We start from the raw sequence: 257,054 nt of genomic DNA, 5'->3' as shown, positions 1-257,054 counted from the left end.
CCCCCCTCTGCACGTGCCCACACTCTATTACAGTCTGACACAACACCTTTGCAGTCACTGGCGACGTTAAAAGCGGTGCACTATGGTCTGCGTGCAGGTAGTCCTGCATTATGCAGCCATCTGTCAATGGTGCTGGCAGTAACAGGATGACTTATTAAAGGCATCACTGCTTGCTGAACGTCTGCAAATGTGGATGCTGGGTCACTGGAGAGTCCATCCTAATTGGAATTATTTGCATGTCTCACAAAATCAAACCTTCAAATTAAGTTTCATTAAGTTGTTTTCTTCTGGGTGCCACCATGTTGTTGTTGTATTTTGACTGTGGAAATGCAATTTTATAATGCAGTCAGAGCGTATGTGTATACGCAGATGTGTATTTAAATATTCTTAGTTTGCTTTCTTCAATGAAACAGACTGTGTCGTTCCGGGTGAGTGAGTTTGAATTCGACATGGAGCCACCTTGCAGGTCGTTCTCCGCCTCTGATCATGCTTGCACTGCGCCAACATACTCCCACACAACCAGTGCGGGCAAATCCATGCAGATAATGAGTTCTCACACTCTTGCTGGTAACCGGGTGCTGGTGTTTACTGGGAACATGGAGGGCAGTGAGGGATAAATAACATCCCCCTGAAACTCTCCACTCCCCTGAAGTGTGGTAATTATAGAGCATTAAGCGACAAACAAACGGAAAGCTTTACACATCAGTGGGCACTCAACGTTTACTACTGAATGGTATAATGTTATCTCTGCATCACCCTTTCCAGAGGCCTTCACCAGACGCAGCTATGACGCACTTTCATCAGGAATTAAAAAAACGGCAGAGCATTTGGTGGCAGTTTGAGAACAGAAGGACCCTTGACATTTAAGGTCTCAACCAGTAGTGTAAGCTATGTTTTAGTTTTATAGATTAGCTGGTCTAAAAGTATGATCAGCCTGACCAAGATAAACAAGCAGTATGACCAAAGACAATCCAGCTGTTTGACCAGCATGACCAGTATCACAAAGCGGGATGACCAGCCTGACCAGCAAAATCATACTTTAGATACATTAAAATCATTGGGTCTCACCAAGGATTTGATGCTCATTCTTATTGAATACTCTAAAATAGATTAGGTATGATATATGTTTATGGAGACTAGAATGTATTGTTGTATATCTTTTTGTTTTTGTTAAAACAAACACTTAAAAATCACTTTCATAAATTATATGTATCATGGTAAAGTGGTAAAACAACAAAAACATGGTAAAAATATGGTAAAACAAGGTAAAAATCTAAAAACATGGTAAAACATGGAAAAACAACAAAGAACATAGTAAAAATATGGTAAAACATTGTGAAACAACACAAAATGTGGTGAAACATGGTAATAAAACAAAGACATGGTAAAATATGGTAAAACATGGAAAAATCTAAAAACAGTAAAATATAGTAAAAAACAAAAACATGGTAAAATAGGGCAAAAAGTGTTAAAATCCTAAAAACATGGTAAAAATTTAGTAGCACATGGTGAAAACATAAAAACATGGTAAAAATATGGTAAAACCTTTAAATATAAAAAATGGTAAACATGGCAAAACTCTAAAAACATGGTAAAATTATGCAAACATGGTAAAACAACAAAACTATGGAAATTTTATGGTAAAACATGGTAAAACAACAAAAAACATGGTAAAAATATGGTAAATCATGGTAAGATTTATGCAAACATGGTAAAAATTATGCGGGTTCAGGTCTGGTGACTGTGGAGGCCAGGTCATTTATTATTAAGTACATAGCTCTACATGTGTTTTGATGCATTCAGTGAGAATCTTCAATGTACATAGTCATGAAAATAAAGAACACACATTGAATGAGAACTTGGTGTATCCAAACTTTTGGCCTGTACTGTACCTATAAATAGCAAAATCAGGGAGACTGATTCAGTAACTGAAGTGGTCTCTTTTTTTCCAGAGCTGTATAATAATACTCATGTTATGTCAATTTGTCATGAACAGCATTAATGTTTCTTGATCATATTGACCTGGTGCAAGTTTAATTATCCAAAAATGTCTGAAACAAAAGAAATCATAACAATCAGTGTAAATATTTTATTACTAACTCCATTACTAATTATTCTATCAATATTTAGTGCAATGTTGTTTCTTACCTCTAACAGGTAATGGTTTAATTAGGATAATTTACTAGTTTTTCCAAAAAACACATGTTCAAATGTTTGAAAGACATACATATAAAACACAATAGTTTTACATAACATTGAAACACATTGCAATTTTGTTTTTTTGTTTTTACAGGGAGTGGTTGCAAATGTGTGAGATTATATATTTTCAGATTATATGTTGATTACACTTTCGTTTTTTTTTCCGGGCTGTAAATTGCACTTAAATTCCTTTAATTTTCTCAAAAATTGACAGTGCACCATATAATACAGTGCACCTTATGTATTAATTCTATTGGTCAGGTTGTAAGGAACAGTAAAGCTACTACAATAATTAACAGAGTAAAAGGAAATTAGTGCTAACGCAGCTAACCGGGGCCAGCTAACGCAGCTAACCGGAGCTGGCTAACGCAGCTAACCGGAGCTGGCTAACGCAGCTAACCGGGGCTGGCTAACGCAGCTAAACGGGGCTGGCTAATGCTGCTAACTGCAGTTGGCTATGCTGCTAACTGTGGCTAGCGCTCACCCTTGAACAAACAAATTTTAAATCTAAGCTTACTGTAAATAAAGAGAAGGACCTTACTCACCCAAATAAACAGTTTTTTGGAGAGGAATCTGTGTAGATTAACATCCAGCACTTATCTGACTGAAATTTTGCTCAGTTTTGTTTACCTAGGGGCTTCCTCAGCTTCCCCTATTAGAAGGTAAACATGGCGACACTCTTGCTCACTTCGATGTAGGCATCCTTACTAGTTTTGTTTAATGCACCCTATAATCCAGTGCGCCTTATGTATGAAAATAGACCTTCATTGATAGTGTGCCTTACAATCCAGTGCATCTTATAGTCCAAAAAATACGGTAATTAAGGCAAGCAGAAGAACTTTCATACTGAAAAAAATACTTTTAACAATTTTTCCTAGATCTTCAAACTTTAAAACAGGTCAGTTTGACCCAGAACATAACAGGAGGGTTAAGTACAGAACATCACTGTGTGTGTAGGCTGACCCAAACTGTGCACAAACTGTATGTTTTCACGCTCTTTCCACACACCACTTTGTTCATTCCATTAGCCACTATTCACACTCATTGTGAGTACATCCTCCCTCTGAAAAGAATAGCCACCTGCTTCATGCCTCACGTCTCTCTCATTCAAGCTTTAGAGACATTAGCCCACAATCACGGTGTGAATACAAGAACACTGGTCAAAAGACAATGTTCAATCACGCAGTGGGAAAACCTGCCTAAGTGCTGCCTGTGTCCTGCAGCGCATCCCTGCTAAACACTCTCCCTCCATCACGTTTCCGCAGTGAGGGAGATCATCAGGGAGTGATAATTGCTCTGCCTACGCCTTCAAGCACAAACCTATTAGCTGAGGTGTGCAACAAAGACATGTGCTTAGGTGATGCTAAAGGACTGAAATACAGAAAAAAAGAGAAAAAGAAAATGCAGAGAGAAAGGAAGATAAAGAGACAGAAGAGTGAGAAAGACAAATGGAACAGAGAAAAAGTGAGAGCACTCTAATGAAGAGGACTTACTTCACCAAATGACGTAAGAAACATTGAAGATAAGAGAAAGAACAAGAAGATGAACCAAGGACTGCTGAAAGAACAAAGAGAAAAGAGAGAGACAGAGTGAAAAAGAGAGAGGGGGATAATCAACAAAAATATAGATACCTGTTTTTAATTGGAAGGTGACATATAAACATAAGTTTACTGCACGAACAAAGAGGAAGAGAGGGAGAATATTGTTGCTGTGCAATGAAAAACATGTATCTCCAAAACAGCAACTTTACAGGAAAGAGATAAAACCATCCAACTTTAATTGGAAGTCAATGTAAAAAAAAATATTTCAGGTAATTTTGGAGAATTGTTATTGGTCCATTATTGGGCTAATGCTGTCTGACAGCCAGAACGATAACTTAATCAGCCACGCTAGGCTAAGCTAAGTTAATGCTGAGCTAAAGCAAGCCACGCTAACCTAACCACCCAACAAAACAGGCAGAAATGCTCAAAAAATGCGCAGCGTTCACCTGAAGACGACTCCACGGAGCAGGAGAGAAGAGTATTAGCGTTATTTCACGATCCTAACGTTACCATCTTCGCTTATTCCCAATTTTGCTTTCAAGCTAACTTTTGTGGTGTTAGTCTGTATAAACCATACACCCTTAAGTTAAGTTTCAGTTCTGTTACAGTTGTTGTAGAACTACTTTTTGGCGAAAGGCACAGGCCATATTAAAGCATATTCATTCTAAATTTCTTAAAGTTTTTTTATTTATTTTATTTATTTATTTTGTAAATAAAATGGTGTCTAAAAGCAATAGAACACTCAAGGTCGTGTGTTATCACGAATAACCAAAACTGTAATTCTTAAAAAAAATAAATTATTTTAAAGTCAAACGAGTCCTGGATGTTAATTTACACACATTTCTTTCCTGAAAACTGTTTATTTGGGTTTATTTGAGTGAAGCATTTCCATTTATTTACAGTAAGCTTAGATTTTCAGTCTTTTGATGGAAATGGGAGATAACAGATTGCAATGCAATTTGTCATAGGTTTACATCAGCAGTGTTATTCTAATTATACGTGCCATTTTAGTCATAGTTATGCTAAGGCTAAGTTAGCTCAGCTAACAGTATTTACTTCCGTAGCTCTGTACAGTCTCTTTCAGCTGAAACAAACATAGAGTTTGTCGACAGGTAGGAAACCAAACCAAACATGGTAATTGATACATCTGAACACTTTATTTTATCTAATTTGTGAAACGAGAGCATAAAAATGAACTTAATCCTGCTTAAAAATGCTAGTTCCCCCTGTAGCTAGTGCACTGTACTTTGTACAGTTTTTTGTAACAATTCCTTTTTATAACACACCCACACACATCTAAAACAACAGAAACCCAAAGAATTTTAAGTTAATCAGCTCCCCGGCAGTCCTGGGGTGACCTGCGAGCATACTGGTGGGGAGTGTGATAATTGTGTTGGACTGAAGTTTGGAAAAGACACAGTAAAGTGCCACTGTTTCTCCAATTCTCTCCATTACTGTAGTACTGAAAATTGGCCTGCCACTTGCAGCGAATGCTGATTGGAGCTTTACAGCCAAGCTGGGAGAAGTTCTTCAGTTCATTTTTCTCCATACCAGCCAATTTGGATCCCTTTCTCTGACTGGCAATTCACAACAGTAGGCCTGTTCCATGTCATTTATTCCATACAAATCTGTGAAGTGCTAATCCTAATCTTTCTTATTGTGACAGTTTGTATTATTCTGTACAACACAAAGCAATGCTTCATTTGGAGGTAGAACAAATATCCATATGTTTAAATATGTTGAAATCTGATATCTGTGTAAATAAGAATAAGAAGATACATCCATAAACAAACTAGACTTCAGGAAATATTCAGTTCAAGGAGGAATTAGAGGAAAGAAATCTACTGCTGTGATTTTTTTTTTTACACGGCATGTGTTTTTAGACCTTCTGGCATGTTATTTGTTAGTTAAAAAAGGTCTTAAAGGGCACTTATCCAACATCTGAACATCTGCCTTGTTGTTTTTATATCCCTGTGTGGGTTTATGTATACTAAAAAGTAGTATTTTCATTTTCATGTGACCATTTCCCAGCCTTTTCAACACAATTAACCATGTTTTTTTCTGATGTGCTTCAAAAGCTAACCTTTGTAAATAAGTTCTGCCCTGATTGGCGGTCCTGTGTTTGCACATTGTTAACAACTGTTCCATTGTTTCTGGATTTAAACACTTTTTTATAACTAGTACTATTTTAATCATAAATATACCTCAGTAGTACTATTCTTATCATAAATGTACCTTAGCAGTGCTATTCTAATCATAAATGTATCTCAGTAGTGCTATTCTAATCATAAATGTACATCAGTAGGGGAATTTTATTAATAAATGTGCCTCAGTAGAACTATTCTAATCATAAATGTGCCTCAGCAGTGATATTCTAAGCATAAATGTACCTCAGCAGTGCTATTTTAGTCCTAAATTTACCTCTGTAGTCATATTCTAATCATAAATGTACTTCAGTAGTCCTATTCTAATCATAAATATACCTTAGTAGTGCTATTTTAATCAAGAATATACATCAGCAGTGCTATTCTAATCATAAATATACCTCAGCAGTTCTATTCTAATAATAAATGGTCCTTAGCAGTGATATTATAATCATACCTTTACCTCAGTAGTACTATTCTAAATCATTAAGGTACCTCAGTAGTACTATTCTAATCATAAGTGTACCTTACCAGTGCAATTTTAATCATATATGTACCTCAGCAGTGCTATTCTAATCATAAATGTACTTTAGTAGTACTATTCTAATCATAAATGTACCTCTGCAGCTCCACTCAAGCTGCCTGTGAGTGAAATTCAACACCATATTAACCACTTGGGATACCATAGCACCCACTTAGCAACACCATACTTACCACCTGGGATACTATAGCAACCACTTAGCAGCCACTTATGGGTGCCAATTTTTTGCATACTATTGTTTTATTTTATTTGTGTGCTTAATGCCGAGATACATGCCCTTATATATTTTCTTAGATGCTTATTTCTTAGACAGGACATCTGCACATTACTGTATATAAAGCCATATAAAATGAATGTACATAATAACTAAAATATCTGAATTTAATCATATCAACACAAATTTCACACTGTAACAATAGACAACCCACTATATGTGTTTAATTTTCAGTATTGAACTCTGTACATGTTACTTATTTTTATTTATTTCCTCTTTACAGCAGTTCCCTGAGGGGAGTTAAAGGGCAGGCTTACAGCAGGTTTTATACCACAGGCCGAGTTTTAAATCTGACCATGCCGTCTCACCCTGATACTGAATCTTTATAACAGTAATCTCCCACTGCGCCTGTTTTATCAGCTGTGGACACACACACTGAGCTGTTCTGAAGTAAAGCTGCGTGCTGAGCAGTTTCATGTCTTCAGATCGATTGCACATTGGGGAAAGAGCGATAGAGACAGATGCACAACAGGAAAAACTGAGGTAGACATATAAAAAGTTAATATCCACAGATATATATATATATATATATATATATATATATATATATATATATATATATATATATATATATATATTATAGACACCTGCTGATTCATACCGTTATCTGTCCGGCTAATTGTGTGGCAGCAATGCAGTGAAAATGCCTAAAAACATGCAAATAAAGACCAGCAACTTCAAGTAATGTTCATAACAACAATACAAGTGTGAGTATATCTAGAACTGCTGATCTCCTGCGACTGTGGAACTTAATACAAATTAATTTGTCCAACATGATGCCTCTATTCAGAGAGCATGTGTTTGCCTGATACGTGTCCTCAGTGCAATGTATGCAAACGTTTTAGTTCCGCTTTTAAGCGTTCCAGATAAGCATAGAAGAAAAGTTAATCTTTGTGGTTTCAGGCTTCCCTGTCCTTTATGATCAATCCCTGCTGATTTACATGGACTTTGGTCAAAGTAATACAGTGTAGAGAAAGGTTGCCAAGATTATTAGGGCCTCTGGTGGGTTTTGAAAATATTAATATATAATTTAGTTAGAAAAGACAGTGTTCACTACAAGCTCAATCTAACATTTTTTTGGTTGCTTGTGTCAAACCATTTCCAATTAATTAAAACGATTAAATTGGATGGTGCAGGAAACGCTTTTGTAACGCCCACATGTGACCAGTTGGAGGGGGGCAGTGCATTCATGTGCATTGATATGATAAGCAATGTAAATGCAGCGTAATCTGTGGAGTCACGTTACAAAAAGAACCATTCACGTAACCCCACACATGGCACCTGGAGCGGATAGCTTCCACACCTGGACCAGACTGCACCAATGATCAATAGAAGCGAACCACAGATTTGAGAAGTCAAGAGATCTGTACTTTGGAATGCTGCTGGGGTTTAAAACCACTTTCACAAAATACATCTAAATAAATCAAACTTGTTGAGCAAATGCTTCCGGACCGAAAAAAAGGCCAGTATGAAAGTTGACATAGTGGTTGTTAGGGGTGTACTGTATTGTACTGTGCACAATAATATCACCACAAAGAAATTAAATATCGTTATTGCAGAAACACCTTGAATATAATATATTATTTTAGGGTTATATAGGCCATCAGGGTGCAATTTTGCTGTTTGTAGCAAAAATAAAATGCACACTGTTCTCATTTCCCAGTAAATATCTACTAGAGATGATATCTGTCCAGTATCATTCATTTTATGTTAATCCTGGATATATGAATTGCGTTATTAGTATGATGACATGTTGGATCATTGCCTTTGATTGTTACAATCTGTTGAAAATGACACTACTGTGCCATATCATCATATTATATGCAATAATATTCTCAAATAAACTTGAATATTCCTTTTGTTTTAGTAGTAAATTCTTGTAATTAGTTTGATTTATTCAATGCTATGTCATGTTGCCAAGAATATTGTTATCGCAAAAATACCCTGGACCATTGTGACATTATTTTAGGGCCATATCGTCCACCTCTTGTTGGTATATCATTTATTTATCGTCCCTTACAATGTGTACCAATCCTCCCCTCGCACTATTTTAGAGACTCTGGAGAGGCTGGCTATCCAGACAGGACAACATATGTATAATTGGAGCCTCTTAATATATAAGAGCACTTTTATACCCTCTCCTCCTCTGTGCTATTCTCTGAATTATGCATCAGCACCCTCTAGCTGATGAGGATAAATATTATCCTGTGTATAAGCTGACAAGAGGGGGCAGGTTGTTTGAGCCTTGATGTCTCAGAAGTGGAGGCTAGGGTAAAAAAGATATATATATAAAAATTAATCATATTAAAACCGGTTTTATTAAGTGTTATGAACTGGAAGTGTAGTATCTGTATTTCCAGTGAGACAGTGGGGTTATAAAAGAGACTTTAGTACTGCAAGACTTGTCCAATTCTGCCATCTGCTGGTTGTATTATATGCCTGGCCTGAAAAAATAATAAATTCAAGTATAAATTGACGTTATTTCTATTATTTTTTTTCTTTCTCTGTTTGTAGCCTAACATTTAATAATAGACCCATTTTGTATTCACAATAGAACATAGAAATTGAAAGTGATATGTGTCACCATTTCATTAAAAAACATTAACTCGTGTCTCACAAAATACTGGGCAAAAAAAAAGGCTGAAAAAGTGAGTGGTACTAATAAAAAACAAATGCAATAAGAGCAATATATATATAACTAACATGACTGGGTATAAAAACAGCACTTTAGAGAGGAAGAGGCTGTCAGAAGCAAAGACAAGCAGAGGTTTACCAAACTAACAAAATTTATGTCTAAAAATTCTAAAACTATTTTTTTTTTATTTCCTCAACATAAAATTGTGAAGAATTTAGATATCCCAACATTAAGAAGAGTACATAATACCAGTTTATATTTAAAGTGAACTAGTTCAAACATCCTATACGCACCGGATTATAACATGCATTATGTGACACTAGTAAAGAACAGGGGTGTCTCCATGTTTTCCTTCTAATTCAGCAGGGGCCTCATGTTCTAAGACTTGCGTGGACTTCCTACTAAAATGTTCCGTACGCTTAGCCCTGAAAAGTTCTGTACGCACAAAAAAATCTGGATTTATCAAACCGTGCTTGGACAGAATCCCACGTACTTTCTGTTAGTACATCGCAATCAACTTGAAATCAAGCGCAAGTGCACAAAAACAGCACACCTGCCACGACTCCTCACTCAATTACACAGAGTATAATGTTATAATAATAATAATAATAATAATAATAATAATAATAATAATAATAATAATAATAATAATAATAACAATAATAATATGCTAGAGTATAATATGCAAGTCAAGAAAGAAAAGTGTTGCAAGACGCGTAGCGTAATAATAACTAATAATTACCCATGTTTAAATGTATTATTCTAAGATGGATAATAAATGCTTTCACTTAAATGCTTTAAATGAGTTGCTTACCAAGAAGCCACACGTCACACACTCTGCTTGTTTTCTTATCCTCTTATGCTCTTGGAAATCTAAAATGGCTTATAAGCCAGTCATCATCATGAGCCAAAAAACATATTGGTCACGGAAAATGCGCGCTCAATGAATTCGGCCATTAGCAATATTTTCCAATAATGCCAACACTGCCATCTCCAACAACTCCAGCGTAACATTTCATGCATTTTTTTATATAATCTAGGCTAAGTGGAAACATGATTATTTCAGTAAGCCAATGAAATTGTCTGATTAATTTACTTTATTTTACCCAATAATACTTACTACAACGTGTGCGTAAAGAAAATCTTAATAGTTGTAATTTCAATGCATCGCCACTAAGTGTCGCCAAATGACAAAAACACAATACATATGTACAAAAAAACATGCGTACGCCCGAAACAAAAAATGCCTTTAGAACATGAGGCCCCAGGTCTTGCTGCTGGGTGGTGAGAGCTTTAAAGCTAAGTTAAGTAAATAAAACAAATTCCTAAAAAACATTTTCTTTCAAAGTCAAACAAACGCTGGTTGTTAACCTACACAGATTTCGTTCCTGAAAACCGCTTATTTGGGTGAGTAAAGCACTTCTGTTTATTTACAATAGGCTTAGATTCCCAGATTTCCACTAAGACTGACCCTTTAAAAATGTCACATAATACATTTTTTCTATGGTTCCCAGAAACAGGGGGTGGAACAACTTCCCTGCTGGCACAAATCACCACACTTTACCCTACCACTCTGATTTTTATTCTTAAACTATACTCATGTCCTCAACACAGAACAAGATCAAATGTTTTAATAATACAGACAACTTTTAAGCTTTTAAATTTCAGTCATGAATCTTTTAACTCTGCTCTATCTGTGTTAGCTCACATTAGCAGTAATGCTAGCAGCTTTACTGCCTAAAACCTGTTTACTGTAGAAAAAAAAAACTGGGGAAAAAAAGAACATTTCTTTATATATATTTTACTTATATAAAGTAAATATATAAAATACTTTATTTTTACTTTCTAAAATGAAAAATATTTTCAGGTCAGGTGGATAGTTAGTATTTTATTTAGTGTTTTTAGCTGTTTAGCTTCATTCACTCCCATTCATTTTAGACTTCTAAAATGAATCTCTCTCTAGCGGACACAGTAGAGGGTAGGCTCTGGATGTTTAAAATACTACATTTCTAAAATGTGTTAAAACATATATATATTTTCATTTATTTTATTTGTTCACAATAAGTGCATATATTTTTTTCTACAGTCATGTAAGTGTTTTTATAAAGGTCTACACATTTTCGTAAATAAATCATTCACTCGTTAAATAACGTGTACTCCTGTGCTCTGTGAGTATGTCCACATTGAAGTCACTCCAAAATTTTTAACTAAAAAAATTGTCTTTCCAGTCCAAAGGTTTTTCAAAAATTTTCTTTAACCAAAGCCTCAATAAATAGGTATGTTCGACCTCACATGGCGCTGCTGGCTCAGTTATGTTCTTGCCGGTTCATATTAAAATATGAAAATCACTAAAATTCAGTTTGTATTTTATTTGTAACTTTTTCTTAATTCTCTAAATTCTTTGCTTTTAATAATCTCTCTGCAAACAAGAAAACGTATTTTATTGCCATTATTATTATTATTATTATTATTATTATTATTATTATTATTATTATTATTATTATTATTATTGTTGTTGTTGTTGTACAAAAGGAGAAAATGCAGACCTAAATCAATATATGTTTATAATAATAAATACTACCAATTAAATATTAAGTAGAAAGTGTTTCCAGCTTGTACACAACCGACCCTCAATGTTGAAATGTGGTTGAAATATGACTAAATTAGTGTCTGTTGTTGTTTCAACGTTGAAACAACGTTTTAATCAACATTTAATGTTAAACGGTTGTGCAAATGTTGAAATGTTAACATTGACTCAACATAATGTCCTCAACCTTCTGCCTTTTGACTTAGCATTTTATATTAAATCACCATATAATTTCTACAAACGGGTGGAGGAATGAAAAAAACAATTCTTCACCATACCTGGGGGTAATGTTCATATTCTAATAGTTATACTGTTTTAGTGTTTTTGAGATCAGAGGTTGAATCAGATTGGCAGTGGTGGGTAACTTATACTCAGCTTTCTTTATACTCAGTATCTTTATACTCAGCTTTACTACAGTGATGTAAATGTATTAACACTCTGTTAACCATAGGATTTTCTACTTTTAGTGAGCTATGGTTTATTAAAATTGATGTTGAAATGCCAGCTGGGTAGGTTTGAAAAAAAAAATATTGATTTCCTCTTATACAAATAATACACAACAATACAATAATATCAAATAATACAAATAATACAATAATATCTCCTAATAGTAAAGTAGCTGATATCCATAGCTATAATTCTAGCTCATACTCAAGCAGTTTAATGCTGTAATATCAGAGAAATTTCTACTTTTATTCTTTTAATAATAGCTACAGGTCTGCTGCAGGTGGAGACTGTGCGACGTGACTTCCAGCAGGGCGAGGCGCAGTTGTATCTCTAACACGCCTATTCGTTCCACTAGTGACACCTGCTGGTCAAAGGGTTATTATGACACACTAAATAATCCTGAGCCAGAGTATCATCGAATGTCTATGTAATAAATTGCTATTTTTGCCACTCTGAATATAAAAGTGTGTTTGAGTGTTGTGATGGTGAACATTCAGAAAAAAAATACATTAATTATACATAAAAAGACTGACACTGAATGAAAAGACTGTTTGTGGAACAGGAAGTGAAGGACAGTAAACTGCACCAGAGCAGTATGGTGAAAGGGACAAATATAAAATAATAATTTTTTAACTGTGTTGGGATTGAAAAGATTTATTTTTCTTTGTTAAAATCTCCCCAGCCTTAAAGAATGTAGATGTTTTTTGTTTGCTCCAGTATATAAGTGCTATAATATATAACTCATAACCCAAGAAGTGGCGTGAGGCTCGGACCGGTGGTAGCAAAACTCAAAATAAAATAATCACATGAAATATTCCACATAATCTGAGGCCTCGTTTGTTTTTTGTTTTTTTTTATTATGGCATATTTAACAAGTACAGTGGCATGAAAATGTTTTGTTTGCCTCCTATATTAGTCTTATATTATATACATAGGCAACACAAGTAAAGACAAAATGCAGGTTTTTTTTTTTATGAAGGTTTTTATATTAAATGAAAAGAATTTCAAACCTTCATGACCCTGTATTTTGGCCACCCTTCGCAGCAACAACTGCAATCAAGGTTTAGATAACTTGCCATGAGTCTTTCACAGCTCTGTGAGGAAATTTTGGCCCACTCTTTTTTACAGAATTGTTGTCATTTTTAAGGTCATGCCACAGCATCTCAATAGGATTTAGATCAGGACTGAAGACTAAGCCACTCCAAACTAAAACTTCAGCCGTTCAGAGGTGGACCTGCTGATGTGTTTTGGATCATTGTTCTGCTGCAGAACCCAAGTTCAGTTTAGCTAGAAATCAAGCACAGTTGACCAGACACTCAGGGATTTATGGTTTCATGTATCACAGCAAGTCTTCCAGGTCCTGAAGCAGAAAAACAGCCCAGAGCATCACACTACCACTACCATGTTTTACTGTAGGTATAATGGTCTTTTTTACTTTTTTGCCAGATGTAATGGGACACACACCTTCCAAAAAGTTCAACTTTTGTCTTGTTAGTCCACAGAGTATTTCCCCACAAGTCTTTGGCATCATCAAGATGTTTTCAAAAAAGTCAAATTTAACGCTTTTTAAGACCTTTTTAGACCACAATAAATATAATTTAAGACCAAAAAATGTAGTCTTATTTTCTTTGGTAGAAAATTATTAGTTGGATTGTAATTTTAAACTTAACGTGGCTAACTTGCTGCTAATGTTACTATGTTATCTAGCTTGCCGCTAATGTTAGCTAGCTTGCCGCTAACCTTAGTTCTCTCCTCAGTAACATAGCTAACGTTACTATGTAAGTTAGCTCTCCGCTATCCTAAGTTCTCTCCCTGATAAAGTGGCTAACTCACCTCTAATGTTATTATGTTAGCATTTGTGGAAATATATAATCATTAAGCTTTAAACAGCAAACCATATGTTAACCTTTGCAGTATTAAGCACATATGCAATATAATCTTTGACATTTATTTATTAATCAAGCATTACAGAAGCTTTTATTCATTAATTAATAATTACAGTAGTATCTAGTTAAAATAGCTTTAAAAAATATATTTAATAAAATATAATCAGCATTAAAATGTACCTTGCTCTGTGTAAGGGTGTTAGACAAGATTATATTGCATATGTGCTTAATACTGCGAAGGTTAACATATGGTTTGCTGTTTAAAGCTTAATGATTATATATTTCCACACATGGTAGTTAGCTTGTCGCTAATGTTACTATGTTAGCTAGCTCTCCGCTAACCTTAGTTCTCTCCCCAGTAATGTAGCTAGATAACACGCTGCTAACGTTAGTATGTTAGTTAGCTCACTGCTAACATTAGCTAGCTCTCTGTTAACCTGTTACTTCAGAAGCGTCCTCTAGCGGGCCCACCGGCGGGCCTGGTCTGACTATGTAAAGTTCAAATATTCTAAACACACCGACCAACTAATTGACTTATATTTCTTAGTTATACTATGACTACCTGCATGCAAATTGTCAGCTATCTACATGGAGCCAGTCGCCAGAAATCTCCAACTGAAAACACAATATTTTTTCACAATATTTACATGGGGAATGCGCCTCCCCAACAACTTAGCCTTATAAAATATTTTTAGTATGTAAAATCCGCAGATAAAATATCAAAAAAGTCCTTTATTCGCTTGCTTACTTCTCCTCACAAACATGCGTTTATTTTCAGTGCAACCGGAACGTAATATTCTCAAGCTCCTAGCGACCACACAATGTAATGTTTTCACGTAAAGTTGTACGTGAATACAAAGCTAAGGATGTCCTCTTCTAGATTCTGTGTTTTTTATTGGTCCATAAACAACAATTTTTCTTGAGTGACAGTCTTTTTGCACCAATGGCGTGAGCGTTGGATTTCAGAGGTGTCCAATCAAATCAGGTCATAGCCTTGCTCCAGGATCACAAAAGTGATTGACGTCTATTTCAACCAATAGTCCACCCTCAGACTAAAACATTTATACGTAACCTAATGGTTGAGGGTGGGGCATACCAAACAGTCGCCACGTGGTGCGCTGTCACAAAAAAAAAAAAAACTAAATTCCAGGGAGCAAACAGCGCGCAAATGTGTAACTTTGTGTGTCCTTTCATCAAAAAATATTAATATTACTCTGAAATGGACTTTAACATTAATTTGTTCTGTCACAAACAAAAACTCTTGTTTTATAGTAACAGATATCTTCTTTTTATTTAGAGAGATTGGAGCAGTCTGGAGAGGTTTTGAACACTTTGGAGACACCCAGTGGACACCTAATATAATGCTGTGTAGCTTATTAATGCTTTTCTTTATCTTTTTCAAATTTTGTAATTTGTTTGTCAAGACCCTGCTGAATCGGGAAATGTAGAGAAAGACTGGTTTTTCACCCCCAACATCCATACACACATTGTAAACTCCAAATATAACAAGTGCTTTTTTTTGTTTTGTTTTGTTTATATTTTCTTCTGCATTTGGTGTTCTCAAATGGAACCTAAATAATGGAAATAAAAGTCTCAAAGTGAATTATTGTTTTTTTCCCAAGTGTCTACTTCCGTTTAAGCCCTGAATTGTCCTATTTGTCCTAATTGTGCTATATATAAAACTTAAGATATCCAGTGTTATATGGTAGTAGTGCAAATCATATGAAAATTAGCATAAAATTGGATCTGCGGTTGGTCTCTTTCCTGTAACATTAGCTAACCCACCGCTAAAGGTAGCATGTGTTTTCCCACTCGCATCTGAAAATGTAATACTTACAGCAAATTTACAGTAAATTTAAGACCATTTAAGACCCTAATTACCTCAATTTTAATTTAAGACATTTTAATACTTTTTAAGGACCAGCAGGAACCCTGTAGGTATTGCAGATAAAAGCAATAAACTGCAGACATGCAGTTTGAAAATATAATAGAATTAACTAAAGACAGTTCCACAATAATAACCACAGAAACAAAAGTATGCAGCTTTTCACAAAGCCTTTTTATTTTTTATTTTATAGTTTTAGAAATTCTCACATTTCTTTTGCAAAAATTCCCTTCTTTCTTGGAGTAATTCTTAGCCCACGTTGGAGTTAATACTTGCAATACAAATATGATAACAGAACACAAATAATTATTAAGAATAAATTACTTTACAAAAACAGTAGCAAAACGATTGCCACTTCAAACTATATGCCACATTTCTTTCTTGCACTTTCTAATGAGGTTGCAAATACAGCGCATTGACATTCTGTCCTCAAACTTTAAAAGTCGGGGGGAAATAAGCAAAAATATTCCCAACATAAAATGTGTCCCTGGAGCAGAATAGAAGAGAACAGTATACACTCACATCACGTACAGTAAACTTCACAAAGGAAACGACCGCTGTAATGATAAGCGCTTCCGGCTTGAACAGCAAAACGCGGTTAAATCAGCAAATTTTACATTCAAACACTTGAAAAAAAGGCTTTTTTTCATAGTCAACACAAGAGACAATTTTAAACAGTTTTACAAGCCAACATAAAGTGACGATGCTTATAAGACAAACTAAAATACATCAAGGTTCTTGATCGGTGAATTATTTTCCTTTTTGTAAGAAAGAAAACTGTAAGGTTCTTGTGCAATGACAAGGTATCTGTGTTACACTGCTTCTTTCGATGGGATACTTATTAAACGCTCAATGCAGTTTCATCTGGACACCTTTTTGAGAATATTAGATATGGAATGTAAAATATTAAATATGAACATAGAGGCAGGGATTAAATTCTAGTCTTGGACTATACAGCATTTTAATTTTTTTTTTATTATTATTGAAGTCAAAATATAGTCTATAACTAGGCCTAATCCCTGTCTGAGAAACTGACCTATGATGGGTCTATTTGTGAATAATGAAACTAGAAAGAGAGAGTTGGTCCTGCCTCAGGTCAAGGAAAGTGTATAAGTCAGTCAGTATTCCGTTTTTGAAAAGATAAGCTGTATTAATTCCATGCAAAATAGGTTGTCAAAACATGCCTTTATGGGACAGTTTAATCATGAATGAACGTATTCTAGTCAATGTGTCATTAGCAGTTTGTTCATCAACCAAATTTGGAGCACATTTGGAACATGAGAGCACAATTGGCCTATGCTATGGGATGTACACAGTGCCTTTTTAATAAACTTCTTGTGCAGTTTTAAAGTTCTAAATGTCTCATTTTAAATGTCAGGGCTTTCCATATTCTACCAATGAAGTGTGGAGCTACTTTGAGCCTGAATAACGGTGGAAAAAGCGATTTATCTGCAGGGGCAGATATGATGCATATTATGCCCCGTCTCACTCATTTTAAAGCCTGTTTGGGCAAAGTGCACAAAATACTGGATCTCAGAAAGCTGCGGGAGAGCGGAGGTGGGCTATTCAACAGAGGTAAGTACTTTTTATCATATTTTAATACACCCAATATCTATTTTACAACGGAGTTTTCCTTTAATACAGTTGATTAAAAAAAAAAAAAAAATTAACAGATGTCTCAATAGAAGTGTCAGATATTTATATAAAATACAATGAAATTCTAGCTAGTTTTGATGATTTAAGACTGAATTCTGAAGTTCCTTTAATTTGTCAGTGATGATAAAAAGCTATCTGTGCAACCAGAATCATTTTTCCCCCTCCATTTATTCCTCCCTTAGAAGCTATTAATACAAATGGTTGACTACAGCTAGCGTTTCTTGTATTGTTTTGTTTTTTGTTTTTTTTAGCAAAGTGAATACTGAGTTGGATGTTGTGTCGTTATTTCTGACATGCATTACGTGGATTTGAGCAGCGAATAATAGCTATTTAGCTTGTAGCTAAATGATTCCCCTGCTGGCTGAGGCTAACGCAAGGCAATACCATTGTCTTTCAGCCAAGACTAACTGCCTGGTACTTGTAATTTGGTTCCCAAGCATTCCCAAGTGTGGAACAACTTTCCAACAGCTCCATTAACGTAAACTCCATGACCATTGAGTTCAGAGTGAAATCAGCAAGATGGCTTTGAACAGAGCAGAGACATCTGCAGAAAGCTGCACTCCAGAGCAGCTGAGTGCTTTTGGAATGAATGGAGATGGTCACTCTGCCTCTGTATGTACTGTATGTATAACAAGTCCATGTGTTTATCTTTCTGATTTTTTCCAGTACAAGTCTCTACGCTTCTCCACACAAAAGGCAGAAGCTCCGACATTCCGCACGAACAAATCCTTGTGCTGTTGAAGGATTACTTTACAATAACGGGACGGACGTGAGGTACAAACGCGTACAAAAACAAGGCCTCGTTAGGAATGTCTTTTAGTTGTTCTCTGAGAGAGCCAGCAGTCGAACAGCGCTTGTTTCCTGGACTGTCCTCTTCCAAGGATTCAACAGCCAGTTTAAGAGATTAGACGACTGGCAAACGAACAAAACATCATACACGTTTTTTCAAGAGAAGAAAGGACCAACTGGACCTTTAGAACACTTTATAACCACTCACAACACTGACTGGACAGTGAGAGCAAGGCTTGTTAAGTAGAACTCACCTAAACAGTTCAAAAGAATTCGTCTCCTGAATTGGCTGGACTAAAGTGAAACTGGCCAGAACCCTGCTATATAGTATTTTAACCTGTGTGCAGTAGTATTACATCAGAGGGGCAGTGCATGTTTATGTGTATGTGTGTATGTATGTGTGTGTGTGTGTGTGTGTGTGTGTGTGTTTATGTGTGTGTGTGTGTGTGTATGTATGTATGTTTTACGTGTGTTTTAACAGTCCGAGCCATCATCGCGTTTTTGACGTGCCCCGGAGAGAGACAGAAACAGTCAGAGTAGGACACAATGAAGTCGAGCCGAGCCTGACGGTCGGTCTGCCCGCCATTTTGTTTTCTTCTTCTTCTTTTGCGCCCTCTCTGGAATCTGTTGCCTGTACGAAGTAACAAAGAGGGAGAGAAAAAAGGGGATAAACACTCGTTAAACACATTAAAAAACAAAGTGTTTCTTATATTTACTTTGACTTTTATTTCAGTGTAAAAAGTATAAGCGTAAAATCTTTCATGTTTCATGTCAAACTAAGTTTAATATCAAACAAATATAACCTGAGTATATATATACATAAAAGCACTTTTTAAAGTGAAAATCAATCCAAACCAATCTAGCCCTCTATGAAAAAGGAAAAAGTGTTTGCTCCCATAAATGAACTGTGATTATACCACAATTAGTTCAATCCCTGCAATGTGATTGGTTAAGACTCATTCTATGAGTGCCATTATCAGCCGGTAATGCACTTCAACCGAAGCTCTACATGTATTATAACCAAACAGATCATATTTTCTCGTCCTCATTAACCAAACGTCTTTTAATGAACAGCATGGTATATGTGGTATATAAATATCGCAAAAATACATTTGAGATTCGTGCTATAACTGCTGTGCCAATATTACACGTAATAGCACGAACCTCGAGTAAATTATTGCTTAAATAGTTGCTTAATTGAGTTCAATTTTACTACTAACCTCAACCAGGCCTGATTACTACCAGGCTTGTAGAATCAAGAAATCACCTAAATAGAACCTGGCTGACAACATAAAGCAGATCTTAAAAAGCAACACATTATGCTGCGATCTGAAGAAATTCAAAAACAGATAAGAAAACAAAGTCATTTACATCTATCAGTCTGGAAAAGGTTACAAAGTCATTTCTAAAGCTTTGGAACTCACGGCAGACCACAGTGAGAGCTATTATTTACAAACAGAGAAAACATGAAACACTGATGAACATTCCCAGGAGTGGCCAGCCGAACGAAATTGTTCTAAAAGGGCATGAACAACTCATCCAGGAGGTCACAAAAGAACCCAGAACAACATTTAAAGAACTGCAGGTCTTACTTGCCTTAGTTAAGGTCAGTGTTAATGATTCTATAATAAGAAAAAGACTGGACAAAAATGGTCTCTATGGGAGAGATCCAAAGCAACAAACACTGCTGAACAAAAAGAACAGATAAGGCCATCTCACATTTATCAACAAACATCTTGATGATCCCCAGGAATTGTCATAAATATTTGAACTGACGAGACAAAAGTCGAACTTTTGGAAGATGTGTCTCATTATAGAAAAGGAACATTATACTAAACGTAAAACATGGTTGTGGTAGTACGATGGTCTGGGGCTGCTTTGCTGCTTAGGATCTAGACAACTTGCTGTAATCCTAAAGGAGAATATCCAGCCATCAGTCCGTGACCTCATGCTCAGGTGAACTTGGGTTTAGCAAAAGAACAATGATCCAAAGCACACTAGTCAAAGTCTGATTAAGTCTGATGCTGTGACATGATCTTAAACAGGACGATTATGCTGGAAAATCCTTCAATGTGTCTGAAATAAAACAATTCTGTAAAGAAAAGAGGGACACAATTCACAGAAATGTAAAAGACTTATTGCTGGTTATTGGTAAAGCTTGATTGCAGTTGTTGCTGCCAAGAGTGGCACAACCAAGTTATTCATTTCTTTTAATTTTTAAAAAAGTGCTTTTGATATTTACTCAGGTTATCTGATTACATTACATTACATTTGGCAGATACATTTATCAGAAAAATATCAGTATGACAAAAAAGCAAACACTTTTTCACGCCACTGTACATACAGTACTATTCAGTTGTTTTTCATTATTTTAAAATGTGTTTTGCATTGTAGATTAATACTAAAATACATTCATGGATTTGCCTCCCACTGTGTGTCGATCTGGCAACCTGAGTGAGCTTTGCACCTGGGGAGGAACAAGTGGAGCAGAAAACTGTATCCAGTGTTTGGAAATTGGACTCCTGTAGCCATTTCAAACACTCGCTTGCATTTACTACTGATTGTTCCTTTAACCTAATTCAAACTTTACTCACCGAATCACTCTCACAAGCTCGTGGAATGCTTTGTCAACATTCATAGGTGGATCCTTTGCACTTGTTTCTATATATGTGATCTGCCAATATAAAGCAAAAACATGGTACAGTTATAAAAGTAAAAATCTAGATAATCTGCAAAGAAGGAAAAACAAATTACAAATGATCTACTTACACTGTGCTTCATCGCCATCTCTCTCCCCAGTTCACTCGTGATTTTCCTCAAATGCACCAGATCTACTTTATTAGCGACAAGGACCATGGGGAACGACTCCCTGTACCCACACACACACACACACACACACACACACACACATACAAACATACTGATTAAAACCTTCTTTAATTTATACATCATTAAAACGCACTCGAGCATATCTCACATTGTCTTAAATATTTTTTTTTCCAATTGCTTAAACAACGATATGTGTAGAACAATGGTTTAAACTGACACACAAAGGGTTCAACCTCTTCTCAACTCTAAAAACATTTTCTATTTACACATATTTTACAGTTCACAATTCAAAATGGCACTTTTTAAATGCACTAAACTCGGTTCTTTGCAGAACACTCAAAAACACACAATCTGAAAAAGTCACATGTTTCCACATATAAACACTTCCATTCAAAATGACGCACAACATGGGTTAATTGGCCAGTATACACACATGGACAAAATTGTTGGTACCTCTCGGTTAATGAAAGAAAAACCCACACTGGTGACAGAAATAATTTGAATCTGACAAAAGTAATAATAAATAAAAAATTGCTATGAAAATAAACAAATGAAAATCTGACATTATTTTTTAACCATGCTTCAACAGAATTATTATTACTATTTAATTTTTTTTTAAATAATTTTCTACAAAAAAAAAATCCCCAATTACCCAACCCATTCATTAGGACTCCCCCTATCACTAGTGATGCCCCAACACCAGGAGGGTGAAGACTAGCACATGCCTCCTTCACCGTGAGGTCAGTGTGATTTTTAGCAAAAAGTTTCCCTGTTTGTCACAATGTATGAATCATTTTTGTCCGTTGATGCATCCCTGAGTAATTAAGCTGTATAAACAATGCAAACAAAAACGATTTTTGATGCAATTTGCATCAATGGTGTTCTACAGAATAAGATAAAATTAAATTTTGTGTCAAAATCTGCATTTAACTCACATATTTAGCTTATAAACATGAACAACAACAAGAAAATCACAGCTGGTAATATATTATGTTAGTGATCACACATTTTATATAATATATCAATAATCTGATTGCTGCCTTTTTCCTCTGTAACTGTTCTTTTCTGTTTTTTAATTGCTTTACACTGTTGCACTGCATTACCAGCCAGTGCTGGACATTAAACTCATGTTACATTAATGTGGCGCTAAAATTACGCTAACATTGTACTAATGTTATGCTAGCATTATTTTAACATTTCATATGTAAACACATTGTACTGCGCGAGTCTCTGAAGCTTCGGAACTCTTCGCCATCGCCATGACAATATGGCCGTAGCTTCAGCCAGCGTTCCGTAGTGACATCATCAGCCCACAGTATCTAAGTACTCGTCACTCAGTATTCAAATCAGAGAGTGTGACTCTTCTTCTATAGACGCACATCAGATCTATTTCTCGATTCAGAAATGGATTTTACCCTTCCGAAAATTGCGCCCTGGGTCCACGGACTTCCTCTAATGAGGCGCAAGAATAAAGATCCACATTGGTCACTGGTAAATATAAAATATATACTTAATTGTACTTAAAACATATTGAGGAATGTCTAAGTATGCTGTAAAAAAAAAAAAAAAAGATTCATGTACAATGTAATTCAATATACTTCTAAAATACTTATTTCCAAATATACTTTTGTACATTTTTAGCAAAGTGTGTTAAAAACAAATGTTACAGTAGTTCACTTAAAGTAAAATGTAAAGTAACTTTTTTTTAGAAAGTAAATTAAATTGCATCATCGGTAAAATGTTTTAAATATATACATTTAGGTATTACATTAATATGTAAAACAGTTCAAATGTATTTCAATGCTCTTTCAATGCTCTATAATTAGGAAAATATAAATATAAGTAAAATATAGGATACAGTGTTAAATAACACATTTAAACTACAAATTAAAAAAAATTAAAATGTAAGTAAATTTGTAACAAGCTAAAAATTGTCGTACAGTATATTAAAATATATTGTATACACAGCTGAGTATACTAGAAGTGTGCTATTTACAAAAGACAGGAACAAGAAGTATATTTGTACTCTAATGCAAATAGATCGCAAATATTTAACATCAATTCTTAGTACATTTCTAATAAACTTGGTGTATAATAGTGATACAGTTGTAATACTCTATTAATAAAATGTATTATAATTTTACTGTAAGTATATTTAAAATAGTTCAATTTTAATACAGTTAAGTACACTTAGCACAACTTTTGTACTATTTTTAAACAACTAAATTAAAGTACAAAAATGTTGTTCCATTTTAGCACTCTTTAAATATACTCATTAAAAATGTGGCTATAAGTACACTTTAGTGCACTATAGTATAATAATGCTTAATATATTTTAATCTACTTTTTTTCACTAGGGGCATCTGCACATGCCCAGTCCACCACCAGCAAAACCTGCTGCCAAAAACACCGGCAGCAGGTTTCCTCCAATCAAAGGGCTGGAGCCAAAATGGAGCGGAGCCAAGGAGAACTCCTCCTTTAGAGAAGAGTTTACTTCAAAGCCCCTCCATTTCCAGCCAACTCCTCCACCTGAGCCTCTGCCTGTCACTGCTACCCAACCAGTGGTGGTGAATAAACCAACGGCCTACAATTCACCAGGTAAGTTCCAGTTTTGAGTGTTGAGCGTCTTTAATCACTTACTAATTAATCCCTTACTACTTAATCCCTTACTAGACCTTACATATACCATTTATTGTTGATATAATCACAGGTAGCAGGATACCAATACTGGACAGGCGGAGGAAGCTGAGGCCAGTCCAAGCTGTGGTGCAGCCCATTAATAACATGGCTGCCCACAGCGTGATAAAGGACGAACCAGCACAGGTGGAGAGAGCAGTCAGGAAGAAGCCCAGTAACATCAGGGCAGCTCCTCAGGCCGTTGGGAAAGGTCAGGTAGTGGTGCAGCCACTGTTGCTTCCATCCCTGACCAGCGAAGAACCCCTCAACAGGCCTGAGGAAGCTCTCGGCCAGGCGCTAGGTCTGCTGCAGGATGAGGAATGGTAAGATTTCTACTACAATTCTATCGGAGCAGTGATCTGTTTCAGAGTAGAGTGAAATATACTCAGACTAGAGATTTAATAGCTGAAGATTACTGAAAACATTATAACTGAAAACCATCTTTCAGACCTGTTCAACCTATAATTCTCTGAATGTCTTGGTTGTGAAACAGGGAAAGGAAGACAGAGGGACTACGGCTTGTGCGAGCTCTGGCAGAACATCACACTGAAGTGGTGCTGCCAGAGCTCCACTACATTAGCGCAGCCGTAATTGCGGAGGTAAGAGTTTAACACACTTCATACACACTCTACAGCAGCTTCTTCTGTAATATGATATGATTCAGAAACTGATCGAGTTCAATAGGCCGAGGCTTAGTGTGCTGCTTCTGTTGTCTCCACTGTTTCAGGTGCAAAACCTCCGCTCTATAGTCTCTCGGGACGCCATTACCACCATGGCTCACCTTTTCACTCACCTGCAGTGTGATATGGACAGTGAGGTAGAGGTCGCTGCTCGCACCCTCCTTCACAAGGCTGGAGAGACCAGCCTTTTTATAAGGCAGGGTGCGGAGCTAGCCCTCAGCACCATGGTGCTCTCCTGTTCACCTGGCCGAGTCCTGCAAGGACTGCTGGATGGTGGAATACGGTAAATATATATTCATGTTAATTATTCATTAATAGATTTAAAATGGAAACTAAATGAAGGAAGTACCACCAGGTCATGTGATCATGTGTTTCTGACTGTGTTCCTTCACTCTTTTCTGTCCAGCCACAGAAACCCGGTCTGTAGGGCCGCCACTGCACTGAGCCTGGTGAGGCTCCTGCAGGTGGTCGGGGTTTCACGTGTGCTGACTGGCAGGAAGACGTTCGCGAGCAAATTCATTCCTGCCGTCAGCACACTGGCCTTTGATGCAGCCCAGGATGTCAGGTAAGCCACTTTAACTTCTGCTTTAATCAACCTAATAAATCAGATGAAGGAACCAGCACTAAATCCACTGTTATCTGCTTTCTTGCTTTCTCTACAGAACCCACGCCCGAGCCGCATTGTGCCTTTTGGGCTGCCACAAGGAGGCTGAGAGGGCTGTAGAAAAATATGTACAGTTGAGAGACCAATCAGAGATTAAGAAATTGCTTTGTAAATAATCAATCAATCAATCATTTTTTAATCATTGTCTGTAGTTGGGATGATATTCAGTGTTCAGCTGTTCAGACTGGGTTTGGGGTCGAATGCTCCGTTCTAGAGAAGCTTACAGACTCAGAGCTGTTCACAGTGGTGGTGACAGGAACCACATCTGAAGAGGTGGATAAGGCAGCGGCTCCACCTTCCTCTTGCCAGAGGCTCTTTCTGAGAGTCCTGGTAAGTGAGGTAACCCAGTTTCTGGGCATCCTCTAGGGAGGTGGGGCGCTGCTTGGTGGGAAACGCACCGGCCCTGTGGCATCAGGGCTTCCCAGTCAACCAGCTGGGAATGTCCCGCCCCCAAACAAGCCCTGCAAAGCTTGTGAGGGGTTCGCCCAGGGCCGGCCGGCGTCCCCCAGCCACTCTCTTAGAGGCAGTCCACCCTTCAGATGTATGGGTCCCGTCTCCATCACTGTGATCAGTTCTGACTCTGTGGGCTTCTCTGGAACAAAGCATTTCACCCCAAACCCACTCTGAACACCTGAACACTGAATACATCTCAACCAGACCAGCAAAATAAAAATCCTTAAAAAAAATCACTGTCTCTGTCATCATTACAAATAAGGGGTATATAAATAATAACCACTAACATTAACAGTTATAAACAGACAGACAGACAGATAGAAAGTAAAGAAAGATATTTATGGATAGATAATTAATAACCACATACACAGTCAGGGTTATAAACAAACAGACAGACAGATAAAAAGTAAAGGTATGTAGGGGTATATAAATAATAACCACATGCATAGACAGTTATGAACAGACAGATAGACGAGACAGAAAGACAGATAAGGATTAAAGGTATTTGGTGATAGATAATTAATAACCACATGCATAGACAGTTATAAACCGACAGATAAAATATAAAGAAAGGTATGTAGCGAGGTATATATACAGATTGCTAAGACCTTGACAGTCATAGCAGGCTAAGAGTTTGAGTAATTTGGGACAATCTGGACACTACTGGGTTTATTCAAATGTTATTTGATTTCATACCTTATATAAATATTTTAGAAACACTAAAAGTAAACTTTATTGGCTGAACAAAAAGCGTTTTTATTTATTATCAATTCATTTTCTTTTTGTTTTGACTAATCAGCACCAGCAGTGAAAGTAAACAGGCAGATTATGGTGTTTTGAGATAATAAATGGTGTTATAATGAAATAATAGCATGAACATATGAAGGTAAGCCTATTCTTTAGGTGTATTTTACAAAAGATTTCTCAAAAACCCTTCAGCACTCCTCCAACACTTATGAAATGAGCCACCGCCTCTTTTTGAACTGCACTGAAAAAAAATAATGAGTAAAATTTACTTTAAAAAAAGTTTCACAACTTTCTGCATTTGCTTTTTTCAAGCAAAACTAATTTCAGATAAATTAAAGTAACTTCAACTCGTTTTCAAGACTAAAATGTTACATAGTGTAAATAAGTGAACTGAACTTCAGTCAATCCACATTAGTATTATGGTAAATCTTTCCAAATTTGAGAGAATTATTCCCAACAATGTGTAGTTGGTTAAAACTAAATCTGGTAATCTGAATGAAGTATTTGAAGCTATTTGGTGCACAAATCTGATTTTGCTATATGCAGTTTTGGTTGCAGCCCTTCATTTTGCAGCATATATGAGTGATTTGGCAGTTTAGGTGTGGTTTATACAATTGTGTTATAACAGTTGGAAAAAAATAAAATAGAGTATACACTGTCATTAAAGTGGCACTAAGCCCCCTAATTGTAGCTGACTTCAGTCTCAGCTCGAATTTAAAAAGGATAAAAAAAATGGGAGGAGTAGTTTGGGAGGGGCACAGGGTGATGTATGGGTTTAAATGTGGGGCAGGAGGGAGAGCTGATGGACTGATCTGCATATTGTGATGTGTCTGCGTACCAAAATACACAGACACATTATCCTCGCCAATAGCACAGCTAACCTGTGAGTGCGCTGCAGAGGCAGAAATTACTATAATAAGTAGAATGATTTATGGTTTATGGCTCCTTTTAATACAAAAACCCAAAAGTTGTTTGGGTGAAAACAGCACCTCCTTGTGGTTATAATCTTATCAAGACACTGCAGATGCACAGTCACATAAAGTGACCAGGTAAAACTAGTCTAAATTGATATCAACTCCAAAAGAACAGTGCTTTGAATTATTTTTGACAGGAAGGTAAACATCAGGTATATGTTGAGTAAAATGAACATTGTTGTTTTATTCTATAAACTACAGACAACATTTCTCCCAAATTCCAAATTAAAATATTGTAATTTAGAGCATTTATTTGCAGAAAATTAGAAATGGCTTAAATAACAAAAGAGTTTTAAGAGTTCAGAAATCAATATTTGGTGGAATAACCCTGGTTTTAATTACTGTTTTCATGTATCTTGGCATCATGTTCTCCTCCACCAGTCTTACACACTGCTTTTGGATAACTTTATTCCACTCCTGGTGCAAAAATTCAAGCAGTTCAGTTTGGTTTGATGGCTTGTGATCATCCATCAAGAGGCACTGAACTCCTCTTGATTGTAATCCAGAGGTTTTCAATTTGGTAAAATTAAAGAAACCGTGGTCTATTTTTAATGAGTGCATATAATTGTGCTTATGTAATATAGTACACTATTGTGGAAACAATGTGTGTAAGTGAGTAAGTGAGGGTGTGTGTGTGTGTGTTTGTGTGTGTTTTCAGACCTATCTTTAACTCTGAGGATGAGCTGATGAAAGCGGTCCACATGCTCAAAGCTGGCTTTGTCCGTCACTGAAAAGACAATGAGGAAGCCGTCTCCAGTCCGCATGTACTGTTCCCTCATGGCACTGAACTCCTCTTGACCTGCTGTATCCAGAACTACACACACACACACACACACAAACACACATACACACAGAAATGATTCCCAGAGCAAGCATAGACACACCCGTATCTTAATAAAAAATTGCCATCTTAATATAATAAATATAATACTTAAAGTAAGCACACACACACACATACACACATAAAGAAAGTCCCAAATTACACTCATAGACCAAGTGAACACATAAGGGGTGGGCAATTTGGCCCTAAAGTACCCAGCTGGCCACCATCGCCAACAGACGTTAATTTCAGTTTGACTTTTGGTCATGACGTCAGATGACAAAAAATGTACGTCTGGAGAGCATCTAATACTGTAACGTACCTACAGGGTAATATCAAGCTATTTCAGGATATTCTTGTGCTAACAATATTCTTGACAATATGACAAAACACTTGTTTTAATTTTTTTATTATATACTATTGCAACAAATAAATATTTCAACTATTTGCCCTTATATATTTCTTATTTTTTCTTTTTTATCATATTGTAGAATCAAGAAATCACTTAATCACTGTCTGACAACATGAATCAGCTAAAAGATCCCAAAAAGCAACACATTATGCTGGAGCTACCTGACCGATTCAGGAACTAGACAACTTGCTGTAATTAATAGAACCATAACTGTCCGTCCATCAGTTTGTGACTTTAAGCTCAGGTTTGCTTGGCTTTTGCAGAAGGACAATGATCCAAAGCTCACCAGACCAGAGTGGCCTAGTCAAAATACAATATTAAACAAGGCCAGTCATTCTTGAGAATTAAAACGATTATGTAAAGAAGAGTGGAGCCAAAATTCTTTAGACTCATTGCTTGTTATTGCAAACGCTTGATTGCAGTTGTTGCCGCCAAGGGTGGCACAACCAGGTTATTAGGTTTATGGTCAAACATTTATTTAAAAAGGATCAGCTAGGTTTGGATAGATGTTTCCCTAAGTAAATTAAATTATTATTTAAAAAACAGTTTTTTATATTTACTCAGGTGTTAAAATGTGGTTGTTAATCTGAAAAATGTCAGTTTAATAAAAAAGCAAAAAAAAAACATCTGTGGGGGCAAAACCTTTTATTACATGGTTATTTACATGGTTCATACATTCAGTAGAAAATCTGTATAACATTTTTTTTACAAAAATAACACAGAAACTACAAACAAACAACTATGCGTAAATACAGTAAATAGCAAAACAAATTGTAACTATATGGAATTTTTGTTACCATGTCAAAATGTATTGTACTGTGTACAATACAATACAGCATACCCCCAGTACCCACATCTTGTTGCTACAATGCACAAAATCGTGATTATCATTGATTATCATGCTGCTATAGTAAACACTCTGGATTTCATGTTGCTACCTTATTTTTATTTTTGGGGGTATTTTTCTTTATCTATTTTGCATATTCTATTTTTATTGTATTTTTTTATTTTGTTATCTTATTTTGTCTATATATATCTATTTTAACAGCAGCTCTTGGGTGTAAACTGGATTGTGAGATCACAGTTTCGTTTCACCTCATGTACCACATGTGATGCGAATGACAATAAAATCTCCTTGAATCCTTGCCAATTTTAAGGGAAGCAAGAACAAGAATTTCATTGGTCATTATTATTTAATTTGCTATGAGAACTAGGTATGTTATGACAAGGCAGAGGCTGAACAACAGGTGTGGAGCAGGACTTGAGCAGACAAGGTAAAACATGCATTAGAATAGGAGCTGTGCTCATACAAGACACTGATTCAGGGAATGTGGAAATAGTCTTTGACTAACCAAACAATCAAAAAAATAATTATAATTTGCTGACAACCTAAATTAGCCATTGAACAATAAAGCTGCTGTTAAATGAGGTGACATCCACTCACCATCCAGAATAGCCCACTGTCCATCTATCTCAGTGTGCTTGAGGTAGGAGTCCTCGATTGTGGGATCGTAGTCTGGGACGAAGATCTTCTGAAAGAACTGGATGGTGAGCGCACTCTTGCCCACGCCTCCATCCCCCACCACCACCAACTTATAGGTGGGCAGGTTGTCCCCGGGAACAGCGCTGGTCGCCATGGAGACTGCTACACCTGCAGCACAGAGGGGAGAACGGTTAAGACTGGTTGCTGTTGCTCAGGCACTCACCCACACACACACACACACATATATATATACACACACACATCCACACCGAGCAAGAGATGACAGACCCTAACACTTTAAAGATGGTAAGAAAACGGATACAGAGGTACTATAATGCTGCAGCCTGGGAGAACAAGTAACCACTCCGGAATATCTGCTGAGCAAGGCCTTTACAGCCGTCTAAAGAAAAGCATTATGGGCTCACACACATATAGGAAATATCGATTAGACCAACCACAGGGGTTACAATGCAGCCAGATGAAGGTTCTATACCACCATGTTTGTACAAACTTTAAATGTATTCCATTTTATAGACATTTTATAGAAATGTAATATACATGGCTGAGGGAGTAAGGCTATTTTTAAAGGTATGTATCCATGGACTTAAGAAGAATAAAAAAGAATATAAAATAAGATCTAGAATAAAAGATCAACATGAAAGCCACAATATGAGATATATAGATCCTGTGAGCTGATCATTAACATTTTTGAAACTCCTACATTTGTAGAATATGCAAGACTAATGTGTCTGGTGGAGGAAAGAGAATAAACACTTTTAAGACCACTAACAACATATCCCTATGAGAGTGGTGTATAGAATGGCTAGCACCACAGAAACACAGCGGAGCTAACAAACACTTTCAACCGCAACCAAATGTACAGCCGCAACAGTCGAAAAGCTAAAGGAGTCACATTAAAATGAATGTGTTTTTAAGCTCTGGATTTCCACTTTTCCACTCCACAGTGCAGTTCAGGAAGGTTATGAGAATTCACAGATTTTCACAGTTGGTGTTTAGAGGAACACAGTCTAATTAAAACATGGTTGATTCCAATAAGAAGGGCATATTTCATTTTCTGACACTTGGGGCCCTATTTTAGTGATCTATTTTAGCATGTCAATTACGCATCGCCAATCTTGATTTAGGTTGTGTCAGTGTTTCTTTGGTATTGAGAGGGCACAAAAAATACACCTTGCACAGCTCGAAACGCGCACAAGGCATGAACTAATTCTCTTAATTATTAATGGGTGTGTTTTGGGTATAACATGAAATAAACCAATGAGTGTGTCACTTGTCATTCCCTTTAAGAGGCAGGCGCTTTGGTATCTTAACAGTGCAGCGCTTCTGAGCATCTCAGCAGAGGATACTGACCTGCACATTCACGCTGTGAAGGTACGCAAGCAGCTCATTTAAAGGAACTGCACAAAAGGGCTCTTGGAGTTATGTGTCCCTGCATGACGACACTTTACCAAGTTTGCCTGGAAAGGTTAATGTGGCATCCAGCCCCTAAAAACACTGATCGGTTTATCTCTGTAAGAGTCTACTGTACTAATCCATGTAGCTTTTCTGCTTCACTTTAGCTATCACTTTTATTATAGCTGACAAACCTTCCCTTTAATATCCAAGAATTAACCAGGTTATATTCCTTTTTATCCAAATAAACTATGTTTTCAGAGATTGGTACAGAGGAGGAATATGAATAATAATATGAAGAACAAACTGTGTGCAACTGTGTATTGAAGTAATGTTACATGAGGTCTGCCATTAGACACTTAACACTATTATATAACAACACCAGCTGCTCAAACTGTACTCTTCTCCTGCCAAAATAACCAACACATCTAACACTACTTCGCACCAATTTGACAGAGGTTCTTCAGTGAGGCCTCCAGTCTTATAATGTCACTTTAGTAAAACTAGTACTTGAACTATATCCTGATAAGATTTAAACTACATGTATTTACACTTGGCTGTGTCCAGAAATGCTTCCTATTACAGAAGTTGTGCCCTATATAGTGTGTCAGCCATTTTGTAGTGCTGTTTGAAATCTCAACAGTACATTTTATTCGTTAAACAATGCAAAAATGATATCTTAGCAAGTGAAATGCTTCTCAATGTAGTCTATATATCTAATATTTCTCATTTTGAGATTCTAAAAGCAATATTATATGAATAAGCAGCTTATATCTAACTTTGTTTAAACTTCAAATTTTTTGTTTTAAGTAATTCAGGCCCAATCCCATTTCACCACCTAGCCCTACCATTCTTTTGTAAGTATTACGCCTAAGGGTAGGGTCTCCCGATTATTATTAGGCTGCAGGGGTAGAGGGAAGTGAGATTTGTCTCCTATGATTGGGAGAGTGCTGGTTCAAATCCCGATAAAATAGTTTATCATCAGATGCCAGAGCCCTGAGACAGCACAATTGGGTTTTGCTCTCTCTGGTTGAGTATATGCACTCCTAGGGTGATGCCGATCAGCACAAGTTGTCTAACTGTGAGCTGATGTATTGAAACCGAGTCACTGCACTTTCCTCAGAGTGCGCTGTGATGATACAGTTAAAAAAAAAGCGGTGGCTGACTTAACATGAAACAGAGGAGTGTGTTAGTCTTCACCCTCCTTGTGTTGTAGCATCACTAGAGGTGGACAATATACAGCTGAGTAGCAGCTGAATGAGTGGGACACTTAGCCTAGCTAAATTGGGAGAAAATGGGGACAAAAAAATTAATTACCACAATTAATGCTAACGAGCTGCTAATGCTACGTCCACAAATATTCAGCCATATGTAATATTCACCTGAGCATGCTTGCCCAGTACGAGCCAATAGCATCTTAAAAAGAGAGACATCAAAACATCACAAATAAGAAAGAAATGTAATGATTAAAAGGCCGATTACTGTTGTTTTGCTGTTTTCTCGGGTTTTGAGTGCTCTCGGCTGACTCTGCTCTTGATCGGTCAGCTCACATGGGTGGGGGTGGGGCTGGTGATGTCATGGGCCCTGCATTGTTTAATATCGTGATATATATTGTGGAAAAAAAGAACATTTGCAAATTTGTAATTTTTTTCCAATATCATGCAGCCCTAGTATTTGGGCCCAGTGCTGGCCCACAACAGTGGGAAATGCAGAGTTTCCTTTATTTCTGTGTATCCCTGGTGATCTGATCCCAGCTTTATTGCTAAATTAAAGCAACACTTATTTTCATATTTCCAGGCAGTTGAACAATCGCCTGAAGCCGGCTGGAATTCAACATCCCAACAAATTCCAGACTGACTGAGTAAGCGCTGCAGTATGGAACATTTTGGCTGCTGCTGCAGAAATCCTTTATCTCCACACACACAAAAAAAACACAGCGACAGTACATACAGTCTCAGAAACAATAGGGTGATGAACACAATGTGCCTGCCATGCTGCAGAGGCTCTGTAAACAGAAATCAGCTGAGATTTACCCTGTGAAAGGTAGAAGTCTGGCTAGCTGATAACGTAGTCGCTTAACTGATAGTGAAGGTTTGGCTCCGAACAAGTGCACAAAGCATTGCGAAGTGACCTCACCTAGTGTACTCACACTCTCACTACTCCAGTGATACTGTATCTCTGGGCGCTTGGCTATACCACCCAACATACATATTCCTGATATGAACAGCTCTGTTTAAACTTATCCCTGCCCAGCTTTATGAAGGTATATTCCAGCCATGTTTAATCCATCCCATTTTCTTTCACTTTTACATATTTTATATAAATCCTGCTTTCACACGTTTATTTTAACTGTGTGTGATTTCATAAGCAGCTCAGTTATCAGGTCAGTTTGTACAAGAAGGAGGGTAAGGAGAAGAAGAAGAAGAAGGAGGAGGATGAAAAGAAGGAGAAGGAGGAGAGGAAGAAGGAGGAAGAATGAGAGGGAGACAGAGTAGAGGGAGGTGAAGTAGAAGAAAGTGAAAACCAAGAGGGAGGAGAAAGAGAAGAAAGAGGAAAACAGAAGAGAAGAAGGCAAAGAAAGAGCAAAAGGAGGAGGAGAAGGAGTGGAGAGGAAGAGAAGTAGGAAAAGAAGAAAAAAAGAGCAGAAGGAGGAAACGAAGGTGTAGAAGGTGTAGAACAAGGAGAAAGAGAAGAAAAAAAGAGAAGAAATAGAAGAAGGAGAATGAGAAGGAGGACAATAAGGAAAAAGTTGGAGAAAGATGAGAAAGAGAAGCAGGAGGAGGAAAATGAGAAGATGAAGGAGCAGAGGAAAGATATAAAGGACAATTTAAAGAAGGAGTAGAAGGAGAATCATAAGGAAAAGAAAGACACGAAGGAGAAAGAGAATGAGAACGAAAGAAAGGAAGGAGAATAAGCAAAATATTTAGAAAAAAGGAGAGTAAGGAGAGGGAAGAGAAAGATGAGGAGGATAATGAGGAGGAGTAGGAGAGGAAGGATAAGATATGAATAGAAACAGGAGAGAGAAACATGAAGAGAAACAAGAGACTTAGGAAGAGAAAGGGAAGCAGGAGAATGAAAAAGAGGAGAATAAGTAGGAGAAGGAGAAAGAAAAGGAGGGGAAGTAAGTTAAGGAGAATAGTGAGGAGGAGAAGGAGGAGGAGAAAAATGAGAAAGATGTAGAGAATAGTGAGGATGAGAAGGAAAAGGAGGGTAAAAAAGTGAAAAAACAGAAAGATGGGGAGAATATTGAAGAGGAGAAGGAAAAAGAGGGCAAAGAGGAGAAAGGAAGAGAAGGAGAAATAAGAGAAAGATGAGTAGTGAGAAGAAAGAAAAGGAAAAGAAAGATGAAAAAGAGCAGGAGAATGAGAAGGAGGACAAGACGGAGGAGAAGGAGGAAGGGAATGAGAAAGAAGGAGAAAGAGGAGAAGTAGAAAGAAGAGATATATGAGGAGTACAGTGAGGATAAGGAAAGGAGGAAAGGAGGAAAAGAAAAGTAAGCGAAAGAAGAGGAGAATGAGGAGGAGATGAAGGAGGAGAACAAGGAAAGAGAAGCAGGAGAGTGAGAAAGAAGAGTAATGTAAGGAGTACAGTTAGGTGGAGAAGAAAGGAAAGGGAAGAGAAAAAGGAGGAGAATGAGAGGGAGAACAAGAGAGACAAGAAGGAGGAGGAAAATGGGAAAGTAAGGAAGAAATAGAAGGAGAAAGAAGAGAAGTGTGAATAGTGAGGAGAAAGAGGAGGAGAATGATAAGAAGGACAAGAAGGAGGAAGAGAAAGAAGAGAAGCCGGAGAAGAAGAACGAGAAGGAGGAGAAGAAGGAGAAATAAGAGATGTATGAGGAGTAAAGTGAGGAGAAGAAGGAAAGGAGGGGAAGGAGGAGAAGGAGGACATGAATGAGGAGAAGGAGAAAGACGAGAAAGATGAGAAGAATAGTGAGGAGGAAAAGGAGGAGGAGAATGAGAAGGGGACAAGAGGGAGGAGAAGGAGAAAGAGAAGCAGGAGAAGGAGAACGAGAAGGGGAGGAAAGAGAAAAGGAGGAGAAGGAGAAAGAGGGGAATTTGAGGAGTATATCGATTAGGAAAATCAGGGGAAGAAGGAAAAGAAAGAAATGGGAACAGAAAGAGGAAAAGGAGAAGGGGAAGGAGAAGAAAAGGGATGAGAAATGGGAGAAGAAGGCAGTGTACGTTTCTTTCCTCCTAGGACCTGGCGTCCACATGTGTGGACTTCACATTTTGGGTTGTCTAGACCACAACAATAAATCTTTCTCTACAAGGGTCTGGTGTCCTCTTATGAAGCAATTATACTGTCACCTAGTGGTGGCAGAAGAGTTTAACACCTTAGAGTTTCGATTCAAGATGGCTGACAACACACCCAGAAGTTCAGATGGGAACTCCCGATACAAACATCGACCAGGTAAAGAAATTGATCAGATTTTGTGGCTGATTCTTGATCAGATATGTATAAAAGCATTCACTGTTTGTTATGAAAGTCAAATTTTACAAAAGTTAGCAACTGTAACGATTTACCATGTCGCTAAACATGATGTCCACATATGTGGACTTGCGGACTTAGTTTTGTTAGTTTAGTTGAAAGGGCGTCATATATGCTAACAACATAATGTGAGAATTAAATTGTATTTTGTAATGTTTTAGGTAGAAAAAAGTTGTTTACTACAGTACAAGCAGATCTAGCATGTTTTATAAGTAAATCTACATCTCTCTTAGTTTTGTTAGTTTTTTACAAGCAGATGTAGCATGTTTTATAAGTAAATCTACATCTCTCTTAGTTTTGTTAGTTTTTTACAAGCAGATGTAGCATGTTTTATAAGTAAATCTACATCTCTCTTAGTTTTGTTAGTTTTTTACAAGCAGATCTAGCATGTTTTATAAGTAAATCTACATCTCTCTTAGTTTTGTTAGTTTTTTTACAAGCAGATGTAGCATGTTTTATAAGTAAATCTACATCTCTCGTAGTTTTGTTAGTTTTTTACAAGCAGATCTAGCATGTTTTATAAGTAAATCTACATCTCTCTTAGTTTTGTTAGTTTTTTACAAGCAGATCTAGCATGTTTTATAAGTAAATCTACATCTCTCTTAGTTTTGTTAGTTTTTTACAAGCAGATCTAGCATGTTTTATAAGTAAATCTACATCTCTCTTAGTTTTGTTATTTTTTTTTACAAGCAGATGTAGCATGTTTTATAAGTAAATCTACATCTCTCTTAGTTTTGTTAGTTTTTTACAAGCAGATCTAGCATGTTTTATAAGTAAATCTACATCTCTCTTAGTTTTGTTAGTTTTTTACAAGCAGATCTAGCATGTTTTATAAGTAAATCTACATCTCTCTTAGTTTTGTTAGTTTTTTACAAGCAGATCTAGCATGTTTTATAAGTAAATCTACATCTCTCTTAGTTTTGTTAGTTTTTTTACAAGCAGATGTAGCATGTTTTATAAGTAAATCTACATCTCTCGTAGTTTTGTTAGTTTTTTACAAGCAGATGTAGCATGTTTTATAAGTAAATCTACATCTCTCTTAGTTTTGTTAGTTTTTTACAAGCAGATCTAGCATGTTTTATAAGTAAATCTACATCTCTCGTAGTTTTGTTATTTTTTTTTACAAGCAGATGTAGCATGTTTTATAAGTAAATCTACATCTCTCTTAGTTTTGTTAGTTTTTTTACAAGCAGATGTAGCATGTTTTATAAGTAAATCTACATCTCTCTTAGTTTTGTTAGTTTTTTACAAGCAGATCTAGCATGTTTTATAAGTAAATCTACATCTCTCTTAGTTTTGTTAGTTTTTTTACAAGCAGATGTAGCATGTTTTATAAGTAAATCTACATCTCTCTTAGTTTTGTTAGTTTTTTACAAGCAGATCTAGCATGTTTTATAAGTAAATCTACATCTCTCTTAGTTTTGTTAGTTTTTTACAAGCAGATCTAGCATGTTTTATAAGTAAATCTACATCTCTCGTAGTTTTGTTATTTTTTTTACAAGCAGATGTAGCATGTTTTATAAGTAAATCTACATCTCTCTTAGTTTTGTTAGTTTTTTACAAGCAGATCTAGCATGTTTTATAAGTAAATCTTAAATGATCCATATTGCTCAGAGGGGCACAATTGTTGTTTCTACTTTTGTTTTGCACTCAGGCAAAAAATGCTGCTGTGTTCAGGCATAAAATAAATGTTTTGCACATCATTACTAATTGTGATTTCATTGTGTTTTATCGAAATATAAAACTAAAGTCCTCATATGTGGACATCATTTTTCTAAGAAACTACATCATGTAAAAAGATAATTCTTTGTTTTTACACTAATCAGGTGCCAATTAGCCCACATAGCAAAGAGAAATAAAAAATGCATGCCAAGCAAGAATTCAGGTCTTAGGAGGTTAAAAAGCTAAAGCAGTGTCTCTCTTTCCAGCAGTACAGGAGGAAATGGCTGGATGAACGCCCTTCTTTTCCGCGGCTTGCCGTCATTACTCGGCTCGCTCTGCTGCTTCAGTCTGAGCTCAGTATTAAACTGTACCCGTGAGTGAAGCCGAGGCCGTGTTCAGTACATGATGTTATTTTAAACGCCCACAGCGCCGACAGAAACACCGCGCTTTGTCTGAGTGTCACCCAGACATCAGTGAGATAACGCTCCCATTAACTGTCAGAACCACCACAGCCTAATAATGAGCTAAAGACACATTACCGTTCAGCGAGGAGACGATTCAGAAAGTCCCTCTGCGCGCAGGAAGCAGCCGACATTACAGTGGAAATGCAAAGCAACCGAGCTGTGTGTGTTTATTCCACCCTTCAGCAGCACTGTCGCTTCCACACAGCAGCTTCATCTGCTCAAACTAACTGTTTCAGTTCCTTACACCTCAACAGGAGTCACAATTTACACACATTTACATAGGATGGGCGGGGGAGCCAGCAACTTCCCCGAATAATTAACCCTCATTTCACCACATTCTACACACTCACACACTCACTATTTATATCTCCACCTTAAAACACACTTCCTTACCCAGCCTGTATATAATTTTTCATCTGTAATAAAGAGAACTGCGCACAGGGTGATACTCACACACCCCTCTGACAGAGCCGGAGTGGAGCGCTCCACTGTCAGAGCTGGCTGGTTTAAAAGGAAAACATATGAGCGAGTTCATCACACTTCAGAGAAGAAGTGCAATGCTGAGAAACTGTGAAAAGAAAAGCACCGCTTCTATAAATGTATCTTCCTTTTAACATTCTGTGTAATTTATTTTAAAAGACATTTTCCTCAAATTTAACTTGACCATAACCTTACATTTGGAGAAACTACAGTTTATCTTATTTTAAACCTAGTAAAAAATATTTTTACCTTTAAATAGACTAATGGGAGAAGAAGGGGCAAAGGAGAAGGAGAAGAAGATGGAGAAAAGGGAGACTGAGAAGCAAAAGGAAAATATGGAGAAAAGGAGGAGAAAGAAAAATGAGTAGCAGAAGGAGCAGAAGAAGAAGAATGCGAAGCAGAGGGAGGAGAAAAAGGAGAATAAGAAACAGAAGAAGGACAAGAAGAATTAGAGGCAAAAGAAGGAGAATGAGAAGCAAATGGACGAATGTGTGTGTTTGTCTCTGAATAACGCTCTGTACTGTAATATACACTGCATATCCTTAAACTTTACTTACATTAAAAATACAAGATTGTGTATATTGTTTGTATTCTATTATTACAGTCTGTAATTCAGTTTAAAATGTGAAACCCATATATTATATAGATGCATTAAACACATAGTGATCTATTTTAAGCGTTTATTTCTTTTATTGTTGATGATTATGGCTTACAGAGTCTCAGAAAATTATAATATTGTTAGTGTGCCAAGTTCTGCTGGAAAATGAAATCTGCATCTCCATAAAAGTTGTCAGCAGAGTGAAGCATGAAGTACTGTAAACATTTTCTGGGAAAACACTGCACTGACTTTGGACTTGATATAACACAGTTGGATATGTCTCTCCAAACCATCACTGACCATCAGTAAACTTTACATTTCATGTTGAAATCAAGGGTCAATCAATAGTCTGGAGGAAGAGTGGAGAGGCACAATCAGTGATGGTTTAGAGATCCATGTCATCTGCTGGTGTTGGTCTACTGTGGATCCGGGTCTTTCCATCATTTTTACACATGGCTCTGATTATCAGACAGACCTTTCTAGAAGCAGCGCTTTGGTGAATGATGTGCTCTCCATCTCTTTTACACCATATCCTTAGGTAGTAGTGGTTGCCTAGTAACTAACCAGGCTTCTCCCAGAATCCTCTCCTCTTTTCTGTAGCGCGTTAGAGACAGACCCCGCTATAAACCGCACAGATACCGCCTGTATTTCTACTGTTCTCAGCTCTGAGAACATCAACCACATCCACAAACCGGCACACATAATAAACACCCTAAAGACCAGCGCCTAAACTCGCCCAATTTATCCTATAATATCCTATAATCCCTCCTCTCAACAATGAAGCTGAGGCACAGCGTGTCCTGCACAGGTTCACCGGCAGGTGGCGCTGCTGCCACTATAATGCACTGTAGTGCAGTAAACTCACTGTAATGAATGGTGGGGTTATGGCTTGACTTTATAATGTATGTAGATCACAACTGTACCTCTGAGAATAGACCTGAAGTACACTCATATAAATGAATGTTCAGCACTGGAGGAACACGCTGTATTAAAGAGTTTAACTAACAGAGCCCCTAAGGTTACAATCACGTAAAAAAAAAAAGACTGGCATTACTTATTAAGGCACAGAGTTATATCCTTATATGTGGCTTCGACTTATTAAAGCGTGGAAATAAAATCCTAGTCGATGGCCACAACATATTAAAGTGTGGGAATAAGACATGTGGGGCCACGACTTATTAAAGTGTGGGAGCTAGATCCTAATGCATGGTTACAACGTATTAAAGCGTGAAAATGGAATTCTAATGTGTGGCCACGATTTAATAAAACGTGGGAATAAAATTCTACTCGGTGGCCACAACTTTTTTTTTGATTAAAGTGTGGAAATAAGACCTAATGTGGGGCCACAACTTATTCAAGCATGGAAATGGGAACCTAATGCATGGCCACGACTTAATAAACCGTAGAAATGGGATCCTAATGCATGGCCACGACTTATTAAAATGTAGAAATGGGATTCTAATTTGTGGCCACAACTTACTAAGGCATGGGAATAAGATTCTAATAATTTGTACCCACAGCTTATTAAAGAAGGGAAACTAGATCTTAATGCATGGTCACAACTTATTAAAGCTGGGCAACAAGATCCTAATATGTGTCCACAACTTTTTAAGGTATGGGAGCTAGATCCTAATGACCTAATGACCTAATCCTAATGAGTAAAGCGTGGCAATGAGACGACTGATTAAAGCACAGGAGCTAAATCCTAATGCGTGGTCACGATTTATTAAAGCATGGGAATGGGATCCTAATGAGTGGCCACAATTTATTAAGAAGCAGGAACTAGATCCTAATACGTGGCCACAACTTAATTGAGCTTGGCCCAAAGATCCTAATGCGTAGCCATGACTTTATTTAGGCATGTGTGCAAGATTCTCACGCATGGCCACGACTTATTTATGTTTTTATTCGTGGGGTTTGATGGTCAGTTGCAGTCGTTTTGTTAAAGTGATGTATTTTTCATGAAAAATGTCACTGGTGTTACTGTTACTGGTATTACTTTTCTTTGTTATCAACAATACTAAACGCATAAAAAGCAATATATTCATACAGAAAATAAGTCAGGTAATATAGTCAAACTTTCAATCATATGTTAAATGTGTTGCTTATTCTTGTGGCTACCTTTTTTATCCCGCCCCCAGCAACGCTTCTCACAGCGTTTCTCATTGGTGGATTGAACTGTTTCTCAACCAATGAGAAGCGCTGCTCTGTTTCTCGACCAATTAGAGGCGCTGCTCAATGTGGGTAGCGGAGCTTCGTGAATACAACACAGCGCAGCGGCTGAAGCGGCTGGAGTAGCAGCAGGTTTAACTCATGCTCACCGCTGGTACAGTGGCTGCCCGTCCCCTTGTTTCTGTAGAATTTTTTCGCACAATAAAGATTACTAAACTTCGATTCAGACATGCCTGAGCGACTCTCTGCCTCGGAATCCTGTCTGAATATGCAGAAATTTTTACATTTAGTGGAAGCTGATTTCTCTTATTTCCGACACTTGAAAAAAGGCTTCTCCAGTAAGTTATAATTATAATACAGCAGGACATATTTATGAGATTGTAAGTCATTATTATGAGATACTTATTCATAATTGAGATATGTCATAATTATGAGGTTAGAAGTCATAATTATGAGATAGTAAATCATTATTATGAGAATATTTCCTATTGGGTATTTTGTATTGCGTATACAACAAAACAAAAATGCTAAAAAGACTTTTTTATAAAGACTTTTAGAGGAATTATTAAAGAACTGTATTAAATTACACTGACCATATCTGTGTGTGACTTATATGCCAGCTATATGTGTATGTAATGCTTTCAGAGATTAACTAATGACTTCATGTTTATGTATTTATTTTTAGTTGAATTTATTTACTGTATCCAAATTAACACAATCATCAATCCCCTGTACATTTACTGTTTAAATTAAGAAAATAAAAATTTAGCTAAGACTGCTTTTTTTAAATCCCATCCGCAGCAACGCTGGTGATGCCTCTGGTTGGTGGAGAGAATTGTTTCACAACCAATAAGAAGCACTGGTCTGTTTCTTGACCAATACGAAAAGCTGGTCTATTTGGGTAGCGGATCTTTGTGAAGATGGTTAATCATCAAAACAAAAAAGTGGCAATATACCATATATCACACACTTTCTATTACAGAAGAAAGGACTGTGAAATTAAAGGGTATAGTTTTGTCTTTCTTGACATATTTTAGAAACTTGAAAAAAATGACAAAATCATGCAAATATAGCACAAAAATAAGGAAATTTGTGTTTGATTATTAGATTAGATTAGATTATTTCTCTGTTGTAACAATGCTTCTTGACAATAAATATTTTTATACTGTAAAAACTGTATAAGGGAAAACCTGTATAATGTGTCTTTTAAATGGTTCCAAATTTGTAAGGAACATGCATGTGTGGGAGGAGCAGCAGAGCTGATTATGTGGGTTGTGCTCATGAAATATTTGCCAAATCCTCTCTGCCTATGCCAGTCATCTTATTCTGCCATTTTTTGGTGTCGGATGATCCTCCTTGGGGTGTCATCTTCGTCTCTGACAATCCCTTTTAAGTCAAGGCAAGTTGAGTTTTTTTTATATATAGCACCATAACTTAGAAAATACAAAGAGAGTCAAATAAACATGTAAGAAAGTAACACTAAAAATGGAAATAAAAATAAAATAAGAATAAAGCATGACTAAAACATGATTTAAACAATACATTTAAAAGAAGAAAAAATAACAAAATAAATTAGAATAAAAGTGCTGTGCTTTATATAGAACTTCTTTAATCTGGACATATGGTACTGGGGCTTAGTCCAAATGATGGTAGAGGGCCCATGCTCCCAGGGGCTGCCATGCTCAAAGCACCAGCGGGTACCAGAAGCTCAAAACCCAAAATTGCCAAAAGTAACAGCAGTTAGTAAAAGCTGTTTGAGTTAAGTTTTATATATATTAAAAATAATACATTTTGTAATAATAAGTAAAAGCCTATATATCATTATATTTTAGCCAAAATAGCTTACTGTAAGAACATTTAACAAATAAATGTTTAAAAGATTTTGTAAGACGACCCTTGTAAAAAAATAAGAAGGAAAAGAGAAAGAGGTATCCCTTTCTTTACTTGCTCCGCCCCCACACACACGCTGCCCCGCCCCCTCTCTCCGGCCTATGAGAACGCGCGTGCGGTGCGATTGCGCCATGTTCCCGCCGCGCGCGCTGCTGTGCTTCTGCTGGTGGTGGTGGTTAAGCGCTGCTGCAGCTGCTGCGCTCGAGCGCGGAGAGTCCAGCACGAGCACGAGCCTGAGCCGCGTATGCGCGAGAAGTCGGAGCAGAAACCGGAGCAAACCTATATACACATACACACTCACGCGCGCGCACACAAACACAGAGAGCTCGAGCCCCCACAGACAGACCACGAGGACAGAAACAGAGCGAGAGAAAGAGAGAGGAGGAGGAGGGGGACGAGCCTTCATCATCTTCATCTCCTGCATTAGCTAGGCTACTCCTCTTCTTCCTCCCCGGGAGTGGGGAGGAACCGTCATCATCACCGGGAGGCCCTGGAATAAATACGACGGCCATGAATCGGATTAGAAGCGTGTGAACGCGTCCTAAGCGCTCCCTCCCCTTCTTCTTCCTCTTCTACTGCGACCACCAAGACCACCTTCATCATCACCATCATCACCACCCTCCTCCATCCTCTGGACTCTCTCGGACCTGTATATGACGGTAAGAAGCTCGACTCTTGATTCTCTATTCAGTCCCTTTTGCATGAATCCCGGTCTGCATTCATGCATGCATGCACGCACGCGCAAGCGTTTTCATCATCTGCAGCTGCAAGGTGCAATAGATGCATGCTAGATGCAGCTATATGGGAAGCCACCTTTCTTCTCGTGGTGGCGATGATGAGGATGATGGTGGTGCGCCCTTATCCTCAGTGTAGCTATCTGATAATACGGGCTACATACCTGACTGACCCCCTCCACCCCCACCCCCTTTCACACACACACATTTATACACACACACCCTCATCCCCCGTTCCCTTTCTTTCTTCTTCCAGCCTGCAGGGAAATGAATTGCCTGCTGTCTTCCTTCCACATGGATGGATGCTCCTTCCATGCATCCCCCTCTCTTCTGCATGCATGCCTATCTACCCACATAGATTGCATTGCTTGCTTTCTTGCAATGCATGAATTGCTTGCAATAGAAGCATTGCAATGCATGTATTGCAAATAATGCATGGTTGCAGTTGCACGTGAAAAGAAACCCCATAAAGCCTCGCAAGCCGTCACACTCACTCTCCCCTCTCTTGCCTGCTCCTGTCAAACGGCACATTGGCACATTTACCCAGCCAGCCAACAGAGTTACGTAACCACCGTGACCGTTCTTGCATGCCAACAGAGATGCCAACAGATTCTCCACAGACACAGGGGCAGCTCATGGCTTATGGCCGCTGCCGGCGTCCATGAGGTTTGGCTTTCATTGTGTTTCGGACAGCACGCATCTTTCAGCCCAAGCAAAGCGATGACATCACCCCCGTTCCCTGCTCCTCCATTTGTTCATGGCTAGGTGCGCACTCTTCCTGCAGCACCTGCCCCCTGGCCTTCCATTCCTCGCCCCGTGGCAGGAGGACTGGAACAGACCCCCTGCTTTGTTGCCTCTGCCTACTACAGTCTTGTGTTTAGGTTGGTTCAGGGTTCAGCAGCAGTTGTTCTGTCATTCTGTCGCCTTTTGGCCTGTGTTGCTATACGTCAGGCAGGAAGCAGCTGGTATTGCTGGGATCTGTGAGAAAAAAAAGCCCTGCTGTGATGGGTTGCGAGTGTAGGAATACAGAATATTGAATGTTGCTGACACCGGTGGCCCCTGATGGAATGGGCACTGGTTTGTGAGCATGTCCTCACAAGATCCAAGAGTTGGCGAAATTATGATACGAAGATTATCAAAGAAAACAGTTACGTCACCGCAAGCTTTTCTGAATGAAGCTGAAGTTGACTTCGCATTTGCGGTCGCATTCAGAATTCTTCTGCAAATGTTCCGAATGTTATTGTGGAGCGTTAACATTCCAAGAAAAGAGATGACAGAGAGTAGCTGCTGCACCTTTTTTAAGGTTCAGTGAACAATTTGAAAACAAAGGAAAGCAAAGACTTAGCAGATTGTCATGGCTGGAAGACCACATATCAGGGATGCTTGTGTGACATGCCTGGTTGAAGTTTTGCTTCATTGTGTGGAGATCATGAGTTTGAATACTGATGAGATTTTCCATTAGGGGTGTGGATTGGCAGGAACCTGGCAATATGGTGTGTATCAGAATACAGGGGTTACGATTCAGTGTATTGTGGTTGTGTTACTGTACTGTACTGTTACTGTAAGGTGATATGTTGTGATATTGTAGGCCAGGCGATGTTTCGATACTGTAAGCAAGGTGATATGATGTGATGCTGTGAGAAAAGTGATATGGTGTGATCCTGTAAGAATTATATAATACGATCAAGCTGATATGATGCAGTACTGTAAACAGGGTGATAATGCACATGCGATACTGTAAGCAAGATGATTTGTTGCAATACTGTAAGCAGGACGATATGATACAAATGCGATATTGTAAGCAAGGTGATTTGTTGCAATACTAAAATCAAGGTGATATGTGATACTGTAAACAGAATAATATGATGTGATACTGTAAGCAAGGTAATTTGCTGCAGTACTGTAAGCAGGACGATATGATGCAAATGCGATACTTTAAGCAAGGTAATTTGTTGCAATACTGAAATCGAGGTGATATGGGATACTGTAAACAGGGCAATATGATGCAGTGCTGTAAGATTACAGATTGCAATACTGTTTGCAATGTGATATGGTGCATATGTCCTGTAGCATAATTTTTGTATCTTTACAATTAAAAAGTATTCCATTTAAAAAGTATGAGCTGTACAGGGCTAGGATAGTAATGTTAGCACTAGCTAAACCAACATAGGCTTTAAATTTGTATGTTTAGCAAAAGACTGTGTGCTTTTTTTTTGTACCTTTCTTTTACATGTGACTTATGCAGCACTGCATTCACTGCATTCACAATTAGAATAGCACTAGTGAGGTAAATGTAATGTGTTGGTTGGTATGTCTGCTGAGATATTAAAAAGGTTAAGTTTAGGCCAAAGGTTTTATTTTGCTTGGGTTTGGTTTTCGATCTAAAACGAAAAAAATGTTTTTTGATCATCTCTTGTATGCACTTTTATAGAAAGTGTCACAGTTTAGCCCATGTCTGTCTCCCTCATTTGGTCTCTTGTGCTCCTGCCCCTCTGTTTACCTGTCATGTGTTCCCTGCCATGTGCTTGTGTTGTGTTTCTGTACCTGTTTCCGCCCTAGCCCCGCCCTAGTCCCGCCCTAACCATTAGTGTTCTCACCTGTGTCTTGTTTGTAACCCTGCCCCCTCGTTATCCAAGCCCAGGTGTTCCTCACTCTCCTCATGTATTTAAGCCCCTCTGTTTGAGCGGTCAGTGTTGAGTCTTTTGTATCCTTAGTATCTTTGTATCCTTAGTATCTTTGTATCCTTAGTATCTTTGTATCCTTAGTATCTTTGTATCCTTAGTATCTTTGTATCCTTAGTATCTTTGTATCCTTAGTATCTTTGTATCCGTTGTATCTTTGTATCCATGTCCTCTGTATGTAAGTGTTCCAAGTTTGTTCAGGTTGTTATCTTTGTGTTCTCAGGTTATTTTATGTTTAGAGTTATATTTAGAGTTTTGTGTTTCCTCAGTTTTTCTAGTCTTTGTCTTAGTTAGATTTATATCCTTATCTTGTTTTTTTGAGTTATTGCGCTACCCGTGTTTTGTTTTCTGTTTTTATAATCTAGTTTGTTTAAATAAACAATATTGTGCACTTACGTCCGTCCCTCCATCCTCATTCGTGACATAAGACTCAACCTAAATATGGACGTAGCACAGTGGCATGCTACTCGGAAGGCGGACCTTGAATTTCTCCGGCTCCTCGCCGAGCAAATCCGAGGAGATATTCCGCTCCCAGCGCCTTTCCTCAGGTTGGAACCCTCCGAGCCTGCCCAAGCTGCACCCGCCGCTGCCCCAGCTCTGCAGCCAGCTCCAGCAGCACCCGCTGCCCGAGCTCTACAGCCAGCTCCAGCTCAAGCACCAGCAGCTTCCGCTGCTCCAGCCTCAGCTCCAGCACCTGCTGCCTCAGCCTCAGCTCCAGCACCTGCTGCCTCAGCCTCAGCTCCAGCACCTGCTGCCTCAGCTCCAGCTCCAGCACCTGCTGCCTCAGCTCCAGCTCCAGCACCTGCTGCCTCAGCTCCAGCTCCAGCACCTGCTGCCTCAGCTCCAGCTCCAGCACCTGCTGCCTCAGCTCCAGCTCCAGCACCTGCTGCCTCAGCTCCAGCTCCAGCACCTGCTGCCTCAGCTCCAGCTCCAGCACCTGCTGCCTCAGCTCCAGCTCCAGCACCTGCTGCCTCAGCTCCAGCTCCAGCACCTGCTGCCTCAGCTCCAGCTCCAGCACCTGCTGCCCCAGCTCCAGCTCCAGCACCTGCTGCTCCAGCTCCAGCACCAGCAGCTCCCGCTGCTTCAGCTCCAGCGCCAGCAGCTCCCGCTGCTCCAGCCTCAGCTCCAGCGCCAGCAGCTCCCGCTGCTCAAGCCTCAGCTCCAGCACCAGCAGTGCCTTCCGCCCACGTGGTACCCACTGCTCCAGACCCTGTGCCCGCGGCTCCGGCCGCCTCTGACCCTGTGCCCGCGGCTCCGGCCGCCTCTGACCCTGTGCCCGCGGCTCCGGCCGCCTCTGACCCTGTGCCCGCGGCTCCGGCCGCCTCTGACCCTGTGCCCGCGGCTCCGGCCGCCTCTGACCCTGTGCCCGCGGCTCCGGCCGCCTCTGACCCTGTGCCCGCGGCTCCGGCCGCCTCTGACCCTGTGCCCGCGGCTCCGGCCGCCTCTGACCCTGTGCCCGCGGCTCCGGCCGCCTCTGACCCTGTGCCCACTCCCAGAACTTTGTATGCCCCCAGGCCTATCCCCAGGCCTGCTCCCAGGTCACGGGCTCCTAGGCCCGCCCCAAGGCCCCCGGACCTCTGCCCAAGAACTGTGCCCAGGCTGGCCCCTCTAACTACCCCACAGAATTTAGCCAGTCCTGGGCATCCCCAAGTTTTGTTTGTTCCCATGTCTCTCCCTGTCCTGGTCCCAGTGTCTGTGTTTGTTCCCATTCCTGTCCCCGGTGGTTTTTCTGTTCCCATCCCTGTCACCGTATTTGTGTCAGTCCCAGTTAGTGTATTTGTCCCGGTTCCATCGCCCTGTCTTGTCCAGTCCCAGTTTGTCCAGCCCAAGTCCTCTGTCCAGTCTAAGCCCCTAGCCCAGTCTATGTTCTCCTCCACAGTCCAGTCTCTGTCCCAGTCTAACGTCCAGCCCCCTGTCCAGTCTCCGCCCCCTGTCCAGTCTTTCGTCCAGTCTCCGTCCCCTGTCCAGTCTTTCGTCCAGTCTCCGTCCCCTGTCCAGTCTTTCGTCCAGTCTCCGTCCCCTGTCCAGTCTTTGTTCATGTCCCCTGCCCTTTCTGCATCCCTGCCCAATGTACAGCCCTCTGTCCAGTCTCAGTTCTCGTCCCCTGTCCAGTCTCTGTTTTTTCCACCTCCCCAGTCTCCATTCCAGTCCCAGTATGTTTCTCCTGTCTAGTCTCCTGTCTCAGTTCCTGCCCCTGTGTTCTTTCTCTGGTCTTGTCTAGCCTTGTCTTGTTTTTCTGTTCCCTCTCTCTCGGCGCCTCTGGTAGTGGCGCCGTTGAGGGGGGGTTATGTCACAGTTTAGCCCATGTCTGTCTCCCTCATTTGGTCTCTTGTGCTCCTGCCCCTCTGTTTACCTGTCATGTGTTCCCTGCCATGTGCTTGTGTTGTGTTTCTGTACCTGTTTCCGCCCTAGCCCCGCCCTAGTCCCGCCCTAACCATTAGTGTTCTCACCTGTGTCTTGTTTGTAACCCTGCCCCCTCGTTATCCAAGCCCAGGTGTTCCTCACTCTCCTCATGTATTTAAGCCCCTCTGTTTGAGCGTTCAGTGTTGAGTCTTTTGTATCCTTAGTATCTTTGTATCCTTAGTATCTTTGTATCCTTAGTATCTTTGTATCCTTAGTATCTTTGTATCCTTAGTATCTTTGTATCCTTAGTATCTTTGTATCCTTAGTATCTTTGTATCCTTAGTATCTTTGTATCCTTAGTATCTTTGTATCCTTAGTATCTTTGTATCCTTAGTATCTTTGTATCCTTAGTATCTTTGTATCCGTTGTATCTTTGTATCCATGTCCTCTGTATGTAAGTGTTCCAAGTTTGTTCAGGTTGTTATCTTTGTGTTCTCAGGTTATTTTATGTTTAGAGTTATATTTAGAGTTTTGTGTTTCCTCAGTTTTTCTAGTCTTTGTCTTAGTTAGATTTATATCCTTATCTTGTTTTTTTGAGTTATTGCGCTACCCGTGTTTTGTTTTCTGTTTTTATAATCTAGTTTGTTTAAATAAACAATATTGTGCACTTACGTCCGTCCCTCCATCCTCATTCGTGACAGAAAGTGCCCTCAGACCAGCTCCTGAAGTGGTTTGAGTGATCAGATTTGTGTCTGTTTTAAATATAAATTTTGGTTATGTTTACACTAAAATGTTTATGTAGATTGGCCAGATATTCATTCAGATTTAATCTTGATATAAAGTGCAACATCAAAAACATGTAACTGGTAACTGCATACAAACATTTTTACCAAAATTTAACCAGTGAACTGGACAGTTACGGGTTTAGCTATTTAGGAGAACAATGTCTGCCAGATTTCTCTAGTTTTTATTACATATTCCACTTTTGACAACACCAATGTAATGGATTATTTGGGTCAAAAGATCACACACTTTTATACTTTCCAGTCCATACAGCATGTATCTAGTTTCTCAGGTAATCTGAGGGGATTTCAATGAATGTGAAGTGTGACACACACACATATGTGAGATATAATCCAGCAATAGCGTGATTGCTAGCCTACCTGTCTCAGCATACAAAGGGTTAAATTAGGAGATTAGCTTTTTGCCCTGTGCGCTTCTGCCGCTCGCCTGAACATGAGCAAGATACGCTGGCTTTGGCATTACATTGAGCTTTAGCATCACATTAACGGATTAGAATCATCACCTGAGATTGTTGTACTACGTCATGTTACACATTAATCATGTTATTTTGATAGAGGCACTTTTTCTTAGTTTCTCTCTGGCATGTTTACTGGCCTTTGGTGCTGTTACTGTGTAATATTTGAGCAAACAAATAAAAAAATAGCTAGAAACTAGAGTTTCAGTCCTATTTCCAGTCTAATCCGTGCTCTAAATTTTAACCACAGATTTGCATTGATATGCTTTATTAACAGATAGATTCTATTTTTAGTATCTTTTCATGTCTTTGCAGTCAAATCGTTTGTGGAAGTGGGTGACAGGATAAGCATTTGGAAGTCATTTATATCCCACAAACACGTGGCTTCAGAGAAAATAGAGCCTTGTCCTTATTCCACTGATGCACGGTCTCATTTTTTTTTGTCTTCTTGACAGCACTTTGAAACAGCTTGAGAATGTATTTCCTTTAATAATAAATTGCTAGAAGATAGATGAAACAATATTCTTTGGTGAATTAACTAAGCATAATGTATTCATAGGAACGTATGCAAGATTCTTATGATGAATTACGTAATGCATCCTAGAACTCAAAAAACTACAATAATACTATAATTCTGTCTTTATTTTATTCCATTCATTGATCATTTATTTAATTTTCAGTTATATGTAGATCTATGTAGATCTATGTAGTTCTATGTAGTGCGCTTTAATTCTGGGATGCCAGAATTCACTACTGAGCATTCTGAGGGTGTTGTGGGCCTAATTCAGCAAAACACTGATGAAACATCAGTGTTCAATAAAAGGTGGCCTTGGTCTGGATAAATTGACTCCATGTCTGGTTTGTTTGTATTGTGAACACTTTTCTAGATGGTTTGGATTCTCAGGTCACTTACAGGATGTTGAGGCAGTCTATCCTCAGCCTTTTTTGTAAACAATAGAAGAAGAAAAAGAACCAGTGCTTTGCATACGGCTGCTGTATTTACTGTAACTGTAGATTAACCCTTATATATAAAGAGAAATAAAAGAACTCTGAGGGTAATCTGTTTCGCTCATTATGCTGACATGACAGAAAAGGAGTCAAATTCTGTCAGGGTGGTAGAATTTGGCACAACACCTGTTAAGACAAATCAGTGTGAAGTATAGGGAGGCACAGCCCACGTATATGATGATAACAGGACATGGCATAGTTCTTTAGACCATATGGATACATTGTAACAAACACACAGATCTTGGCTCAGACTGTTTGGTGTGAAAACACCCTTAAAGTAGAGTCTGCTCATCCCCTTCCAGTACACAGCCTCGGTTGTTGTCAAGAGAACGTCCAGGTATTTGTAGGATTCTAAAAATACAGGCAGTAAAACAAATAAAACAGTGGGCTCTGACTTTTGCACAGTACTTTGCTGCCGTTTATAATGTCATGTAAAGCCCATTATGCAGCTTTTGGGAAGGAGATGTCTTTACCATTAGTGTTTGCTGCTTGATTGGCAGTGACCCAGCTAAGAGGTCACTGTATGCCTCCTAAAAGGTCATATGGTGTGACCTCCTGTTGTTTGGACAGCTGTTCTTTTAAGCCATCCAAATGCTCGCCCTGTATAGAAGGTTTGCTCATACTGAGGATGAAGGTTTGCAAATGCAATGTGACAGCAGGGAATATATTACATATATTCAGAATTTTTCGCACTATAAGGTGCACTTAAAATCCTTTAATTTTCCCAAAAATCGTCAGTGCACCTTTTAATCTGTTGTGCTTTATGTATGAATTTTACCAGTCAGGTTGTAAGTAGCAGTAAAACCACTCTACTGAAGTGCAGTGTTATACAGGAGTTTCAGTTTAGTCCTCCAGCACCGAGACTCAAGCAGTATTAGCATTAGCCGCTAGCTACGCTAAGCACCACTAGCTCTTTTGCCGTTCAGAGATGAGTGTTATTGGCCTGTAGCCTGCTGCTAACCATGGCTAGCACTGCTGGAGCAGTATTAGCATTACTCACAAACTGTGCTAAGCGCTACTTCCTTTGCCGTTCAGAGGTATTATCAGACTCTAGTCTGTGCGTTTACAATGTTGTGAAAACTAGCTAAAATCGCTCTGGCTGAGGTTCCTCAGTGTAGCTCTGTCGGGCAGCATTACCTGCTAACCACAGCTAGCCTTAGTGAAAATCTGAGTGCAAATCTAAGCTTACTGTAAATAAGCAAAGCGCTTTACTCCCCTAAATAAACAGTTTTCAGAAGAGAAATCTGTGTAGCTTAACATCCAGCACTCGTTTGACCTTAAAAGAAAATGTTTTTTTTTTTAAGAATTACAGTTTTGTTTACTTAGCTCAGCTTACTTATTTAACTTAAATACCCACCTACCACCACCACCCAGCAGCGAGACTTAGAAGGAAAACATGGAGAAACCCCTGTTACTTACTAGTGTTACATAATGCACCTTATAATCTGGTGCAGCTTGTGTATGAAATTAGACCAGAAAATAGATGTTTATTGATAGTGTGCCTTATAATCCGGTGCACCTTATAGTGTGAAATCTTTTTTAATATTATATTGTTTTAATTATGTGACATTACTGATCAAAATGTGTGACCTTGCCGCTGGATGTTTTGTCTAGTGCTATGACCATGAAATTTATTTTTCTATTCAATATTTCATTTTTAGGCCAAGGTTAATTGTGATAAGTTATGTACCATATATGATTCATATTTCAGTACTTTTTTGTTATTACTATGTATTGACTATGTATTATGTCAGAGGGCACTCTTTCCAGTCAAGGCAGCCATTAAGTTCCTTATTTTCAGGGGATTTCTGAGTAGATTACATATAAGACAATCCCGTTGCATAAGAAAGCAGAAATAAAAAAATCAAATTTAAATGGAGGGTTACAAAACTGAAGGACTGAAAAAAATATTAAAAGATGCAGATAAATCAAGAATAACAGCACTTATTGTTTATTTGATTTCCATCCCACCATTTGTAAAAACAAAGAAATGACCATGCTAGCCTCCTGACATGTAAAAAAAACATGAAGAAGGAACAAAACACAAAGAATACACAGTACTCCCTATGTAGTATAAGACGCTTTTTACAAAAAAAGTTTACAAAATGATGACTTTTAAATCCAAACAGAGCTCTACTGAGCTAAATATATTATTATAAAAGCACTACCGAGGTACCTTTGTACCTGTAAGAGCACTGCTGAAGTAAATTCATGATTAAAATTGCACTGCTGAGGTAAATGTTATGTTTTCTTTGTTGGTTTGTCTGCTGTGATATAAAAAAGGTTAAATTGTAGTTTTAATTCAGTGGTGAAGAGTGGCAACATGAAAGAAAAGACATACTGATGTTCTTAGATTAATGAGTTAGATCATCATTAAATGTGATTAAGATGATTTGGATGGTGAGCAGCAGAAAATTGAATGCTTTTAATGTAAATTTCTGCAGAAAAATTGTAAAGGCTAAGCTTAAACATTTAGAAATATTTCATTTTGTTTAGTTCTGGATGATCAGTTGGTTTTCTTAGAACACCAGAAGCTTCAGCTCTCTGATTTGCAAATGTTCTTCTTTTTTTTTGTTTCTTCCTCTAAGTAAGTGCTTTTTGATCAGCTCCACATCCTGTCTGACCCGTTGTGTTGAGCTGTCTTTAGATGTAAAAAAAATTCTTCTCACTTATCTCAAATGTTTATTTTTGATGTTCCCCTTCAGTAAGCAAGTACAATATTTTTTTATGTCTGTTACCTCAGAAATGTCTTCTGAAAATTGAATTGAAGAAGCTATGCTTTCAGCACTATAAGACATAAGACCATATGGCTGTGTATTGGCGCGAATGATTTCATATATTGCAATATTATATGTTACTGTAAGCAAGGTGATGAATTGTAAAACTATATATGACATCATATTTGTAAAATCTGAGTGTAGAGTGTAGAGAGTACAGAATTATATCTATATTGTAATCTATGTTACATCTAGTGGTCTGTTTTAAACACAAAATAAACCACTGTGTGCCATTAATCTTCACAATCTTCACTTTAATGGGGAAGCGATGAAATCCTCGCCCTAAGAATTGTGACAACCCTTTAAGCACACCAGCTACGTCATCAGGAGAGCAGTTCAGTAAGCCAGCTGCTGGTTAACTAGTTAACTTGGCAGGTGGTGCAGAAATAAATTACTATTGTCGATTCCTAAATCCCTCTGTTAAGGGGAGCTGAAATTTGCTTTGATTAGCTTTTTTTTTTTTTCCTGTTCCGCCTTAAATCCTGCAGCCCCTGTCGTCTGTTGCACCATTTAAGGTGGAACGGGAAAGTTAGCTAGCTAGCTACTGAGGCAAACTACTAGCGATCTTCTTTTATGCTTTTCTGAAGAATTTTGGCCATAAAACATTGAAACTACACATTAAACTATGGTAATATAGTGCTAATAGTCACTTATGGGTTTCTTTGGTCGCTTGTTCCGCCATCTAACCAGTGTTCCGCCATCATATTCCTTGGTTTGTAGTGTGCATCTGAAAAAATCTCTGTTTGAAGGGCTAACAAGCCTTATGCCTTCCCCCTACCTCTCCAGACTAACAAGAATCGGGTAAGTGGTAGGGCCAAGGGGTGAAATGGGATATAGCCCAAAAGTGTTTTTTTTTGTTATTTTGGCTGAATATTATCATTTTTCAAATATTTGCGCCATTCCTAAGTAACATTTTAATATTTTGTAAAGCGATATAGTAGTATCCTAAAAAATATTGTAATACTCTTTCAATAGTTTCATACACCTCTGTTTGACTGGCAATTAAATAAGTGATGAGTGATTGTCTGGGAGATTTGGACTGTGATCACTTTGATAACTTTTTTGTGTATTGTGACAATCTTTACTATTGTTAGGATCTGAAAGTTAAGTATTAATGGAAACCTCTCCTATTTTAACCTGTTTTAAAAGGAGCACTAGCTTAGCTTTACTAAACATCACAGTAGAACAGTAGGACGATGATGCCGTGTGTGTGTGGGATGGTGGTGATGCAGTTATTCTTTCTCCTAGATGGAAAATAGGTAACAGAATGTTTGGAGTGTGTTAAAGGAAAACTTGCGTTGGGATGTTTCTGTTAGTAAAGCTTTAAAAAAGAGCATCTGGTAAGCTATTGGTAAACAGTTAGAAGGTGCACTCTGTTTAGACAAGGTTCAACAGCTGACCCTGCCTGAACTTTGCGTACTGTATGCGTGCTGAGAATCAAGCATCAAGCCTGCGTTCCAGGAAAGAAACTTTGTGTGAAGAACCGGCCATAAAACACAATTCCCCTGTATTGGTTTTGGTTCTCCTTGAAGCTAATCTAACAGAAGGAGCTGTTGCTTACGTCACATAGCCAGGAAAAGTAGCCAAAGAAAAAGGATTAGCGCGGCTGAAGTGGTGATTCAATGGTATAAAAAAAATCATAAAGGTTTAGCACTAAGATCAGCTGTACTGGTTCATCCGTTTGGGCGAACAAAAGGTGACAAATGTTTTTTTATTTTTTTACATTTTTTATCCAATTTTTTCCCCAATTTGAAAGGCTAATACCCAACAAATGGGTACAATATGAATTGCAGTTTTGAACCCAGGGGTGATTGTAGGGTGATTTTATTCCCGTCCGGAACAACCCTGTATGTGTTTTTTTTTCAGACGTCCCCTGAGAAAATTACAGGATGAATTACCTACTGTTTTTTTAGTCCCGGTATTTTTAGTCCCGCACATATCTCTTACAGCTGCATTCTCTATCATCTAATCTAATTTAAATAACTAAAAACTGAAAGCCACTTAAAACTCAGTATAGAGAACATGAATCAGCTGATACACATACAGACAGTACTAGTCTAGCACCTCGCCTTTAATATAAACACACAAACGGACCAACAGCACCACAGCTAGCCTCTCTCACTACAGTTTAACCAACCAATGTCTAATTATCAGCCGATAGCATTAGCTTACTAAAAAAAAAAAAATGCAATAAACAACTATTGTTAAACTGTAGTTATTTATAAAAAAGTGCTGTTTAATATGTGTATCTAGTACATATTAAACATGTACTATCTAGACAGTACTAGACAGTATCTAGTACTGTCTAGTACTAGACTAGTACTGTCTGTATGTGTATCAGCTGGTTCATGTTCTCTATACTGAGTTTTAAGTGGCTTTCAGTTTTTAGTTATTTATAAAAAAAGTGCTGTTTAATTTTGTGTGTCTGTATGCATGCATGTACTCAGTGCGCAGCAGCGTCGAGTTATTGTATATTTGCATTGAAAGGAAGCTGCATTTTTATGCTTAAATTTTTTTCTGAGATTTGCACATATTTTTTATCATATTAGAGACAGACTTCTTCCTTTTAGGGGTGCTGGGACTCTTTTTAGAGGTGCTGGGACTCTTTTTATGGAGGCTGGGGCTGCTTTTAGGGGTGCTGGGACTTCCATTAGGGGTGCTGGAACTCCTTTTAAAGGTCTGGGACTCCTTTTAGGAGTGCTGGGACTCCTTTTATGGGTGCTGGGACTCTTTTTAGGATTCTTGGGCCTCCTTAAAAGGGCTAATGACGCCTCTGGTTGAACCATTGTTACTTAGATGTGTTATCAGTAGTCGCCGCTTGGCTGAAAGTGATCACCCACTTAATAATATTAATCTGTTTAGCAGTGGTCTACCTGCTTACACTTGACTTACCAGCTTAATCATGTCAGTGCTGTTGAGCATCTGCTTAGAGCAGATGGTAATGCTGGCAGTGCGTCTGGAATATTACAAGATTAAATATATACAGTTAATAAGGTTAAAATGAGAAATGGTTACTAATGCAGCTCTGAATGTGATGCACCTTGTTTTAGCAGTAATCTAAGCACTGTAATCTGGGGCAAATTGAAATGACAAATTTAGATAAGCTTACAATGTCCCAAATGACCCACTGTGGTATAGAAATGAATGTGCATACCCACATGTTTTTCCACGCTCGACGCATTCTGAAATAGTGCCATTGTGAGGGGGCAGTAGAACGCACAAAAATAGAATAGAATGGCCAGTTTTAAAAAAAAAAAAAGAAGAAATTCACGAATGGTGATGACATAATGGCAAAATCTTATCAGCTCTGTTTAGCCGTCTTCAGCTGAGTAAACCCAGTGGATGAACTGAAGAAACACAGCCACATGCAAATATATAGGAAACTCTAGTTAAATATATGCTTTGTAGATAGTTCTAGTAAAAATGATTATATTATATTTGTAATAAGCAGATTGTCTGCAGAGAACATACTGTATTTTACGAAGGCTCATAATATTATAAGGCACACTATCAATGAACATCTATTTTTGGTCTATTTTCTTTTTTTGCCACCTGACAGCGTTCCGATAACCCAGGGTGCTATCAGCTAGCGGTTCGTCCCACATAGCTTGTTTTAACACGGTAAACATGCAGACTACAGTCCTACATAGTCACCTCTGAACAGAGAAAGAGCTAGCACTGTGGTTAGCGGCTAATGCTAATACTTCTCCAGGCTCTGTACTGGAGAAACTTGACTGAAACTCTTGAATAACGATGTACTTCAGCGGAGCTGCTTTTCTGCTCCCTAATACCTGACTGATAAAATTCATACATAAGGTGCACCGGATTATACGTTATGCCCAAATATTATACCACGATATATATATATACAGTACAGTATGTTCTCTGCAGACAATCTGCTTATTACAAATATAATATAATCATTTTTACTAGAACTAACTATCTTTTTGGAATTCATCAAATAAGGGAAATGCTCAAAAAAAGACAAAAAATGTGGCATATATGTGACTATATTATGACACAATCTATATGTTACATTTTAACCCTCTATGGAACAGTGTTGATTTCAGGCAACAGGAACATATTTTTGATTATTTTTGATCATTTTAATGTTTTTTTATTTTCATATTCTTACTTGGTAGTCGACTATTCTGAATATTATATTTCCGATTAGTTGATTAGTCAGCAATTATTTTTGCCATGTCCTCCATCTGTGCTTGTGGTTTCTAGCCTCTTCTGTTGGTTCAAAGCAATAGAAACAACACGGGATTCAAAAGCTGTTCAAATGTTCAGCAGACTTCTATATGCCTAATGATGCTGATAACATGGACAGTGAGTGCAAAAGCAAGGAGGTGGTTCTACACTGCCTGGCCAAAAAAAAAGTCCCCAGCTGGATTTAAGTAAGTAAATGATGTGGGGTTGATGCTGTAGTTGGTCTGCAGGTCTAGGTTCAGCAACAGTATGTGCTGAAAGAATGAGGTCAGCTGACTACCTGAATATACTGAATATAGACCAGGTTATTCCATCAATGGATTTTTTCTTCTCTGATGACACTGGCATATTCCAAGATAAGACAATGCCAGGATTGCAGGGCTGGAATTGTGAAAGAGTGATTCAGGCAGCATGAGATCATCATTTTCACACATGGATTGTTCACCAAAAAGTCCAGATCTTAACCTCATTGAGAATCTTTGGGATGTGCTGGTTGGAGAAGCGCTACTTTGAGCAGTGGTCAGACTCTACCTTCATCAATGCTGCTGCAAAATCTTAGTGAAAAATTACTGCACTGGATTGAAATAAGTTTTGTGTCATTGCAGAAGCCTATTAAAACAATGCCACACTGAATGCATGCAGCAATCAAAGCTAAAGGCGGTCCAAAATATTAGTGTGTGACATTTTTTTGGGTGGCAATTTTTTTGGGCCAGGCAGTGTAATATTCTGATTGGACTCTGTAATGTGTTTTTGTTTTTTATCATATAATGTAGTTATGCAATGCTGCATTGCATAAGTGGCATGTTTTGATCTGTACCTAAAGAGAGAGATCTACATTAACTGCATGTTCTGTTTGTGTGTGTGTGTGTGTGTGAGAGAGAGAGAGAGATAGAGAAAGATGGAGAGTGTATAGGGGAAAGAGACAGAGAGAGTATAAGAACATGCTTTTTCCGGAGGTAAACTAGCATGCGCTGCAGTTTCACTGTTGACTGAATCTCTTTAGGTGGAGTTGAGACTAATGTTTGCCCAGAGTGTTTGAACATAGCTTCAAGTGCACGTGTATATGCATGTGCATGTGCATGCGCAGCCTTGAACATGTGTATGTGTGAATATGTGTGATAGGCCTTTCAGTACAATATTGCAGAGCTTCCGCCAAGAATGAATTCTGCTGGTGAATTTCATGCTTTTATCAATAGGGTTGCACCAGTATGGGAATTGATGGCAGATACTGATATCTGATGTAGGATGTGCATTTACGTCGTTACAATCGTGCATGCTAAAACGATACAGCTCAGTTTCTGAATCAGTTTTTCTGATTTTGCTATTTATAGGTATATGTTTGAGTGAAATAAACATTGTTGTTTTATTTTTATTTATTTTTAATGTTATTTTAAAATTTGTTCCCAAATTTCAAATACACAAATTATCATTTAGAGCATTTATTTGCAGAAAAAGAGAAATGGCCGAAATAACCAAAAATATGCAGAGCTCTCTGACCTCAAATAAAGCAAAGGAAACAAGTTCATATTCATAAAGTTTTCAGAAATCATTATTTGGTGGAATAACCCTGTTTTTAAATCACAGTTGTCATGCATGTTGGCATGTTCTCCTCCACCAGTCTTACACACTGCTTTTGGATAACTTTATGCCACTCTTGGTGCAAAAATGTAAGCAGTTCGGCTTGGTTTGATGGCATTTGATTATCCACCTTCCTCTTGATTATATTCCAGAGGTTTCCAATTTAGTAAAATCATATTTTTTTTCAGAGCTGTATATTGTTCAGCCGTATTATTTGTGATACACACTCACTGAATAGTTTACTATAAAGAGGTTTGTTCATTACTCATTTATGAAATAATCTAATGATCTAATAGCCAAAATGATGGGTTCCACTTCTGTCAGCCAAGAACAGAAAGCTGAGGCTGCAGTGCAGTGGCTCACCACAAACACAACAAAACTGGACAGCTGAAGCCTGCTAAGTTACACAGATGGTAGGGTCAGATGTTGGTACAAACAGCTTGAATGCATGGATCTAACCTGCTTTGTGTCAACATTCACAAAGGGGCTTGATAGTTTGGGGAAGTAAGCCCAGTAAATCAGTGCTATCTAAACCGACTGCTCTGCAGAAGTGCAGCATACAGTATATCAGCTTTAAATCCTCTAAATATCAGGTATAAATCCTTAAATATCAGCTTATAATATTGAATATCTAAACAGCAATGCTATACATTGTTTTTAGCCAGCTCTACCAATATGATATGACAATGTGATATCATTGTGCATGCAGTGTAGCACATTTTGACTAGGGCTGTAATAAAAGTAAAAAGATCCGAATCCCTGATTGCCTTCTTTCTCATCTTTGGAATGAGGGCGGAATTAGATGCCATATTAACCCTCCCAAGCAGATTTGGTAATGCATCATCATGCAGGTTTTCTGTAATGAATAAAATGTACTTTTTGGAATCAACAACAAAAGTTGTGGAACTCTGGGCACCAGCTGTGAAAGTCTCTTCGTTTCTGTACAGAACTTCACTCTGGAGCTGTGGGGTTGAAACACAACCAAAAAGTGATGCTTATTTGGCTCTGCTGTGTTGCTATGCTAATAGCTACAGACATGAAAAGTGCATTTTTATTTTTTCTGTAGGCCTATTAAACATAGCATGTCAGCTGACAACTTTCATACAAATAATGCTGCATTAGGGATGGAAAGATCGATCAGTTATGTATTGTATCAGCTGATCACCAGACAAAATATGTGATATGAAAGATGCACTCTCAAGAGGGTTATCCAGTTAGTGGTGTTAAAAACCAGACTTGAGCCAGACAGAATTGAGCAGAGCTGAGCTTTGTCTTCACACACATAGAGAAGTACAGCTCTGTCTGTTATTGAGTGTCTGCAGCTGTATGACAGCTCTAAAGTTCCACCTAGATAGTTGAACAATTAAAGAAATATCAGTCAATCACTGATCACATATTTTGTCTGAAAATCAGCGGATAGATTCATAGCTGATAAATCTTTCCATCTCTAAGGCAGCATTATTTTTATGAAAGTTGTCAGCTGACATGCTATGTTTGTAATAGGCCTACAGAAAAAATAAAAATACACTTTTTTGAGTACAAGTGTCACAAATTTCTTCAGTATTTCCAGAGCACAGGTGAAATGTGTGCTCTAAATAGAATTTTAGGCCATTTATTGAGAACCTTAATGGAGCAGATTGGTCTTATATACTGTATATGTGTGTGTGTGTATGTATATATGTGGCAGACGGTGTGGGGACAGTAATGACAGCACGCTTCCGGTTGCCTGCTGGCAGAAGCTCCGATGTGGGAGAGTCCGAAGTGGCCCGAGACCGACAGAGTGCGCAGGGGGTGTGTATCGTTTTGCTGCTGGACAACACAGTGCAAGCCTTCAGAGTTAATGTAAGTACACACACCAAGTTAATACTTTTGAGTGATATAAGTATAATTTAAATTAAGATAAATTATGATATGATCTGTATGTTGCATATTTAGTTACTAAATGAGTGTTTATATATGATGTATCAATGCAGTATCAGCTAATTTGTGACATTTTCTCTTTATTCTGATGTCCGGAACTGACAAATGTTTAAAAAAAAATTAATGTGAAGGACCTTTAACCATCAATCTTGTCTTATCTAAGTCTGATATTTTCCAGTGTGAGTCCATCACACAAATGAAGATATTACTCGCCATGCCACTCAAACTAGATATAGATATACTGTACATGTGAAGCATTTTAATCTGAACTGCTTTTTAAATTAGAGACAATACAGGGGTGGCCAATCAGAACTCGCCGCTGGGTGGTTGGGGGAGGGGGGTAGCTAACTAAGATAAATGAAGCTAAGCTAAGTAAACAAAACTGTAATAAAAAAAAGACTTTCTTTTAAGTTTTCAAACGAGTGCTGGATGTAAATCTACACAGATTTCTTTTTTGAAAACTGTTAATTTTGGTGAGTAAAGTGCTTTCATTTATTTACAGTAAGCTGGAGCATTAGCATTAGCGGCTAACTACTAGCGCTTAGCAGCCAATGCCACCCAACAGCGCTACATTGAGGAACTCTGAATGTTCCGGTAAGCCAGGACAATAATAGTTAGTGGTTTGCCCCACGTAGCTTGTTCTAACACGGTAAACACGCAGGCTACAGTCTACAGATATACTCACCTCTGAACGCAAAAGAGCTAGTGCGGTTAGCGGGTAATGCTGCTCCAGCTGTGCTAGCCAGGGTTAGCAACAGGCTACAGGCCGATAATACTTATCTCTGGACGGCCAAAAAGCTAGTGTAGATTAACATTCAGATTGAAATGTTCTTCTTTAGAATTACAGTCTTGTTTACTTAACTTAGCTTAGCTTTACCGGTCTCGCCACCCAACGCAAGAGCTGTTGAATTCAGAATGAAGAAATGGCGACATCCTTGTTTCTACTATTAGTTACTAGTGTCGCATAAAATGCACCTTAAAATCCTGTGTGCCTTATACTGCGAAAAATATGGTATTTTATCAATATTTATTATTTAAACAGTAGTATTATTTCATGAGAGCTGCTCATATTTGTCATAGTTTGCTTACTATTGAGTCTTCTTAAATATATAATTTTTATCTGAATACCTAGTGATACTTATATTTCACTGTTTTATTAAGCATATTTGTCAACTATGTTCCCACAGTAATACCTTCTATTCTTATCTAAGATTTGACATTTAGGTTTTTCCTCATTTAGCCTAATCTGTCCAATGTACACTGAATATTCTCAAAAAAAAACTTTATACCAGATGGTTTGACATTTGCATCCAGGATTTGCTGGTATTTTGTGGAATCAGTTTTTACTCTTACTCAAGCGATATTGCCAATGCCACGAACACACAGCGTGATCAACCCCCACATTGCCAACATGTTCTTTTCATCATGAAATACATTCCTTTTTTTCTACAAACATTCCTCCTTTGCAGAACTGCGAGCAAAGTGTTCTATTTTTATTTCATCAGTCTTCTGCCCTGGTGTACAAAACTCATCAGACTGTTCTGGGTGTTCTGTATATCATATTTTAGTGAGTGGCTTTTGTAACAAGGTTGCAGGTATGGTATTTTTTTGCATCATCACAAATAATGTAATAACAGCATCTCTGTGCAAGACTGTTTAGTCACAGAACGTTGCAAGAAGAACACAGCTTGTGCATGAAAACTGGATACCCCTATTGAGAGTTTGTTACCCAGCCCAGTACAGTAAGCCTCAAACTCAGCAGTTCTGTATGTATGAACTGGATACCCCTTTTAAGAGTTTGTCATATAACCCAGTGCAGTGAGTTTCAGAACTCAGCAGGTTTAACAAACACAACCAACCACACAGAACAAAGCAGATTGCATTTAACCGTGACCAAAAGTACAGCAGCTCCACATTGCAGTTCTGTATGGTAATCCCTGGTCTCTCAGATGGAGTTTGAGGTTCGATATTAAAAATTAAAATACATCTTATATTGAGAGACAATGCAGGACATTATAGAAGCACTGCATGATGATACACTACCAATTGATGGCTGACAAAGATAGACAGAAATATAGATGTAGAATCAGTGTGTTTTTAGCATTATGCATCTATGTCACGTATTGCGAAAAAGATCAGATCTGGGCGAGGATGAAGTGTGAATGAAGTTTGTATACAGTGCATAATAGTGTATATTCATTTAATGCTTCAAATAGCAATAATAATACTTTAAAATCTATACTGAAACAGGCTCTATACATGTGTAGGGTTGCCAGAACTGTTGAAATATTTTCCTTATTGCATGTTTTTTCTACATTTAAAATGTGTACTTTTGATACGTGATCTGAGCGGCTCCTTTAAAAGTGCTCTGTTTGATTCGTGTCTGTTTCAATATGACTCACTCAGCTGCCAGTGACAGTCATTACAGCTGAAGTGTACACATCGTGCACAACCTTTTGCACCCTGATAATTATGTCAGAGTAGCAAATGGAGCAGGACTCATACCCCCCCCCACTCTGTTTCGGTCAGTGAGCCAACATCCACACATATGCATACATTTGAATAAATTAGTATACATTAGTATGCACTGTAGTGTTCAGTAGACCCCCCCAACTCACCCCTGGGGTACTGCATCATTACAGCATAAACTGTCAGTAACTGCAACTGACTGAAAAACCACCCTCTTTCTCTCTCTCTTCCTTATACTCTCGTATTTTCTTTTTATTCTGTCCTCCTCTCCCCCTTTTACTCTATTTAACTCTTTCCTTCACCCTCTCTCTTCCTTCTACTCTGTTATTTTACTCTCTCTCTCTCTCTCTCTCTCTCTCTCTCACACACATTTCTCTTTTTTCTTGCTAATTTTGCTGTTTCTCAATCTTTCTCCTATTCCTACTACTCAATTTTACTCTCTCTTTCACTCTACCTGTCTTTCTGTCTCTCTCTTCTTTCTACTATCTTATTTTACTCTAAATGTTTTTACCTTTCTTTCTTTCTACTCTTTTTACTTCCTCCTTCTCCCTGTCTTCCTTCTACTTCTTTATTTTACTCTTTGTTTCTTTTCTTTTTACTCTGTTATTGTGCCCTCTCCCTTTTTCTCTCTCTCTCTCTCTCACTCTCTTTTACTCCTATTTTACTGTTTCTCCCTCCTTCTTTCTCATATTTCTCATTTTTCTTGCATGTTTTACTCTATCTTTCTCTGTCTTCCTCCTACTCAATTTTACTCTCTCTTTCACTATACCTCTCTTCTTTCTATTCTCTTAGTTTACTCTTTCTTTCTCTTTGTGTCTCACTCGATTTTTCTTCCTCTCTTCCTTTCTCAATGTCTTATTTCTTATTTTACACTTTTTTTCTCTTTCTGTCTCTATGCCTCTCACACACTATCTCTTCTTTCTTACTTTATTCTCTTCTCTCCCTTTCTTTGTCCTTTTACATTATTATTTTATTCTCTCTCATGTTCTCTCTATATTCTTATTACTGTTATTGTACTCTTTCTTTGTCTCCCACCGTCTCTCTCTATCTCTCTCTCTCTCTTCCTTTTACTCTCTTTTTATGTTCTCTCTCACCTCTTTTTACATCTTTCCCTCCTACCTTCTTATTTTACTCTTCTGTTTTGTCTTTCTGTTTCTCCTATTGTGTTTGTTTGCTATTTCTATCTCTTCTGTATCTCTTTCTGTCTACACCTTATTTTACACTCTGATCCTAACTATTCTTTTTTTCTCTGTGGTCTCTTTTCATCACTTTACTGTCTTGTTTTACTCTATTTTGTCTCTCTCTTTCTTGAGTTCTCTATTTGCTTATTTTGCTGTCTCTCACGTTTCTCTTCCCCCTCTCTTTCTCTCTCTCTAGAAGCAGGAACAGGGTCAGGCCTTGCTGGACATAGTCTTTGAACATCTGCAGCTGACAGAACGAGACTATTTTGGACTTCAGCTCACTGACGAGACCTCAGAAAATCAGGTGAGACTGATCAGCTGCTCTGTCAGTATCATAACACACACAAGTATAAGGGGTCCTGGCAAACTAAAGGTTTTACAGTGGACCTGTGGTCCTCACACCTCCGCTGATCTAAATATAATTGAAAATCTGAGGCTAGACTTTGAAAGAGAGCAATGCAGCAAGACGACTCAATAATTTCATAAAACTGGAAGCCTTTTCCAAGAAAGGGTGGGTACCAAACAAGAACTGAAAGGCCCACATCACATTTTTTATATTGCACAACAAAAAAAAGCTGCTTCCACATTTCCCCAAATGTTTTCTTGCTGACTCAACTTCAAACTTATTGTTGGCTTTTGTTAAGGCTACCTTTTACTCATGTAACTATTTAGTGAATAAAGACATATGTAGACAGAAGTGCCCAATATTTTTATGCGACTGTAAAAAATAAAGTTTTCTGAAGAAGTAGGAAACTGAGTTAACCGATACCAAGCATTATAACTAATGCTGAACACTTTATTTAGTTTAATTTAGAGTGTAGAAATTGTCTCTCCCTGACAGAATTTTATATACCATTTTTTCACACTATATGGCGCACCGGATTATAAGGCACACTATCAATAAACGTCTATTTTCTGGTCTATTTTCATACATAAGGTGCACCGGATTATAAGGCGCGTTTTAAGAGACACTATAAGGGCAACTTCTAAGGACAATATTAGCTACCACTTTTTCCATGCAGCTTGTTTTAACATGGTAAATGGACAGGCTACAGTCTGATATACTCACCTCTTAATGGCAAAAGAGCTAGCGCGGTTAGCAGCTAATGCTTATGCTGCTCCAGCAGTGCTAGATGGGTTTAGCAGCAGGCTACAGTCCGATAATACTCACCTCTGAACATGGAAATATCGGTTAGTAACTAATGCTAAAGCTGTTCCAGCCTCGGTGCTGGAGAAACTTCACTGGAACTCCTGTATATCGCCGTACTTCAGCGGAGTGACTTTACTGCTTCTTACAACCTGACCGGTAAAATTTATACATAAGGCACACTGGATTAAAAAGCGCACTTGACGATTTTGGGAAAAATTACAGGATTTTAAGTGATCCTTATAGTGCAAAAAATACAGTAGTGGAGATGGAGACAGGGACAGAGGTAGGGAGAGACTGTGGGCCTGCCACTGCTGCTGAAAAATATTCTAAATAAAACACAGGAATGCAGTTTCACAGTTTATTATTGTTTTGGCAGTATTATCTTTCTTTTAAAAATATGAATAAGCATAAGAATATGCCCCAATATCCCCTTTAATAATAAAATATTCACACATGCACATATACACACACACATGCACACACTGCAGTAGTCGGGAGGTTAAACTGGACAGACCATAGAGTTGAGTCCCGGGACATGCCACACTCCAGTGGTTTGTAACTGAGCCTGAAGAGGGACGGTCTCTAAGTGTTACAGCACAGCGCAGAGGAAAGAGGGCCAAATACATTATTCATACATTCTGATGAATATGTTATTTAGAAGTGATAAATGTTTTACTGTATATTTCACAGACTAGTTCACTGAATAGAAATGCAATAGACACCAACACTTATTTGATGATGTTTAAGATTTGGGGGCAGTGTTGTGGGAATTGTGGATCCCTGTTAGCTAATGTTATTTATCTGTGCTGTTACCTTTATGCCTGTTAGCCTGTTAGCTAACACATCTCGTGACTTGTTAAGTGAAGTCCTCTGTTTAGCTATGCTAAACATGCTTTAATGGTCGGACTGATGGTTAAAAATTTACTATATGACTGAATTAAACATGTGTGCAGTGTTTACTTTGTGTTTTAACAAACTGAACTGTATTTTATATTTTCAAGTTAAAAAATAACACAGTAACACAATTTGAGGTATTGTAGCCCTCTAAACAAAGGGCTAGCAGAGTTTACACAAATTCCTGCTGCTAGTAATATTGCGGAAATGTTTTAAGAGGATTTGATAGTGTGATATACCGCCCAATCCTAATTTGCATATTTCATATTTTGCATATTGCTTATGCTCTATAAGAACAAAAAAACAACAAATTGGTATGAAAAATCATATGTTTGAAGATTATCAAGATTTATAACTTTTCATAGTTAAATTTTTTATAGGTAGATTTTTAAAAACAATTACTTTCTGATACCAATGACTGCAGTATGATTGAAGATTTCTAATTTGGCATTAATATTATGACAATTAAAAAAACTATTGGTCTTGTTTAAAAAAACACAGGAAATTTGACACTGACTTTCTTTCATATTTTATATATGTTAATATAGAGGTGGCTGGATCCCAACAAACCTATAAGGAAACAACTAAAAAGTATGGGGAATTATTTTTCTCTATGATAATATTTCACAATATTCATATTTTCATAATTCAATCATGCAATTGATTAAACTGTGTGAAATTCACTGTGTTTATAGGGGTGGCTCCAAATAATTTAAGCTTTAGGGTGAAGTTTTTTGTTAGTGAGCCAAGCAAACTGCAAGAGGAGTACACAAGGTGCGTAAATTATATTATATAATTTCTGTATTTTTCTTAGCAATGCTGTTTTATATGCTAAATACTGGATTTCATTTTTTCAACTTTCAACTTTCATTGTTCTTGTTTATAGGTACCTGTACTTTTTGCAGCTGAAACAGGACATCTTGAGTGGAAGGTAAATGTTGCAAAATATATTAAAACATATTTAAATAATATGTTTTTTTATAATTATGATTTATTTTATAATAGGTAGAACTAAATGGGAAAATAATACACATTTACTGTAAAGCTAAATCATATTTTAAAGCTAAACATGTAAAGGTGCATTAACATTTGCACAGTGTGGAGAACTTGTTGAAGTTGTCACTTTCCACTTCATTAGTGCTGTTTATTTAGGTCCAGTTTATACATTCTTATGCTAAAGATTAGACAATCTGCTCAAAGTCAACATGTATTGATTTTTAAATGAAAATGAATAGCTCTTTACACGAGTCAAGCTTAAAGTGGCAGTCCGTATTATTTAGTTTCTAATCTGAAAGTAGAAGAATTTCTGAGTAGAGAAAGGACAAAATATTGTGTTTAATGGTACAAGTGTGCTGGTATGACCATCCCTGCTAATCCTAATATATTCATTCTAAAACACTGGGGTGTCGGGTCGCTTTTCGCGGGAGTTCTTCTGGTCTTCTCTTCAGATCACGCGTCTATACATACATACGTTACATGTACAGCCTCTAAAAGAGGATCCGGCTCAGTTTTACTGAACACGAGCTGCTGGTGGAGCAATGGAGACTTCAGAAGAGGAAACTCAGAGCTCAGTAGCTTATTCACTCATAGTAAAACCAAAGAAACGAAGGAGTGAAGTTTCTGACTGAGTGCTCTATCTCTCTCTGACTGAACATAACCTGGAATAGGATTCATCCACTCAGAAAGGAGGCCGCATCACACCCGTCCCGTTCAAAATGATTCTTCCGCACACTCGGTGCAATTACCCATTCTCACCGGAGAGGGCCCCAAATTTCAAAACATACGGACATCAGCTTTAAATTCGGCACTTTTTTTGCACATTGTATAATATACAATTTCTATTTGTTAGCTTAAGTTGACATTGCATTTTATTTAGCATGTACAAAGTTATTAAATACATTTTAATGTCCCAAAATATGTTTTTTCTTATATAATTCTGTTCACTTATTTGACCTGTGGGGCAGGTGTGCTGTTACATGCTTTAACCCAGATATTTTCTGGGACCAGAATTTTCGTACTAATTCACTGGAGGAGTTACACGGACGTGATAATATGAAGGTAGTGTGTGTGTGCTGCTCATATAAGAGGCACAGCTGTGTTTTGTTTTGTTTATTTTACACACATCAGTGTCACTGACCGAAATATCCAGCTCTGACCATTGACTGCTGATCACACACGGTGTGCATCAGGACATGTGCCTTTTTCTCTAACTGGTACAGGGTGGAGCTAGATGGTAAAGGTTGATATTTCTAATAATGTGATGTGATGTTGTGAACATTGGTGAAATTGGTAAAACAGTTTTCAGATATAAAAAAAAAAAAGAATAAAAAAATTAGGCGAATTTGGTAAGAAATAAATCAGATTTTGTAGGCCCCTACTTTGAATGAACCAACCTTTTATCATGTTTAAGTTAACACTATGTTTTTAAGTACACTGTAAATCAGTGTACTAATGTTTTTTTTTTTTTCAATTACATCAGTTGTTTGGCAGAATAATTCTACTCCAAATTTACTGTAAGATGAATAAAACTGATTTGTATAAGATTTATTTTATTTTATTTCCTTTTACTACATACAGCCCTGGAGAAAAATAAGAGACCAATTAAAAAATGATGAGTTTCTTTGATTTTACCAAATTGAAAACCTCTGGAAAATAATCCTGAGGAAGATGAATGATCACAAGCCTCAAACCAAACTGAACTGCTTGATTTTTGCACCAGGAGTGGCATAAAGTTATCCAAAAGCAGTGTGTAAGACTGATGGAGGAGAACATGCCAAAATGCATTAAAACTGTGATTAAAAAGCAGGGTTATTCCACCAAACATTGATTTCCGACCTCTTAAAACTCTTAAAAAACTGAATATGAACTTGTTTTCTTTGCATTATTCGAGGTCTGAAAGCTCTGCATCGTTTTTTTATTTTTTCAACCTTTTCTCATATTCTGCAAATAAATTATCTAAATGACAATATTTTATTTGTTATTTGGGAGAAATGTTTTTCATAGTGTATAGAATAAAAGAACAATGTTCATTTTACAGAGCTGTAGAAAATGTCCAGAAATGTAGTTTTATTCTTGAGTTAAGTAGCATTAGTTTTATGCCAAATATTGACAGTTTTATTATGTGGCAACACATAAAACACTACGAAGTGAACACAGCAGCACACAGGCAGCAGAGTCAGCTCATAAAATTACCTAGCCTGGGGGGAATGACTACACACTGACATATATACAAATACTATAGATGGTTCCAGCAGTCAATGGAAAAGAATCTTTCAAAGGTAACAGAATAAACCTGATTATTATGAGTTAATTTGACTCGAAGATCCCATCTTTATGCATAACAGGAACACGAATGTTAACCTAACTCTAAGTACTCGAGTGTAGAAATGTTTGGGAATATCCAATTTTATGTAAAACATTTATTTGAATTCCAACCAATAGTGATTGTGGGTTTACCGTGTAATTTATTGTAAATATAATTAGCTTTTTCTCATCTCTTTTGTTTTATGTTAGGTTACCGTGTCCACAGAATGCAGCAGCTCTTTTGGCCTCTTATGCCATTCAGGGTAAGTTTTGACATCACACCATCTTTTCTCATTCCTTATTCCATCATTTTTTTATTCATTTTAAAATGTCTAGTTGTGGTCTCCACTATGAAGGAATGCCACGTGAGCTGTTTTTTGTGTGTTGTTTCTGTATAGCCCTGCTTTAGTTGACTGAATTAGAGGTTTCTGGTTTAAAAAAAAGGTTCTGGCTCTTGCTCATGAATATAGATACATGAAAACATATCGCCTCTGATTGGCTAACAGCACTGCAGCAGAGTACGCCTACGGGTTTTCCCCCCCAAACACAGTCAATTCTACAGCTCTAAAACTCAAAGGACAAAATGTTTTTTAGAGATACAGCCTTAGTTATAAAGATACAGCACTGAGTGCTAAGTAAAGTTAACCCTTAAACTTAAGGCTTAACATCAGACTTACTGTCAGACCATATATTTAAGGTCTCTGTAAAACGCGGAATCCACCGGAGATCTGATTTAAACCGATAGTTACTTACACAAGATAGCTAACGCTAACTACCTGGTGTAACCAGAGCTTTAAGCTCTTTAGCTGACAGTGTCGGCTCTGCTGCAGCCCGGCTTTAGCTCTGCCTGTGGGCGGGTGTGAGCCAAGGTGGACGATGCCATGAACTCATGGGTTGATGTAGACATGGTGCCTTTCCTGAAATATTTCTGAATATTTTCTTTTACTAGCTACTGCAGACAATGGAGGTTGAGGAACAGTTTTATGTGCAGCATCATTTACAACTCAGAGACCTATAGTATTTCACAAAGAACACGAAAAATTGGATTTTAGCAGAATTAGACCTTTAAAGGAGGAAGATCTTACAAAAATCTCAAATATTTTACCCATGGTTTGTGGTGACCACTTTATAGTCTCAGCCAGCACTTGGTGCAGATTAGCTTTTTACTACTGGAACAATAAAAGCTTTAAAATGAATATGATGACCCAACTTAATTATGCAATATGTGTCTTTCTATTCTCTCTGTAAGCTATTATAAGAATGACTGTGGAGCTGTTTTGATTAGTCTGATCTGGGCATTAGACATTTGAACAAATAAATTGGTTTGTTGCTAATGCGTGTAAATTTCTCATTTTTGGTTAATTCCATTTAAGCGGCATGTTTATTTTGCTTTACGCTCTGTAATCTCTCTCTTTCTCTCTCTCTCTCTCTCTCTCTCTCTCTCTCTCTCTCTCTCTCTCTCGCTCGCCCGCTCTCAAGCTTTTCACCAATCTGGCCTCAAGCCTTTTGTCTCTAGATTAACCCCAATACTGGCGCTGGGGTTTAGCTGATGTTTGTTATGAGGGTTTCAGGGTCATGCACACGAGGGAAGGGGCTTTAATTCGGCTTAAGAAAGATCAGATTGACTCCTCACAAACAAAATATCCATTGAAAGTAGGATTGCACAATACAAAATTTGTTAACAATAGCTCTTATAATGGTAAGTACTGATAATGCAGTATATTGGAGTATTGTAAATACTTCTCCCACACTTCTACCACACCTCCTCAGAGCAATGCTGTGTACAGAACTGTGTGCAGACAACTAACTATCAAACGCCTTGTTAAAGTTCATTTTTACACTACTTTAATGAAATAATGCTTTCGGGATCACTCATTTTATTCAGTTGCGGGCTTTTAATGAACTGTCTGTTATCCAGCTGAATATTACAAGCTGGGTACGACTAAGAAAGCAGCTCTGAGGTAAAGCTATAATAAAAATGGGACTAAATGTGTGACCTGAGTAGTTAGCTTATTTGCGTTAGCATTTCTGTGGTAAGTGTATGATTAGAATAACACTATTGAGGTAGCTTAGCTAGGTTAAAGGTTTTGTGCTTTATTGGTTTGTCTGCACGGATATTTAAAAAGTTGCTTAGTTGTTCAATACATATTTTTAGTTTACCAAATTGTAGTTTGGTAAAAAAAATATATATATTATTTAAGCTATATAATTTAGTCTGTAATAATGCATCTAACCGTCTTAGAAAATTACACAAATCTGTTTTGTTTTTATAAAACATTAAAGACTATTTTGCATTAAACTGGCATTAAAATGTACGGAAACACTCTCTGTGACAGTTTAAAACTTTTGTGTAAAGGCCTCAGCATCTGGCTCTGGCTTTTGGCATGATGTTGGGTTTTTAGCAGACCGTGAGCAAATTGGAAGAATCCCTGTGCGATGCTCTCAAAGGGTAAAGGACCTTTTTGTGCTCTCGCTGGTGTTCTCACACACTAACACACACTTGCTTACACTGCGTGCTTTGTGTTCCAGCTGAGTTGGGGGACTACAGCCAGTCGGAGCACTTGCCTGGCTACCTTTCAGAGTTCAGCTTCATTCCTAACCCTCCAGAGGACTTTGAGAAGGAGGTGGCCAAACTGCATCAGCAGCACAAGTAAGCAAAGATGGAACTGTAAACAGAGATGCCACAATATACCCAACAGCTTTTAACTTCTGGTATCTATATGGCAGAGCAATATATTATAGCTGATGTTTAAAATGAGGAGCTTTTAATTAAAAGTTGAAAAAAATGCTATGAAAAAATGGTTAAAAGAAGTATTATGTATATTGTTGTATTATGCAAGACAGAATTATGTATAGTCTTTAAACCAGTAGCATTATACTAATAAATAATACATTAAACTAAGATTTTTTTGCATTGTACTAACAATTGGTAACTGAATGAATATCTCAAATAAGATTTTTTTTTCAATATACATTGCATTATTTACTTTGAATAGGAATGTACATATTGTCTTAAACAAAACATATAGAATTATGGCCCTTCTACACAGAGTAAACATTTTCACACCAAGTCTGATGCATAATAAATAAATAGTTTTTGTTATATAATTGGTCTTTTTATTTCTTTGGACAAACATTTCCCGTTTTCAGCTGAATAATTTTGGTTGCCAAATATTCAGTTCACTTCTAAAATTAAGAGAAATTTTACTTACAGTACAATTGTTTGTAAAATTAGAATATCAAAATATCTACATATAGCTCTGGAAAAAAGTAACAGACCACTTAAACATTATGCATAAAACTGTGATTAAAACCAGGGTTATTCCACCAAATATTATATAATATTATATAATATAATATGATCTTGTTTTCTTTGCATTATATAAAGTCTGAAAGCTCTGCATCTTTTTTTGTTATTTCAGCCATTTCTCATTTTCTGCAAATAAATGCTCTAAATGTTAATTTTACTCAAATATATACCTATAAATAGCAAAATCAGAGAAACTGATTCAGTAATTCAGGTGGTCTCTTATTATATATATACATATATATATATATATATATATGTATATATATATAGCTGCTCGTTATTCTGTTATGTTAACAGTGTCTACATATAGATTCTTTTATCACTACTTTGGATTTGTAACAAAGTTTTCAAATTTGTTTTTCCCTCCAATGTGTGATCCAGTGTTTTCTGTTGGTATTCTGGGTATCAGGTTGGAAAGTGCAGATCTATAGTGGTGTACAAGGCAGCATGATCAGACTGAGGGGCAAAATAAGGAACGCAGCTGAATATAAACACATAAACACATACACACACACACACACACACACACACACACACACACACACACACACACACACACACACTCATGCAAGAACAAGGCTGCTCATTGTTCCCAGCTCCCAGAGATTGAGTCTCCTTACAGACTACTGCACAAATGATCTCTCTCTCTCTCTCTCTCTCTCTCTCTCTCTCTCTCTCAGTGGACTCTCTCCAGCTCAGGCGGAGTTTAACTACTTGAGTGCTGCCAGTTCGTTAGATTTGTATGGAGTGGAACTGCACTATGCTCGGGTGAGTATCTAACTCTCCCTTCTATCCCACCCCTCCCCCCATTCAACTCGTCCCATTTTTTTTTACGCATTTATTTAGGCCAACAGTTCAATATTTGGCCCTGGTCTACAGCATTGTTTTTTTGTTTTTGTTTTTGTTTTTTTTTAATACAACTTGCCCCATGCAAATATGCGGCCATCTTTGTTACCCTTGTAATTCCATCTTGATTCAGCAGTTCTTAATTTCAAAAATGTGAATTAAGCACTAAATATTTGAGGGACTTGACTGAAACACATGGAGTAATCATAATTTATAAGTGTTCCAAACATCACTATGTGTTCACATGCCAATGGAAAAAGTCATTGGAATATCTATCTTTAAGTAGTATTAAGTAAAGATGTCATGATGAAATTAACCCAGCTAGTCCATGCTAAAGAACTGTTATTGTTACAGGACCAGACCACTGCAGAGGTCTACATTGGAGTAATGTCTGCTGGAATTTCAATTTATAAGAACAGGGTACGGGTCAGCCACTTTCCATGGTAAGTGATCTCACAATTTAACAACAAAGTCAGGTTTCCTGAAGTGGCTAACAGTAAAAAACAGAATGCATTGTATAATTTTTGCACTTGTGTTTGACATTAGGAAATATAACAGTTGAGCACTCATTAAAGCACTATTTAAATATATGTCTAGCACTGCAAATCTTGGGGTTATTATAGGTTTCTATTATTGGAAGTGTCACGAATATTTAGTTTTATTTAAGTAGCAGTTAAATTTTTTTAAGAGTATTTCAGTTACCTGTTTTTTTTTTAAACCTGCTATCCAATAAGCATTGGCCCTATCACTGAAAAATTTGCATGTATCCTTGTCTTATGAGGATATTTTATTTTAGCATAACATACAGCTCTGGAAAAAATAGTGGTCTCATATTTTTTTCCAGAGCTGTATCAAGGATATCATCAGTGTCTAAAGAACGCTGAATTAACTGTACTTTTCATCCTAATTTGATGAGGTGCAACAAAAAAATCAATGTGCGAATTAATGAGTGTTTCAGTGTCATCATCTGCCACTACTGATGCGTTTAGGCTGGGTGTCTAATATCATGTGAAAATACACATATTTATTATATTCACCATATTGCCCAGGTCTACATTGATTATCAAATAAATCAAATCAGATTTATTTGTGTAGTGATTTTTACAACTGGTGTTGTCATAAAGCAGCTTTACAGAAACATGATCACAGGACAAAGAATCAGGCAAAACATTAAACAAAGAAAATACAGAAAACAGAACCCCCAGCAAGCGAGATTAACCATTGCTTTGAGATGTGTGATGTGACAATTTTTGTTCTTTTTCTTTTTTCTTCTTTTCTCATTTCTCAGGGTGAAAATTGTAAAAATCTCCTTTAAATCGAAACAGTTTTTTATTCAGCTCCGAAAAGAATCGGTAAGTATTCTGCTTTGTGTGGATTTAGTCACATGATTTCTGTGTTAGGGCGTTTTCACAACTTAAAAGTCTGGTCCAGAGTCCGTAATAAGATTTATGTGTTTGCTATATTGTGTACATTTGGTCTGGATAGTTTTAGTTTCACAGTGCAGTTTAATGAACTTTGCTGTGTCCTGCCATCACCTGGCTGTGTCTCCTGTTACTTGACTGGTTTGTGGAACATTGTTGATTTGGCTAGTGTAAGTAAGTATTTTGCCGATTCTGATTCCCTGATGGAATTTGATCTACAGTTACAATAGATACAGAAATGACTTTATGTAAAGGTTCCTTTTCTTTTTCTGTTGTTTATGAATGTGTTACAATAGCTTTCAACCTCCTGTAATTGGTCTAAAAGTCCAAACCATGTAGAAAGGTGCTTTTACACTTCAAATCAGAACATGGTTTAATTGATCTACACAAAGACCACCTCTTTACTTCAGCTCAAATTTAGGTCTTTTTGTTCTAGATTGTGATTTGCAACTTCTTTTACGCCATTTCTTTTCATTCGGACCAAACTGAAAGTCCAAACAATGTGAAACCTACCTTCGATTTTAAGATATGTTCTGTATGTCATGAAGTAGAAAAGTATCTGGCAAGTTTGGATTTGATTTTGCTACTAGGGTTCCCAACAGATTTGATCAGACCTCAAGGGTAGATATGCAGGAGAAGGCACGAGACTCTCTCAAGCCCACTTAATAATGCAAGCCCACTTAATAATAAGGGTCTTGAGTGTTTATGACGTGACGATTCATAATTGATGGAAGCCTTTGCATAAATAAATAGTAATTTTTTCAGCTGTTGGAAGTAGTGGAACGAATCTTGTACCTCAGGCTTGGTCTCCTTTAGTTTTTCTTTATATGTAGGTCTGTATTTGGCAGTGAAAGTGTACACTTGTATATATTCATTAAATATGTATGTAGGCTGAATTGCTGTATTGGTTGTATTGGGTGAAATGCTAGTCATGTTCATTGTGGTACAGTAGGATTTATGTCACTGTACCTTTCAGTGATAAGTTCTTACTATCAGTACTTACTATGTTATAATGTACTTTTGTTGGATATGTTATATTATTTATTAGCATGGAGTGGACCAGGAGTACCAAAATCCTTACAGCAACGTCTTTTTACTCAGTAGCCATCTTTGCAGCGCTGCTAGCTCATTATTTCCAGACTGTATGAATAGGAAGAGACCAAAATATTCAAAACTGAATGTCAAATCACAGTTTTAAAAACATATTGATAAATCACTGATAAAATCTGAAAATTAATGCAACAAAAAGAAGACATTTGGCTTATTCTGGCTGCTGTGCTTGCGCTGATCTCCAAAATCAGGAGGATTATACATATATTTAATTAATATGGAGAACAAACCCTGGTTGAAATATGAATCGAAGTCCTTGCAAATGGTCAACATCTGTTTACAGATAGAATTCTACCCATCAATAAAAATAAGAAATATGCATTAGTGCAGCAGCCAGAATAAGATAAAAAAAATCATGTTTTTGTGCATTATTGAGCCAAACACTATTATTATTAGATTCTGTCAGTGATGTTTAAAATGCAATTTGTTGAGACTTTAAGAAAGGTCAGTATACTCAAAAAAAATCAAGAACTTGTCCCTAAAATATCCTCAAGTGCAGTTGCAAAGACCTTTAAAAAATGTAATGATGAAACTGGCTGTCATAAGGATCGCCCCAGGAAAGGAAGAGCAAGAGTTCATTACCTGCTTTAGAAAATTGCAAATTAACAGCACCCCAGACAAGAGCCCATCTAATTTGTTTACTCTTTAAGTATTTTAGTTTGTTTAGCACTTAAAAGTTTACTAAAAAGTTGAGACTGGGCAAGAAAAAGGTTGCAAAATACATTGTACTAATACAGCTCTGAAAAAAATAAGAGACCACTTAATGATGAGGATTTTTTTTTTTTGCTTGATGTTACCAAATTGAAAACTTCTGGAATATAATCAAGAGGAAGATTGATGATCACAAGCCATCAAACCAAACTGAACTGCTTGAATTTTTTCACCAGGAGTGGCATAAAGTAATTAAAAAGCAGTGTGTATAACTGGTGTAGGAGAACATCCCATGATTAAAACATTATGAATATGAACTTGTTTTCTTTGCATTATTTGAGGTCTAAAAAAACTCTAAAACTTTTTTGAAATGACAGTATTTTTATTTGGAATTTGGGAGAAATGTTGTCCGTAGTTTATAGAATAAAACAACAATGTTCATTTTACTCGAACATAAACCTATAAACAGTAAAATCAGAGAAACTGATTCAGAAACTGAAGTTTTTTTTTCCAGAGCTGTACGTACACTGCATTTTGTTACTAAACTTATTTAAAAAGTAACTTTCTTGGAGGCCATATTAATCGTCTTCACATTCTCTGAATGATGTCTCATATTGCTCTGGCAATACATTGGATAAAAATAAGATTAATGCAACTCATAGTATAATGCAATTTATAATGCTTTATTCTGCTTAACACAACTACAGTTGTGTAATTTTTTCTGTATTGCCCACTCCCTCTTAACACCACTTGTGAGTGGTAATTTTCCAGTAATTTAGGTCAGTCATTTTACTGAAACTTGCTTATGCTGCTGTAATCATGATTAGGAAATCCATCTCCCTCTCTGCCTCCCTGCCTTAAGCATGTCCCCGTGTTTACTTCAGGGGCTCTCTGAGCATGTCGTGCCAAGGTGTGGTCCAAAGACGATTTATTGATGAAGATTTGCTAATGAAGCCCAGCTTATCCCCTGCTTAGCTAGCTTGTCATGACCACTAGCCTATACAGTGATAATGTGATAATCCTGCAGTGCTACTGAGATAATGGAGCTGCAATGATGTGTGCTGGAGCTTACTGCTGATCTCAGCAAGGGAATACTTACTGTGCTATATCTCCCCTGGAGCACCAAGCTAAGTGTCTATTAATCTACAACTACTTGAAAATGCAACACTAATTTAGTTGTTCTGGTTCACATACACAGATGAAGATAGCACATATTAATTGCACCATTACTGGCTGAGGTATAATGATCATATGATTTAATTAACCTACTTAAATAAATTGTTTAAAAAGTGCATTTTACATTTTTTTCTGCTATAGAACATCAGTACATCAGCTTCACCCATAAATTAAAAGCACGGTCAGGAGAAAAGTGCCGAACTCACCAATTTCGAGAGGCTTTGCTGAAATTACTCAGTATTTAATGAGTTTCTTGAGTTTAATCAAGTTAGACTGGGGCTATTTATTAAGAATAGTAATAAATAATAATTAAATAGAAAGCAAACTGAACTGGATTAAATTGTAAGTGTTATGCTGCTCCAATAATTGAGATGTTTTTACACCATAATTTGCACAAGATCCTACTCTCTGTTGAATGTCATCTGAGGCCATATTGTAAAAAATACCCTGAAATACTCTGATAGTCTTTTGATGTCATAAAGGCCATCCTGGATATATGGAATGCATTATTAGTATCGTGACATGTTGGACCATTGACTTAATAATATGATCATCGTGATCATCATCATATACAGTAATATCGTCAAATACAATGTAATATTCACATTGTTGCAGTAGTGCATTCTTAAATGTATTATAATTTTTTTAAATCAGTGTGTTATATCGTCTAGAATATGGTATCACAAAAATACTTTAAAATATTTTATATTATTTTAGGGCCGTATTGCCCAAATTTTAACAAAAGTATCGAATCTGGACTCGGCATCAAGCCAAAAAATGTGTTTGGTACATCTCTAGTTAAGACATGACATATAGACTTGTGGTGCAACCAGATTTAGCAAATTAATAGTTTTGAACTACTACACAGGTGAGTATTATCGGCCTGTAGCCTGCTGCTAACCCTGGCTAGCACTGCTGGAGCAGCATTAGCATTAGCCACTCTCCACATTAAGCGCTAGCTCTTTCGCCGTTTAGAGTTCAGTATATTAAACTGTATCCTGCATGTTTACTATGTTAAAACAAGCTACGTCTGATGAACCGCTAGCTGATATAGCCCTGGCTTACCGGAACACTTAGGGTTCATCAGAGTAGCTCTGTCGGGCGGTTAGACTCTAATGCTAATGCTACTGCACTCGGCCTTAGTGGAAATCTGGAAATCTAAGCATACTGGAAATAAACAGAAGCGCTTCACTCATCCAAATAAACCGTTTTCAGGAGAGAAATCTGTGTTGATTAACATCCAGCCCTTGTTTGACTTTAAATAAGTTTTTTTTTTTTTTTTTTTAGAATTACTGTTTTTTTACTTGCTTAGCTTTACTTAACTTAGTTACACCACCACCACCCAGCGGCGAGACTTGCTGAATTAGAAGGAAAACACGAAGGAAAATAGGGTACATATGAATTCATGGGATCTTTCGGTCATGCGCTAGATAAACTCAGAACAGAAATTTGAAACATCAGATACATCATAAATGTTAAAAAAATTAACATGTTGAACATCACTTATTACTGGTGATTTGGTTGTACTGTGAGGAATATTGGATGTTAAATGCGTGTTGGAGAGATGGGATGTGTTTACACTGCTATATCCTGTAGTGGTTTGTTTAAGCGATGAGATTTGTATCTGTTTTAAATGCATCTGTATCTGTTTTTACACTGAAATTACTAGGTTTAAATGTTTGAATTTCTGAGTTATCATATTTTTTGTAATATATAACTTTATCTATTTGTCTTTCAGAGTAAGAGCAGGGAGTCTCTGTTGGGCTTCAGCATGATGAATTACAGAGCGTGTAAGAACGTGTGGAAAGCCTGTGTGGAGCATCATACTTTCTTCAGACTGGAACGGCCCGCGCCACAGCAAAAAAGCTTCTTTGCACATTACTTCACCCTCGGCTCCAAGTTCCGCTATTGGTGAGTACCCTGTGCACTGTGGCTTTACCCCGGCAGTGGCAGTTCCTGCACATTTTGGGATTTTCCCTCCTCTTAGACATCTGATTCAACTTCCTGGGAGTTTTATGAGTTGAACCAGGTGTGTTGGCACCTTTAACGTGCCTCTGGACTGTGAAAGATTTAAATTCTTGGCTGCATCATCCTTGGGTGCTTGTTCATTTTAATTATCCAGGCCCGAGGAAAAAAAACTCTAACACTGCATATGTTTTTTTAGTGTTTCTGTCTGTTCCATAAATAATAGAATAGTATATTTAAAATATATATTACAGTAATAATGTATATTTTTATTTTATTTGTAAGACATGTCTATATATATATATATATATATATATAATAAGATGATTCATGTCTGAATGATATTCAGTCATGAATCATTCAAGCATAGTGTTTTATAGAGCATTGTAACTGCTGCTTACTTACTTTTTTCAGTGGAAGAACGGAGGCACAGTCTGTACAGTATGGAAAAGAAAGAGGGGTCAAGGACAGAGTGTTTGCCAGGTAACAGCAGTTTAATATAAAATATATTTATATTGTATACAGTGGTTTGCAAAAGTACCTTCATACCTCTTGAACTTTTCCATATTTTGTCACATTACAACCACATATACAGTTGTGAATTGGAAAGAAAACTATTCATGATTTAAAACATTTTTTACAAATAAAAAACTGAAAAGTGTGGTGTTCAAAAGTATTCAACAGGTATTCAAAGCGTGGACACGGGCAAATAAATGCTGAAACGGGTGGGTTTTACAAATACTGAAATTTTATGGGTGGGTATGCGGGCTGGTAAGTTAAATACGGGTGGGTAGCATGGGTAGCACGTAAATAAAATTATAAATAATAATAAAATTGCACGAAGTGTCCTCTCAATCCCTGCATCCAGTGAGAGAGATTTTTCCTCCGCTGGATTTGTGATACAAGAACGCAGAACGCAGCTCAAACCTGGGACTGTGGATGATATACTGTTCCTGCGCAGTAACCTAGGATAGATTGAATAGATATTAAGACACCCCTATGTGATTTTATTTAGTTACTGGCATTTGTTCAATGTTCTGGCTTTTTTCTAGCCTATTGCTACTTTTAGATATAGGCATAGGCTACAGTTCCTGCACAGCAACCTGAGATATATAGATATTAACCATGCAGAGGGCGATTTTACTTTGTCATACTGACGTTTTTTCCTCGAAAAAAACACCGGAATTTTGAAACAAAAACAATGTCTCATGTTACCAAAAGCTTGGCATTTATTTTCTGTAGAAGCCTCATTGGCACCACGTTGTTGTTTTTTTCACAGGCGCATCGAAAAATAAAGTGTGCCATGGGAATACTTTCGGGTGGGTAATGGGTAGAATATTAACGGGTCTGGGCGGGAAAATAGCCACGGATTCGCGGGTGGGTGGGCGCTGTACTCTGCGGATATGGGTGGGTGCGGGTCTCAAAAAACGGACCCGTGCAGAATCAAAATATTCAGAAGTTGTCTGATGACTGCTAATGACTAAAAAGAGTCCACCTGTGTGTAATCTAATCTTAGTACAAATACGGCTGCTCTGTGATGCCTCAGGGGTTGGTTAAGAGAATATTGGGGAGTAAGCAGCATCATGAAGTCCAAAGAACACACCAGACAGGCCAGGAATAAGGTTGTGGAGAAGTTTAAATCAGGCTTAGGCTATAAAAAGATTTCCCCGAGCTTTAAACATCTCTTAGAGCACTGTTCAATCCATTATCCGGAAATGGAAAGAGTATGGCACAACTGTAAACCTACCAAGACAAGGCCATCCACCTAAACTTACAGGCCAAACAAGGAGAACACTGATCAGAGATGCAGCCAAGAGGCCCATGGTGACTCTGGATGAAATGCAGAGATCCACAGCTTATGTGGCAAGAAGAAAGCCATTGTTAAAAGAAAACAATAAAATGTCACATTTGCAGCTTGCCACAAGCCATGTTGGGGACACAGCTAACATGTGGAATAAGGTGCTTTGGTCAGATGAGAACAAAATTAAACTTTTTGGCCAAAATGCAAAACGCTATGAACGAATTAACACTGCACATTTCTCTGAATACACCATCCTCACTGTGAAACATGGTGGTGGCAGCATCATGCTCTTGGGCTGCTTCTCTTCAGCAGGGAAGCTGGTCGGAGTTGATGGGAAGATGGATGGAGATAAATACAGAGCAATCCTGCAAGAAAACCTGTTGGAGTCTGTAAAAGACTTGAGACTGGGAAGGAGATTCACCTTCCAGCAGGACAACGACCCTAAACATAAAGCCAGGGCTACAATGGAATTCTTTAATACGAAACATATTTGTGTGTTAGAATGGCCCAGTCAAAGTCCAGAAAGATCTGAAAACTGCTATTCACAAAAGCTCTCCATCTAATCTGGCTGAGCTTGAGCTGTTTTGCTGTTTATTTCAGTCACTAGATGTTCAAAGCTGGTGGAGACATACCCTAAAAGACTTGCAGCTGTAATTGCAGCAAAAGGTGGTTCCAAAAAGTATTGATTCAGGGGGCTGAATACTTTTACACACCACACTTTTTTAGTTTTTATTTGTGAAAATGTTTTTGAATCATGCATAATTTTCTTTCCACTTCACAAATATACCACTTTTGTTGGTCTTTTACAATAAATTCCAGTGAACTACATTTATGTTTGTGATTGTAGTGTGACAAAATATGAAATTTTAAATACTTACGAATATGTATGAACATTTTTGCAATTCACTGTATTTACTCAGGTTATATTTGTCTCAAATGAAAGTTTGTTTGTTAATATGAAAAATGTAAGTATGATAATAAAAGCAAAAACAAAAATCTCTAAGGACATACTTTTTCATTTTTTACTGTATTACTTTTTGCCAAATCTGTGGTTTAAAGCGTGTGTGAGGATGGAATATGCGATGTGTTTGTATTTACAGTAAATGTTTATTAATACCAGTAATTGCTGTGAATTGAAAGGGGTGTAGACGAGATGGCTAAAATGTTGTTGCATGTGGGTGAGAGGTGTGTGTTCACTCCTCGAGCTGTTTTCCACGCGTGTGTGTGTGGTTGTATATTCTGAGAAAGATACGTCTAAACACAGGAAGTTTCAGCTGGGCTGTGTCTCGTGTGTGGGTTTGTGTGTGTGTGTGTGTGTGTGTGTGTGTGTGTGTGTGTGTGTGTGTGTGTGTTTGTTTGCGTGTGAAGAGGACACTCCCTCTTGTTTTTTTTTAAAGCAGAGTTTACTGTTTAGTTTAGCATGCTAGATGATGTTGAGACTGAAGCTGAAGCTAATGCTTTCACACTATGCTTCTAACAGGTATTTCAGTTTAATTCTAAGTCTGTAAGGACAGTATTGTACTTTATTTACATCAAATATGTTAAGATAATTGTTTTTTTATAGCAGATTAACCTTTATTTATTTATGAGAAAAAGAAAATTACTATTAATTACCTGTTATTGCCGTTAGCTAACTTTGTTATTCTGAGTATGTTTGTTTAAGTGAGATTTCATAATTTAATGAAGCATAAATCCATACCTAGCTCTCTGTTTTACACAATTTTGTATATAGTGAGAAAAGCCACTTTGTCCTATGTTAAAGTTTGTTTTATAATCTGGAAAATGCACTTTCCAAATTCCATAATCTGTTGTTTAAAGAGTTTATAGAGATGGGTTATGTGATGTGTTTGTATTTACAGTAAATTAAAATAGCTTATATTAGTAATTGCAGCTGTTTTCTAATTTTGCTTCCATAAATATACAGCTCTGGAAAAAAATAAGAGACCACTTCAGTTTATGAATCAGTTTCTCTGATTTTGCTATTTATAGGTATATGTTTGAGTAAAATGAACATTGTTTTACTCTATAAACTACAGACAAAATTTCTCCCAAATTCCAAATAAAAATATTGCCATTTAGAGCACTTATTTACAGGAAAGGAGAAATAAATAACAAAAAAAGATGCAGAGCTTTCAGACATCAGATAATGCAAAGAAAACAAGTTCATATTCATAAAGAGTTCAGAAATCAATATTTGGCAGAATAACCCTGTTTTTTTTATCACAGTTTTTATGCATCTTGGCATGTTCTTCTCCACCAGTCTTACACCCTGCTTTTAGATAACTTTATTCCACTCCTGGTGCAAAAATTTCATGTCTTTTCATCATCCATCTTCCTCTTGATTATATTCCAGAGGTTTTCAATTTGACAAAATCAAAGAAACTCATCATTTTTAAGTGGTCTCTTATTTTGTTCCAGAGCTGTATATGTGTGTGTGTATGTGTGTTTTAAACAGAGCTTGTATGTAATGAGAATAACCCCAACAAACTGAGCTGGTACATGTGGTGGTTGTGGTTTTGGTTGCTAATCGAGTGTCAGATGTATATGATAGGCTATCCTGCAGTCTGCAGTTTGCTAGATGTAGCTGATAAGTGTGTTCTGATCTAAGGTCTCCCAGTAAGCCCCTGGTCAGGAGACTGGTTAGTGGAATGGACTGGGAGACGGTCAGCAGGAACTCTCTCTCAGACGATCGACTGGAGACGCAGAGTCTACCCAACCGCTCTCCACCCGGCTCGCCCAACCAGTGAGTTAACCCAGACACTTACAGTACAGAGACTCAAGAACCACACACTTTTTTTATTTTTTTTTTTATTTTTTTGAGTAATATTAATATGTTATATTTGCTTTATATTTGTTTCATGCCAAAACCCTCTGTGTTTGTTTTTTATAGTTGTTGATCATTTTAATCTGACAGGTCATCTTTACATTGTCTTGAACTGTCATAATTAATGGGGCAATAGACATGCTCTGAAATGTTCTGATTATAATGTTTGTATGTGTGAAGTCTCTATATGTAATAACATTTCAAATTACAATTCACACACATTTACACATTGATTTTTAGGCACGCATACTATTGTCATTAAATCATAAACGTTTAGGAGAAAGATAAATGTAACCATGAACAATATATCAATAAAAAATTATTAAAAAGTGATATGGACAATAGGGGTGGGCAATATAGCCCTAAAATAATATTACAATACTTCTTGGTACTCTTGTCAATACTACAAAACATTTAATTAAAATAATTAATTTTAAGAATACAGTACAAAATGACTACAACAAAATTTATTTTATCACGGCACACCCCTAACTGAGATATGCACTCCAAATATCCCCATATATCCAGGATTAAAGTAAAATAAATGATACTGAACATATATAATCTGTCTCTGGTAGATATATAATAGGAAATGAGAACTGTGTAAATTTAGCTTTTGCTAAAAACAGCAAAAAAGTAGTACCCTGATGTGATAATTAGGGGTGGGTGATATATCACGATATTTCAGGGCATAATATCGATCTTGATATTAAAAAATGTTGGCGATATTATTGTGTACGATACGATATGCCCCAAATGGGCAATATTTATTGAGTTACACACACAGAAATGGTTGCATGTGTAATAATGTAACATGTCAGACATCTCAGCACAAAGTTGTAGAGGTTCCTAATGCCGTCCTGCCATAATCTATCCCATACAGCTTGAATATTCTCACACAGTTCATGCTGATTTCGCAGTAGGGTTGGAGGTTTGGTATCACGTCCAACAGCATCCCATACGTTACATTTTGTCTGACGTAACTTTGGAGATGCGGCTGGTCATGGCATAGTATCTGCGTCTTTAAGGCAAGCACTTAAGACAGCAACAGTATGGGGACGAGCATTGTCCTGCTAGAAGAGCGCACTGGAATGTGCATTCTGAAACGGAGCAGCCTTTTTAAGGTTTTATGATCTTAATTAATGATGGGAAGATTGACTTTTTGTTGACTTTAAATAGAAGATAAGGTAAAATAAGTCTTTATTCCAAATAATTTAAAAGCATTTCTAATTGTCGAGAGCGGCTATGATGGAGAAAACTTAAAACCCACAAAGAAAAAAATATTTTTCAGTTTGTCAGCAGTGAAATGCATGCATGGATATACACACATTAAACCAGTATTTCTTAATTCTCTTGTGCCTGCAGCTCCATATTCACTCCAGACGGCACTCGAGTGCGGCCCTCCTCTATTGGCCACCTGGTAGATCATGTGATTGACGACTCGCCATGCCAGGCGTTCAACAACCACAAGTCTGCATCTTCAACACAGGCTAATAGCATCAGTCTAGACTCCACTCCGTAAGTGTTACTCATGTATTTTTTTTTTACAGCTGGTTAACTGAGGAAATTATGTGAATTAAAAAATGGCCTTTAAAAATGTGTCCTTAAGTTGTTGTTATTGGATGCAGTAGATCAGTAGAAAACACTGTGTGTTGCAATGAAAATGCAAAAAAAATATATAACAGTCAAGTCAAGAGTTTTATATTGTCATTCTATCTGAGTACATGTACAGAGTGCAATAAAATTACATTCCTCCAGTACAATTTAACAGACAAGACAGTGCAGTACCAACACGGTATAGTCACGGTACAGAGTGCGGTGGGAATAAGGTGCAGAGGTATGTAATATATTGTAAGTTATAGATCATACCTGATTACAGAAGTTACTGAGGTAGAGATTTTATAGTTCTTACAAAATGAGGAACAAATATTGCTGATAGTTATAGAGACAGTTACAGTGTGTCTGCTGAGTTTGTGTGTGTGTGTGTGTGTGTGTGTGTGTGTGTGTAGAATGATGGTTGGGTTCAGTACAATCTTTGTGTTGTGTGTGAGGAGTGGGGGAGCGAGGGGAGTTCAGCCCCATCTCTGTGTGTTGAGGGGATTGACTGCCTGGTGGATGAAGCTGTTGCAGAGTCTGCTAGTGGAAGCCTGGTATCTTCTGCAGTTGCATTGTTTAAACCCCAGAGGTTGCAATCCTCTGGCCAAAGAACCAGTGGGTGTAAGCAAAGGGCGGAGGATATGGCATTCATTTTTTGACGCCGATCACCCTCTCCAAGCTTTGACTCTCTTTGGCTGGGATAGGTGATAGATCCTCCATTTATACAAGGGGCATTTTTCATTAGTTATACACTTAAGAAATAAAAAGAAGAAAGACTCTCTTTATTTTTTTGTCGTTCAAAATTTGTTCCAAATATTGTGAGGAAATTGAATTGTGAGCAGAGTGAATCATTAAACCCTTATTTTCCAGTAGCAAGTGGAGTAATTGCATTTTACATACAGACATTTTATCTTTTTAATCTAAAATATCCGACCAACTACTAATTTCTGAAGATGTTATCTTACCTTACCTTGGTTACCAGCGCCTCCCACAGACTAACCCGCGCTTGTACCGAGAAAAACAAGCACTGTTCCAGCACTTTCGTCACAAACATCCAGTGGGATAAAGCATATATTTTGCAATAAATAACTAAAAACAGTCGCTCTCTGGCTTAGAATCTGTGATTAATTGTGAAAAACAATAATAATCTCTCCTTCAAAATTTCTTCTGTGACTCATTTAGTGCATTATTTCTCAATGATCAGTCACAAACCCTGTTTTATTACAGGTAAACATTTTTTTATTACAGGTAAAAGGTTTTGAACCATTTTTTGTCATCTGTAGTTAGATTTTTAGTAGGGGGAAAAATAAATTATAAAGATTTTGAAGATTTCATGAAGATCAGCACTACTTTATTTAATTACAATAATACAATAAGTGTGAGTAAGCTTTTAAGATGCTTATTAGATGCTTTCATAGTAAAATAATATAATATACTAAATAACAAGTGAGGGCACATGCATGCATAAAGGTTGACAGAAGGATAATTGAGTGCATTTTTGAGTCATACGAGTTTCCACAATGTAAGAGATGTGCTTATTTTAGCTCTTCTAAGTGGTACACACTACATGGAAACATTTGCTGGTGCGAGCTGTGGTCGTTCTGCTGTTTCTCACCACATACCTGCAAGCTAGACTTGCCAGCTTTTGAACAGGGAAGGGAAATTACCTTCAGCTTTTTGTGGTTGACACTTTTTGGTGCTAACTCACAGGCTGGTGGATCAAACAGTGAACTTCGTACCTTTTAACTCTGTATTTTTGCAGCTATAAAATGGCATACACATGCAAGAATCTGACTGTAAATTATATATTGTATATTAATACTTAAAAGCAAGATTTGAGTGTGTATTTCAGTTTTTAGCACAGTAGCGCTAGCTTGATATGTGTGGATGAAAACCACAGCGAGTTGTGAACAAGCTTCGGAGTGAAACTGCTGATACATAACTGTGAATAAGAAAGAGAGGAGTACTGATTGAAGGTTTTTAAATGTACTTGTGTCAAAAGTAGCATTTACAGACTAACACCTAGATGTTATATGTTATTTTTCTGTCCATATCAGCACTGTGCTGATATAAAATTATTAGGTCAGTTATGGTAACTATGAAAATATGATAATAATGAACACTTTGCTTTAGCTGTTACGTATATAATTCTAGAAAACTGTAATAATAACTATAGTACTGTATTTTTCGCACTGGATTATAAGGCGAATTTTAAGAGACACAATAAGGAACTTCTAATTCAACAGGTCTCACAGCTGGGTGGTTGGGGGTTTGGTAGCTAGCTAAGTTAAGTAAAGCTAAGCTAAGTAAACAAAACTGCAATAAAAAAGACTTACTTTTAAAGTCAAACAAGTGCTGGATGTAAATCTACACAGATTTCTCTCCTGAAAACTGTTTAATTAGGTGAGTAAAGCACTTCTGTTTATTTACAGTAAGCTTAGAGTTCCAGATTTCTCCAGCACTAAGACTAGAGCATTAGCATTAGCGGTTAGCGGCAGTGCTACACTGAGGAACCCTGAATTTTAAGGTAAGTCAGGGCGTCCCAAGTAGCTTGTTTTAACACGATAAACACACAGACTACAGTCTGATATACTCATTCCTGAACGGTGAAAGAGCTAGCGCTTACAGTGCTTTGTGGGTAATGCTAATTCTGCTCCAGGGGTGCTAGCCAGTGTTAGCAGCAGGTTACAGGCCGATAATACTCACCTCTGAACAGGGAAATAGAGGTTAGCGGCTAATGCTAATGTGACTCTAGCCTCGGTGCTGGAGAACTAAACTGAAACTCCTGTATAACGCTGCACTAATAATTTTAAGTGCGCCTTACAGTGTGAAAAATAATGTAATAATAATGTGGGCTCAGAATAGCTTAGCAGACATAAGCCAGATTCATGCAAAAATTCAAGCGGTTCAGCTTGGTTTGATGGCTTATGATCCTCCATTGGACAATATACCTCTGGAAAAATATAAGAGACCACTTAAAAATGATGGGTTTCTTTGTATTTACCAAATTAAAAACCTCTAGAATATAATCAAGAGGAAGATGGATGATCACAAGCCATTAAACCAAGCTGAACTGCTTGAATTTTTGCACCAGGAGTGGCATAAAATTATCCAAAAGCAGTGTGTAAGACTGGTGGAGGAGAACATGCCAGGATGCATGAAAACTGTGATTAAAAACCAGGGTTATTCCACCAAATATTGATTTCTGAACTTGTTTTCTTTGCATTATTCTCTAAATGACAATGTTTTTATTTGGAATTTAGGAGGAATGTTGTCTGTAGTTTATAGAATAAAACAACAATGTTAATTTTACTCAAACATATAGCTATAAATAGCAAAATCAAAGAAACTGATTCAGAAACTGAAGTGGTCTCTTATTTTTTTCCAGAGCTGTATATGTATTAATTTAATTACCATTGCTTTTTGACATTGACATGCTTTTATGCAGGCACTTTTAAAGATCCCGTGTTTGTTAGCTTCCTTAGCCTAGCATGTCCTGTTCCAAATGTAAAAAGCAGTCTTACAATACTAACCATTTTTCTTCAGCTAAAGTATAAATATTAATAAAAGACCTCTGCTTTTTATTTACCAGGGAAAGCTGCTCAAGTACTCTATTACTGGGTGTGAGCACATTATTCACTGTTACACTGTTACAGATACAATGTGCAGTGCTGCTTGTTATCTGATGTATGATTCATTTTATCAGACACAATCAGTGAAGCTCATTTTCTGAAAGACAAACACGTCTAGTAGACTTCCTCACCTTCTTCTCGTGGCTTGCCTTTTGTGCATCTGGGCTTTTTTAATCTACTTTATTCATTCAAGTCTGTATCTCTTGGTTCCAGGTTGCCATATTGGATTTTTCTGTCTAGTTAGGTCTGTTTTCAAGTGCTAGAAAAATAATCTATATGAATTAGGGCCTGATCAGTATTAGGGGTGAAAGAAAATATTGATATATTCGAGTATTGCAGTATTTGTTTTGCAATATTGTATTACTTTTTAATAACAACGTTATGATTTTCATGATTTACATGTTCTCATGTAAAGATTGGTGACAGGCAGTGGTTTATTTAGTGTTCTGTTTAAACCACACCCATTAGATATCTGTGTTGTACTCTCTTGTTAGATCCCACTGTTCTGATTGGTTGAAAAGTGAACTTTTCTTTTAATCAGATTTTATAAATAATGATATGATGGGGTGCTTTTTAAAACTATGATGGGAATAAAATCACAGAGGACCCCCCATAAAAGAGAATATTACCCAAGAACCCCCTGAGAAACGAATCCCGTCCTGATAGGTCTTATGTTTTTCAGTTTTTTTCAATTTAAGTTTACTACAGAACCTCAGTATTTTGCAATATATTAAATCATGACCCCTGTATCGCCAACTTCAAGTATAGTACACAGTCAATACACAGCTCAAAAATTACAGCTGATTGAAATAGCTGATTTGATGTCAGCTCATTGTGGATTTATCTTCTATTATTAATACACTTTTATTAGTAATGTCAATATTAACATGTACTTACATGAACACATGCAATTAATCTGGAAACTTTAACAATATTTTTTTTAAACATGAATTAATAATTTTAGCATGTTTGTGATTGTTGTGATTGTTTATTTTTTGTAACTTTAATTTTATTTATTTATTAATTTATTTATTATTATTTTTTTGTGAATGGAGATTTAGTTTTTTTTTGTTTTGTTTGTTTTTTTTGTTGTTTTTTATCTGTGGCATTTGTGTTTTTCCTTAGTTTTTGCTACAAGTGTAGATGATACAAAGCCCCTTTTCTCACTTAATAATTTCAGATCAGTAACAGGAATCAACCCCAAATTCTGCAGGTTTGAAAATAGACATAAAAAAGAGACGATCGTAACAAAACGAAAGGTTTGGAAGACATGAACTGTTCAGGAAAATATTGATTTTTAAATTAAGTTTAGGGAAGTGCCAATGTTATGACTGTTATTCATTATATTTTTAAAGTTGCAGCTTTGCTTAATTTTTTTATAATTTCTATTACAATTACAATTAGAAATTGTAGTAATATTTATTATCAAACATGAAACGTTTTGTTTGTAACGCTTGAATAGAAATCCTCAAGATTTAGATGGGTTATCAGGCAGAAAATTGACAAAAATTGCTGGGCTGTTAAGGGGTTAAACTTATCCAGTTACTTTTTTTTTAACCTGCTATTTCCATTCAACTCTGTATCTCCTGGTTCCAGGCTGCCATATTGGATCATATTTTTGCTTTCTTGCTCGTCTCATTATGCCTCTTTATTTTTTGTAACTTCAGTTTTATTTATTTATTTTAATTTTTTGGTGGATGGAGATTTAGTTTTTTTTCTGTGGCATTTGTTTTTCTTATGTAAATGACCTGGAGGCTGGAGTGCTTAGCGCTGTCTATGGACTGCTGAGCAGGGCTGCTTTCATGCTTGTAATCTGAGCATTCATAATGAGGCTGTGTGTGTGTGTGTGTTTGTGCATTGGCAGAGCAAGGCCAGACTCTGTTCCATTCTTTTTGCTAAAGGCACAAGAGTTAATGCTCTCCGCCTGTTATGCTAATATTCTATAGTCAGATATGCAGTCAGCGGATACACAGTGGAGCGCCCGCCCCCATCTCTCCTCCAAGCCGTTGCTCGGGCTACGTGCGTCCCATGGTGGGATGTATCTCTTGGTTACTGTCTCTTGGATAGTGGATCACATAGGGTTGGGCAATACAGTAAAATGAATGCTGTGGTTATGGTCATAAATTACATCATTGTAGGCTTTTTTGAGCGTATCATAGAAATCAGCAGTACTTCTAGAATACTGAACTAAACACCTGCATTTATCATAAAAATCTCCTAATTATAAAGAGTCTATAAGTGCCATTCCACGGAATGAGTTCAATTTGATTGTTGTAACTCTTCCAAACTAAACTTATTTTATTTTTATCTTTTTTCAACTCTGAATCTAATAACACATATATTTGAAATCAACTATTGAAAACATGTACTGGTCAAACTCAGGCAGCTTTACTTAATTTTTATACAAGGTTTCTAAGCCGAAGATGGTAATTAAAGCCCAAAGTCCACTAATTCTTTTGATTTTCTCTCAAGAAAGTCATTATTTTAAAGAAATGGTTGACCGCATGCTCAAATAATCGATATTTATGACAAAAAAATCACTCCTGTTACTGTTATTGGAACTCACTCCTGTTACTTTTTTGTTTTCAGTAACAGGAAAGAGTTTTTAGCATAGAATTAGCAAAAACATGAAAAAATAGCAAAATGGCGACTATGCTAACAGCATGAAAACATGGAGCACATTCTAGTGATTTTTCCAAAATTTTTATAAAAAAAAACAAATAAGATCTAAGAATGAATTTAGGTAACAGGAATAAGTGTTAAGAATGAGCTCCTCAATAATAGTTACAACAAATGTGTATTTTAACTTAAATATTATGGATGTTTTGAAAAGCATAGATTATATTTGGAGTCACGCAACAATGCAAAAAAATGACATGTCTGAAGGATTTTAATAACTATATTTTATGGTAAAGTTTATATTTAGAGAGCGGGGAAAGGTTTTTATAATGTATTTATGTATTTTATGTATTATATATCTTACTTTTGCAATTAGGTCAATGTGCAAGACACTATGCTTAATAATAAAATGTATTTTGAAGTTATCTTGTGTGCACATTTATACATATAATTTCCTGGGGACTGAAATGGCACATATTCGGTGGAATGGCCCATATAAAAAATCATGGCATAACACACACCATAGGTTTTAGCATAGATTGCTCAGTATGGTTTATCAAGAGTACACATTTGACTCAATAACAAAATCTAGAGCCTGCCTTACACTGGAGCTGGAGTTCCAGGATCGGTTGTTTCATAAACAGCATTAGCGTGAACTTGTGATCTATTTTACTGCCAGTAAAGTTTACCCTGAAAACACCTTGGAGGGGTGTGTGTGTGTATGTATGTGTGAGTGCACACACTGTGACAGGAGGAATGAGAGGATAAATAAAGTGGACAAGAGTGTGTGTGTGTTTGTGTGTGAGGATGAACTGTAACTGTAGGAGGGATGGAGGGCTACTGGCAGCAGGTGCTATCTCTCCTCTTCAGGATGCAGCGCCCACGGTCACGTACAGCACACACTTTACTGTAATGATTTCAGACTGCGTTTTCTGTGCCAAAGTAGCTGTAATATCTCATTCGTTTCTAATTAAATACACTTTCCTATACATTTCTAGATCTTTCATTGATGATTCTATTTCTGTTCTTACAGTTTGATTACAATTTGTTCAGTATAGGGGTGTGACGAGACTAATATCACGAGACAAGACACGATACTGGGTTCACGAGAACGAGATGAGACGAGATTTAAAAATAAAATTTTTAAAGAAAATGTCAAAAATGGAAAATGACAATCATATAACGCAAAGACTGGTTTCTCTCACACATTGATTTTATAAGAAATAGAAATGAGAATAAAAAATAAATTATGTTGAATTTCTTTTTAAATGTTATGCTGTGTGACATCAGCTTGCTCTCTACAATGTGCTTTTCTCTTTTGTTGTTTTGTTGCTCTTAGTAACATTTAAGACAGCTCAAAAAGTGCAAATTGCTTAACATTTTTCAAATGTTCTGTAATGAAATGAACATTCATCTGTCTAGGCACACTACCAAAGTGTAGCCATTCAATGTAATTAAAAAATAATATGTAAAATATACAGGGGTTGGACAATGAAACTGAAACACTTGTCATTTTAGTGTGGGAGGTTTCATGGCTAAATTGGAGCAGCCTGGTGGCCAATCTTCATTAATTGCACATTGCACCAGTAAGAGCAGAGTGTGAAGATTCAAATAACAGGGTAAGAGCACAGTTTTTCTCAAAATATTGCAATGCACACAACATTATGGGTGACATACCAGAGTTCAAAAGAGGACAAATTGTTGGTGCACGTCTTGCTGGCGCATCTGTGACCATGACAGCAAGTGTTTGTGATGTATCAAGAGCCACGGTATCCAGGGTAATGTCAGCATACCACCAAGACCGTCGTACCACATCCAACAGGATTAACTGTGGACACTGTAAGAGGAAGCTGTCTGAAAGGGATGTTCGGGTGCTAACCCAGATTGCATACAAAAAACGTAAAACCACGGCTGCTCAAATCACGGCAGAATTCAATGTTCACCTCAACTCTCCTGTTTCCACCAGAACTGTCCGTCACCACAATAAATTATTGTGGTCTAAAACCAGGTGTTTCAGTTTCATTGTCCGACCCCTGTATATGAAGCTGGAGTCAAATTCCCCCTCACCTAACGAAGAAAATCAAAAGTGACATAATCCATTAAGCCAAAGCTCAGGCAGAGTCTCAGGAGTAGCTGGTAACTTTCCCAGTGACGTTCACCGTTCACCATAGCTTCATACACACACTGAGCACATGTTACACGCTCTCACTTTATCACATTTCTCTGCAGGTCTCCAGATGGTGCTGTGGACGGCCAGCCGCCCGCTCTTCCCCCCAAACAGTCCAGGAAGAACCTCGTCAGCCACATCTCCCAATCACGGTCTGAGCTGGAGCTCGATGACCCTGCATCCGAACTGTATGACATGCCAGTGGTGTCGGACAAGAGCATGGTCAGTACTAGAAGCTAAGCTAGCTCTCATTTGTTGTTGTTTGACATTTTAGCATTTAAGTGTACTGCACTGTAGATGTATGAATACATTTCAATAACATAATACTTTTTTAATAATATACTTTCTTGTGGATCAGCAGAATGGAGCCGTTCCACATGACAACCTTGTCCTGATCAAAATGAAACCAGATGAAAACGGGCGCTTTGGATTTAACGTTAAGGTAAGTTAATGCTCATTTTGTTGTGTTTAGTAAATACTGAAAGCATATGTGGTTAATTTCTCTGATCATTTCTGTCTCCGTATCTCTTTACAGGGTGGTGCTGATCAGAGAATGCCAATCATTGTGTCCCGTGTGGCTCCTGGAACTGCGGTGAGTTCAGGTTCTTCAGACAAGCATTCATTTTATTTTTTTGGGGGGGGCTTATTGTTTATTTAGTTTACGCAGTACAATATAATGGAGTACAAATACAATTTTACATATTCCTTTTGTCCAGTATTTTGCATTATTTACATCAGTTTTACAGCAGTTTAATAAAAAAATACAAAGAGAACAGAATTGGTAAAATAAGTACTATAAAAAAAATCCACTCCTGAATGATTTATAGTCACATACACACTGAGCATTTAAAAAGAAACATACAAATGAGAGATAGACTATAAAGGATATCAATAAGTACCGGTAATACACATAATAAAATTCCTTACAGTATAATTAGATGGACAGCAGGGCCCCACCGCTAAGTGAAAATCTGTTTTTTAAAGCTCCACTATGTAGGATTGAGATTTTGTGCTCGTGGGCTCCCCCTACAGTTGTAGAGTGTAATAAATGTTTCAGGCGGATTAGCTTCTCTTTCTCGTTTTCTGGCTTTCACAGACATATTCGGTCTCTTTCCAGCTTCTGCCAGAGTGTCTGTATGTTAGTTTGTAAAGAATGAACCAGTAGTTCTTGTAGAACTGTTAGAACTAAAGGTAGGAAAGCAGATCGCAGTTCTCGCGAGCCTGGTTTGAGCTCAGAGGAGCTCCGGCACAGACACGAGAGCACCGCTGTTCCTCCTATTACACCTCAATGCAGCGCTGCAGTGAGTTTTACGCTGTAATTTTACTTCTTTAAAAAAGATCAAAAATCAAGAATATTCTACCTAGTGCTGTTTTAAGCCTTGGTGTTTGTTATTTGTTCCACCAGCATTCATTTGAGGTTAATTTTAATGTTTTTAAGTATTGTTTTTAACACTGTTATGTACCATGTGACCTCTGTTGTGTATCAGGCTGACCTTTGTGTGCCACGTCTTAACGAGGGTGACCAAGTGGTGCTGATCAATGGAAGAGACATCTCTGACTACACACATGACGACGTGGTTATGCTAATCAAGGCCAGCTGTGAAAACCAATCAGCGGAGCTCATTCTGCTCGTCCGACCCAATGGTGAGTAGAATCAATCAATAACATGATCCCTAAATGATTATTACTAAATAGCCTCAAATTTAAATTCACGTTTACAGATTTGTTAAATTTACAGCTGTTCACTAAGGGTAAAAAGTGTATGAATAATAATAAACCTTTGCTAAAGTATTTCCGGCTTAAGCCCTATCTGGATGGGATTAGTTTCTCAGGGGGACGTCTGTGAAAAATATTTCACACTTCTACTCAGTAATAAAACTCTTGCATCCAGACTGCAACTGAAAAAACAGGAGGATCAGTGAGTTTTTTGGCTTTCTCGGTCACATTTGGCCATTCAGTAGCTCCTCCATTTCCTCTCGCTGTTGTGTTTATGTGGATCTCCGTGGAAACTTCAGCCCAAAGTGTAATTACAGTGTGTTGCTACACACTGTAATAAAACAAATAGCTGTTTTATTTAATGCGAGGTGACCAAATTCAGAGATGTGCATATGGACAGGAATAAAATTACCGGAGGACCATGGAGTTCAGCGAAAAACAGTAGATAATTTAGCCTTTAATTTTCTCAGAGGACGTCTGAGAAAAACACATACATGGTCGTTCCGGATAGGAATTAAATCACAGAAGACCCCCATAAAAGAGAAAATTACCCCAGAACCCACTGAGAAACGAATCCCATCCGGATAGGGCTTTTTTAGGCTGACTTTTTACTTTAATTTGACTGCCTTTATAATTCAAACATCTTACTTTTCACACCACTACATTATTGGAAATCTGTCATTCCTATTGGCTTGTGAGGACTGGGTGGAGGATCTATCATCTCTTCCGGCCTAAGAGACCCAAAGTGAAACCTGTAAAGCCAAAACGTGAGCTGAAAAAGATGTGTTTTTGTGATTGGCTTCAGTTAAAAATTATTGACATGTCCTCCGGCCTTTGCTTACGCCCACTGGTTCATTTGCCTGCACTAGTGGGATGTCGACCTCCGGTGTTCAGACAATGCAACTGCGTAACAGTTAATGAAAAGAACATGGAATCATATGTTTCCCTTGATGCACATCATCAATTTTTTTCATCACAATGCTTAGTTACACCCCTACTGTTCACACTGAAAATTTGACAAATTTATGTTTGGTATTTGAATTGTCCATTAGTTTGCAGTTGATTTTGATTGCTGAAAGAGAATGTTGACATTGTATTTTGTGTTTTGTGCAATTCTGAATCACTCCCTCGCCTCCCACAGCCATCTACGACGTAGACGAGGAGGACGAAAAGCTGGATTTGGAGTCGGAATTCCACTATATTCCAGAGAGCTGTGGGTTGGATCGTTCCCACTCAGAGCCGGACGGGTGGAAATCCTCCTTCCAGCTGCTGAGAGACGGCCTGAGCAGCGGCTCCGTGCTCGCCCAGTTCGACGTGAGTCAGCCAGCGCTTTCCTGTCTCATTCATTCATTAACACTCACTCTAAGGGTGGTATTTCCTTATGGCAGAGTGTGGCAGTTGCCCTGGCAATAAGTGGAAAAATATGACCCAGATGCTCATTAAAGCTGATCTAGGATCAGATTTCCCACGCTCAAGCAGTTTGCTCAATTCTAGAGGCTATTAGGCTATTCTAAAACACAAGCACGCATGGGGCACTGCAAGCGGTTGCTATGGAACTGTGTGGGCATGTTGGGCCTTGATGTATGGTGGGCTGTTGTCTGAAGAGACGCCAGGAAAATCTTAAAAATGAAGAGAAAAGAGGCATGTGCTTTGAAAGGACAAATGCTATGAAAGAAAGAAGAGTTTTCTTCTTCTATAGAAGAGAGCATTGTGTAAAAAGGAGTAGGGTAAGAATGTGTGTGTGTGTGGGATTGTTATTAATGTGGTACAGTCATATACCTGCTAACATGGTGCGCAGGGTAGATTTCTGAGCAATGTTAAAGGCTATTGTATATACAGGTTACCACTTTATATTCTACCCACGTTCAACCCCATTCAATATGACTTTTTAATGCATTTAATGCATATTTCCTTTGCATGTTTGAGCTGAATGTGGCTATTTAGATTGGGGTCACACACTAACTATAGATCAAATGTGACCTTACTTTTCCGTATCCTGGGGTTTTGTGGAATACCACTGACTCACTCACACCTTTTCACAGCCTGAATTTATCATGGTATGAAAGCCTATTAAAAACGCCCAGGTTTTACAGTGTGTCTTCAGGGCAAGCTGTTAAGACAGCTGCAGTATGCAGACAAGCATTGTCCTATTGAAATTGTGGATTTTTTTCTTTATTTTTACAGTTAAATTATATATAGAGTCTTCCCCATTTAAATAGTAATGTATTTTTCACATTATAAGGTGCACTATTAATAAACGTCTATTTTCTGGTCTATTTTCATACATAAGACGCACCGAATTATAGAGCAATGTTTACTTAACTTATCTTAGCTTTAAAGTTAGCTGTAAAGCTAAGGTAACTTAAGTAAAGAAAACTGTAATTCTTAAAAAAAAAAAAAAAAGCTGGATGTTAATCTACACAGATTTCTCCCCTTAAACCGTTTATTTGGGTGAGTAAAGTGCTTCTGTTTATTTACATTAAGCTTAGATTTTCAGATTTTCTCTAAGACTGGGTGCAGAAGCATTAGCAGCTAACCGCTAGTGCTAGCCACGGTCTACTACAACCATGGTCGCGCAGGCTACTGTTCGATAAACTCTCCTCTAAATGACGAAAGAGCTGATGCTTAGCGAGGTTAGCGGCTAATACTAATGCTGCTCCAGCAGCGCTAGTCGTGGTTAGCAGCAGGCTACAGAACGATAATACTCACCTCTGAACGGGAAAAGGGCTAGCGTTTAGCGCGGTTAGCGGCTAATGCTAAAACTCCTGTATAACGCTGTACTTCAGCGAAGTGGCTTTACTGCTTCTTACAACCTGACTGGAAAAATACATACAATAATAATAAGGTGATGATGATTTTTGGGAAAATTAAAGGATTTTATGTGCGCCTTATAGTGTGAAAAATATAGTAACCTAAATAATCGGATTTAATGAGCCCCACCGGGCTGGTTAATGTGTTTTGAGTCCTCACTGTGTTGTAGAGTCATAATGTGATGGTTAACTCTTGTAAAATTTATATGATTGCCATTAATTAAAAACAAATATTTTGATTTTACTGTTATCTTCGCACTATAAGGCGCACCTAAATTCCTTTAATTTTCCTAAAAATTGTTAGTGCTCCTTTTAATCCGGTGCGCCTTATTTTATAAATTTTACCAGTCAGGTTGTAAATAGCAGTTTAGTCACTCCGTTGAAGAACCGCTAACTATCCGCTAACCAGGGCTAGCGCTAGTGGTTAGCTGCTAATGCTAATGCTGCTTCAGCCAGCCTTAGTGGAAATCTAGAAATCTAAGCTTACTGTAAATAAACAGAAGTACTTTACTCACCCAAATAATACGTTTTTAGGAGAGAAATCTGTGTAGATTAACATCCAGCGCTCGTTTGACTTTTCTTACAGTTTTTGTTTGTTTGTTAGCTTAGCTTTACTTAACTTGGTTAGCTACCCACCACCACCCAGTGGCGTGACCTGCTGAATTAGAAGTTCCTTATAGTGTCTCTTAAAATGTGCCTTATAATCTGATGTATGAAAATAGACCAGAAAAATACGGTATATTTTAAAGAATGTTGCCTTTTTTATGGTTTTCCAAAATAATGACTTACTAAGACCAACTAATTTGCCTAACTTGTTGCTTGTGGTTATTATCTAAGCAAACCACTCTCTGAATCTGAATGATTTCGAATAACTGAGCTGTGAAAGATGTCAGATGTTTATGGTCAATAAAACCATGTTTTCCATATGTCTGATAGCTGCTGTGTGTGATAGCAGTGGCAGTTCACCGATTAGCAGTGCAGCGTGTGTTTACAGCAGATGTGAGAACGTTTTGGCGTGAGTTGAGAGTGTGTGTGGGCACGTAGCATTGATGTACGGTGGCTGTTTTCTGAAGTGACAGCAGTGAATTCTTACAGAGAAAAGAGTCTCTCCTGACAGTTAAACAAAAAGCTAGTGGACAACAGTTAATACAGTAAATGCTATGAAGGGGATTTGTTTTCTAGGAAAGCGTTAAGAGTAAGTGGAGCACTGCAGGTGTAAGGAGCTTCAATTCATAGACAAACATAGATAGAAATGCAGCATGTTCATCTGTATTTTGTAAAGGTCAACAGTGAGGTAACCTTCTGATCATTCACAGCAACTGTGACCTTATAGTTCTCTTTTTTCTTTGCAAGGGAAATCGTACTGTAAGCATCCAAAAACTTTTGGAGCGAAAACTCCAAGTTCATTAACACTCTTTGGGCCCTATCGTACATCCTGTGCAAGGCGCATTGCGAGGCGCATTCCTATCTTACACCCAATCAGCAGTCTATTTTCACACCTTGTGCCCACCTTGAGTGTGGGAGTTTAGGAGTAAATATACCCTGTTAAGTGTGGTGGTCTGGAAGTGTGGTGCATTCAGGCAAATTTCTGTCGTGTTTCTATTTTAGTGGCGGAAAACACATGAGCTCCACTGACTGAAATTTAACCTAGACTACACTCAATCATCAGAATCCATTCTTATAGGTGCTCCCAGCGTGCGTACACCCCTGCTCATTAATCACAAACAAATAGGCGTGGACGCACTGCAGAGCGCAAACCCGACTTTTAACTCAACAATAAACAGAATAAAGAATAGAATAACATTGCTGTTCCCTTAAATGAGCTGCTGGCGTACCTTTACAGCATGAGCACGCAGATCAGTATCCTCTGCTGAGACGCACAAAGTGCTGCGCTGTTAAGATATGAATGCGCCAAAGTCAGAGCTCACCTGCCTCTCAAAGGGGACACACTGATTGGATTATTTCTCATCATGCCCAAAACACACCCATGATTAATTAAGAGATTTAGTTCATGCCTTTTATGCGTTTAGAGCTGTGCAAGGCGTATTTTTTTAAACCCTCAGGATACCAAAGATGCAACGACACACCCAGATCCAGCTGCGCAATCTGCAATTGACGGGTGCTCTATAGATCACTAAAATAGCACCCTTTAACTCACTCATTAAGTCATTGTTTTTCAGTTTAACCCTGCACATTTTAGAGTTTTCTTTACTTTAACACAACCACTGCAGCTGAGAGAGGTTTTATTACTGAACAAATTAGTTGAATCAGGTGTTTTGAGAAAATGAAACCAGGTACCAGGACCAGGATTATGAAACATTTAGTCAAATCCTTCTGAATTGCTCATTCAGCAAATAAACCACTCAATTTCTCACTCCTGTATTTACTGATCTGTTGTCTCACTCAGTAGATCAGTAGTTTAGTAAATAACATACAATAACAAACTGTTATAACAGTTTATATTTTATGCCAATGATTTCTGTGTGATGCCACAGGCCTTGGTTATGTAGTGAACTGCATTTATTTCCACATAATATCATTTCCTGTCGTTCTGATGCAGGCTCTGATATTTCCTGTTTGCTGAGTTTGCTGTTTCTGTAGCACGTTTCGCACACACTGTGCCGGAGGTCTGCAGTGTTCTGCTGCTGCTGCTGCTGCTGCTGTAGCACGGCTGGTTACACTCATTAACAGCTTAGAAATGATCAGCTGTGTCAAACCAGGTGTGCAAGACCATAGAAAAAAAAAAGGAAAACACAGAACGGTGCACTGCAATTTGGGAAAGTTTTTTTTTTTTTAAATTTACTTACTTAAAAACAGCTTATTAGTGAAAGGCTGGCCAAAACTAAGATTATGTTTCAACACTTCAGACACTTAAAGTATTCTACATGACCTCATTCAGTTTCTGTCAGCACCTTCCCCAGGGAAATCCCACTGACTGTCTCTGGGTAATTCGTTTAGCTCAGGTATCACCTGTGTTGGCAGCGTTTTGAGGATAGGAAGACTCGCTCAGGTACAAATTACCTACAGCCAGTCGCATCGTGACTAATCCATAAAAATGGCACCTATATAAGTAAAGTTCAGACAGTGACAGGTGAAGAAAAAAAGTGTATATTTCTCAACCTATCAATATTTTAAGTTTGAATGTCCTTTAAAAGGGTGTAATTCATTATTATGCTATTACATTAGCAGGGTATAGAGGCCATTAAATGGTTAATTTAAAATGACACATCATTTGTCATAATTATTTCTGGAACAATGAAATACACATATTAAGATCATAATTGTACAGTTTTGGCTGTGTAATTTCACCTAACTTCCTATGGAAATTACATATATTTTATTAAAATAATTTCAATTTTAATCCCCTCAGATTTTAACACATTTAAATTCATTTAACCTCCTTTAACATGTGTGGACATCACATTTTGGGTTGTCTAGACCACAACACTTAATCTTGTTGTACAAGGGCCTGGTGTCCTCTTATGAGGCCTTCATACTGTCACCTAGTGGTGGCAGAAGAGTTAAACGTGATACAGTTTTGATTTTGTTCAGAAATTTAAATGAACAGTAAATGCAGTTAATGATTTTTTTCGCTTTGTTATGTCTTTGTGGGGCTCAAAGGGGCACAGTTGTTGTTTCTACTTTTGTTTTGCTCTCACTCAAAAAATGCTCCTGTGTTCAGGCACAAAATAAATGTTTTGCACATCATTACTAATTGCGACTTCATTGTGTTCTATCTAAATATAAAACTAAAGTCCTCATATGTGGACATCATTGTTCTCAAAAACTGCATCATGTAAAAAGATACTTCTTTGTTTTTTATGCTAGTAAGGTTCCAATTAGCCCAAACAATGCCATGCAAGAGTCTGGGTCTTGGAGGTTAAATATTGGAGGTTAAATGTTTTTTTTTTAAAATATCAAATAAAATCCATTTATTCAGCCTTTGTATTGCACTGCTGTTTGTAATCGGAGAATGTTTTTGCTTCTACAAGTTTGGCATGCTGCAAACTGCACTGTGTAAATATGGTGCGCTATAAACACCTAAAATATAATATTACTTAACCTCCTTAGTCCACATACATGACTCTGTATCTCTCAGCCTGTTTTTTTTTAGGGGGGGCTTGAGGTGCACATTTTACTTCCTAACTGTAGGGGAGCTCAGGAGCAAGAAATATTTTTTTTTTTGCTCCATAAAACAGAACTTTTGTTGCTAGGTAAATTTTGTAAATCATTTGTAAATATTTCTTATATTTTTTTATTTTACTTTTACAGCAACTATATCGGAAAAGGCCTGGAATGTCCATGTCGTGTGCCAGATTGCCTCAGAACGTCTCCAAAAATCGCTATCGAGACATCTCTCCATGTAAGCATGTGCACTCAATATATACAGCTCTGGAAAAAAGTAAGAGACCACCTAAAAATCACATTTCTTTGATTTTACCAAATTGAAAACCTCTGAAATATAATCAAGAGGAAGACGGATGATCACAAGACATCAAACCAAACTGAACTGCTTTTTGCACCAGGAGTGGAATAAAGTTATCCAAAAGCAGTGTGTAAGACTGGTGGAGGAGAACATGCCAAGATGCATGAAAACTGTTATTAGAAACCAGGGTTATTCCACCAAATATTGATTTCTGAACTCTTAGAACTTTATGAATATGAAGTTCTTTTCTTTGCATTATTTGAGGTCTGAAAGCTCTGCATCTTTTTTGTTATTTCAGCCATTTCTCATTTTCTGCAAATAAATGCTCTAAATGGCAATATTTTTTTTTTTGGAATTTGGGAGAAATTTTGTCCGTAAGTTATAGAATAAAACCACAATTATTTTTTTTCTCAAACATATACCCATAAATAGCAAAATCTGAGAAACTGATTTAGACCAGACAGGTCTCTTAATTTTTTTCCAGAGCTGTATATAAATTCCAGTTTTTTGTCTCTGTATCTGTATCAGAATCCTTTAAAATTGCTGGAATATTCTGAAGCACAAGCTCTTTGTTTTTTGCCTTTTTTGCAGATGATACAACACGAGTCGTCCTGAAGGGAACAGAGGATTACATCAATGCAAATTATATCAATGTGAGTACTGTCATCCAAGAACCTTACAAATGCAAACGAACGGCTGGTTTTCAAATGGAGATAAGACAGGCAGAAAAAAAAGAGATTTTTAGTTATTTACAGGATGGTACATCCTCCTTTCTGCACTGATGTCTGATGTGTTTTGTGTGTTGTCCTGGATAGATGGAGATCACAGGGGGTGGTGGGGTGAGGCGCTATATCGCCTGCCAGGGACCGCTGCCCGGCACCTGCGGGGACTTCTGGCAGATGGTGTGGGAGCAGAGCGCCACCCTAGTGGTCATGCTCACTACGCAGGTGGAGCGCGGCAGGGTACGTATCACAACCACTCAGCTAAAACATACAGATTTTAACACTTTAAACATTAAATATGAATGTGTGCAACTTATCCCAAATGGGTTCGGTCTATCAGCCAAGACATGCTTAATTATGTAAATGTATTAATACATTTTTTTCTCAGTTAGGTTAGGAACTGTAAGGCTAAGATGAATTTCTTGGCCAGGGTCTTAAATATTTAGATGGTTTTGCCACTAAAAATATAATATAATCCACCCACTGAGTAAATACTGTATGTCCTCATGAGAGACAGGAAAAATGTTTTAACTTTTTATATGATTTTGTTAATATAATTCAAGTATTTTGGTTACAAAATATGTTTTTTGGCCCTTGTAAATGTCTTGTGTTGCTTAATCTCAGAATTTAGGGGCTTTGCAATGGGAGTGTATTTACTTTTTTGTGGATTTCATGAACATCAAAAAGTTTCAACTTATCCCACATTGTTTCAATCAGTCAATCAAGACATGGTTAGTTATTAAAGGTATTAATTTATTTTTTCCTAAATTAGGTTTAGGAACTACAAGACTAAGCTGACTTTCTTGGCCAGGGTTTTAAATCTTTAGATGGTTTTGCCACTAAAATTGTACTAAAAGAAAAAAGGTTTTAACACTTATATTTTATAGAAACCTTTTATAGGATTTAAGTATTGTGGTTAAAATATATATGCTTTTTGGCCCCTGTTGAGGTATTGTGTTGCTTGGTCTCAGAATTCAGGGGCTTTGCAATGGTATTGTATAATTTTTTCTGTGGATTTCATGAACATAAAAAAATTGGAAGGTGAAGAAATACATCTAAGCACTAACATTCATGCAATATGGTACTTTATTTTTCAAAATGTTAATCGTTTGGCCTCATATGGAGACACTGCTTATATCATCTAGTGGTCACATGACAACATTACACTCAATTGATTGAAAACAAGAGGGCAGGAATCCCAGTCAAACGTTTCTACAGCCAGTACAGACAGAAACCTGAGCCAGATGAAAAAATCTCATCAAATTATATGTTTGAATATAAGCTAATTTATTTTCTTCACTGTAGAAAACTACAATTTCGTTTTTGGTCCTTCTAATCCAAATGACATGGATAATTTTTAAATGTCAAAAAAAAAACTATTATCCTCATAAAAGGACTTTGTCTTTGCATAGGAATTCGTTTTTACAAAAAACAGTTTACAGGTGCTGGTCAACGAATTAGAATAATTTGAAATAGTGCAATCATGAAATTCTTTGAATGCATTTTTTGTGCAGAAAGCAAATCAGGTGTTCACCGCACCTGTCCTACTCGTTAGACTAATCACAGAACTCGTTACCTGGAAAAAAAATTGCTCAGCTGAGCTTTCCAAAAGGCCCATTTAGGCCATTTAACTGTGACACTGTTGTTTTATTGAATTAGAATAATGGAGAAACCGTTTCATTGAATTAGAATAAATGCTCGAATTTTTGTTTTCTGTGAAGAGTGTTCACTGTGCAGTATAAAGTCAGGGTTGAGTAGAATTTCTAAGTTGTAAAATCAATCATGGGTAAGCAGCCCGACCTCTCAACCGGAATAGTGGCTCAAATTCAAGCCCTTCGCCAACAAGGCTTGACCCAAACTAAAATTGCTGAGCAGCTCGGCATCAGCCAGTCTTCCGTCTGCAAAGCTCTCTAGAAAAACTGCAGCAAGCGCACCAACTGTTCCGGCGTCTGAAAAACTTCTGCTCGCAACAACAAGCAGCTGAGAAAGATCGCAGTCAGCAACCGGTTCAAGTCCACTTCCGAGCTCACCGACTTGTGGAACAAGCAGACCGGCGCTGACGTCTCCAGATCAACCACTTACCGTCGTCTGCGCGAACTCGGCTTCAAATCTCACGTTCCAGCAGTAAAACCGATGCTGAACAAGAAACAAATGGAGAAACAGCTGAAGTGGGCCAAAGAACACGGCGAGTGGACTGCTGAAGACTGGCAGAAAGTGGTCGTCAGTGACGAATCACGCTTCTGCATCTCCTTCGGTGACCAAGGTCCTCGTGTCTGGCGTCGTGGTGGCGAAACCTACAACCACGAGTGCGTGAAAAGATCCGTCAAGTTTCCCCAGAGCGTTATGGTCTGGGGATGCATGTCCGCTCAAGGTGTAGGGAAACTCTGCTTCCTCAAGAAGACTGTCAATGCTGCCGTATATCAAGATGTTCTGGAAATGTTCCTGATTCCGACTGTTGAGGAACAGTTCGGCGAAGAAGACTTCATATTTCAACAGGATCTTGCACCGGCTCATGCGGCAAAGTCGACCAAAGATTGGTTCACTAAAAAACAGCTTGAAGTTTTGGCATGGCCGGCCAACTCGCCTGACCTCAATGTCATTGAAAACCTTTGGGCCATCGTCAAGCGGAAAATTCGCAACAGAAAGCCTACTACGCTGGACCAACTGAAGCAGAACATCGCCACTGCCTGGGAAGCTGTGAGTGCAGAAACTTGCGACAAGCTGGTCAAATCGATGCCACGGAGACTTCAGGCAGTCATACAAGCCAAGGGGGCAGCCACAAAATACTGAGAAAGTGATGATTGTAATTATAATAAAAATTATTCTAATTCAATGAAACGGTTTCTCCATTATTCTAATTCAATAAAACAACAGTGTCACAGTTAAATGGCCTAAATGGGCCTTTTGGAAAGCTCAGCTGAGCAAATTTTTTTCCAGGTAACGAGTTCTGTGATTAGTCTAACGAGTAGGACAGGTGCGGTGAACACCTGATTTGCTTTCTGCACAAAAAATGCATTCAAAGAATTTCATGATTGCACTATTTCAAATTATTCTAATTCGTTGACCAGCACCTGTATTTTTTATACTTCTTTGGTCATATTCAACACAAATAGATAGGAGAAAATGTTAAAATGCACACCAAGAAAAGGTCCAGGTCTCAGGAGATAAAGCCCTCTGCTTCCCAAATATGAAAACCGGGTAAAGATAGAAAATGTCCTACTGTCTCTTGTAGATGACACTGAATAAAAGCTGTGGTTTAAAAGGTTACATGTACATTTTTAAATTAAATCAAGAATGATCCTTTTTTGGTTACACAAATTGATTAAAGGCAAAAAACAGTAAACTAAGCAAACTTAGCTAACACTGTGAGTTTCTCCTATGTGCTTTATTTTTCTATATATCTCTCTACACAAAACTGACCTACCCGTCTCCTCTAGGTGAAGTGTCATCAGTACTGGCCCAACGTTTCTGCAACTGGTACCTATGGTGGCTTTCAAGTGACGTGCATATCTGAGGATGGGAACTCTGCGTACCTGCTCCGAGCTTTGACACTCACACACCTGGAGGTAAACTTTTTTTAAGTACTAAAAATAGCAAATTCTTGCATTATTTTTGTACATTTCGCAGCAAATAAACAGTAAAACTAGTGATGTCAATCGATTAAAAAAAGAATTAAATGAATCAAAATAGAATTCTGTGATTAATTACAGTTATTACAGTCTTCCTTTAGAGTAAGCTTTTGATAATGGGTATTTAAATGTGGATAAAAGAATCAGTGTTAGAAACATATACTTATAAACCCTTAAAAATAACTGAATTAATCACAACAATATTCTGTGACCAAATAAAGGATAAAATTATGATTGCATTTTAAATTTTTTGGGAAGGGCACAAAAATAATGGTGTAGTATGTTTTACACCTGGAATACTAGATGCTTTTTTTTACTGTATTATAATTTCTCAGGTTAGATTTACCGTATTATATTATCTCAGGGTAGGTTTGATGCTTTTTAAGCTAGAATATTGTGAGTTTAACTGAGAGTTTTAATGGAGGAAATAAACGCTAGTTTAGCACCATATTCCACACTCAAACTGTTTATGCATATCCAGGCTTTGTCAATTTTGTCATGTGATTAATTTGTGTAAAAAAAATGGTCAAAGTTTCCAGATTAACTGCATGCGTTAACGCGGTAATGTTTACAGCCCTAAATAAAACATGTAAATATTGGTGACAGAACTGTTGTATTAATAAAAGTCTGTTTTTATGATACTAGCCTTTATACCCAAACCTTAAAACGCTGTTTAAACGACTGTTGAGCCAAAATATGATTTGTTTATGTGTGTGTGTGTGTGTGTGTGTGTTTATGTGTGTGTGTGTGTTTGCGTGTGTGTGCAGAGTAAAGAGGAGAGGCAGCTTTGCCAGATGCAGTACATGGCTTGGCCTGATCACGGTGTCCCGGACGACTCCACCGACTTCCTGAACTTTGTTAGTCTGGTTCGCAGCAAACGAGGCGACTCGCAGGAAGCTGTGGTGGTGCATTGCAGGTCAGATCTTCATAAACATCACAAAAGCATTACCACAGAATTTCACACCTTTCACCACCTTACATGACCTACTTACACTACTGATCAACTCCACTGAAAGCCTTACAAGCATTAATCCCGTAATTAAGTTCTGTTACTTTGAATATCTGAGAAAAACATAAGGTACAACAGGTACATACAGGTATACTGTGACTCCTCAAACCTTGTTTCAACATTGAGCAGACATGAGCTCCTTTAAGAAACTTTAAACAATAAAAAATTGGTATAAAAAAAGAAGTAATCTAGCTTAACAAATGAAGAGTTTAATATGTGTTGAGTCGCTTTATCTTATTGAAGAAGGTGTAGAATAACCTGAAGGTGCGTCTCTACCAAGATGTTGCAAGGGTATGTAACGTAAAAAATAATAATTTCAAAAGGTTAGTGAAAAATGCATTGTTTGTGTAAATGTAAACCAGGGTGCCTGTCTCTGCTCATTGCTATCGTACATCTTGCCAACAGTCTATTTTTACGCCTTGTAACTGTGCTGTTAAAATAGCGACATTTTTTTTTTTTTTTTGAGGATGTTAAAGAAATGTTTAATCTTAAATGAATCTTTATGCTTTTTGTTTGTGAAATCAGGTTATCACTTACAAGCTTAGCTGTTAGTAGCTCCGGCTTGTTGACACCTAATCCTTCCCTTGTCTCGTTCTCGTTGTGCAGTGCTGGGATTGGTCGGACGGGAGTTCTCATCACTATGGAGACAGCGATGTGTTTGATCGAGCGGAGTCAGTCTGTGTATCCGTTAGACATCGTGAGGACCATGAGAGACCAGCGCGCCATGATGATTCAAACTCCAGTGAGTGAGAAACCTGGACCTGGCAGAGATCCAGAGAGCAGCGATTCTAAAGATCTGATTTAGGAACAGAGAGAGTAATGTAGCGATGATGTCATACGCCTCATTTCTGATTCTGCATGTTCAGCTTTATCTGATAAACTAAAGCAGTGAGGTTTTTAGCTGTTAGGATTCTGCAGATGCTCACATTGCGTAGCTGTAGCCTTGGAGACACTTATATTAGAGGGCTGTAAAACATTTCGGGAACAATGGGGCAGATTTACAGTGGCATTCCTAGCAGATTTCTTCACTTCAGAGTTCTTTTCCGGAATTAAGGTTTACCAGCTTGTTTTATATTAGAATAATATATGGTGCTACCTAGGCTTGTCATGATAATTACATTGTTAATTGCTCATACAATATATAGGCAAGACCTCAATAACATTTTGCTGTTCTGAATAATTATAACCCTTATGTTTAGGAGGGATGTACGATATGTATATAAAATGTGAGATAATGCTGTTGGATATTCCGATATCGATTAAAAAAAACAACAAATTGAGGTCTAAATTAGTCTAAACTCAAAGGTTTTTTGACACATGGCTGCACTAAATTTTCACAAGATAAGAATTAGTCTAGTGTGTGCGTTCACTGTGCACTTCTACCTCACTCTACCTTAATATACCTGAATTTACCTCACTCTGCCTCACTCTACTTTGCTCTACCTTCCTCTATTTCGCTCTACTTTGATCTGCCTCACTCCACCTCCCTATACTTCGCTCTACTTTATTCTCTCACTCTACCTACATTATCAGTTTCAGCAAATGCTCTTAAAATGTAATTTTAAGAAAAGTAAAAAGTAATTGTGACAGGCCTAGTTAGTTCATTCATTACCATATTTAAATGTTTATACTTTATATTTTCAGTCAAGAATATTTAAGCTTCATATGTTCACTTATAACTGAGAGAGATTTACAATGACCCGAAATGATATAAATGTTTCCAGAATGTTTGGGGAGTGGTTTTAAATAATACCAGTCCCTGTTCAATCATAATTGATATTTCATATTATATTTCAGTTGAATCTATTGTCTTTTATTCTTTATAATGCTTGTAAATTATGATGCATGTGACAGACAGCCTGTGTTTTTTGTTCTTCTATTCTTCTACGTCTTCCTCCCTCCTTTCTGTCTTCTTGTTTTAGATGCTTTGGTGCTAGTTCATATTTCTGAATGCATATTATTATTAGCATATGTGTTGTTTTTTGTGATACCTTAGAAATAAAGTATATTAAATAAATTAGAGTGAGGAAAGAGAATTCAACTGCTGTTCTGTCTGTCTGATTCATAAGAACTGGGGTCAAAACTTCTTTTTCATTTAATCTTGCCTGTGATTTTTGTAGCATTTCTATTCATTCAACCCATAACGATATTGTTCCATATTTACATTATGTAAAAAATACAGAATATACAATTATTAAGTATTCTAATTTGCGACAATCGTTCGTCTTCATCGGCTGGTTTTATCTGTGTTCTTCTGCAGAGCCAGTACCGCTTTGTGTGTGAGGCCATTCTGAAGGTGTATGATGAGGAGATGGTGAAGCCCCTGGAACTGCCAGAGCCGGCAGAGCCGCCGGAACCGCCAGAGCAGCCGACCTGCGAAGAAGAAGAAGAGGAGGAGGAGGAGGACGAGGAAGAAGAGGAGGAAGAAGAGGAGGAGGACTGAAGAGCTGTTCTCTGCCAGGCTCTCTGCTGTACCACTACTGCCTGTGACAACTGCAGCCAGCTCTCCCTCGCCCCCTGCTGGCCCCCGCCAGCAGAACTGAAGCCTGCAAACTGGAACACAGGCGACAAAGCACTATTTGCACTTTATGTTAACAAACGACGACTTATAAGGGGATTTACTAGAAAGACAAACGCATCAGGTTATCGCATAAGCATAGATTTATAACAACGAGAAACATTCAGGGTGGAGAAGAAAAAAAAAAGAAAAGAAAAAACTGAATGGAGCGTAAGATGACGTGCTTGACGTGCTGACTTGCTGTAGTGCCATACACTGAAACGAGCCACAGTCCGCTATTTATTTTATTTTATTTTTTGTATTGGGCTTTGAGGGCCCTTGCCCTCCCTCCCCTCTCTCTTTCTCTCTCTCTCTCTTTTTATTCCTCTCTTTATCGCCACAGTAAATCTGTCAGTACTTTGAGCTTTCAAGCCTCTGAAATCTCCCTTTAGCGGAGTCCTGCACAAGTACTCTGTGAGAAATACGTATTCAGAGAGTATTCAGCTTTTGACGGTACTCTTTTCTTAAAAGCTTAAGCTTCTCCGAGGCCTCGAAAAACAAAAAGGAAAAAAAAGACAGTACTACTGCTTTGACGTGCACTGTTTTTCCTCTAGAGCCCGCCGTGTGTCCATCCCAGGGCTCTTGAGCCATTGTAAAACTATTCGTATATAAATCCGTATAAAGGCCAGCAGCTAGGATTCCAGCTATACTGTATACAGTATGAAAAACAAATAATAATGTGAAGAAAAGAAAAAAAAAAACAAACCTGATGTGCTGCTGTAACAGTGTGTGATTTTGCCCACGAGACACCAGATCAGATCAGGCCGACTGGTTTGGCTTCCTGTCTCACAGTTTCTAGAGCACATGGTTCAACCCAGTCATTACAAAGCTTCTAAATCAATAGTTCCCCCACCCAGCTGTTGCAGTTGGATTTCAGCACCTACTTATCTCTTATTTGGTCGACTTGAACTTTTGAGGCCTCAACAGTGGAGGGAACTCTTCTTCTTTTGTGTAAAGAAACTATGGAGTCTTCTGCGTTGCGTTTCAGCGTGCAAATATCTGTTCAGCATTCAGACTGCTGGTGAAGATGATGAGCTAGTTGTATCAGATTATCATGTATCTTTTATTTTGTAAAACACAACCCTTCATAGCCCATTATTTTGGCTTTTAAACTAAGAAAAGTACTCACGGTTCATACACATTTTAACCAATGATGACTTTCAGTGACTTTTCCATGCCTTCAAGGGACATTTTCATGACCATACGATTTTTAAAACATCAGAGCAGACATAGACAATAAATTCAAAAATCAACTAAAATTAATTTGATAAAAATGTTGACACCCAATCTTTAATAATAAAACGTGTGTCAGATCCTTAGAGCTCTATTGTGTAGGGTTAAATTACTGAAATAACTCAAAATAGATTTTCTCCATCGATAAACAAAAACACAAAGACTTGTAGACCAAATTTCTATGACTTTTCCAAAATTTTCTGGGTATTTTTATTTTTCCAAAACTTATGCAGGCCTAGAAATTGCTTTTTTCAAATTCCATGACTTTTCCAGGAATTTCATGGCCGTACGAACCCTGAGTACTTAAGATTCAGATTTGTACAAAATGCTGCCAATTCTGAATTGTCTGTAAGGTAGGCCAACACTGTTACACTTTTACATTGCTTTTTTCTGCTAAGTCTTCTTCTTCCTCTTCTCTTTCTTCTTCTTCTTATTATTATTAGGCCCCTTTACCTGGCTGGCTAACTAAACTTAAGTCTCTGCTTTTCTACCCAACCAACTGAGGAAAGAAAAGCATCTGCTTTAGGTCTGCAACTAACAACGACTATTTACATGCATCAGTTTCAGTTTTTTGATCAGTTTATTATGAATCTGTACTTAGTCTTAGTTGGTTTGCACAATGCTCTTCTAATCATATAAACATCTAAACACCTACAACCTATAAACAACACTGTTCTAAATCTATATGTTTGCAAAACTGCAAAAGGATTTAATTTTTTTTCAGGAGCATTAGAAACAGATTGTTTATGCTTGCTTTAAACATCACTGCAGCGTTTAATACTGCTGCAGGTTACTGAAATAATCTTTCACTTTGTTGTAATACAAGCATCAAATTAAGTACAGATCCTCTGCTAGACCTACTTTTTCCGCAAAAAAAAACAATATGGCTCCCATTTTCCAAGATGGCTACCTTTCTGTGTGTTCATTTTCCCTGAGTTTGGGATCACTGGATGGCTGCTTTTAGATATTCTAAAACGTGGAATGTTAATGCTCTGAATTTTAAACAATTAGTTAGTTAGTAGCTTGCTCTGGAATAGAGCTCAGTTACCTGAACTAATGGTGTACATCAATTTTGGTGGCCGTCGGGACACAGAAACTCTATGGCTTGAGCGGATGTGAAAATGCATAGGACTGATTGGAAGGAACAAAGGATTAAAAATGACAAATAGTTGAGTGCAGGTCAGTATAGCTGTGGATCATAGTTTGGGGACCTGCTATTAAAAAGTACATGCAGTTTGGTGGCTGTCAGACAAAAGGAAGACAGGGATTTGGCATGCATGAAAATGAATGAGAGTCAGTGGGAGGAAAGAGGAATGGAAATAAAATAACAAATAAAGAAGTGCAGGTCAAAACAACAGTGAATTTCTGCTTTCGGGCCTGCCCTAGGTTAGTGTATCTGATACAATACAAACTTCTTCCTCCCATCCATTATTATTTATTTTTTTTTTTTTAGGAGGGTGGGAGGGTGAAGACTAACACATGCTTCCTCTGATACATGTGAAATCAGCCTCCGCTTCTTTTCGAGCTGCTGCTGATGCAGCATTGCCGAGCAGCCAGCGCGCTCGGAGGAAAACACAGCGGCTCGGTTCCGGTACATCAGCTCACAGACGCCCTGTGTGGCGGTCATCACCCTAGGAGTGATGTGGGCCAATTGTGCTCCCTCTGAACGCCGGCAGCTTGATGGCAAAGCTGCATGAGCAGGGGTTCGAACCTGCGACCTCTCGCTCATAGTGGCAGCGCTTTAGACCGCTGTACCACGCGGTGCCCCCTTCTCATCCATTCTTATGGGAAAAAATATTCAAACTAACAACATTTTTACAAAAATGTGCATCCAATCAAAAATCTGTATACAAGGTTGCATTATACCATCAGACCAAACAATATGGAGTTAAAATGGTGTTGATATCTCGAAAACTGCAGGACTATTTACGCAACAACGAAAGTGACCACAGATAACAGTATAGTTGTGCATATAGCCATCATATTTTTTTTTTTTGGGAACAGAATTGTACACTGTAACCTTTATTCCACTTTTTTTTTAATGGCCACCAATTTGGATGTTAAGGTGCTTGCCACATGCTTTTCTAATCATGTAGGTCATGTAAGTCATTACTCATGCCAGATTTGGTGCTTGTAACACAAAGTAAACGATTCTTTTAAATATGGACTTAATCTGCAGCACTAAGGTGGATACAACACTTTAACAGGACATACAAGGCATCCCAAGAACTGGTGACAATGTAGAACCTTTAAATAAAAAACAATTTTTTTTTTTTTTTTTAAATGTTTACGTTTCTTTTATTTGTATGCAGACAGTATGAATGACAGTATGCATTTCAGGCCTGCAACACATTTCAAAAAAGTTGACCAGAAAAGCATTTACCACTTTGTATTGTGTTTTGGGTGTTAATTTGTTCTCTAACATATCTTAAGATATACAACAGTACAGAGTTTACTGTTTTTAATTTCACATTTTTCAGTTTTTGTAGCTACGCCCTTATATGATGTGATATTTCTACAGCTTAAACGTTTAAACTTAATTTAACCATTAAGTTTAGACACATCATTTTAAAATTGTCCTTTATATTCTAAAAAGCAGATGGCTGACCTCAGTTTTAGTGAATTAACATTATAAGCATTGCTTATAATAAGCTAACTAATCATAACAAGATTTGTTGCCAATCTTTTTTTTATTAGCAGTGTTATTAATGTAATCAGTCGGTTGTTGAAACCCTAATCTGCTTCAGGTAGAGGTGCTACAAGCCCAGCCAGCCCAATCCTAATCTGGATGCAGGTGGCCAACTAAAGTAATGGTGCTATAGGCCTGAGCCTGTAACTGCTCCAGGTGAAGATGCTATAGGTCCCACTCCTGTACCTGGCAAACTAAGGGTGTTTATGCACCTAATTCTGGACCAAGGTTCACGTTTGCGTTATGTTGTTTTGTAAAATTTAATCAGTTAGATTTGGCTTTACATTGCAGTTTAATGTACTAAATAATTTTGCTACATCCTGTTGTTATCTCTGCCTACAGCTCTGGAAAAACTTAAGAGATCACTTCAGTTTCTGAATCAGTTTCTCTGATTTTGTTATTTATAGGTATTTGTTTGAGTAAAATGAACATTGTTGTTTTATTCTATAAACCACGGACAAAATGTCTTCCAAATTCCAAATAAAAATATTATCATTTAGAGCTTTAATTGCAGAAAATGAGAAATGGCTGAAATAACAAAAAAGGAAGCAGAGCTTTCAGATCTCAAAAAATGCAAACAAGTTAATATTCATATTCAAGTTCAGAAATCAATATTTGGTGGAATAACCCTGATTTTAATTACAGTTTTTATGCATCTTGGCATGTTCTCCTCCACCAGTCTTACACACTGCTTTTGGATAACTTTATGCCTTTACTCCTGTTGCAAAAATTCAAAACCAAGTTCAGCTTGGTTTGATGGCTTGTGATCATCCATCTTCCTCTTGATTATATTCCAGAGGTTTTCAATTTGGTAAAATCAAAGAAACTCATCTTTTTTAACTGGTCTCTTTTTTTTCCAGAGCTGTATACTTGACACTGATTGGCTTGTAGAAGAAGTTCTTAGTTTGGCGAGTTGCCTTTCCAGGTGTTGTGCCGAACTCCTGATCCAACTTCCTTAAAGCCCCTTACATGCGCGTCACATAGAAGAATAATTGCAACACATACCTTCTATTTCTATTTATAAATAAGGTTTATAAAGTTACAGTAGATACAAGAATCACTGTTGTGCCCCTACTATTACGTGACATTTGCGCAATCATAGGGGAATCTTGGGGAATTTTGGCACAACACCATTTCTTTTTCTTCTTCTATTGTTTACTTTAACTTTGCAATTGGTGCAAAAGTGCTTTCACACTGCATGCAGCATATGAACCAGTCTAAGGCTACGTTCACATTACAAGCCACATTGTTCAAAATGAATCTGTGTGTAATGTGAACAATTCATTCGCACAATAATACGTGTATAAACATTGCCTTTTTCACCATCAACAAAAAAACATAATATTTTAAAAGAGACTTGCGTGCTTAAAAGCAAAAAGAAGCATGAATTCCGATTTGACCGTTCACATTCATGTCACAAGTGCATGGATCAGATACGTATCTGATTTAGGACTACATATGCAAGTGACTTAAATCTTGATCATGTTCACACAACCATGAAAAAATCTGATCTGAGCCACATTGAGCAAAAAAATCAATTTAAGTCACTTCAGCCTGGTAATGTGAACATACCCAAAGTGACTCAAATCTGATTTAAAAAAAAATCTTATTTGGCACATTCACACAGCCATAAAAAAAATCAGATCTGAGCCCACTTGAGCAAAAAATCAGATTTGGGTCACTTCAGTCTGGTAATGTGAACGTAGCCTAAAGGTCTGAACCACACAAGGTAGGTGTGAAAGCACCATTAGGTTAAGGTGCTATAAGCCCTGCCCTCTTACCTGCTTCAGGTAAGGGTGATATAAGCTCCATCCCAGATGGTTTTAGGTAAGGAATCTATTTGCCACATCCCTGTGCTTGGAGCTAGACCTGAACTTTTAAATGGCTAATTGAGGTAAATAATATAGGCCACACCCCCAAACCCCCCAAACGATATCCAGATAGATATGAAATGAAAAGATTTGACAGATTTGTTCTCTGCAGGCAGAGGCAGATCCCCCCAGCAACTGTTAGATTAATTGATTTATGAATTGATTGATTTGTTTATAACAAAAAAAAAACACTCACACATTTCTACTACGTGTTCTGTGAATGTGTATGTTGGCTGTATTTCCCTGTTAGGCACAGATCGTATTCATTATTATGCAACTTAAACATTTTGCTCTATAAACTCTTTGTCCTTAACTACTTTACCTACTTTATCCTCTGAAGGAACTGGAGAAATTATGTGACCAGCTACTGTTTTACTTTCCTACATACACAAGCCTGTCATAATATCATGACCACCTTCTTGTTACTAAACTTACTGTCCCCTTTTGTAAGCATGTAGAAGCACTTTGTAGTTTGTAGTTCTATTATTACAGGCTGTAGTTCTGTATCGGTTTCTCTGCATAGGTTATAATTATCCTCCTTTCACCCCGTTCCTCAATGGTCAGGACACTGACGTGGTGGAGGTTGGTTAGGGTGTTTTCACACCTGTAGTTGTTTTTTATGATCCGGATCAGTTGATGAGTGTAATCTCTCTCTGTTTGGTTTGGTTTCACACAGGCACAAACCTAAACGCACCAAAATGCGCTCCAATAAACTATACGAGCACAATTGTGCTCTCTGATTGGCCAGAGATGTCTGGCATGTGAGCAAGAAAGTAAATATAGTGAAAAGATTCTGTGTTCCAGCACGTATATCTGTATCTGTGCAGTGTGAAGCTGCTTTAACACAGAATGTTTTCAAACAATGTTTTCAGTAGGAGCAGTGAAGGCAGCACAGACAACACGTGTAAACAGCATGGAGCAGCAGAGACAGCGTTTGTTCCCAGCTGTGGTAATTAGCGTTATCTGGCTAATATATCAGATTAAACTGCTCTTATCAGCAGTTTAGCTCAAATAAAAGGAGCATATTTGATAGTTGAGTCGGATCAAGACCGGCTCATGCTCTCACCACAAGTAAACCATTTCAAAGTTTGTTTGGGACCGGACGGAGATCACCTCCACTAGCTGGTTTCAGCCCATTTTTTTGATACGCACCCGATTGCGATTACTGTTTTTTTACACCTTCTCTATCGAACCGCACTAAAGATACAAGCGAATCAGAGTCTGTTTTAACCGGACCAAATAGTGCTGGTGTGAAAATTCGTAGTGCCCTTAGAGTGTGCATTGCTGCTGGAGTTTTTAAACACTGAGTCACAGTCTAATCTTACAGACACTCCTACCTACCAGAAATTCCCTTTCAGTTGTCACATGAATTCCTCCCACAGCTGTAAATAGCCTGTAAATTTCTGGTTCGTGGACTTTTCTCAGTCCAGCAATGAATGACACGGGCGTGTTCAAAAACTCCAGCAGCACTGCTGTGTCTTTGTTCACTCATACTACTAGCATCAGTCTGATTAGCTGAAAATGAATGACCCACCACCATATTAATAGCTAGCTGCTCTGTGGTGGTCTCTCCTGTGGGGCCCTGACAAATAAAGAACAGAGTATAAGCAGGATAATAATAAAATATGCATAGAAACAGATACAGATAAATACTTAGTGCTCCTATGTGCTCAGTGGGGCTGATCATATGGACGATGATTGTAGAAACACTGAGGTGATCATAATATTGTAATTTGCCTGTGTATAAGCCCCTAATAATCCCCTTCTTATACTTATTATGTTCTTCATCCTCCCTCCCTGCTCTGTATTAACAAAGGCATTCCACACTGTATAAGGGACTTGGCTTCCAGGACCAACGCGTTTTTCACCCTAATGAATGTCCATCAAGCCAATACGCGAGCTTCCGTGTGTGTTGTGATGACTCTTGAGCTATAGATTTGCTATTGATATTGTGTTGGGACGATGGTATTTTTGTATTTTAAAGGGGGGGGGGGTAAAAAAAAAAAACCTTGGACAGCACTTTGCAGCTGACTGTAGTAGCCTGTCATGCTACTTATTCTTACTGTAGTTAACTGGAGAGGGGAGTCATGTTGAAATTATATTTATGTTGAAAATTTGTTAAATAGAGACACCTGTAGGGGAAACTCTTAACTACATAGTGTCACCTGTTAAATATTTGTAAATATGTTGTTATATATTAAAAGTGTTCTGAAAAGATTATGTTGTGTCTTGGATGTTGTAGTGTGTTAGCTGTTACCTGCCAACAGGTAGGAAATGGCTTTTAACGGTAATTATGAATGACAGCACCTTAGACCATCTGTACACCTGGTTTCGTCATACATCTCGAGCGACATTTTCACCATTCAATACATTAAATTGCCTGTAAATAATATAAATACTATTTGTATTTCTTTTCAAAGAAAAGGCAATAAAAAAAACAGTTTAAAATCATTATCTGAATATTAACTGCCTGTGTGTTGGAATACAGTAAAGATTAGCCACTGCTGAAATAAATTCTGTGTTGCAGCATTAATGTAAAAAAGCTTGTTAAGATCTTAGAGCAATATGTGCTGACTTTAAGGCGGGGGTGTCCAAAATATGATTGAATTGTGAAATTCAAAATTTGAACACTGGGTGTCGCTATCTTAAACCCAATCTAAAACGCTCCTCATCACCTTTCCTTCCTACATTACCTTTTGGTAGAACATTGCAACTTCAAAGAAACGGAAATAAACAGTAAATGTATAAGATTTTAGGCACGTTGGGAAAATTCAGTTGCCGTAATGAAGGAGTATAATATTAAGAGATTTTTGAAAAATCTTAGTTTACACAACACTGTCAAAGATAGATAATGATAGTAACTTAAGTAAAATGATGTGTAAAAGTTTGGACCCCCTGGTTTAAGACAACAACCTTTCTAGGGTTTACAATTCAAACAACAAGCAGTACAAGGAGACACATTTCTACTGTTCTTATATTTATATACAAATAAAACAATGATTACAGGCTGTTTATTACAATATTGATGAGTAAATAAATTAAGAGCAGAAAAATGTTGTTGTGCATTACGAGACCGTCCTTTGTGAACTGTGGACTGGCTGGCATTTTCTTCTGTTGTATGGAGAGATACGGTAATTCTCTGGACAAGCACATTTGAAGCTACCTCTGAGGTTCAGGCAGGTGTGCGAGCAGCCGCCGTTCTTCAACGCACACTCGTTTAGATCTGGAGGAGTGAAAGAACAATAAAAATGCTCTGAATGATCAGAAAAAAATCTGCTTGTTTGGTTCATCTAAATTATTATTTTTTCTTATTGGTGTATAAGGTCAATGTTACTCCAAACAAACAAAAACAAACGTGTCTCTGTTTTTCAGGGATTTCTTTTTTGATTTATTCTTTTTTAACAGGTGTTTAACAGGTGGCCATGCTGGCAGAAAGAGAGAGTAGGTGGAGCCATGCACTGAATTTCTTTTGACATGCCCACTCTATTACATACATCTCCTTTTGTCACGCCCATGCCTGCAGTCCTGCAGAGACCTACACTTATTTTTATTTTTATTTTTTTACAATGAATGGACCAATATAAATGCTAAAAAAAAAACACTAGGATTAAAATGTTTGTACACTGACTTCCATTCAAATAAAAAAAGTTTTTTCCTTTTTTTTTAAATTACAGTTCAGAATTTGTTATATATTTTAGATTCGTTAACATCTTAACATCTTTAGATGACAGATTTGCACATCTCTGCATTTTGTCAGTCAGCTTAATGAGGTAGAGTCACCTAGGATGGCGTTTAGTTAACAGCTGTGCTGAACTCAAGAGTTAATTACTTGAATTCACTTAATGTGTCTGAGAGCATCAGTTTTAAGAAGTTGTGAAGAGGTAGAGTTACAGGTATACAGTGAATAGCCCTATTTGAATAATGTTCTATTCAGTATTATGTCAAGAACTACTCAACTAAGTAAAGAAAAAAATACTTAAAGAAATAAAGGTCAGGCAATCCAAATAATTTCAAGAACTTTAGAAACATCTTTAAGTGCATTCGTTAAGACCATCAAAAACATAATGGTATGAGTGCTCCAAGTGGTCCAGTGGACTATGGCTTGCCATCAGCTGCCAGAACCCCGAAAGAGCACAATTGACCTTGCTCTCTCTGGCTGGGTAGGTGGCATTTTACAAGGATGATGTCAATCAAGCACAAGGAGTCAGTTAGATAACTTGTAACTGAGTCGCAGCGCTTTCCTTACGCTGTGATGCTACTCAGCAATGCTGCATCAGCATCAGTTTGAAAAGAGGTGGTGGCTGACTTCACATGTATCGAAGGAGGCATGTGCTACTCTTTACCCTCCTGGTGTTGGGGCATCACTAGTGATTACAGTACAGCTGAGCAACTGAGTGGGTAGGATATTTGGCATAGCTAAATAGGGAAGAAATACGGAATAAAAAAAAACTTTATGATGAAACTGGCTCTCATCAGGACTACCCTAGGAAAGAAAGGGGCCTCAGAATCTGCAAGTTAGCAGCACCCCAGAGTATTTTGGTTTTGTTTAACTTTAACTTTTAAGTTACTACATGATTCCTAATGTGTTGCTTTATAGTCTGGATTACTTTAGTATTCATTTACAATGTAGGAAAAATAAATAATCCTTTTTGACTGGTACTGTATTCGTTACATGCTATTGTATGTGAACTGACCCTTGCAGTGGTGTCCATCAGCATGCTGCTTATATCCCCGGGGGCAAACGCAGCGGTATGTCCCTGGCAGGTTAACACACTTCCACTCACACCTCTGCTGCTGGATCTGCTGCTGCGCCATCTCCTCACACTCGTTAATATCTGAAATGGATTTAAAACAAATGAATAAAAACAAACAAAAAAACATCAGGGCTGTGTATTATAAGTTCATGAAAAATGCACACTTTGTTAACTTTTGTATAATTGTGTCATTTTATAAATCACACATTTGATATATATATTTCAGCAAACTTGCTATAGGCTGAAATGTAAGTCTATACAATTAAACCCATTTTCCTGCTCTTTTTATGATTCCATGTGTATTTATGCTCATTTGAGCCCCCTGGTGGCTAAACTCTGAGGAGCAGTTCTAGAAGCTCACTGAGTTAATGCTGCTTTGGCTGTAGTACATTATGACCCAGTTCTCTAAAACGCTCTGCTCACTCTCTCTCAGTACTCAGTACGTACCGGTGCAGGGCTCTGTGCTGGAGCTCTCTGCTCCTGAAGCAGAGCGCCGTTTGCGATATCCTGCTGGACACTCGGAAACGCAGGCCCTGCCATCCCCAGCTACCTGATACCCGTGTGGACAGATGCAGTGAAAAGAGCCTGGGCTGTTTACACATGAACTCTCACACGGTCCACGACCTCCATTCTCCAAGCATTCATCTAGATCTGTAGAGAACAGAACATAAAGCCAGAGTAAAGAATCAGACAAAATTTCATGTTCAGGTAAAAACTTAAACCATCAACTTTTTTTAGAAGAAGGAAACCTCCTCTTAATCTTTAGTAAAAGACATTGTAAAAAAATTTTCTCTCATGTAATTTTAGAGCATTTCTATTGGTCCATTCTTTAAGAAAGTTTGACACAATTAAGTGTTTAATTTTTTTAATATGTCCATTATTAGAGAATAATCTATGCAGGCATCTACTGCATATGTGAAGTACATAAGAGCACATAGACTTTTCACTTCTTATCTGTGGTCCTAGCTCTTCTGTAACCCTTACACTATTTATTTAATTAATGTACACTACTGGGCAAGAGTTTAAGATTGCTTCTATTTTGCAGTTGTCCAGACGCAGTGCTGTATGGTCCAGACAAGCTGCTTTTTATTTTCTCATCTTAGCAATGACTTTATTATTAAATTAATTCTTCTCTTTTCTGCTTCTGCTTCTTTTCTGATTGTTGCCATTTGGGTCAGCCAGAAGGCTTCTTGAACCTGTTTTCTGATACAGGAAGAGTCCTTTGAAGGTGTAGGGAACAGAACTCACAGCTCTCTGGTTTCATCTGTAATTTCTCTAAAGAAAAGCCTCGTAATACTTTTAGTAGATTTCTCTGTGTTTCTCTGTTTTTGTTTGTTATGATTATGATGGAAGTGATGGATGTGAAACAATTTTATAAATCCAGCAAAGCTAGAAGAAAATTAAAGCTGAAAACAACTGACCGGTACAGTGTCTGTCGTCTGTGATGTTCATGCTGTATCCAGCAGGACAGTGACAATGGAAGCTGCCTGGTGTGTTAATACAGCCAAACAGACAGCGAGCTCTGCCAGTAAGCTGCACACACTCATCCACATCTAGAAGAGAATTTAATCACAAGGATTAGAAAACTTGGTAAATGTATTGCCTATAGCAAGTTTTAACTTCATAAATTTAGTAGTGATGTCAAACTTGGAACTTTGATTGATTTAATTGATTCAATTGAAGCACAGTGTTCCGATACATTGCTTCGCAGTCAGTATCAGAACTGTCCCAAAACATTTTGTTACGTCACACTGTTTAGAAAGGTTTTGAATCTTATTTATTTTTTTCCAGAGTTGTATACTAACCTCCCTTACCACACAAACCGTGCTCTTTTAAAAAGAAGGATAGCAGGGTAAGGTCACTATTGATATTTAAACTAAACAATCAGATGTACACATAAAATTTATTTATGTTCTACAAACTGTACAAACAAGCATACAAACAAAATTGTATTACTAAATATAAAATATAAATGTAGGCATTTAGCCTCTCTTGAAGACTGGTTTCTAGTTTACCCACTAGAAAGGTACCAGATAGTACATTCCATAACCTAGAATTCCTATAGGAAGCCTGATCTTGACTGATCTTCACTGATCTTGACTCTTGCAGACATGACTTCTGTGGAACAGAGAAAGAAAGCTTCAAATCTGTTACAGTGCACTTAATGAAAATGTTAAAACTGTCTCAATCTATGTGCTGACTCTTCTTTTACTAGTGTGAACTTCTTTAATTAATGAGTTAATTGAGATATTTTACTATAAACCACTTGAAAAGCATTCATCAAAGATTTTAACCTTTTCTGAGCTTTTAGGAATGTGCGTGCGTGCCACTTTAAAACAAGTACTGATGGCAAACCTAGGCTTTCTGAAGCCTTCTAACTATAAAAAAAGGTTAATTACTCGCAGCTTCATAACACAGTGGACATTATCGGCATCTGGTGGCCAAAAGCTCAGTGTTTTGTGCTTTTGTTTTTTTGTTTTTTACGGCTTAGTTGTTTCAGTGCATTTACATTACATTTAAGGTTTAAATAAAATAACTGCTAAAACGAAATGGCAGAATACTTGGCTGTTTGGATAATTGAATATATTATGTTAAGACATTACACCAAAATATATTTTGAATTAATATGAAAAACGCTTAGAATGTACCTTGATAAGGCACACTAGAGTAACTACACTTGTAATTCTAATTGCATTCACATTGTTGCTTGTCTCCCTTCACCATGTTATTAATCTTAATGTATACAAATTCTAAAATATATTATTCACATCCTCCCAAGCAGGGTTTGTAACGTTTACCTCTCTTTCTCTTTCTTTTATTTCTCTTTTTTCTCTTTTTGCACACGCACACACAATCTCCGCTAACAACCCTCGAGCTGTGCGCCAGGATTGGCTGCTTTTTAATCGTTCCCTAAAGCAGTCACGTGATTGCGTGCCGAAATGAAGCTTCGGACGTTGTTGGTCACGTGATCAATGTAGAACAAACCAAGCATCGGAACAGTGATTTGAACCAATGCGCATCGTTTTTTCGAAAGTCTCAGATTTAAGAGTAACGTCACTAAAAATAAGTATGGCTAAAATGGTCTTTAAGACCATTGATGTGTCAGAAATTGATGTTAGAAATAAAAATTGCACTATGAACATGGTTGGGTCCTAAACAGTTCTTAACTCTAAACTAATGTTTATGTATATACAGCAGTGGCGGGCAGTGCATTTCACACATGGGCCTTCAGTGGGGTTGGCAACTGTCATTAGAGACGCCTCATTCTGAATCAAATCCACCCCTTAATAAAGCCTATAAAACTTCTACTACAGCTACAGCTGCGTGATTTATAAAATCATCAATAACACCATATTACAATATTATTATGTAAAATTTTCACATCTACTTGTGAAGAATTAATGCGGAAGAGAACGCACGATGTGAAGACCAGTGTTGGGCACGTTACTTTGAAAAAGTAATTAGTTATAGTTACTCGTTACTTCTCCAAAAAAGTAACTGAGTTACTAACGGAGTTACTCCACTATAAAAGTAATTAGTTACCAGTAAAAGTAACTATCGCGTTACTTTTTATTATTCGCCCGTCAAAAAAGGAAATCAATTATGCATTTACTATTATTATTAGAAAAATAACAAAAAATAACAAACGAAAATAAACCCAAAATGTTGACAAAAATATAATCTAACGAATTTCAAAAAAAAAAAACGAAATTCTCCACACAACCAAAGAAAATTACTAAAACTTGTAATACTGAAAAAAGCGGAAAAACGCGTCTGGGGATGAAATTTAACAAACCAAGCCACACTCAAAAGAAATATGTATATATAAAACAAAATAATGGACAAAAACAACAATTTAATGCCCGTTAAAATGGTATTAATATAACAGCTTCACCAAAAGAGAATAGAGCTTAGATCGTGCCCAAAAAATCCGACCCAGCCGGAGCCCGTGCACATTCTGCCCAAGCCCGAACCATAAACTGTCATTATGAGCCCGACCCGATCCGCCCCATAAACTGTCTGTTTTCGGGCTGATTGAATGAGCGAAATATAATCAGAATTATGTTAATTAACACTGTAACATAGAAGCATAGAACTATTATTTAATTTAAATGATTTTTAAGAACAGCTACACACAATGCTGCAAGTCAAACGCGGAGGCGTTCACGTGCGCCCAGAGCTACGTGATTACATTTTTCATTTTTATTATAGTTTAATTTTATTTTGTTTTTATTTTTCTGTTCATTTTAGGGTGGGCTTGCAAGCGCGAGCGCTTTACACAAGAACTAACGGACCACGAGTGCCGCGCGCTCGGCACAACAACTCCCGCTGTACAACTCCGCTGTACAACAGCGCTTATAAATAAATTAAACACGAAAATGAGGGTATTCTATCAGTAATTTCAGTTCGTTTTAGTTAGTTTTATAAACACAAAATACAGTTCGAGATAGTTATGTTTTTCCTTTTAATTACCGTTTTTATTAGATTCAGTTAACACAAATGTTTTTCACTTTCAGTTTTCGCTATTTCGTTCGCTTTAGTGAACAATAATAATTGGTTACTTAGCAACATTGTGATTATCACACCAGAGCTTTATATAAAATAAAAATAGGAGCCCGATTTCGGGTCGGTCCTCGGGTCAGGTCGGGTTCGGGCAGAGAATCTAAGCTCTAAAAGAGAAAGCAGCAGCACCACAAAAACCGGAGCAGCTAAAAAGAGCTTAACGTCCTTAATTCGGAACTTGGCCTGTCCACGGCAATCACTGAATTGATTAGAGCACGCAAATCGTCACAATTGTGCCTCACTTCACCACGCCAAACCACAGGCACAGCGGCCAGAAGCTCAAGTTCACCGGACAGAGGAGGGGTTAACCAGGGCAAAGCGAAGTAAAAAAAAAAAAAGTTCATAGAGCTGCTAAAGTAACGTGCAGTAACGGGGTGTCGGAAATGGTAACGGCGTTATAGTTACAGTCATATTTTAAAAATAATAATTGCCATTCAGACATGTGAAAAACAGATGATCCTTTTTAATCTATTAGTCTTTCTACTTCTTAAATTATTTACATCATATCTTAAACGTTTCTGTATTAAATCTCTTCTGTAAAACTGTTACATTTACAAGCAAACTTATAAATTTCAGCACGAACATTTGCCTTTTTTTTCTTTTTCACACAGTGCTTTTTTTTTCTCTGTCCAGTCTAGTGGATTGGTTGATGCTGCCGTCTAGCCTCCTCCAGTGATGAAGACTGGAGTGCTGTGTTTGCTTATGTGCGTTATGAGATCTTATATATGTGTGCGTGTATATAAATATAATCAGTCTTTGTGGGCAAAGAGGATGAGATGACATCACTCACCAAAACGGGATCATCTGAACTGAAAGTCCATTCTCCTTTCTTTCCTCAAGAACACGTTGATAACCCTATCGTAGAAGTCAGTGTCTGTGCGTTTAAATTCCATTAAAAAGTCCCGTTCGATACTGCGGTCAAGCCAGCCCCCACTTCAAAACGCTTGGTCAAACTAGCCCCCCACGCTGTTTCTTAGAGCGCGCATACACTGAACATTGCGGCAAGCGTGAGAAGGAACACATTTCAAAATAAAAGTCCCCCCGTTAATATCACGACATTATGCTGTGGAGTGGTATTAAAAGGAATCCACATGATATCACATGTTATGTCTGATATCACATGTCAATTTCATGCAGTCCTGGTAGTACACAAAATAAAAGCCCTGTAAATTATAACAATTATGTTAATTAAATGATAATAAGACTAATAATAATAATACTAACAATACTACTACTACTAATAATAATACTTGTATGTGTCACTCACTTAATAGCAGGGCATTATAATGTGTCATTTCAAAATAAAGGCCCTTTAAATTGAAACATTTATGTAATTTTACACAATGTTTAGACTGTTATTAAAAGAAATCTGTCTGATATCACAGTTCAATTTCAGATAGTCCTGATAGTACACTACTTGTATGTTTCACTCACTTAATATCAGAAGATTTTGATGTGTCATTTCAAAATAAAGGCCCTTTAAATTATAACATTTATGTAATTTTACACAATGTTTAGACTGTTATTAAAAGGAATCTGTCTGATATCACAGGTCAATTTCATATAGCCCTGATAGTACACTACTTGTATGTTTCACTCACTTAAAATCAGAACATTTTGATGTGTCATTTTAAAATAAAAGCCCTTTAAATTGTAACATTTATGTAATTTTACATAATGTTTAGACTGTTATTAAAAGGAATCTGTCTGATATCACAGCTCAATTTTATATAGCCCTGATAGTACACCACTTGTATGTTTCACTCACTTAAAATCAGAACATTTTGATGTGTCATTTCAAAATAAGGGCCATTTAAATTGTAACATTTATGTAATTTTACACAATGTTTAGACTGTTATTAAAAGGAATCTGTCTGATATCACAGTTCAATTTCAGATAGTCCTGATAGTACACTACTTGTATGTGTCACTCACTTAAAATCAGAACATTTTGATGCGTCATTTCAAAATAAAGGCCCTTTAAATTATAACAATATTTTATTTCAACAATATTTAGACAGTTCTTAAAAGAAATCTGTCTGATATCACAGGTCAATTTCAGATAGCCCTGATAGTACACCACTTGTATGTTTCACTCACTTAAAATCAGAACATTTTGATGTGTCATTTCAAAATAAGGGCCATTTAAATTGTAACATTTATGTAATTTTACACAATGTTTACACTGTTATTAAAAGAAATCTGTCTGATATCACAGCTCAATTTTATATAGCCCTGATAGTACACCACTTGTATGTTTCACTCACTTAAAATCAGAACATTTTGATGTGTCATTTCAAAATAAGGGCCATTTAAATTGTAACATTTATGTAATTTTACACAATATTTAGACTGTTCTTAAAATAAATCTGTCTGATATCACAGTTCAATTTCATATAGTCCTGATAGTACACTACTTGTATGTTTCACTCAATTACTATCAGAACATTTTGATGTGTCATTTTAAAATAAATGCCCTTTAAATTATAACATTTATGTAATTTTACACAATATTTAGACAGTTCTTAAAAGAAATCTGTCTGATATCACAGGTCAATTTCAGATAGTCCTGATAGTACACTACTTGTATGTTTCACTCAATTACTATCAGAACATTTTGATGTGTCATTTCAAAATAAGGGCCATTTAAATTGTAACATTTATGTAATTTTACACAATGTTTAGACTGTTATTAAAAGAAATCTGTCTGATATCACAGTTCAATTTCAGATAGTCCTGATAGTACACTACTTGTATGTGTCACTCACTTAAAATCAGAACATTTTGATGCGTCATTTCAAAATAAAGGCCCTTTAAATTATAACAATATTTTATTTCAACAATATTTAGACAGTTCTTAAAAGAAATCTGTCTGATATCACAGGTCAATTTCATATAGTCCTGATAGTACACCACTGGTATGTTTCACTCACTTAAAATCAGAACATTTTGATGTGTCATTTCAAAATAAAGGCCCTTTAAATTATAACATTTATTTAATTTTACACAATGTTTAGACTGTTATTAAAAGAAATCTGTCTGATATCACAGGTCAATTTCATATAGTCCTGATAGTACACCACTTGTATGTTTCACTCAATTACTATCAGAACATTTTGATGTGTCATTTCAAAATAAAGGCCCTTCAAATTATAAAAATATTTTATTTCAACACAATGTTTAGACTGTTATTAAAAAAAATCTGTCTGATATCACAGGTCAATTTTATATAGCCCTGATAGTACACCACTTGTATGTTTCACTCACTTAAAATCAGAACATTTTGATGTGTCATTTCAAAATAAAGGCCCTTTAAATTATAACAATATTTTATTTCAACACAATGTTTAGACTGTTATTAAAAGGAATCTGTCTGATATAGCAGTTCAATTTCATATAGTCCTGATAGTACACTACTTGTATGTTTCACTCAATTACTATCAGAACATTTTGATGTGTCATTTCAAAATAAAGGCCCTTTAAATTGTAACATTTATGTAATTTGACACAATGTTTAGACTGTTCTTAAAATAAATCTGTCTAATATCACAGTTGAATTTCATATAGTCCTGATAGTACACTACTTGTATGTTTCACTCACTTAATATCAGAACATTTTGATGTGTCATTTCAAAATAAAGGCCCTTTAAATCATGAAATGAAATATGAAATTGACCTGTGATATCGCACAGATTCATTTTAATAACAGTCAAAACTTGTGTTAAAATAAAAATATTGTTATAATTGAAAAGGCCTTTATTTTGAAATGACACATCAAAATGTTCTGTTATTAAGTGAGTGACACATACAAGTAGTGTACTATCAGGACTATATGATATTGACCTGTGATATCAGACAGATTCATTTTAATAACAGTCTAAACATTGTGTAAAATTACATAAACGTTACAATTTAAAGAGCCTTTATTTTGAAATGACACATCAAAATGTTCTGATATTAAGTGAGTGACACATACAAGTAGTGTACTATCAGGACTATAGGAAATTGAACTGTGATATCACACAGATTTTTTTTAATAACTGTCTAAACCTAGTGGTAAAATAAAAGATTGTTATAATTTAAAGGGCCCTTATTTTGAAATGACACATCAAAATGTTCTGATATTAAGTGAGTGACACATACAAGTGGTGTACTATCAGGACTATCTGAAATTGACCTGTGATATCAGACAGATTTATTTTAATAACAGTCTAAACATTGTGTTGAAATAAAATATTGTTATGATTTAAAGGGCCTTTATTTTGAAATGACACATCAAATTGCTCTGATTTTAAGTGAGTGACACATACAAGTAGTGTACTATCAGGACTATATGAAATTGAACTGTGATATCAGACAGATTTCTTTTAATAACAGTCTAAACATTGTGTTGAAATAAAATATTGTTATAATTTAAAGGGCCTTTATTTTGAAATGACACATCAAAATGTTCTGATTTTAAGTGAGTGACACATACAAGTAGTGTACTATCAGGACTATCTGAAATTGAACTGTGATATCAGACAGATTTCTTTTAATAACAGTCTAAACATTGTGTAAAATTACATAAATGTTACAATTTAAATGGCCCTTATTTTGAAATGACACATCAAAATGTTCTGATATTAGTTGAGTGAAACATACAAGTTGTGTACTATCAGAACTATATGAAATTGACCTGTGATATCAGACAGATTTATTTTAATAACAGTCTAAACATTGTGTTGAAATAAAATATTTTTATAATTTAAAGGGCCTTTATTTTGAAATGACACATCAAAATGTTCTGATTTTAAGTGAGTGACACATACAAGTAGTGTACTATCAGGACTATCTGAAATTGAACTGTGATATCAGACAGATTTCTTTTAATAACAGTCTAAACATTGTGTAAAATTACATAAATGTTACAATTTAAAGGGCTTTTATTTTGAAATGACACATTATAATGCCCTGCTATTAAGTGAGTGACACATACAAGTATTATTATTAGTAGTAGTATTATTAGTATTATTATTATTTAATTAACATAATTGTTATAATTTACAGGGCTTTTATTTTGTGTACTACCAGGACTATATGAAATTGACATGTGATATCAGACATAACATGTGATATCATGTGGATTCCTTTTAATACCACTCCATAGCATAATGTCGTGATATTAAGGGGGGGACTTTTATTTTGAAATGTGTTCTTTCTCACGCTTGCCGAAATGTTCAGTGTATGCGCGCTCTAAGAAACAGCGTGGGGGCTAGTTTGACCAAGCGTTTTGAAGTGGGGGCTGGCTTGACCGCAGTCGTTCGATGGCCATGGAGGCTAGCGCTGAAAGTCGAGCCTGTCCTGTCGTGTTTCCCGCTGCCTTGGTTAGGCAAGCCAAATTGGAAAATCCGCTATGGCTCCAAACGCCTTGGCGATCAGTACCAAACAACAGACACTCCCAACAATACAGCTTGCCGTTTTCCTCGGATCCCGTAAGCCAGGGGTATCGTTCGTAATTTGCAGATTGGAAGTGGCGGACAAATCCTTTCCCGGCTTGTGTCAGGTTCGCTAACTTCGGAGTTAGCCGCCCTTTCTGTACGATGTCCAGCTTCTCAGTAAAAGTCCTCCGGGCAAATGGCCGCAACAATAAATTTGCCACCAAATCAACTTCTCCTCCTCCTTCAGCCATTGAGGTTTTGTGTATAAAGCGGAAATTTTCCTAACAACTATTAATAACTCAACTATATCTTATAAAGCTCCTCAATATTCGTGAATTCAGTAACTCGACTAGCACTAGCACTCAATGTATTTTTTTTAGCATCAGACGACGAGGCGTCATGTCGAAATCTACCCAATCGTCGAACGTGATTAAAATGACGTTTCCATATGTCTGCTTAGAGCCAATCAGACCACATACGCCTGCAATGGGCTGTTGCGGGTAAATCAGGGACAGTCTAATATCATTGGTTCGGGGTTCGCTACTAATACAGTCGATCTAGATGTAGTTAGGGCCAGCAGACCCGATTGTTCTGGCCTCCCGGCAGCTTTTCTGCCTGGCAACCAATGATAGCTGAAATATGATTGGTTAAATGCGTTAATATGAAAATACACGGCTGGCAGCAGCGCAGCCAGGGGAAAGGAAATGGACAGACAATAAAATAGATGAAAATGAAATAAAATAAACAATAATTAAGAAAATCACAAATAGATGTTCATTTTATTTTGTTTAAGATATTGTTTAGGCCAGCAGAGAAGGCCTTGCAGGCCCTGACGGCCCACCACTGATATACAGGGAACTTTTTGTAGGCCATCAGTGTGTAAAGAAAGTTGCATTGACAGCAAAACATCCCAGAGATTGATCCTTTCACCCCCATGCTTAACAGCTGGTACAGAATATTTGGAGTAAAATGATTCACTTTTGGTCATTAGATTTCTAGGCTGAAGCTTGTTTTAGTGTGGTATCTGATAACCAATATAAAGGCTTAGATGAAGGCTCCAGAGGTTTGTAAGGGATTGTGATAAACTGAGATGCTGCAGGTGTTAGTGTTAGTGTTGCCAACTCCTCAGTAAGAAAAGTAGCTATTGGCTATCCTAAAAGTAGCTAAGTGGCGTCATCGCCGAATTTGCATAATACATGTTTTTGAAGCTGTAAAGGATCGACCTTGTGGGAGAGAAAGTAAGTAAAAAAAAAACACCCTAAATATGTTAGAAATGTTACAAATGAATTTTAACCAATGAACAACTTCTTCTGCTTTTAAATAGGCAGTCACTTCTCAAAATAACTTAATTTTACGTAAATGACATCAGTTTTTTATGTTATATGAGCAGCAGTTGGCAGACACCGGAACTGTTATTCTACTTTATTCTTTTTTTTTTTTAGGATTTCTTAAGTTTTCTTTATTTTTAAACCTATTATAGAAAAATTGTTCAATGATGAGCTACATAGCTGTTTAGCTTTTTACAAAGAGGGAGACACTGTGGTTGAGGTGAGTGACAGGCTACGTGGTGAATGCGGTGTGTGAGTGACTGAGGCTGTGTGAGTTAAATTCAGTGATTTCTTTTCGTGTCACTGAAGACACATTAATATTTACACCCTGCTCTGTAAATAGGGGGCGGGGTCAGTCAGCGGCGGCTTTGGGCATGCGCAGTTGATTTACACTGTGTTCGTGGAGCGGTGAGGTTCTGCTCTGACTGCGAGACTGCAACACAGGTGAGTGTTTCCTTGCCGCTCTCACCTTTGACTTGCTCAGCAGGGGTTTAATCATGGTTTTTATTGATTTTTGTAAAGTTGTAAACAGCATTATACACTTCCGCCAGGCAAGAACCCAAGCTTGAGTAAATTACACAAGCTAACTACCTAAAAACAGCCACTAATAAAACTTTGATTTAACTATATTTCTGAATAAATTCCTTAGTAAGCTATGTTTTTCACTTTGTTCTTTAAAAATTGGCACAGTTAAAAAGAAAGATGCCAGACAGGATGATGGGTTTAGAGCTCACCGGTGCAGGACATCCTGTCTGCAGAGAGTTGGAAGCCAGCGCTGCAGCTGCACCTGTATGAGCCAAAGGTGTTTTCACAGACCTGCTGGCACTGGTGCAGGCCTTCCACACACTCATCCAGATCTACAAAACAAACACAAACTCAACCATATAATCACCAGTGGATACAGCCACACAAAACAGTAATTGAAGTATTTTTTTCTGTCTGTGCGGTAATATCATTCCTTCAAAATTAATGGGCACGCTAAACTGATAAAGGATGTTTGCTCTACATTGCTCCAAATGTAGGCCAAAAATAGAGTTTTTAACCTCAAGACAATTTGTAAAAATAGTGGCCTAACAGGGTACTAGAGTCTTTTTTCAATCCAAGAAAAGAAAAAAAAATCACCACCTGGATTTAACTAAGTAAATGATCTGGGGTTGCTGCAGTTGGTCTTCAGGTCTAGGTTCAGCAACAGTATGTGCTGAAAGAATGAGGTCAGCTGAATACCTGAATAAACTGTATATAGACCAGGGGCCGGTTTTTCAAAACTTTTAATCCTAAATACATTTTTCCACATAATCAAATCCCTTTTCCTATCAAAATAATCAGGTGTTGTCCATGTTTTTTTTAAAACATATTCAGACTGAATAGAATTGATCCAGGTATCACAGGATAAGGATTTCTAGATCTGGATTTTCTCTTTTAAAACCCCTTTATGTGGCCATCTGCTGGACGAATTGTGTTTTTTTCTGTTAGTGAGTAAGAGATATCTTTAATGAACCACTTTAAGAGAGATTTTTGTTTTATTTGAACACCTAATAATTACTGTCCTTTTCAGAAGACATGGTAAACACATCACAATGGCTTGAAAATGAATTAAATTTCAATTATCACACGAGAAATAAAGGTTTAACATGACATTTCTCATCCAACAGGCTAAAGTGGTGGTTGCAGCAAGTCAAAAACATTTTTCAAGTGTAATCCAACTAAATTCATTTATTTCTGTCTGATAAGTTTTTTTAAAAAATGGCCCCAGGTTATTCCATCAATGGATTTTTTCTCCCCTGATGGCACGGGCATATTCTAAGATGACAATGCCAGGATTCATGGGGCTGGAATTGTGAAAGAGTGATTCAGGGAGCATGAGATCATCATTTTCACACATGGATTGAGAGTTGAGTTCACCACAGAGTCCAGATCTTAACCTCAGGCTTTGTGCAACGGTCAGACTCATCATAAATACAATGATCTTGGTGAAAAATGAATGCAACACTGGATTGAAATCTTGTGACATTGCAGAAGCTTATTGAAGCAATGCCACAGCGAACGCATGCTGCAATCACAGCTAAAGGTGGTCCAACCAAATATTAGATTGTGACCTTTTTTTTCTGGTTGCAACTTTTTTTTTATTTTGGCCTGGCAGTGTTTTTGGTCTAATATATTCACTTTAATCGTTCCATTCCAAAAAATTATTTTTGGTGCACATTTGAGTATGTTTGACTGTATGTTAAAATTTCACACAATGTGAAAGTTGCGAGATTTTGAAGACATTGAGCACAACACCAGGTTTTTTACACACATTCACTATCTAGCTGATCTAGAGAGCAGGTTCACTTTTTAGGGGTGTTCTTACTAGCCAAGAAACTGCACATTAGCACAAACCCCTCATTCCTGTTAGTAACAGATAACTCATCACACACTGCTGTGGTGTGCTGCTCCTTGGCCATATTACATGTTGCAAACCACATGCATCACATCTGTCAGTGAGGTACTACTGTAGGTGACTAATATGTATATTAGTAGATTGATGGGCAGGATCTGTATTAGCGTTATTTCAGTTATTTCAGAGCACTGTTCTAATCGCTAATCTCTGAACTACTGTTAAGTGTCATCAAATTAGTTGATTGTGCCAAACACAAGATTTTATGGATAGTTTGCAAAATTCTTTATTACCAGTGAAAAGATTATGGGTTTCAAACAACCATGTTTTTATAAGAAAGGGAAAACACAGTCTGGGTTTCCAGGTGTCACATGCTTTAGGCTAAAAGTCTGAACCTTCCACACCCAAATAGTGAGGAGATTAGTCTTGCACCCAGCCACATCAAAAAAAAAAGACCAAAATGGCCATTTAAAAAATACATAAATTTATCTGAAAATGGCAGAAAAAGATAAGTGGAAAGCCAAAACAGTTTATACAGACCAATTATTTTGTAATATTGCAGCACTTCCTTTAATACTGTTTTTTTTCAGCAGTGCTGGCCTGGCAGCCCCATACTCCAAACCTTCCTGCCCAAGGTCGGGCTCCAAAAAATCTGTGACATAGGTCTATGTTTTTTAATGCTTTATTTTATTTTCTATAAAGCTATAGGAAAGTAACAAATCACACTGTAATCGTAAAAAGAAAATGTTATAACCACCTTTTTTTGCCACTATGGTCTTTGGATATTGCTTGACACCTAACACATACAAACACAAAAATCTGATTTTATTTGATAAAAAATAAAATGTTTTAATCTTGAAATGAACAGATCTAAAAAATCTAAATATGGGCTTTTAGGCTTAGTAGCATGGTTGTTCCTCCATGCTGTAGTTTCTGCTTATGCTTTATCAATTTAAAGCCACAACAATTACTTACGGATTGTATGGTTCTGTCTGTATCCATAAGTTTTTGGAGAATAAAAGCAAATATGGACAAAATAAATTCACAGTTCAGACAGAACGTCACATTTTCATTCTGTTCTGGTTCTCTCATGTCTGTCTTTTTCTGTCTCTCCTGTGTGCTCTGCTAAACGTGGACCTGTGTGTTCTGCCCGTTTCTCCACCTCCGTCTTTAGTGTTAACACCTGTATTAATTTTGTAACTCCGCCCTCTCGTTACCTATCCCCAGGTGTTTCCTGTTGCCCGAGTGTATTTATAGCCTCTTTATTTCAGTGTCCCTTCTTGGTTCTGGTATGCTTTTAACAGTCCTGTCTGTTTGTGTATCTTGTTTTGAGATTGGTTTGGTTCATTGTTTGTTTTCTTTGTTAATAAAAAAACTATCACCTACATCTGACACAGAAAGCTCTGTGTCATATCACTCACATTTCAGAGAACAAATGCATATTAAAATCATATCTTTTAACTGAAAGATTTAACAAAATAGATCTTAACAAAAGAAGATTTTAACAAAATATTATACTTAAAGGTGAGTATGTATATAATTTTAAATAATAAGACCAAAACCTTTTTGTGCTGCCCAAAACTAGTGCCCTGGCTTCTTGTTATAAAAGCAGAGTTGCTTTAAATGTATCACTGAACACCTTGGAATCACGACAGCAGAGCTTGTCCCGTACCTGTTGTGTCTTGTCTACATGCCGCCTCTCAAAGCTACAATAATACCATGCTGTGTTGTGGGTCAAGAATTCACAGCCTCAGGGCAGCTCTCTAAAGAGACACAGCCTAACTGCATTTAAGAGCCTTTAAGCACAGCTATTTGCTAACAGATACATGTATGTTAAGATGCTATGCTACAGACAGGTGATCAAAGGGTGCAATGACACTTTGGAAATATAATAGTAGTATAATTACCTGAAGCATCCATTAACCAAGAACTCTAAAGATAAAGAGTGCTGAAAGGAAAAAAGGCTTTGTTCTGTTGACACTGATATACAATCCCATGTCAAATTTCTGTTAGTGTAAACAGTGAAGTGAGTAAATAATTATCTAAAATCCAAAGGTGAACTCAATATTAAAAGCAAGAAAGAAACACTATTTTAAGCAAAAAGAAAAAATACACAGTTTGGGAACCAATCTGAAACTGTATTTGTGTTATTTGTAGAAATATAACAGTTTTTAAACAACAACTGATTTTGTACCAAGTTCTGTTAGACCAAAGCATGATAAATCCACCCTCATGGTTAACAGCCTTTTCTGAATACTGCAACAAAAAATACTTGTATTTATCTTATGAAACTTTGAGTCAAAGCAAACATTTCAGCAAACATTCACCACTTGGTGCAGCAACATGCTTAAATTTCAGTTAAATTTCAGTTCAGTTGTATCTGATTGTTGCTGCACTGTTCTTTTTTCAGGTCTGTCCACAGCTTTTTTAAATGAATAATTCAAAGTACTGATAACTGGTAACATTGTTTAAAGAGTAATAGGAATAATACCAATTTCACACAAGACTGTCAAGCGACATAGTCAAAGACAAGCCTTACCACTGCATCTGACCGCTTAATGAGTCTAAATTGTAAATAGTTGTATTCATTGTAATAATTTTTCCTAACCTTTATCTTCTTTATCTTCCAAATAGCATCCTTCCCTTTAGATAATGGGTATATAAAAAAAAATTGTATTAACTGGTCTTTTATAACTAAATAATTTCGGTCAAAAATATCTTGGGAACATTTATGTTAAAATTGTGCTCCTTTCCGCTTTCTGTCTCTCACCTCGACAGGTGAGCTGGTCCTCCAGCAGCAGAAAGCCAGGTTTGCAGTGACACTCAGCTCGATTCTGATCATTCACCTGACACACCTGAGAGCAGCCGCCGTTATTAGAGGAGCATGGAGTTTCCTCTGCAGGGATGAAAACAAAGGGTTAAATCAGAGACAACAATCAGTTAAATGCTCAAAATTGATCATAAATATACACTGTACGAACAAAAGTATTTTGGACACCTGCTCAGTCATTGTTTCATCTAAAATCAGGGTTATGTTTTATCAAAGTAACTGTTGCTGTGGTATCTACAATAGTTGTTATACATTTTCTAAGTGCTATGATATACCAAGCTATAGTGTTTTTTTCTGGTGTTGCCAGGTGGTTGCTATAGATTACCAATTAGTTGCTATGGTGTTATCTGGTGATTGATATAGAGTTGCTAAGTCATTGCTATTGTATCCCAGGAGAGATACATTGCTGTGGTGTTGCTTAGTGGTTGCTAGGTGATTGTTCTTTTGGTGCCAGGCAGTTGCTAGGTGGTTGCTATGGATTCCCAAGTGGTTACTATGGCGTTGCTAGGTGGTTGCTATGGCATAAACTGTGGTTGCTATGGAGTTTGCAAAATCATAGCTATGGAATTTCAGGTTGCTATGGTGTTGCTAAGTGGATACTACATGGATGCTACAGTATGACAAGGTAAATGTGTCTGCATTTCAGGCTGTTGCTGTGTTTTTTCTTGATTTTTGCTATTGTGTTGCTTTTTGGCTGCTAGGTGACAGTTTTGGTGTTGCCAGGTGGTTGCTTTGATTCCCAGTTGGTTTTGATGCTGTTGCTAGGTGTTTGCTATGGTTCCCTAGGTGTTGCTAAGTGCACAATATATGGATGATACAGGAATTTGGAAAGGTATTTCAGGAGGTTGCCATGCTATGATATTGGTAAGTGGTTGCTATGATATTCATGGTGGGTGTTATGGTGTTGCTACGTAGTTGCTATAGTATCCTAGAAGGTGGTTGAAGTGATGATGCTAACTGGATGATACATGGGTGATAGGAAATTGTCTTTGTTTTCAGGAGGTCGCTATGCCATGATGTTGCTTAGTGATTGGTACGGTGGTTGCTAAGCAGTATACTAAACATTTTTGCCAATGCATATATCTGTTACAGACGAGAACTAACCTGTGTACATGTGTTTTTAGCAGTGCAAGACCCATGATAGACAGAGACAATTCAAAAAACGATTTATTTCCAGCAGAAAGCCACATGCGCATATATTCCCAGTCTCCTCCCAGTCTGACTTAATGGTTTTACCTTATGAGACCTTGGCAGTCCAAAAAAAGAGCTGCTCAAGCTCTTCTTTACTACAAACTACAAATCTTCTCTAGAGCAGTGATGAGTGAGGTTGTGAGGTATATACTATATCTCAGAGAGCACCTGTTAGATGTCTGGCTGTTCTTTTATTTTAGTTTAAATTGAGAAAAGCGATAAACAGATGTGAAACCCTTTGCTGTCCTGAATAAGGTAACGAGCTAAACAGAGAGACTGAGGTCAACGGCGGGCAGTAAACACGGCCTGCAGGTCAGCATGGTGTGCGGTTTAGAGCCACACTGGACCTGTCGAGTTAAGGAGATTGCAAAGGGCTTCTCCCATGTTCTAACTCACACTGAGAACAGGAATGCAATAAACCGAAAACTGTAATAGAAAAAGTGGAAGAGTAAGATGCTTTACTGCCACTATGGTTTACAGCACAGTAAAAAAAAAACACCATATTAAAGCACATCTGCTTCCAGGTAGTTGTTACAGTATTTCAATTTGTTTCTAAAGTGCTGCTCCTTGGTTATTAGTGTGTTACATGGTGGTTGCTATGAAAACGCAGGTGGTGGCTATAAAGTTGCTATGTATTTACTAGGTGCTTGCTTTGGAGCTGTTAGGTGGTCGCCATTGTATCTCGGGTGACTGCAATGGTGTTGGAAGACTGGAAGGGCCATCATCTTGTTGACAGGCCGTAACCGAAGAATAGTCCCCCCAAATCTGGGGTGAGTAAGGGGGAAGGTGTTATGGGGTTAACCATATCCAGATATGGTGCAGACTTTTCTAGGCTCAGAGGCATCAGTGGGATCGACCACAATTGTGGTCAAGAGAATCAATATTTCAGATTTTTGGAAGCAATGATCAGCTCTATCTGCCGTTCCCGCCTAAAGAACCTTCGATCTCTGCACAGATATTACAGTGCCTCTCAGACATATCCGCACGGATCACCTCCAGCTAAATCTTTCCAAAACGGACCTTCTGGCTATATCAGCAAAACCATCTACCCAACACAACTGCACCATAACCATCGACTCACTTTCACTCTCACTCTCCCCGACAAAGGTTGCTGGGAACCTGGGTGTTCTGGTTGATGACCAGCTCTCCTTCACCCACCATTTTACCATTTCTAATGCAACAGGCCACTCAACTCTTGTTACAAGCAGTGGTCATCTCACGCTGATCATCTCACGTGATAACAGAACAGGTTCCTATCTACCTGCACTTACTCCTGAAAGCTTACGTTACCTCCCGGCCGCTGCGCTCCTCCAGTGAACAACGCCTTGCTTTCCCAAACATTCACACAAAACAATCCACTGTTCTTATACAGAGTTTTAGGAAACTCCTGAAGACAGAGCTCTTCAAAGAGCACCTACTCTTCTAACACCTCTAACAAACTAACTTCAGACACAACTACTTATAACCTTACTTATTTCCTGCTCCCCACTATTTCCCTTTGGCCTTCTTCTGAACTTTTATGTCCTCTATTACTAAATGTTTATCATTATTGTAAGTCACTTTGGACAAAAGCATCTTCTAGATGTAATGTAATCTAATGTAATGATGGGATAAATGCTTTAGTTCCTTGAAGGTACATTACCGTAGCTTTACTACGTCTGGAATGATGAAATTACAACATTACATTTAATTTAGACATTTCTGTCCCCAAAAGTAATGTTCAGCTTGATTTAATCAATCAAAAAAACATAGTCTTACCTATGCACATGGGTGTAACTCCACTCCACTGCCTGTCCTGTAGACAATAGCTGTAAACATCACCGTTGGCCAGTGTATAACCAGAATAACAGGCATACTGGACATAATGCTTATACTGGAATGGGGAAGGGTTCGCTATCGTACGGAAATAGAACGTCCCATGAACAGGCAGAGGAGGGTATGGACACACTGGGCGGCGTTTTCTGGTTAGGAGTCCTGGGATGTCTGGTGTGTCCGTAGTAGGATTGTGCATATCTGCCGAGTCTAGCGTTTCACTAACCACCACACTGGGATTGCTTGTTGCAAGGTTAATTTCCTGACCATGACTGTTGGTCACTGGGGTCTTGTGTTTTAGAGTCAATGGACTCAGAAGAGTTTGGATGTTTACAGATCTTGATACATCATTTAATTCTCCATCTTTGTGACTGAGCACCATTTTATAAACGTCTATAGATCCTGCGGAATCCTCATCCCCACTGGTCAGCTCCATGTGTGTGCTGCTCTCTGGTGAATGTTGGACATGTTGTAGATAAGGATCTTTGGTAGGAACATCTGGAGACTCTGTCAGATGCTGGGCAGGGGTCTGCAGGGTGGATGCTGTCGACACTTCCGTCCTGGGGAGTAAATCTTCATCAGACCTTGTTGTTAAACTTTCATGGAGAGGAAGTTCTCCATCATGGACCACAGCAGGGATAAATAGGGAGGAGGTGACCAGGAAGGGTTTTAAAGAGGTTATTAAGGAAAGGGGCTGATTTGTAGATTCTGGGAGGTCTGGAAAGCTGGTTATTAAGGTAAGGGGCTGATTTTTAGATACTGGATGGTCTGAAAAGCTGGTTATTAAGGAATGGGGATTGTTTGTATATTGTGGAAGGTCTGAAAAGCTGGTTGGAGAGAGAACACTGCTTCTATTCACAGGATCAGTAAGAGTATCATGGGAGGTGGTAGAATCTTCTTGAAGAGAAGGTTGTGTTGGGTTGCTGGTGCTATAAACAGATGATATTTTACTATCCTTCACTTCTGGAAAGCTTGTAGTTGTAATCCCAACCAGAGAATGTTTGTCAGGACTGCTTGTATTGACTTTGGATTGTGTTGACTGTAAATTAGGAGCTTCTGCAGCCAAGAGATCATCTTCTCCTGGAAATGATGTGACTGGATTGTTGTATTCGCTTTGAGCTGCTGATGTGAAGTCATGATTTTTCTTATCTTCGTAATTTATGGTTGATGGAGAAAGCATCTGATCCAGGTTCCCTGCTGGAGTAAATTTTGGTAAATTGGCTGACTCTGTAGGTCTTGATAACAAGGGAGCAGAGGTTAGACCGTTCGTTGGGACTGTTGAGACTGTAGTATCCAGCAACGTAGCTTCAGGTGGTGTTTGAGTAACAGGATCCACCTGGTTGATCAGCCTAGTGATCATCTTAGTAAGTCCCCCTGTTCCTCCCTTTGCTTGTGTTGTAGCTTTGTCAGAGCAAAGTTTCTTCTCAAGCTTCTTCTCTGAAGGTTTCTGAGAAACCTTCAACACATCTCCACTTAGGAAGGGTTTGGGCTGAGGAACTTCAAGAAAGGAAGGTTTTAGAAATGCTTCTTTGGAGGCTGTGTGAGCGATTGTGTTGAAACGGTTCTTCAGACTGGACAGAGAGTTCGGGTTCAGTTCCACACTGGGTTTGTAGATAGAAGTCTGCTTCAAATGAAAAGAGCTCATGATGTCTGACTCTGAAAAACAAAAGATGCAAAATTAATTGCATTGGCTGTAAAATTATACCATATGGACCAAATATTTGCTTTAATAGCTTGGGAGTCCAAATGAATACACTTCACTGCTTTATTTTTGCCTTAATTAGTTCCAGAACAAACTAACAAGCAAATTATTTAGGACCAAATCATCATAGGTACAGTTGTTTAAAATAACAAATATATGTACCGTATTTTTCACACTATAAGGAACACTTAAAATCCTTTAATTTTCCTAAAAATTGTCAGTGCACCTTTAACTTTACCTGTTCAGAGGTGAGTATTATCAGCCTGTAGCCTGCTCCTAAACCCAGCTAGCATTGCTGGAGCAGCATAAGCATTACCCACTAACGGTTATCCGCAAATGCTAATGGTCCAGCCTTAGTGCTGGAGAAATTTGGGAATCTAAGCTTACTGAAAATAAACAGAAGCGCTTTACTCACCCAAATAAACAGTTTTCAGAATAGAAATCTGTGTAATTTAACATCCAGCGTTAGCTTAGCTTTACTTAACTTAGTTAGCTTCCTCCCCCCCACAACACCAAGACCTGCTAAATGAGAAGTTCCATATAATGTCTCTTAAAATGCCTTATAATCCTGTGCGCCTTATGAATGAAAAAAGGCCAGAAAATAGACCTTCATTGATAGTGCGCCTTATAGTGCGACAAAATATGGTATATCATATTATACATCTCTTCCAATCATTAACAGTCTAACTGGGATCATTTACCTTTACACACAGGCATGGTGCCATTCCAACTCTTGCCCTTGCAGTACAGCAGAGCAGAGCCGAAGAGCCTGAAGCCACTGTCACATGTAAAACGGACCACTGAGGAATCTGGTGAAACCTCCCTGTTCCCGTGCAGGATCTCACCAGGGCTGGGGCATCCTGGAGCTGGGGTGGGGGAGTAATCAAAGAAAACAAATCACATGCATACAGTGCATCCAGAAAGTATTCACAGCGCTTCACTTTTTCCACATTTTGTTACGTTACAGCCTTATTCCAAATTATTCCAAAATCCTCAAAATTCTACACAAAATACCCCATTATGAGAGTTTTGAAAATTTATTAAAAATAAAAAACTAAGAAATCACATTTACATAAGTTTTCACAGCGGTCGCCATGAAGCTCAAAATTGATACTGATTCATAACTGATACTGAATTGTTAATAGTTTATCCTAAATAATATACAGTAGTTATCTTATTTTTTACTATAGTATATATAGAATATTTCAGATATCTACTGTTAAATAATTTAGAGGAGTTACTGAATTATTTGTAATTGATTCTAATCCATTTTAAGTCTCTGAATAAATTATAGTAGATGCTGAATCAGTTAAGTATTTTTTGTAGTTATTGAATCATTTATAGTGGATACAGAATCATTTATAAAAGTTACTGAATCATTTGTAGCAGATACAGATGAATTTAACATTTATACCGAATCATTTGTAGTTTCAGAATAATTTACAGTAGCTACTAAATAATTAGTATATACATGTACTAAACAATTTAAGTTATGGAATCATTTATAGTAGACACAGAATCGTTTATAAAAGTTACTGAATCATTTACAGTAGCTACTGAATCATTTAAAATATATACTGAACCATGTGTAGTTACTGAATCATTAATAGTAGCTACTGAATCATTTAGTATATTCATGTACTAAACAATTTATTGTAGTATTGCTATTTAACACACACACACACACACACACACACACACACATATATATATATATATATATATATATATATATATATATATATATATATATATATATATATATTGAATCATTTATTGTTGGACACTGAATCTTTTAAAGTAGACACAGAATCGTTTATAAAAGTTACTGAATCATTTGTAGCAGATTAATTTAACATATACACTGAATCATTTACAGTGGACACAGAATCACTTAATATAGATATTGAGTCATTTGTAGTAGATACTGAATCACATGTTTAATTATTTATAGTGAACACAAAATTATTTAATATAGATACTGAATCATTTCAAGTAGACTCTAAATTATGTGTAGTAGCTGCTAAATTATAGGTCTTAAAATAAAAAAAAAAATAGTAAATTCCAAATGTAAAATTTTCATAAACCTGCATAATGAAAGTTTGCACAACCAATATAATAAACACCAAACATGTAATAATGACTGACCGACACAAAGGGGGGGTTCTCTGGCCCACTGCCCAGACACACAGCTGCTGGTGCGGTAGCCGTGAATCCTGAAGCCTGGGTTACAGCTGAAGGTAACATACAGCCCCCCATAGCGAAAAAACGTGCGACCATTCTCCAGATGCCTGAATCCACTGCAGCCATCATCTGCAAAGCCTTGATGAAAACAGTGATAATGATAATGATGATATATGCACAGACAGAAAATCAGCCAAAATATTAAAGCTATTTGTTGCACATAAAAAGTGCATACATTGAAGTATCTATTTAGCTAAAACGACCTACACATTCATTATTGTGTAATGGTCTCATGGCCAGTGAGTGAACTGGGGCTCTGCAGGCCACCCTACCTGGAGCCAGTGCCCAATGCAGGGCCAGCAGTGCTGTCAGCAGTGTAGCAGCAACAGCTCCCATAGACATCCAGCCCCCTCACTCCCTGTGCTGAGACTGAACAGCTCTCAGACTGACAGCAGACCAGCAGGAGGAATGCTGTGGAGATGGAAGAAAGGGGAGGGGAAAAGAAGGGAGGAGACAGGACAGAATATTCTACAACTCCAAACTCCTGCAGGCCATTAAAAAAACAAGACAGAGGTAGTTAGTGAGCAGAACATTATGGGATTTATTATGAGAATACTGCAATTTTTGGCTCTTATAAATTTAAACAAATTAACTTAGGATTTTAATTTTGAATTCTAAATTGTTCAGGATATGCAGCTCTGGAAAAAAATAAGAAACCACTTAAAAATGATAAGTTAAAACCTCTGGAATATAATCAAGAGGAAGTTGGAGGATCACAAGCCCTCAAACCAAGCTTTCTGCACCAGGAGTGGCATAAATTTATCCAAAAGCAGTGTGTAAGACTGGTGGAGGAGAACATGCCAAGATACATGAAAACTGTGATTAAAAACTAAAAGAATTCATATTGAATTCTGCTGTGATTTGGGCAGCCGTGGTTTTAAGTTTTTTGGATACAGGCTGCTCCAATTTAGTCATGAATCCTCCCACACTAAAATGACAGGTGTTTCAGTTTCATTGTCCAACCCCTGTACTTAGGCCTAAAGACAAGAATAACTAAATTAAGTTAAATTTTAAAAAATGTTAATGTTTTAAAATGAATTAGATTTTTGTTTATTTATTTAGTTATATGCATCTTTAGTAGTATTTTATCAATGCCAAAGTACATCCTTTTTTAATTTAAAGTGTGTGTAAATGCAGCAAGGTGGAACAGGAATCAGAATAAGCCTAATAATGAGTCTCATAAAAGCCCATCTTACATCATCGTCTGATACTAGTGAGAACTGTCTGGTACAGAGCCACTGACTGGTAATGAGTGTAGAAAAAAAATACATGAGCTTTTAAATGACTCCGGCTTGTGAAATGATTTGACTCAAGATTTTTGGGGAGAGGAAGGTTAGTGTTCTCAAATTAGATAATTAATTAGCTTTTAAATTTCAGGTGTTTTTTTTTTTTTTTTGCAAGCTGCATTTCCTGTTCTGTCTTTTAGAATGCGTAAATACTGGATGTGTAAAAGCACAGTGCGTAAAAGCGCACAATACATGTAAACAGAGAGACTAAAATCAAGGACAAAATAAAAATACAAGCACATAATTTATCTGAGATGTAGATTATTAACAACATATTAATCTGCTAAATGGATCCGGACCCTGTCACTTTAGCTCTACAGATCACAATATTATTATTTAATTACTGACAGACGCGTTCTTTACTGTTTACCAATAGATGACACGTCTGCTCATTAATTTGTTCTTCTAAATACACAAATACAGACACAATTTCCAGTAACTCACTCTAACATTAAAACACCACAACTTTAGAACTGCAGCCATCCTCTCTGCATAGTAAAAAAGTTACATAAACACAGGATGAAGGAAGACAATGTATAAAACCCATTAACACTTTAATACAGCCAAAAACAACTCCACACAAAAATCCACACAGTTCCACTAATATGGTAATAGCAACAACAATAAACGAACAGTAGCAAATTATTGTTTGTTTGTCATCTATTAAAATTAAAATAGGGGTTTCCAGCTTCCACGGCTTCCCGGTGCCCTTAAGGAACACAGAAAGAAACACAACTCAGGGTTTTATATATTGTTTGTGCTGTGTTGCTGTAATGTAGCAGCGCGTTTGTGCTTTTTTTGTTTACCGCCCGTTTTCATAATACGCTTGTTTTCATTTTCCGCCCGTTTTCGTTTTCCACCTGAGTAGGGAGAGGGGACTATGAAAAATCCTGATTTCATATCCTAATGGATAGGAGCCCACTGATCCAATTCTTAGGAGGAATGATTTTACCCCCTTCCCGTAACTCTCTGTTCCAAAGGGAAGGGTTACACTCAAAATCAAGAAGTAGAAGTACAAAAACCAAATGGGATTGGGCAAAAGACTCAGCTATTCATGGATACTGTTTTCATACCAAATCATGATTACAATCACCTCTCGACATCACCTCTTTAAAATCACATTTTTTACCTCATTAATTGCCCAAAGTTATCCATCCTATTTAGGAATATGATGCAGAAATTAGAAAGTTGAACAGGCATAAAATGAAATATCTTGTTAAGAGTGAACTTTTTATGCAGGAGGCTAAAAGCAAAGCACTTGTTCCAGCAAGTAAAACCAGGCCTCTGCTAAATGTCTTTTTTGGATGTGTTGATAAATGCTTTGACCAATCACAGCATACAGAGCAGAGAGTCTTTGCGGAAACCTGCTGGTGCAAATCTAAAAAACAGGATCCAGGAGTCCAATGGCTATTGTAATGGTTTAACCAGAACATAGTGAGGAAGAGCTTTCATGATGTAAATCCCAGTACTACTACTACTACAAGGAAAATCTGGCTGTCCAGGAGTCTAGACTGAAACTTGAAAACAGTGGTGGGTTAAAAGAGAGTCATCTCTTCAACTCTCCTGACAAGAGACAAAGATGATTGATTGATAATGATTAACCTTGTGCCACGTTGTGTCTCTTTTCAGTGTCTGTTTCTACCCAACATTTAATGATTCGTGAAATGTGGCAGACACATTTACACACAGCCTTTTAAACTTACCAGTAATACAGTGACAGAATAAAAGTGTAAAAGAAGTGTAAAATAGTATCTAGTGTATAGTGTTTAAAAACCATTAGGCTGGAACAATAACCGAAGATCATGTGTAGAGTTTAAAACAATGGTTGCAACTTTAAAACTTTAAATCAGTAGTAAGTTTGATGCAACAGAAATAAAAAACAAAGCAGTTTATCAGAAACAACATGTTGGAGTAAAACTCCAAAGTTTAATGTTTTCTATACTCAATTGATTCAGTTCAACTTAGCATAAAGTACTTCACCGATTAACCAGATGTATTACAGTTGTAAACTCTGTAGTGCTAAGCCTACACAACTATAATATTCACTATTTTTTGTGCGGAGAGCAGTAAAAATCATACTTTTTTACAAAATTAAAACAACACTGTTAGCTACATCATTTCATTTCTTTCAGCTCCCAAATTCACTCCAGATTACAAGCTTAAAACAAGTGCATGTCCATCTCAGAATCTGCAGTTTCAAAATTAAGGCAAAGTCATATAAGTCTGCAGTTCTTCTGTCTCTGATCCAGATGTGTACCACTGGAATATGTTCCAGTTTGTATTAACCCCTAGTGTTCACTACTGCTACATTCTCTTTAAGACACCACAAAGAATGTTTACCTTCTTAACCTGCTTTCTGCAAAATTTGTCAATTCTACAAATGGATTAAACAATTACTACTTTCCCTACTGATTGACAGAAAACTGAATTGTTGCCAGAAACATGAAAACATTTTACTGTTCTGTACTTGGCTTAGATGATTATGTGCGTATAGTCATGAATATAGTCATGTGTGTTAGCCTTGCTGCTGTTCCTTCATGTCCAGCTTGTGCACAACCCGAAACGCCTCCAAGAACTCATTAAAGTCGATGCTGCCATCCTTGTTGAAGTCAATGTTGCGTGCCATGTCAACTATGGCCTGGTCATCCACATCCACACCCAGGTGAGCGCTGAAAAGCTTCCAGGTCTGACGGAACTCCTCGATTGAGATCTGGCCTGTGGGAGGAGAAACAGATGGTCAGATGTAAACATTTTTTTGCCAAAATATTCATTCAGCAATCGAGTAATATGTAAACTTTGCTGATTTTGAGACTTGATAAAACCATATTTGAGTTAAAGGTGTCATTCCTTCATTTTTTCACTCATTTTAAAATGTCTAGTTGTGGTCTCCAGTATGAATGAATGCCATGTGAGCTGGTTTTTGAAGGAGTGGGCTAAGAAAAATTGTAGTATTTCGTCCCTCGTGCTCATGAATATTCATACATGCTAAAATATCACCTCTGATTGGCTAACAGTACTGCGACACCAGGGGGCAGCTAGAGGGACAACAGTAAGAAACATTTTAAAATAAAGACATTTGTACACTAATAACAGTCTTTGCAATGTCATGTTACTTTACAACATGTGTAATGCCCTGCTAAGAGTCTTACACACAGAGGTGGGTAGTCTAGGTCCAGAAAGTAAAAATCCAGAGACAAGACACAAGATAGATGACGTAGACAAGGGTGCTTTTCCTGATCATTTTCTTTTACTTGATACTGCAGACAATACAGGTTGAGGAACAGTTTTATGTGCAGCATCATATACAACGCAGAAAGACCTATTGTATTTCACAAAGAACAAGAAAAGGTGGATTTTAGCGGAAGGAGACCTTTAAGGATTATAGCATCTTTGTAAAGCCAGCATTGAACTCCGCTATGTGTGCTGTACTCACAATGCCAGAGGTGTATATAGTTGCATTTAGCCTCAACTTTGATCAGTACAGGCAATTGGCTGTTTGAGCTAAATAGAAATCGGTGATTGGTATGCACCAATCAGTCCATCTCTAGTAAAAATGCTGCTTTAAACCAGTAATCCTCACCTGAATGGTCTTTGTCAATGATGTTGAAGATAATCTCGAGATCAGTTCGGTACCTGTACAGCGTTTCTGCAAAATTTGGAGTCACCTGTAATTGTAAACAAACAGGCAAATAATGATTAACAAATAAATAAACATCTCAAATTAATAATAATAATACTCTACACTGATAACTGGGGTGAAAGAAGTGAGTCCAGGCTGACCTGAGGCAAGGGCTGTCCTGCACTGATGTTTTCAAAACAAGACTCATATTCCACATTTCCGTCAGAGGCTAAACGAACAAGACGTGGCCTTAAAGTTCTCCATGGAAGATCCAACCTCAGGACAGTGTCTAAGACCTGAGCCCATTCATTGATGGAAATCCTACCTGTACAGGAAAGTGCAAAAAAAGTGTAGAAATATATATGATTATATCTAGTCTGGAGTATCTATGTTTGGAGTTGTAATGTTAGGATGAACATCACCTGTGTTGTTAATGTCATACTGCTGAAAGAAAGCCATGAGCTCAGAACGATGGGTAAATAGCTTTTCCTGAAGAGCCTTTAGAGCTGAACTTTCTGCCACACTGACCCTAAAATGATATAGACGCATACATGATTTATTTAAATACAAGCATGCATGCAGACAAACCAGATAAATAATTAGTCACAGCCATATATGTTCTAATACTTAGTTATGTGTCCCCTTGCTTTTAAAGACAACCGACGATGATAGAATTGTCATTTTTATTCTTCCATTTTCCCTTAACATGAATGCAGTTAGAAACTGGTCATTTTGTGAGTCACAGCGGTCCTATTATCTTGTGTCTCTGGAGTACAGATGAAAAATCAGTGCCATCAGTACTAAAAAAGGACCTGGCATTAGGAGCTTAAATGATATACAGCTCTGGCGAAAAAAATAGAGACCACTTAAAAATAATGAGTTTCTTTGATTTTACCAAATTGAAAACCCCTGGAATAAAATCAAGAGGAAGATGGATGATCACAAGCCATCAAACCAAGCTGAACTGCTTGATTCTCTGCACCAGGAGTGGAATTAAGTTATCCAAAAGCAGTGTGTAAGACTGGTGGAGGAGAACATGATGCCAGGATGCATGAAAACGGTGATTAAAACCAGGGTTATTCCACCAAATATTAATTTCTGAATTCTTAAAACTTTATGAATATGAACTTGTTTTCTTTGCATAGTTTGAGGTCTGAAAGCTCTGCATTTTTGTTATTTCAGTCATTTCTCATTTTTCTGCAAATAAATGCTAATACTAAATGGCATTATTTTTATTTGGATTTTGGGAGAAATGTTGTCAGTAGTTTATAGAATAAAACAACAATGTTCATTTTACTCAAACATATACCTATAAATAGCAAAATCATTAAATAATTAAAATCGTGTACCTTTGCTGTAGTGTGAGCTTCCTGGTGCTTCGGCTTACTTGGTACTGGAAGAAACGTGGGATCAGCTCTGGCCCCAGTTTAATATACGCACCACGATTACTGCCCTCCTCATAGTAGTTAGAGGCAGAGAAGATAGTGATCACCTTTAAACAGTAGAGAAAGTGAAAGACAGGCTGAGAATCAGGCTAAAAATCAAGAACTGCAACCCCAGTTTCGTAGGCTTATGCAAATACTTTTATCAGGTGAAACAGTTATAAGATATGAAGAGCAGAAACCAATACATTTGATTATTTCATTTTTAACGAGTCATTATGTATTATATATATTTTGTTTATGAATAAAAGTCAAATTTTAGACCTGTCCATTGTGGCAGAGTTCGTAACCCTCCTGTTTGCACTCATGAGATCTGATGAGTAGACACAAGCCATGCTTCTTCAGCAGATTCTGCGTCACGTCAGGCCCGAAGTAGCAACCTCCGCCACGGAATGAATTTGGACTACAGCCATTCTGGATTTTCGGGTCACTCCACAACACATCTACAATCTAAAAATGCAGAGCAAAAAAAAAAAGAATCTGTCACTATGAAATACAATGTTTATCATTTTTTTTCCACAAATATACAGTCTGAAGCAATCATGAAATTAATTGTTTAAAATATGTGCTAAGGCTGTTTTGTACTGTTGGAGAGGCTTGAACTGGTTCTTTTAAAATAAGACGTGACAAAAGTCATCGGACAGCAGAATGCAAATTAACTGTAAAGGAGCGGCTTAGGAACATCCAAACTGTATACATTTTGAGTTGTATTTTTGTGAGTGAGGTTGAGCACTGGTCAGCCTGCTCATAGAATCCTCATAGCCAGTCCCAGATAGAAGAGAGATTAAATTTAATACGTTGTGCAGGCATTTATCATTCTTTGGAAATATTTTGTTAAAGTAAAGGACTAAATCTATGGCTACCTTAAATTCACTGCTACCTTAATTTAAATATTACCTTAAATTCGTAAATAACTGTAAATGAACTGTAAAGCCATTTAAAATGAGAAAGTAAATTTTTAATTGATTCCTAAAAATGCCCGATGTACAAAAACTAAGTAAGTGGACTGTTACAAAGCACAAGCAGCGTAATTAAGTATAGGTCCTATTGATCCAGCAATACTGGCATTGTTGTAACTTAAAAGCTGTAGGAAGAATAGCGTTTATATAAAAGTTACATTAAGAAGAAAGAACAGTATTGTTGGCTTTTCCAAGCCAACTTAGTGTTTGTAAGCGGTAATGTTTGGCTAGAATTGTCTATGCAAACAAACAAGTCTCTCTGGCATATCCCACTGGTTAGTGTAACTTTTTTTAGTTTTCACAGGAAATGGCAAAAAACATGACACATGATATTAGTTCCTTCACATGACATTTGGCATATCAGTGTATGTTAAACTAATAACTGATTAACAATTGCCTGTACTCAAATGTATAAATATCTAAACAACAAAAGGTCTGTTAACTTATTTTCTTACCTGCCTCCACTCCAGCTCCTCTCTGGGCGGCTCTGGGAGAGCGAGGGAGACGATGGAATCGAGGAAAGGCACCTGAAGCATTTCAGTAGGGCTGGGAAGTCTGGGTGAGGGGGGAGGACGCCTTGGGGTGGCTACGGATGATGTAGAAGAGGATGAGGATGAGGAAGAGCTGCTGTTTTGTTTGGTGAGGCGGCACTTCTTCTTTTTGTGGCTCATGCGGCCTGCGGAGCAAGGGCTGTTCAGCCTGACTCTGCCACTCTTTCTGCTGCTGCTCCGGCTGCTGGTGCGCACTTCACTGTGATCCAGACTGCATTTAGGTAGTCGCAGAGCGGATTTCACCTACACAAATAAGTATTTTAAAAATGTTTGTAAGTACAGACATCCTTTGTGGTTGTTATTAAGAAATTTTCCTTAGGCTTTGCATCAAATCAAATTTATATTATATCAACCAAATTAAAGGGATATATTGTAATATATATTTTGGACACAAGTGAGCACACAAGTTGCCAGATAACTGCTGTATTATAAAAGTAAAGATTTTTTTCCTTGCCCATTTTTCCTGCTTTTTACATATCAATCAACTTCAAGAACTGACTCACTTGCCTCCATGACACAATAAAACATAATCAATAATCAATGATTTTTACTTAACCTGTCAGTGCTGTAAATGTTATGGCTGATTTGTATATAACAATGAATAGTATTCTTTTGTGAAATTCTACATTTTCACATTTAAAACATGTCACACCCTCCATGCGTAGCCCAACTAGGCACCATAAAGTTTCCACAGGTTACATTTTGGCCCTACATATGAAAGTCAGTGATGGCTCCAGAAGGGGTTTAAACATAGCCCCATATAGGTTGTACACTGTACAAGGGACCTAGATAGGACCCATGTTAAATTAAGGTAAGTTCTAAAAAAGTTTTTAAAGTTAAGTCAGTTCACTCTGTGGCCATCTTGGCAATGTGGCTGAGCTTATTTCCCCACGTGCCACATTTTATAACTTATGAACAGTTTATGTTTGGCTCAACAATGCACAACATGAACTTGTTTTCTTTGCATTCTTTGCAAATGTTGTCTGTATAACTGATTCAGAAACTGTGAAGTGGTCTCTTAATTTTTTCCAGAGCTGTATATGTACATGCACACTCAGATCACATGCCCACCTGGAACCTGCCTACACAATATTTCACCCTTTTGAGCCCCAAGTTTGAATATTAGGGGCAAGGGCTCACCTTCTGTCTTTCTACAGAGGCCAGAAATTCTAGGTCCGTCTTGTCCGAAATGCCGCCGTGAACAATAAGGACTTTGTTGTCTATGATTGTGGCAATTGGGAGAAGGCTGAATACATCCTGCAGTAGCTGAAGAATCTCTCTTCCATGCGTCTGAAATTTTACACAAGATCACCATCAGACGCAGCTCAAGTAATGCCCACCAGGTGGCAGTAAGACACAAAAATATATAACATTTGGGGCAGTTCTTATGTATTCCAATACACACAAACAGCCTATAAAGAATCTAAAAAGAGTGTCCTTAATTGCAAAATGACGTGTAAATACATAACAAAATGTACCTTATACTTTTGCATAACCTCTTTTGTGAAGCCATATCTGAAAGATAACAAATGGGCACATTTTAAAAGGATCCCAAGAACCATACATGGGAGTCAATTCTGAATCAGTTCAGAAAGGCTACCTCAGGTTCATGATGTGATCTTCATGATTTCCTCTGTTCAGATGCATATGGTCTGGGTACAAAAGCAGAAAAGCAAACAGGATAATGATAATCTCGATGGACTTCTTTCCCCTGTCCACAAAGTCTCCGTTGAATATGTAGGGGTTCTCAGCAGATGGCAGACCGTTCTAGGGAATAAGAGAAAATTAAAAAACATAAAAAAAATTAAAAAAAATACAGTTGGTCAGTTAGACGAGAATATCACTACAATATTCTTTCTAGTAAATCTCTTTTGGAGAACTGGGTACTGCTATGCTGAACGCTACAGTATATTTTAGATGTGTCTGCTTGAGCTCATATTACATAATGTCTGTACATTAACAACAAAAGTGAGAACTGTCGTGAGAGACAATTTTCTTGTTGATTGATTAATACTATATATACTTAAGTCCTATGTGGATGGGAATCATTTGTGAATGAATTAAATAGGATAAGAAATTTGAATGTAAATGACTGAGATGGGAGGGGCTACTCGATTTATGCATTGCAGTTATTACTTTACATTACATTGTATTTAGCGGACACTTTTATCCAAAGCAACTAAATGATGAGATACATATGCAATAGGGGACATAAAAATCCAAGGCAAAAAGTAAAAACATTCAGCAGGACTAGAAGGAGGCTAGAAGGATCATATTGAGTTTGGATTGCTATCAAACTTGCTAACAAACATGATGATAACCAATGTTATAAGCCATTTGCATGCATGACTTCCTGAGGAGTCTTTTGGCATGGACATCTGTACTTCTGAAATACCAGGAAAACTAATTTCCCATAGTTTCTGACAGAAGATTTACCACCATGTCAATCTGAACAGGATTAAAATAGCCTGAGCTTGTTTTATGGCTTGTTTTACAGAAGGTAAAAATCACTGCTACATTTGTACAGGACTAAAATGTAAGAAACCCAGGTAATTATTACTTTACTATACCACCATAGCTTAGAGTATTCCTTTCTAAATAAAACTTTACATGTTATGGGGGCGATACTATATACATATACTCCAGCATTTCTGATGAAAAGCTAAAAAGCTATTACCTTATAGAATATAAGCAGCAAATCGTCCAGTCTTCCATGTAGGTCACCTGCATGATTGAACAAACAAACAGGAGTTTGCATACTTGAAAAGCGTTGTTCAAGCATACTCCTAGAGATCAAGTATCAGGGATAGAATCTTATGGATATTTTTTTATTAAATTAACTTTAATTCTCTATTCCACTAGATACAGTTGAAAACCTGAAATGTACCTCATCAATTTTCAGTCCTCAAAGACCTCAAATAATGCAAAGAAAACAAGTACATATTCATAAAGTTTTAAGAGTTCAGAAATCAATATTTGCTGGGATAACCCTGTTTTTTCATCTTGGCATGTTCTCCTCCACCAGTCTTACACACTGCTTTTGGATAACTTTATGCCACTCCTGGTGCACAAATCCAAGCAGTTCAGCTTGGTTTGATGGCTTGTTATCATCCATCTTCCTCTTGATTATATTCGAGAGCTGAATGTCAGTAATCTTAATAAACACATTTAATTATATGTTTAAAAGTTCTATCAAAAAGCATGTAAACAGGTTCAAAATTCAATTTACCAAACTGGCATGGATATTAAGCAAAAACTGGAACTGCAGATTATCAAACTGGTCAGCAACATAAATAAAGTCATACCATGAACTATACCCTATATATATATATATATATATATATATATATATATATATATAGGGTATATATATGTGTGTGTGCAATCTAATATAGATTATATGTTAGCATAGCATTTCTCGATATAAACTCAATATAAAAACTATTTTGGCAGGTCTAGACTCGAACGACTAGAACGATTCCTTTAATTTAACACATTTTATCCAGCTAATGAAGACATTCAGCCATATAATTAAACACTGTTAAATAAAACACCTCCAAAAGCAGCCAAAGCATCACTGTTCATAATGAATACATTAATTAGCATCTGATTTTAATCTGATTTAAAATCATTTCATTCTGGGCTTCATTATGTGTGTCTGCTCAAAAAATACAAGCCATTTGTGTTTACAGTAATCAGATGCAACATTTCCATGTAGGAATTCTGCCATTAATGATGTCTTGTGCTTTAATTTGATCTGAAGCACTATTGGGGCTGACAGATTGCAGATTCTCAGATGAGGAGCTCATTGAGGTGCAATGAAGTGCTTCATAAAGCACCGAATAAATACACACTTCTTCATTCAGGAAGTACTTCACTTATGCATGCATTTGGAATATGAAACCTCCTAATAACATAGCAGAAACCGTACTAAAAAATATAAAAAAACAAAACAAAACAAAACCAAAACACACAAAACAGTAATTTATAAACTATGGGGTGCCTCCTAATAAAGCAAGCAAATCAAAATGATGTGTTCTTACCACAGATTGTGATCTCTTTGGCATAGGATGAGGACAGGTAAATAACATTTGGCATCTGTTTTAAGAACTTCTGTGTCTCGTGGAGTAACTGCAATACATATTTTGCATGGAGAGTCTAGAGAGGAGAAACAGAAAGGATGACACTCATTTATATGCTTTGAGGTCCAACTTTAAGGTTCAACTTAAATATCCAATGGTTTAAAATTAGGGTTGCCATAAAGATTTAAGAAAAATATATAATAACAGCGCTAATAATCTACATGCTCTACGAAGAAGAGATTAATTTTTATAGTCACAAAGCACACTTAAATGAAAGGTTGGGGTCTTTTATTGTCAAATATCCTGTTTTTAAAAACTCATAATACATAAGAAAACTACTTCTCTCAGACTAACTCTAATAACACAACTAGCATTTTAAACATAAAATGTACCGCTCTGGGAAAATAAGAGACCACTTATAATTAAGAGTTTGATTTTACCAAATTATATGTCTGAATTTTAGTCCACGATGGCATAAGGTCACCCAAAAGCAGTGTGTAAGACTGGTGGAGGAGAACATGCCAAGATGCATGAAAACTGGGATTAAAATCCAGTGGTATTCTACCAAATATTGATTTCTAAACTTAAAAAACTTTATGAATATGAACTTGTTTTCTTTGCATTATTTCAGGTCTGAAAGCTCTGCATCTTTTTTGTTATTTCAGCCATTTCTCATGGTCTGTAAATAAATGCTCTAAGTGACAATATTTGTATTTGGAATTTGGCAGAAATGTTTTCAATAGTTTATAGAATAAAACAACAATGTTTATTTTATTCAAACATAAACTATAAAAAGCAAAATCTTTAAAAGTGATTCAGAAACTGAAGTGCTCTCTTAATTTTTTTCAGAGCTGTATTTATATATTTTTGCTTTATTTATAAGTTTAGTCCATTTTTATTGTTGCCATTAATATAAGACATATTCCTTTTACAATTTAATGTATTCAGTTAACAATGCATTAACACTGCACAACCCTTAATTAAGCAAATTGAAGTAAACTGCATGCACTGACCCTTGGGGAACACCACAGCTAAAATGTTTATAAGGGCTTGCTGTTTCACTACAGCTGGCAATGCCTTCATGGGATTTAGTTGGTGAACTAAAGAGCGTGGCCTTGGCCGCAGCCCTGGCCGTGGCCATAGCCACTGTTGTGCTATGGCAATCTCTTGGTTAAAGTTACAGTGTGTTGTACCTGCTGTTCCTTGAAGGCACTGAGCAGGACGTTGGTATCAGTGACGCTCAAGGGGAAGGAGAGGCGAGGTCCACTGTATGACTCTGGCACTACGATCTGCTCGTACTTAGACTGCCTGACTTCATCCACCACAGGGTCCACTGGTGAGTCCAGCAGGTGAGAGATCAGGTCTGGGGAGAAAAGGCACACTGAGACCCTAAAGAGGTGACTGCAGGGGTAAATGTAACCGTATAGGGTTAACACTTGTTAAATTCTTCAGGAATGCATTCAATGCCTCAGGTACACTGCAGTTTACTGTATGTTGATATGAGTCTTATATACTATTCTTGACAATATACTGCATAATATGCAAACTGAAGAAACCAATAGGCCAACTGAGAACATGGCCAATTAATAAATCAATAAATAAAACAATACATAAAATTCTGTTCTGGACACAAAAATGTGCATAGTTTACTAAGCTTTACTGAGCTGATCAATGGTGTACTCTGTGCTATAATCTAAACACTTGATTAACCACGACATATTATTACTAGACATGTCACAATAACAATTTCTGTTTGGAGAATATTTCCAAGGATTTATTACAATATACAATGAATTATTGTAATTGTAAAACAATTTTACTGATAATGATTTAACTACACCTGTTTAAAGAGCAGCAAATTGTATTGCTAAGAATATGCTGGCATTTGAAGTGACACTGATAATAGTGTAGTGTGGTAGAGGTCTAGCAGACTAGATCATTTTGTACTGTATTATAATATCTCACGGAAGAGAGAGAGAGAGAGAGCGCGAGTGGTTGAGAGACAGAGCAAACGAGAGAGAAGAAGAGACTGCAAAAATGAGAGCGTGAGAGAGACAGTGTGAGCATCTAAGAGATTTCAGGGCAGTGGCGGTGTGTGGACAGTGTGAATGCTCCGTGTTTGCTTGCATGCTTTCTGCTTGTTGTTTGTACCATGCTGTGTGCACTCTCCACATTTGGCACGTTTCATGTAAAGTATCGAAAACAGACCTCAATTTTTTGTGGACATTTTGGTACCCGGTAGTACCGAGAGATTTCGATTTGAGCCTTTTTGGTATTGAATTTCGATACCCAGCCCTATGCCTAATACCAATCCACTTGGCATTTTTCTTCTGTCCCTGCACTGTTTTATCCTGTGTTATGTATTTCTACACTTACCATATTATATTTTTTATTGTACATATTGTATATAGATGTTCTGTGAGAGAATTACGTAAGATGTGGGACATTGTTTTATCATTTTCTTCACATTATGAGCACCATACCTGTCAAGTCTCCCGTTTTGGCCGGGAAACTACCGTATTTTACTCCTCTTTCCCGCCGTCCTCCCGTATTAGTATTTTCCCGTAAATTTCCCGTATTTTATTAAAATAAAAAAATATATATTATTGAGGATACAGGGCACTGACCGCTCTGTGTCTCTTAACCAATCGTGGAGCCGGTTCAAGGAGAAAGTTCAGGAGAAACAGCCAATCAGCTTGCAAGGAGGGTCAGTGTGGGGAAGCCCCGCCCTCCTCGCTGTGAGTTCAGGCAGCTAGTTGGAGCTGCTGATGTTAAAACATACATGCAGCGATTTTTCTAAAAGAAAGGTAACGGTAGTCTAATCATGGAAACTGTGATGAGATTTTTCTGATAGCTGCTTAAAAATACTCTGAAATAAAACACACAGATTAAACCTTTTAAAATAAAAAAAAATTACAGCTTGTGACTCAGTTTAACTAGAAATGTGGAGAGGACCAACATTAACTGAACTGATCAGGGGTGGAGTGATCAAAAGGAAGAAGTATTAATTAAAAATTATTGTGTAGGCCCCTTAGGAATAATTTTTACTGATGGAATATATCTGGTCCATGTCCTTTTAGTAAAAGCTCATAATACCATTTTTAGGTCACCAACAGTCATTTTGCAGAATTTGTGCACTCTTTGTTCAATTTTAAATCCATTAAATAAATAAAAAATATATCATATAAAAGAGTGCATTTATTACAAAAGACATGAAATCTTAAATAAAAAAAAAGATATAGAAAAGGGTTTTTAATTTGGCTGTATTAAAAGAATGACATATGTAGGAATGTCCACAACATGTTCAGATTCTGATAACCTACTTGTAGTGTGTAAGTGGTTCACATGTGGTTATTTTAGATTTTTTGTAAACCTGTTTTAAAATGTAAGAGATACTGAACCTTCGTTGGGCTGGTGGGACGGCTTTAAGCGGACAGAGGAAAATATCCCTTATTTTTAAATCTAAAACTTGACAGGTATGATGAGCACACAGTTTAGACCTTGCTCTTATCAGGCATCACTCTGCCTCTCATACAGCTGTTACACAGAGCTAATGCAGCACCCTTCAGTCTGAATAGCTTCCATTCATGCATTGGGATTTATAGAGAGCAACTCTATTGTGCCATTCTTCAAATGTAAATTTGCAGTGATTGTTGCAAATCTATTCAATAGGGAGCCAAAACCAAAACATTGTTTGCAGCTGTTTCCTATTAAATCAGAAAGAAAGGACACTCCTGCATCAAGCTTTGAGAGTCCGCATACTGAGATTGCAGCTGAAGGACTAGAAGGAAAGAAATTAAGAAAATATTAATATAAGGCAGTATCACAATATTATGTTTTGCAATACTGTACTGATTCTCAAAAACATAACCATTTTTTAAGTAATAGGTTACATGTAAATATTGGTGTCAGACAGGAGCTTATTTTGTGCTGTGTTTAAACATGACCACTAGATAGCACTAAATAGTGTTGTACTGTTCAGATCACACCGTTCTAATTGCATAGAAAATGTCATTTTTTATTAACTTAGATTTGATGAATACCAAACAAATAACCAAATAATCTTATTATTTTTCCTAAAAACTTGATTAATAAATTATACAGCTCTGGAAAAAAAAAGATCACTTCAGTTTCTGAATTTGTTTCTCTAATTTCGCTATTTATAGATACATGTTTGAGTAAAATGAACATTGCTGTTTTATTTTACAAACTAGACATTTCTTCCAAATAAAAATATTGTAATTTAGAGCATTTATTTGCAGAAAATGAGAAATGGTTGAAATAACAAAAAAGCAGAGATTGCAGACCTCAAATAATGCAAAGAAAACATGTTCATATTTATAAAGTTTTAGGAGTTCAGTTCAGAAATCAATATTTGGTGGAATAACCCTGTTTTTTAATTACAGTTTTCATGCATCTTGGCATGCTCTCCTTCACCAGTCTTATACACTGATTTTGGATAACTTTATGCCACTCCTGGTGCAAATATTCAAGCAGTTCAGCTTAGTTTGAGGGCTTGTGATCACCCATGTTCCTATTGATTATATTCCAAAGTTTTTTTAATTTGGTAAAATAAAAAAAATGTATCATTTTTAAGTGGTCTCTAATTTGTTTTTCCAGAGCTGTATATTGCCAATATATCACTTTGCTTACAGTATTGTAATATACTGAATTGTATCCCCTGTGTTGCGATACGTGACTTATTCTAGGTCTAGTTCTTGTCAATATACAGCCCTATGAACCAAAATATTATAAGCTGGCTGCAAATACAAGTAAATGTAGTCACTTATATTTTAAATTCCCTGAAAGCAAAAGTATTCCATGACACCCTAGACAATGGATACAATATCTTGTAGTCTTAAAAGTTAAGCCTTCACCACATGCGAAGGACATGAGCATATAAAAATATGTTTGCTTTTAGACTTTGACAGTGGAAGAAAGCGTATACTATGGAACACTTTAGCTCATGTATATCACACTGTAGATGAAGAAGATGCAATGCACTGAGGCCACTGGTTCTCTATATTTTTTGTCAGTTTTTTTTTTTTTTTTTTTTTACAACACTCAAGTCAGAATTCCTCTGGTTTCTCCTGCAGGTTCTTCTACGTTTTCTCCATCTCTGTTTGAAGCAAGCTGGAGCTAATTGTCTGCTGTAATCCTCTGCCTGCATGTGGAGGCTGCCTGCTGCATTTCTGGCACAATCCACAATACCAGAGCTCAAAATGGGATCTCCTTGGGTTGCTAAGCAACTGTGTTTCTCCATAGTATTTTTTAATCATTTAAAAGGATAGGTGCATGATGGTCAAAAGGAGGCCTGACTGTTTGATATGAGAGGAAATGGAGCTAATGGCATTGGTTTGCTTTGTGTGCATGTGGGGGGAAAGGGGGAAGCCTAAGACAAGAGCAGAAGGTAGAATTTTAATATGGCAGATCAGAGAACATCAAACACCTCACTGTGATGTAAACAAAAAGGGTTTTAGCATTTATGGAAATTTTTCCACAAACATACTGATATATGACACGGGTCAGCATATCAGAATAGCACATGTAAAAATGAGCTGAATAAAGCACATTGTCAGACTATGGTAAACTATGATGTTCTGCCCTTTCTGCTCGACTTTAATGCAGTGATCTGACAGAAGCTCCCTAAAATGAACCGCAATAACTGACAGATACTGTAAACAGTGTTTATCTCTCATAACTCTTGACTAATTCTTGAAAGTTTGTTGTACTTTTATTTGCCTACAAATTACACAGAATTTCTAAGAGAGAGTCGCACAGATGTCAGATGTTATTTTCCTGAAATCCTAGGCTAGTCAAATGTCTTCATTTAAAATGCATATATTAACCGAATTCCATATTTGACCATAATTTAACCAAAGGCTTTATTTGTACATTTTAAAAAACTATATAAAAAATAAAAACACATAGCCCTTCATTTTAGATACCTTTTTAGTTAGTTTTATCTTTTCATATTTTATACATATTATGAAGCCTACAATAACGAATTAGTCACAATGCTATCTGATGGACTGGCAAACCATTTTTCAAGGCTTAAAAACAGACCAATGGCAGTATGCTGGTTAGTGTTAGATAGGGCTAGTTAGTCCTATATCGTTAATGATTAACACTGGAGGATTACCCCACAACACAAGTGTGGCACCTGCCTGCTACATAGGCGCAGACCAGTCTGAGTGCCTGTAGGCACAGATAAGTCTGCACTGGATCTATTGTACTGCTCTTTACCTATAAGAAGTACTAAATCTGCAGCAGATACATCTCGCAAATGAAATGACGTGGTAAAACATCTGCCCTGTAAAGGTACGTGAGCAGGCCATTTACGGGAACAGTACTGTTATTTCACTCTGTATTTTGTTTATTGTCAATGTTATTTTGAGTTTGTGCACTGCTGTGTGTCCATGTGTGCCACCACACATATCGGAGTAGATTTATTCACATGCACCGTCGCTATTTAAATGATGCAAGCGGAAGGCATGAAAGTAGACTGTTGGCGGGGTGTAAGATAGGCCCATAATATTTTTGCTCATTGTTGCTTCATAATACCTGGTCCATTTCCATTGAGCTGTGTGAAGTTATCCAACATGAAGCTGAAGAAACTGGAGAGCTATACAGAAAAAGAAAATACAGAATTTTAAAACTCAGCAATGATTTAGTACAGTCATACAGTATACAGTGACATGCTAAAAGCAATGGCACAGAACATTGTATCGTGTCCCATGACGTTTGCCAATGCACTGTCCACTGGGGGTGGTATCACTTCTATGGCGTAATTCTGGTATGCATGTGACACTGTGGTTTGAGGAACGCTATAAACCCATGCACATAAAGAAATAACTAAGACGTCTCTCTCTAGCTCAGATAATTCACTTTGCTTTGTTTTGAGTATGCTGCCCAATGTTCAACTTATCTCAAGACAACAAGACCTTACAACTTATACAGGCATTTACATGACCATGACTTTTGGCATGTCAGTGTATCCTGCAGGAATGTTTAAATAGGTAACACAACTTTTAACATAGAGCAGTACATACAGCAGCGCCACACCGTTTATTTAAGGTTACCTGCAGCTGATCCTGCTCCCCTGCATACTCTATAGACTGAAAGATGTTCCAGGTGTATCGTCTCCTCATCTCCAATCGTGCGACGTAACGCCTGTACCATCGCTGGATAAGGATGGCTGCTTTCATTGCTACACGTGTAGAACACAAACAATGTAAGTGGATCACAGAACAGATAAACAGACAATTAATCACCTCCAGTACTTGACATGTTATTGAATAAATCAATAATTAATTTCATCCTTTAGTAATAAATGCTAAATTGACTGGCACTAACTTAAAAACATACAGATGTTAACTGTTTAATTAACCTTAATCAAATCAAATCAAATCAAATTAAAAATTAATTAACCTTAATGCACTATATATTGCAGATCCGGCAATATTTTTTTCTGTTTAGAAATACCCGGTCAGATTCTCAAAATACTTATGGCAGTCATAATTTACTTGGGTGATTCTAAATTTGTTTGGCTTCAGTCTTGGTTGCTCATGTGATTCTTTAGGCACCATAGTCTCAGTGTTGGCCATATATGTGGATGTTATTGTAGAGGTCCAACTCAGGATCAGGCCTACCAGCATAAGAAAATGATTTTTTTTTGCATTTTTAATTCAGCAACAGTACAGCAGTACTCTTATTGACTGTACACAGCGCTAAAATCAACTAAAAAGACTTTAAAACTTGCAGAGACGCAGAGAACACAATCTGTATATGGCCTAACACTGGTTTTGACTAGTAGTAAACCTGAAAACGTTTTTTTTAACTGCACAGTTAACTACATGTAAAAAAGGCTGTTTACCCTCACAGCCACATTAATGTGGTCTGACTCTGGGCCACATTTAGCATTATCAACTTGATTATGGCCAAAAATGAGACATGCTGTTTTGTAGCTAATAAATAGAATCGATTCATATTTGTGGCCTTAACCACATTAATTTAATTAGTCAAATTACTGTTTTAATGATTTTTTTCAAAATGGGAGAAAATTGCTATTGATGACAAGCTGCATGACTGCCACTATGATTGGGAGATTGCTGGTTTAAATCCTTAAACCAGCAATCTCCCAATCATAGTGGCAGTGCTTTAGACCACTGGACCACTTGAAGCCCCCCGACCTCTAGATTACCGGTAATAACATGATTTAGATGTCCATTTCCAACAACCACATTTGGCCCATTTGTGGTAACTGCATGTGGCCCCAGATGGGGCCCAGGTTCGGGTCACATTAATGTTGCTATATGGCTAGACTGGCCTTTAACCATGCATTATGTACCACGTATTGATTCCTCACTCACTTCCCATTGGCTGTATGCATAATGAAACATTATATGTCATTTGTCATTTTAAGAGAGCCTAACACTGATTTTAACATTCCCGCTTGGAGCAAGGGGAAGGTCACTTGCTGCTAACAGAACAGTACAAGGTCACGAGGACTCCTATGCCAGTTGTCATTAGTAACGTCCACAAAGCTTTGAAAATCTGATCCTGGATCTGGCCCTGGTTTTAAAAGGCCTAGATAATGCAATCTTCAAACACACCTGCGTTAGTTAGGATAAGCACACTCAAAGCTTCCAAAACACAGTGGAGCGCAGAAGCTCTACTAAAAATAGATGATGTCTCTGGAGATCAGAATCATGGCAGCTAGTTAAGGTAGTGGAATAGCTGAGACGGCAAAGGTGAAGAAAGGACAAGGGAAAGAGGTGGAGTCATCTAATACTACAATAGTATAGTAGAATCCTCACATGTGCAAAGCTCCAGTCATAACCTACTCACAGGGGCATTCATCCCAGGATGAATTCTCTGAAGCCTACTTCTAAATTTAATTATTTAAAATAAAGAATATACAGCTCTGGAAAAAATTAAGAGACTACTTCAATTTCTGAATCAGTTTTTCTGATTTTGCTATTTAAAGGTTTATGTTTGAGTAAAAAGATCATTGTTGTTTTATTCGATAAACTACGGACAAAATGTCTCCAAAATTCCAAATAAAGATTTTGTCATTTAGAGCATTTGCCATCCATCCATCTTATTCCAGAGGTTTTCAATTTTGGTAAAATCAAAGAAACTCATTGTTTATAAATGGTCTCTTTTTTTTTCCAGAGCTATATATATATTTTGCATTAAAGGCATCACTTTAGACAATGTTGACTGTCACAATGTGTGAGTTTCCAGCTGAAAAACATTAGCTGTACAGGGCTAGCTTAGTGTTCACATTAATTTGTTTATCAAAAAAATGTCAGCCTTTCTCTGTGTAAATTTCATGTGATGAAATGTTTCGAGAGAAGTTGCACAACTGGCCAAGAAATTACAGACCAACTGACCAATTATTTGACAAATGGCTTATGCAATATTTAAAAAAAGGTGTATTGCTATATTTGTCTGAATTCTATAAATTGAAGTTAAAAGTCTACAATTCAATCATATCTTGATGATACAGTGATAAATACAGTGCACTGATGTACAAAGCCAACAATACAAAAACCTGTCAATGACAATAAACTTCAGGAACCAACTTTAATTATTATCAAAGTATCTATTATTAAAAAAACACGCATTTACTAAACTTTACTGAGCTGACTGGAACTTTGTTATAGCAAGCAGAACAAAGCCATTCCTGAAAAAGGTCCACTTCAATCAGTGTTTCTTCCAGTTTATCTCTCTTTTTTTGATATGCAATCTGAGTGCATTTAACGTAGAACTTGTGAAAGACTTCAGTAAGGGTCCATCACATTAGAAAAATGTTACAGACCTACCTACATTGTAAAAGTTAAAATACAGCTCATTTATTCTCTCTTTAAAATGTATATGCTTATTTCATACATAACAGACATATTCTATGCATTTTTACACTGGCATGACTGTTAAACACTACATCCACTTGAGTTAACTACATCAAAGATGTCACTATCGTGCTGATGTAAAAATACAAAAAAGGCAGTGGTGTAGAGAGCTGTTAATTGTGTGCACAAGTTTACAGTAAAGAGGAAGCTGTACGTTTCTTTTCCGAGAGTTTCTCAAATAATTGTATTTATTATAAATATAGACAAGTTCCTCATTTATTGTTGAACATTAATGAGCCTTTAGTAAATGACATGTACGTGACTGTTAATATAATATTACTAGAAATTAAGCAAAATCTGAATGAAGTGGACCATTAAATAATGGGGACTTTCACAGATTTTTCAAATTGTCTGCAGATTTTGACTGTTGAAACTCATGGTGTTGAACAAAGCCGTTTAGAGTGATAAAATGGTATTTACAAATTTGGGTACTGATTTGCCTCATATTACACTGTATATGTCTGTCCACCATAAATGGGTTTTAAAAACAACACTGGAAAATAAAAATAAAAAAATATATGATTCGGGTTATGCAGCGAGCGTTGCTCTACCTGTTTTCCCAATGTACACTGAACAATTAGCAGTATTTACAAAGATCAAAGAGGCAAAAACAGCAATTACAGAGATGTTTTTTCTCTATTACAGGTATTATCCTGGATCAGTAATTTAATGTAAGTAATGTCCCTACAACAGCACATTTCACATTAAACTACTTTAAATGACCTTAACGACTTTGTTTAAATATTAGATTTAGAATTCTGCAGACATCATGAAAAAACTAAATACATATGGAATTCTCCTTAAAGGCTTAAGGAAACATTTGAAAAGCTGCAAAAGCATTTTTAGCAGAGAAAGGATAGTGCTTGAGAACAGGTGCTAAAGAAAGCCAAAAACGCTACTGAAGGTTACAGGGCAGGGCTTACTCAGGGCAGGACTGGGCAGCCTTGCTGATACATCTGTGTAAGAAGGACGAGGAGGAAGTTCAGTCATTTCAGACAGAAACTCAGAAATACTTGGAAAACTGTGTAATTGCACCCAAGACACATGGAGGACAGCAGAGACAGCAATAAAAACAGCTTTGGCCCATCATATATCTTAAAGTATAATAAAGTATATGGAACAAAGGAGTATTTGAGAGAAATAAGCAAGTATTGAAATATAGAAAATGTACTCTGGTTCAATAAACAGGTATCAAGTCAAATTAAGTAATGATGACTTTGGACAATTAAACTCATCAGTCATCAGTCCAGCATCAACTCACCTACTTCCGAAGGCCTTCCTTGGTTTTCAATGGCTACTGAGGTGCCACAGCCCATGATGGCAACGTTAATATTTTCTGCCTGCACATGTGTCCTCACACTTTTACTCCTAGAGAAAAAAAAGAGATATTATGAGCCAGCTGATAAGGAACACTAGCTTTAGTTTATGCCAGTTTAATGATGCTGGCCTTGCAGATTGATTTTATTTTTTGTTATTAGTTTTATTAGATCAATTGTTTTATTTAACATATTCATTTAAAAAAGGTTTAAAGCTGTGAAGAGTCTATGTAAGAATTAAATGTGGAAGGTAAAAAAAGATAAAAACAAATTTCTCAGGAGACAATCTTCATTTTAGTGTTTGCATACAACAATGGTTGAATGCAACAATGCAAGGTATTTAAATGTTACATTTGTTTCTAAAGCTATAGTGGGGTGTGTAGTGTGTGTATATCAGTATCGGCAGATGTACACATGTGCAATAGGGGATATCTGCATTGCCCCAGAATTCCTATATCGGTGCATCCCTACCTGTTAGCACTAGCTAAAAAGCCTAAGCAGCTAACTACACTGTGTAATAGTTAAAGTACCAGTAAAAAGTTGACACATCTCTTCTCAATCAATGTGTTATTATTTTTTGGATGATTATTTACATTGTATGGTCACTATATTAAAGCTATAAAGGAACATAGGCAGAATTATTTTGTAAGCAACAAACCATATGATTAACTAACATTTTAAAATTATTAGCTTTGAGGACCAATTTGCACACTCTTGGTATTTTAATCAGTGTCTTCATGAGGTAGTCAACTGAAATAATTTTCTCAGCCTCTTGAAGGAGTTTCTGGAGGTGCATAATAGTTACTTTTTTGGCTTTTTTTGGCATTATTTATTTGTTGCGTTAAAAAAAGAACCGTAATTCTTTCCAAAAGTTAGAGACCACATTCCAATTATAGAAAAGATGTGGCAAGTTTTCATCACAAATAACATAAACGTAAAAATATTGCTCACAATCACAGTATTCAGTCATGAGAAAATTGAAAGGATAGATCTTTATTTGAGATACAGTACTTCTAAGGACTGAGAAAAACGTGTATTTTCAATAAGAAAATTCCAATGAAATTTACCTCTTAGAGACATTTGATATTTTGAGTGAAATGTCTGTCGAATAAATGTATTACAGGTAATACATGTATTAAATTATTACAGGACTTGCCTAGAAGGGAATGTTTTGGTTACTTAGCTAGGTTACTAGTTAGCTAATATTACAAATTTGCATTAGGTAGCTAAGCTAGTGTTAGCTTAGTAAACTTACCCAGATATCTTGTTATCTTGCGATATTTAGCTAACTTAGTTACAAATCTACTTAGTTAGCTAGTTAAGTTACCTAGGTTAACCCTACTAGTTGGTTACCTAGCCAGTTACCTAGCTTAGTTATCTAATTTGCTAGTTAGTGCGTTTTCTAACTAATTAGCTAACGTTAGTTAGGTTAGCTAACCTAACGCTAACTCGTTAGTCTAGCTAGTCTATAAACAGACGGTTAGCAGAAGTAAGGCTTAGTTAGCTTAGTTATCTAGTAAGCTAACTAGCTTAGTTATCTAATAGTTCGTTAGTTAGGCTATCTAACTAGTTCGTTAACTTGTAAAATTATACTATTTCGCTAGTTAACCATAGATAAGTTACCTAGTTAGCTAGTTATATTAGCTAGTTAGGTTAGCTAGCCTACGTTACGCTAACCAGTTAACTAACCGTGCTAGTTAGTCTATAAACTAGGCGCCTTTTTGAATAACTGACAGGATTATTATAGAGAACTCAATATCTTTAATACATAATACCTAAATGTATTTGAGGTAATTGTACACTCCTTTGTCTCCAACAGTAATAAATAACGTTTCAAACCGGTATTAAAGATATTAAACCTGGAGGCAGTAACAGTTAATAGCAGGACCTGTCTCTCTCCTCTCCCGCAGGATGTAAGCTCGGAGCGGGGACCGGCGGCCGTTAACTCAGCAAAAACGGATTAAAACGATAAATTACACATTAAACACAGGTATGAGATAAGGAAATCTGCATGAAATGAGCAGCAGGAGGAGGAAATGGAAGCTACATACCGTGTGAGGGAGACTCGATACAGCTGACTGGCCAGCGGACCGGCGGAGCGAAGGCTCTGTAGTTCGCGCGCGTGCAGCTGTTGGTGACGTTCAGTGTTTTCTATCCATATCCAACTCCTGAACTGAAGGAATCACCTGTTGAATCGACTCTCTTCACTGAATCGAAATAATTTCCACTCCAAATCCCAGGTCACAACGTGCTACCCTAGTGTACATGTCTGAAAAAAATGAGACCACTTAAATTTTTCTTTGACTTTACCAAATTAAAAAACTCTGAAATATAATTAAGAGGAAGAAGGATGATCACAAGCAATCAACCCAAGCGGAACTGCTTGATTTTTTTGCACCAGGAGTGGCATAAAGTTATCCAAAAGCAGTGTATAAGACTGGTGGAGTAGAAAATACCAAGATGCATGAAACTGTGATTTAAAAAACAGGGTTATTTCACCAAATATTGATTTTGAACTCCTAAAACTTTATAATATTAATTTGTTTCTTTGCATTATTTGAGGTCTGAAAGCTCTGCATCTTTTTGTTATTTCAGACATTTCTCTTTTTCTGCAAATAAATGCTCTAAATGACAATATTCGTAGTTTATAGAAACAAATAACAATGTTCATTTTACTCAAATATATACCTATAAATAGCAAAATCAGATAAACTGATTCAGAAACTTGAAAGTTGTCTCCTAATTTTTTCAGAGCTGTTGAGCATATAGAGTATATAGTTTTGATGTCTTTGATATTTTATATTTTACATAATTTATTTATATTTAACATATTTTATATTTATTTTATTATTATTATTAATTTAAAGAAAATAATGATAGTGACACCACAGGTTTTTTTCTAATATACTTTTTAGGGCTATCAACGGACTCCGGTCATATATCGATGGGTAGAATAACTGTACAAAACACTTGTTGTTTTTGAATCCGACATTTTTAAGTTCAGGATCTGAAGATTGTTTAGTAAAAAAAGTAAAAGACAGACAATCCTTTCGTTTCCAAAAGAAGAAAAGCTGTACAATAAGAGCATTCTCTTTCAATTACATTTTATGGATGCAGAATGAAGCTTGATTTCCTATTTTCTTGTGCTTTATTGTGTGCAGCTTAGTTAACCATTATTATAGGTCGACATTTATTGTGGAAAATCGGACGCTGGATTCACTCAGACTGGGAGCCAGAAAGAATCGATTCCCCAAACTGAACTGATTCGGGATTCCCAGTTGCTTCCATGGCGACGTTTTCCATGCACTGAAGGACCAGTTTGTCTGTGACTAAAGAGTAAACAGCAGCTAATGGCAGGCTGTTTGCTTGTTGTTGACGTTTATTGTGATGAATCGTCTCGTTCTGAACGAGTTTACATGCCGAATCATTCAGTGTGTCCGCTGCAGCTTTCAGGACTGAGTGGTGTGGGCACGAGCTGATTCCCAGTGGAAGATATAATACACAGCAGTAAATAACAGAGTGGTGTGGCACTTTTAATACACACACGTGATGAATCTCTTCTGTATGGAAGCCCATTCCCTGCCCTTAAAAAAAAAGTAATAAAAAACTAATAATCCAGCACTCCACTTTATTCCTTTTTTTTTTAAAGTAAATTGCTTTCTCGGTTTTGAAATGCTCTCAATTTTATATTTAAACTTAAAATGTAGCTAATTAAAATCTAAAATTATAATATAGTACCTTAAAATAATTGAACTCAGTTCAGGTACAAGCACTAGTTATTTTGAGTAGGGAAAACAAATGCGTAGATTAAACTGTGGTAGCTGAAGTATCCCCAGGTGGAACATCTGTAAATATAAACAAAAAATGTGCTTAACTTCTTAGACCAGGGTTTTTCCAATCGTGGCATGCCATTGTCCTGCAAATATGGCATTTTCTTCCACCAAAACTTTAAAAATGTGTTTCTAAAGCAAGCAATTATCTAAAATGTGCTATGAAAGAGGGCTCCAGGACCAGCTTTGAGCAACATTGCTTTAAAGCCCACACTACAGGACTCAAATGCCCAATCCAATTTCTCTTTTGTACCCCTTCTCCTTGAAACAGTGTTACATCTTCCCCTAAGTATTTGGACAATCCTTCTTGCACCAAAAACAAATGCATAGCAGTGGAGCTCTAAATTCAACAACCAGTTAATTTTGGGGCTTAGTATTTCTTCAGAAAAAGAACAGTGGTGCAGTAATCATTGTCCATACCCTAACTACTTTCACACTTTTTTTTAATATTGTTTCCATTCCACCTTAAATGTCATCTGTTGCAACATTTAAGGTAGAACAGAAATGAACCTAGACCAAACCAGTAGCAATTTTTACACTTAAGACAAAAAAAAAGCTAAAACATTGAAGAAAGTAATTTTAACAAGCAAAAAAACTAAATTTGAGAGTTTTAGTTACTTACCCTCTGTTGTGATTGTGCCGATAGAACAGGCAAAGATCATTTTAAAAAGCACCTGTAACACCTTTTGAAATCCAGCTTGTCAACTGTTGGACCATTTAAGGGTGCAACAGGCATGAACGAACTAGAACAAACTAGTGAGTTCGTACTAAGCACTTATTTTGATAGGGATAGGGTTTATTTTGATTGAGAGCTGTAATTCACACTTTTCTTCATTCTGCCTTTAACGCTGCAGCCTCAATCATCTGTTGCACTATTTAAGGTGGAACAGGAATGAACAAACTAGTAGCAATTTCTATTCATTTGGAGAAAAATTACCATAAAACATTAACACCACATTGAACTAAGAAAAAGTATTTTAACAAAGAAAAACATACATTTGAGAGTTTCTTTGGTCTTTTACACTTTGATTGTGCCCCAGAAAAATCAGTTTAAAGAGTTTGTGCCACTACCCAATTACCCCACATTCACATATAAAAACAACCAGAGTTTAAAAAACACGTTTATTTTAATACAATTAAATATTTACATATTAGAAATTGGTTTTAAAAGCGTCCCCCACCCCTCCTCAGGTCATGCCCCGGCCATAAGCGTCGCACTGCGCCTGCGCCTCAGCTGCTCCAGCGCGGCCACCACCTCCCGCTGGGTGATCACAGGCCGGCGGTTGAGGGCGGAGAGGCGGGCGGCCTCCTGGCTCACTCTCCGCAGCAGGAACGGGGTCGGGCCGCGGAGCGTCCTCTGCACCACCGCGGCGTCAGTACTCTGGGTCTGGGGGAAACACAGAGCAGCTGTATAAACTGCAGCAGCCCTGAACTCCTCCTGATAAAAAAACAGGGACCCGGACTCAGAGCCAGGCTTACCTCTCTCCGGAACCGGTAAATGAACGCAGCATGAGCGCGGAGCCGGGCCTTCCCTCTGCTCAGCGCGGCGGACTTCTTCACCTGAGGACGCGGGGCTTTCATAATGACAGAAACTACGGCAGATTCTCCTGAGCTTCTTTTAAAGCCGAAACAATCAGTGGCGGTAATGACTGAGCAGACCTGACCAATTATACCCCTTAACCTCCGCCTGATCCACTAACCAATCAGGAGCTGCCCTCAATACAAAAAAATTGACTTAAAACGAGACAATATACACTAGTGCGTTTCAAAAAATGTTAAATATCATTAAAAAGTTACTTTATTTCAGTGATTCAATTCAATACATAACTCAAATGAAAATTATAATAATATATAAGCCCAATTGGTACTTTTGGCAGTGTGGGCAGTGTGCCAAGTCCTGCTGGAAAATGAAATCCTCATCTCCATAATCGTTATCAGCAGAGGCAAGCATGAAGTGCTGTAAGATTTTCCAGAAAAACCCTGCACTTATTTTGGACTTGATATAACACAGTGGATCAACACCAGCAGATAACATGATTCACCAACCATCACTGGAACAACATTTGGAAATCAAGTGACCAGAGTCTGGATAAAGAGTAAAGAATGTGCAAAGTTAGCTACTAATACTTACCTATTTATTTACGTTTTTTATTTGTGATTTAGATGTGTCCATACTGAGATATCTGTGTTTCTGATGAGTTCTGACACTGTGTCTAGAGATAGAAAGTCTGTTTATAAATGTTTCCACTGGTTGATGTTAATGTTATAAATGTATATGCGTATATTAAGCTTAAAAAATCTGCCAGTGGGCTAAGCACATTTTTCTTAGTAAGAGTTCAAAAAATAAACAACCAATCCCACTCTCAAAATGTAGGTAGGTTGTTGAACTTTAGTGCACCACTGCTATGACATCAGCCTGGTAGGGTTGCGAACAGGTTCATGACGAGTTGTCCCAAATTAGGGGGAGGATTACACACGAAAACAAGGAATAGGGGTACAAATTAGAAATGTGATTGGGCTGTAAGGTCCATATTTTCAGCTCTTTACATTGAAGTGCTTTGTTTTTGTAGTAGAAGCATTAAAAATGGCTGATGCAAAGTTTGTTTCCATTTGCTTATTGAGCAAACGGATTTAGCAGAGGGATGAACTTGTTATGGATAAAATGATAAATAGCATTGTTCTACAATACATGTTTTATTAGATTTGTAATTTGTATCCAAACATTTGACCTGTATAGTATATCATTAATTTTTCTTTAAATCACCCAGCATAACATCAAACTCTGATTTAAAATGTTTTTTTTTTTTTAAGAATTATAAACACAGCAGCTGGAATAAAATTATTTTTATTTAGAGACATAAAATGTTAACACATTTAAACACCAGTTTTCTACTTAAACTAAAAAGGAAACCATTAAGAGGGTTAGATGGTTGTATTAGTTTTGTGTAACAATTCACAGTCAAAATACCGGGGTCTGTTAGCTATACACTGAAGTAGACATTAAAACAGGGAATCCCAATCTCTGTTTTGTGACCCCCATGCTCTGTATATTTTATCTTTTTCCCAAATCTAGTAGGCAAAACACAAAACCTCCAGAGCCAGGAATCCTTAGAACAGTTTTAGCACCCCTGCATGCCTGCTATACTATATATTTCGGCCAGACTTTTAAAGTTAGTCGGTTCCCTTTTGTGGCAGTACAAAGGCCAATAATCTGATAATCTGTCTAAATTAATTTGGGCCAAGGTGTACATTGATTTGAAGGGCTCAGGGGTGCTTAAAATGGCACTGTGAAATCTGGACATGACTTTTTCAGTTTAATAAATCAGTCTGATAGGCCTCCAGTTTCACATTACAAAACCACACAAGAGTTCACACAAGATGATTCACAAATGCATAGAAAAGCAGCATTACTGTATTAATACTGTATTTTTCCTAGTTCCAACCAAAGTAATGAAATTAAACCTCTGGCTTTTTTAAGTTAAGGTGCATGTCTGCAAATATTGTTATTAGAGATGCACCAAGATCTGGGCGAATACTGAATTTATGCAGGTTTGTTTTCCACATTTGGGGTATAAAAAGTAGGCTAATGCTGCTGACCTAGACTCAGCTGATTTTAACAATCACAGCATCTGGAATCCAGTCGAGTCAAGTGCCGCAGCTGTTGAAAATAAGCAAATTGTTATTTATACTTTTTTGTTGTATTTTTAATTGTTATTTGAAAATTCCTATATTGTTTTAGAGATGTACCAAATATCTATTAAGCGTAAAAAAGACAAAATAAACTTTATAGAACAGTCAAGTTTTTAATTATTTGGAATGTATGTAAGTGTAAAAAAAAGTTAAATTAATTAAAAACTGCAAAAATTCAGCTTTACCCAAAGATTTTCCTTTCAGTACATCCCTAATTTATTTTTATCCTGGGTAAACATGGCTCCTATAAAAATAAATACATGGATATACACACAAAAATAAATAAGAAATCTAAAACTAATTACCATTATTCAGTAATATACAACATCATGTTCAGTCTTTTTAAAGTCACAACCAACTTACCACCATTTCTAGACTTCTTCAAATCTGTCTTACTGTATATGCTTTCAGAAAGATTTAACTTATGTATTTTTAACAAATAAGGAATGACCAAAGATCCTGAGACATATCCCAAGAGGAAAATGAAATATGATACTATACTACTAAAGACATCAAAAGGGCAGAAAAAATATAATTCAGAGAGTTAGAGAGGCACCTGGGTGGTGCAGGGTGAGAAAAAGAGGTTAATAAAAGGATCAAGTGGGTCATTACAGGATGTGCCACATCAGGTACATTTGTTCATGCAGAGCAGCAGCTCCATCCGGATGGCGATGCGAGTATGCCAACCCAGAGGAATCAGGCGGATGTAGCGGGCCACAATTGGAGGGCGGAGCAGGTTCTGGACCGAGGATGTACGGTCAGAGTTTCCATAAAACACCTGTGAGGAAAAGGCAAGACAAGACACACAGTTAGTCTGTACTGTTGAACTGTGGTACTGGAAGAAGTTAAGCACAGTTTGATGGTTTGCCTGTTCATACATTTGAATTAAGCCTGTGTATTAGTTATGGAGTAAATTTTGAGCTAAAAGTTTTACAAAAAAATACAAACATCTGCAATCAAAATTTTAAGACTCAAAACGAAAATTTCTATGTTGTAAATACAAACGAGGAAAAAAAACATAGCAACATTTTAATATTCATTATTTTTACAGTTAATTAGAAAATTATTTAGTTAGGATTTTGCCAGTCTTTGCTTTTATTTTTGTGTTTCTGTGAATTTTTGTGGATTTTGCTTTTAGTTTTCAGGGGTGGGTGTGACTTAGACGAAGGCCTTTCCATTGGTAGGTCACAGACAGGGTTCAGTGTACCTGTCATTCCAAAATCAGGTGACCAATGGAGATTTAAGAGGAAAAACACCTTCTAAGCCCCACCCACTTGTGAAAACTGTGCCAAAAAAAAAGCAAAAAAGTGATGAAGAAGCAAAAGAGAGATTCCAGAGACAAGTTTTTAGCAGAATCAAATTCAGAATCAAAGATAACTTAATTAAATACAAATGTTTTCTTAAATGACTGTAAAATTATTGACAATTTTAAAAGAATGTGAAAATTTAGAAAAAGCTTTGGAACCAACCAGTAAACCCACAGAATAGAACGTGACATAAACAAGGTAAAATCTAAGCTTTTTAAACTTTAAAATTACACAATGAACACATATTAGCTTGAAGATGAAGATTTTTTTTATCTTCAGTTTCAGTGTCGCACCTAAAGTGTTTTGTCAACATCTCACTGGTGCTGCATTGAACACTGCTCACTTATTTCCAGTACCATGGTCTGTTTGCACTCATGCACAGACTGAGAAATCTGAGAATACTTCAGTTAAGAGTAAATATGGACGGAGAAATACTGTTACTGAGCTTCGATTTAGGCCTCTTTATTTGATTTCTTAATCATATTTTTAGACCTAAGGAATCAGAGAATGCTGTTTACATGACTACGGAATAATCAGATAAATGCAGTAATCCGATTATGAACTGATTTTTAAGTGCATCTAAACACACTGTTAGGCAACATGCGGCTTAAACTATTAAGTAATATTAGACCAGACTAAACTAGTTGAGAATTAGGTCATCGTAATCCAAATTTGGGCTAATTCTGTAGTGTCTAATTGTACAGTATTCTGCTAAATTTATATAAGCTGGTACTTTCACTCACCCTGTTATTGCCAGTCTGGTCTTTGTAGTAGATCCAGTTGAGCTTCTCGTTGGTGCGGTACTGTACACTGTACTTGGTAATCCACTCATCCGCATCACAGCGCCCTTGGGTCAGGATGCCAGACACCACTTTCACCTCCTTCAGGTCGATCTGCAGCCATTGGCTGGTGTCCTGGAATTTAGACAGCCAGGCACATCTACAGGAAGAGAGCAAGAGAAGAGAGAGAGTGTGAGTGAGAGAGTGTCAATGTTTTCATTAGTGCATTAACTAGAGACCTTCATAATGACTGTAACAAGAACCAGAGAATCAGCTGAGCTCAACTGAAGCAACATGATTTGTATAGAAGAACCTCCTTGTTTATAATTGTACTATTAGCCTTTGCATGTAGCAGAATAAGTGTAACAGTTAATTTTTTTCTGTATATAAATAGTTACTCTATAGTTCCAGTACATACAGGAATCACTGTATCACAAGTAATTTTTTTTTACTTTTTTGTACTGCTGCCCATGAACAACACCGGTTGTTTGTTGTCTTCCATTGTTTTTTTATTTAATTTAATTTTTTTTACATTTTCTTCACAGTCTACACAGCCAATTACCCAACCCACCTATTAGGACTGTGATGCCCCAACACCAGGAGGGTGAAGACTAGCACATGCCCCCTCTGATACATGTGAAGTCAGCAGCCGCCTCTTTTCGAGCTGCTGCCGATGCAGCATTGCCGAGTAGCATCAAAGTGCGCTTGGAGGAAAGTGCAGGGACTCGGTTCTGATACATCAGCTCACAGACGCCTTGTGCTGTAGACATCACCCTTTACAGTGATGTGGGGAGAAAGCAGGGCTAATTGTGCTCTCTCAGGGCTCCGGAAGTTGATGGCAAGCTACATGAACAGGATTCGAATTCTCCTGATCATAGTGGCAGCGCTTAGCCCACTGGATCGCTCAGAACCGTCTTCTATTGTTTAATTGGAGATGATAGCCTGACTCAACATCCTGTAATTGGTCTAAAATTCTGAACCACCAATCACCGTACACACAGTACAAACAAACTGGACCATGGTTCAGTTGATTCAGACCTAGATCACCTCTATTGTCCAGACCATTTTGGGCAAACTTGGTTCACATCTGCTAATTTGGTTTGAAACTAACTGAAATAAAACAAGAAGTCAATGTAATTGTTTACTGCACGGTAGTATTTTTTATACAAAGGTTTTCTTAAGTATTTCCATTTTTGTGACACCAAAACAATTAAAATCTAAATGACTTTTTTTATTTCATGTCATGCTTAACCAATTATGCAAAATCCAAAAAATGGAAAAATGGTAAATTTTGATGTATGTGTACATAAAAACATAACATGTCAAATGAAGGACGTAAGCACCCAATGATGGTACAGTGAATATTTGGTTTTAACCTTGTTTAATGGAAAATATAGATGCAGTCATTTTTAAATCTATAGCATGTTTTTATAATAACTATATTTAAATGTGTTAATAAAAAACAAATAAATATTAAACTTGTTTGCAAAAAAACATTTTAGCCACTTGGTTCATGTAGAAACTGTTTGCCTTCAGTATTTTGTGTTTATGATCATTTGTGTCAAAAAGTGTTTTTTCACCTACAATGAGTTTACACAAATAATGATAGGGCATTTAAAGTCACAGTAAATCATGATATTTTTACTGTCAAAACTTACAAAAAGTACATTTGAAGGTAAATGTTATAGTACTTTTACTCAAGTGTAGTTCTAAAGTGATTATTTCTACTTTTACTTGAGCAATAGTTAACTTTCAGTATCTCTACCGTTGAATTCTCTACGAGTTAAAATTTTATTACCATTAAGCAAGTACTTTTTGTGTAAACAAGGGCCCTAGTCGTTGCCAGGCCATAACTGTACACTGCCTGAAACAAAACTGGCAAAACCTGGGGATCTGTAGGAAACATGGCCCAGTTTATTGTGATCCACTCACCCAAATCCCTGGTTGTTGAGTCTGGCCTTGCCGGGAGTCCAGGAGGAGAACCAGCCAGTGTACTGGTCTTCGTTAGAGCAGCTGATCTGATCTTCAGTGACGGATCCAGCCTCAAAGCCCATTGGCCAGTGATATGGGCAATCTGGAGGAGAAATAAATTCATCAGTAAATGCATAGGGTGAACGTTTACCCTGTTAAAACAAGCTACGTGGGATGAACCACTAGCTGATAGCGCCCTGGGTTACCAGAACACTCAGGGTTCCCTTGGTGTAGCTTTGTCGAGCAGCATTTACTAGTGCTAAGTGCTGCTAACCGTGATTAGCACTTCTGCTTATCTGCTAAACCGCTGTTGAAAATACCGGAAATCTAAGCTCACTGTAAATAAACGTAAGAGCTTTACTCACACAAATAAACAGTTTTCAGGAAAGAAATCTGTGTAGATTAACATTTATTTTTTTGTTTTTTAAGGATTACAGTTTTGTTTACTTATGCGCTTCCACCAGCTTCCCCATTAGATGGAAAGCATGACGAGACCCTTGTTCCTTACTATTGTCGCTTAATATGTGCCTTATAATCCGGTGTGCCTTATGTATGAAAATAGTCCAGAAAATAGATAATTATTAAAAGTGCGCCTTACAGGAGCGCCGAGTGGTCCAGCGGTCTAAAGCGGGAGGTCGCAGGTTCGAACCCCTGCTCATGCAGCTTTGCCATCAGCTGCTGGCGCTCAGAGGAAGCACAATTGGCGCTCTCTCTCCACATCACTCCTAGGGTGATGTCTGCAGCACAGGGCGTCTGTGAGCTGATGTACAGGAACCGAGTCGATGCGCTTTCCTCCGAGCGCGCTGGCTACTCAGCAATGCTGCATCAGCACCAGCTGGAAAAGAAGTGGTGGCTGACTTCACATGTATCGGAGGAATCATGTGCTAGTCTTCACCCTCCTGGTGTGTGTTTGGGCATTACTAGTGATATGGGTGGTCCTAGTGAGTGGGTTGCGTAATTGGCTCTGTTAAATTGGGGAGAAAATGGGAAAAAAGTGCGCCTTATAATCCGGTGCGCCTTATAGTGCAAAAAAAATTACGGTGAAATCCATTACAAGCTTCTGATAACATATGGAAAACATATTAAATTAATTTTACATGCTTTAAATATCTGTGTTCAAATCTGTGACACAATATTCATTGTGTCTTCTATTATGATTCCTGTCCAGTGAAAAATGTCTCCAAAACAGCAACTTTACAGGTGAAAAAATTAAAACCATAATTACATTTTTAAAAGGTTATTTCAGGTCATTTTGGAAAATTTCTTTTGGTCCATTTACCAAGAATTTTTGAACACAATATAAGGGACAGTTTGGGACCAAAAATTTACGAAAATGGGCGCAAAGATCAAATGGCACAGTCTCAAATTGATCAAACAACTATAACTTTCTATACATTGAACAACACAGGTGAGTAAAGAAGTCCAGCACAAAGAAAAACATGTTGACCTGTTAAAGGACACCATGTTTACCACCAGTCTGCTTATCCTCCTGTTTGGAGTGGCCCTCATTCCTCTTTGGCACGTGTTTCTGAAAAGCCACTACACCATTCCAGCTCACAGTAAGCTGTTTTTTTCCTGCCCTAAAGCAACAAAAGATTACAAACTTCACAATCCAACTAAAGGCAGCCATGATAGCGTGACTTGTGGAAGACAATACCGCAGAACCAGGGAGGTCTATTTACGCAGTTTCGCTTTTGGGGAAAAGCAAACACCACTAAGCTTCTGTCTCCAGCTCTGTAATACCAGTAGCATCCTCAAGCTCATCTCCATCCTAAAAGCTTAGTTCTAATGCTCCATTTTCACAAGAGCTCAGAGACCATTAAGACTAAAGTTCGACAGATGGTTGCTGTCCCAACTTAAGCTGCATGTTCACTAAACTAGCTCTGCCAATGTTTTTTTTTCAGAAACAACCACATAGAATAATCCCAATGGCTTTAGAAGTGGGCACTTGAAAAAATTAACATTGTTCAGTGACATTGTCAGTTCAGCCAGTTCAAATCCTTTTCAAACATTGTATTCTCGATATAATGTATAACTGTGATTTATTTTTCATCTAGCTATTCATCTTTTTTTTCGTTTGTGTTGGAAAGGATTTTCTCTTATATAGTAGCCTTTCTGGTAAAGTACTGTGTCTGCATAGCCTTTCCAGCGTGATTATTAAGCACTAAACAATTTTTTTTTGCCAATTGACATTATTTGTCTGAAAATTGCACTTAAAAAAGCATTTTTCAATAACCAACCTTTCCATTTTAATGTTTCCTTGTAAATGGTTTTGTTTTTAGCAGCACAGGTAAGCCCATACGCACCCACTACTGAGGTAAACGTCCGACTTAAACTGCACTTTTCAGATAGCTAGTTAGCCAAATGTTTGATTAGAATAGCACTGCTAAGGTAAATTCATGTTCAGAATAGCACTGCTGAGTGAGGTACATTCATGTTTAGAATAGCACTGCTGGATGAGGTAAATTCATATTTAGAATAGCACTGCTTAGTAAGGTAAATTCCTAATCAGAATAGCACTGCTGCGTGAGGAACATTCATGATTAAAATAGCACTACTGAATGAGGTAAATTCATGTTTAGAATAGCACTGCCGAGTGAGGTAAATTCATGATTAGAATAGCACTGCTGAGTGAGGTAAATTCATGTTTAGAAAAGCACCACTAAGTGAGGTAAATTCATGTATAGAATAGCAATGCTGAGTGAGGTAAATTTATATTTAGAATAGCAATGCTGAGGTAAATTCATGAATAGAATTGCAATGTTGAGTTAAATGTATTGTATTTTGATGGTTTGTTTGCTGGGATTTAAAAAAAATAAATAAGAATTCAAATGCATTTAGAGTATACAATCTATTTAACAGTGAAAAAAAGCAAATTTAATAAAAACCTGCAGAAACACTTTTCAAATTCAGTATTTAGATTTTTTTTTTTCAGTTTTGTCCGAAAACCTTTATTGCAACTCTATACATCACAAAATAAATCTATACATTTTAGCTATTTATTTTTAATGCTTGCAGCAATGTTTCTAACGGTGTTCACGTAGCATTGAACTGGCTTAACTGGACTTACATGAGCACGGGACTCCACTCAGTCACCAGTTATATATACCTGCTGGCTTTGGCACCGTGCTTCCAGGAGGGTTATTCTGAGTTGTGTAATCTGTGCATTATATTCCATGCCCTACTAATCAGATTATGTGTCCCTTGGTCTCTGCCATCCTCATTTCTTTTCCCAGTCTTTATTTACTCTTGCAGACTGTCTGATTTCTGTATTTCTCCCTAATTTTTCTGTCTTTTTTCACTTTCTGTTTTTCTGATCTCTCTCTCTCTCTCAGCAGAAATAGAGCGTAGCTGCCTGCTGGCTGTAAAGCGGCGGGTGGCCACGGTGCCACACACAGCCCAGGTGAAGCTGCTACAGAATGATTAATGACTTTCCAGTCCACTGCGGGTGAGGTGCCTGTCCCAGAGCAGTCCCATTCTCTCTCTCTCTCCCTCTTTCTCTCTCTCTCTTTCTCTTGTTCCCTCATTCCCCTTAACACCTTACAAACTGTTTCCCAAGGGCAACAACTTGGAACAGGTTCACCAAAAAGGAGCAGCTCCGCCAAAGAAACCCATCCATCTCCGTTATCAATGTCAGAGACTCAGGCTGTATCTTTGTTAGTAACAAAAACTCTGCAGATTTGCGATTGGAGCCATTTTCTATTCCCATGTCCAAAGATCCTCTTGGGTTTTTAGAATCTGTGCCTCAAATCAATTATATATGTAAAGTATAACGCTCATAAGGGATGCACTAAATATTTGGCAACAAAAGTTATATAGCCAGAAATGGCAAAAAAAAAAAAAAAAAAAACGATAACTGAAAAGATCAATTTTCTTTTTTTTTCAGCTGAAAGTTACAAGCTGTACAGGGCTAGGACAGTTAAATTAGCTGAGCTAACTTAGCCATTGCACATGCTTGCTTACCAAAACACTGTCTGTCTTAAAAATAAAATCACATGTGAATTAAGTAGTTTAACTGAGATAAATGTATAATTACAATAGCATTTCTGATCAAAATGCATAATAAGAACAGCACTACTGAAGTAATTGTGTGAGTAAAATAGCATGACGGAGGTACATTTATGATTAGATTTATGCTACCTAAGTAAACCCATGATTAGAATAGCATTACTGAGATAAATGTTTGATTAGCATAGCACTACTGAAGAAAATTCATGGTTAATTAGTACTGCTGAGGTACACAATTAGAATAGCAAAATTCACGATTAGAATTGCACTGTATTGCATATGTATTATTAGATTAGTACTACTGAGGAAAATTCATGATTAGAATTGCACTGCTAAGGGTACATTCATGATTAGAAAAGGATAACTAAGCAAAAAAATATTGATTAGAATAGCACTGCTAATGTACATTCATGATTAGAATTGCACTGCTGAGGTAAATTCATGATTAGATTAGTACTATCGAGGTACATTCATGATTAGAATAGAATTACTGAGGTACATTTGGGAGTAAAATAGCTTTAGTGAGGAAAATGTATGATTAGATTACACCTACAAATTAATGATTTGAATATCACTACTAAAGCAAATTCACAATTAGGTTAGTACTAAAAAGATTTTCATTTTGGTGCATTTCTACAATTTTAAAGAACAACTAAAATTTCATGGCTCCGACTCACCAATATAAAGATACTATTCTAAAACATGAAAAAAAAAGATTTTTAAAAGAAAAGAAGTTCAAGTCTCTTCTCTCTCACCTGGCATGCATCCCAGTCCACGGCCCCAACTAGAACTAGCGGTGATGGAGCTGAACTCGGTGGGCGACTCTTCTCCATCGCAGTTACATTTGCAAGCTTTCCCGGTCCAGCTTTCATTGTCCTCTACTCCCTAAATGTGAGAGAGAAGGATGATCAACACGCTGAACCATCGCAATGTTGGATCACTTCAAAATTGCTTTAATTTCTTTCTCATTTGTGCCATGATGGAAAACTCTTGAATGGTCGGAAAAATGGAAGAAAAATATTGCAACCCACCTCCTGCTGGGAATGAACTCCAATATAAACTGGAAGCAGAATAAAAAAGAAAAAAAAAAAGCACAAAGAATGAAGTAGTTTTGTAATTTTAATTAGAAGTAAATAAATTAATAAATAAATACATACAGTAACACAGAATAAAACACCAGTCCAGCCTTTTATAGAAAACAAAAGTGCCTGGGCCCCTGAAGGCAAAAGGCCCCCTACCTTCGCTGATCAGCAGCAGGGTGAGGAACAAAGCATGCATGCTCCTGTACTCCATCTTGCCTTGCCTTGGACTGGTGGACCACCCCAATGGTGAAGGGACTGGATTACTATAATCCACCCAGCCCTAATGGCCTTATCTAATACCCTTTATCTCCACAGAGCTCCTCCCTCAGCTGCTGAAGGCCAGCTCATATGGCTGTTCATATCACGGTCCGACCTTGTCCCATCGTGAACAGTGAACAGACCCCACCTCTCAAATTCAAGTCAGGCCTGTAACCCCTGCGACCCAATTAATGGTCCAGTGAATGCAATTAACTCACCTCAACCTTGTCCAGCATTCTCATGGTGCCATGCCCCAATATAGGTTTTATGGAAGCAGACAGTTTGGTATACCTTCACTTCTTTGTATCTGATTTATACATTTATGTTTGAATTTCATTTTAACACATATTCTTTACATGTGCAAAATTCCAAAAAAAAAAAAATAAAAATTTAATGTGAACATGTGCTTTGTGAACTGTAATAAAAAGGAAGGGGGGAACACATTTTTATCACTAATCACAGGAAATCTGATGCTTGAAAATATCAAAAACGAGATTGTGGTTTAAATGCGATTAAAATCAATCAGTATGGATGTGGCTTAGTTTCATCAAATGTTCTTGTGTATTTTATATCACTGACCACACAACAAACCATGACCTCATCAATCCAGAGTGACATAAGTATAAAAGAGCAAAAGGGTTAGTTACTGATGCCGGTTGTACAGGGTGCACATGCATTCAAAGAAAACTCAGGAAATCCTAGGAGAAACCGTCATGCATTCTGTGAGGAAGCTCAGGCCTGGGTCCTATAGAACCTTTAACAGGACAATGATCCTATGCATACCTCCAGGGTCCACCAAGGCTTGGTTTCAGAAGAAGTCCTGGAAGATTTTGTAGTGGTTGTCAGAATCACATATTTACATACAGTACCAGTCTAAAGTTTAGACACACCTTCTCATCCAATGTTTTTCTTTCTACATTATAGATTAATAATACAGACATGAAATCAATTAAGGGACATGTTTGAAATTATGTAATAAACAGTGTGCAATCCCCTGATCTAAACCTGGTCAACTAAGATGATGATTTGGGATGAGCTGGAGCTTCACAGCATGAAGGAAAAGCAGCAACTATTGTTCAGCACCTCCAGGAACTCCTTCAATTAGCTGAAAAAACTATTCCAGGTGACTTTAGCTGATGAAAACACTGAGATTAAAATACCAAGAGTGTGCAGATCTGCCCTAAAAGATAAATGTGTAAAGTATAAAATATATTCTTGTTGGTTTAACACTTTTTTGTACACAGAATAATTCTGCATGTGTTCCTGCAAAGCTTTAATAAAGTCTTCAGAAAATAAAGAGAAAAAATGAATCAGAAGAGATGTGTCCAAACTTTAGGCAGGTACTATATATATATACGTTTATTTCTGGTGCTGCCTGGCCTAAAAAAAAACTTTACCTGGATTTAAGTAAGTAAATGATGTGGGGTTGCTGTAGTTGGTCAGGTCTAGGTTCAGCAATGGTATGTGCTGAAAGAATGAGGTCAGCTGAGTATACTGAATATAGACCAGTTTATTCCATCAATGGATTTTTTTCTTCCCTGCTGACACAGACATATTCCAAGATGACAAAACCAGGATTCATGGGGCTGGAATTGTGAAAGGGTGGTTCATAAAAACACATAACAAGCAGAGGCGGTTTTCGGGAGGACATCATTTTTATTCTTCATTGATTACAGGGCAATATACATTATAAATGCTGTTTGTGTCAGACATGCTTAGACTTGAAACAAACACAGTCAGGATGCCAAATCTTCCATGGGCCCTGGAGAAGCCTGGACCCTGTAGGCCTACACAGGAATCAGGACGAGGACAGAGTGTATATGGAGTGCAAATGGGATTGCTAACGGAATCAATGTTGTCAATGTGGTGCTGAAGAGGACACTGTTTGCTGAACATGACATGGAAATGAACGGAAAAGATGAGGCAGGGGCGGTCGGGCCTGAGCCGTTTTCTCCTAGTTTCAACTACTGAATCTGAGAGGGGTCAGCAACAACTCTATTTCTTAAATAATTGGCTACCTTGTATCAACCCTGTTCACACTTGGCATTAGCATCCGTTTTGGGTGATCCAATCATAAGAATTATAAGATTTCTTGAGGTATCATTTCTGCTGGAGGCGGACCAGTTTCAGTAAGTAAGTACATTTTTACACCTGTAGTTCATTTCTATGGTCTGGATCAGTTGATGAGTTCTTTAACTTGTAGCGTTTTTTTCTCTGTTTGGTTTAGTTTCACACAGGTATACACCTAAACGCACCAAAATGGGCACCAGTAAACCACGTGAGCATGTTGTCTCCTCTGATGGGTCAGAGCTTTTTAGTGCAGGAGCAAGAAAGTAAATATAGCAAGAAGATTCTGTGTTCTAGCGTGTATATCTGTGTAGTATAAAGCTGCTTTAACACTGAAAATTTGCTGCTGCGCTTTTGAACACAGTGTTGTCAATGGGACGTGCAGCACAGACGTACACAGTGCAGTGAGCAGTGAACGCAGCATACACTGCCCTTGTAAACAGCATGGAGCAGACAGCATTTTTTCCATAGCTGTGGTAATTAGCGTTATCTGGCTAATATATATCAGATTAAACTGCGTCAAGCAGTTTAGCTCCAATAAAAGGAGTATTTTTGATAGCTGGGTCGCATCAAGACTGGAACACATTGTCGGCACAAGTAAACCGCTCCAGATTTCATTTGGGACCGGACCGAGACCACCTGCACTAGTTGATTTCGCTACGGTTGTTTTGATCTGCACACAAGTGCGATTACTGTTTTCACACATCTTTCCGCACTAAGGGTACAAATGAACCAGATTTACTTTTAACCAAAACAAATAGTTCTGGTGTGAGAACACCTTAAGAGTCCTTAACCCAAATCAAACTGTGGCAGCTAGTGTCGCTTGATCCCCAGCCAACAGGATTGCCATTATTAATTAACTTGTTGTTGTAGCATTCTCAGCTAACTCTGTCAGACGGTGGCTGGTGTATTCTCGCGTTTGTAAGTATTAACGCGTTGCCATTCACACTACAATAATACTATGGTCACATGTGTCTGTGACCACCTCTGAACATGTTTTGAGTAATTGGATTATGCTGCCTTCTCGTTCACACCTGTACTTTTGTGCTCGGATCATCCAGGACGCATGTTAAAGCCAGGCATGAATATGGTCTATCGTTGTATGTGTAGCCTGAGGTCAACCACCCCAGAAGAACCTGCACGTTAGTTTGCATTATACACGAGTAAACATGGCCTGTGTTCTTTTGCTAAGAGCAGGGGAATTATTATTGGCTGGCATAGTCGACCGTATGCTACAAACACAATAGTGTACCACAGTACACTAGACCACACTGGAGCTTCCCTTTACTTCCTGATCCTCAGAATGCTTTCCTGGTTAGCTAGATGATGAGATGACCACAGGATCTATATAGTTTTAGACAAACAACTTCAGTATCTTCTGAGTTGGACCCCTGAGAGTCTCTTTCTATTCCACACGCCCACACACATACACACCCACACATCAACAACAGCCGCACACACCAGGACCTGCCAGACACACATACCCTTTGACGTGAGTTAAAAATTCATACACTAAATATTAAATACTGATGTCGTTCCAAATACATTCTAGTAGAATCCATAAAAAGTTAAAAGGGGGACTGGGAGGTATGGACTTGCAAATGTGCAAAGGAGAGATTTTAAAATGCGCCTGGACCCCTATAATCGCTGATAAACGTTTGGAAATGTCCTGGCTTATAGAGGAGCTTCCATGAAAAGTTGGCACAGAGGAATCAGATAAGTTCATAAGTATGAAGTGGACAAGGAAACAAAAACAAACCAACAAACAAAGAAACAAAAAAGAGTGGACACAAACTTTAATGGAAAGGGAAAAAAAAAGAAAAAGTGTGTTGGTCCCTATTTGTAGTAGCAGAACCAGACAGATTACATTCACAGATTCACATATATTTTTCCTCATTTAGTGAATAACTTCCCAGAAGGCATTTGGACATGCTGAGGCTAAGAGAGAACATTATTCAGTTTACAGTTGCTGCTCGAACTGTGAAATGGCAGGAATGGCAGTTGCTGTTGGACTTGAATTTGAACTTGAATACGTGGACGAGGCTGATTTTAAAGCCATCAGCCTTGCAGGTCAACAGCTTTAGGGGTCAACAGCTTTATGGGATGACCATTAGAACAAGGAAAAGCTCCCTTTTCCCTTAGGATATTAAAAATAGCTAATAACGAATAAAATGCACAAAGAGTCAGTTTGCATTGCGCAAATTATGAAAAATGTTCCCTCATAATTGCCATTGTTTACTTTCAGGCTTGTTGAGATGCTGGTGGAAGTATGAAAAGTCTACTGACCTGAGACCAAATTGCATAATTTATGTACGACTCCCCATTTCAAATTCTGGAGGAAGGTTCCCCCAGTTATTTATTTGAAGGACCCAGCAGGCATTTAGTGTGCGCTGCAATGTACTGGTACAACATAAGTGGATGAGAAACAGCAGTGCTGCTGGAGTTTTCAAACACTGTGTCCACTCATTGTCTTCTCTATTACACACTCCTACCTAGAGCTCCTCCACCTTGAAGATGTAAAGTCAGGTGACCTGTCGCAGCTGTTGGTGGACTAATCTCAGTTTAGCCGTGACACTGAGGTGTTTAAAACTCCAGCAGCACTGCTGTGTCTGATCCACTTTTACCAGAACATTGCAACACTCTCACTAACACTAAAGGCCAATTTATTTGCCAAGCAAATGCCATAAAATGTACCCAAGCTGTAAACTGTACTTTAATCATAATATGTTTAGCAATATGGAAATGTCCTGCTCACATTTTAAGCTTATCCTGCATTATGTATAGCTATTCCTGTCCAGCACAGAGCAGGGGAATACAACATTAAGGATCTGCTCAGATTTGGGTCAGGGTGGCAGGTTGTAAATCAGCATTCAGGGACAACGCATCCTTGCAGCCCGCCAGTCCTCAAACTGTTCAGCTCTGAAGGTGCCAATGACTGGCTAATGCAAAAATTACTTGGCATTGTGGTGGCACACGCTGCCAGTCTGCACTGTGCCAAGGCAGGTCATTGAGTTAATTCAATACAGAACAGAGAGATGCACAATCAGTACAGGCACAAAAAGAAGACACTGAGGAATGTAACTGAAATTAAGAATAAGCACAAGAAGCTACACGTATAATATTAAATAATAAAATGATTATTATATACCTGTAAAGAAAAATACAAAAAGTAAAACAAAACAAACTCACTTGTTATATTGAATGGCAGTTAGATAGCAGCGGACCTAAAATCACTACTACATAGGGCTAGATTTCAGCTCTTAAGATTTCAGGCCTGTTCACACATGGCATTAACATGTGTTTTGTATCTGGATTGTATATAGATGCACTTTGACCAGATTCTGTTTACACAAAATTAACTTTTTTCACATTTTCATTTTCGTCCTGTAAATAACTGTTGTCAGGATTGTCGAAAAAAAAAATAATGAATCAGTTTCTCTGATTTTGCTATTTCTAGGTATATGTTTGAGTAAAATGAACATTGTTGTTTTATTCTATAAACTACGGACAACATTTCTCCCAAATTCCAAATAAAAAATTGTCATTCAAAGCATTTATTTGCAGAAAATGAGAAATGGCTTAACTTTTTGACCTCAAATAATGAATAAAGTTTTGATTATATTTCAGAGGTTTCCAATGTGATAAAATCAAAGAAACTCATCATTTTTAAGTGGTTTCTTATTTTTGTATGATTTATGTATGAGCGAGAGAGAGTGAGCAGCTTCACCCCAGCTCCACTGTGCACGGGGCTACCGTAAAAGACGGTTTAGACACACATTAAAATTTCTGCACAGATTCAGCTTTGTCTTGCATTGCTTATATCTATTAACATTATTTACATATTTTTATTTTAAATATGTCACTATTATGACTACTATTATTATAATGATTTTTCATGAGCCTGATTTTTGGTGCCATCCTTGCACTTGGTGGTCTGAGACACACTTGAGCCATGTTACAGCAGTGTAAACACATACATTACTTCCAGACACATTTGACAACTGAAACTTCTCCCAGCAATTTGCGTATTCAGTTCTTGACTACCAAGTGTAAATGCATGTGGTTAAAATGTGACCAGGACACAATCCAGATACTATTCACAGTGGGTCACCAGGTGTAAACAGGGTCTGAGATTTGAATTCTAATAAATGCTTCTATATGGACTTTAACATGTGCAAGAAAGGTGCTTTCTAATGTAGCTCTGACTGTTGGTGAAAAAATGTGATGATAGAAGACAATGAATGTTGTGACGGCGTGGGCGGAAAAACAATGGAATGTAAACAGTATCAGTTTGTCTTGTGTTAAATTAAAATAACAAATAATATATGGTAGTGATTTCAATGTACAAAACCTTTACTGCACGTTTTCAACATCGCACATAACTCTCGCTGTCCTGATGACGCACAGTTTTTCATGAAGAAAAATCCACGTACAGTCCGGTTCGCTTGAAAGTGGTTAAGATAGACAGAAAGTTTTCATTGCTGTTTATAAAACACCATATCGGCACAAAACACTTGTGTGAAAATACCTGTTTAAAGTGCACCATTGAGAAACAATACTTCAAAAAGGAAACAAATATGTCTTCTTTAAATTAAGCGAAAAGAAGGAAAGAAAAAATATTAAGTTAACATTGTAAAATTGGAGCTTTAAAATGTTGAGAATGTAGTAATAAATAATTATAGTTTTCTTTCCCCATGATAACATAATATTGGTGTCAGAAGTTACATTCAAAGAAAAAAACATTTAGCAGTGAATTAAAAAAAAATTGTTGGAAGCCGATACTTTTAGTCAGTGTACGATGATTATGCTCACTTTTTACATTCACTCTCCTTTTCCCTTATATTCTAAATATCCATCTCATATACATCTATAGAACATTCTCTAAGCCAAATACTACAGTGTTATGTAATGTTAAAATAAATGTGCTGAGTACGATATAGAAATATAAATATGTTAACCTTTCTGTAGCTCGGATATTAAACAATTCTCCAGCTCAGTGTAAAAAAATTACATCAGTTCTTATACACCTTTAATAAAGCTGTGCTTTTTTATCTTCTGAATAACTTCCTATCACTACTACCTGATTGTGTATCTGAGGAAAATCGTCAGCATTCTCAACACTGAAAATCTAAACCACCAGTTAATCCTACACTTAAAGGTACTGCAGTGTTTTCCAACAAGTCTATACATATCTGTATCATACTGACACTGATCATTTTGACACTTCTATGGCGGAACTTAGAAAAGAACACTTTTTGTTAGCTCACAAGCTAACAGCAGCAGGAGTCACAGAGCTAGCTAGCTCACAAGCTAACAACAGCAGGAGTCGCAGAGCTAGTTAGCTCACAAGCTAACAGCAGCAGGAGTCACAGAGCTAGCTAGCTCACAAGCTAACAGCAGCAGGAGTCACAGAGCTAGCTAGCTCACAAGCTAACAGCAGCAGGAGTCACGGAGCTAGTTGGCTATCAAGCTAACAGCAGCAGGAGTCACAGAGCTAGCTTGCTCACAAGCTAACAGCAGCAGGAGTCACAGAGATATTTAGCTCACAAGCTAACAGCAGCAGGAGTCACGGAGCTAGTTAGCTCACAAGCTAACAGCAGCAGGAAGATTTACGGAGCTAGAGGACTATAGTTCTGACTGTTTTTAAAGCTGGATATGCAGAAGTTTTTGTTTATTTCCACCCTGAGCTCCACACTGCAGTTCTCTGTGAGCACATGAGAGCTCCTGGACTCCGTACTGGACGCACTGCGAAAGCCACAGCTCTGGATGACTAAAATTAAAAGCACATTGGTTAATCAGCGCACTGCTCACTCTGAGTGTTTATAACTATAAACACGGCCACCAGGCAGGACTGTTGACTACTGAAGACTTTTAAAGGCAATTGGAGGTTATCGGGGCAGAAATCAGTACAGAAAGCTTAGATTAAGTGCCACATTATAATGATAAGTTAGTTATATACATTTAACAGTAAATATGGGCTATTTTAGGAATAAGCTGACTCCTGTGAGGCAGTCGATGTTGGGATACCCATTACTGCATTATTTGCGTCTTATACAAATTCTGGCGTCTTTTAACTACTTACACATTTATCTCTCATGTAAAGCGTTTATTTTGGTCAGTAAAACTATTTTGTTCATTCACTCTCGTAAATTTCCAGTGTTTGCTTAGGTGTGGCTGCAATTAAGGGGAATCTGCACCAGGTTTGCCTGGCACCTGTGTGGCATTAATGTGGCATTAAGACCGGCACGAATTCGGTATCGGCAATCGCTTGATCGATATGAAAGGCGATCGGCAATCAAACTCTGCCCCAAAAACTCTGAACAGTGCATTTCTATCTGAATGGGTTTAAGAGTTTTCTGCTTCATCATACATTAGTGCCAGGAAACCTTAGAGAAAGTCAATTTAGGGAAGCTCAACATAACTCCAGCACAAAAAAGCAGCTTTTGTTGAGCACTCCCTTCAAGTCTGTCTCTTCTTAGCTCCTTAATTGTAATGCTGCATTTATGATTATGATAGGAGATGGATGAAGGAAGTGTACCGCCGCTCTCAGCAAAATGTTTCGCCAAGAGTTCAATTTGTCCATAGTTTGTTGCCAGTCACAGCAGTGGAATAAACTGGATGATAAATAAGAACTGAAGCTTGCAGCTAAAGTCAAACAAAAAAAACTGCATATGTTCGCCAAAGCACCAACTTACAAGAGAAAACAACACAAACAAACATTAGCAGGTACTTAAAATTTGCTAATGTTTTTTTTTAATATGGACTATTAACCAGCACACACGCTGGAAATGACACTGTAATTCCAATAATGCTATCACCAAGGCAAAAATGGCTGTAAACTTGCTGAATGGCTGTATCATTGTGATACTCCATTTATGTAAAATGACAAACTTTGCATTTTTACTGTAGACTGTTTTCACTTTCGGATACTTGTTCTGTATCTCCCAGCTTGTCCAGAAATGCATGTGTAAAGCATGTCATTAAGAAGTGGCTTAAAACTCAAATTATACCTCATGACTAAAGGTCTAAAGTAAAATTAGTTCTGTGGTAAAATTACATTACTCCATCTCCCCACCTAATTCTTTCCAAATAAATCCCATTTCAGATAAAATTTACAAAAATATCGATATTGTCCAATGAAAAACAAGTATCTTCATTTTTGTGGACTTTTAGTTACTACATAACTTGAACACACAAACTGCCCCTCATAATGTGTCAAAGTGGCTGTGTTGAATGAAACAATAGGAATTCCCTGAAATAAACTCTTTTTACATTGACGGTTGACGGACCATTGAAGGTTAAAGATTTTATCTCTATCCTGTAAAGTTGCCATTTTGGAGATACTTGTTTTTCATTGGACTGTACTCAACAACTGCCAAATAGCATCTATTTTGAGGCTCTTAAAGAGCCACAAAACCCTAAACCATATTTGTTTTTCATTAATAGCTGATATGTGTTTATCTGAAGTAATAAAAAAATACCTGCTTAAAATTTTCTAAACATTTCCTAACCTTTAAAAACACTATTACTGCCTTAATTTCTGCCTCTGCAGCGCCCTCTCAGGTCAACTCTGCTATAGGCGAGGATGACGTGTCTGTGGACTTTACTTTTTGTACGCAGACACAACATCACAATATGCAGATCAGTCAGTTTACAATACTACCCCTCTGCTGACGTTCAGCCATTTGCGTCTTGCCACTATCAGAGACACACTGCTGCTGTTGCAGTTCAGCCAATCAGCTCTCCCTTCTGCCCAGCCTCTAAACCCAAACATCACCCAGTGCCCCTCCCAAACTACCCCTCCAGGTTTTTAGCCTTTTTCTAATTTAGGCTAAGAGCAGAGTCAGCAAAAATCAGGTGGTTTATTGCCCTTTTAAATTCAAAATGTACTCAAAAATGTATTTTTTGGTACAGTGAAATGCTTTTAAACTGATCCGTCTAATCAATGGTATGATACAGACATGGCTGATACTGTAGTTTGGAAAAACACTAGAGTACTACTTTAAGACCTTAAAGAAAACACACACACTACATTCACGTGAACAGCTAGAACAGCTAGCTACCATCCTTAAGTTAAGCGTACAAAGTCATACTGGTACATTAGCTCCTTCTGGACCATCTGAGGTGGCCCCTGCATGGTGCTGCATGTGAATCAGCGCGTGGAGCCGAAGGCAAAGTCACACCTGCCATCAGCTGATGGGGTCTGGAATGAAGAGTCGTTTAGTGAATCCCTGGGGGGTTGCCCTGGGGTGGGGGTTGCCAGGTCACTCACCAGCCTGAAATACATTACTGACAGAGAACCTACATCTCCCTGTTCACTCACACACACACACTCGAACTGAACTAAGCCTGCAGGACTGAGCCCGTATTTTACCTGCTGGCTGCTCCTTCTACTGTACAATATCAGCCTCTCCAGCCAATCAGACTGTGGTTAATGTTTTGTTTTAGGGGACATACTCAAACCACTTGCAACCATCTTCTGCAACCATCTAAATCCAAGAAACCTAGAAATCTAAAGCCCTATCTGGACAAGATTAGTTTCTCAGGGGGGGTCCTGGGGTAATTTTCTCTTTTATTGGGGGGGTCCTCTGTGATTTTATTCCCATCCGGAACGACCATGTCCTCTGAGAAAATGACAGGCTGAATTATCTATTGTTTTTCACTGTGTGGTAATTTTAGCCCTGTCCAGATGCACATCTCTAAGTGTCGTCTCCTCGCGTTTAATAAAATAGCTACTTGTCCACTGCTACACCCCTAAATTACACTTTGGGTGCGCGTTTCCACGGAGATCCACGCAAACACAACGGCAGGTAGAAATGGAGGAGCCACTAAACGCCATGTCATGTGAACAAGAAAAAATTCACTGTTCCTATTGTTTTTTAAATTGCAGTCAGAATGAAAGCGTTTTATAACTGGTTAGATGTGTGAAATATTTTTCATAGACATCCCCCTGAGAAACTAATCCCATCCAGATAGGGCTGAAGAGATTAATTTCATGAGAAACAAAACCAATCAACATTGGGGATAATAATATTAATACTAATACTAATAATAATGCTCTCTGATAGTTTAGCTTAGCTAGTTAGCTGTGGTCAAGGAGAGTTAGATCATCCCAGGGTTTCAAACCTTAACCTGCAGAATGCTAGAGGTTAGAGGAATAAGAGGTCTACACCTCCAGATTGAGAATTTATAATTAATAATAGAACTAAATAATGTCCAATGAAATAAAACAATAATAATAATGATAATAATAATAATAAGATTAATAGTAATAATCCTAACAATATGTACTGTTTGTTACAACAATAAAATGCACTCTGTACAATGTAAATATTAAGACACTCATAATTAATTAAATAATCTCCATGAAATATAGAATTATTACACATAAGAGTATTTATACATTCTCTGGTGTATAAACTAAAGCTTTTACTATTCCACAGATTTCGTTTCCCCCACCAATAAATGTACAAATACGTAGATACATCTCATTATTGTCGATAAGATATCCAACGGAAAAACTCAGAACCCAGAAGTCATGAACGATAATACAAATTCTATCAAATGTGGATGCTTAAAAAACAAAAAAACAAACAAACAAAAAAATAAAATAAATCAAAAAACCCAAACTTTGCGACATGACTACTGCCACCTTCTGTCTGGTCAGAGGAGTAGCATGGCGTATCGCTGTGCGTGAGCGGTAGGTATGGTTTAGCATCCCCCCCCGGGTAGCCTGATGAAAAGAAGGGGATGGCCTGTTTCCCTACAAAGCCGTTTCTTTCAGGTCGTTAAGGTTTGGCATACGGGCGCGAGGGGGCCTGGCAAAGCCGATGCCGTTCTGCCCGCCTTTGCTGGCCATTTGGTCGGGGTAGGGGGCCCCTTCGGCACGGGTCAGAGCCGAGGCGTGCCAGGTGGACTCGATCTGCCCCGGCAGAGGGTAGTTGTGGGGCTTGCGGCTCTTGGTGTTGGGAGTGAGGCTACCCACCGGAAGCCCCCGGGCGTCAGGCATGTTCGGAGGTATTTTGGGGGGAGGGTTTGGAAGCGGCTGGAAGCGCAGTTCGGAGGAACGGTCCGGAGGAGGGGGAGGAGGCTGGCTTGCCGGAGAGGAAGAGGGAGGCGAGGAGAGATGCAGCAGCTTACGCAGAGACTTCAGAGGCTGGTTCTGAAATTAGACAGACAATCAAAAACATTCATGAGTTCCGATGCTGCACTTATATGATTACAAAGATTAAGCCAGAATATATATATATATATACAACATCTTTCCACAGTTGCATAAATTTTCCCCAGGATCTTGCATTGATGATGGAAGATTTGAACCACTGTCAAGTCTTCTCTTGCACATTCCAACTTTCAGTTGCAATCCCTTGAGTTTCCTTTGCATTGTATGTGTGAAAATGCTTTTACTTTCACTAATAATCATATCATGGAGTTCTAGTGTCAGTTTAAGTGATCACCTATCCCAATCATTCAACACTAAAGAACCCTGAGTGTTCCGTTATGCCAGGCTGGTACTAGCTAGTGGTTTGTCCCACAAAGCTTGTTGTAACACGGTAAATGCACAGGCTACAGTCCGATATACTCATCTCTGAATGGCAAAAGAGCTAGCGTGGTTAGTGGATAATGCTAATACTGCTCTAGCAGTGCTAGCCGGGGTTAGCAGCAGGCTACAAGCCGATAATACCTCTAAACTGAAAAAGAACTATTGCGGTAAACGGCTAATGCTAACACCATTTTTGGTCAGGCAGTAGTGTATTTTAGAATATTACCTACACGTACTATACAGGTTCCTCAATAATTACTGTATATAACATAAGTAGCATGACAGCATGAGGCTCTTGTGCTTTTTAGCTTGTGACAAAAGGATTAGAACACAATCAAGCATGAAAAGAAAATTAAACAGATACATTACTGTAGGACATAGTTCCAAATATTTTTTTTCTTGCTGTATCAAAAAATATATATCTGCTGGCTCCCGAGTGGCGCAATCCCAGTGATGCCACAGAGAGCAGTGGCCTAGATCTCTTGTGATGCTAGACAACGTGGGCGTCTGGCAGTTAGTGTTCTCCTTCAAGCGAGGTGAGCTGTCTAATGACGCCTTAATGGCAGTTTAAAAAAAAGAAGAAAAGATGTTGTTGGCTGGACTCCTCTATCTTGGAGGAAGCATGTGCTAGCCTTCAAACTCCCAGAGCTGGTGCCTAGCACTGACTAGGCATGACCAAGGAACTAGAAATAGGGATAGAAATTAGAAATAAATTATAATATATGTATATATATTATTCAGTTTCTGAATCAGTTTCTCTGATTTAGCTTTTTATAGACATATGCTTCAGGAAAATGAACATTGTTGTTTTATTCTATAAACTATAGACAAAATGTTTACCAAATTCCAAATATTGTCATTTAGAGCATTTATTTGAGTTTAGAAATCAATATTTGGTGGAATAACTCTGGTTTTTAATCACAGTTTTCATGTATCTTGGCATGTTCTTCTCCACCAGTCTTACACACTGCTTTTGGATAACTTTATGCCACTCCTGGTGCACAGATTCAAGCAGTTCAGCTTGGTTTAAAGGCCTGAGATCATCCATCTTCCTCTTGATGGAATAGGAATAAAGCTGCAGCTTAAACAGTGTCTTCTTACCTGAGGTTGAACATCTGCATGTTTCTCTGTAGGCCAGGTATTGTCTCGGTCTCTCTCCCTGTCTCGGTCCCGGCCTCTGTCTCGATTCCTGTCTCTATCCCTGTCTCTATCCCGCTCCCGGTCCCTGTCTCGGTTCCGGTGGCGGCTGCTGTGATGAGAAGAGGATTTAACCGGTCTCTGGAGAACCAGCTGGTCCTGCTGGCCCTCAACTGGAACCTGACACACACGACCAAGCAGAAAAGCAGTCAGAAAGAGCAGCGGGAAAACACAGCAATGATCGATACGCTCTACTGTTCCTAGGACGGGGCGTCTGAAACCACAACAAAAAAGAAAAAAGGAAAAAGAAAAACGTGCACGAGGCCAGCAGGCTGGGGGTGTGCTGAAATTCACTCTACAATCTCTCTATATCAAATTAAAGATCTTGTTTTCTCACAGTTAAAAAAAAATAAACAAAACATATAGCTCTAAAAAATCAGTATCCAGAAATTACTGGACTTTAGACTGGCAGGTTCATTCGGACACCCTCAGCCTCTGCCTCCTGGATGAGTGTGACTTTGTGTGTTTGTGTGGAAACACACAATTTTTCGTCCATTCTCCTGTACTGTCCCAGTCGTGGAAAACAGTCAGTGTGTAAGCGTGCATCCACACTAAGCAGGCACTGCTGAAGGCAGCTAAAAGCTCCATGCATCTTACTACACGTGCTTGTGCTGCTACAATGCTAGCTGGGACGTCAGTGTTGACGATACACGTGGAGAACACTAGGAACCAGATCCACAATATCAGAATTAAAAAATCAACAAAAACTACTACTACTCATAATATACAATAAATACTTACACTTATCCCCCTTACCTCAGGTGTAGTCAACCAGCTACTGTGTGTGTCAGCTTGATAAATTAAATAAAACAGTGGTTTTATTTAATTTATGTTTTATTTATTTAGGATATTCAAATATACAGCTCTAAAAATCGGAAGGAAACATCGGAATGATCGGTTTCTCTGATTTTACTATTTATAGGGATATGTTTGAGTAAAATAAACAAAGTCTTGAAAAATTCCAAATAAAATATTGTCATTTAGTGCATTTCTTTCAGAAAATAAGAAATAAGTGCTTTAAAACATTAAATAGTGGAATAACCCTGATTTTTAGTCACAGCTTTCATGTGTCTTGGTATGTTCTCCTCCATCAGTCTTTCACACTGCTTTTGAGAGTGACCTTGCCAAAAATTCAAATACATGCTCTAAATTACAATATATATTTTTTTTAATTTAGGAGAAATGTTGTCAGTAGTTTATAGAATAAAACCACAATATTACTTTTCCTCTAAACATATACCTATAAATAGTAAAATCAGAAAAACTGATAGTTTTGCAGTAGTCTCTTAAGTTTTGTTTCCGGAGCTGTGTATATACATATATCCAGCTCTGGAAAAAAAAAAAATAAGAGACCACTTAAAAATTTTGAGTTTCTTTGATTTGACCAAATTAAAGACCTCTGAAGTATAATTAAGAGGAAGGTGGATGATCACAAGCCATCAAACCAAGCTGAACTTCTTGATTTTTTGCACCAGGAGTGGCATAAAGTTATCCAAAAGCAGTGTGTAAGACTGGTGGAGGAGAACATGCCAAGATGCAAAAACTGTAATTAAAACCAGGGTTATTTCACCAAGTACTGATTTCTGAACTCTTAAAACTTTATGAATATAAACTCGTTTTCTTTAAATTATTTGAGGTCTGAAAGCTCTGTATCTTTTTGTTATTTCAGCCATTTCTCATTTTGTGCAAATAAATGCTCTAAATGACAATATTTTATTTGGAATTTGGGAGAAATGTTTTCTGTAGTTTATAGAATAAAACAAATATGTTCATTTTACTCAAAAAATACACCTATAAATACAAAATTAGAGAAACTGATTCAGAAACTGAAGTTATTTTTTCCAGAGTTGTATATATATACTTTTTTTTTCTAATTCTAAACACAATGATTTTGTATTGTGTTAAACAGTACAAAATATATAGTCAACCGCAAGTTGATACACTGCTTATTGGTAAGGTACAAGTTTCTAACATTAGTTAGCGAAATTTTACGCACTCCTCCCCCACCCCGGCTCCTCTTTTTTTTTCAATATCTCTATAGCCACCTGAGTTCTGTCACCGCTCTTCAGTCTTTTCCCACATATTCACACCCCTGATTGGACGTTTTGAACTAGCAAACAACAAACTATAAAAACTAACTTTGTGTCGGCAAGTCGACTACATCTGGGGTTAAAGGGAAAACTGTAAAATTGTTTTTTTGTTCATCTGGTCAAGTCATGTTTTATAGAGCATTCCAACATTCTACATGGATCTGGGCCTAATACTTGTGCTGCTCATTCAAGGAATGACAGTAATGGTTAATGAACTCAAAAGAAAAGAAAAAACAGATAAATACATTGATATCTTAAACAACGTGCAATGGATATTTTGAAGAGTGGTGCGGGCCGGTTCTATGAGGGCAATACCATGGGCTGAGTAAGGACAGGAAGCACAGAGGAGTTATGCTTTAAGCTATTCTTTGAGTTAAAGAGGGGGAAAAGGCTTTTCTTGATGCTCGGGTTCCTTCCCTCGCAGCCCTCCGTCTGGAATATAAGACGCACAGAAAGGCCAGCGGCTCATTGCAGGAAGACACAGACATGTTTGTTGTTGAAAACAGCAGATGAACATGCGGTCCCATGGCTCAGTGTTTGCACACAGAGGCAGATTCTCACACAGACATTCTTCCTGGGTTTGAACTAGTCTCCATATGCTAATCTATTGGAAATACTATAAATATCTTAGGCCTTTTCTAGGTTTAGAAATAAATATGGCACAAAGACTATATAAAAATTATCACCAAACGATAACTCATTCATTTAAGTCATATTCCAGTGTTTCATCTAACATAAGGTTTTTTTCAGCAGCTGTGGCAGGGTAATGCTCTTCCTCCTTGCAGATCAAAGTGCAATACTATAAAGCACAATGAATTATACGGCACACTATCAGTGAATGTCTAGTTTCGCCACTGGGTGGCGCGACCGGTAAAGCTAAGCTTATTTAAGTAAACAAAACTGTAATTCTTTAAAATGAGTCTTTTAAAGTCAAATGAGCCCTGGGTGTTAATCTACACAAATTTCTTCCCTGAAAAAAGTTTATTTGGGTGAGTAAAGCCTTATCTGCCTGTGTTGGTCCAATGTGTTATATAAAGTCCAAAGTCAGTCAATGCTTCCCTCTGCTGACAACTTTTATGAAGCTGTGTATTTCATTTTCCAGCAGGACTTGGAACACTGCCCACACTGCCAAAAGTACCAATTGATCTTTTTTGTGAGATACTTTTGGGACTTCATTAGCTGTAAGCCAATCAGCAGGGTACTTTCCACTTCCAATTGTGTATTCACTGTATTTTTTATACTATTTCCTATTCACTATGAATTTTATGTCTTGCTTTTACCTAAAACATGAACAGACAAGACATAGCCAACGTGTTTTATGTCTTGAATGTTTATGTGTAGGAAATATGGAGAAAGTGTAATAGGAGTTAAAAAGGGAAGAAATTCTGCGAGGATATTTCTAGCTAACTACTATTTAATCCTAAAGTACAATACACACATACACACACACACAACATATTAGCTATGTTAAAAGGACAGACATACATGTATAAAGCAACCCGGTGACAGCACAGTATAAAGACACAAAGCAGTCCTCCTCACTGATGTTAAAGGAAGATGATTTACAAAAATGTACCCTTTTCCATTTACACTTAAAATAGTTGGGGCCAGTTAGCATCAAGCAAATAGTACAATGCTAACTGTCCCAGTAGGTTTCATTATCTATTTTCACATTAGCTTTTTCTGGGTAACATATTCTTTTAAGGCCAGCAGGGAGGCATTTATTTAAGCACTTTCTTTTTGCATCTAAAAACATATTGTTTACTTTCTGTGCCAGAAAATTGGGTCTGCAGTGTTTAACCAAGTTCAGATAGTCCAGGATTAAAAAAAACATGTGATGCTCACTGGTTGCGACTTTTTCTTTTTCTTCTTTATTGCTCTGAAGAAACCCTGTTTTTCCTTCTGTTTCGGAACCTCGGGTGGGTTCATGGCCATTGCTTCTGTGTTATTCCTACAAAAGAAAGGAAACAGTAACATGATTCACAAGCTAAGTCTAAATTTATAATAATAAACATCATTTTAATAGAATATTAAGGGGTGAGTGCATAGCTAGGCTGCAAGGCCAATGCTATGTGGTTGCTATGGTATCCCAGGGATTTGCACCCCAATAAAAAAACACACACGCCCAATTTATACAGTCAGACCAAACAGTCCTGAGGTGGAAAACTGTGAGGTTTGCAAAAGGCAACAACAATTAATAAGAAATATTAAATATATAAATACAATAATTATTAAAACAATATTAAACAAGAAACAAATAGCACTCAACAAGTACCAATGTTTTAATACAAAAAAAAAAAAAAAAAAAAAAAAAATATATATATATATATATATGCAGCATTTTTAATTCTACAGAAGTGAATGTACTATTTCTCTTTAATCCTAAATTAGATAGTTGTTGTCCTAATTTCTACATTGTATATAAATGTGATATACAGCTCTGGAAAAAATTAAGAGACCACTTTAGTTACGGAATCATTTATAGGTATATGTTTGAGTAAAATTAACTTTGTTGTTTAATTCTATAAACTAAGGACAACAATTCTCCCAAATTCCAAATATAAATATTGTCCTTTAGAACATTTATTTGCAGAAAATGAGAAATGGCTGAAATAACAATAAATAAACAGCTTTCAGACCTCAAATAATGCAAATAAAACAAGTTTATATTCATAAAGTTTAGAAGTTAATATTTGGTGGAATAAGCCTGGTTTTTAATCACAGTTTTCTTGGCATGTTCTTCTCCACCAGTCTTACACACTGCTTTAGGATAAATTTCTGTCACTCCTGGTGCAAAAATTCAGCTTGGTTTAAGTGGTCTCATATTTTTGTCCAGAGCTGTAGGTTTGTGTGTGGGAATTAGCACTGACACATCACCCTGTAATTCCACAATCATTGCCTATTTTGGAAATGATTTATTTTGAAATACATAGGATATTTTCCATTAGCAGAGAGCCCTTCTTATCTGGGTCACATTGCAAGGATTATGATCGCTCATCCCATGCCTACATTTCAAAACAAAAAACAAATAACAAATAAAAACAACAATATATATCAGTGAAGGCTTTAAAAGAAGAATGCTTTTTGGGAAAACAAGCAGCCTCTCCCCAGTTACCACTCTGTCCCGGTTTATTTAGAGTTAATCACGTAACAACTGTTACAACTGCTCTTGACCAGGGCTTTTATTATGAGAGTCATTTCCGCAGCGCAATGAGCACATCCGCCACTACACACCAATTCTGGCAACATGAAAACAGCTCCACAAAGAGCTGCGTTAATAATAACTGCTGCTACAGCGTGCTGCCATGGTAACAAGCGAGAGCTCACCAGGGGTCAAAGTTGGTCTGGCGTTTGGAGTGGTTGGTCAGAGCGACGCTGTCTGCTGCTACAGTCGGCACTCTGCTCTGGCCTCCGCTGTCGTGGAAGTTGTCTGGCCGTGGTGACGGAACTAGACCACAGAGGAGACACAAACACAATAGAGATTACCATCTACAACAAATAACACTGTGTAATCATTTCATGAAAGAATGGACCAATGGAAATGAACCTAAAAGATTATTTGGGAATCACTGTATCCATATATAAAGTCTAAAAGTGATGGTACAGCATGGGAACATTGTACTGTAAGTTGCGAGGTGTTATCTTGTGAGTGAGGTTAAACACCACAAGCCAGTGTGCTCATGACGAGGCACTGTGAATCAGAGTTCGAGTGAGGCCAGGTAGTGGATGCAAAATGGATGGGATAGGAATTTAATATTCCTCCATTTACATTGTTATTTGTTTACAAGGAACACATCACAGAAAAGTAGTATTACCACCCACAGTAGACAGAGCAGTAGGTGGTAATGATCGTGACAGGCGGCATCTGTCTTAAATTGTTAAAATTTTAAAATAAAATAAAAAACAGACAAGCAACTCTGACAAAAATCGCATCAACAATCAACAACAAGGTCAGTGCACCACACTTTCGCTTCCATGGGGCACGGCAAAAGTCATGAGACACAATTCTAGTTACTGTCCCATGACATACACATTTCTCTAAAGTAAAGCATTTATCGTATTTTTCGGACTCTAATGCGCACCGGATTATATAGCGCATTAAGCAACACTAGTAAGGATGCCTACACTGAAGTGAACAAGGGTGTCGCCATGTTTCGCTTCTAATGGGGAAGCTGGGAGAGGCACCTAAGTAAACAAAAACTGTAATTAGAAAAAAAAGTGAAACAAGTGCTGGATGTTAATCTGCACAGATTTATCTCCTAAAATATTTAGTTTACTTATTTACAGTAAACTTAGAATTCCAGTATTTTGTCCAAGGGTGAGCTCTAGCCGCAGTTAGCAGCACAGCCAAACTGCAGTTAGCAGTGCTAGCCAGCTGAGGTTAGCAGTGCTACTCAGCCACGGTTAGCAGCACTAGACAGCCTCGGTTAGCATTATAGCCAGCCGCAGTTAGAGGCAAAGCCAGCTGCGATTAACAGCACTAGCCAGCCCTCGTTAGCCAGGCTACCCAGCCACAGTTAGCAGCGCTACCCTGCCCTGGTTAGCAGCGCTAGCTCCCTTATACTCTGTAATTCATCGGAGTAGCTTTACTGCTCCTTACAACCTGACCGGTAAAATTCATACATAAGGAGCACTGGATTAAAAGGCACACTGATAATTTTTGGTAAAATTAAAGGATTTAAGGTGCGCCCTATAGTCTGAAAAATACGGTACATTTAATCAGGTATTCTTAAAGGACAGCCAATGTAAAGAACAGTACACTGAACACTGAATGAAAAATAAATAATGCGTCATATGCCTATAATTATACCTATGAGTTACTGTCTGCAAACCTGTCAGAAAAGAAAAAAAATGCATGAAAGCTGTGCCATCTGCAACGTTTGTGCATCTTAAGGATGTAAATGGTGCCTTAATGATCACTGTCAAATCTATAGTAATTAAAGCCCATTTTGTATCCATCAATAATTCTTATAATACTGTTTCAGTGTGCATCACTTACAGAGGCATAACGCAGAGTAGCCAATCAGAAAAGAAAAAAATATATTGCTAAATAAACAAAGTATTTAGTAAAAAGAAATGCAACATTAGTAGACATGGATTTTAGGTAAACTCGGTTTTGATATATGAGCTCAGAGACACCGACATCACCTTTTGGAGGTTTTGTGGAGAGAATGCCATCTACCCACCCAGAGAGAGCAAGGCCAATTGTGGTCTCTCAGGGCTCCGGTAGCCAATGGCAAGCTACATAAACAGGAATCTAACCAGCAGTCTCCTGATCATAGTGGCAGCGCCTAAGTCCGCTGGACCACACGGAGCCCTGTATTGTACTGTTTTTAATGACTTTTTTCATTCACTAGTGTGAACACAGTAAACTAGGGGTAACTGTAAACTAGGGGTAAAGCTTATAGGCATTTTGCTCAGATCCAGGTTTAACAATACCTCTGTAGAAGCTGCCCACTCTCCGAGGCATAGAGTCGCTGTAGATAATCCTGTTCTCTTTGGACGAGTTTCCATCCTCCACGTGTGGGTCGTGATACATCCCCACCTGCAGCACAGGGCAAAAGACAAGCTATCACACTGGAACATCTGCAACATGAAAACGTGCATCTTTCTTCTCTGCCCTACACTTCCTGTCCACATGCCTAATATTACTGGGAGTTTTTTTGCATGAGGAGGGGAAAAAGGGATTAATTAGGATGGAACAGAGAGAAGAAAGGAAACAGAGAACATTAAGTTGAGTTGCTACATTGGGCTAGAGAAGCATAAGCTAGACTTTAAAAACATGGTGGAGGAGACACTTATAAGACATTTATATAAACACTGAAGGCTTAAATGATCTGCCTCTCTGGTGGTCAACAATGCAAAATCAGACAAAGAGAGGAAGAGATGTGTGATATGGAAATACAATAGCAGTAGCTACATATATAGCAAAGAGGACTGAGTGTAACTCATTGGATGTTTGTAGGCAGGTGTGTGTGTGTGTGTGCGTGCACTGTGAGCTGGTTTAGACCGGTTTCCGTGTGTGAGGTGAGTTTGGAGGTCCGTGCCGGCCTGGCTGAGACTCAGACCTCGTTTTTAGGGCGCTGTGAGTGGAAGGAAGCAGTGTTGTCCCTCGTCGAGTCTTTAATCGGGCCGTGAGAGTGAGGCTTCTCTTTGGGAGACTGTTCGCTCTGTCAACACAAACACACAGCAGGTAAAGCAGACACGACAATGGAGTGTGTGTGTGTGTGTGTAAGTGTGTATTGAGTGTATTGTGCAGTGAAACGTTACTGACATAATAATATTGTGCACAAAATACATTCTTTTAATGTTATTGTTGCAAGGTTACACAAGGGCTGAGTGAAATGACTAAAAACTTGTTTTTTTTTTGTCATTCAATTCTAGACATATTTTTACATCAACAATACTGTTTCAGTCTTACATTTACCTCAACTGTGCTTTTTCAGTCATATTTTTCCTTTGAAGTGCAATTTTACTCAAATATTTACCTTAACAGTGTGGTTTCAGTTATAATGTACCTCAGCTTTGCTACTCTAGTCATATTTATCTCAGCAATGCAATTTTAAACATAGTTTTACATCAACACTGATGTTTCAATCTTATATTAACCTCAGCTGTGCTACTCTAGTCATATTTACCTCAGCATTGCAATTTTAGACATATTTTTACCTCAGCAGTGTTGTTGTAGTCATGCATTTACCTTAGCTATGTTTCTCTGGACCCATTTACCTCAGCAGAGCAATTTTAGTCATATATTTACCTCAACAGTGCTGTTTCAGCCATACATCTACCTTTTAGCCATACTTTTACCATAACACTCCCAGTAGATTGTAAAAATGATCTTCCTGTGGTATAAATGATTCCTTTTACCTATTTGGCCTTTTCAGACAAATAATTGGTTGCCAAATATTATGTGGATCCCTAGTAGACGTCCAACAGCATATGAAATAGTCTACATCTCTCAAGCAGAAAGAATGACTGAATGTCATTTTCTAATGGTGGCTTGCCCTTCTCTATGCTCTGTAGAACATAATACTCTAGCGTGGCGGGACTTTGTTTGTCTGTGAAAAAAGCAGGTAAGAATAGAGCAGAGCAGAGCGACCACACATGGCTCACCCCTCTGCAGGGGAACGGAGACGCAGCTAGCAGATGATAAGATACACTTGCAGACATTATACATGCAGCTTAGCAAGAATTAAAGCTCAGATGGGGTCACCAAAAACAAAGGACAAATACAACAGAGAAGAGAGATTGAGAAAACAGTAAGATAGACACAGACAGATAAACATATAAATAAAGAAGGTAGATTGATAATCACAATTGATGGAAAAGACAGAAGGAAAAGGTGTAGGGGTGATAGGAAAGAGGAAAAGATAAAAAAATTTGAGAAAAAGACTGTAAGAAGTCTAGAGGAAGGATGTCCTGATTAATATTTGTATGCTTTAATACACTCATTGACAAGAAAATATAAATAAATAACACATGTCACGGCCAGAATGTCACGGCCAGATTGCAACACCAGCTTAGGCAACCTAGAAGTGTGCAGAATCTACAGGTCCAGCTGCAATGTGTAGGCAAATGTGCCACAGGATGCCATGCAAAACCTGTATGCCTCCACGTCCAACCATATCTTATCTTGATTCTAGGCTTGAGTCAGGCCAATAGGGTACAAAAGCCTCCTTTCATTTGTACAGTTTTCCCTAACTCTAATATTGCAATCACGTACAAACAGCATCAAAAAATTTACACAAATAAATTCCTTCTTGCCGCATTATTTATTATTTCTTTTTTGTCAATGAACATTTTAAGCATCTACCCCACATGGATGACTCGTTCTAGAACTATTTTAAAATAAATAAAACATATAGCAGATGATTTGAAATGTAAATGATAAAATGTTATTTTCAAAGATGTGAACTAGGGGTTCCCCACTGGCTCAACCAACAAAGTGTCCTATTATCAGGGGTTTGATCCTTGACCTCAGCACAATACTAACCAGATTCAATAAAAGTTCCTTTTGGGGATTTTAGCGTTCTAATAACGTTGAATCAACTCCAGTTTGAAAGGAACCTGTGGCTATCTTCAAGTGATTGGAAGAAGAACCTTCTAGTCTTTACCCTTCCAAAGCTAGAAGTATTGTTTGATGGGGAAGGCCTAGTTTGTGTGTGAGAAATCACAGAAGCTAAAACTTTGGGAAACTGGGAAAATGCTAACTATTGTGAAAATCTATTCATTTGTCCTTAATCTTCTCAAATTAATTACAACTTGTTCATCTTTTAGACTGGACCTGACTGTAAAAGAGAGCTTGACATGATAAGAGAATTAATGAGATAGAGATAGAGAAAGAGAGTGAAACAAAGTGTGAAGGGGACTCACCCTGCTGAGATCCTGATTTAGTTCCTCTCTGGACGAGCTAGTGGGGTGGCGAGGTAACGTGCGGTGGGGAAGCTGTGGGGAGAGCATCTGGAGGCTGCTGGCCCGCGTCGGGACACCCTGACCCACAGCAAGGGCCTCCTGTCCATGGGTCCGGTGTCGCTCTCGCCGCACATACATTGAGTGCCTGTGGGGGCGCTGCTGAGACGAAAAGGGGCTTGTGTAGCCCAGGCCGTAAGGGAAGGACTCGTGCGGTGCCGAAAGCGTATGGGCACCGGCGGCAGCAGCAGCCCTGGCCGGGTCCAGTGTGTCTGGGGCCTTCGGCTCATCTGGAGTCTTCTTACGGCCTGAAGAGCGCCGCGAGTCCAGGGTGCCACCCTCCAGCCGTGTGTTGCCCCTCCCCGCTGGGCTGTGGCCCTGCCGCTCTGAGCCTGAGTGCCGTTCTCCCCGTGGGCTGCCTGGAGCTGCGTTCAGATCCAAGCAGCTTGCTGGGAAGTAGCGGGATCCAGAGCCGGAACCCGATCCTGAACCCGAACCAGACACAGGCTCATCCAGGTGGAGGCGCGACTCGGCCAAGCTGCCGATGGACTTGGCGTCGTTCAGCGCGCCATGGCTCTTAGACAGGCTGAGGAACGATGAGGCACTCTTGGAGGACGACGAGGATGGCATGGAGCCATGTGAGCTCTCCATGTAGCTGTAGGAAAAAAGTGGAAAGCCATTAGTATTTAGTATTTTCTAGAAATGGACTGATATGTGTTCTTTGTGCTGATAACAATCGCAGATTATCTCTCAGCTTGATCTGCTAATCACCGAAACTGATCAATACTAAGCGGAGCTGGGTGCCATGTCAACCTTTTCAAGCATCATATTGTAATGTTTTGTTCATTCTCTTTCTCAAGATAAAATGTAATTTGCTTTTTGAGATCAATCTGATTTAAAATATGGTAAACTTACTGTACTGGACAAGAGTACTCTTGAGAGGGTTATACAGTTAGTGGTGCTAAAAAAGTCTAAATATAAAAGTTTGACTTTATTGAAAGTTCTGGTAAAAAGATGACTTTAGCCTAAATGTTTCCTTTACTCTATTGTAAAGTATAGCCATTTAACCAAGACATGCCCAGGGTTCAACCTCATTGTAGCTAAAAGGCTAATGTAGCTTAACAATAAAAGAAAATCATACTCCCCTGTGTGCATTGTGCAATTTAAAAATATGTTGCAAAGCTAAAAACAGAAATAGTAGTTTTGCCAGTTACACTTAAGTCATCACCTTCAGTAAAATTAGGATGGATATGTTCCTCTGAGTCACTTTATTTATAGTAAGATTCTAACTCTTTTTGATTTTTATTTCAGTCTGTTGGCAGCACCTCAACTGCTTTGCTGTTGCCCACATCTCTTAACATTTTATTTTAGATCAAAAGGGCCCAAGAATGAAAAGAACAGAGCTCAAAAAAGTCCAGTTTCTATTCTGATAAATGCCTAATTTAGTCTAGTCATGTTTATTTGGATAGTGTCTGCCTGATATCACAAAGCAGCTTTACATAAATAAGATGAACTAAATGAAACAAATGAGACAATAACAGTAAGCAATGCCAGGAGATCAAGCTAAATGTGCAAGCTGGAGGAAGAAACCTTAATAGAAGCCAAGACTCACAGAGGACACCTGTTCTCCTCTGGTCAAAAGCACTGAGACAGTACCATCATACAGTGGTGCCAGAAATATTGTAAAGACATTAGACTTTACTAAATACGTAAACTTAATCAGATTAACAGTATGCCATTAATTGACGGAACAATGAATTCAGAATTATAGCAGCAACATCAAAAAGAAATGTACGCACATCTGTCTGTGAACTAAATCTCAGCAGAACATGGGTCATGCGGCAGGACAGTAATCCAAGGCACATGCATTGTTTTGCCAAAAACCCGCCAAAGAAGAATAGATCTGACCTTAATACAATATAAATGCTGACGCAGCAGTTCACTAGAGGAACCCAGCAACATAACAGAACTGTTCTATATAGAGGAATGGGCTAAAATCCCTCTAGGTCACCGGAAAGTTGCAGTTTATCTACTTTTAGGTTAAATTCAGCAGAAATAGCTCCAACTGGTCCAGCAGGCTAAGCGCTGCCACTATAATCAGGAGATCGCGGTTCAAATCCTGTTCATGTAGTTTGCCATCGGCTACCTGAGTCCTGGGAGACCACAACTGGCCTTGTTCTGTCTGGGTGGGTAGATGGCGCTCTCTCCTCAAATCAGTCCTAGGGTAATGGCCGCAGCACAAAGTGTTGGTGAGCTGATGTATCAGAACCGAGTTGCTGTGCTTTCCTCTGAGCGCTCTGTGATGCTATTCAACAATGCTGCATCAGCAGCAGTTCAAAAACACTAACACTGTAACACTGTATATCAAATTGAGGGTACATTAGAATGACACGGTGTGGAGTGTAACTAATTCAAGGAACAGACGGTAGGGAACTGGTTTGAGGTGGGTAGCTGGAGTCCATCTCTATGAAAACTAGGTCTCAATTACTTGAGCAACTTTTTAACTTGTTCAAATACTTTTATTTCTGGATTAAAAACAATAATGCATTTAAGTTTGCGTTCAATCCAGTCTCATCTTGTATAGAAAGAGTGTTCAGATTCAGAGTTGTTCTGATCCAAAATACTTTAAATAAATAAATGACATTAATAGTGCATTGTATATGCATAATTTTAGTAATTAATACTCAAATTTAGGATGGTTGTACTCCACTCACTTCTGGCTGTGGCGCCCATGCTTGTCTCCTGATTGCAGTGTACTGGTCTTGCCCTCCAGGAAGGACGAGTGGCGGCTGTTTTTAGATGATTTCATGTACTTGCCGGTGGAGCTGTCAACCCCAGCAGAGACCCCAGCTTTGGGCCCGAGGGGAAAGTCGAACTCAGTCTTGCCTTTGGGCTCTTTGGGGCTGAGGAGGTGGGGCAGGTTACTGTTGGCCAGATCTTTGCTGCAGGAGACAGAGCGGTTCAGGGTCTGGCTCTGGTAGCTCTTGGGGTGCAGAGTGGGGCTCAAGCTGGTTGTCATGGGACCACCGCCTCCGTTCAGGAAACTGTCGGTGCTGCGGTGCAGGTCCTCGTGACGTGGCAGCGAAGAACAGTCTTTGCTGTTTGAGCGACGATGACTGGAGCTCTTACTACTAAAGGGAGACAAAGAAAGGTAATGCGTCAGTTTTTGTGCACAAGCTGATTGGTCAAAAATGTTCAATGTTGTTTGTACCAGTAGAAGCTTATGAAAACCAGTTAACGATTATTATGACCAAGTATGACCAAAAAAGCAATGAGTGTATTAGTGCTAAAACTACATGTAACAGGATAAAACTTTATAAAGTGACCAACCGGCTGGGGATGGTGTTGTCCCCATGGTAGGGTTTTCTTTTGGAGGTACGTGGTGGAGTAGGAGAGGGGGGTGCTGGCCGCTCTAGCACTCGCAGTGCCTGGAACACGTGGTGGTTCAAACACTGCTCAGTCAGAAAGCGCTCTGAAGGGTTCAACAACAGCAGGTTCTGAAAGGGTTAAAAGAACAAGAGATAGCCATTTCAAAATCAGAATCGCTGCAGAAAAAAATGGTTGTTTTCAAGCTGAAAAATATACAAGCTGTACAGGGCTAGGATAGTAACATTAGCTGTGTTAACAAACTTTGCCTCAGTGTTTCCAACCTAGCTAGTGATTTTGTCAAAAAAAATTGCTAATTTTTAGACCCCTCTAGCGAGGTATTGCCAAAAAGCTAGTGACACATTTGGCAACTTTTTGTAGAAACTTACAGCTACTTCCCAAAGGAGTCACCCAAACTGCAAATGAGTGAAAGGCACCACTGTCTCTTTGTATCTTGTCTGTTCCAGAGGCTCACACAGACGTAAGGGACTAATCAGAATCTGTCTGATTCTTCTTGCCTTAAGTTTATTATCTTAAGTTTGTTTCTGAACTTAATGTGTATGAAACAATATTAAAAACATTTAACTTCATCCTCCATTCTCATACATTTTTTTATTTTTACTTTATTGAATAAAATTCATTATTAAAAATATATTAGAAATGTATTGTGCTTTGTTGGCATGTCTGTTAAGGTACTGTATTACATGATTTTACAATGTAGTTCTGTTACAGTTTTTTCCTTTAAAAAAGCGAGGAAATAATACAAGTAGGCTTTTTATAGGGGTGTGACGAGATGAGATCACAAGATAAGGCACGATATTGGCTTTACGAGAACGAGACAAGAATTTTAACAATATATATACTGTATTTTTTGCACTATAAAGCACACTAAAAATCCTTCATTTTTCCCAAAAAGCATCAGTGCGTCTTATGTATAAATTTTACCAGTCAGCTTGTAAGAAGCAGTAAAGCCACTCTCTGAAGCACAGCAGTATAAAGGAGTTTCAGTTTAGTTCTCCAGCAGTATTAGCATTACCCACTAACCGTGCTAAGCGCTAGCTCTTTAGTCATCCAGAGGAAAATGTTTTCTTTTTTTAAGAATTACAGTTTTGTTTTCTTAGGTGTCCCCAGTGGCGAGACCTGCTAAATTAGAAGTAAAACATGACGACACCCCTGTTCCTAACTAGTGTTGCATAATGTGCCTTATGTATGAAAATAGACCAGAAAATAGATGCTGAGTGATAGTGAGCCTCATAATCTGGTGTGAATTGCAGTGCAAAAAATACGATAATATATTTTTCTATCTCAAAATGTAAATATCTAATCAAAAAAAATTTAAACTCACAAAACTACACATGAATTTTTTAATATTTTAAATTTGTCAGTTTATTATATTAAAAAGGTGTAAAAGTGGCAAAATTAATGGGAACCTGCAAATAAGTTTAGTATCATGCTGAACAGGTATTGCAATTTGAGCTAAAAAAGTGAATTTCCAAAAGTAACACAGGATGATTGTGCAGAAAAAAATTGCTCCCACCATTCGCTATGGTGGTTTCTATGGTGTTGCTAAGTGGTTGTTAGGCGGTTGCTAAGGTGTTGCCCAGTGTTTGCTAATTATAAAGCTCATCCGACAAACGTGACCTACCTTCATCAGATCCAACATGAGGCCATTGAGGATGCCCAGGTATCTCCTCTCCAGAGTCTGAGGGTGACTGACGGTGGGGAACTGGGATATATTTTGCACAGACACACATATAGAGATAAATGGATGACATGAATAAAACTCAGGACAAATCAGGACAGTCTCTGAAAGAATATTGAGCAGTTAGTCTTTATTCATAGGCTCATCATTCATCCACAGCTATAACAGTTGCCTCTCTCTATACTTTAGCTGGCAGAATGGTCTACTAGAGGAGCTCAATGACATGGTTGGTGACAAGCAGAAGAATCTGAAAACCCTTTTGGGCACTAAAATCAAAGATGTGGAAAAGAAAAGAAGGGTGATTTTATAACCATTGTAACACTGTAATATTGATACAACGTGCCTTTCGTGTAAGTGTACATTTATCAAGATTTACTCTTTACATTACTACAGACACAATCTTACAAATGTTAAATTTAAATTAACACTAATTACATTACAATATCAAACTATTTAAATGTGTCCAATAATCCACTGTCCACTGGGATAACCCTGTCCCTTTAAAGGTCTCATTCCATATATATATATAAATACTGATTTCTGAATTCCTAAAACTTTTAAATATTCCTCACCCTCAGGCCTGCAAAACGGGGGTTGCTGTAGAAAAGCTTCATCTGCTCTGGCGGTAAAGGCCCCAACACTTTCTGAATGGTGAAGAGCTGGTCAATCTCACTCTCTCCCGGAAACAAAGGCTGTCCATCGCTCAGCTCGCCCAGAATACACCCTACTGACCACATGTCCACAGCCTTCCCATACGGGGCCCTGAAAACACAGCAAAAATTGCTTTTAAGAAGAGTTTCAAGGTTTTTCTTGCCTATTATTTTACATGAATAAACTAATGTAACATAATGCGTAAAACATATTAGCAACACAGAAAATTAGACTTTAGATACAATGTAATCTTACAAAACATTTGAAAACAGTACCCCAGGTAACCTTACGTAAACCTTAAAAATGCTTTGTTTTTAAATAAATATTAATAAATAGTATTTTTACTGCAGGATATTAAGGGCAGTGTTCACTGTTTTATACAGTCTTACTGTGTCAAATTAGGACTGCGGCGCATGGTATTACCAGGTCAGAGAGTAGGGCAGATGGTTCTACATTTATGTGGCTTTTGTACCATTTTTATCTAGTATTATTTTAAAACAATAAAACATTCATTTACAAAGTTCAGTTTGTTCAAAGACCAAGGACTCCAGGAAAACGTCTAAGCAACTGAAGGCCTCTCTTTTACATTGACGAATTTTAATAAGTCCACCACCAGGAAAACACTAAACAACAATGGTGTTCATGGCAGGGTTACAAGGAGAAAGCTGTCCACTGCTCTTCAAAAGACAATTGCTGCTCTTCTGCAGCTTGCTAAAGATCAAGCTAATGTGGGCAACCAGAAAGCTAATTAAAGAATGTTTTGTGAACAGATGAGACCAAAATTGAATGCTTTTTAAGACCTCAATAAATATAATTTATGACCCAAAAATGTAGTCATAATTTCTTTAGCTCTCTACCGGGTAACAATAGTATGTTAGCTAACTTGCCGCTAATGTTAGCTAGCTCTCTGCTAAACCTTAGTTCTATTCCTGGTAACGTTAGCTAGCTTGTTTAAGCTAGCTAAAGATAATATATTAGCTAGCTTGCTAAGAACAATGGTTAGCTTGCTGCTAACGTTAGTATGTTAGCTAACTCGGCGTCAATATTAGCTAGCTTTTCGCTAACCTTATTCTATCCCAGGTAAAGGTAGCTAGCTTGCTTTAGCTAGCAAAAGTTAGTATGTTAGCTATCCCACTGCTTAAGTTAGTATGTTAGCTAGCTTGCTGCTAAACCTTATTTCTCTCCCCAGATTAGATGTTTACAATAGGCCACTGTATTTTCCCACCTGCATTAAATGCACCATCTGAAAATGTAATACCTACATCAAATTTACAGGAAATTTAATACAATTTAAGACCTTAATTACCCAGATTTTAATTTAAGACACTTTAAGACTTTGTATGGACTCGCAGGAACCCTAACCAGATAAACAAAAAGAACTATAATTTAACACATTAGACACATCATAGTTTTGAAATACTGTGATACAGCCTTAACTACAGATAACAACCTGGAAAAGGAAATTAGCACAAACATACACTCAAAAGCAAATAAAAAATATCAGCCTGTCAAAATGGTGGTTCTGATGGCTGTCGGGATGCAATGAGAGCAAAAATAAGCAAAGCATTCTGTAGAAAAGATGACGGGCATAGACGGGCGATGACGGGAAGCTTTAGACAGAGAACGAGGGAGAGAAAAAGGGAAAAAGACTGGGGACAGCAGACTGAAAGACACATTTCTGCTCTGAAACGTGGTGAGAGGGAGGGCGAGAACATTTGAGTAGGCGGAATTTAAATGGCGAGACTTTCAAAAAAAAATATAAAAAAATGCATTCCTCTGCATTCATCTCTAGAAAATACCATCTGAACAACAAAGAGCACCAAATGACAACGTCTAAATAAACAGGGGCACGGAATGATATCCGACTTCAGCCTTCACAAAAAACATCACACAACACATTTAAAAGCCTATTGCCTTCAGTCAACACTGATCCTTTATTAAAACATGGGGCACTGTGGGGTAAAATATTAAACATTGACACCTGAGGTTGTTATTTTTAATCCATTAGGCCAGTGCTTCCTATTCAATGAATAATAAGAACTGGCCCGATGCACAAAGGAACCCCTAAAACAGGCTTCACAGAAAACCATGTGCTGCAGTCAGGTTTTTACCCCAAGAAGACTCACCCAAGAAGCAGCTCAGGAGAGCGATACCACCTGGTGGCCACGTATTCAGTGTAGTTGGCATCACTGCCCTCTGAGAGATTCCGGGCAAAGCCTGGTAACAGAGGAGAAAAGTTATGAGAGACTATGAGAGACGGATTACGTTGTTACTCCACTAGTTTACCATTGACTTTTCTGCAGGCACACATTAAGAATGCTCGTGCTGCATTGCTCATCACTGGCAGTGACAACTCCAAAATGTTATGAGTGTGTTCATGGACGCTCGTACAGTTTATCAACGCTGATTAATGTGCGGTTAGCGCAGAAGCTAATCCAGCAAGCTACCAATCGAGCCATTCGCTACTTTCATCCATGCTTCATTTTCCTCTAAACTGCACTGTGCGTCACTCTGCTGAAGAATTTTTTAGATGGCAATTTAGTACTTAAAAGTATTTTGTAAAAAAAAATATTTATATATAAAAAAAACTTAATACTGGTGTTTTTTTTTTTTGTTTTTTTTTACTGCATTCCCAAAGTATCGAATCAGGACTTGGTATTTGTAGTATCGAGTATCAGATACTCAAAATCAAAAATTGATTGGGACATCCCTAGAATAGATGTATATCAAAATTGTTGTTCAAACAAAACATTAAATACCTTGAGTTGATACTGTCTGCAATTAAATAAAATTCTAATTAAATACAAGATACACCCTGTATTTTATTTTCGTTTTTTTCCCTACTGTCCCAACTTTCTCTGATTTGGAGTTTTTTTTATTAGTAATATTAAATAAAGAACAGGAGAAAAGTGACGTGAGTAAATCTTCAGACTCCTCAATTAATCTAGCTGTGTTGAACATGCTAAAAATAAAGGAAAGTGTTTGAGAGAAGTCTGCTGCTGCAGCTTCAGTGAGTCATGCGCATTCTCCACGGCAGTCACTTAGCTACTGAAAGCAAGGGAAGCGTGACTTTTTGCATTCTTGTGCAATGATATTCCTCTTCCACCAGGTGGGGCACTGAATCATCATGTATATTACGCCAATTACATACATTTAGGTGTAATTCACAGCATAGCGGGAGCTCTTGGATGTGGAAGAGTTGACATGAGATAAAATCATATAATTTGTCTGTAGCTCAAACTCTGACAAGGCAAGATACAGTCTATTATCCTATTAATATCTGCCTGTGGGTCAGTTTAGAGTTGAATTATAACAAGATCTCACACTGCAAATTGTGTGATTAGGGGTGTCGATGATGCAGGATCAGCTGAACACAAGCCAGACGCGTTGACTCACCGAAATCACACAGCTTGAGGATGTCGTTGGAGCTGATGAGGAGGTTTTCAGGCTTGATATCTGATGAAAGACACAAAGATCAGACTAGGATGCAGATATGTTTAAAGAAAAAAAATTATATATATATATAAAACATACATACCATATTTTTTGCACTATAAGGCACAGCGGATTATAAGGTGCAGTATTGTTAAATGTTTAATTTCTGGTCGATCTTTATACATAAGGCACACCGGCATATTTTAAGTGGCACTAGTTAGGAACAGGGGTGTCGCCATGTTTCCCTTCTAATTCAGCAGGTCTCGCCACTGGGCGAGTCCTGTAAAGATAAGTTAAGTAAACAAAACTGTAATTCTTTAAAAGAAAAAACACTTTTTTAGATGAGTTAGACAAGTCAAACGAGCGCTGGATATTAATCTACACAGAATTATCTCCTGAAAACTGTTTATTTGGGTAATTAAAGCTCTTCTGTTTATTAAGAGTAAGCTAATGCCTCCTACACTGAGGAACCCTGAGTGTTCTGGTAAACCAGTGCGACATTAGCTAGCGGTTTATCCTACGTAGCTTGTTTTAACACGGTAAACGCACAGGCTACAGGCCGAAAATACTCACCTCTGAACGGCTGAATGGCTAGAGCTTAGCGGATAATGCTTATGATGCTCCAGCAGTGCTAGCCAGGGTTAGCAGCAGACTATTGGCCAGAATACTCACCTCTGAACAGCTGAATGGCAAGCGCTTAGCGGGTAATGCTAATACTGCTCGAGAACTAAAGTGAAACTCCTGTATAACTGCTTCTTATAACCTGACTGGTAAATTTCATACATAGGGCGCACCAGCTTAAGAGGCGCACTGGCCATTTTGGGGAAAATTAATGTATTTTAAGTGTGCCTTACAGTGCAAAAAATATGGTACGTAAAAAAAACATTACATCACCAATGTAGAGACAGTTGGCAACTGAAAAACACTAGGAATTTCATATGATGGTCATTAAATCAAATAATTTCTTGTAATTTAAGTAACTGAGTAATTGAGATATACTTAAGAAACAACAACATAAAAACACTGAAGCACACTATGGTAAACCATATCACTTCCAAACAAGAAAAACACATAAGGAAAAAACAAAAGCTCTTCATACCTCTGTGTACTATCTCGTTCTTATGGCACCAGTGAATAGCTTTGATAAGCTGGTAAATATAGTTTCTGACTTTTTCAGGTGTCGCTCCATTGGGCATTTCCTCCAATAACTCCAGCATGTTCTGAAACAGAAATTATCGTAAGAATGATCTGAAAATTATCAAAATGGAATAGTACTATAACTTTTAAGTATCATTATTCATAGCATCTGCTTTAACATAGTGACACTATAAAGGAATTATATACCCAAGCTGCTTGCATTTAATTCTAGGACAAACATAGATACCAAGTTATACCAAACATTCATTTCAGTAAATTAAATCATTTAGCAAGTATTTAGTCTTAAAGTTTCTGTCACTTGCAGTATTTTACTTTAAACTTCACTTAATTGCAAATCTACATGCATTTATGTGATTCTGTAGACCAGTGTTTTTCAACCTGTGGGTCGCAGCCCATCCTATCTTTCCTAATTTCTGTTCTCATGGATTTTACGTCAAGAGAAGGATTCTGTTGTGATGGAGGTCTGTGTCCCCCCATCACATTCTCTATGGCTTAAAGATGTTGGGCCCTATTTTATCTATAGGCACACAGCTTAATTTAGGGCATTAGTTTGTCTTTGCTGTTGTAACAATGGGAAATGTACACCTTGCACAACTCAAAATACGCAAATGTTTTGTACAAGTTCTGTTTATTAATCATAGGTGTGTTTTGGGTGTAATGTGAAATAAACCAATCTTGTGTCATTTGCCTCAAAATTCCCTTTAAGAGCCTGGTGTGCTCTAACTTGAAAACGTGAAAATAGACTGTTTGCGGAGTTTAAGATAGCAATGGGCATCACAACGTGCCTTGTTTTTTTCCATCATGTTTTGAATAAATTATCTTCAGTCTGATAAGGATGGCTGCTGGATTTGGAAACATGAGGATGTGTACACTTTCTGACTAACCTTCTCCACATATTCAAACACCAGGTAGAGTTTTCCCCGGCGGCGAAAGGCCTCCTTCAGCTCCACTATGTTCTCCTGCTTTAGCGTGCGGAGCATTTTTAGCTCACGCAGCGTGGTCTCCTTCACCTCTTCATTCTCTGCAAGATCAAATAGACAGGGATCATACATTAGATAACTGTTTTAAAGCTGCTTTTCAATAGATGATAAAACATCACTACAACACTGATGTACGGTTATGGTAGAGTCAATGATGACACTTTTGTACTACATGGTATCTGCACTACTCAAATCTACTCGCTATTTGGTGCCTGGTAGCTGGTTTGTTTTTCACTACCACAGCTCCCTGGTGGTGTTGCAGCTCTTGCTGGATTCTGATGATTGGCACCAATCCAAGGAATCTCTTTAAAACAGATAATAAAATTATAAGATCCTATTCTCTACTGTAGTTTGGAGGGTTTATTAGCTCTAGTTCTGGTTCTAATTTTACCGCATTTTCTGTTGTAGCTAACTAACTTAAGTAAAGTTCAGTAAACAAAACTGTTATAAAAAGGAATTTTCTTTTAAAGTCATACGAGAGCTGGATGTTTATCTACACAGATTTCTGTCCTGTAAAATGTTTATTTGGGTGAATAAGTGCTTTTTTTTATTTACAGTAAGTTTAGATTTTCGAAATTCTCCAGCACAAAGGCCTAGCATTAGCAGCTAACCGCTGCAGCAGAGCTAGCCAGGGTTAGCAGCAGGCTACAGGTTGATAATACTCCCCTCTAAATGAGGAAATAGCAAGCGCAGTTAGCGGGTAATGCTAATGCTACCCCAGCAGTGCTAGCCGGGGTTAGGAGCAGGCTACAGGCCGATAATACTCACCTCTGAATGGTGGAAATTGTGGTCAGCGGCTAATGCTAATGCTGTTCCAGCCACGATGCTGGAGAACTAAGCTGTGTTTAAACAGTGGAGTGGTTTCACTGCTTCTTACAACCAGTAAGGTAAAATTCATACATAAGACGCACTGGATTAAAAGGCACACTGACGATTTTTGGGGAAATTAAAGTGCACTTTATAGTGCAAAAAATACGATACATGTAATATGGTACTGTACAAAACTACCACTTATGCAACATCGCTGGGTTGCCAGTGCACTCGGAGGATAGTGCCGGACCTCCAGCTTCGATACATTAGCTAACAGATGCCTGCGCTGACCAATATTACACAAGGAGCACTATCTACAGTTCACATTTTAGTCCCTACTTGGCTTGCTTGGAACTATGAGCGAACAGGACCTTATAAAGGACCCAGTTCCAGGTACCAAATACCATGTTTGCCAAATGAAAAAGCAAAAGCTGAGAAGAGTCGAGTCAATCAAAGTAATGTAAGCATCATGCAGTGAAATGGACCAAATGAGAGGAAAGGTGTCACAAGCACAAATAAAATAATGTAATCTTTACCTTCACTGTCCTTAAACTTCTTAATGGCCACAAGCTCTTTAGTCTCCTGTAAAACAGATATGCAAAATCAGTTAACGTGATATCTATAACCAGTGCAATCAGAGAGGATTCACATGTCCCTCAGAACAGAAGCATAGAAGCTGAAAGGCTTGGCTCTAAAGGATGACTTTTCTAATGCAGATTAATCCTGAACACAGATTTTAATGGACCTTCAATTAGGAACGCCCATTGATGGTGTAATTTAGCCCAGGATTAGTTATTAACCACACACACTCTAATGGATTTTTAGTCTCTGAAGTTGCAGCAGAAAATACAATGGAACTGTCAGAGGAGCCTCTCCTTACATGCTAATAATGGCTACACTTTATTAGGGAAAAGAAATGGTGAATTGTGGCCTAATGTAAAATTTCAGTTTGAAGGCATGACTTCAAAATACCAGTAATGAAGCTACAAATCATATTTAATTTAGTTGCATTGTGTCTGGCAGAATACAATAGATTCATACATTGTGCCACAAGTTTTCTCAGCCAGGTCATTCCTTGTTGTCGTTCTACTAGTTCTACTAATTGTATTAGATAACTTTTGTCCCATGAGTTTTGTCATGTGCCATGGAAAATAAAAAAGAACGCTGCACTGAACTGCCACATATATATGCATGTGAGGTCTCATTACATGAGTTACTTTCTATTCTTTGGGCCTTTGGTGGTACAATAAAAACAGGCACGATTCTACAGCTCTGCGAAAAAAAAGTTTCTTTGAATTTACCAAATTGAACAGCTCTGGAATACAATCAAGAGTAGGATTGATGAACACAAGCCATCAAACCAAGCTGAACTGCTTAAATTTTTGCACCAGGAGTGGCATAAAGTTATCCAAAAGCAGTGTGTAAAACTAGTGGAGGAGAACATGCCAAGGTGCATGAAAACTGTGATTAAAATTTAGGGTTATTCCATCAAATATTGATTTCTGAACTCTTAAAACTTTATATATATTAACTGGTTTTTATTTAAGGTCTGAAAGCTCTGCATCTTTTTTGTTTTTTCAGCCATTTCTCATTTTCTGCAAATAAATGCACTAAATGACTGTATTTCAATTAAAATTTTGGGAGAATTGTTGTCTGTAATTTATAGAATAAAACAACAATGCTCATTTTACTCAAACATAAACCTATAAATAGCAAAATTAGAAAAACTGTTTCAAAAACTGAAGTGGTCTCTTAATTTTTTCCAGTGATGTATATAGGAAATCACTGCATGGGGTCATAAACTCTTCAATAACCATTGTCTTTGAACACAATTCTGTCTCCTGTCTTCTCTGGGCCAAAGCAATGATTTCCATTGAAGAATCATTCCAGTTTTTTAATGCAGTGCCACCTTAGGACCCGAAGATCACCAACAATCAATATTGACTGTCAACATTTTCCCTTAAACGCAGGGATTTCTATCTTTCTCGGCTATCTGAATATTTTGATGTTTTTTATTATATTATCTATCTAGACAGTGGGATATACAAAGTCGTCACAATTTTATGGTAAGGGATATTATTTTTAGACAACTCTATGAAGACAAATCACAGAACAATTGACTTTTGTGTGTGCTATGTTCTATTGTGAATAAAACATGGGTCTGTAACATTTGGAAATAATGAAATCATTATTTCTGCTTTTATTTACATTTTACATAGCATCCCAACATTTTGCAACAATAAACCATTCTGTAAACCATTCCGTAAATATACATTTTCCTGATGCAGAACTAATAACAGTGGGAACACATTATCTTTGCAGCCATTTACTGATCTCACACATTCCCTGTGGTCAAAGGCCTGCTGCTAGTGGTGTTGATATCCAACTATCCTTCTCATATTTCACAACAACCTCCACTGCAGCTCCACAGTGCACTATACACGTATACCCAAAACGCAGACACACTGCTCAAGTTTAGCAGAGAATGATAACTGTCAGCAGCTAATGAGGCTAAATTCAGAAGTAAATTTACCTATAGAGGTGCTTAAGTGGGTTATGAAATATTATATAAAGGCCTGCTGGACACAGGGCAGAACAGGATGACCTACAAATCAAAGGACATCTCAGTTAAAATAATAATAATAAACCTATGAATGGGCAGAATCCTGTTACACTGAAGAACCCTGTTGCAGGGCTGAAACCTGCAAACGAGCAGAGGCCTATAAATGGGCAAAAGCCTGTGAATTGACAGGAGCCTCCTGTGAAGGAGCAGAATTATGTCTGTGAATGGGCAGAAGCCTGTATGTGAAAGGGCAAAAGACTGTGAATGAAAATAAGCTTTCTGTGGGGCAAAAGCTTAAACACAATGTATCTGTAGACCCATTGCTAGATGTCCACCTATCCTTCTCATATTTCACAACAACCTTTAGTCAAGCTCCATATTGAGCTATCCACAAATAGCCAAACACAGAGATACATGAATACAAATAAAATAGTGTTTGCAGAAATATGTGAATGGGAAGAAGCATTACAATGGGCAGAAGTCTGAGAATGGGCAGAAGTCTGAGAATGGGCAGAAGCCTAAGAATGGGCAGAAGCCTGAGAATGGGCAGAAACCTGAGAATGGGCAGAAGCCTGAGAACAGGCATAAGCCTGAGAATGGCCAGAAGCCTGAGAATGGGCAGAAGCCTGAGAACAGGCATAGGTCTGAGAATGGGCAGAAGCCTGAGAATGGGCAGAAGTCTGAAAACGGGCAGAAGTCTGAGAACCGGCAGAAGCCTAAGAATGGGCAGAAGCCTGAGAATGGGCAGAAGCCTGAGAATGGGCAGAAGCCTGAGAACGGGCAGAAGCCTGAGAACAGGCATAGGCCTGAGAATGGGCAGAAGCCTGAGAATGGGCAGAAGTCTGAAAACGGGCAGAAGCCTGAGAATGGGCAGAAGTCTGAAAACGGGCAGAAGCCTGAGAACATGCAAAAGCCTGAGACTGGTCAGAAGCCTGAGAACAGGCAGAAATCTGAAAACGGGTAGAAGTCTGAGAACGGGCAGAAGTCTGAGAATGGGCAGAAGCCTGAAAATGGGTAGAAGCCTGAGAACGGGCAGAAGCCTGAGAGCGGGCAGAAGTCTGAGAATGGCCAGAAGCCTGAGAACGGGCAGAAGCCTGAGAACGGGCAGAAGTCTGAGAATGGCCAGAAGCCTGAGAATGGGCAGAAGCCTGAGAACCGGCAGAAGCCTGAGAACGGGCAGAAGTCTGAGAATGGGCAGAAGCCTGAGAACGGGCAGAAGTCTGAAAACGGGCAGAAGCCTGAGAACAGGCATAGGCCTGAGAATGGGCAGGAGTCTGAAAACGGGCAGAAGCCTGAGAATGGGCAGAAGTCTGAAAACGGGCAGAAGCCTGAGAACATGCAAAAGCCTGAGACTGGGCAGAAGCCTGAGAATGGGCAGGAGTCTGAAAACGGGTAGAAGTCAGAGAACGGGCAGAAGTCTGAGAATGGGCAGAAGCCTGAAAATGGGTAGAAGCCTGAGAACAGGCAGAAATCTGAAAACGGGTAGAAGTCTGAGAACGGGCAGAAGTCTGAGAATGGGCAGAAGCCTGAAAATGGGTAGAAGCCTGAGAATGGGCAGAAGTCTGAGAATGGGCAGAAGTCTGAAAAAAGGGTAGAAGCCTGAGAACGGGCAGAGGCCTGAGAATGGGCAGAAGTCTGAAAACGGGCAGAAGCCTGAGAATGGGCAGAAGCCTGAGAACGGGCAGAAGCCTGAGAACGGGCAGAAGCCTGAGAATGGGCAGAAGTCTGAGAAGTCTGCAGAAGTCTAAAAAAAGGGTAGAAGCCTGAGAACGGGCAGAGGCCTGGGAATGGGCAGAAGTCTGAAAACGAGCACAAGCCTAAGAAAGGGCAGAAGCCTGAGAACGGGCAGAAGTCTGAGAACAGGCAGACGTCTGAAAACAAGCAGAAGCCTGAGAACGGCAGAAGCCTGAGAACAGACAGAAGTCTTAGAACGGGCAGAAGCCTGAGAATGGGCAGAAGCCTGAGAACAGGCATAGGCCTGAGAATGGGTAGAAGTCTAAAAAAAAGGGTAGAAGCCTGAGAACGGGCAGAGGCCTGGGAATGGGCAGAGGCCTGGGAATGGGCAGAAGTCTGAAAACGGGCAGAAGCCTTAGAACGGGCAGAAGCCTGAGAATGGGCAGAAGCCTGAGAACAGGCAGAGGTCTGAGAATGGGCAGAAGCCTGAGAACGGGCATAAGCCTGAGAATGGGCAGAAGTCTGAAAACAGGCAGAAGCCTGAGAACAGGCAGAAGTCTTAGAATGGGCAGAAGCCTAAAAATAGAAGCCTGAGAATGGGCAGAAGTCTGAAAACGGGCAGAAGCCTGAGAACATGCAAAAGCCTGAGACTGGGCAGAAGCCTGAGAACAGGCAGAAATCTGAAAACAGGTAGAAGTCTGAGAACGGGCAGAAGTCTGAGAATGGGCAGAAGCCTGAAAATGGGTAGAAGCCTGAGAACGGGCAGAAGTCTGAGAATGGGCAGAAGTCTAAAAAAAGGGTAGAAGCCTGAGAACGGGCAGAGGCCTGAGAATGGGCAGAAGTCTGAAAACAGGCAGAAGCCTGAGAACAGGCAGAAGCCTGAGAATGGGCAGAAGCCTGAGAACGGGCAGAAGCCTAAGAATGGGCAGAAGTCTGAGAATGGGCAGAAGCCTGAAAATGGGTAGAAGGCTGAGAACGGGCAGAAGTCTGAGAATGGGCAGAAGTCTAAAAAAAGGGTAGAAGCCTGAGAACGGGCAGAGGCCTGAGAATGGGCAGAAGCCTGAGAATGGGCAGAAGCCTGAGAACGGGCAGAAACCTGAGAACGGGCAGAAGTCTGAGAATGGGCAGAAGTCTAAAAAAAGGGTAGAAGCCTGAGAACGGGCAGAGGCCTGGGAATGGGCAGAAGTCTGAAAACGGGCAGAAGCCTAAGAAAGGGCAGAAGCCTGAGAACGGGCAGAAGTCTGAGAACAGGCAGAAGTCTGAAAACGGGCAGAAGCCTTAGAACGGGCAGAAGCCTGAGAATGGGCAGAAGCCTGAGAACAGGCAGAGGTCTGAGAATGGGCAGAAGCCTGAGAACGGGCAGAAGCCTGAGAATGGGCAGAAGTCTGAAAATGAGCAGAAGTCTGAGAACATGCAAAAGCCTGAGACTGGGCATAAGCCTGAGAATGGGCAGAAGTCTGAAAACAGGCAGAAGCCTGAGAACAGGCAGAAGCCTGAAAATGGGCAGAAGTCTGAGAACAGGCAGAAGTCTTAGAATGGGCAGAAGCCTAAAAATAGGCAGAAGCCTGAGAATGGGCAGAAGCTGATTGACTTTTACAATGCTACTGTTGTAAACGTGTACCAGTCTAGACAAACCACCCCACACAAAACAAAAAATAGTACACATTGTGTTTTTCTTACGTTTATAATATGCAGTGTGAACCATCCTCAAGGCAATTTGCTGACAAGCACACTTTTTAAAAAGGGCTCTCAAGGGTTTTGGTCTAAGAGTAATGCCTTAAACTGTCTTAAAATGCTTAAACTGTTCTTCGGATTGGTGGAAAGTGGTAATGATTGTGATTAGCAGCATCTGGCAAGAATTGTCCATGCAAACAGACAAGTGACTTTGATTGTACAAGGCAAATCTGTAATTTATTTTATCTGTATACAGTGCCACATTTTAAGTATACAATTTGAAAAACTGTATGTATGTGCTGATAAAGATGTAAACCTATGATGCGTGTAATCCTGAATGTGGAGTTTCTGCTTCCTGCACTGCCACGCTCTTACAAAGTGGTGCTCTGCAGAGACAGCTTGTGCGCTCTGAGATGAACGTTTCCTATAAATCATGCAATATAGTCTGAGTATAAAAACATTTCAGGAAAACATAGCTGCCTTCAACATTTCCATTTTCAAACAATGGCTCCAGCTGGAGTATGTCATTTACAAGCGGTGTAGCTCTAATATGTCCCAACTAATGTAGGCTGAGCGAGCGTAACCTAGGTCGTCCTTGCTGCTGAGACACAAAGCACATAATTCATGAAGGGCTGGGTTTCAGGGCCACCAAAGCGCTCTTGGTTTGATGTCGAATTGCAAATTTGATGAGGCTCAGTGCCTCTCCAGCTGCATGCTGAGAATAGGAGAGTAAATCACAGCCCAAATTCAATTCCTGCCCAGGTTCTTGAGATTCACATTTACTGGATGATCAGAAACTCATTTCCAAAAATAGTTCATTGTATTCCTTTATTGTTACTTTAGTTGTTTATTGTAAACTATACAATAGTACACTATATACTAAAGCACAGTGGTGCTGGTCATGCTGCTTGCCATCAGCAGTCAGAGTCCGAGAGAACACAATTGAGTTTGCTCTCTCTGGGTGGGTAGATGGCACTCTTTACCCACATCACTCCCAGTGTGCCCCTATAATGTTTGAGTGGTTTAACCACAATGCTCATAGTCAGCTTTGACAGGTTTGTGCTGGTAAGATAGGGTTGGCCTTCATGTTTGATATGACATGTATCATTTCTGTAGATTACTCTGAACCTTTACTATTATAGTATAGGGGTTATCCGCTGCGATGGATTGGCGGCCTGTCCAGGGTGTATCCTGCCTTCCGCCCGATGCCGGCTGGGATAGGCTCTGTTGAGTGTCATTTACCCAGAAACCAAACCATTTTGATATAAATGACCCATACATTTTCCTTTTTTGGAATTAAATCGCATTCAAATGGTTTCTAATGGAGATATTACAACTATGGTAAAAAGATCTAGCTATCTAGTAGGGTTTCTCTGTAGAGCTCTTATATCCAGGAGCTGAAATTGTCTGGAAATCTGATAAAGATGCCCCCAGGGAAGAGTAACTTGGAGGAGACTCTGGCGAAGGCCCAGTACCCACTGAAGAAATTCTATCTCCTGGCTGGCCTGGGAACGCCCGGGGATTCCCCATGAGAAACTAGCGAAAGTAGCCTGAGCTTCTGTGTTGAGCTTGCTATGATCCTGAAATAACTGGAAGCAGATAAGAAGAAGATGTCTACGATGGTGCAGATGATTGTGGTGGTAGTGGTATTTTGCAAGTTTTAATGCTCACTGCTGTACATCAGGTAACCCACGCAGACACTAGGAGAAGATGAAAACTCCACCCAGATAGGGACTTTTTTTTTATATATTTTATTTTATTGAATTTTTTCAAAGTCAGATAGAGGACATACATATCCAACCCAGATCCAATCCACAGAAAACAGTCAAAACTGTCTCATAAGAAGAAGAAAACGAAGGAAAAAAAAAAAAAAAAAAAGTAAAATAAAATAAATAAATAAAGGGAGGGGGGGGGGGGGGGGGCAATGAAATAAGAAAAAAAAGGAAGGGAAAATGGGGGAATGCCGAGTGGGGTTCAGCTATAGTTCCCTAATTCTTCAGGTTCTCTAAGGTGGTAAATTATGGGATTCCAGAATTTAATAATTCGGACCCGAGCATGAGGCTTCCGGGTACGTAATCTCTCCATTGAAATAAAGCTGTACATTTCCGAGAGCCAGCTTTTGAAAGAAGGAGTAGAAGATGATTTCCAATGAAGCAAAATCAGTTTCTTAGCCACAACCATGGAGGCCATCACTATACGTTGAACTCTATATGGAAATCTGGATAGAAAAGTCGAGCAGCCACAGATTATGAGGATAGGGTCAGGTTCTAGGGAGATGTTCAGCACTTTTGAAAGCCACGCAAAAATGTTACTCCAAAAAGGCTGTAAGGCTGGGCATGTGATTAACAAGTGAGTGAGAGTGCCTTTTTCTATGGAACATTTTTCACACAGTGGCGAGATATTAGGAAAGATTTTATGAAGTCTAGTTTTGGAGTAATGTAGTCGATGTAGAATTTTAAATTGGATCAACCTATATCGTGAGTTTACAGAGCAGTCTAAAATTCTAGAGAGACTTTCTTCCCATATCTCTTTAGATATTTTTTTGTCTAACTCTTTGCCCCAGGCCTCCCTAAAATGATCAGAATCAGGGGTAAGTTTTAGAAACGAGATACAGTGCGATATTCGTTGTTTGGCTGATGGGTCTGAATTAAAAAAGCGGAATAAAGCATGCTCCTGTGGTTTTGATGTTAAATCCACGAGGGCTGTCTTGGTGTAATGTCTCAATTGCAAAAATCGGAAGAAATGGGGTCGTGGCATATTGTATTGTTCCCTCAGAGTATTAAATTACATAAAGCAGCCATCCTGATATAGGTCGCCCAAGGAAGCCAATCCTTGGCTTTCAAGATCAAGAAAAAACTTATCAGTTTTAGCAGGAATAAATTCATGATTGAATGTAATAGGAGTATGTATGGAATTTTGTGGGGCCTTTGTAGCTAGCTTAATTTGGTTTAGTATTTTTTTTTTAATTATGTAATTATCTTTTGTGGCAATTTTACCAGATGACAGTTTTGTATATAGAAATGAAGGTAAGGAGGTCAGAGGAGAGCAACTGGCCTCCACCTTGACCCACAACGGTGTGCGTCCCGAAGCAAGACCAGAATGGGAACCGAGCTGCCAGAATGAAACAGCTCTAGCATTAGCTGCCCAATAATAATGTTTAAAATTAGGTAAATTCAAGCCTCCATCTACAGCACTTTTTTGTAAGTGAATCTTAGAGATGCGTGGGGTTTTTTGGGCCCAGATGAAAGAGGATACAGAAGAATCGATTAACCGCAACCAGGAGTCAGGGAGGGAGAAAGGAAGGTTTTGAAAAAGATATAAGAATCGGGGGAGAACGATCATTTTAATAGCATTAATTCTTCCAATCATTGAAAGTGGGAGTAACTTCCATCTTTCTATTTCCCTTTTAAGCTTATCTATAGCAGCCTCATAATTTAATTTAATGGTGAGTTTAGGATCTTTAGATATTTTAAGGCCAAGGTAAGTAAAATATTCATCTGTTATTTTGAAGGGAAGTGAAGATAGGAATGATTTATCAAAACTGTCCGTGAGGGGCATGAATTCACACTTGTTCCAATTAATTGTATAGCCGGAGAATTGTCCAAACAAGTTAATATAATCTAAAAGTTTGGGGATGGAGGTGGCAGGATTGGAAATAGACAACAGGAGATCATCTGCATATAGGTTAACCAAGGACTCAAGACCGTTTATTTTAATCCCGTGAATGTCCGGGTGAGTCCTTACGCCAATTGCAAGTGGCTCAAGTGCTAAATTGAAAAGTAACGGAGAAAGAGGATCTCCCTGTCTGACCCCGCGTTGAAGTAAGAAGGGTGTGGATCGATCAGAGTTCGTTAAAATAGAAGAACAGGGATTTAAATACAGAGCCCTGACCAGGCTAATAAAGGCATTGCCAAATCCAAATTTATTTAGCGTATAAAACATATAGGGCCATTCAACCTGGTCAAAAGCCTTTTGGGCATCCAGAGAAATAATAGCTGCTGGGGTTTCATTTTGTTGTGCAGAGAGAATAGTATTAAGAAGCAGGCGCACATTGCAAAAAGAAAACCTTCCAGGGATAAATCCGGTCTGATCTGGGTGAATTATCTCTGAAATATGATCAGCGAGGCGACTGGCCAAGATTTTTGAAATAATCTTTTGATCTACATTCAGCAGCGCAATTGGTCTATAGGAGGCGGGATCTGTGTTGATTTTTCCTTTCTTTAATATTAACGAGATATTTGCCTGATATAATGAGTCAGGGAACTTATTATTAGCAATCGAATCATGGACCATCCTAAGTAATAGAGGAGTAAGTTTCGTAGCGAAGGCTTTATAAAACTCACATCCGAATCCATCTGGTCCAGTAGCTTTGCCCAATGGGAAGCTATCTATTGCTTCTTGGATTTCAGATACATTGATTGGCAAATCTAGAGCTTCTCTAGCAGAATCAGAGAGCTTAGGTATATCTAAATTATCAAAAAAAGAGTCCAAGTCAGGTTCGGAGGCTGTAAATCTTGAGGTATATAAATCTGCATAATATTCTCTAAATCTATTATTAATCTCTCGATGACTGGTAAGCAGGTGGCCAGAGGTAGATTTAATTTCATGAATTGCTTGGTTGGCCCTGACCTCCCTAAGTTGTCTAGCCAGGAGGCCTTCTGGTTTTTCACCAAGTTCAAAATGTGTCCTTTTAAGTTTAAGAAGGAGGTTTTCGACTCTTTGGTTGAGAATATTATTGTATTCATGTTTATGTTGTAAAATTGTATTATAAACTGTCGTGGAAGGAGTGAGTTTATTGTTTTTTTCTAAGGCTATTATGATATTTTCCAGTTCTATAAGACGTTTGTCTGATTCCTTCTTTTTTGAGGCCTCAAACGATATGATATGACCTCTGGTCACTACTTTAAAGGTTTCCCAAAGAACAGTATCTGAGACATCCTTTGTGTCATTAAATTCTAGAAATTCAGAAATTTTAACATCCAAATATTTGACGAAGGCAGTATCTGAGAGAAGATTAGGGTTAAATTTCCAACTGTATGAAGGTCTGTTAATTAAGTTACATATCGTAAGGGTGACTGGACTATGGTCAGAGATAAGGATGGGATGGTATTCGGTGGAACCCACTTTTGGGACCACCTCTGATGAGACCAGGAAATAGTCAATCCGAGAGAAGGAGTTATGTACAGGAGAGTAAAATGAGTAATCTTTATTAGTTGGATGTTGAAGTCTCCAAATATCCACTAAATTTGAGGACCTGAGCAAAGAGTTTAAGACCGGAGTTGATGTAAGTATTGTTGATGACTTGGCTGACAGTCTGTCTAGGTGTGGATCTAAGCAACAATTAAAATCACCACCTATAATGATATTGTCCGACGAGTTGAATGGAATAATGTTAAAGAGATTTCGAAAAAAGTCCGGGTTGTCATAGTTCGGACCATAAACATTGACTAAAGTTAGGGGATAGGAGTTAATTTTGCCGGATACGATAATATATCGTCCCTGCGAGTCAGCTATCATATTCTTTAGTTGGAATGGAATATTCTTGCGGAAAAGAATCGCTACCCCGCGAGCCTTAGAGGAGAATGTGGTTTGAAAAGTTTGGGATATCCACTGTGTTCTTAGTTTGGCTTGATGGGAAGCCTTTATATGAGTCTCCTGAAGAAATATAATGTCCGCCATTTTTTTTAAATGTGTGAAAATTTTGCCCCGTTTCAGGGGATGATTAATCCCTCGGACGTTCCAGGACGCCAATGTAATATTGGTAAGATTCATATAATGCGGGAGTACCATCCAAAACAAAAGCGGAAAGATGCAAGAGCCACCCGGGAAGGGAAGAAAATAAATAAGAAGGGGGAAAAAATATATAAAATAAAAAAAAATTCTTGAGGAACAATAACTAAACACCTCACAAAACACACCCTCCCTCCCAAACCCACCCCCAACGCAGACCTATTTCCACCCTGGAAATGTATAAATATTCCCACATATAGTGGGAAAGCAACGGCTACGAAAAAACACACTCTATACGTAATTAAACTACGGTGTAGGGAAGGGGTGTCCCCAGACCAGGAAAGAATCATTGTAGGAAAAAAAAACAAACAAACATACAAACAATCAGAAATCAATTGGTTTTAGAGTCTACACAAAGGTTATGGATTGACCTTATCAAACGTTAAATACCCCTTCCCTTGCGCATGTAATTGTGGTTACCTCTAAAAAGTCTTTAAGACTTCAGAAAGTCAAAAGTGGATGAAAAAAAAAGAAGAGTGATCTTGAAGTTAGTTAGGTATTGCGGCCAGTATCACTGCAAATCAACACAGTTTGTCAGTCATACCATGGAGGTAACGAACCCGACGCCGACCAACACAACAATGTAAGAGCAGTAGATTACGTCATCAGTCCTCCTTGCGCCTTGTGGATTTGATCGACTCCACGAAAACCCTGGCTCCTGACGGCTCTAGGAAGGTGTGGAGCTGATTATCAAAGGTTACCTGTAACCGTGCAGGGAAGCGAAGAGAGTGTGTGATTTTCATTTCTCTCAGAACTCCCAGCGTCTCTGCAAATTGCCTTCTCTTTTCAATTACCGCGCTGGTGTAATCCGGGAAAATTAGGATTTTATGTCCTTGAAACTGAAGTGGGCCAGTGGATCTCCGAAGTTGTAGAATTTTTTCCTTGGCCTGGAAAAGGTGTATCCGCGCAATGATGGGTCGGGGTCTGGCACCATCCGGCGGGCGTGGACGCAGCGATCGGTGGGCCCGGTCCACCAGGAGGGGGGATTCGAAATTACTTTCACCGAGAAGCTTGGGTAGAAGACCAGCCACGAAATCAATGACTCGAGGTCCCTCGCTCCCCTCAGGTACACCGATAATGCGGATATTATTCCTTCTCGATCGGCTTTCCAAATCATCCAGTTTCAGCATGATCTTGTCGTTGACTCTTTCCAGCTCTGCAACAGCGGATTCGAGCGAGTCGATACAAGAGTCATGCGCCGAAACAGCTTCACCGAGGGAGTTGAGGGATTCCTTAAAATCCTTAAGCTCGGACCGGACAGACGTTAAGGTGAGTTCCAGGCTGCCCAAACGGGGGGGACTCTCTAGGGGACTCCGGAGCGAATCAAACAATTTCTTTGCCCACAATGGCGGGGAGTCGGGTTCAGACTCGCTGAGCTCCGGAGCACCGCGTGGCGGGGTAAGTGAGTGCGCCGGGGAGCGGTTCCCAGAGTCCTTGGGAGTTTTAGCTGTTTTTGGCGGCATCTTGTCAATTGTCGGCCCCAAAATGTATTCAAGTTGTGCTAGAAGTCTTTAGCCGTCGAGTAAACATAAAATAACCAAAATAAAGAAGTAAAAAATCAAATTAAATAGCAATGGTCAGGAGACCCCGATGAACTCACGTCTACACCATTGTGTGCTCGCTAGCGCCCCCCCAGATAGGGACTTAAACTCAAGACCCCAAGTCTGAGAGACGAGCGTGCTAAACCACTAACCACCATGCTGCTTATAACTTAAGATATGCCAAAACACACACCCTACTAGCACATGCACACTGATCAGCAACATCAGAGATCCTCACAGAAATTTGCATGCATTAAATATTCCAGACTGAAAAGGCCAACACAGCCTAACCAATAATGATGCACATAAAATGTATTGTTTGTGCTAAACGCTAACACTGCTAACACTCCAAGGCACATCTCAGCATTATCTTGTGAGTCTTACACCATCTCAGCACATCTCTGCACTGCCAGCATTCCCACTCAAGGTGACCTATTTAATGCTAATGCAAACGCAAACACACACACACACACACACACACACATGCATCTTCTCTTCTTCCTGTCCTCAATTCTGTACAAAATCCTGTAAAAATAACAGGTTCTGACCACCTAGGGATGCAGGCTTTTTATTTCACACCCTACCTTATGCAGTTTTCTACAGTCTGCTTTGGAAGAATATGTAAAACTAATAGAATTGCACAAATGCTTTCAACATATTTAATGCATTTTCCGATAAACCCACAACCCTGAGATCAATAACTCGATGCTCTAACCACTGGGCCATGTGTCCATTCAGTTTCATTGCAAATACTCAAATACTATATACTATATACTATATTACACTCGACAACCGGAGTGTTGGAACATGCAGCTTGGGTTGATTCCTGTCTTATTCTTGGGAATCATAGTGTAGCATTCAAGCATTTGAGTTAGACCTAACTCAGGCACGGCATATGATACCTGGCTGGGAAAAGGCCATATTGATTTTTGCTATCTAGGAACGAGGTAGGGGTGAAAAATTAATTTGACAGTGTTACAAATACACTAATCAATACAGATCAATCAAGAAAAAAGCCCTACATCAAGTAACTGTAACTCTCCTCCAAAGCCTGATAAGTTAATCTAATCACTAAAACAAAAAGCTACAGATGCTCAACTAGCAGTCGGACGCAGGGGACCTCTGGACTAGCGCACAGCAGCAGGAACCAAATGGCTTTTGGCTTCAGTCCCAGGTGAGGGAACAGGATTGTCAACAGTGATAACTTTCAGATTGCTGGAAATTCTAATGGCCCTGTCTTCACTCTGCCTGCTGCCACTGTAGCACTGAGCAACATGCTAAACCTTAACATCCTCCACGAGTTACATCACCCCATCAGCCTTAAAAAAAATAATATGCAGTTTCCCCTTAGATAATGCTATTGGAGGATAAAAATCCTCATAAAACTGAAATGATTCAGCCAAAAATGGTGAAAAAATGGCATTATTCTGAGCTTCATAACTCAAGATAAGAACAAGGTACAGATCTCACATCTCTGTTATTAACTATGTGTAAAGTATCCTAGTTCGGAAAAAAAGGAACTGCTATGGATCTGTCGAACTGTCTTCAAGTGATGGTAATAAATCCAGCTTGGAAACACCAGGCAGCCAGGGAGTTAGCAAATGCAGCATAGGAAGAATCCCATATTATACTCAGTAACTGGGGTGTTGGAACATGTGGCTTGTGCAAAATCCCATATTATACTTGCCAATCAGGCTGTATTTTATTCAGCACATTTCTTTTTGTTGGACATTCATTCACTTGTCAAGAAGTCAAGGCAACACCACATGCTGCACACATAAAGACACTGAATTTTTTTTTCAGTGCTTCAGCAATTTTTGATCATTAGCTTTACAACTAGTGCTGGGCGGTATACCGGTTCATTCAGTATTAATACTGTCGCTTAAAGGATGATTTGAATGTATTTGTTAACTGAAGAAAGAAGGGAATTGTAGCTGATTTAAACACTGTAATGCCTCTAATGGCTTTAAAAACATATAGTAAATTTATATTAAACTTGTATATAGCTTGTGCAACAGAACATTTGAGAAATATCTCTTTGAGTACTTAAACATTGAGTATTTATGGGTTTGTTTATAGTGTTTATGGAACTATTTAGAAAAATATTTAATTTTGTTAAGGGAGCCGTGTTAAATTTGTTAGCCTATCTATTTTTAAGGTCAATTGTTTACATTCTTTAGCTATTTTTCTGATAATAAAGTCTGATTTCTTCATATATTGTGAAATGTTATGGGACAAAGTAAACCCAATACTAATCAAAGCCTTAATTTAAAGCCTTAATGTTTGATATTATATATACTCCTAACAGTACAGTAACTCACAAATCTATATTAAAAGCCCAATCATGCAAATATAATAATTATTTTATTTTTTAAATACAGTGATATACAGAGAAACCGACAGAATCATGAAAAATACTGTGATATGCATTTTTGGCCATACCGCCCAGTACTATTTACAACACATTTTTAACAGACATACAAACCATAACATTTTAATGCAATCTTACTTGCAGTTCTATTTTTAAACTCCAGACCAAATAATGCATGATAGATAAACAAACTTTCAAGCAATGTCAGTGGACAAGCAGCAATTTGTGCCCTCTACAGGCTCTGACAATAGGCCATTGATATCTTTTACTCTGTGGGATAGCATAGCTTGTGGAGGCTTTGGGAGGACAATGGAGAAGTCACTGCCAATAAGCAAAGACAAGGACTCTCTTAGTGAGCAGCCAAGAGCTGGGCTTTCTAAAGGGTTGAAGTTACAACGACTCAAAACCAATGCAGAAACTGTACCAAAAAATAAAGTCTGTAAACAAGACCACTGCAATTTCATCAATTATAAAAACTTGCCGATTTGTAAAGAGAACATTTTCAAAGTGCTACCATCAAACCACCTAGCTATCTATTTCTGTATATCACATGTACTGTATAGTAAATCAGTTAGTCTTCTTTCACAATAGAAAACTTTCTACATTTGAGTTTTGACCCCAAATTTCTTCACTAGCTGCAGCAATACGACCCACCCACTGAATAAGCCTATTTCCTTCAGGCCTTTCCCTTAATAGTCAGACAGTATTACTAATGTTAACATTTATCAAGATTTAATGCATCAAAAACAGTTGTTTATTGCAATTATGTTATCTTCTTGACATAAATTTAAAAACGATACAGTACATATATTTGTATATGTAAGTTTGCCTCAACACAGGCTCAAGATAATCTACTGGGATCCCTGGATATGAAAGCACACTTTTTAAATGCAGTTTTAGCAAACAATGTAATGTGTACCTTATTTTACGGACTATAGGCGCACCATATTATAAGGCGCACTATCAATGAACGTTTCATTTCTGGTCTATTTTCATACATAAGGCACACTGGATTATAAGGTGCATTTAAGCAACACTAGTAAGAAACAGGGGTGTCGACATGTTTCCCAGCTGGTCTCAGTGCTGGAGCGCTTAAGTAAACAAAATTGTAGTTATAAATATATATACATATATAAAAAAATATTTATTTTCTGTCAAAGTTAAACAAGCAAAATCTGTGTTAATTTACACTGTACGTCAGCAGAGTGGCTTCACTGCTCCTTACAACCTGACTGGTAATACATAAACCGCACTGTATTAAAAGGCGTATTGTCTATTTTTGGGAAAATTAAAGTATTTAAAGCGTGCCTTACAGTGCAAAAAAATCCAAAAACTACATTTTTTCACCATAACTAACAAGTTATTTTCCTTAAATACTACCTTCTGTGTGCAGATGCATTTGTAACAGTCATCTACGTTAAATCTACCATGAAAATAAATCCAGCTTCCATGCTTAGTAGGGCCAGCTGCTACTGCATCTTTCAGCCAGCTTTAGCTCACTTTTCCCAGAGTCAAACGTTTGCTCCATAATCAAGCATAGGAAGGTAATCCCGAGTTGGAACATTTTTCCAGCACAGCATATATCCCTGGAATGGTGCAACTCTGCATCGGAATGTGTGTAAATAGCTTACGGCTGACGGAGACTAATGAGGGCCTTGTTGGTACGAGAATGAAGGAGAAAAACTGGCTTCCAGCTCAAATATTCAACACGTTTAACGAACAGAGGGGGGGAAAAGAGCTGACTGACCAATTACCAAAAACCAACGTTCTCTCTGAGCATCCCAATGGGGAAAAACAGTATGTTACATTCTCTGTTTATATCACTGCTGCTTTACATGGAAGCCTCAACTTTGGGGGATTTAAGGAACAACGCAATTACGAATGCAAATTAAATGGTTTGCTCATTTTCATGGTTCACATTTCAGTACTGTCTAATGCATGCTTAATTTATTTATGTATTCTACTTAGCCAATGTATGCATAACATAAAAAAGAAGAAACAAGTGCTGCATACTGGCAAGAAGGGTTCACTTTTTGGTCACAAAACAATAAGCAGGGCCTACTACACTAATTCATTTGCATTCCTTGCAAAATACACTACTCAACACTAGGGGTGTATATAGTGGTTATCATTCAATATATCACAATATATTTCATTACTGCAAGCAGGACGATGAATTGTGATTGTTTAAATCTATTTTTAGAAAAATGTATAAGAATAGTTAGCTTTTTGTGCGATCAGAACACTGAGATTTAATGGAACACTGCTGTCCAATGGTTGATTCCATGAATACTGATACTGTTTTTAACAATCGATACATAGTATTGCAAAACCAATTATCGTAATATGTCGTAAGACATCACAAGCCATCAAACCAAGCTGAACTGCTTGAATTTTTTTGCACCAGGAGTTGCATAGAGTTATTCAAAAGCAGTGTGTAAGACTGGTGGAGGAAAACATGCCAAGATGCATGAAAACTGTGATTAAAAAATAGGACCAACATTATTTGACCAAATTTTGATATTTGATATTGATTACGGAACTTTTAAAACATTATGAATATGAACTTGTTTTTTTGTTTTTTTTTTTGCATTATTTGAGGTCTGAAAGGTCTTTTTTGTTATTTCAGCCATTTCTCATTTTCTGCACATAAATGCTCTAAATGACAATATTTTTATTTTGAATTTGGGAGAAATGTTGTCCGTTTAGAGAACAAAACAACAATGTTCATTTTACTCAAACATATACCTATAAATATCAAAATCAGAAACTAAAGGGGTATATAACATTGTGTACCGCCCGTACCCTTATTAGTGAATTCAGCTAGAACAGGTGTTCAAATACATAACTACCTTGCATGACCTCTATAAACTGCCAACAGAATGGGATGCTCTGGAACAGCCACACATGAGCCTAAGGTTCCCATGCTGAGCGCCAAGCATGTGTAACTAGGGTTGCAACGGTATGAGATTTTCACGGTATGATAACCGTCTCAGAAAATACAGCGGTATCACGGTATCACAGTTTGTTACATATATTATTAAACTGACCCTTAAAGAAATTACAACAAAGGTTTTTTTTGTTCAATTAACTATTTATTGTAGAAATCTGGAACAATTATAATTTTAATATTTCCTTAAAAAAAATAAGTTGTACACCATCAGGTGAAGGAAACCAGGTTTTTCCACTACTCTTAAGGGCATTAAGAGTGTATATAAAAAATATATATATATATAAATATATATAATATATATACACATACACACACACACACACACGTAACACACATTACATGTCCTCTAAGACGTAAAGATCCTGTATTTAAAATATTCAGTACAATTATTTAAGTTTAAATTATTTAATATCTGATAAACTGAGCCTGGGTCAGTGTCTGATCAACAACTGTTGTAAACGTCCGTTTTACTGCCATGTTGGTATATAACCAGATACTGCAGAAAAAGGGGATTTATTTCTGACATGATCCTCACAACAGAGATTTCTATTTTAAGGCTTTCACACCGAGTCTGGTTTTAACATATGAAAAACAGGCACGTCAGAATTTGAAAATCAACGCATGTAAATGAATGACGTCTTTCACATCCAGTCCGGCCAGGACCTTTACACGGACACGTGAATCCATCGTAGCACGCACTTCACGCCTGTACCTGCGTGCACAAATTTCGGATAACTCAGCGCTTTTGCAGGCGCTTACCGCATGGGTTGTGCACGACTGCAAAGAGGTTTTATTTAGGTTCAGATTAAAATGATAAACTAAACACATACTTTGCGCTGCACAGCGGGATGGTGTTCTTGGAGATGGGAGAACAGGTTTGACGTATGTCCACCTTTAGCTGTGACTTTACGGCCACATTGATTACGAATCGGATAACCATCCTCGGGTGCGTTCGGCGGGTCTCTGAAATAGTCCCACACTGCTGATTTTAGTTTAGCCTTTTTTTAGGCGGACGGAGATTTGTTTAGTCTGATGCACTTTCTGCTGTTCTCGCCGCTGTGTGCTGAGGAGCTGAAGCGGAGCAGAGTTGCGCATGCGCGGGTGAGTTTCCCGCTGGCTTGCGTTTTACCGGTAATAAGCAAACACACACGGTATGATAACCGTGCATTTTAATACCACGGTATACCGTGAAACCGGTTACCGCTGCAACCCTATGTGTAACAGTGGAACTGTGTTTTCAGGAGTCATGCAGCTCCATCCAATACCTCTGGGATGAATTGGAGTGGCTTTGGTAATTGTGTGAATGATGGTACTTCATTCAAAACTTCTGAGGTAACCTGCTAAGTTTGGGACGATGGGCAGGTGTACCAGTACATACGTGGGTAAAAAATGCTCAGATGCAGTTTTACACCTTGATTAGAAATTAAAATGAAACATATTGATTTTTGTTTTATACAATGATAAGCTCTGCTCTTAGTGGCTTGTTTACTGTAAAAGTATGGCATACATTTTAACACTAAAAAGGTTTGAAAAATGTAAAAAAAAAAAAAACATTCTTAATATGCCCAACAACATTTTTTTAAACAGATTTCTGGTTTGGAATAATATCCCTGTCCCCAGCCCTGTCTCTCAATAAGCCCTAAATACTCTGATCTACAGTGCTGTCATCCATCATCCAGCCAGGCGCTCTGTCACATGCTGCTACCTGGCCAGGCGTGAAGGCATGCCATGGGTGCTCCCATGCTTCAGTTTCCTCCTGTGTTGAGGACGCAGGGAATGAGAACGGGGAGACGATCAGCTCAGTGTGGAGCAAGCTTAAAATGGTAGGCATATGCATATCTTTGATTAGCCATTCAAGCAATCCACCAGAGCACTATTGCTTATTCTGATATGTGTGGATTTTTTTCGCCCGCTATAAATGCCACCTGACAGAGCTACACAGAGGAACTCTGAGTGTTCTGGTAAGCCAGGGCACTAGTAGCTAGCGGTTCATCCCATGTAGCTGGGACGAACACGCAGAATTCAGTCCAATATACTCGCCTCTGAACAACAAAAGAGCTAGCACTGTGGTTAGCAGATAATGCTAATGCTACTCCACCAGTGCTATCTGGGGTTAGCAGCTAGGTACAAGCCGATAACACTCACCTCTGAATGGCCAACGAGCTGGCGTTCAGTGCAGTTAGCAGCTAATGCTAATACTACTAGAGAACTAAACTGAAACTCCTGTATAACGCTGATGCTGTACTTCAGCAGAGTGGCTTTACTGCGCCTTACAACCTGACTGGTACATTTTATACATAAGGCGCACTGGTTATTTAAAAGGTGCACTGGTAATTTCGGGAAAAATTAAAAAACTTTAAATGATTTAAAGTGCACCTTATAGAGCGAACAATACGGTATATTATATAGATGTAATACACACAGTGATCTATTTTAAGTTTTTATTTATTTTATTGTTGATGATTATGACTTACAGCTAATAAAAAACCCAAAATCTTTGTCTCAGAAAATTTGAATATTATATAAGACCAATTGGTACTTTTTCCAGTGTGAGCAGTGTGCCAAGTCGTGCTGGAAAATGAAATCTGCATCTCAATAAAAGTTTTCAACGGAGGGAAGCATGAAGTGCTGTAAGATTTTCCGGGAAAACCCTGCACTGACTTTGGACTTGATATAAGCTCTCCAAACCATCCTTGACCATCAATAAATTTTGCATTTCTTTTGGAAAAAAGGAACCAGAGTCTGGAGGAAAAGTGGAGAGACACACAGTCCAAGTTGCTTGAGGTCTAGTGTGAAGTTTCCACAATCAGTGATGGTTTAGACAGCCATGTCATCTGCTGTGTTGGTCCACTATGTTACATAGAAGTATACTGATATATATATATATATATATATATATATATATATATATATATATATATATATATATATATATATATATATTTATTTATATTTATATTTATATATATATATATGTATATATGTATACTTTTATGGAGATTTTATTTTCCAGCAGGACTTGGCACACTGCCCACACTTCCAAAAGTACCAATTGGTCTTATATAATATTCTAATATCTTTCTGAGACACTGAACACTGATCCTCTAAAGGTCCCTAGACATGTTTCTAGGAAAATCGTTCAAAAAGGGCACATAGTTCTAGGAAAGCAGTTCTAGGAAAATGTATAATCCTACAGCCATCTTAATCTCAAGCATGAAATGAGGGTCTAGTGGCTTCATATCCGCGAACAAGCAATTCTACCCCCCCAACTGTGTACACAGCACTTCAGTGCTCCCAGTTTACGTTGCCTATTAGCTGTATAATTGCAAACACGTGTAGAAATTCCATATAGCTGTCATGTACTACTGTGAACATGGATTCCATCTGCAGTAAGCCAATGTATAAATTATTTACTTATGTACCCTAGATTAGAACAATCGCACTCTTGGAAGCTTCATCAAGCAACTACTTGTAGGTTATTACTATAGCAATTAGCAACATAATGACAACAGTTCATTATTGCTTTCGGGCTAATGTTCCTTTCACTATAGGCTGTGTACAAATCCCTGCAGTAGTAGAGCACCACTCTGCACTGCATCATGCAGCAGGATGTGCTTGGAAGACATTTGCATGGTGCACATGCAAAGCGTTTGGGCTTTGGGGATGATGGGAATTCCTCGGGCACATTCCACTGATAAACCCAGTCTTTGGCACACAGGGAGTGCACAAACAAATGATGAAATTCTCAGAAAAAATTATAAGTCCAAAAATCCATAGCATCCACTGCATACTTATTTCAAGCTGAGTAATTATGCACACAGTGAGGCTATTTATTTTAATATCACAATAAAAAACTGCTATTTGGAATAAAATATGTCTTACCTTGTGCCTGCATTTTAGAACCACCCCATAGGCTCCTGAAAAGGAAGAACATATATAGTGAAAAAAGAGCACTACTTGAGCACTACTTGCATCAACATATATAGATATCAGTGTGTCTAGACATTGCAGTATTGCATATTGCAGTATACTTTATTATAGATTTTGGCAACATGACAATATTTTATCGTATTGTGATGAATCTTGTTGTATAGACAACTTGCCTTTTAAGCTTATTGAGCTTAAAAAACACTGACCTAACTGTACATTTCATTACAAAGAGCTTTGCTAGTCTGAATTATTTAGCATTATTTAAAAATTTGTTTTTAAAGTCTTTATATTGTTTTAATTTATTAACGGGTACAATTAATTTTAAACTTTTTTAATTTTTCATTTACTTGAAACAAACAAAAACATAAAAATCACCAGTGCAAATATGTGACCTACCAGATTTCTTAACTATTTATTAATGTGTATTTAAATGTAAATAAAAGAATCAGGGTTAGATTGTCAAAATTAAATTACATTTATATTAGTGGTCTATATATATATTCTGTGATTAATTATAATTACATTTAATATTATTTTTGTTGAGTTACTGGGTTCAACAGAGCTTTAATAGAGAAAATAAATACTAGTGTAGCTCCATATTCTACCTTCAACAACCTTGTAACATGAGAGAGAGAGAGAGAGAGAGAGAAAGAGAAAAAGAGAAAGTAAAGGGTGGAGGAAAGTAGTGGATGGCTCGATAGGTAGCTTGCTGGATTAGTGTCACTGCTAGCTGGAAACACAAAAAAGCGCAAGCCGCCACAAACAAACTCACAGGCAAACTCATCGTTCCCATCATTAAAAAAGGTCTCTGGCTGAAGCGTGAAGCTAGGTAAGGCACGGCAACTGGATGAAAATGAAGCTTTCCGATTGGCCGTAAGCACTTCTTAATTAAGCACACATAGATCTCTGTAGCTCAGTGGCGGAATCAACTTCAGTGACAGCCTGACTGAAACTGGTGAAATGCTAGATCAAACGATATGCGCACTTAAGAACATGGAACGACACAAGCGTACTAGGAGGTCAAAAATGCGTACATGTTAGCAGATCTGCTAACTCCACAGCACAGACTGTGTTTCAGCTAACTAAAGCTCATATCACTCACATTTAGAATATAAATCTTCAAACTTGATTGCACACAGTTAAGTGAATAATCTTACAAAATGCTACATCCAGGTATAGAGTCTTTTCTTTACATTCAACCAAGTACTTGCTAAACTTACTTCTACAGTAGACCTGTGCACATAAGACACGTCCTTATTTTAAAATACTGCAGTATTTTAAAAATAATGTTATGCTGCCAAATCATAAAAAATAGTATGGGTATCCTGCATGGTCAATGCTTAGTGACACTGCAATTTGGCAAGTATAACAGGTTGCAAATACTTTGTAGCAGGTTAAGGGTGCGTTCACACCTACTTTACATTTAGTCTGGACTTTTAGACTTTTCAATTTGGTCTGAACCAGGTGTGATAAGTGCTGTAATTCACAGTCTGTACCACAGGTGCAAAATCTGGACAGGCCAAAAAAAGGTGGTTTCAATCCAGATCAAATAAACCACGGATTGCTCTTTTTGCTCATCCTCATCTGAGTTCAGTCAACCACAGCCATGTGTTCTTTCTCTCTATATCTTTCTCTCTCACTCCCTCTTTCTCCTAAAAATTGTCCATTTCATCAACAAGGTGTCCCTGGAACCTACTGTCTAAAAATGGCACATAAATGACAGCAAATATGGATCCCAAGGATCAAACTTCTAATTATGAGCAATTACAGCAGCTGTAATGCTCACAAAACTGTGTGTACATAAAAAGTTACAGTTCAGCACTGAAGTAGAGTCAAGGGACATTTTCCTCCTTGCACAAACTGTGCGCACATTAAAGACAGGAACACTGAAAGGACATAGTGAGGGATGGGGAGAGAGATAGAGAGAGATAGAAAGGTGGCAACAGGCCTTTCACCGCTGAACACAACCACGCAATCTGCTGTAATGAAGAACGGGAACAGCTCCAATGAAGTAAAGCATTCTCGGTCTGCATATTGAAGCAGAGCCAGGGGCCTGTGCTATGTAGAGGACACACATTTTGGTCTGGTTGACTGAGCAGAGGAGGGAGAGCATGAAGATCCACGCCTCATCGCCCATTAAATGAGGTTAGTGGACAGTGTGAAGAAATTTGCTCTGGGCTTCACACCCTTAAAGTGAAAAAAGCAGTCACGCTCCACATTCCTAAAAAAGGGTTTTTAAGCCCACAGAGGAGAAAGACGTTGTTGGAATGCAATGAAAATGTATACTGTATGTTAGTGCCAAAAATGCATATCATACTATTTTTCAAGATTCTGAAGGTTTCACAGTATATCACACTATTTTTATTTTATTTTATTTATTTTTTTTTTTTATGACCGGGCTTTAATATAAGTTCGTGAGTTTTTTGTGAGTTATTTTTTACTTTATGTTATTATTAAAGTCATGAGATGCATTACAGTATTTAAGTCAGCCACAATTCCCTTCTTTCTCCAGTTATAAAATACATTCAAATCATCCTTCAAGCTGCGGTATTAATATATTTAAAAGGGCTATAGTTACTGCTCTATTTTACTGGGATAAAAACACTAATACAGCAGAAATGGCAGCAGGAGCAGTTCTCATTTCTCTTCAGGCAAAACAGCTCTAGCCCAGCGGATGAATCCACATGGCTGTGAGGCAAGAGTTGGAGCATTAGCATTAGCGGCTAACCGCTATTAATACTAATGCTGTTCCAGCAGTGTTAGACAGGGTTAGCAGCAGGCTATAGGCCAGTAATACTCCCCTCTGTACGGCCAAAGAGGTTGAGATTTGCATGGTTAGCGGGTAATGCTAATGCTGCTCCAGCAGTGCTAGCCAGGGTTAGCAGCAGGCTACAGGCTGATAATACTCACCTCTGAACGATTAAAAGGGCTAGTGCGATGACCAGCTAATGCTACTACTGCTGGAGAACTAAAATGGAGAGGCTGATAATACTCACCTCTGAATGGCAAAAGTTAGTGGCTAATGCTTATACTATTCCAGCCTCGCTGCTGAAAAACTAAACTGAAACTTCTGCATAACGTTGTGCTTTAGCGGAGTGGCTTTACTGCTTCTTACAACCTGACTGGCAGAATTCATAAATAAGACGCACCGGATTATAAGGCACACTGATGAATTTTGGGAAAATTACAGGAGTTAAGCGCACCTTATAGGGCAAAAAATATGTTAGTGTGAAGAAGGGGGTGGCTGTATTGTACGCTTTAGCCAGTTTTACCTGTTTTTAAGAAGTTCATACTAACGAACCTGCAGCAGTTTCAGTTTAAAAGTAAGCTAGTAATAATGGATGGTGGTTTGAGTAAACTGTTGTTTGTTTGGAGATATTTTAGTCTGACAACCCAGAAAAGGAACACAGTTGTATTGTGAGTAAGTAGTGTAGTTCATTTTATGAACTAATTGACAATAAACACAATAAACACCCTAATTGACGACAAACACAATGGCAGTGTTCATTTAAATGGTCTGAGAAATAAAGCATTCACATCACACTCACCCTCTCCTACAATCCCAAGGACCTCAAATTTATTCATCACATCACCGATGAGACGAATCTTCATGAAGTCGAAAGGCAGGGGAAGAGGCGCGGGTCTGCGACGAGAGAAGAAGGGGAGGACAGGTAGGTCAGGACACGCTCCAGCGGTCAGCACTCGAACGGGTCACTGGAGCCAGAAACCTGTTCCCTTTTGGCCATAATATTGGTCCCATATTCCTCACAGCCACTCGTTAAAACTCACACACACTTTCTCACACACATTCATTCACCTGTAAATACAAAAATGAAAAAGAAAAGTCTGATTAGGTGGAACAGAAGTCAGTTTCAGCTAATACTGTTAACCACACTCACTTCTTGCTAAGTGTAACAGAATGATGGTATGGAGAAAATAAATAAATTCAAAAAATCTGCCATTATCAGCACAGGGAAAACTCACATTTGGAATTCGATAATGGAGAGGGAAATACTTTAAGTGGCAGTACGTATTATTTTGTCTCTAAACTAAAAGCAGACACATTTTTAAGTCGAGAAGTGGCAAAATATCGGGTTTAATGGTCCCAGTGTGCTGAAACGACCATCCCTGCTAAGCCTAATATATTCATTCTAAAAACTGCGTTGCCGGGGCGCTTTTTTGCGGGAGTTCACATGTACAGACACTAAAAGAGGATCGGAATGCTGGAGCATTGAAGACTTCAGAAGAGACAACTCAGACCTCAGTAGCTCCTTCACTCAGAGTTAAACCAAAGAAACAAAGGAGTGAAATTTCTGACTGAGCGCATTCTCTCTCTCTCTCTCTCTGACTGAACATAACCTGGAATCGGATTTATCCGCTCTGAAAGGAGACCGCATCACACCCACCCAGTTTAAAAATGATCCGCATGTTAGGTGCAATTACCCATTCTCACCAAAGAGGGCCCTAAATCCAAAAACCTATGGATGTCAGTTTTAAGTTTAAAGAAGATGAGAAATGGATTTGTTGGTTACTGAAACTAATGAGGATTGGCAAAGATATAGGCCTACAGCATACTGCTACCAGGCAGCAGAGGCACTAGACCTGCAGTTTCGAGTAACGTGGTTCTGTCTAGACCAAGCAACTACTTTTGTTATCCATCTGTAATTTCCATTTTCTTAGTTGACCTATTACTATAAATAATATAACCTTCCCAGAGCAAGACATAAGAAAGATAGCCGATAGGGAGCAGATGACTGGGAGGTTTTTACACCCATTTTCTTGCTCTACTCACATAAATTAAACAAAGTATTATTAATATGTATTTTATTTTTTTATAAAGAACTTTTCTGAAAGCCAAAGACACTAAAACATCAACTCAACAATTTCATTACATGTAGACAGAAATGATCAAGTTAGGCAAAAGGGACGTCATAGGATAGAGAGAAAAAGTGAGATAAGATTTCTCTGTGTACTTTTATTTACATGTGGCTTGAGTAGCACTACAAACATACATTGTAATTAGAATAGCACTATTGAGCGAAGTTTGAAAAAAATAAAACTAAGACTATTTCATTTATTCAATTATTTTGCTTTTAGCCTGTAATAGTATTGTGAAAAGGACATGTTAGAATGCTTCTGCTCAGATAGTGATGAATACAAAATTATAGGTCTCCAAGAATAAGATAAAGGTGCACACTATTTAAACTGAAATTTAAAGAATTCGGCATAAGAATGCTGGTATAGCTGTTGTGATGCCTAATCTCTCATTCCTTTGCTGATTTCATGTTGCAAAATAAATTTTAATGGTGGTAATGGTGAATCATGCAACTCGAAGAAACTAAAAAGGTGTATGCAGATATTATAAACTTCAGTTTTTAATTAAGTTAATATAGTTAACTGTGTAAACTATTAAAAACAATGGAATGGGCAATATTTGTAATATGGCGTACAGATTTTAAGTCACTTTTTTGGTGCCAGGCATTTTTTAGACCAAATTTCAGGCTAAATGTAGCTAGCTATCTCACTTTAGAATAAAAACACTGTTACCTCAATACAACCAATAGATGTTTGTAAATAATCTTAAATTATCATTCTTACTAGTCCAAAAGCAGCAGCTTTAGTCTGTGTTTTCTGTCAAGTTATATTAACTGATATTTGCTATTTGTTGCCTTTGTTTTCACACAAGCTGTGCTAAGCTAACCTTCCAGAAGGAATGTTAGCTAACCATGAAAAATACCCTGCAAAACACAATTCCCCTAAACACAAGGGCCTCTGGAATTAACAGCTAAAATCTGTGTTTACCCAACCAGGCTAAGCATTAGATTCACAACTGAGCACAGGTTGTGTAACTAGCTAACTAGCTAGCCAGTTCCTGATTCAGTTTTCAAAATGGCAGCCATATATTATGTGTAACCAAGAATACTGCCTAAGGTCTTTAAAAAGGCAAAATTATGATTGTGATGACACTGGCCAACATGCCAGAAAACTTCTGAAGGCACTAGTTGAAATCCAAAATAAATACTTATAATAAATACTAGTCTTTTAAAAAACTATGCTATGTTAGAGTAGGCTATGTTATTTGTCTATGATTTACACATGTTTGGTGTGGCGCAGTGGATAACATCACTACCTGCCAGTGAGCTAACCACATCGCTAGGGTTCAATTCCAGTCCTGGATGATTATGCTGCACTACACCAATAAATCTCCTGGGGCAAGACTCCTAACACCACGATGGCCCAACAGCTAAATGCCTAAAATGTTAAGGTTAATTCAACGCAGTGCTGTGTACCAGCCAATGAACGCAGAGCTCAGCTGTTTCCTACCACAAACAAACCATGAAGAAAGTCACAGGCTTACCTTTCTTGGGCTTTAAAATCCTTGCTGAAGATCCCTAAAGCATTGTCTGCTATCTGAGTAAGGACTGGTTTGAGTATTTATTTGACTAGTATTTTAATCGACACCACTAATATAAATGTAATTGTATTTTACATTTCTTATTCGTTCTTTTATTAACATATAAATATCCGAATAAATCCATAAAAACTTGTCTTAAAAAGAACAAGTGTGATTAATCGTGGTTAATTACAGAATATTGTTGTGATTAATCAGATTTAATTGGTTCACACTACTAGTTTTATTTTTGTTACATTAAATTTTGTCAGTGTTTTTTTTTTTTTTTTTGATCACACAAATACTCTGAAATACTATAATACTATTTTAGGGCCTATCACCACCCAACCCTAGAGCCAGGAGGCGGTTTAAGTAATATTTAGGACAGGACTTTGGTATCTACAGTCATAACTACAGTCAGACCAATGCTTTATTGCTACTGTTGCAGTTTCCCCTGTTTTGGCCATTTCTTTATGACTGGGCTTTTTAACATGATGGATTGATCAGCTTCGCCTTATCGACGCTGTTCTGGTGTTCTCTTTTTCATAACGACGCAGCTACACGCGCTAGGTTAGCTTACCTATTTGCTGATGATGCTCTACACCTAGCTATAGCTAGTCTACCTGTGCGTTTAAAAAAACGTTATAGCACCTGCTCGCGTGCAGCTCGAATGCGTGCAAGTGAATGTGGATATGCATGCGTGCGAGGGCGCGCGCGTGCGTGCCTGTGTGTGCGCGTGTGTGTATATATATGAGCCTGTGTGTGAGCGTGCGCGTGCACGCGCGCACTTGAACGATCCGTGGGCGGATCAAAGTTCAACCGCTAGATGGATAGCAAGCGTTTTTATATATATATTTATATGTACTAATGTGTGACAGACCAACCCGCGTTCATTCTATAATAATAATTATGATGATGAAGAAGATCACGAGGATAGCTTAGATAGGGGGGCGCGCGGGAAAGCTTGTTGCACGACACACCAGCACCATCCATCCATGCATCCATCCATCCATATGCATCCATCCATCCATCCGTCCGTGCATCCATCTATCCGTGCTCGCGCGCTCCTCTATAATAACGGCCTATAATAATAATAAAATGCGTGAAGCTACAGTGTGAACGAGGAGTTCAGCACGAATAGTGGTTTATTTCACATGCACATTCACATTCTTATTAATTCGAATTATCTGAATAAACCAGATCAGGGTGCAGCAGGCGGATCGTGCTGTCAGTGTGTGGGCAGGCAGCAGACAGCAGGCAACGCTGTGCCACAGCTGTGCCAGCGACCGTTCCCCGTTCCTCATCCCCGTCCGCGAATAAAACCCACCGCGAACTGAGAGCAAAACAGGTGACACGACAACACACACAGCCTCCCCGCCCAAAAACCCAGAAAAAAACAAGCCCCTGCGGGTTAAACTCACTCAGTTCCTCGAGCTCGGCGCGCTGACTCCGCACTCTCGGGCGCGGACGGATGTTTTCATCCTTTACCTGCAGTGGTAACCCATCATTACAGCTGCAACACTATCCACCTCCATTCCGCTCCATTCACCACCTACCAGCGCCACAGCCACAGCCGCGCCGAGCTGACTGACAGGATCCTCAGCCAATCCACGCGCAACGCGAGCCCCTCGGCGCTCAATGGCCGCAGGAGATTTGTCAGATCAATCCAAAGAGGGCGGTGCTTAGGGCTACACGGCTCTGGGTTTGGTTGACCAGTTTTTTTTTGCTCCTATAAACTACCGATAGGGTTAAAATGAGGTTGATTGACGTTTCCATAATACAAAACATGCCATAAACTGATGCTATAATTATAAACATTAGTATCTACATATTACTAGCAAACATTAAAGCACACAGCCAACGCAGCTTAGAAAATGAAGAAAATGATGCCCGGTTTTATAGCCTACAACATCGAGGCCAGGTAGGTAATCATAAATGCATCTCAAAAAATTAGAATACCAATGAAATGTAACTTTATTTCAGTACTTCAATTCACAATGTGAAACTCATATATTATATACAGCTCTGGAATAAATTAAGAGACCACTTCAGTTTTTGAATCAGTTTCTCTGATTTTGCTATTTATAAGTATATGTTTGAGTAAAATTAACATTTATTTGCAGAGAATGAGAAATGGCTAAAATAACAAAAAAGATGCAGAGCTTGCAGACCTCATTTCATGCAACAAAAAAAGGTTTATATTTATACATTTTTGAAAGTTCAGAAATCAATATTTGGTGGAATAACCCTGGTTTTTAATCACAGTTTTAATGCATGTTGACATGTTTTCCTCCACCAGTCTCAGACACTGCATTTGGATAACTTTATGTCACTCCTGGTGCAAAAATTTACGCAGGTTAGCTTGGTTTGATGGCTTGTGATCATCTAGCTTCCTCTTAATTATATTCCAGTGGTTTTCAATTTTGTAAAATCAAAGAAACTTATAATTTTTGAATGGTCTCTTTTTTTCCTGAGGGCTGTATAAGTATGCATGAATGTAGCTTTACTGCAGTAATAAGCCTTCTGTTATTTTTTCCAGAGCGGTAGATGTATTGCACACAGAGTAATCTATTTTAAGTGTTTATTTATTTTATTGTTGATGATCATGGCTAACAGCCAATGAAAACCAAAAAATCAGTGTTTCAGAAAATGTGAATATTATATAAAACCAATTGGTACTTTTGCCAGTGTGGGCAGTGTGTCAAATTCTGCTGGAAAATAAAATCTGCATGAAATCTGCATTTTCAAGGAAAACACTGCACTGACTTTGGACTTATTATAACACAGTGGACCAACACCAGCAGATGACATGACTCTCCAAACCATCACTAAAATTTGCATTTCATTTGGAAATTAAGGGACCAGAGTCTGGAGGAAGAGTGGAGAGGCACACAGTCCAAGCTGCTTGAGGTCTACTGTGAAGTTTTCATAATCAGTGATGGTTTGGAGAGTCATGTCATCTGCTGGTGTTGGTCCACTGTGACTCATAAAATTGTGTCACTCTGAAAACACCTCTTAGCCAATCACATTGCAGGGTCAGATCTAACTGTGGTATAATATGAGTTTATTCAACTGAAAGATCTTATTTCAATGTATATGTGGCTGTAAATGGTCACCTACCTTAATGTAGTTTATTAATGTTTGGAAATATTAAGTTTTACATAAAACAGACTTAATTATTTTGGGTTCAGACAAATTGTGTGTTTACAGTGTAAAATAAAAATAATGTCAACATACAGGCACATTGATATTAATAGGTTCTTCTCACTAAATGACACAATTGTCAATATTGAGGTAATGATTGCAGTTATGTTAATTTATTGTACAATATTTGATAATGTAATTATTGTGAGCGTTCTATTTTGGACAATCAGAAGTTACATTTACACAAATCATTATTTGCAAAAGCATTGTTTGCAAAAAAAAAGTAGGCTTTTTTTGCAATTTACCATGATATGGTCTTTTAATTACAAAAATGTAAAGTAATAAAAACAAAAAGTGTGGTAATAATGTAATATTAAACGTTATTATTAGCTAACGCTGTATTATTTGTAATGTAATGTATTTTTTTAATTTCTAATATATCTATCTCAATTTACAATGCCATAATGTAAATCTCAGATAAACCATCTGGCCTTAAATAAAAAAATGTTAGGAAATAGTAAATTTATCCAATCTCTGCAGTGTTAAAAAAAGGGGTCCTAAAACACAGACATTACTAACTGTTAAAGCGGCGATTCAAGATCTGCTTGAATGCGGAGCAGCATCCCGTTCTCTGAATACAGGCAGCGCATAACAAGCGTGGAGCGCCACCTAGCGACACAATATATAAAAGCACCCCATAATATAAATCCCAATTTATAATCTAATGCGCGTAAATGCATAACAGTATCTTATTTAATATTGACATGAAACAATGAAGTATAGAAACTATATGTAGCTGTAAAATAATACGATATAAAGTGAAATAAGCAAAATAATACGAATATTACAGTTCATTTAGACAAAAAAATCCTTTGTTTGTTTGTTTGTTTGTTTGTTTCTTTCTTTCTTTCTTTATTTCTTATATCAGTCCCATTATACAGCTTCGGAAAAAAATAGACCATTTAAAAATTATGTTTCTTTGATTTTACCAAATTGAAAACCTCTGGAATATAATCAAAAGGAAGATGGATGATCACAAGCCATCAAACCAAGCTGAACTGCTTTATTTTTTGCACCAGGAGTAGCATAAAGTTATCCAAAAGCAGTGAGTAAGACTGGTGGAGGAGAACATGCCAAGAAGCATGAAAACTGATTAAAAACCAGGGTTATTCCACCAAATATTGTTTTCTGAACTCTAAAATTTAAAGTCTGAAAGCTCTCCATCTTTTTTGTTATTTCAGCTTCTCATTTTCTGCTAATAAATGCTCTAAATGACAATATTTTTATTTGGAATTTGGGAGAAATGTTTTTCTGTAGTTTATAGAATAAAACAAAAATGTTTATTTTACTCCAACATACCTATAAATTGCAAAATTAGAGAAACTGATAAAAAATATTTTTTTAGAGCTGTATTCTTTCTTTCTTTTTTTTAGCAGTGCCAATATATTATTTCTTTCTTTTTCTTTTATTCATTTTGTCCTTTTTAGACTTTCTTTTTGTCCTTTTTTCTTTCTTTT

The 257,054-nt window shown here is 37.8% G+C and overlaps 7 protein-coding genes across 15 annotated transcripts; 2 read left to right on the top strand and 5 right to left on the bottom strand.

Moving 5' to 3' along the window:
* Window positions 1–16,292: 16,292 nt before the first annotated feature.
* mrasb (muscle RAS oncogene homolog b) lies at window positions 16,293–40,031 on the bottom strand. 2 transcript variants are annotated; one of them, XM_022668220.2, is made up of 6 exons: window positions 39,903–40,031; window positions 30,284–30,490; window positions 28,268–28,421; window positions 21,354–21,453; window positions 21,179–21,258; window positions 16,293–19,215 (listed from the first exon to the last, which is right to left on the bottom strand). In XM_022668220.2, exons 2-6 carry the CDS (start codon window positions 30,474–30,476, stop codon window positions 19,116–19,118), a joined length of 627 nt encoding a protein of 208 aa, XP_022523941.2. In that variant the 5' UTR covers window positions 30,477–30,490; window positions 39,903–40,031; the 3' UTR covers window positions 16,293–19,115. The 2 variants fall into 2 exon arrangements, with proteins under 2 accessions (XP_022523941.2, XP_007257146.2); XM_007257084.4 differs by lacking the exon at window positions 39,903–40,031 and adding an exon at window positions 38,425–38,571.
* LOC111191959 (TOG array regulator of axonemal microtubules protein 1-like) lies at window positions 22,775–26,144 on the top strand. The gene is made up of 7 exons (XM_022668212.2): window positions 22,775–22,904; window positions 23,771–24,011; window positions 24,124–24,412; window positions 24,583–24,688; window positions 24,817–25,052; window positions 25,176–25,334; window positions 25,432–26,144. Exons 1-7 carry the CDS (start codon window positions 22,818–22,820, stop codon window positions 25,547–25,549), a joined length of 1,236 nt encoding a protein of 411 aa, XP_022523933.2. The 5' UTR covers window positions 22,775–22,817; the 3' UTR covers window positions 25,550–26,144.
* A 3,573-nt stretch (window positions 40,032–43,604) lies between the features above and the next one.
* Window positions 43,605–116,489, top strand: ptpn4b (protein tyrosine phosphatase non-receptor type 4b). Of its 3 annotated transcripts, none has more exons than XM_022668207.2 (27): window positions 43,605–44,148; window positions 61,768–61,922; window positions 65,850–65,954; window positions 68,243–68,285; window positions 68,390–68,468; window positions 68,581–68,625; window positions 71,208–71,260; window positions 73,527–73,647; window positions 74,988–75,075; window positions 75,508–75,596; window positions 76,442–76,505; window positions 81,250–81,422; window positions 81,891–81,959; window positions 85,886–86,020; window positions 87,467–87,619; window positions 96,178–96,337; window positions 96,474–96,557; window positions 96,651–96,707; window positions 97,603–97,759; window positions 98,973–99,145; window positions 104,914–105,004; window positions 105,659–105,720; window positions 105,883–106,029; window positions 109,227–109,355; window positions 110,186–110,334; window positions 111,034–111,169; window positions 112,688–116,489. In XM_022668207.2, exons 2-27 carry the CDS (start codon window positions 61,785–61,787, stop codon window positions 112,868–112,870), a joined length of 2,883 nt encoding a protein of 960 aa, XP_022523928.2. In that variant the 5' UTR covers window positions 43,605–44,148; window positions 61,768–61,784; the 3' UTR covers window positions 112,871–116,489. The 3 variants fall into 3 exon arrangements, with proteins under 3 accessions (XP_022523928.2, XP_022523927.2, XP_007257147.3); XM_022668206.2 differs by having other exon boundaries at window positions 43,606–44,148; window positions 65,847–65,954; XM_007257085.4 differs by having other exon boundaries at window positions 43,607–44,148; window positions 65,847–65,954; window positions 96,477–96,557.
* A 5,248-nt stretch (window positions 116,490–121,737) lies between these two features.
* On the bottom strand, window positions 121,738–147,418 carry si:dkey-163f14.6 (uncharacterized). The gene is made up of 10 exons (XM_022668205.2): window positions 147,271–147,418; window positions 146,903–147,076; window positions 145,456–145,620; window positions 142,999–144,708; window positions 139,990–140,115; window positions 135,577–135,699; window positions 124,953–125,084; window positions 123,979–124,182; window positions 123,472–123,612; window positions 121,738–122,000 (listed from the first exon to the last, which is right to left on the bottom strand). The coding sequence occupies exons 1-10, from the start codon at window positions 147,338–147,340 to the stop codon at window positions 121,843–121,845; spliced, it is 3,003 nt and encodes a 1,000-aa protein (XP_022523926.2). The 5' UTR covers window positions 147,341–147,418; the 3' UTR covers window positions 121,738–121,842.
* Window positions 147,419–148,819: 1,401 nt separating this feature from the next.
* Window positions 148,820–172,347, bottom strand: ppef1 (protein phosphatase, EF-hand calcium binding domain 1). Of its 4 annotated transcripts, none has more exons than XM_007259366.4 (18): window positions 172,222–172,347; window positions 170,116–170,222; window positions 169,778–169,810; window positions 166,020–166,147; window positions 165,502–165,562; window positions 160,131–160,300; window positions 158,899–159,013; window positions 157,533–157,579; window positions 156,456–156,622; window positions 156,334–156,370; window positions 155,996–156,145; window positions 154,760–155,098; window positions 153,610–153,795; window positions 153,253–153,395; window positions 152,326–152,432; window positions 152,065–152,228; window positions 151,865–151,949; window positions 148,820–150,999 (listed from the first exon to the last, which is right to left on the bottom strand). In XM_007259366.4, the coding sequence occupies exons 2-18, from the start codon at window positions 170,168–170,170 to the stop codon at window positions 150,800–150,802; spliced, it is 2,187 nt and encodes a 728-aa protein (XP_007259428.3). In that variant the 5' UTR covers window positions 170,171–170,222; window positions 172,222–172,347; the 3' UTR covers window positions 148,820–150,799. The 4 variants fall into 4 exon arrangements, with proteins under 4 accessions (XP_007259428.3, XP_007259429.3, XP_022523932.2 ...); XM_007259367.4 differs by lacking the exon at window positions 172,222–172,347 and adding an exon at window positions 172,059–172,151; XM_022668211.2 differs by lacking the exon at window positions 172,222–172,347 and adding an exon at window positions 172,030–172,134.
* Window positions 172,348–175,108: 2,761 nt separating this feature from the next.
* On the bottom strand, window positions 175,109–187,103 carry rs1a (retinoschisin 1a). Its single transcript, XM_007259374.4, has 7 exons — window positions 186,994–187,103; window positions 186,787–186,815; window positions 186,511–186,640; window positions 181,709–181,850; window positions 179,741–179,936; window positions 175,480–178,468; window positions 175,109–175,387 (listed from the first exon to the last, which is right to left on the bottom strand). Exons 1-6 carry the CDS (start codon window positions 187,046–187,048, stop codon window positions 178,316–178,318), a joined length of 705 nt encoding a protein of 234 aa, XP_007259436.3. The 5' UTR covers window positions 187,049–187,103; the 3' UTR covers window positions 175,109–175,387; window positions 175,480–178,315.
* A 1,628-nt stretch (window positions 187,104–188,731) lies between these two features.
* On the bottom strand, window positions 188,732–253,970 carry cdkl5 (cyclin-dependent kinase-like 5). 3 transcript variants are annotated; one of them, XM_007259372.4, is made up of 20 exons: window positions 253,815–253,969; window positions 249,551–249,819; window positions 245,955–245,989; window positions 224,043–224,088; window positions 222,601–222,737; window positions 221,658–221,778; window positions 220,520–220,579; window positions 219,250–219,340; window positions 217,045–217,234; window positions 216,416–216,496; window positions 214,735–214,901; window positions 214,119–214,535; window positions 211,369–212,059; window positions 209,061–209,162; window positions 208,432–208,537; window positions 206,320–206,440; window positions 204,838–204,943; window positions 203,308–203,424; window positions 200,807–201,022; window positions 188,732–199,324 (listed from the first exon to the last, which is right to left on the bottom strand). In XM_007259372.4, the coding sequence occupies exons 2-20, from the start codon at window positions 249,612–249,614 to the stop codon at window positions 198,926–198,928; spliced, it is 3,267 nt and encodes a 1,088-aa protein (XP_007259434.3). In that variant the 5' UTR covers window positions 249,615–249,819; window positions 253,815–253,969; the 3' UTR covers window positions 188,732–198,925. The 3 variants fall into 3 exon arrangements, with proteins under 3 accessions (XP_007259434.3, XP_022523925.2, XP_007259435.3); XM_022668204.2 differs by lacking the exon at window positions 209,061–209,162 and having other exon boundaries at window positions 253,815–253,970; XM_007259373.4 differs by lacking the exon at window positions 203,308–203,424.
* Window positions 253,971–257,054: the final 3,084 nt, after the last annotated feature.

This window comes from Astyanax mexicanus, chromosome 23 (assembly GCF_023375975.1).
Source record: "Astyanax mexicanus isolate ESR-SI-001 chromosome 23, AstMex3_surface, whole genome shotgun sequence".
Taxonomy (NCBI): Eukaryota; Metazoa; Chordata; class Actinopteri; order Characiformes; family Acestrorhamphidae; genus Astyanax; species Astyanax mexicanus.
The sequence above is the reverse complement of the archived record's forward strand: the minus strand, read 5'-3'. Positions and strand labels throughout refer to the sequence as shown.

What these genes read in the sequence shown, in the direction of transcription:
- LOC111191959 (XM_022668212.2), top strand. Translation starts at nt 22,818, where the DNA reads ATGGATTTTACCCTTCCGAAAATTGCGCCCTGGGTCCACGGACTTCCT. An exon ending in CTGCTGCAGGATGAGGAATG is followed by an intron (nt 24,413 to 24,582) that starts GTAAGATTTCTA and finishes GTTGTGAAACAG; the next exon opens with GGAAAGGAAGACAGAGGGAC. An exon ending in GATGCAGCCCAGGATGTCAG is followed by an intron (nt 25,335 to 25,431) that starts GTAAGCCACTTT and finishes CTTTCTCTACAG; the next exon opens with AACCCACGCCCGAGCCGCAT.
- mrasb (XM_022668220.2), bottom strand. Translation starts at nt 30,476, where the DNA reads ATGGCGACCAGCGCTGTTCCCGGGGACAACCTGCCCACCTATAAGTTG. An exon ending in AGATGGCGATGAAGCACAGT is followed by an intron (nt 21,259 to 21,353) that starts GTAAGTAGATCA and finishes TTATATTGGCAG; the next exon opens with ATCACATATATAGAAACAAG. An exon ending in GAGCTTGTGAGAGTGATTCG is followed by an intron (nt 19,216 to 21,178) that starts GTGAGTAAAGTT and finishes TACTTCGTACAG; the next exon opens with GCAACAGATTCCAGAGAGGG.
- ptpn4b (XM_022668206.2), top strand. Translation starts at nt 61,785, where the DNA reads ATGACAGCACGCTTCCGGTTGCCTGCTGGCAGAAGCTCCGATGTGGGA. An exon ending in TGCAAGCCTTCAGAGTTAAT is followed by an intron (nt 61,923 to 65,846) that starts GTAAGTACACAC and finishes CTCTCTCTCTAG; the next exon opens with AAGCAGGAACAGGGTCAGGC. An exon ending in TGGTGTCGGACAAGAGCATG is followed by an intron (nt 96,338 to 96,473) that starts GTCAGTACTAGA and finishes CTTGTGGATCAG; the next exon opens with CAGAATGGAGCCGTTCCACA.
- si:dkey-163f14.6 (XM_022668205.2), bottom strand. Translation starts at nt 147,340, where the DNA reads ATGTCTATGGGAGCTGTTGCTGCTACACTGCTGACAGCACTGCTGGCC. An exon ending in GCATTGGGCACTGGCTCCAG is followed by an intron (nt 147,077 to 147,270) that starts GTAGGGTGGCCT and finishes GTTTTCATCAAG; the next exon opens with GCTTTGCAGATGATGGCTGC. An exon ending in GGACCAGCTCACCTGTCGAG is followed by an intron (nt 135,700 to 139,989) that starts GTGAGAGACAGA and finishes TTTGTTTTGTAG; the next exon opens with ATCTGGATGAGTGTGTGGAA.
- ppef1 (XM_007259366.4), bottom strand. Translation starts at nt 170,170, where the DNA reads ATGGGCTGTGGCACCTCAGTAGCCATTGAAAACCAAGGAAGGCCTTCG. An exon ending in GCTGCCCAGTCCTGCCCTGA is followed by an intron (nt 166,148 to 169,777) that starts GTAAGCCCTGCC and finishes CTACACGTGTAG; the next exon opens with CAATGAAAGCAGCCATCCTT. An exon ending in CAGGACAGCCCTTGCCTCAG is followed by an intron (nt 151,950 to 152,064) that starts GTCAGCCTGGAC and finishes TTACAATTACAG; the next exon opens with GTGACTCCAAATTTTGCAGA.
- rs1a (XM_007259374.4), bottom strand. Translation starts at nt 187,048, where the DNA reads ATGGAGTACAGGAGCATGCATGCTTTGTTCCTCACCCTGCTGCTGATC. An exon ending in CCTGCTGCTGATCAGCGAAG is followed by an intron (nt 186,816 to 186,993) that starts GTAGGGGGCCTT and finishes TTCTGCTTCCAG; the next exon opens with TTTATATTGGAGTTCATTCC. An exon ending in TGGACTGGGATGCATGCCAG is followed by an intron (nt 181,851 to 186,510) that starts GTGAGAGAGAAG and finishes TTTCTCCTCCAG; the next exon opens with ATTGCCCATATCACTGGCCA.
- cdkl5 (XM_007259372.4), bottom strand. Translation starts at nt 249,614, where the DNA reads ATGAAGATTCGTCTCATCGGTGATGTGATGAATAAATTTGAGGTCCTT. An exon ending in GAAGTTTAAGGACAGTGAAG is followed by an intron (nt 222,738 to 224,042) that starts GTAAAGATTACA and finishes TTGATCTTGCAG; the next exon opens with AGAATGAAGAGGTGAAGGAG. An exon ending in TGTTTGAATATGTGGAGAAG is followed by an intron (nt 221,779 to 222,600) that starts GTTAGTCAGAAA and finishes TTTCTGTTTCAG; the next exon opens with AACATGCTGGAGTTATTGGA.